At 44.7% G+C, this 273,616-nt stretch overlaps 3 protein-coding genes and 1 non-coding gene across 6 annotated transcripts; 3 read left to right on the forward strand and 1 right to left on the reverse strand.

Moving 5' to 3' along the window:
• The first annotated feature begins 51,381 nt into the window (after nt 1-51,381).
• LOC121584987 (single-stranded DNA-binding protein 2) lies at nt 51,382-165,271 on the forward strand. The gene is made up of 17 exons (XM_041901274.2): nt 51,382-51,556; nt 110,295-110,367; nt 112,356-112,417; nt 112,766-112,850; nt 153,052-153,141; nt 156,869-156,928; nt 157,345-157,408; nt 157,496-157,566; nt 157,808-157,875; nt 161,667-161,715; nt 161,897-161,932; nt 162,301-162,355; nt 162,678-162,748; nt 162,840-162,918; nt 163,194-163,222; nt 163,386-163,484; nt 163,829-165,271. The coding sequence occupies exons 1-17, from the start codon at nt 51,501-51,503 to the stop codon at nt 163,856-163,858; spliced, it is 1,077 nt and encodes a 358-aa protein (XP_041757208.1). The 5' UTR covers nt 51,382-51,500; the 3' UTR covers nt 163,859-165,271.
• A 35,011-nt stretch (nt 165,272-200,282) lies between these two features.
• LOC121584202 lies at nt 200,283-202,143 on the reverse strand. Its single transcript, XM_041900034.1, has 3 exons — nt 201,782-202,143; nt 201,263-201,368; nt 200,283-200,920 (listed from the first exon to the last, which is right to left on the reverse strand). Exons 1-3 carry the CDS (start codon nt 201,904-201,906, stop codon nt 200,534-200,536), a joined length of 618 nt encoding a protein of 205 aa, XP_041755968.1. The 5' UTR covers nt 201,907-202,143; the 3' UTR covers nt 200,283-200,533.
• A 20,966-nt stretch (nt 202,144-223,109) lies between these two features.
• Nucleotides 223,110-237,540, forward strand: LOC121584988 (LETM1 domain-containing protein LETM2, mitochondrial-like). Of its 3 annotated transcripts, XM_041901276.2 has the most exons (11): nt 223,110-223,137; nt 223,522-223,588; nt 223,982-224,053; nt 224,383-224,899; nt 227,869-228,012; nt 229,499-229,642; nt 229,859-230,182; nt 230,420-230,539; nt 232,201-232,293; nt 232,452-232,520; nt 234,253-237,540. In XM_041901276.2, exons 3-11 carry the CDS (start codon nt 224,007-224,009, stop codon nt 234,304-234,306), a joined length of 1,512 nt encoding a protein of 503 aa, XP_041757210.1. In that variant the 5' UTR covers nt 223,110-223,137; nt 223,522-223,588; nt 223,982-224,006; the 3' UTR covers nt 234,307-237,540. The 3 variants fall into 3 exon arrangements, with proteins under 3 accessions (XP_041757210.1, XP_045081677.1, XP_041757211.1); XM_045225742.1 differs by lacking the exon at nt 223,110-223,137 and having other exon boundaries at nt 223,200-223,588; XM_041901277.1 differs by lacking the exons at nt 223,110-223,137; nt 232,201-232,293 and having other exon boundaries at nt 223,200-223,588.
• trnap-ugg lies at nt 230,689-230,763 on the forward strand. The gene has a single exon. It is a non-coding gene; the product is annotated as a tRNA-Pro (tRNA).
• Nucleotides 237,541-273,616: the final 36,076 nt, after the last annotated feature.

The raw sequence follows: 273,616 nt of genomic DNA on the forward strand, positions 1-273,616 counted from the left end.
GCCCAAAGGTAGATTACAATATGACAATTGAGAGTGCGTTAAAAAGTACAAATTCACAGCACCGACTGGTCCAGATTTGATCAAATGTTGATAATTTATTGTTCAGAATATATCTAATTATTTCTAAGTGTACAGTTTTTGCCAATTCGCTGAGCCATAATTTGGTAGAGGGCGCTTCCCTCCTTTTCCAAAACAACAAGATTAATTTTTTTGCCGAAATGAGACTGTAAGAGATGAGTTGTTTTTGGGAGTTGGTTAATCCGTTAAGGGAATCGGACACTCCCAGGATTATCAGAAGCGGGTCTGGGTCTATTGAAGTCTCCAGAACTTCAGAGAGGACCCCAAAAATTCCACACCAATAACCATACAGACTAGAGCATAGGGCAAAGCAGTGGAGTAGTGTACCCTGCTCAGCCTGACATTTATCACACACAGGGGATGTATCAGGAAATATTCTATGCAGTTTAGTTTTGGAATAGTGTAATCTGTGTAATACCTTAAATTGTATGAGACGATGTCTGGAGTTAATGGAGCAGGTGTGGATATACTCCAAGCTATCCTCCCAGTCTGCCACCGAAATATCAGTCCCTAGTTCTTCCTCCCATTTTGCCTTAATGGCATCTGTAGAGGGTGCGCTAACAGATTGAAAAGCGTCATATAGACGAGATATCAGTTTGTCTGAGGTGGGGCATATTTTTATGCATCCGTCAAACATGGAAGGTTTAGCATTCTCAAATGTTGGGAGGTGTTTTCTAACATAGTCTCTAATTTGTAGGTATCTGAAAAAGTTACTTCTGGGAAGGTTATAAGTTTCCCTCAGCGCTTCAAAGGAAGCAAAGGTCCCTCCTATATATAAATCCCCTATGGTACTTATCCCCAACTCTCCCCATCGCTCAAAGGTGTTATCAAGGTTAGAGGGGGCAAAGGAGGGATTCCTGGCAACAGGGAGCATGAATGATATTGGTCTAAGCTCAAAGTGGACTTTAATTTGCTTCCAGATTCGGACTGTGCTATGTATAATAGGATTGTTATGGTAAAGTGACATCTCCAGATTGACAGGTGACAAAATCACGGCACCAATAGAGAAGGGGTGACACTCCTCCCACTCCATGCTAAGCCAGCTGGATGGCGGGGGTGCGTCATCCAGCAAAAACGTAACAGCGCGGAGGTTAGCGGCCCAATAGTAAAATATAAAATTTGGGAGAGACAATCCTCCTTCCATCTTGGATTTACATAGGTGTTTTTTTACCTATCCTGTGTGTTTTATAATCCCAGATGAAAGGATTGATAATAGAGTCCAGTTGTTTATGAAATGATTTAGGTATGAATACTGGGATGTTCTGGTATAGGTAGAACAGTTGTGGGAGGAAGACCATTTTAATGGCATTAATTCTTCCGAGCAGAGAAATTGGGAGAGTTCTCCAAAATGGTATGTTTGCCTTGAGATTTTGCATCAGAGAAGGGAAATTCTCTTTAAATAGTAAGGAGTATTGTTTGGTAACTACAATTCCAAGGTAGATAAATTTTTCTGAAGATAACTTAACTGGAAGATGTTCTAGCCAGGAGGTGTTTTGCAACCGTATGGGCATTAATTCACTCTTGTTCCAATTTATTCTGTATCCCGAGAAGGTACCAAACAAATTAATCACCTCAAGAATAGCTGGAATACTAGCTTGGGGTTCTGTTACATAGAGGAGAATGTCATCTGCGTATAGGGACATCTTATTTAGAGTATCTTTAGTATTATATCCGTGTATTGCTGAATGAGATCTGATCGCTTGAGCGAGAGGTTCAATAATTAGGGCGAAGAGCATAGGCGACAGCGCACAACCCTGCCTTGTCCCTCTGTGAAGGTTAAATCGGGACGACATTGATTGGTTAGTGAGTATTCTCGCACAGGGGTTCCTATATAAAAGCTGGATCCAATTTATGAACCCATCTCCAATATTACATTTCTGTAGGACCTTGAATAGATAGGGCCACTCAACTTGGTCAAAGGCCTTTTCGGCGTCAAGAGATATAACGGCAAGGTCCACGTTAGGTAACCTCTGAGAATACATAATGTTGAAGAGGCGCCTGAGATTGAAGAATGAGTTTCTATTAGGGATAAAGCCGGTCTGGTCCGAATGGACCAATTTGCCAATTAAAGTGCTAAGCCTGTTAGCCAGAGTTTTTGCTAAAATCTTTTGGTCTGTATTAAGGAGGGATATTGGTCTGTATGACCCTACCTCTTCCGGATCTTTACCCTTCTTATGTATAACTGTAATAAACGCCTCATCCAGAGTAGATGGGAGAGCTCCATCCTCATTGGCCCGAACCAACATTTTGTGCAGGTAGGGAGAGAGCATGTTGCTGAATGTTTTATAGAATTCACCAGGGTATCCATCTGGGCCCGGGGTCTTGCCACTCTTTAGAGATTTAATTGTTTCTCTAATTTCTTCAAGAGATATTTCCTTATTCAGGAAGTTAGAGTCTTCCTGGTTCAGGGCAGGAAGATTACAGTCCTCCAAAAAGTTTTGCATAATTAAGGGGTTAGGATCCGCTTTAGATGTACAGTGGGGGAAAAAAGTATTTAGTCAGCCACCAATTGTGCAAGTTCTCCCACTTAAAAAGATGAGAGAGGCCTGTAATTGTCAACTATGACAGACAAAATGAGAAAAGAAATCCAGAAAATCACATTGTAGGATTTTTAATGAATTTATTTGCAAATTATGGTGGAAAATAAGTATTTGGTCAATAACAAAAGTTTCTCAAGACTTTGTTATATACCCTTTGTTGGCAATGACACAGGTCAAACGTTTTCTGTAAGTCTTCACAAGGTTTTCACACACTGTTGCTAGTATTTTGGCCCATTCCTCCATGCAGATCTCCTCTAGAGCAGTGATGTTTTGGGGCTGTCGCTGGGCAACACGGACTTTCAACTCCCTCCAAAGATTTTCTATGGGGTTGAGATCTGGAGACTGGCTAGGCCACTCCAGGACCTTGAAATACTTCTTACGAAGCCACTCCTTCGTTGCCCGGGCGGTGTGTTTGGGATCATTGTCATGCTGAAAGACCCAGCCACGTTTCATCTTCAATGCCCTTGCTGATGGAAGGAGGTTTTCACTCAAAATCTCACGATACATGGCCCCATTCATTCTTTCCTTTACACGGATCTGTCGTCCTGGTCCCTTTGCAGAAAAACAGCCCCAAAGAATGATGTTTCCACCCCCATGCTTCACAGTAGGTATGGTGTTCTTTGGATGCAACTCAGCATTCTTTGTCCTCCAAACACGACGAGTTGAGTTTTTACCTAAAAGTTCTATTTTGGTTTCATCTGACCATATGACATTCTCCCAATTCTCTTCTGGATCATCCAAATGCACTCTAGCAAACGTCAGACGGGCCTGGACATGTACTGGCTTAAGCAGGGGACACGTCTGGCACTGCAGGATTTGAGTCCCTGGCGGCGTAGTGTGTTACTGATGGTAGGCTTTGTTACTTTGGTCCCAGCTCTCTGCAGGTCATTCACTAGGTCCCCCCGTGTGGTTCTGGGATTTTTGCTCACCGTTCTTGTGATCATTTTGACCCCACGGGGTGAGATCTTGCGTGGAGCCCCAGATCGAGGGAGATTATCAGTGGTCTTGTATGTCTTCCATTTCCTAATAATTGCTCCCACAGTTGATTTCTTCAAACCAAGCTGCTTACCTATTGCAGATTCAGTCTACCCAGCCTGGTGCAGGTCTACAATTTTGTTTCTGGTGTCCTTTGACAGCTCTTTGGTCTTGGCCATAGTGGAGTTTGGAGTGTGACTGTTTGAGGTTGTGGACAGGTGTCTTTTATACTGATAACAAGTTCAAACAGGTGCAATTAATACAGGTAACGAGTGGAGGACAGAGGAGCCTCTTAAAGAAGAAGTTACAGGTCTGTGAGAGCCAGAAATCTTGCTTGTTTGTAGGTGACCAAATACTTATTTTCCACCATAATTTGCAAATAAATTCATTAAAAATCCCACAATGTGATTTTCAGGATTTTTTTTCCTCAATTTGTCTGTCATAGTTGACGTGTACCTATGATGAAAATTACAGGCCTCTCTCATCTTTTTAAGTGGGAGAACTTGCACAATTGGTGGCTGACTAAATACTTTTTTCCCCCACTGTATATAGAGTCTCATAAAACTGACGGAATCTGTCATTGATGTCTTTGGGGGAGGAGAGTAATTCCCCAGATGCAGATTTAACTTTGTGAATCATTCGGTCACTCACGTTTTTTCGAAGTTGTCTGGCGAGTAATTTGTGTGGATTGTCAACAAACTCAAAATATTTTTGCTTGGCATAGAGAAAAGATTTAGCAATTTTAGCCGAGAGGATCTGATTGTATTTAAATTTTAAAGACATAATTTTTTTATGTTTCTCCATAGATGGATGTCTAGCATTCTCCCTATCCAGTAAGTGAATTTGTCCCTCCAGTTCTACCAATTTTTTTCTGTTTTGCCTACTCCTGGCCGTCTGAAAGGAGATGATACAGCCTCTCAAATAAGCCTTCAGCGTTTCCCACAATAATGCTGGGGAAGTCTCTGTGTTGTCGTTGGTATCAAAGAAAAATGTAATTTGGTCTTTAAGATGTTCACAGAATGTTGGTTCTGTGAGGAGCTGAGGATTCAACCTCCAGACCCTCTCGTTTGGTACGATGTCACCCAATCTCAGGGAGAAGGTGAGTGGACTGTGGTCAGAGATTATAATATCATGATATCTCACATTACAGGTAAAGGGGAGTAGTTTAGCATCAACCAAAAAGTAGTCAATTCGAGTATATACATTGTGAACATGAGAGTAAAAGGAGTATTCCCTACCCATAGGATTAGAGATCCTCCATATATCAAATAAGTTAGAATTTTTTATGTAGGTATTCAAGAATTCGCTTGAATAGGAGGTAGGGGTTCGCCGGGTAGAGGATCTATCCAAATATTGGTCTAGTACACAGTTAAGGTCCCCTCCAATGACCAGATTAGTATGGGAGATATCTGGAATCAGGGCAAGGACTCTTTTGAAAAAAGAGGGGTTATCAATGTTTGGCCCATAGATATTTAGTAGAGTTACAGAAGTAGAATGGATCTCTCCTATTACGATCACATAACGACCCTCTTTATCCACAATTCTGGTTTTATGTAGAAAGGGAATTCCTTTCCGTACCAGAATCGCTGTGCCTCTCGTTTTGGCAGAGAAGTTAGAGTGATACACTTGCCCCACCCACTTACATTTAAGTCTGTTATGAGATTTGTTTTTCAGATGGGTTTCTTGCAAAAATATAATATCAGACGAAAGTGCTTTCAAGTGGGCTAGGACCCTGCCTCTCTTAATTAGTTCGTTTAAACCCTTGACATTCCAGGAAGTGAATGTAAGTCCCGCCCTCCTCTCATTTGTAGTTCCTATGGTGGCCTGCATAACATGTAACTCACTAAAAAGGTAAGAAAGAGCACCAAACCATCACGATCATATGTAGCACCTACACCCGAGCAGTATCCAACCCACCCCTCCCCCCCGCAAGCACCTTTACTCTCCACCCTGTTCCCCTACTTTCCCCAACCTTTACCCCCCCCCCATCAACCCACATTTAACAGGCATACACACATAGGACAGAAAAAAATATGAAAATAAAAATAAACACATTGTCTGGCCGATGCCAAAAAAGCATGGGGCGACCTCGAACAAGAGGTAAAACAAAAATAAAATCCCAACTATACGCTCACCTCTCACTATCCTAGAACTTCTACGAACATATGAACTGAGGAGGCTCCCGCACTTAAAGTGTTCAATTAGCATCTAATAAACCTAAACAGAATAAGTTGCAACTTAAACATATTGCGCACTTACGGTTCATCTTGGGTCAATCCCTGAGATAAGCAAGATGTATCATCACACGATTCTATTGCTAAGCAATACCGGTCTAAACATAAACTATCAGTAACCGACATAGACAGCAGTACAGTTACATATTGTGGGTTAGGAGAAGGGAACAAGGATTTTGATAAATTGAACGTACCCCCCAATCAAAAAAAATTCCAAAGTAAATAAAAAAATGTTTTAAAAAAATGTAATTTTTTTTTTTAGAATAATACATTATTTTCAAATATTTAAAAAAAATAGTGATTATATATATACATATGTGCACACATACACATATACACATCCACACACACACACATACATACATGTGCATACCTACATACATACACACATACGTATATATATACGCACACACACACACACACATATGCACATGTATACACACACACATACATACACACACACACAAACCCAAAAAAATATATACATATAAAATAAATATTCTTAAATATATACAGACACATACACACGCATACACACATACATCCATACACACACATCTACATACACAAACATGCATACCCCAGAATAATAATCTATACTAATTTAAAATATACACATACATAATACTAAAATGCTAAGAGAAAATAATAATAAAGTACAAATAATAATTATTATATGTACGCACAGGAATAATGTAAGAATTGAAAAATAAATAACGAAACAAAACAAAAATGGGGGAATATAAGTACAGTGGGGAAAAAAAGTATTTAGTCAGCCACCAATTGTGCAAGTTCTCCCACTTAAAAAGATGAGAGAGGCCTGTAATTTTCATCATAGGTACACGTCAACTATGACAGACAAAATTAGAATTTTTTTTCCAGAAAATCACATTGTAGAATTTTTATGAATTTATTGGCATATGATGGTGGAAAATAAGTATTTGGTCAATAACAAAAGTTTCTCAATACTTTGTTATATACCCTTTGTTGGCAATGACACAGGTCAAACGTTTTCTGTAAGTCTTCACAAGGTTTTCACACACTGTTGCTGGTATTTTGGCCCATTCCTCCATGCAGATCTCCTCTAGAGCAGTGATGTTTTGGGGCTGTCGCTGGGCAACACAGACTTTCAACTCCCTCCAAAGATTTTCTATGGGGTTGAGATCTGGAGACTGGCTAGGCCACTCCAGGACCTTGAAATGCTTCTTACGAAGCCACTCCTTCGTTGCCCGGGCGGTGTGTTTGGGATCATTGTCATGCTGAAAGACCCAGCCACGTTTCATCTTCAATGCCCTTGCTGATGGAAGGAGGATTTCACTCAAAATCTCACGATACATGGCCCCCTTCATTCTTTCCTTTACACGGATTAGTCGTCCTGGTCCCTTTGCAGAAAAACAGCCCCAAAGCATGATGTTTCCAACCCCATGCTTCACAGTAGGTATGGTGTTCTTTGGATGCAACTCAGCATTCTTTGTCCTCCAAACATGACGAGTTGAGTTTTTACCAAAAAGTTATATTTTGGTTTCATCTGACCGTATGACATTCTCCCAATCCTCTTCTGGATCATCCAAATGCACTTCAGACGGGCCTGGACATGTACTGGCTTAAGCAGGGGGACACGTCTCGCACTGCAGGATTTGAGTCCCTGGCGGCGTAGTGTGCTACTGATGGTAGGCTTTGTTACTTTGGTCCCAGCTCTCTGCAGGTCATTCACTAGGTCCCCCTGTGTGGTTCTGGGATTTTTGCTCACCGTTCTTGTGATCATTTTGACCCCACGGGGTGAGATCTTGCGTGGAGCCCCAGATCGAGGGAGATTATCAGTGGTCTTGTATGTCTTCCATTTCCTAATAATTGCTCCCACAGTTGATTTCTTCAAACCAAGCTGCTTACCTATTGCAGATTCAGTCTTCCCAGCCTGGTGCAGGTCTACAATTTTGTTTTTGGTGTCCTTTGACAGCTCTTTGGTCTTGGCCATTGTGGAGTTTGGAGTGTGACTGTTTGAGGTTGTGGACAGGTGTCTTTTATACTGATAACAAGTTCAAACAGGTGCCATTAATACAGGTAATGAGTGGAGGACAGAGGAGCCTCTTAAAGAAGAAGTTACAGGTCTGTGAGAGCCAGAAATCTTGCTTGTTTGTAGGTGACCAAATACTTATTTTCCACCATAATTTGCAAATAAATTCATTAAAAATCCTACAATGGGATTTTCTGGATTTTTTTTTCTCAATTTGTCTGTCATAGTTGACGTGTACCTATGATGAAAATTACAGGCCTCTCTCATCTTTTTAAGTGGGAGAACTTGCACAATTGGTGGCTGACTAAATACTTTTTTTCCCCACTGTATATCCATCCGAAAGTGTCAATGATCTGACCTGGAAGGCCTCCCAAACAGGCATCGCTCTAAACCCAGTCGGAATGAAAGTGAAATTAACGTTAAGTGAGAGCTCTGACCGCCCTCCATTGGTCAGCTCATCGTATTACATGTTCGGTAGCCCTTGCTGAGACCGTTTAATAAGGTTTCACCCGTTATGGTATGGTATGGATTCGAGTCCATGACCAGACCTTAACACACAATGACAAGGCACTCTAACCTGTACGGGGGATTGGTGTATATTCCCGGATAAACTTCTCTGCGTCCAAAACCGAGGAGAGCCAAATCTTCTCCCTGGAAGGCGGGGTAATTCTTAGTCTTGCAGGGAAGAGCAAGGCTGGGCGAAGATGGAGTTTGTAGAGTTTGGTCATGACATCTCTGTAGCCAGCGCGTGCTTTGCCACATCGGGCGCATAGTCCTCATAGACACGAAAGGGGTGCCCTTTATGTAACAGGTTGCCCCTCATTCGAGCCTCGCGCAGGATAAGATCCTTGGTCTTGAAACTGTGACAACAGATGATTACTGGGCGAGGACGCTGGCCCGGTCCAGGCACTGGGACAAGGGCGCGATGTGCACGGTCCAGTAGGGGATCCAACGCCAAAACATCCGGTCCCATTGCATCCTTCAGTAGCTTGGCGAAGAAGTCGGTGGGGCGAGAGCCCGCCTCCACCCCTTCTGCCAGACCCACAACGCGAAGGTTATGACGCCTGGATCTGCCCTCCAGGTCGACCACTTTCACAGAAAGCCTCTGCACATTATCCTGCAATGACGTGCATAGCTTCTCTAACTCGTCGATCCTACCAGCGTTGAATTCAGAAGCTTTCTCAAGGTCCACAATAATCTGGCCCTGCGAAGCGACCGTTCGAATGGTGCTCTCGATTTTAGTGTCCAGTTCAGCAATAGTAGCCTTAAGATCCTCCGCTATAGCAACACGTAGTTCTCCCAAAGCCCGGGTAAGTTCTGTAAGTGTCACGTTGTTACCTGTGCCTTCCGCCATGTTTGTCTCGTTGTTTGGTGGGGAGTAGGCCTCTGATGTGGATTTATTGTCCTTTGGTCGCTTATTACTAGGCATTTTCACATAGAAAGTTACAATATTGTATTAGAAAGAAAAGTTTGTTGTAACAAGTGCAATAAAGTAAGTTAGGTTAGATTATTTCGCAAAAAAGTTGCGGGAGCCTCTCACACACAGCCGTTCACTCCAACATGCTAGCTCCGCCCCCTGTCCACTGTTAAATTTGATCAATATTTCTTTCTCTGGTCCTTATTAAAAAATATATCTTGTCAGCTTCAGAAAAGAGACATGATAGGGAGCCACTCAGGAGTGCTCTGTTATCCTCACTGCCAAACTTGTAAATTGAAATCTATGCTATTGAGTGAATGCTGAGTTAGCAAACACATCAGGCTTGGTACACTAAGGTCATCAATCCGGATTATCAATATCAAAAGATTATTGCTCTAGCTATTTGTGCATGATTAACACCTGAAGTGTTGGATTGTTTCAGCTGGGTTTATTTCCTTTGCCTCAGTATAAAACACTCCACTGTTAGTAAGAGTGGAAAATCGAGGCCTTTGATTTGCTTTCAGGGGGCTTAATTCCACTCAATGAGAGGTTTTCAGTAACAGTGGAGGGTAGACGTCTGTATCAAAGGTTCCTCAGTTTTGTACATGGGTACTAATCCATGAGAAAGGGAATCCGGCTGGTTTAAAAGAAAGTGGAAGTCTATTTGTTGTGGGCGAGTGTTTGGCACGCTCTGCTACGAGGCTCCTGCTCCGAGGCAACCGGTCCTTTGACTATATACTTTACACACACACACACACACACACACACACACACACACACACACACACACACACACACACACACACACACACACACACACACGCAAGCACAGGCAGACTCACATAAACACACACACACACACTTGTGGCTGTGGCATTTGTAATGGGCTTTGACTTTAGCTGTCTCTGTTAAGGGCACCTATCAGGTTTAGTCCTGTTAGCTCTGTAAACTAACCACACAGGGTACAATACACACACACACACACACAAACACACATCTATCTGTCTCTCCATCTCTCTCTCTATCTGTAGTAGTATCACATTGCGTAGTCTAAAGTAGATCATCCAGACATTGTTGATGTGGTGATTGGTATGTACAGTGGGGAGAACAAGTATTTGATACACTGCCGATTTTGCAGGTTTTCCTACTTACAAAGCATGTAGAGGTCTGTAATTTTTATCATAGGTACACTTCAACTGTGAGAGACGGAATATAAAACAAAAATCCAGAAAATCACATTGTATGATTTTTAAGTAATTAATTTGCATTTTATTACATGACATAAGTATTTGATACATCAGAAAAGCAGAACTTAATATTTGGTACAGAAACCTTTGTTTGCAATTACAGAGATCATACGTTTCCTGTAGGTCTTGACCAGGTTTGCACACACTGCGGCAGGGATTTTGGCCCACTCCTCCATACAGACCTTCTCCAGATCCTTCAGATTTCGGGGCTGTCGCTGGGCAATACGGACTTTCAGCTCCCTCCAAAGATTTTCTATTGGGTTCAGGTCTGGAGACTGGCTAGGCCACTCCAGGACCTTGAGATGCTTCTTACAGAGCCACTCCTTAGTTGCCCTGGCTGTGTGTTTCGGGTCGTTGTCATGCTGGAAGACCCAGCCACGACCCATCTTCAATGCTCTTACTGAGGGAAGGAGGTTGTTGGCCAAGATCTCGCGAGACATGGCCCCATCCATCCTCCCCTCAATACGGTGCAGTCGTCCTGTCCCCTTTGCAGAAAAGCATCCCCAAAGAATGATGTTTCCACCTCCATGCTTCACGGTTGGGATGGTGTTCTTGGGGTTGTACTCATCCTTCTTCTTCCTCCAAACACGGCGAGTGGAGTTTAGACCAAAAAGCTCTATTTTTGTCTCATCAGACCACATGACCTTCTCCCATTCCTCCTCTTGATCATCCAGATGGTAATTGGCAAACTTCAGACGGGCCTGGACATGTGCTGGCTTGAGCAGGGGGACCTTGCGTGCGCTGCAGGATTTTAATCCATGACGGCGTAGTGTGTTACTAATGGTTTTCTTTGAGACTGTGGTCCCAGCTCTCTTCAGGTCATTGACCAGGTCCTGCCTTGTAGTTCTGGGCTGATCCCTCACCTTCCTCATGATCATTGATGCCCCACGAGGTGAGATCTTGCATGGAGCCCCAGACCGAGGGTGATTGACCGTCATCTTGAACTTCTTCCATTTTCTAATAATTGCGCCAACAGTTGTTGCCTTCTCACCAAGCTGCTTGCCTATTGTCCTGTAGCCCATCCCAGCCTTGTGCAGGTCTACAATTTTATCCCTGATGTCCTTACACAGCTCTCTGGTCTTGGCCATTGTGGAGAGGTTGGAGTCTGTTTGATTGAGTGTGTGGACAGGTGTCTTTTATACAGGTAACGAGTTCAAACAGGTGCAGTTAATACAGGTAATGAGTGGAGAACAGGAGGGCTTCTTAAAGAAAAACTAACAGGTCTGTGAGAGCCGGAATTCTTACTGGTTGGTAGGTGATCAAATACTTATGTCATGCAATAAAATGCAAATTAATTACTTAAAAATCATACAATGTGATTTTCTGGATTTTTTTTTTAGATTCCATTTCTCACAGTTGAAGTGCCCCTATGATAAAAATTACAGACCTCTACATGCTTTGTAAGTAGGAAAACCTGCAAAATCGGCAGTGTATCAAATACTTGTTCTCCCCACTGTATCTGGTTTGCGTTTATAGCATAACAATCTCTAAGGTTTTGATTGGCATTTCTTCCTGGTTTAGTTTGGTTTGTAGGCTATTATCTAAGGATGTTTGATATCTTTGTCATTTTGATAGTGTTATTGTCTGTAGACCAGTCTTCTCCATGCTGTACTTATACGTAGAAGCACTCATAAATAAACCTTATAATGAGGTACCAGGTGTTGTGTTCCAACTCTTTTTCTCATTTAGAGCAGTGACATGCCTACAACCCTTTCCGTTTACCTGGCAAGTTTACCTGACATACAGGCATCCCCATATGCTGTAATGCACAGGGAGAGAGGGAAAAGAAAGAGAAGAATACAGAAATTAATTACTGCCATACAAAAACTTGGTTTTAGGCCAACTGAACTGTATTTCATGTTTAGGACAATATGCATCTTTCTATTTGCAACTTATTTGCGTAAAAGAGACCTCATTCAGAAATGTCTGAATCAAAAGCAGGGTAAGACAACCCAGTTGATAAGCTGAGTTACTGATCTCTTGTTTCTCTGTACTGCCTCTCCCCTCTTGTTAATCCACAGGGTAGGCCTGATGACATTGAGGAGCTACACTGGTCGTGCACTACTTCCATTTGCAATTCAGATGGAGGGCTGAAGAAGAGGAGGGCGGGAGGAGGAGAGGGGGAAATGGGGAAAGGATGAGTGGTAATGAAGAGGAAAGATATACAGTGCCTTCAGAAAGTATTCATACCCCTAGACTTATTCCACATTTTGTTGTGTTACAGATTGAATTCAAAATTGATTAAATAAATTAAAAACGACACACAATACCCCATAATGACAAAGTGAAAACGTGTTTTTAGAAATGTATGAAAATGTATGAAAATAAAATACAGAAACATCTAATTTAAATAAGTATTCACACCCCTGAGTCAATACATGTTAGAATCACCTTATAGCAGCGATTACAGCAGTGAGTCTTTTCTGGGTAAGGCTCTAAGAGCTTTGCACACCTGGATTGTTCAACATTTGCACATTATTCTTTAAAAAATTCTTCAAGCTCTGTCAAGTTGGTTGTTGATCATTGCTAGACTGCCATTTTCAAGTCTTGCCGTAGATTGTCAAGCTGATTTAAGTCAAAACTGTAACTCGGCCACTCAGGAACATTCAATGTCGTCTTGGTAAGCAACTCCAGAGTATATTTGGCCTTGTGTTTTAAGTTATTGTCTGCTGAAAGGTGAATTTGTGTCAGGGCGTGCTGTAGGTGTAGTGGTGGAATCAAACGCAGGACTCAGAACGATAATCCAAAGACTTGTATTAAAGCCAAAACCAAGGCAAAAGGACAACTGGCCCGAAGGCGAAAATACGCACGAAGGCGAAATAGTAACAGCGCACAAACAGGTGCGAAAATACTCCAGCACAGTGGAGAGAAGCTCAACCGAGCGAAACACACGACTGACGAAAATCAATTACACACAACACTAGACAAACACAACGAGAAACTTATAGGACACTAATTACGCCCAAACTAGAAACAGGTGTGAAAACAAACAGACAAAAGCAAACGAACATGAAACATACAACGGTGGCAGCTAGAATTCCGGAGACGACGGACGCCGAAGCCTGCCCGAACAAGGGAGAGAGGCAGCCTCGGCCGAAACCGTGACAGTACCCCCCCTTGACGCGCGGCTCCAGACGTGCGCCGACTCGGCCTCGGGGACGACCAGGAGGACGCGGAGCAGGGCGCGTCGGATGCCCCCGATGGAATTCCGTCAGGAGCGACGGGTCCAAAATGTCTCTCCTCGGCACCCAGCACCGCTCCTCCGGACCGTACCCCTCCCACTCCACTAGATACTGGAGACCCCCCATCCGACGTCTCGAATCCAAGATGGACCTCACGGAGTACGCCGGTGCCCCTCGATGTCCAACGGGGCGGAGGAGTCTCCAAGATCTCATTTTCTTGGAGTGGGCCCGCTACCACCCGGCCTGAGAAGGGACACATGGAACGAGGGGTTAATACACTTATACTCCACAGGTAGCTGTAATCTATAACATACCTCGTTCAACCTTCTCAGGACTTTAAATGGCCCTACAAACCGCCGACCCAGTTTCCGACAGGGCAGGCGGAGGGGCAGGTTTCTGGTAGAGAGCCAGACTCGATCACCAGGTGCGTACACCGGTCCCTCACTGCGGTGGAGATCAGCGCTCGCCTTCTGACGTCGGAGGGCCCGCTGCAGGTGGACGTGTGCAGCGTTCCACGTCTCCTCCGAGCGCCGCGCCCACTCATCCACCGCAGGAGCCTCGATCTGGCTCTGCTGCCAGGGTGCCAGAACCGGCTGGTAACCCAACACGCATTGAAATGGAGTTAGGTTAGTGGAGGAATGGCGTAGGGAATTCTGGGCCATCTCGGCCCAGGGAACGTACCTTGACCACTCCTCCGGCCGGTCCTGGCAGTATGTTCTGAGAAACCTACCCACATCCTGGTTTACGCGTTCCACCTGCCCATTACTCTCCGGGTGGTACCCCGAGGTGAGGCTCACCGAGACCCCCAACCGCTCCATAAACGCTCTCCAGACTCTGGAGGTGAATTGGAGACCCCGATCAGCCACAATGTCCTCGGGTACCCCGTAGTGCCGGAACACATGGGTGAACAGTGCCTCGGCAGTTTGTAGGGCAGTAGGAAGACCCGGCATGGGGAGCAAACGACAGGCCTTAGAGAACCGGTCCACAACGACCAGGATAGTAGTATTCCCTTGGGAGAGGGGAAGGTCTGTTATAAAGTCCACAGAGAGGTGGGACCATGGTCGTTGTGGAACGGGCAGGGGCAGCAACTTACCCCTAGGCAGATGTCTAGGCGCCTTACACTGGGCGCACACCGAGCAGGAGGAAACATAAACCCTCACATCCCTTGCCAACGTGGGCCACCAGTACTTGGCACTAAGACAGTGCACTGTCCGGCCGATACCCGGATGTCCAGAGGAGGGTGACGTGTGAGCCCAATAGATCAATCGATCCCGAACCTCGAGCGGAACGTACTTCCGACCCTCCGGGCACTGTGGTGGACTAGGGTCGGTGCGTAACGCCCGCTCGAGTTCAGTATCGACCTCCCACACTACCGGTGCCACCAGACACGACTCAGGCAGTATGGGAGTGGGCTCCACGGACCTCTCCTCCGTGTCATACCGCCGAGACAGCGCATCTGCCTTGCCATTCTGTGACCCAGGGATGTACGTGATTTTAAAAGTAAACCTGGTCAAGAACATACTCCATCTTGCCTGGCGAGGGTTCAGCCTCCTCGCCGCCCGGATGTACTCCAGGTTACGGTGGTCCGTCAAAATGAGGAAAGGGTGTTGAGCCCCTCAAGCCAGTGCCTCCACACCTTTAGAGCCTGTACCACGGCTAACAGCTCCCTGTCCCCTACATCATAGTTCCGCTCCGCCGGACTGAGCTTCTTAGAATAAAAAGCACAGGGCGGAGTTTAGGTGGCGCGCCAGACCGTTGTGAAAGCACGGCTCCTAAACCGGCCTCTGACGCGTCCACCTCTACCTGGAACGGCAAAGAGGGATCCGGATGTGCCAGCACCGGGGCCGAGGTAAACAGGTCCTTCAGCCTCCCAAACGCCCTGTCCGCCTCGGCCGACCACTGCAGACGCACCGACCCCCCTTCAACAGAGACGTGATGGGAGCTGCCACCTGTCCAAAACCCCGGATAAACCTCCTGTAGTAATTTGCAAACCCCAAAAACTGCTGCACCTCTTTCACAGTGGTTGGTGTTTGCCAATTACGCACGGCCGACACCCGGTCTACCTCCATCTTCACCCCTGACGCAGACAACTGATAACCCAAAAAAGGAGACCGACTCCTGGAAAAACAGACACTTCTCTGCCTTCACATACAGGTCGTGCTCCACCAGCCTCCGCAACACTCTACGCACCAGGGCCACATGCTCGACACGGGTAGGCGAGTACACGAGAATGTCATCAATGTACACAACCACCCCCTGCCCCTGCATGTCCCTGAAGATCTCATCCACGAATGATTGGAAAACTGACGGAGCGTTCATCAACCCGTATGGCATGACCAGATACTCGTAATGGCCCGAGGTGGTACTAAAGGCTGTCTTCCATTCATCACCCTCCCTGATGCGCACCAAGTTGTACGCGCTCCTGAGATCTAATTTCGTGAAGAAACGCGCCCCATGCAACGACTCAGTCATGGTCGCAATCAGCGGGAGTGGATAACTGTACTTCACCGTAATCTGATTGAGACCACGGTAATCGATGCACGGGCGCAACCCACCATCCTTTTCCTTCACAAAAAAGAAACTCGAGGACGCAGGGGAAGTGGAAGGCCGTATGTATCCTTGTCTCAGAGACTCGTCTATGTAAATCTCCATAGCTTTCTTCTCCTCCTGAGACAGAGGATACACATGGCTCCGTGGGAGCGCAGCTCCTGCCTGGAGGTCTATCGCACAATCTCCCTGCCTATGGGGTGGCAACTGCGTCGCCCTCGCCTTACTAAACGCAATAGCCAAATCCCCATACTCAGGAGGAACGTGCAATGCGGGCACCTGGTTTGGACTCTCCACCGAGGTAGCCCCTACGGAAACGCCCAAACATCTACCCACACACTGAGCAGACCACTCCATCAGAGCCCTCTCCTGCCACGAAATAGCTGGGTTATGGGTACTCAACCAGGGCATGCCCAGCACCACCGGATACGCAGGAGAGTCAATCAGGAACAGCTGAATCATCTCCTGATGACCCCCCTGCGCACACATCCTAAGTGGCGCCGTGACCTCCCTGATTAAGCCCTGCACCCAACGGACGGCTATCTAGGGCATGAACGGGGAAAGGAACATCAACAGGAATAAGGGGAATCCCTAACGCTAAACAAAACTTCTTATCAATAAAATTCCCAGCCGCGCCTGAATCTACCAGCGCCTTATGCTGGGAATGAGGTGCTACCTGTGGAAAACGCACAGGCATACAAAAATGGGCAACAGTGAGCTCTGGGTGAGTGGGGCGCCTACTCACCTGGAGGGAATCCCCAGTGCGGAACCTGTCGTCATCTCCCCTAGGAGGCCATCCCCAGCACCTAGCCGCGGTGTGTCCTCCCCGACCACAGTTGGTGCAGTGGATGGACCCCCTAGCCTGCCGACTCCTCCTCTCTCTAGCGCCAGCGCCCCCGAGCTCCATGGACACGGCTCGGAGGCGCTGGAGGGTGAAATGGACGGACCCTCCGCAGGACGTCCGCGGGTAGCCAGTAGGCTATCCAGCCTGATGGACATGTCGACCAGCTGGTCGAAAGAGAGGCTGGTGTCCCTACAAGCCAGCTCCCGACGGACGTCCTCTCGTAGGCTACATCTGTATAGATCGACGAGGGCCCGATCATTCCACCCTGCATCTGCCGCTAGAGTACGGAATTCGAGCGCGAATTCCTGGGCACTCCTCCTCCCCTGCCGGAGGAAGACCAGACGCTCCCCGCCGCTCTCCCCTCCGGGGATGGTCAAACACCGCCCTGAAGCGGCGGGAGAACTCCGTCGTAGGTAATAGTCGTGGCGTCGATCTTCCTCCACTCCGCGTTGGCCCACTCCAACGCCTTCCCGGCCAGGCAGGAGATCAGGCGGACACGCTCTCATGCCCCGAAGGTGCCGGGTGCACGGTGGCCAGGTATAGCTCCACCTGGAGGAGGAATCCCTGACACCCAGCCGCGGTTCCGTCGTAGGCCCTCGGGAGAGAGAGTCGGACTCCTCAAGGTTCCGGCGCTGGAATGGGCGGACTGGCCGATGGTGCTGGCAGGGAGGGAGGCGGTGGAGGCGTACCCCAGCCTCGGAGGGTGGTGATCACCTCCTGCAGGGCGGTCCCCATCTGCAGGATTTGGTCCTGTTGTTCCCGAACCTGGGCCTCCAGTCTCGTCTGTCCTGCTTCGGCTCCTGCTGATTCCATGGTTGGTGTGTAATTCTGTCAGGGCGTGCTGTAGGTGTAGTGGTGGAATCAAACGCAGGACTCAGAACGATAATCCAAAGACTTGTATTAAAGCCAAAACCAAGGCAAAAGGACAACTGGCCCGAAGGCGAAAATACGCACGAAGGCGAAATAGTAACAGCGCACAAACAGGTGCGAAAATACTCCAGCACAGTGGAGAGAAGCTCAACCGAGCGAAACACACGACTGACGAAAATCAATTACACACAACACTAGACAAACACAACGAGAAACTTATAGGACACTAATTACGCCCAAACTAGAAACAGGTGTGAAAACAAACAGACAAAAGCAAACGAACATGAAACATACAACGGTGGCAGCTAGAATTCCGGAGACGACGAACGCCGAAGCCTGCCCGAACAAGGGAGAGAGGCAGCCTCGGCCGAAACCGTGACAATTTGTCTCCCAGTGTCTGTTGTAAAGCAGGTTTTCCTCTAGGATTTTGCCTTTGCTTAGCTCTATTCCGTTTCTTTTTATCCTAAAAAACTCCCAAGTCATTGCTGATGACAAGCACACTCATAACATGATGCAGCCACCACCATGCTTGGAAATATGAAGAGTGGTACTCAGTAATGTGTTGTTGAATTTGCCACCTACATAACACTTTGTATCCAGGACATAAAGTTAATTTCTTTGCCACATTTTTTGCAGTTTTACTTTAGTATCGTTTCAGTTAGTATTGTGGAGGAACTACAATGTTGTTGATCCATCCTCAGTTTTCTCCTATCACAGCCATTACACTCTGTAACTATTTTAAAGTCACAATTGGCCTCATGGTGAAATCACTGAGCGGTTTCCTTCCTCCCCAGCAACTGAGTTAGGAAGGACACCTGTATCTTTGTAGTGACTGGGTGTACAGTGAGGGAAAAAAGTATTTGATCCCCTGTTGATTTTGTACGTTTGCCCACTGACAAAGAAATGATCAGTCTATAATTTTAATGGTAGGTTTATTTGAACAGTGAGAGACAGAATAACAACAACAAAATCCAGAAAAACGCATGTCAAAAATGTTATAAATTGATTTACATTTTAATGAGGGAAATAAGTATTTGACCCCCTCTCAATCAGAAAGATTTCTGGCTCCCAGGTGTCTTTTATACAGGTAATGAGCTGAGATTAGGAGAAATACACTCTTAAAGGGAGTGCTCCTAATCTTAGCTTGTTACCTGTATAAAATACACCTGTCCACAGAAGCAATCAATCAATCAGATTCCAAACTCTCCACCATGGCCAAGACCAAAGAGCTCTCCAAGGATGTCAGGGACAAGATTGTAGACCTACACAAGGCTGGAATGGGCTACAAGACCATCGCCAAGCAGCTTGGTGAGAAGGTGACAACAGTTGGTGCGATTATTTGCAAATGGAAGAAACACAAAAGAACTGTCAATCTCCCTCGGCCTGGGGTTCCATGCAAGATATCACCTCGTGGAGTTGCAATGATCATGACAACGGTGAGGAATCAACCCAGAACTACACGGGAGGATCTTGTCAATGATCTCAAGGCAGCTGGGACCATAGTCACCAAGAAAACAATTGGTAACACACTATGCCGTGAAGGACTGAAATCCTGCAGCGCCCGCAAGGTCCCCCAGCTCAAGAAAGCACATATACATGCCCATCTGAAGTTTGCCAATGAACATCTGAATGATTCAGAGGAGAACTGGGTGAAAGTGTTGTGGTCAGATGAAACCAAAATGGAGCTCTTTGGCATCAACTCAACTCGCCGTGTTTGGAGGAGGAGGAATGATGCCTATGACCCCAAGAACACCATCCCCACCGTCAAACGATGGACGGGGCCATGTACCGTCAAATCTTGGGTGAGAACCTCCTTCCCTCAGCCAGGGCATTGAAAAGGGGTCGTGGATGGGTATTCCAGCATGACAATGACCCAAAACACACGGCCAAGGCAACAAAGGAGTGGCTCAAGAAGAAGCACATTAAGGTCCTGGAGTGGCCTAGCCAGTCTCCAGACCTTAATCCCATAGAAAATCTGTGGAGGGAGCTGAAGGTTCGAGTTGCCACACGTCAGCCTCGAAACCTTAATGACTTGGAGAAGATCTGCAAAGAGGAGTGGGACAAAATCCCTCCTGAGATGTGTGCAAACCTGGTGGTCAACTACAAGAAACGTCTGACCTCTGTGATTGCCAACAAGGGTTTTTCCACCAAGTACTAAGTTTTGCAGAGGGGTCAAATACTTATTTCCCTCATTAAAATGCAAATCAATTTATAAAATTTTTGACATGCGTTTTTCTGGATTTTGTTGTTGTTATTCTGTCTCTCACTGTTCAAATAAACCTACCATTAAAATTATAGACTGATCATTTCTTTGTCAGTGGGCAAACGTACAAAATCAGCAGGGGATCAAATACTTTTTTTCCCTCAAAGTATCTAGAACCTACAATGGTTCTTCGGCTGTCCCCATAGGAGCACCCTTTGAAGAACCCTTTTTGGTTCCAGGTAGAACCCTTTTGGGTCCAGGTAGAATCCTTTTGGGTTCCATGTAAAACCCTTTCCACAGAGGGTTCTACATGGAATCCAAAAAAGTTCTACATGGAACCAAAAAGGTTTCTACCTGGAGCCAAAAAGGGTTCTCCTATGCCAGGGCTCCCAAATAGGCAGCCCACGGACTGAATTTTGCCTGGGGATGATTTTATTTGGACCCCCAAGTTTTCTGAGCAAAAAAGTCAAATGCTTTATATTTTGGGGCTTCTTGCAGTCAATTTGCCATCTACAAATTATTTGTAATTATGTTCCGGCCCCCCGACCATCCGCACAATAAAAAATCGTCCCGCGCCTGAATCTAGTTGATGATCAAATTATTTGTAATTATGTTCCGGCCCCCCGACCATCCGCACAAGAAAAAATCATCCCGTGCCTGAATCTAGTTGATGATCCCTATGGGTACAGCCGAATAACCCTTTTATAAGCCTTTTTTCTAAGACTGTAGAGAAGAGGTGCTGTCTAAAATGAGTTGATACTGCATATGCATGTAGGGTGGGACACTTGAAAAATAGGCAATAAAAGGGTTAACCTTGTCAGATTTGTTCAGTTCTGTGCCTTTTGCACTTGCCCAAAGAATTCATGCAGCAAAACAGGAAGCCACAGAGAGATCAGTTGGCAACTCTAATCTGGTCCAGATCCTTTGATAACTTTCTTCTCCTAAAACAATGCTGGTGAGGGTTCTGCTAGAATCAAGCTCTGTCGAAAGACCCAATAATTAGGCCTCTATGTAATTTTCTACTGATCTTCACTAAGAAATGGTTTAGAATAAATAATTCAACACTAAGCTGAACTCTGTCTGTCTGTCACTTTCTCTCTCACACACATTCTTCCTACCCATCTCCCTCTCGATAACTCACTCACTCTCCCTCTCTTTCTTTCTTTCTTTCTTTCTTTCTTTCTTTCTTTCTTTCTTTCTTTCTTTCTTTCTTTCTTTCTTTCTTTCTTTCTTTCTTTCTTTCTTTCTTTCTTTCTTTCTTTCTTTCTTTCTTACACACACACACACACACACACACACACACACACACACACACACACACACACACACACACACACACACACACACACACACACACACACACACACACACACACACACACACACACACACACACACACACACACACACACACAGTCTTGTACAGCTAACCTTGTGGGGACACAATTCAGTCCCCTATTTTCCCTAACCCCTAACCCTAAACCTAACCCTAACCCTAACCCATACTCTTACCCTTACCTTAACCCTAACCCTAACCCAAAAACCTAACCTTAACCCTAACCCTAGATCCTAACCCTAACCCTAAAACTAACCCTAGTTCCTAACCCTAACCCTTAATGTAATTCTAACCCTAACACTAATTCTAACCTTAACCCTAAACCCCCTAGAAATAGCATTTGACCTCGTGGGGACTAACACAATGTCCCCAGTTGGTCAAATTTTTGTTTGTTTACTTGTGTGGACTTCTGTGTGTGTGTGTGTAAGTGAGTTTGTATATGTGTGTTTCCCCAGCCAAAGCCTGTCCAGCTTATCCAGACAGTGCCACTGTAACGTGATAGTGAAACAATGGAAAACAGGCTGTTAGGTTTCTTGATAAGCCTATTACATCATGAAGTCAGGGTGAAAGAATCTGAACATTAAAAGGGGTGACGTGGTTCGTGGTTTGCCCGATCTTTCTGCAGTCCAGCTGTAAAATCCCATACTGCCGCTATGATGTCATAACCACAGCGGTAACACTACTGCTAATGAGAGTGAGGCACAGCATGGACACGTATGGGCACATACACTATTACACACACAAGCATGCACACACATTTCAACCAAAAAATTAAATGTGACGATGTTGAATCAAAGTAGAAAACTGATTGGATTTGAGAAAAGTCCTAAACGGAAGGGTATTTCATACATTTTCCCCCAACTTTTAACCTAAATCCAACGATGTAAATTTTTTTGTTGAATTCACGTTAGTTGACAACTCACCAAAATGTAAATCAAAACTAGATGTTGAACTGACGTCTGTGCCCAGTGGGTTACCTTGGTAAAACAAAGGAGCTGCTTTGTTCCGTCGTTGGGCTAAATCCTCCCTTAGCAATTACCGTTCACCTTCCAAAGACCTCGAAGAGGGAGAAAGCTTTTAACAGGAGCAGCGAGGCCTGAGCGCATGGACACTCTACAGAAGACATCAAGCCTGGGGACAGTGTTCATTCATACCCACTGATTAAGTCCCTGTAAAAATTACATCCATTTAGTCTTTTGTTGTGGGAACATGAGTCGGTTCCATTGTATTGTAAGAAGTTGTTCAATAGCTTTGAAGTTATCAATGTTTGTTGGGTCTTCTTAGTTGGTAGAGAAAATTGTATTTTGTACATCTGCACGACACAACATTCAGAAAATCACAAATAACAAATGGAAGGATAGAGGTAAGGATCAGATGTGGTTTCCAAACATGGATCAGATCTAGATGTTTTTTTGTGTACAGTGCATTTGGAAAGTATTCAGACCCCTTGACTTTTTTCACATTTTGTTACGTTACAGCCTTATTCTAAAATGGAAGTTTATTTTTATTTAAATTTTTTATCTACACGCAATACCCCATAATGACAAAGCAAAAACAGGTTTTTAGAATTTTCTGCAAATGTATTAAAAATGAAAAACTGAAATATCACATTTACATAAGTATTCAGACCCTTTACTCAGTACTTTGTTGAAGCACTTTTGGCAGCGATTACAGCCTCGAGTCTTCTTGAGTATGACGCTACAAGCTTGGCACACCTGTATTTGGGGAGTTTCTCCCATTATTTTCTTCAGATCCTCTCAAGTTCTGTCAGGTTGGATGGGGAGCGTCGCTGCACAGCTATTTTTAGGCCTCTCCAGAGATTGGGTTCAAGTCCGGGCTTGGCTGGGCCACTCAAGGACATTCAGAGACTTGTCCCGAAGCCACTCCTGCGTTGTCTTGGCTGTGTGCTTAGGGTCATTGTCCTGTTGGAAGGTGAACCTTCGCCCCAGTCTGAGGTCCTGAGGACTCTGGAGCAGGTTTTCATCAAGGATCTCTCTGTACTTTGCTCCGTTCATCTTTCCCTCAACCCTGACTAGTCTCCCAGTCCCTGCCGCTGAAAAACATCCCCACAGCATGATGCTGCCACCACCATGCTTCACCGTAAGGATGGTGCCAGGTTTCCTCCAGGCGTGACGCTTGGCATTCAGGCCAAAGAGTTCAACATTGATTTCATCAGACCAGAGAATCTAGTTTCTCATGGTCTGACTCCTTTAGGTGCCTTTTGGCAAACTCCAAGTGGGCTGTCATGTGGCTTTTACTGAGGAGTACTCTACCATAAAGGTCTGATTGGTGGAGTGCTGCCAAGATGGTTGTCCTTCTGGAAGGTTCTCCCATCTCCACAGAGGAACTCTGGAGCTCTGTCAGGGTGACCATCGGGTTCTTGGTCACCTCCCTGACCAAGGCCCTTCTCTCTCGATTGCTCAGTTTGGCCTTGCAGCCAGCTCAAGGAAGAGTCTTGGTGGTTCCAAAACTTCTTCCATTTAAGAATGATGGAGGCCATTGTGTTCTTGGGGACTTTCACTGCTCTAGACATTTTTTGGTACCCTTCCCCAGATCTGTGCCTCAACATAATTCTGTCTCGGAGCTCTACGGATAATTCCTTAGACCTCATGGCTTGGGTATTGCGCTGACATGCACTGTCAAATGTGGGACTTTATACAGTGGGGGAAAAAAGTATTTAGTCAGCCACCAATTGTGCAAGTTCTCCCACTTAAAAAGATGAGAGAGGCCTGTAATTTTCATCATAGGTACACGTCAACTATGACAGACAAAATTAGGAAAAAATATCCAGAAAATCACATTGTAGGATTTTTTATGAATTTATTTGCAAATTATGGTGGAAAATAAGTATTTGGTCACCTACAAACAAGCAAGATTTCTGGCTCTCACAGACCTGTAACTTCTTCTTTAAGAGGCTCCTCTGTCCTCCACTCGTTACCTGTATTAATGGCACCTGTTTGAACTTGTTATAAGTATAAAAGACACCTGTCCACAACCTCAAACAGTCACACTCCAAACTCGACTATGGTATCAAAGGACACCAGAAACAAAATTGTAGAACTGCACCAGGCTGGGAAGACTGAATCTGCAATAGGTAAGCATCCTAGTTTGAAGAAATCAACTGTGGGAGCAATTATTAGGAAATGGAAGACATACAAGACCACTGATAATCTCCCTCGATCTGGGGCTCCACGCATGATCTCACCCCGTGGGGTCAAAATGATCACAAGAACGGTGAGCAAAAATCCCAGAACCACACGGGGGGACCTAGTGAATGACCTGCAGAGAGCTGGGACCAAAGTGACAAGGCTACCATCAGTAACACACTACGCCGCCAGGGACTCAAATCCTGCAGTGACAGATGTGTCGCCCTGCTTAAGCCAGTACATGTCCAGGCCCGTCTGAAGTTTGCTAGAGTGCATTTGGATGATCCAGAAGAGGATTGGGAGAATGTCATATGGTCAGATGAAACCAAAATAGAACTTTTTGGTAAAACCTCAACTCGTCGTGTTTGGAGGACAAAGAATGCTGAGTTGCATCCAAAGAACACCATACCTACTGTGAAGCATGGGGGTGGAAACATCATGCTTTGGGGCTGTTTTTCTGCAAAGGGACCAGGACGACTGATCCGTGTAAAGGAAAGAATGAATGGGGCCATGTATCGTGAGATTTTGAGTGAAAACCTCCTTCCATGCAAGGGCATTGAAGATGAAACGTGGCTGGGTCTTTCAGCATGACAATGATCCCAAACACACCGCCCGGGCAACGAAGGAGTGGCTTCGTAAGAAGCATTTCAAGGTCCTGGAGTGGCCTAGCCAGTCTCCAGATCTCAACCCCATAGAAAATCTTTGGAGGGAGTTGAAAGTCCGTGTTGCCCAGCGACAGCCCCAAAACATCACTGCTCTAGAGGAGATCTGCATGGAGGAATGGGCCAAAATACCAACAACAGTGTGTGAAAACCTTGTGAAGACTTACAGAAAACATTTGACCTGTGTCATTGCCAACAAACGGTATATAACAAAGTATTGAGAAACTTTTGTTATTGACCAAATACTTAATTTCCACCATAATTTGCAAATAAATTCATAAAAAATCCTACAATGTGGTTTTCTGGATTTTCTTTTCTCATTTTGTTTGTCATAGTTGACGTGTACCTATGATGAAAATTACAGGCCTCTCTCATCTTTTTAAGTGGGAGAACTTGCACAATTGGTGGCTGACTAAATACTTTTTTCCCCCACTGTATAGACAGGTGTGTGCCTTTCCAAATCATGTCCAATCAATTTAATTTACCACAGGTGGACTCCAATCAAGTTGTAGAAACATCTCAAGGATGATCAATGGAAACAGGATGCACTAAGCTCAATTTTGAGTCTCATAGCAAAGGGTCTGAATACTTTTGTAAATAAGGTATTTCTGTTTTTTATTTTGAATACATTTGCAAAACTTTCCAAAAACCTGTTTTCGCTTTGCCATTATGGGGTATTGTGTGTAGATTGATGAGGGAAAAAAACAATTTAATCAATTTTAGAATAAGGCTGTAACGGTACAAAATGTGGAAAAAGGGAAGGGGTCTGAATACTTTCCGAATGCACTGTATATTGCAGACCTGTTCCAACTCTCTGGAGTAAATGTAATGTTTATGTTGTGTAAGAGCCATTTGGCCTACTTATGTTGTTTATAGTTTGTTTTTGTATTTGCCACGTAAGTAGAGGGCACTATATGATGGGTCATGGGCCACTGGTCACATGCACAGGTATAGAGAACGTACAGTTCTTACGGTTAGTGCTATATGGGACGTTCTAGGGACGTCCCTACCCAAAACACTAACTCTAACCTTAACCCCTAACCTTAATCCTAACCCTTACCTAACCCTAACCTTAACCCTTATTTTAACTGTTTTCAATTTCAACTTCAATGCGGTGACGTCAGAGTTGGACGTCCCAAGGAACCCGTTTCCCAGTTCTTAGCTTGCTCACCGATTACACTTTGGAACAATGATACACGATTATGGTAATTGCGTCTGCCTGTATGAAAATATTGCTATTGTTTTATCTTTGCAGCTAAGTAATGGGTTAAAGATCCAACCAAAGATGCACATTTGAAAGCAGTTGTTTGAACATTTGCAATCCCACCTGTGCTAGAGTGGCTTTCAGGAACCTTTGACTCAGTTAACCACAACAGTTGTATTAACTCTCTTGAAACATTTTCATCCTCCCCAGCTCATCCTCAAGCCAGGTGTGAGTTCGGTAATGAAATGGAAAAAGTAGTGGTGTTGTCAGTTGTCCATATTCTCAGGTTGTTAGTTGTCATCTAGTCTCGCGTAGCCATATCTCGAAATCATGTTGTTGTCATGTTTCCGAGGCTAGTTGTCATCAAAAGCTAGAGTATAAAGAGTGTACAGTGAGGGAAAAAAGTATTTGATCCCCTCCTGATTTTGTACGTTTGCCCACTGACAAAGAAATGATCAGTCTATAATTTTAATGGTAGGTGTATTTGAACAGTGAGAGACAGAATAACAACAAAAACATCCAGAAAAACACATGTCAAAAATGTTATAAATTGATTTGCATTTTAATGAGGGAAATAAGTATTTGACCCCCTTTCAATCAGAAAGATTTCTGGCTCCCAGGTGTCTTTTAAACAGGTAACGAGCTGAGAATAGGAGCACACTCTTAAAGTGAGTGCTCCTAATCTCAGCTTGTTACCTGTATAAAAGACACCTGTCCACAGAAGCAATCAATCAGATTCCAAACTCTCCACCATGGCCAAGACCAAAGAGCTCTCCAAGGATGTCAGGGACAAGATTGTAGACCTACACAAGGCTGGAATGGGCTACAAGACCATCGCCAAGCAGCTTGGTGAGAAGGTGACAACAGTTGGTGCGATTATTAGCAAATGGAAGAAACACAAAATAACTGTCAATCTACCTCGGCCTGGGGCTCCATGCAAGATTTCACCTCGTGGAGTTGCAATGATCATGAGAACGGTGAAGAATCAGCCCAGAACTACACGGGAGGATCTTGTCAATGATCTCAAGGCAGCTGGGACCATAGTCACCAAGAAAACAATTGGTAACACACTATACCATGAAGGACTGAAATCCTGTAGCGCCCGCAAGGTCCCCCTGCTCAAGAAAGCACATATACATGCCCGTCTGAAGTTTGCCAATGAACATCTGAATGATTCAGAGGAGAACTGGGTGAAAGTGTTGTGGTCAGATGAGACCAAAATCGAGCTCTTTGGCATCAACTCAACTCGCCGTGTTTGGAGGAGGAGGAATGCTGCCTATGACCCCAAGAACACCATCCCCACCGTCAAACATGGAGGTGGAAACATTATGCTTTGGGGGTGTTTTTCTGCTAAGGGGACAGGACAACTTCACCGCATCAAAGGGTTGATGAACGGGGCCATGTACCGTCAAATCTTGGGTGAGAACCTCCTTCCCTCACCCAGGGCATTGAAAATGGGTCGTGGGTGGGTATTCCAGCATGACAATGACCCAAAACACACGGCCAAGGCAACAAAGGAGTGGCTCAAGAAGACGCACATTAAGGTCCTGGAGTGGCCTAGCCAGTCTCCAGACCTTAATCCCATAGAAAATCTGTGGAGGGAGCTGAAGGTTCGAGTTGCCAAACGTCAGCCTCGAAACCTTAATGACTTGGAGAAGATCTGCAAAGAGGAATGGGACAAAATCCCTCCTGAGATGTGTGCAAACCTGGTGGCCAACTACAAGAAACGTCTGACCTCTGTGATTGCCAACAATGGTTTTTGCCACCAAGTACTAAGTCATGTTTTGCAGAGGGGTCAAATACTTATTTCCCTCATTAAAATGCAAATCAATTTATAACATTTTTGACATGCGTTTTTCTGGATTTTTTTGTTGTTATTCTGTCTCTCACTGTTCAAATAAACCTACCATTAAAATTATAGACTGATCATTTCTTTGTCAGTGGGCAAACGTACAAAATCAGCAGGGGATGAAATACTTTTTTCCCTCACTGTACTTCAGAAAAGAATAGTGCTCCCTCTTTATCGCTTTTAGGCAGTGGGGTATATCACACACACACACACACACACACACACACACACACACACACACACACACACACACACACACACACACACACACACACACACACACACACACACACACACACACACAAAGGGGAAGTGGGTGTGCAAAAACAGACAAGACACATACAAATTCTGCTGCAACATTAGTACGATTTTCCAGTCGCAGCTGGGCTGACTGTGGTGTACCCTGGGTAAAGGCCTCTCCCTCTGCTCTCTGGTGCTAATCACTCCAGTGTGTGTGTGTGTGTGTGTGAGAGGGGGGGTTATGGATGGAAACACACATGCGGTAGAAACAGCCTTTACCTGTATTGAGCCATCATCCCTGGCCATGGAATCTCTTGGCTCTCTCTCTCCTCTACTGCATTTCCACAGAAGGCACTGATGTGTTTTGAATTGTCTGTGCACATTTATTATTGTTATCTCTGAAGGTATTTTGTTTTAGCAGACATCTCTATTTAAACCTGCTTAAAATCGGATGGCCTACCTAGCTGACTATGATAGGCTGAGTGCTGAAGAAAGTGACATAGGAAAGTGAATGAATGGATGAAGGAATACAGAACTTACTGTAGGAAGTGTCAAAGCTGGTCTGTCTGCACATATGTTTTTAGTTACCAAGGGAAAACGATCCTGGCATGTGATGGTATTTACTCCATTCAGTAAACAAAGTGTTGGTATGTTTGGATTTTTTATGGTGTGTGTGCGAGTGTGTCTGTGTGTGTGTGTGTGTGTGTGTGCATGTGTGCGTGTGCGTGTGTAGCCAACGAAACTGTTATTCATTAGCACTTTACAAAACAAATTACAAACAGACTCACATGCACACACATTTTGGTGATCCCAAAATGCACAAACAACTTTCAGTATATCAGTACTACACAACTACATAGCAATGTCCATTTAGGGCTAGTAGCTAGCTTCCTCGCATGGAGTGTACATGGAAGCAAGGTCAAATACTCGCTTTGAGCTTTCCTGCTGTTTCAAAACAAATCTGTTCTTTTTACAACCACCGCTCCCCCATCTGGGGATCCTTGAAATCAAATCCAGACAACCACCTCAGCCTCTCAGCCTGCTACTTTAGGAGTAACTGCAGATAGAGATGGTCTCACCCAATTGAAGGAACTGTTGCCCTTACTCAAGTTTTACACGTTTCCTGATTGGAAAATTACTTGATCACATGGAGAGGCAGGCACTAAGGACAGTAAAAAACAGGTGGTAGTAAACCCACTCATCTCAAAGACATGAATGCTTCCAGAACCAGATTCAATCCAACCCGCATTGCTGAATTTATACAGTAACTATTTTCCCCCTAGTCAAATACAATCACAGAATGGTCTTGGGCACTGATGCATTCACATTCTTCGGAACAAGAAATCAAATCAAATCAAATTTTATTTGTCACATATACAGTTTACTGCAGGTATAAAAGGTGCAGTGAAAAGCTTATATGCTAGCTCCCTCAATGCAGTACATTAGATAACAATAAAAACAATAAAAAGAGTGTAGTCAAAATTAACAAGTAATATAATTAATAAGAGAGGTAGTATGCATAGTAATAATGGACTTTACTACACTGTATTTAGAAATATAAAGTAAAGTGACTTGGTCACGCAGTGGAATAAATAGTCAATCGAATAGAAGCGTGTGTGCAGGCAGTAGTACATTACTGCGTAAACTCAGCATTGGCGGATTCGATTGAACTCCAGACTGTGACCATCTTATCCATTGAAAGACTTCTGGTGCCCATGTTGTTTACGTTAGGGGAAAGGGAAGCTTCCAGAGATGAACGTCCAGACAGACTAACTGTAGGTCCAGTTATAGAGGAGGAGAAGAGAGAACAGGGAAAACTTCCCGTCCTGACCTCCATCTAGACCCATCCATTATCCTGGCCTGGAGAGGGGGAAAGGAACCTCCAGCCACACCTGAGCTACACCCCCAGGCCCTGGTATGTCTGCACTAGACATCTGCACTGAGGAGAAGGTCTGTCAGTAAGATCACATTAGACAGAGGAGAGACAAGGAACAGCTGTGACTGAGGATACACTAACTCAGACATGCGCTTGCACGCACACACTCATCTGCAGCTTTATTACCCAGAGTCCTCTGCGGTTGCCCGCCTTGCACTCCAGCGCTCCAATGTTCCGTCGGGCACATCAGCACCCAGCGCACGCTTGGTACGCCTCAAATCATCAGGAATTTCACCAACAGAAAACCTGCCTGGAATTCAGAAGAAGGCTGAGCATACATTTTACATTTTTACATTTTAGTCATTTAGCAGACGCTCTTATCCAGAGCGACTTACACTTAGTGAGTGCATACATTTTAATTCTGGCCCCCCGTGGGAAACGAACCCACAACCCTGGCGTTGCAAGCGCCATGCTCTACCAACTGAGCTACATTAATTGTAATGGGAGTTTTTCCACCTCTGCTGAACTGGCCTTTTCTGTGCTGAGTCTGATCACGCAATACTATTTCATCTCGGCAATGTAATTAAGACAGAAAATGAGCTCCACCGATATATGGAATATGCTGTTTTACATGTTTAATAAGGGAGGTTTGGCTTTTCACCCATAGTGTAACAATAAGATAAAAAAAAAACATCTTAATGGTAAGACTAAGATTCCATTTGCCTCTGGCTATCAGTAGAGCTGGATCAACACATGTAGCTATTTAATATTTAGAAGAAGAAGAAGAAGAATATTTTATTGATCCATATTTCCTTGCAGTCTACAGAAGTTCATCTTCTGCTTTGATCCCAACCCCTCTGAAACTTATTAGGCTTATGGGTTCAAAAGTACAATCTCAACCTTTGTTACCTCACCCCCCAAGAATATTCCCTCAAGGCAATTTGATCATGATCACAATGAGATTTGTGTTCATCAGACTGTCTATGATTTCCATTCTCAGATTACCATTCCATATTGACAGACTATAAACACGTATTACCAGCCTAGATAGGGTGGCAGGTAGCCTAGCGGTTATTTTGTGAATTTTTATTAGGATCCCCATTAGCTCACGCTGTAACGTTAGCTAATCTTCCTGGGGTCCAACACCAATTAATAAGACATTACAAACAATTACAAATTTAGACTTTACACACATTTAACAAGTAGACAATACAGACAATTAAAATACCTGATAGGTAACACATTTAACATTCAGTTGATGCTTTCTATTTCCTGTCCAGTCATATGGTCTATTGCATTAGATATTCTTACATTTTTTTCTTGAAGGTGTATTTACTTTTTGCCTGAAAAATATGTATTGGTAAAGAGTTCCATTTAGCTATGGCTCTATATAAAACTGTAGATATAAGGCGATATGTCCTTGGCTTGGGTTGTCTTAGATGCCCTGAACTTACCTGTCTGGTTTGGTGGTTATGTGTGTTGCTAGTATGTATTAACTGGTCTGAAAAATACTTTTTTTATATATATAACATTCCTAAAGAAAATCAGAAGAGCCATAAGAGATTCTGATGCATTTGGATAATATTCATAAGGATAGAGCAATGAAAAGCTTATCCGGCAGCCCTGTTTTGGGCGATTTTGAGATTTTTTATATCTTTCTTTGCTGCAGATGACCATATAACTGGACAGTACTCTAGGTGTGATAGGACCAGGGATTGAATCACCTGATTCAGAGTGCTAGATGTTACATACTCTGAACATTTTCTTGTAACAGCAATTCCCTTACCCATCTTAATAACAATATTATCTACGTGTTCTGACCATGATAAAGCTGCGTCCAACATGACGCCTAGTAGCATCGTTTTTTTCACTTGCTCTACATGCATTCTATTCATCGACAAATTCAATTGGGGATCATCAGCAAGCATATATCTTGAACCAAATACAATACATTTAGTTTTAGAAATGTTCAACACCAATTTGTTCATATCAACCCACTCAGACACCATTCTTAGTTCACTACTCAGTACATCTGTTAGCTCATTACATTCTGATGCTGCTCTATCCATTGTAGAGTCATCAGCATACATTACCACACTTGCTTTGTTCAGCCTAGGCAGCTTCCTTGTGGAACACCACAGTGTATATCTTTACTGTTTGAAAAGCTAGCATTAAATAACACTTTTTTGCCTTCTCTTGGATAGATAGCTTTCCATCCAGGATAGAGCTGCAGACTTAAAACCATAACATTTGAGTTTACCTAGTAACAGTTCATGATCTATTACATCAAAAGCAGCACTGAAATCTAGCAACACTGCACCAACTAACTTCCTGTCATCCATACTCTTTAACCAATCATCTGTCATTTGTGCTAAGGCCATACTCGTAGAATGCCCTTCTTTGTATGCATGCTGGAAACCCTTACATGAGAAATAATCCTTGATTTGTACAGATACCATTTCTTCCAATAATTTACTTAACACAGATACCAGGCAGCAAGCTTATAGGACGACAATAACTTTTTTTATCCTTAGGTAGTGGAATAACCTTTGACTCTTTCCAGACTTCTGGGCACACCCAATGCATCAAGCACTTATTAAAAATATGAGAGATTGGGGTAGATATCTGGTTAGCTGTAACTCTAAGCAATATGGCGTCAAGATTATCTGTACCAGGTGACTTGTCATCCGAAAGAGACAACAGCATCATTTCAACCTCTTCCCTTTCTACTTGGTGAAATTCGAACATGCATTGCCTTCATGATACAATCTTTTATAAGGGTATTTGACATGGAGCCATCAGTTGAACTCATTGGAATTCCTCAAATTGTCCACTTTGCCTGTAAAATATTCATTAAAGTAGTTTGCGATGTTGTGTGGTTTTGTAATAAATATACCCTCTGATTCAACAAAAGAGGCGGACATGTTCCAATTCCTACCCATAATAGCGTTCAATGTTCTCCACAGTTTTTTCCTATCAACCTTTACTTCATCAATGTTGTGCTGATAGAATCCCTCCTTCTTTCCTTTGTTTAGCTTGGTCACAAGATTTCTTAATTTACAATAACTTTGCTTATCAAACAGAGTGCCAGATTTATCTGCTGCTTTTTTGGCATCATAACGTTGAATCATTACATTTCTCAGCTCATTGTCAATCCATGGGGCACCGTTTGACCTCACAGTGCATTTTCTTAAAGGGGCATGCTTATCAGCAATACTCATAAATTATTTCATAAACAAACTTACTGACATTTCAGGATCATCCTTACTACACACTTCTAACCATTGCACATTCTTAATCTCATCCACAAATTAGTCCTGATTGAACCCTCTGTAGGACCTTCGGTAGATTACCTTAGGGCCAGCCTTTGGTATTTTAGTTTTCCTAGTGTGTGCAACCAAGTTATGATCACTACAACCTAGTTCCACTGATACAGCTTTAGAACAATGTTCAGCCATGTCAGTAAAAATGTGATCAATACAAGTTGATGATGTGATACCGGACCTATTAGTGAACGTTCTGGTATGGTGATGTCATAACTTGGGTCAGGTTACATACATTGGCAACAGAAATACGTTTCTTTCTCATTGGACAGTTGGTGTTAAAAAAATCAATATTCATATCTCCCAACAAATATGTTTCCCTATTTTCATCAGATAGCTTATCCAACATTTCGCAAATGACATCAAGATATTCAAGATATTTCACATCAGCACTAGGTGGCCTATAGCAGCAACCAACTAGTATAGGTTTCAAATGTGGTAAATGCACTTGTACCCATAGCGCCTCTAATCCATTCAACATTAAGTCCTTACGTTGTTTTGTTGGAATATGACTCTGGATGTAAACTGCAACTCCACCCCCATATCTATTTCTGTCCCTCCTGAAGAAATTGTATCCATGTATAGAGATCTCAGCGTTCTCAAAAGAAGAGTCCAAGTGAGTCTCTGATATTGCCAATACATGAATATCGTTTGACTGCACTAGACAGCATATTTCATGAATCTTGTTCCTTAAACTGCATATATTCAAGTGAGCAATTAACAGACCTTTCTTTGGTAGCTAGCTTCTAGACATGAATCAGCAGTTCTGAATCTGAGAGAGAGATACTCAGTCAGTGTGTGTGTGTGAGTGGGGGGAGTGAGTCTGAACAACATTGTGACTGTAAGTCTCCATGCAGGGCATCACACCCTCTGTGACTGCATTCCAAATGTCACCCTATTCCCCACGTAGTGCTAGGGCTGGAATTACTTGTGTCTGTCGCTCCTCCTAACTCCTTGGGAGGGAGGGTGAACAATCAGTTTGTCATACCTCAGGTAGGCTATGTCACCTCGTTCTCTTGCAGCCTTCATAGCTGGTATTAGTTCCTTTCTTCTTTGACGGACTGCATCAGAGAAATCCTCATTGATGAAGATGTAGGACCCTTTAAGGCATTTGGCTTTTTCAAGGACTGCAAACTTATCCTTGAACCTGACGAATTTCACTACAATTGGCCTGGGTCTGGTTCCATTGGCACCACCATTGGCACCACCAGTGCCCCCTGGTTTCCCAGACCGGTGAGGACGTTCCAGCTCAACCTGTTGATCCAATTGTAGCTTCTCAGAAAACAGCTTTCGAACTTTGTCCTCTGATTCAGCCTATGTCTCACTTTGGCTCTCCTGGATACCATCTATTACAAGATTATTTATCCTCGATTGTCCATCCAGGTAATCAGCCTTCCTAGACATGTTCTGGAGGCCCTCCCTGACTGTGGTGATTTTATTCCGCATAGAGGAACAGTTTCTGGAAAGTGTGTCCTGTGTGGTATTCAATACATCCACATCCTTCTGTGTAAACTGAAGGCTTGTTTTAATGTCTTGTACATCTTTAGTCAGGTCGTCCAGCCGTTTGTTGGTAGACTCCATGATCATTTGTATGAAGCTTTTAAAGTAATTTTCCTGCTGAAGTATCATTTCCTTATAGAATACTTTCTGCTTCTCCAAGGGTTCACGTACCTGCCCAGCGGAGATGTGATCCTCGTCTTTTTTCGGAGGCATGGTAGTACTAATAGTAGGGCGAGCCCACTATTCACTCCGTAAAATGAGAGACGCCGGCAGGAGAAAACTCTAGAAATCGGTAGTCCTAAGCCCGGGACAAATACAAGTGCGGCCCTAGCCACAAGGGCTAACCGCTTAGTGGGCTTGGTAGTAGTAGACCAGGTTGCCTCGCTTGATAGGCTAGCTGCTTCGCCAATGTAGTACCACCTTGTTTGAGCAAGGTTCCCGGGACATATATCAGCGGTCCCAGCGTTAACGCTAACTGAGTCGCAGGATCCAGATATGAATGGGAAAACTATTATAAACTTTTATTAGCTAACTAAGTAGTTTGTTGTTAAAGTAAAACAAACAGAGTCTCTAGTCTTGAACTGTGCGCTCTGTTGATGACGAGTGCCGCTGTATGTAAAATGAGGTAAATGTGCGTTGGGCCAGTAGCAGAAAAGTCGCTGGTTCAAATCCCCAAGCTGACTAGGTGAAGAATCTCTTGATGTGCCCTTGAGCCAGGCACTTAACCATAACTGCTCCTGTAAGTCGCTCTGGATATGAGCGTCTGCTAAATGACAACATTTTAAAATGCAGATAATGATTTATATCGGTACATAGATGATCAAATGATGTATGAACGCTGTGCTACACTTGGCCATACACAGCAAACACTATGGGGTTTCCGTTCCATTAGAGATGAAGTCATGTTGTCCCAATGATGTCTGAACATCTGTTCAGAAACAATAGAGGACCTACAATAATAGCTTGTTAAACAGATGCTTAATTAGCATGCTATACTTAACATGATAAACCAGAAATAAGCAGCAGCACCTCCACTGATGCTGCCCCCTCAACCCCAGTGCTGTAAACGCTGATCAGAGACAGGGAACAGCCTACAGAGAATCACTACACGCTAATAAACCACATTGGAAATGGTTAGGAAGCGTTAAAGCACATTTACACCAGTGTGATGGAGATGTGACAAGCAGAGCTGATGATCCACTGTTTACACTGTTGAGAGCTGAGTTTAAGGTTCTTCCCAAACACCCCAATCGCAGGTAATAACATTTTACTGTAAAGGGGCTGGAACTCAAAATGGCTTCACCAGAGACGTAGCCTACACTGTACAGCTGAGAATACAGACAGGTCAAACAGGTGCATAGCCCCCCGAACCTCTCTGATTCACAGGGGTTGGGTTAAATGAGGAAGACACATTTCAGTTGAATGCATTCAGTTGTACAACTGACTAGGTATGCCCCTTTCCCTTTCCCTTTCCCATATTATAGACAGACAGTACTTGACAGACTTAACAGTAGGCCTACTCCTCCAAACATAACTTTCTCAAGGAAGTTCTCAAGGATGCTCTCTTGTGTCAGTTTCTATATGTTAGAATCGTTGAGTCCATTGGTTTCTTGTATTTCAGTAAATCGACGCCATACAGCACACAGACAGCACACAGACAGTATCCTATGAATCATCAGTGAGCACAGACAGCAACAAAGAGTTGGGGTCGCTGGGTTGATCTTTTGAAGGCTGCATAACTGTTTGTGTAAACAGAAGACAGACAGTAACGATACGATAAACTATTTTGAAGTTATAGCTCATCTCTGGCTTTTCTATGGCTCAGGCATGAATACAGAAGTCTCCCTGGAACTTTGGTCTATGACCATTTCACAATATGGGACAAAACCCAGTAAGTCACAGTAATTATGCTCTTGCTACCAGAAACTTGCTACCAGAAATTTGCTCAGGAATGTTTCACATATCAATCTGCAGCCTTTGTTACCACAACCACACGTTACAGGCAGGCAGCCATTGTACTGTGGAATGTCACAACATGGGTGCTTTTAGAGGCAAAACATGCACACATCCAAGTACCTTTCGTGGACCTAAACTGAGTAAAAAGTGTTTTTCTCCGCACACTGTTAGAGGTTTACCCATACTAGAAGTTGTCAATTTAATACAAATCACCAACATGAACACAGTCGCGGAGAGGAAGCCCTGGCTGTAACTTTCCCGCCCTCAAAAGAAGAAAAAAACTACTCTGGCTGCAAACAGGAGGAGCTTCCGGTCTGAGGGAGGAGAGGGAGAGGGAGAGGGGAGAACAGCAAATGTTGTTTAGAGCAGGCAGTTTCAACACGCCCCATACTGGGACTTCTACTTCCAGCAGACCACAGAGATCCTTGCAGATTGCCTGAAAACCTTGCAGAGCAGAAGTGGCTGCCAGCCTTGGGCCGAGGCCCTGTGAAATACTCTTACTATCTTCTTCTATAGATACCTGTCTATATTGTACTATAGTACTAACATACTTTCTCCTCTCAACATTTAATAATAACTGACTGGGCACAGACATCAGTTCAATGTCTAGTTTTGATTTACATTGGTAGATTTTTTAACTAAGGTGAATTCAAGATGAAATCAACAAAACGTTTCACCGTGTCATTGGATTTAGGCAGTGGTGAAAAAAGTACCCAATTGTCATACTTGAGTAAAAGTAATGATACTTTAATATTACATGACTCGAGTAAAGGTGAAAGTCACCCAGTAAAATACTACTTGAGTAAAAGTCTAAAAGTAAGTATCAAAAGTAAATGTAATTGCTAAAATATACTTAAGTATCAAAAGTAAAAGTATTGGTATAAATCATTTCAAATCCCTTATATTAAGCAAACCAGACGGCACCATTTTCTTGTTTTTTTTATTTACGGATAGCCAAGGGCACACTCCAACACTCAGACATAATTTACAAGCGAAGCATTTGTGCTTAGTGAGTCCGCCAGATCAGAGGCAGTAGGGATGACCAGGGATGTTCTCTTGATAAGTGCGTTGTCACGGTTTCGGCCGAGGCTGCCTCTCTTCCTTGCTCGGGCAGGCTTCGGCGTTCGTCGTCTCCAGAATACTAGCTGCCACCGTTGCATGTTTCTATGTTCGTTTGCTTTTATCTGATTGTTGTTACACCTGTTATCGTTTAGTGTAATTAGTGTCCTATAAGTTCTCGTTGTGTTTGTCTAGTGTTGTGTGTTATTGTTTTACTGTCGTGCCGGTAGGCTGTTATTCTACTGTTTGCTCGGTTGAGCTATTTCTCCATATTGTTTGGAGTGTTTTGTCGCACCTGTTAGTGCGCCCGTTATTTTCGCCTACGTGCGGAGTTTTCACCTCAGGGCATTTATTCGTGATTGTTTTTGTGTGCATCTACTAAAGTCTGTTGGACTAACGTTCTGTGTCCTGCGCCTGATTCCACCACCACACCCACCTACATCTACCTTGACAGAATAACACACCACAAGAATGGAATCAGCAGGAGCCGCAGCAGCACAGGCGACGCTGGAGGACCGGGTCCGCGAGCAGAATGACCAGATCCTGCGGATGGGGTCCGCACTGCAGGAGGTGATCACCACCATCCGAGGCTGGGAGACCCGAGGGACACCTCCACCACCATCCTCCCTGCCCGCACCATCGTCAAGTCAGCCCATTCCCGCTCCGGAACCCAGAGGAGTTCGACTCTCGCTCCCGAGGGCCTACGATGGGACCGCTGCCGGGTGTCAGGGATTCCTTCTCCAGGTGGAGCTTTACCTGGCCACCGTGCACCCGGCGCCCTCGGGACACGAGAGCGTGTCTGCCCTGATCTCCTGCCTTTCCGGTAAGGCGTTGGAAGGGGCCAACGCAGAGTGGAGGAGAATCGACGCTACCACCATCACCTACGACGAGTTCTCCCGCCGCTTCAGGGCGGTGTTTGACCATCCCCCGGAGGGGAAAGCGGCGAGGGAGCGTCTGTTCTGCCTCCGGCAGGGGAAGAGGAGTGCCTAGGAGTTCGCCTTAGAATTCCGTACTCTAGCGGCGGATGCAGGGTGGAATGAGCGGGCCCTCATCGATCACTACCGATGTAGTCTACGTGAGGACGTCCGTAGGGAGCTGGCCTGTAGGGACACCAGACTCTCGGTCGACCAGTTGGTCGACATGTCCATCAGGCTGGATACCCTGCTAGCTACCCGCGGACGTCCCGAGGGGGGTCCGTCCATTTCACCCTCCAGCGCCTCCGAGCCGTGCCCCATGGAGCTCGGGGGCGCTGGCGCTAGAGAGAGGAGGGGTCGGATGACGAGGGGGTCCATCTCCTGCACCAACTGTGGTCGGGGAGGACACACCGCGGCTAGGTGCTGGGGATGGCCTCCTAGGGGAGAAGATGACAGGTCCCGCACTGGGGAGTCCTTCCAGGTGAGTAGGCGCCCCACTCACCCAGAGCTCTCTGTTGCACACTTCTGTATGCCTGTGCGTTTTCCACAGGTAGCACCTCATTCCCAGCATAAGGCGCTGGTAGATTCAGGCGCGGCTGGGAATTTTGTTGATAAGAAATTTTGTTTAGCCTTAGGGACATGTTGACGTTCCCTTCCCCGTTCATGCCCTAGATAGCCGTCCGTTGGGTGCGGGCTTGATCAGGGAGGTCACGGCGCCACTTAGGATGTGTGCGCAGGGGGGTCATCAGGAGATGATCCAGCTATTTCTGATCGACTCGCCTGCGTATCCGGTGGTGCTGGGCATGCCCTGGTTGAGTACCCATAACCCATCTATTTCGTGGCAGGAGAGGGCTCTGATGGAGTGGTCTGCCCAGTGTGTGGGTCGATGTTTAGGCGTTTCCGTAGGGGCTACCTCGGTGGAGAGTCCAAACCAGGTGCCCGCATTGCACGTTCCCCCTGAGTATGGGGATTTGGCTATTGTGTTCAGTAAGTCGAGGGCGATGCAGTTACCTCCCCATAGGCAGGGAGATTGTGCGATAGACCTCCAGGCAGGAGTTGCGCTCCCACGGAGCCATGTGTATCCTCTGTCTCAGGAGGAGAAGAGAGCTATGGAGACTTACATAGACGAATCTCTGAGACAAGGATACATACGGCCCTCCACTTCCCCTGCGTCCTCGAGTTTCTTTTTTGTGAAGAAAAAGGATGGGGGGTTACGCCCGTGCATTGACTACCGTGGTCTCAATCAGATCACGGTGAAGTACAGTTATCCACTCCCGCTGATTGCGACCATGACGGAGTCATTGCACGGGAGCGCGTTTCTTCACTAAATTAGATCTCAGGAGCGCGTACAACTTGGTGCGCATTAGGGGGGCGATGAATGGAAGACAGCCTTTAGTACCACCTCGGGCCATTACGAGTATCTTGTCATGCCATACGGGTTGATGAACGCTCCTTCAGTTTTCCAATCATTCGTGGATGAGATCTTCAGGGACATGCAGGGGCAGGGGGTGGTCGTGTACATAGATGACATTCTCGTGTACTCGCCTACCCGAGTCGAGCATGTGGCCCTGGTGCGCCGAGTGTTGCGGAGGCTGTTGGAGCACGACCTGTATGTCAAGGCAGAGAAGTGTCTGTTCTTCCAGGAGTCGGTCTCCTTTTTGGGTTATCAGTTGTCTGCGTCAGGGGTGAAGATGGAGGTAGACCGGGTGTCAGCCGTGCGTAATTGGCAAACGCCAACCACTGTGAAGGAGGTGCAGCAGTTTTTGGGGTTTGCGAATTACTACCGGAGGTTTATCCGGGGTTTTGGACAGGTGGCAGCTCCCATAACGTCTCTTTTGAAGGGGGTCCGTGCGTCTGCAGTGGTCAGCCGAGGCGGACAGGGCGTTTGGGAGGCTGAAGGACCTGTTTACTCGGCCCCGGTGCTGGCGCATCCGGATCCTCTTTGCCATTTCAGGTAGAGGTGGACGCGTCAGAGGCCGGTGTAGGAGCCGTGCTTTCGCAACGGTCCGGCGCGCCACCTAAACTCCGCCCCTGTGCTTTTATTCCAAGAAGCTCAGTCCGGCGGAGCGAAACCATGACGTAGGGGACAGGGAGCTGTTAGCCGTGGTACAGGCCCTAAAGGTGTGGAGGCACTGGCTTGAGGGGGCTCAACACCCTTTCCTCATTTTGACGGACCACCGTAACCTGGAGTACATCCGGGCAGCGAGGTGGCTGAACCCTCGCCAGGCGAGGTGGAATATGTTTTTGACCCGGTTCACATTTAAGATCACGTACATCCCTGGGTCACAGAACGGTAAGGCAGACGCACTGTCTCGGCGGTATGACACGGAGGAGAGGTCCGTGGAGCCCACTCCCATACTGCCGGAGTCTTGTCTGGTGGCACCGGTAGTGTGGGAGGTCGATGCTGAACTCGAGCGGGCGTTACGCACCCGACCCTAGTCCACCTCAATGCCCGGAGGGTCGGAAGTGCGTTCCGCTCGAGGTTCGGGATCGATTGATCTATTGGGCTCACCACGTCACCCTCCTCTGGACATCCTGGTATCGGCCGGACAGTGCACTGTCTTAGTGCCAAGTACTGGTGGCCCACGTTGGCGAGGGATGTGAGGGTTTATGTTTCCTCCTGCTCGGTGTGCGCCCAGTGTAAGGCGCCTAGACATCTGCCTAGGGGTAAGTTACTACCCTGCCCGTTCCACAACGACCATGGTCTCACCTCTCGTGGATTTCCTCACTGACCTTCCTCCTTCACAGGGGAATACCACTATACTGGTCGTTGTGGACCGGTTTTCTAAGGCCTGTCGTTTGCTCCCTATGCCGGGCCTTCCTACTGCCCTGCAAACCGCGAAGCACTATTCACCCATGTGTTCCGGCACTACGGGGTACCCGAGGATATTGTGTCTGATCGAGGTCCCCAATTTACCTCCAGAGTCTGGAGAGCTTTTATGGAGCGGTTGGGGGTCTCGGTGAGCCTCACCTCGGGTTACCACCCGGAGAGTAATGGGCAGGTGGAACGTGTGAACCAGGATGTGGGTAGGTTTCTTAGAACATACTGCCAGGACCGGCCGGAGGAGTGGGCCAGGTACGTTCCCTGGGCCGAAATGGCCCAGAATTCCCTACGCCATTCCTCCACTAACCTAACCCCTTTCCAATGTGTGTTGGGTTACCAGCCGGTTCTGGCACCTTGGCAGCAGAGCCAGATCGAGGCTCCTGCGGTGGATGAGTGGGTGCGGCGCTCGGAGAAGACATGGAACGCTGCACACGTCCACCTGCAGCGGGCCCTCCGTCGTCATAAGGCGAGCGCCGATCTCCACCGCAGTGAGGGACCGGTGTACGCACCTGGTGATCGAGTCTGGCTCTCTACCAGAAACCTGCCCCTCCGCCTGCCCTGTCGGAAACTGGGTCGGTGGTTTGTAGGGCCATTTAAAGTCCTGAGAAGGTTGAACGAGGTGTGTTACAAATTACAACTACCTGTTGAGTATAAAAGTATTAACCCCTCGTTCCATGTGTCTCTTCTCAGGCTGGTGGTAGCTGGCCCACTCCAAGAAAGTGAGATCAGGGAGACTCCTCCGCCCCCATTGGACATCGAGGGGGCACCGGCGTACTCCGTGCGGTCCATCTTGGATTCGAGACGTCGGATGGGGGGTCTCCAATATCTAGTGGAGTGGGAGGGTACGGCCCGGAGGAACGGTGCTGGGTGCCGAGGAGAGACATTTTGGACCCGTCTCTCCTGACGGAATTCCATCGTGGGCACCCGACGCACCCTGCTCCGCGTCCTCCTAGTCGTCCCCGAGGCCGGAGTCGGCGCACGTCTGGAGCCGCGCGTCAAGGGGGGGGGTACTGTCACGGTTTCGGCCGAGGCTGCCTCTCTTCCTTGCTCGGGCAGGCTTCGGCGTTCGTCGTCTCCGGAATACTAGCTGCCACCGTTGCATGTTTCTATGTTCGTTTGCTTTTGTCTGATTGTTGTTACACCTGTTATCGTTTAGTGTAATTAGTGTCCTATAAGTTCTCGTTGTGTTTGTCTAGTGTTGTGTGTTATTGTTTTACTGTCGTGCCGGTAGGCTGTTATTCTACTGTTTGCTCGGTTGAGCTATTTCTCCATATTGTTTGGAGTGTTTTGTCGCACCTGTTAGTGCGCCCGTTATTTTCGCCTACGTGCGGAGTTTTCGCCTCAGGGCATTTATTCGTGATTGTTTTTGTGTGCATCTACTAAAGTCTGTTGGACTAACGTTCTGCGTCCTGCGCCTGATTCCACCACCACACCCACCTACATCTACCTTGACATGCGTGCATTGGACCATTTTCCAGTCCTGCTAAGCATTCAAATTGTAACGAGTGCTTTTGGGTGTCAGGGAAAATGTATGTAGTATAAAGTACATTATTTTCTTTAGGAATGTAGTGAAGTAAAAGTAAAAATTGTCAAAAATATAAATAGTAAAGTAAAGTACAGATACCCCCCAAAAAACTACTTAAGTAGTACTTTAAAGTATTTTTACTTAAGTACTTTACACCACTGGATTTAGATTAAAAGTTGGGTGATTAAAAAAAGAATGCTCATAAGTAGATGACTTCTTGCAAATCCAATCAGTTTGATTCAACATCATCATATAGATTTGTTTGGTTGAAATGACGCGGAAACAACGTTGAATCAACAATTTATTGCACAGTGGGAACCTATTTATGTCAGTTGATGAATATGTTAACCCTGAGACATACACCTTACGTAACACTTAGGTAGGTTGCACCAGCATTCTTGAACTGAGCAAACATAGGTCATGGAATCCAGTCATGGGGGTTCAAATGAAACAATGACGCGTTCTCCATTGTGTCTTGTGTGTGTTTAACCAAATAAAGACACTGTGTGACAAGGTGTATTATTGTTCACTCTAAATTATTTACAGACCCTGAAGCTCTTGGTAACTTCAGTGCCAATTATTCTCCAGTAGCTCTTTCATGTGAGAGTGTAATCATTTGCTAATTAGTGTCCTTGCTAACAGTCACTCTCAGTGGAAATATAAGATCACATATCTACCCTCTTGTAAAAATAGGGCTGTTTGCCAAATGTTGCAGCAGTTGCTGAAAGACAGATGACAGATCCATTGTGTTCGTGTCTTGGTCTGTGCCCCTAGTGCAGCTCAGCTTTCTGACATGTAGCTGTTCCCCAAATCTACATTAAAAAGTTGTGACAGTCTGAAGCGTCTAGACACCCTGAAATAGATGACCTCAGACAAGACTGTGGGTTGGGTTCTGCAGACTGTGGCTTGGTGGAAACCAAAGGGGAAGGAAAGGCCTTGGATGGAGAGAGAGAGAGAGAGAGAGAGAGAGAGAGAGAGAGAGAGAGAGAGAGAGAGAGAGAGAGAGAGAGAGAGAGAGAGAGAGAAAGACGACAAAATATGTTGCCCCAGATCTTGTGCACAGACTCACATGATATCAGATTCTTATCGCAATTAATAATCAATTTACTAATGAATGTAGAAGATGGTGGGCTCAGTTTTCAGAGATGTTTTCTCTCACTCACTGTCTTTTTTTTTTCCAGCACTCTCTGTGGCTCTCATTTTGCGGTGGCAGGTCACCCCAGCATACTGAAACGAATCATGCTGAGGTGGGGGGAATAGTGAGTAAGGGAGAGTGAAACAAACAGAGAGGATGTGAAGGAAGAAAAAAACAGGAGGTAGAGTGAGACAGAGAAAGACAGAGTGAAGAGAGAAAGAGGGAGTGGGAGCGGGGAAACTAGAGAGACAACATGTCCCTGACTGTTCACATCGTTGTTTATTTGCCTATTCCCATCCCATTTCAGGAGGAGAACCTGGTGGGTAAGATAAAGTGGTCCAAATATAGATACACAGATGATTTCTCAATAACAATCCTGTGAGTCAATTTCACTGTTGCTTTTGGTGCCTGTTACCAATGCTTAATACATCATGGTAGAACTATAATGGAATAGAGCTATTGTAAAAATGAATTGTTAGTTTGACCCCAAACACAATGTAAGGTGGTTTAACTAAGTTTGACTATATATATTTTTTTATTGCAGAAGGGTCCAAAATGAACTAAATAACAATTGCATTGAAGTCAAGTATTGAACCCTCAACATATAACCTTTTGTACATCTGTACTGAGTTCAAAGCATGATTTAACATCAATATACTATACAACAGAGTAGGCTGGTGGGAGGAGCTATAGGAGGATGTGCTCATTGTAATGGCTGGAATGTAATATATGGAACGGAGTCAAACATGGTTTCCATATGTTTGATGTGTTTGATACTGTTCGATTTATTCCATTCCAGCCATTACAATGAGCCCATCCTCCTATAGCTCCTCCCACCAGCCTCCTCTGCTATACAATCTTTAGCACTTACAGTAAGTGTGTGTTTGGGGATGGGAGTGAGTCTGAACATTCCCTTCACGTTGTGACTGTAAGTCTCCATGCAGGGCATCACACCCTCTGTGGCTGCATCCCAAATGTCACCCTATTCCCTACATAGTGCACTACTTTTGACCAGAGCCCTACTAGGGTACCATTTGGGACAAAGACTCTCTCGCTCTCTGTAGCGGATGGCTTCCTTTCCAGTGTGGCTGTTCTGTTCTGAGCAGTAACTGGAGTTGTAGTGTGACGTGCTGGGGCTTAGCCCTGATAGCTACCGCAGGCCCAGTGAATACACAGGTCCAGTCAATGGGAAGGAAGCTAAGGCACAGACGATGGAGTATATCTGCAGATGCCAGGCCTCACACCATTACCCCAGCAGCCTCTATGGGACTCCACCCACGCCGCCTCCATGGGGTTATGGTGATCCCCTTCGATGTCCCATGATCTCCTCCTCTCTGGTACCCTCTGTAGAAGCCACTCAACAGCCCAGGTGGACATGGAGGTGAACTCTGTAGAGAGGAGCTGTTCATTACCAGTCAGAAGATCAGAGCAGCACATATCGACAAGGAGGGCAGAGAATGATCCCTCCGTCCCTCCCTCCTGATCTATATCTCTCTATCTCTCCATCCTTATTTATATCTCTCTATCTCTCCTTCCTTATTTATATCTCTCTATCTCTCCTTCCTTATTTATATCTCTCTATCTCTCCATCCTTATTTATATCTCTCTATCTCTCCTTCCTTATTTATATCTCTCTATCTCTCCTTCCTTATTTATATCTCTCTATCTCTCCATCCTTATTTATATCTCTCTATCTCTCCTTCCTTATTTATATCTCTCTATCTCTCCTTCCTTATTTATATCTCTCTATCTCTCCATCCTTATTTATATCTCTCTATCTCTCCTTCCTTATTTATATCTCTCTATCTCTCCTTCCTTATTTATATCTCTCTATCTCTCCTTCCCACTTTCTGTCTCTCCTATCTAACTGCACTCAAGATGTTGTGATACACACACACACACACACACACCTGTTTTCAGAGGGACATCTAACAATTTTGTGGTGATTTGGCCTAATGATTTGCGAACCTGAGTGGGAGTCATTACTACATAAGTGTTTCACCCATAGCACAAGCAAAACATTTACTCATGCCTTAAATATTGTATTTTCTCAAAATATGCCTGTGTATACACTGAACAAAAATATAAACGCAACATGTAAAGTGTTGGTCCCATGTTTCATGAGTTGAAATAAAAGATCCCAGAAATTTTCCATACGCACAAAAAGCTTATTTATCTCAAATGTTGTGCACAAATGTGTTTACATCCCTGTTAGTGAGCGTTTCTCCTTTTCCAAGATAATCCATCCACCTGACAGGTGTGGCATATCAAGAAGATGATTAAAGAGCATGATCATTACACAGGTGCACCTTGTGCTGGGGGCAATAAAAGGCCACTCTAAAATGTGCAGTATTGTCACACAACACAATGCCAAAGATGTCTCAAGTTTTGAGGGAGCGTGCAATTGGCATGCTAACTGCAGGAATGTCCACCAGAGCTGTTGTCAGAGAATTGAATGTTAATTTCTCTACCATAAGCCACCTCCAACGCCGTTTTAGAGAATTTGGCAGTATGTCCAACCGGCCTCACAACCGCAGACCACGTGTATGGCGTTGTGTGGGCAAGCGGTTTGCTGATGTCAACGTTTGTGAACAGAGTGCCCCATGGTGGAGGTGGGGTTATGGTATGGGCAGGCATAAGCTACGGACAATGAACACAACTGCATTTTATCGATGGGAATTTGAATGCACAGAGATACAGTGACGAGATACTGAGGCCCATTGTCGTGCCATTCATCCGTCGCCATCACCTCATGTTTCAGCATGATAATGCACGGCTCAATGTCGCAAGGATCTGTACACAATTCTTGGAAGCTGAAAATGTCCCAGTTCTTCAATGGCCTGCATACTCACCAGACATGTTACCCATTGAGCATGTTTGGGATGCTCTGGATCAACGTGTACGACAGCGTGTTCTAGTTCCTGTCAATATCCAGCAACTTTGCACAGCCATTGAAGAGGAGTGGGACAACATTCCACAGGCCACAATCAACAGCCTGATCAACTCTATATGTAGGAGATGTGTCACGCTGCATGAGGCAAATGGTGGTCATACCAGATACTTACTGCATTTCTGATCCACTCCCCTACTTTTTTTTAAGGTATCAGTGATTTACAGATGCATATCTGAATTCCCAGTCATGTGAAATCCATAGATTTTTTTCAATTGACTGATTTCCTTATATGAACTGTAACTCAGTAAAATCTTTGAAATTGTTGCTTGTTGCGTTTATATTTTTGTTCAGTATAATCTGAACCCCACACACCCTCCTCCTTTTCCCTAACCCCTCCTATCCTCCTTTCTATCTTCTCAAACACACGGTTGTCGCCTGTGATTCGTTGTCATAGCGATCAGCCCCCAAGGGACTCATCCCAAAACCGAAAGTTCTGCTAGTCTGAAATAGAACCGCCGTCTCTCTCCTGAGGGATGAGCTTCACTAGATACAGAGAGAGAGAGAGGAGAGAGAGAGAGAGAGAGTGTGGGGGAGGGAGGGAGGGAAGGTGGAGGGGGGTGGAGAGAAACAGAGAGGAGAGAGGAGAGGGAGAAACAGAGAGGAAAGGAGAGAGGAGAGGGAGAAACAGAGAGGGGAGAGAGGAGAAGGAGAAACAGATAGGAAAGGAGAGAGAGGAGAGGGAGAAACAGAGAGGGAAGGAGAGAGAGAAGAGGGAGAAACAGAGAGGGGAGAGAGGAGAGGGAGAAACAGAGAGGGGAGAGAGGAGAGGGAGAAACAGAGAGGAAAGGAGAGAGAGGAGAGAAAGAGGGGGGGAGAAAAAGAGATGGAGAGAGAGAAACCGAGAGGAACAGAGAGGAGAGAGAGAGGAGCGCGAGAGAGAATCAGAGAGAGGGGAGAGGAGAGAAAGAGAGAAAGAGAGGGGAGGAGGAGAAACAAAGAAGGATAGAGATAAACAGAGAGAGGGGCGAGTGAGAAGGTGCAGAGAGTGAGTGGAGGAGCAGAATGAGGGAGAGAGATACAGAGAGAGGGAGGGAGAGAGACAGTGTGCATCCATTCCAACTGGGTCACATCGCCGGAGCTTTACGTAAGGGTAAACACTGCTGCCCTGTTCTGTGCCCTTGATTACACAAACTCACGCACGCGCACACACACACACACATACACACACACACACACACACACACAAAGGCACAGACACAGATACACGCGCACACACATACACGCACACATACACACACAGGAGGAGCAGTCCTCCAGAGACTACCCGTTGGGATGCAGCACTTTATATTTTTCAGTTATATACTAGGTCCAAATTTGCAGAGGCACTGAATCGAAACAAAAGCCATCTCTTTCTCTCAGTGGATTTGCGATAAGTACATCATGACAGTGAAGTGAACCCTGGATGTTAGCTCGCGGGTAGCATAACTTAGCATTTGATCTCTGCTAAAGTATACTGAACAAAAATAGAAACGCAACATGCAACAATTTCAAAGATTTTACTGATTTACAGTTAATTTAAGGAAATCAGTCAATTGAAATAAATTCATTAGGCCCTAATCTATGTATTTCACATGACTGGGAATACAGATATGCATCTGTTGGTCACAGACACCTTAAAAAAAAGGTAGGGATGTGGATCAGAAAACCAGTCAGTACCAGGTGTGACCACCATTTGCCACATGCAGTGTGACACATCTCCTACACATAAAGTTGGTCAGGCTGTTGATTGTGGCATGTGGATTGTTGTCCCACTCCTCTTCAATGGCTGTGCGAAGTTGCTGGATATTGTCGGGAACTGGATCACGAGGTTGTACACGTCGATCCAGAGTATACCAAACATGCTCAGTGGGTGACGTGTCAGGTGAGTATGCAGGCAATGGAAGAACTGGGACATTTTCAGCTTTCAAGAATTGTGTACAGATCCTTGCGACATGGGGCCGTGCATTATACTGAAACATGAGGTGATGGCAGCGGATGAATGGCACAACAATGGGCCTCAAGATCTCGTCACGGTATCTCTGTGCATTCAAATTGCCATCGATAAAATGCAATTGTGTTCATTGTCCGTAGCTTATGCCTGCCCATACCATAACCCCACCGCCACCATGGGGCTCTCTGTTCACAATGTTGACATCAGCAAACCGCTAGCCCACACAACGCCATACACGTTGTCTGCAGTTGTGAGGCCGGTTGGACGTACTGACAAATTCTCTCAAATGCTGTTGGAGGTGGCTTATGGTAGAGAAATTAACATTAAATTGTCTGGCAACAGCTCAGGTGGACATTCCTGCAGTCAGCATGCCAATTGCACGCTCCCTCAAAACATGAGACATCTATGGCATTGTGTTGTGTGACAAAACTACACATGTTAGAGTGGCCTTTTATTGTCCCCAGCACAAGGTGCACCTGTGTAATGATTATGCTGTTTAATCATCTTCTTGATATGCCACACTTGTCAGGTGGATGGATTATCTTGGCAAAGAAGAAATGCTCACTAACATGGATGTACGATTTTTGTGTGTATGGAACATTTCTGGGATCTTTTATTTCAGCTCATGAAACATGGGATCAACACTACATATTGCTTTCATATTTTTGTTCAGTGTATACAGTATAGGCTACATACTGCAACACATGTTTCAGATTGGATACCTCCTTGTTCTTCTACTGCCTCTACAGAAGAATCAGTGCTGTCTAAATCACATATAAAAATGGGAAAATATAGCAAGATTTGTATTACGCAAATCCATTGATAATCAACTGATGAGAGGGGACTCAAATGAACAAATAAGTCAGTGATCGTTTCTGTTCCCAACACTTCAGGTTCTATTGCTCCCTGTTACAGTCATTCACAAGGTGTCAACTTGTGTCAACTGAGAGGGTGGAGAGATCTACACTATTGCCTTTAACGGATTGAACTGAAAACAGCATGGACAAGAGATGAGTTAGCCTACCAAAGTGGATTATTCAAAATGTTGCCATTGTGAAAATGATGCATTTCATTGTTTTGTTTACATTGTGTGTAATTGGCTCACATGAGGAGGGAATACAACACTACAGAATGTTGTTGGATCTCTAACCTCTGTTCGCCAGTCTCTTCCATTCTACACCCATTCCCAAATTCAACATTGGCTATGTAATAGTCCCATGTAATTCCAGTTCATATTTGTGAGGGTTGTTTGCGCAATGCGCTGTCTGTGCGTCGGGTGTGATTGTAGAGGGTGTGATTGTCTATTAAAGGAGCAGCCAGTTGTTTAAAATCCTACTCGGACTGTTTCAAATCCCCCTTGCACTCAGAGATTAGAATGGAGGGAGGGAGTGCGGGTGTGTGTGAGAAAGAAAGAGAGAGAAAGAGAGAAAAAAAAAAAGAGAGAGAGAGAGAGAGAGTGCATGCTTGAGTGCTTGTCTCTGTGTGTGCGTGTGTGTGAGGCTGCGTGAGTGTGTGCTTCTCTGTGTGTATGCGTGTATGTGAGTGCAAGCGCCAGGGAGAGCAGCACACACAGGCAAGGCAGACGGAAGGAGAGAGAGAGAGAGAGAGAGAGAGAGAGAGAGAGAGAGAGAGAGAGAGAGAGAGAGAGACAGACAGACAGACAGACAGACAGACAGACAGACAGACAGAGATAATGCAGGGGAGGGAGGGGGAGAGAGGGAGGTTCTGGGGGAATTATAAGGAAGGGTGTGGCCAGCAAACTGTCAGTCACTGCCGTTTACCACAGAAAATGGGTGTGCTCAAATACCAGGACATCCAATGGCAAGCGACGTTGCTTGTGTCACCATGGTGATGGGGCTGTACCCAGGGAGGTTGTGATGGGTTGACAGGTGCGTGACAATCGGAGCTCTCTGCAAGCATGTACGCCAAAGGCAAGAGTAACAACGTGCCGTCCGACAGCCAAGCAAGAGAAAAGTAAGTTTTATTTATGGGGGGAAACCGCGGCAATGAGGGAGGATTGAGAAAGTTAATGAGCGTCCGTGGCAGTCACACACGGAGCTGCTGTCGGAGAAGAGAGACATTGCAAGAGACTGATAGAGGCATGATTGGCTTTAAAAGTTGACCATGTCAATTTCTTTATACATTCTGGATATTACGAGAAAGATTACAATAGAACATCATGTGAAATAGAATATATGCACGAGGCTAGCCGATTTACATGACCGTGGTTCTTAGGACACCTTTTCCCATTATACTAGGCTAGTCTTTCTGCGACATAGTATATATTTTTGACAGCAATGCTTATCAATCTACAGTTAGTCAGTTTAGCGTTAATTCACTATATAGTATGCAAAAACATTATACTGGCTGTAGAGGTAGCTGTTGTAAAGTCTAGGCAACTGTTATGTTCAAGTTTTTCAGTAGAGCTTTATGCACGCTTACATGCCCACGTAGTGCATATTGTTGTGAGTAGAAGTTATCTTTGCATTAAGTTGACAAGCAGGTAACACTATCGCTGTTAGTTCAATCAACCCATCCATTGCAAGCTACAGTACCTCGCAGCTAGCAGCAGCTGACACAGACAGACAGGCTATTAAATTGCCAGCATAGCCTAATGTGGTATCTGTCATCATTATTAAGCTACCATAACCATTACCTGACCTTTTACTTGCATAGTCTAGCGTAGCATACTGGTCAAGGTGCCTAAACAATAAGCTTATGTACATTTTCGAAAAACATGTTATAACTATATAACTATACAATGCATGCACATTGCAACCAACAATGTGTTCTTCAGTTGAGCAAATAATTAACGCATTGTCGCCAGTGCACGGCCGGTGGCATTTCAAGTGTAATTTCTGTCAACATAGCCTATAACATAATGTAATTTCTGTCAAAGATTTATAAAAGATTAATATCATGTTATGCATACCGTAGCCTCAGAATTATTTCCGACGAATGTCTCTGTTGAGTGAGCACATCTTGTCTAAAGAAGAAACAATTTCCCGCGAGACAGACAGGAGAACTTGGTTACATTAGGCAGGTTTCTATTAACCCAGGCACTTGGCTCACACTGGTTGAATTGACGTCTGAAAGAAAAAATGCGACATGTGTAATGGAAACAGCAGATTTTCTAAAGATCTAATACATTTTTATCTGTTCGACAGGGTTTGATTTTTATTTTGTGATAGGCGCATGATAATTATTATAATATGGCTAATATTAGTCAATTATTGCCAAGGGTTTAACTTTGTGTTGCATATTGGGGTGATAGACACAAAATAATTATTAGAATATGGCCAATATTAGTCAATTCTTGCAAAGGGCTTAACTTTGTGTTGCATATTGGGGAGGTTAGGGTCAATGGGTTCCGGGGTCAACACCCTTATATGGGGGTCAATGGGCATGATTTAGGTATTTGAAGGGCAGTGGTGCATTTTTAACCCACAACACAACCCTTCCCCGTTTTTCAACTGGTCGTTCAGAACAGCACTGTTTACGTTTTAACTGAATATTTCATTACGTTTTTTCGTACTGAATGCAGCCTTGGTGACTTTTCTACTCCAAAATGAATAAAAATAAAAGGATGGTGACACCATTAAAAATATAATTTTCTCCTCCAAAAATTAGCCTAAAATGGTCCATATTATCAGGCTGGGGTGTTATTTAGCAATACGCATTATCACCTGTAGCCCAACTGATGCAGCATAGAGCCCTGCACGGGCATGAATTTTAAGCCCGAGCCCTATCTACACCTGCGACATTCAGGCCCTAACCTACCCAGGCCCAATTGCTTCTGCCAAATTGAACCTTTTCACACATACCAACAACGGGTGTGATCATTCTACAGTGGTCCCTGCAGCGTATGCTCATTCGGTGTGATTAGAACGCTTATTTAGAACGTCCAGTTTCGATTGACGCAACAGTCAGCATTTGAGCTGTTTTTTCAAAGAAACATTTTGCACAAACACAGTCCTTACAAAGTTATGTCCTGAATGTGACCAGTTTATTTTTGAATGCAATGTTCAGACATTCACAGAAATGGCTACAGCATACAGTGGGGAAAAACAGTATTTAGTCAGCCACCAATTGTGCAAGTTCTCCCACTTAAAAAGATGAGCGAGGCCTGTAATTTTCATCATAGGTACACGTCAACTATGACAGACAAATTGAGGAAAAAAAATCCTGAAAATCACATTGTAGGATTTTTAATGAATTTATTTGCCAATTATGGTGGAAAATAAGTATTTGGTCACCTACAAACAAGCAAGATTTCTGTCTCTCACAGACCTGTAACTTCTTGTTTAAGAGGCTCCTCTGTCCTCCACTCGTTACCTGTATTAATGGTACCTGTTTGAACTTGTTATCAGTATAAAAGACACCTGTCCACAACCTCAAACAGTCACACTCCAAACTCCACTATGGCCAAGACCAAAGAGCTGTCAAAGGACACCAGAAACAAAATTGTAGACCTGCACCAGGCTGGGAAGACTGAATCTGCAATAGGTAAGCAGCCTGGTTTGAAGAAATCAACTGTGGGAGCAATTATTAGGAAATGGAAGACATACAAGACCACTGATAATCTCCCTCGATCTGGGGCTCCACGCAAGATCTCACCCCGTGGGGTCAAAATGATCACAAGAACGGTGAGCAAAAATCCCAGAACCACACGGGGGGACCTAGTGAATGACCTGCAGAGAGCTGGGACCAAAGTAACAAAGCCTACCATCAGTAACAAACTACGCCGGCAGGGACTGAAATCCTGCAGTGCAAGACGTGTCCCCCTGCTTAAGCCAGTACATGTCCAGGCTCGTCTGAAGTTTGCTAGAGTGCATTTGGATGATCCAGAAGAGGATTGGGAGAATGTCATATGGTGAGATGAAACCAAAATATAACTTTTTGGTAAAAACTCAACTCGTCGTGTTTGGAGGACAAAGAATGCTGAGTTGCATCCAAAGAACACCATACCTACTGTGAAGCATGGGTGTGGAAACATCATGCTTTGGGGCTGTTTTTCTGCAAAGGGACCAGGACGACTGATCCGTGTAAAGGAAAGAATGAATGGGGCCATGTATCGTGAGATTTTGAGTGAAAACCTCCTTCCATCAGCAAGGGCATTGAAGATGAAACGTGGCTGGGTCTTTCAGCATGACAATGATCCCAAACACACCGCCCGGGCAACGAAGGAGTGGCTTCGTATGAAGCATTTCAAGGTCCTGGAGTGGCCTAGCCAGTCTCCAGATCTCAACCCCATAGAAAATCTTTGGAGGGAGTTGAAAGTCTGTGTTGCCCAGCGACAGCCCCAAAACATCACTGCTCTAGAGGAGATCTGCATGGAGGAATGGGCCAAAATACCAGCAACAGTGTGTGAAAACCTTGTGAAGACTTACAGAAAACGTTTGACCTGTGTCATTGCCAACAAAGGGTATATAACAAAGTATTGAGAAACTTTTGTTATTGACCAAATACTTATTTTCCACCATAATTTGCAAATAAATTCATTAAAAATCCTACAATGTGATTTTCTGGATTTCTTTTCTCATTTTTTGTCTGTCATAGTTGACGTGTACCTATGATGAAAATTACAGGCCTCTCTCATCTTTTTAAGTGGGAGAACTTGCACAATTGGTGGCTGACTAAATAATTTTTTCCCCCACTGTAGACAATGGGAGGACATGCCCTTACCAGAATATGTGGTTGGTTGTCATCTATGTGGCTGGCAAAGTTGAACTCCTTCTCTAACTCCTTGGTTAGATGCCAGGGCCTGTGTATCGCCACCTTCATTGAGTAGATTATACTGCCATGCACCCCATGGAAAGAAGAGGAGAAGTTTCTGAATGAAAATGAGTGCAACAATAAAGGTCAGACCTTGAGTCACAATTGGTGGCTGACTAAATACTTTTTTTCCCCACTGTAACTAGGGCTGTGGCGGTCACAACATTTTGTCAGCCGGTGATTGTCAAGCAAATAACTGTCGGTCTCACAGTAATTTACCGTTAATTAACATAAACACATTTAGCATCTCCTGGCTTCCACACATAGCCTACAAGCCACTAATGCTGACATTTGGAACATCTACATTTTAAAAAGTCTAATAAATCCATGTAATATAGCCTACACCTTCACAATAAATCCATTATTTATTTTAGACAGGTCTAAAGAAGCTAGATATGAAGAAAATGAAGTCTGTTTCAGAAAAACAGAATAGCAAACTGTGATGAGTGTGATGGAAGGAGTCAGGCGCAGGAGGGTAATCACCGAATACAGAGTTTATTCCTTCGTTACACAAAATACGCTGGAATAGCGACAAACGAAACAGGCACAGGGGAAACTATCTACCCTGGCAATACACTGTAACGGTATCTCCATACAATACATAGACACAGGGGAAATATCTACCCTGGCAACAAAATGGTACGAGTAGCTCCACCGAGCTACACTACTCTCACATTCAAACAATCACCCACAAGGACAAGGGGGCAGAGGGAACACTTATACACGGACTAATGAGGGGATTAGAACCAGGTGTGTGTGATTGACAAGACAAGACAAATGTGATGATGATAATTGGGGCGGCAGTGGTTAGTAAGCCGGTGACGACGAACGCCGAAGCCTGCCCGAACAAGGAGGGGAGGCAGCCTCAGCGGAAGTGATGACAGTACCCCCCCCATACCCCCCCTTGACGCGCAGGGACGGCCAGGAGGACGCGGAGCAGGGCGAGCCGGATGGTGACGGGGACCCAGCACCGTTCCTCCGGACCGTACCCCTCCCACGCGACGAGGTACTGAAGGCCCCCCACCCGACGTCTCGAATCCAGGATGTAGTAGACAAAGTACGCCGGGCCCCCCTCGATGTCCAGAGGAGGTGGAGGAACCTCCCGTACCTCAGACTCTTGGAGCGGACCAATCACCACCGGCCTGAGGAGAGACACATGAAACGAGGGGTTAATACGGTAATCAGGGGGGAGTAACAACCTATAAGTGACCTCGTTGATTCTCCTCAGGATTTTGAACAGCCCCACAAACCGCGGGCTCAGCTTCCGGCAGGGCAGGCAGAGGCAAATTCCGGGTCGAGAGCCAGACCAGATCCCCCGGTACGAAGACCGGGGCCTCACTGCGGTGACGGTCAGCGTTGGCCTTCTGACGACGCACGGCGCGCTGGAGGTGAACGTGGGCAGCGTCCCACGCTCCTCAGCGCGCCGAAACCAGTCATCCACCGCAGGAGCCTCGCTCTGGCTCTGGTGCCACGGTGCCAGAACCGGTTGGTAACCTAAAACACATTGGAATGGTGTTAGGTTAGTAGAGGAGTGGCAGAGAGAGTTCTGGGCATATTCTGCCCATGGCAAGAATACCGACCACTCCCCCGGCTGGTCCTGGCAGTAGGACCGCAGGAACCTACCTATATCGTGATTTACCCGTTCCATCTGCCCATTTGACTCTGGGTGGAACCCAGAGGTCAGGCTGACAGAGACCCCCAGACGTTCCATGAACGCCTTCCAAACCTTGGACGTGAACTGGGGACCTTGGTCGGACACTATATCCTCTGGCACCCCGTAGTGCCGGAAGACGTGAATAAACAGGGCCTCCGCAGTCTGCAGGGCAGTGGGGAGACCGGGCTTAGGAAGGAGGCGGCAGGACTTGGAAAAGCGGTCCACAGCGACCAGGATGGTGGTGTTACCTTGGGAGAGGGGAAGATCAGTCAAGAAATCAATACTAAGGTGAGACCATGGTCGTTGTGGAACTGGTAAAGGTTGTAACTTACCCGCTGGGAGGTGCCTAGGTGCCTTACTCTGGGTGCACACTGAGCAGGATGAGACGTACTCCCTCACATCCTTAGCCAAAGTAGGCCACCAGTACTTTCCGATCAAGCAGCGCACTGTACGACCGATACCTGGGTGACCAGAGGAGGGTGATGTGTGTGCCCAGAAGATCAGACGATCACGGATAAGAGCAGGCACGTACCGCAGCCCAGCTGGACACTGAGGTGGAGATGGATCTGTGCATAATGCCTGATCTATATCCGCGTCCATCGCCCATACTACCGGCGCCACAATGCAGGAGGCCGGGAGTATGGGGGTGTTGTTTCTGGGCCTCTCCTCTGTGTCATACAGCCGGGACAGTGCGTCTGCCTTCACGTTCTTCGTACCCGGAATGTATGATAGTGTAAAATCAAACTGGGTGAAGAATAGGGCCCACCTGGCCTGGCGAGGATTCAGCCTCCCCGGATGTACTCCAGATTACGGTGGTCCGTCCAGACGAGGAAAGAGTGTTTCGCCCCTTCGAGCCAATGCCTCCACACGGTCAAAGCTCGGACAACAGCCAACAGCTCCCAATCACCAACGTCGTAGTTCTGCTCTGCCAGGCTGAGCTTCTTAGACAAGAAGGCACAGGGGCGGAGCTTGGGTGGCGTGCCCGAGAGTTGGGAAAGGACAGCGCCTATCCCTACCTCGGATGCATCCACCTCCACTACGAACGGTAGTGATGGATCAGGGTGGGCCAGTACCGGGGCTGAGGTGAACAGACCCCGCAGTCTCCTGAAGGCCAGGTCAGCCTCAGCAGACCAGCGGAGCCGGGACGGCCCACCCTTCAACAGGGAAGTAATGGGAGCTGCGACCTTGCCAAAGCCCCGGATAAACCTCCGATAGTACAGTAGTTGGCAAAGCCAAGGAAGTGCTGCACCTCCTTAACCGTGGTTGGAGTCGGCCAATTACGCACGGCTGAAATGCGATCTCCCTCCATCTCCACATCTGAGGTGGTAATACGGTATCCGAGGAAGGAGACAGACTGCTGGAAAAACATACACTTCTCTGCCTTGGCATAAAGGTCATTTTCCAGCAGTCGGACCAGTACCTTGCGAACCAGGGACACATGCTCGGTGCACGTAGCGGAATGCACCAGGATGTCATCGATGTAGACCACCACACCGCGACCAAGCATGTTTCGAAACACCTCGTTCACAAAGGACTGGAAGATGGATGGAGCATCCATCAAACCGTAGGGCATCACCAGGTATTCATAATGCCCCGTGGTTGTGCTGAATGCTGTCTTCTACTCATCCCCCTCCAGAACACGCACCAGGTTGCATGCACTCCTGAGATCTAGCTTAGTGAAGAAGCGCGCCCCATGCATTGACTCAATCACTGAAGGAATGAGGGGGAGAGGATAACTAAATCTAATCGTCTCCTTGTTCAGTGATCGATAATCAATGCACAGGCGCAGACTGCCATCTTCTTCTTCACAAAGAAGAAACTCGAGGAGGCGGGTGAAGTGGAGGGAGGTATATACCCCTGGCCCAGGGACTCGGTGACGTATGTTTCCATAGCCTCCGTTTCAGCCTGTGACAGGGGGTACACATGACTCCTGGGAGGTACAGCATCTACCCGAAGGTTTATCGCGCAATCCCCCGCCCGATGAGGTGGTAATTTAGTCGCACGCGTCTTGGAAAACGTGTGCGCCAAATCGAGGTATTCGGGGGGAATGCGCACGGTGGAGGTACCGTCTTGACTTTCCACCGTACTTGCACCAACGGAAACACCTAGACACCTACCCTTGCGACCACCCCATGAGAGCCCTCTGCGGCCATGAGAAGGTGCGGTTGTGGAGTGCTAGCCAAGGGATACCTAATACCACAGGGAAAGCAGGAGACTCAATAATCGAAAAAATTACCTGCTCACAATGTGTCTCCTGGGTGATCATGGTGACTGGTATAGTGACTTCCGTAACAAACCCGGACCCTAATGGTTGACTATCAAGTGCTCTGATGGGGAGTGGAATGGATAGGGAAACCAATGAAATGCCTTGACGGCGTGCGAATGTCCTGTCCATAAAGTTCCCAGCTGCGCCTGAATCGACTAGCGCCTTACACTGGGGAACTACCATGTGATCGGGAAAGTGGATAGGTAGGGTACAGTGTGCAGCAGAGGGCTCTGAACAAGTGTGGGTGTTCGATACCTAGGGTGATGCGAGAGTGCCCTGCCTGCCGCCTCCAGGCCCAAAAGAACGTTGACTATGACGTGTGGTGTACTGTCCCTTCGTGCCACCAGAGTGGCACTGTCGCTGTCTTCCTCCGCTCTCTCGGACGGTGGCTCCACCCAGCTCCATCAGCTCGGGATCCGAGTCGTCCATAGTGGAAACGGGCAGACCCCTACCAGGACGTCCTCTGGCTGCCAGCAGGTTGTCCAAACGAATGGCCATGTCCACCAGTCTCGTGAAGGACAACATGGTGTCCCGGCAGGCTAGCTCCCATCGGACGTCCTCCCGCAGATGGCACCGGAAATGGTTGATCAGGGCCCGCTCATTCCACCCGGACCCCGCTGCCAGAGTCCGAAACTCCAATGTGAAGTCCTGCGCGGTCCTCGGCCCCTGCCTCAGGTGGACCAGCCGCTCGCCCGCCTCTCGACCCTCGGGCGGGTGATCGAAGACCACCCGGAAGAGGCGAGCGAACTCACCGTAGTCCTCCAACGCGGCTCCTCCTTCGTTCCACACCGCGTTGGCACACTCCATGGCTTTCCCACAGAGGCAGGAAAGGAGGACGGACACCTTCTCCCGCTCCGATGGCGCCGGCCTGATGCTGGAGAAGTAAAGCTCTAGTTGGAGGAGGAGTCCTTGGCAGAGCGCTACCGTCCCATTGAACGCCCTTGGTCGGGATATCTGGATCCCTCCGGGTGCTGGGGTGTAGGTGGCTGGATCCGGTTGACCAGCTGGTCTCAACAAATCAGGTCCTGTCCTCTCCATGCTTTGGACGACCTGAAGAACCCGATCCATCGCTTCCCCCAAGCTGGCCAGAATCGTGGAATGCTCCTGGACTCGTGCCACGACTCCAGGCATGCCCTTTTCTCCTGCTGACTCCATAGCGGGTGGGTGATTCTGTGATGAGTGTGATGGAAGGAGTCAGGCGCAGGAGGGTAATCACCGAATACAGAGTTTATTCCTTCGTTACACAAAATACGCTGGAATAGCGACAAACGAAACAGGCACAGGGGAAACTATCTTTTTAATTTTTTTATTTCACCTTTATTTAACCAGGTAAGCCAGTTGAGAACAAGTTCTCATTTACAACTGCGACCTGGCCAAGATAAAGCAAAGCAGTGCGATAAAAACAACACAGAGTTACATATGGGGTAAAAAACATAAAGTCAAAAATACAACAGAAAATATATATACAGTGTGTGCAAATGTAGCAAGTTATGGAGGTAAGGCAATAAATAGGCTATAGTGCAAAATAATTACAATTAGTATTAACACTGGAATGCTAGATGTGCAAGAGATTATGTGCAAATAGAGATACTGGGGTGCAAAAGAGCAAAATAAATAACAATATAGGGATGAGGTAGTTGGGTGGGCTAATTTCAGATGGGCTGTGTACAGGTGCAGTGATCGGTAAGGTGCTCTGACAACTGATGCTTAAAGTTAGTGAGGGAGATAAGTGTCTCCAGCTTCAGAGATTTTTGCAATTCGTTCCAGTCATTGGCAGCAGAGAACTGGAAGGAATGGCGGCCAAAGGAGGTGTTGGCTTTGGGAATGACCAGTGAGATATACCTGCTGGAGCGCAGACTACGGGTGGGTGCTGCTATGGTGACCAATGAGCTAAGATAAGGCGGGATTTGCCTAGCAGTGATTTATAGATGGCCTGGAGCCAGTGGGTTTGACGACGAACATGTAGTGAGGACCAGCCAACAAGAGCGTACAGGTCACAGTGGTGGGTAGTGTATGGGGCTTTGGAGACAAAACGGATGGCACTGTGATAGACTACATCCAATTTGCTGAGTAGAGTGTTGGAGGCTATTTTGTAAATGACATCGCCGAAGTCAAGGATCGGTAGGATAGTCAGTTTTACGAGGGCATGTTTGGCAGCATGAGTGAAGGAGGCTTTGTTGCGAAATAGGAAGCCAATTCTAGATTTAACTTTGGATTGGAGATTCTTTATGTGAGTCTGGAAGGAGAGTTTACAGTCTAACCAGACACCTAGGTATTTGTAGTTGTCCACATACTCTTGGTCAGACCCGTCGAGAGTGGTGATTCTAGTCGGGTGGGCGGGTGCCAGCAGCGTTCGATTGAAAAGCATGCATTTAGTTTTACTAGTGTTTAAGAGCAGTTGGAGGCTACTGAAGGAGTGTTGTATGGCATTGAAGCTCGTTTGGAGGTTTGTTAACACAGTGTCCAATGAAGGGCCAGATGTATACAAAATGGTGTCGTCTGCGTAGAGGTGGATCTGAGAGTCACCAGCAGCAAGAGCGACATCATTGATATACACGGAGAAAAGTGTCGGCCCAAGAATTGAACCCTGTGGCACCCCCATAGAGACTGCCATAGGTCCAGACAACAGGCCCTCCGATTTGACACACTGAGAAGTAGTTGGTGAACCAGGCGAGGCAGTCATTTGAGAAACCAAGGCTATTTAGTCTGCCAATAAGAATGCGGTGGTTGACAGAGTCGAAAGCCTTGGCCAGGTCGATGAAGACGGCTGCACAGTACTGTCTATTATCAATCGCGGTTATAATATCGTTTAGGACCTTGAGCGTGGCTGAAGTGCACCCATGACCAGCTCGGAATCCGGATTGCATAGCGGAGAAGGTACGGTGGTATTCGAAATGGTCGGTGATCTGTTTGTTAACTTGGCTTTCAAATACTTTCGAAAGGCAGGGCAGGATGGATATAGGTCTGTAGCAGTTTGGATCTAGAGTGTCACCCCCCTTTGAAGAGGGGGATGACCGTGGCAGCTTTCCAATCTCTGGGGATCTCAGACGTTATGAAAGAGAGGTTGAACAGACTAGTAATAGGGGTTGCGACAATTTCGGCGGCTAGTTTTAGAAAGAAAGGGTCCAGATTGTCTAGCCCAGCTGATTTGTAGGGGTCCAGATTTTGCAGCTCTTTCAAAACGTCAGCTGTCTGAATTTGTGTGAAGGAGAAGCGGGGGGGCATGGGCAAGTTTCAGCGGAGGGTGCAGAGTTGGTGGCCGGGGTAGTGGTAGCCAGATGGAAAGCATGGCCAGCTGTAGCAAAATGCTTGTTGAAATTCTCGATTATTGTAGATTTATCGGTGGTGATAGTGTTTCCTAGCCTCAGTGCAGTGGGCAACTGGGAGGAAGTGCTCTTATTCTCAATGGACTTTACAGTGTCCCAAAACTTTTTGGAGTTAGTGCTACAGGATGCAAATTTCTGTTTGAAAAAGTTTGCCTTTTGCTTTCCTGACTGCTTGTGTATATTGGTTCCTAACTTCCCTGAAAAGTTGCATATCGCGGGGGCTATTTGATGCTAATGCAGTACGCCACAGGATGTTTTTGTGCTGGTCAAGGGCAGTCAAGTCTGAGGAGAACCAGGGGCTATATCGGTTCTTAGTTCTGTATTTTTTGAATGGGGCATGTTTATTTAAGATTGAGAGGAAATTACTTTTAAGGAACAACCAGGCATCCTCTACTGACGGAATGAGATCTATATCCATCCAGGATACCTGGGCCAGGTCAATTAGGGAAGGCCTGCTCGCTAAAGTGTTTTAGGGAGCGTTTGACAGTGATGAGGGGTGGTCGTTTGACCGCGGACCCGTTACGGACGCAGGCAATAAGGCAGTGATCGCTGAGATCCTGGTTGAAGACAGCTGAGGTGTATTTAGAGGGTATGTTAGTCAGGATGATATCTATGAGGGTACCCATGTTTACGGATTTAGGGTTGTACCTGGTAGGTTCGTTGATAATTTGCGTGAGGTTGAGGGCATCTAGTTTGGATTGTAGGATGGCCGGGGTATTAAGCATATCCCAATTTAGGTCACCAAGCAGTACGAACTCTGAGGATAAATGGGGGCAATCAATTCACATATGGTGTCCAGGGCACATCTGGGGCTGAGGGGGTCTGTAGCAAGCGGCAACAGTGAGAGACTTATTTCTGGAAAGGTGGATTTTTAGAAGTAGAAGCTCAAACTGTTTGGGCACAGACCTGGATAGTATGATAGAGCTCTGCAGGCTATCTCTACAGTAGATTGCAACTCCACCCCCTTTGGCAGTTCTATCTAGACGGAAAATGTTATAGTTGGGGACGGAAATTTCAGAATTTTTGGTGGCCTTCCTGAGCCAGGATTCAGACACTGCTAGAACATCAGGGTTGGCAGAGTGTGCTAACGCAGTGAATAACTCAAACTTAGGAAGTAGACTTCTGATATTTACGTGCAAGAAACCAAGACTTTTGAGATTACAGAAGTCAGCAAATGATAGCGCCTGGGGAGTAGGAGTGATACTGTGGGCTGCAGGGCCTGGGTTAGCCTCTACATCACCAGAGGAACAGAGGAGGACTAGAATAAGGATACGGCTAAAGGCTTTAAGAACTGGTCTTCTAGTGCGTTGGGTACATAGAATAAAGGGGGCAGATTTCCGGGTGTTGTAGAAAAGATTCAGGGCATTATGTACAGACAAGGATATGGAAGGATATGAGTAAAGTGGGGGTAAACCTAAGCGTTGGGTAACAATGAAAGAGATAGTATCACTAGAGGCACCAATTGAGTCGGTCTCTGCGTGTATGGGGGTGGGACAAAGGAGCTATCTAAGGCAGGTTTAGCTGGGCTGGGGGATCTACAGTGAAATAGTACAATTAGAAATAACCGAAACAACAATAAGCTAACCATGTTTGGGCTGAGGCTAAACTTAAACAGGATGTAGTACCGTAAAAAGGAACAGTCCAGCAGACATCAGCTGTATAGCTGAGTTATCATAAGGTCCGGTGAACAGCAATAGGATAGTTCGGAGGCTGCTAAAGCACTAGCAAGTAAGAGGCCACGGCTAGCGTGTGCTAGCGGGCCGGGGCTAGCAGATGGAATCTTCGTGGTCGACGTCGTCGTAACCACATCAGACGATTTCGTCGGCAGACCAGTCGTGTAGGATCGGCGGGGCTCCGTGTCAACACTAGGTGGTCCCGTCCGGTTGACAGAGAGGTAGATAGCCGGGAGATGGGCCTAGCTCAGGATGATTAGCCAGACCACAGCGTCCATTTAGTTGCAGCTAGCTGGTAGCGATGAATCCGGAGTTAAAGGTCCAGTGATTCAGTGATTCCGGCAGAAAAACTGATATGTTCTGGGTCGATAACGCGCTGTGCAGACTGGCCGAATATCCGGTGATTAATATCCAGTGATTAAATTAATCCCGCAGAAAAAAAATCCAATGTTCTGGGTGAAATACCGCTAACTGTGGCTAATAGCAAGTAGCTAGTTAGCTGGCTAGCTAGTTTCAACTGGAGATTCTAGATAAATGTAAGTCAATAATAGAATCCGTTCCACATTGAGTGAGGCGGGTTGCAGGAAAGTATATTTTGTAGAAGGATGAAAAGTCTGATAGGGAAATATGTACGAAAAATACAAAAAAACTGGGTATTTACAGGCTATTTACAGACACACGACAAAAACAGAACAGCACTACTTCGCCATCTTGGAATTAAAACCAAACATCCCTGTTAGTGAGCATTTTATCCTTTGTCAAGATAATCCATCCACCTGGCAATACACTGTAACGGTATCTCCATACAATACATAGGCACAGGGGAAATATCTACCCTGGAAACAAAATGGTACGAGTAGCTCCACCGAGCTACACTACTCTCACATTCAAACAATCACCCACTAGGACAAGGGGGCAGAGGGAACACTTATACACAGACTAATGAGGGGATTAGAACCAGGTGTGTGTGATTGACAAGACAAATGTGATGATGATAATTGAGGCGGCAGTGGTTAGTAAGCCAGTGACGACGAATGCCGAAGCCTGCCTGAACAAGGAGGGGAGGCAGCCTCGGCGGAATTCGTGACGCATACTCTGAGTTGTCCTTATGTTAGGTCCTGATCTGGCTATGCCAAATGGCTGTGGGCTACACTAGTTCATTTAGCAGACAAGATTTGCTTAGAATTCCATGGCATTATTTTATAGTATGAAGAATACAATTGAACAAAGCAGAATAAAATAGAAAGGATATTTTCTCCAAATGATTTGAGGGAGTGCGCACATGTGGCTATTCTGTGTTGAGCGGTTAACAAAGAAATAGGTATTCCTATATGCTTAATTTTAGTTATTATTATTATTATTATCATTTTCATGATGTCCATCTGGTATGCTTCTATATGCCATATCTTTCTAACTGTGCTTTTTCACAAAAGCTCACAATATATAACCTACAGTATATACTTATTATGGACACAGCATGTCTTACACTAGTTATCTTGTTGTGATTAGTTGTTGTTATTAGTCCCATCCTTCAGCTCCATTCAACACCTCCCATCTATCTCTTAACACCATCCATATTGGATTTCTATTTGCCATATATTTTTCAACTGTACTGTGATGTTTTACAAAAGTTCTGAACCTTTCTATTCTCATTGTTTCTACAGTTTGTGAATTGAAAATAAACATTTTTGCTAAAAGTGTTATTATATTATTGATCGATTGACTATGACTTTTCAGATCACCCGGTAGTGCTATCTGCAGGGTCAGCTCCATGCAAATATTGCAATCCTTCAGCCATTCCTGGACCTGTGTCCAGAAACAAGCTACAAATGGACAGTACCAAAACAAATGATCTAATGATTCTGTCTCTTCTCAGCCAAATCTGCAGAGCTGGGAAGATTGTATCCCCCATACAAATAACATTCTATTGGTAGCAAGAATTGTATATAATAATTTAAATTGAAAAATTCTACGTTTTGCGGCGTCGTTTTGCGTATCAGTTCATAAACACTATGCCATGGAATCGGTACGTCAAAAATCTCTTCCCAACTATTTTGCAATCTATACAGTGGGGAAAAAAGTATTCAGTCAGCCACCAATTGTGCAAGTTCTCCCACTTAAAAAGATGAGAGAAGCCTGTAATTTTCATCATAGGTACATGTCAACTATGACAGACAAAATGAGAAAAAAAATCTAGAAAATCACATTGTAGGATTTTTAATGAATTTATTTGCAAATTATGGTGGAAAATAAGTATTTGGTCAATAACAAAAGTTTCTCAATACTTTGTTATATACCCTTTGTTGGCAATGACACAGGTCAAACGTTTTCTGTAAGTCTTCACAAGGTTTTCACACACTGTTGCTGGTATTTTGGCCCATTCCTCCATGCAGATCTCCTCTAGAGCAGTGATGTTTTGGGGCTGTCGCTGGGCAACACGGACTTTCAACTCCCCTCCAAAGATTTTCTATGGGGTTGAGATCTGGAGACTGGCTAGGCCACTCCAGGACCTTGAAATGCTTCTTACGAAGCCACTCCTTCGTTGCCCGGGCGGTGTGTTTGGGATCATTGTCATGCTGAAAGACCCAGCCACGTTTCATCTTCAATGCCCTTGCTGATGGAAGGAGGTTTTCACTCAAAATCTCACGATACATGGCCCCATTCATTCTTTCCTTTACACGGATCAGTCGTCCTGGTCCCTTTGCAGAAAAACAGCCCCAAAGCATGATGTTTCCACCCCCATGCTTCACAGTAGGTATGGTGTTCTTTGGATGCAACTCAGCATTCTTTGTCCTCCAAACACAACGAGTTGAGTTTTTACCAAAAATTTCTATTTTGGTTTCATCTGACCATATGACATTCTCCCAATCCTCTTCTGGATCATCCAAATGCACTCTAGCAAACTTCAGACGGGCCTGGACATGTACTGGCTTAAGTAGGGGGACACGTCTGGCACTGCAGGATTTTAGTCCCTGGCGGCGTAGTGTGTTACTGATGGTAGGCTTTGTTACTTTGGTCCCAGCTCTCTGCAGGTCATTCACTAGGTCCCCCCGTGTGGTTCTGGGATTTTTGCTCACCGTTCTTGTGATCATTTTGACCCCATGGGGTGAGATCTTGCATGGAGCCCCAGATCGAGGGAGATTATCAGTGGTCTTGTATGTCTTCCATTTCCTAATAATTGCTCCCACAGTTAATTTCTTCAAACCAGGCTGCTTACCTATTGCAGATTCAGTCTTCCCAGCCTGGTGCAGGTCTACAATTTGGTTTCTGGTGTCCTTTGACAGCTCTTTGGTCTTGGCCATAGTGGAGTTTGGAGTATGACTGTTTGAGGTTGTGGACAGGTGTCTTTTATACTGATAACAAGTTCAAACAGGTGCCATTAATACAGGTAACGAGTGGAGGACAGAGGAGCCTCTTAAGGAAGAAGTTACAGGTCTGTGAGAGCCAGAAAAACTGAATAGGTGCTCTAAAACTTTTGACCGGTAGTGTATACAGTGGGGAAAAAAAGTATTTAGTCAGCCACCAATTGTGCAAGTTCTCCCACTTAAAAAGATGAGAGAGGCCTGTAATTTTCATCATAGGTTCACGTCAACTATGACAGACAAAATGAGGAAAAAATTTCCAGAAAATCACATTGTAGGATTTTTAATGAATTTATTAGCAAATTATTGTGGAAAATAAGTATTTGGTCAATAACAAAAGTTTCTCAATACTTTGTTATATACCCTTTGTTGGCAATGAAACAGGTCAAACGTTTTCTGTAAGTCTTCACAAGGTTTTCACACACTGTTGCTGGTATTTTGGCCCATTCCTCCATGCAGATCTCCTCTAGAGCAGTGATGTTTTGGGGCTGTCGCTGGGCAACACAGACTTTCAACTCCCTCCAAAGATTTTCTATGGGGTTGAGATCTGGAGACTGGCTAGGCCACTCCAGGACCTTGAAATGCTTCTTACGAAGCCACTCCTTCGTTGCCCGGGCGGTGTGTTTGGGATCATTGTCATGCTGAAAGACCCAGCCACGTTTCATCTTCAATGCCCTTGCTGATGGAAGGAGGTTTTCACTCAAAATCTCACGATACATGGCCCCATTCATTCTTTCCTTTACACGGATCAGTCGTCCTGGTCCCTTTGCAGAAAAACAGCCCCAAAGCATGATGTTTCCACCCCCATGCTTCACAGTAGGTATGGTGTTCTCAGCATTCTTTGTCCTCCAAACACGACAGCTCTTTGGTCTTGGCCATAGTGGAGTTTGGAGTATGACTGTTTGAGGTTGTGGACAGGTGTCTTTTATACTGATAACAAGTTCAAACAGGTGCCATTAATACAGGTAACGAGTGGAGGACAGAGGAGCCTCTTAAAGAAGAAGTTATAGGTCAGTGAGACCCAGAAATATTGCTTGTTTGTAGGTGACCAAATACTTATTTTCCACCATAATTTGCAAATAAATTCATTAAAAAATCCTACAATGTGATTTTCTGGATTTTTTCCCCTCAATTTGTCTGTCATAGTTGACGTGTACCTATGATGAAAATTACAGGCCTCTCTCATCTTTTTAAGTGGGAGAACTTGCACAATTGGTGGCTGACTAAATACTTTTTTTCCCCACTGTATATGAAGTGGGTAAACAGTATGTAACATTATTAAAGTGTCTAGTGTTCAATGACTATGTACATAGGGCAGCAGTCTCTAAGGTGCAGGGTAGAGTACTGGGTGGTAGCCGGCTAGTAACAGTGACTAAGGTTCAGGGCAGGGTACTGGGCGGAGGCCGGCTAGTGGTGACTATTTAACAGTCTGATGGCCTGGAGATAGAAGCTGTTTTTCAGTCTCTCAGTCCCAGCTTTGTTGCACCTGTGCTGTCCCTGGTGATGCGTAGGCTGACCGCACCACCCACTGGAACGCCCTGCGGTTGCGGACGGTGCAATTGCCGTACCAGGCGGTGATACAGCCCGACAAGATGCTCTCAATGGTGCATCTGTAGAAGTTTGTGAAGGTTTTAGGGGCCAAGCCAAATTTCTTCAGCCTACTGAGGATGAAGAGGTGCTGTTGCGCCTTATTCACCACACTGTCTGTGTGAAGGGACCATTTCAAGTCATCAGTGATGTGCACCGCGAGGAACTTGAAGCTTTTTACCCTCTCCCCTGCGGCCCTGTTGATGTGGATGGGGGCGTGATCTTAATCTATCAGGCTAATGGAATTGACAGTTTATGGTTTTGACTATGGTGATTCCAATATTGTTCATTTAAATCTATCAAACGTAGAGAACATTACAGACCATGAGTGGTCTTGTTGCACTACATGTAATGAGGACATGAATAAGGGGTCCTTATGGTGTAGCAGACCCTGCTCATTCCTGATTAATTAAGGATTTTAGACAAATCTGAAGGAGTTTACCAAATCCCCGGACACATCTTTTAGGAATCACAGTTTTGAGATAAATATTCTTTAAAGTCAAAAAGGGCTATTGCAACTACTCAACAACATAAGATAATCTTTCAGTTAATATCCATTATTGGCAGTTTGTTTGAGAATTTCTTTGGAGAGTTTAATATTGGGATCCTTTGATCCGGACAAGGGCATTTCCATGGAAAGTTTTTTGAAAATTCCCAAACAAATCTGTTCCCTTATAAAATTCCCCTCAATGTACCATTTAAACTGAAATAATGCAACAAAATCCATTTTCTTCAACTATGAAAAATGATGTTTCACTGCCGGAAAAGGATTGTCCTGACATTCAAGATTCTCTGAGCTAATTTCCTGATATTCTATACATTTTGCCATGAGGCTGAGAGAAACTTTTGCAGTTTAAAATCTAATTTCCTGTAATTCTAAACATTTCTTTCACTCAAGTCGAGTATAGTGATAAAAGCCTGGCACGACGTGATGCACCCCTCCTATGGACGGCATGGGAGAGCACTATGAAGCCAGTGATTCAGCCCCCGTAACAGGGTCAGAGGCAGAGAATCCCAGTGGAGAGAGGGGAGCCGGCCAGGCAGAGACCGCAAAGGTGGTTCGTCACTCCAGTGCCTTGCCATTCAACTTCGGACCCCTGGGCCAGACTGCACTCAATCATAGGACCTACTGAAGAGATGAGTCTTCAGTAAAGACTTAAAGGTCGAGACCGAATCTGCATCTCTCACATGGATCGGCGGACCATTCCATAAAAATGGAGCTCTATAGGAGAAAGCCCTGCCTCCAGCTGTTTGCTTAGAAGTTCTAGTAACAATAAGGAGGCCTGTGTCTTGTGACAATAGCGTACGTGTAGGTCTGTAAGGCAGGACCAAAAAGGAGAGCAAGTCCATATCATTCTTTGTAGGTTAGCAGTACAACCTTGAAATCAGCCCTAGCCTTAACAGAGGCTAGCACTGGAGTAATATGATCACATTTTGGGGTTCTAGTCAAGTTTCTAGCAGACGTATTTAGTACTTGCTGAAGTTTATTTAGTGCTTTATCTGGGTAGCCGGAGAGTAGAGAAAAGCAGTAGTCTAATCTTGAAGTGACAGAAGCATGGATTAGCTTTTTCTGCATCATTCTGGACACAAAGTTTCAGATTTATGCAGTGTTACGAAGATGGAAAAGGCTGCTCTTGAAATATTTTTTTCATACAGTACGTTGATCAAAAGAGAGGTCAGGGTCCAGAGGAACGCAGAGGTCCTTCACAGTTTTATTTGAAACGACTGTACAACCATCAATATTAATTGTCAGATCAAACAGCATATCTCTTTGTTTCTTGGGACCTAGAACTAGCATCTCTGTTTTGTCCAAGTTTAAAAGTAAAACATTTGCCGCCATCCACTTCGTTATGTCTGACCCGCAGGCTTCTAGGGTAGGCAAATTTGAGGCTTCACCATGTTTCATTGAAATGTACAGCATTGTGTCGTCTGCATAGCAGTGAAAGTTGGCATTGGGTTTCCGAATGACATCCCCAAGAGGTAGAATATATTGTGAAAACAATAGTAGTCCTAAAACGGAACCTTGAGGAACACCGAAACTTAGCATAGATTTTTCAGAGGACAAACCATCCACAGAGACAAACTGATATCTTTCTGACCGATAAGATCTAAACCAGGCAATTACTTTTCCGTGTAGACAAATTAGGGTTTCCAATCTCTCCAAAATAATGTGGTGATCGATGGTGTCAAAAGCGGCACTAAGGTCTAGGAGCACAAGGACAGACGCAGAGCATTGGTCTGATGACATTAAAAGGTAATATACCACCTTCACAAGTGTGGTCTCAGTACTATGATGGGGTCTAAAACCAGGCTGGAGCGTTTCTTATACATTATTTTTCTTCAGGAATGCAGTGATTTGCTGAGGAACAGCTTAAACATTTTTTTTTAGAGGAATGGGAGATTCAATATAGGCCGATAGTAAAAAAAATAATCGGGGTCAAGGTTTTTTGCTTTTTCAGGAGATGCTTTATTACTGCCACTTTTAGTGAGTTTGGTACACATCGGAGGATAGGGAGCCATTTATTATGTTCAACATAGGAGGGCCAAGCACAGGAAGTAGATCTTTCAGTAGTTTAGTTGGAATAGTTTCTAGTAGGCAGCTGGAAGGTTTAGAGGCCATGGCTATTTTTGTGAATGTGTCGAGAGATACAGGATAAAAAAAAAAAACTTGATTGTCTCCATTGATCCGATGTCCTGGCAGTTCTGTGCAGACTCAGGACAATTTCGATCTTGTCTCATCTCGGCAACTCCCCAACGGGCTCGGGAGGCAAATGTAGAGTCATGTGTCCTCCGAAACATGACCCGCCAAACCGCGCTTCTTAACACCCGCCCACTTAACCCGGAAGCCAGCCACACCAATGTGTCGGAGGAAACACTGTTGAAATGATGACCGAGATTAGCCTGCAGGCGCCCGGCCCGCCACAAAAAGCGTGATGAGCCAAGTAAATGTGATGAGCCAAGTAAAGCCTCCCCGGCCAAACCCTCCCCAAACCCGGACAACGCTGGGCCAATTGTGTGCCGCCCTTTAGGACTCCCGATCGCGGCTGGTTGTGACACTGCCTGGGAACGAACTCGGGTCTGTAGAGCGCTGCGCCACTCGGGAGGCCCTGTAATTTGCTTTCTAAGGATCATGATCTTTTCGTCAAAGAAGTTAATGAATTCATCCTTGCTGAAGTGAAGGCCGTCCTAACTTGGGGAAGCTTTATGACAGGATCAGAAATACATTCTCCTCAATTAGGTTGGAAAAGTAGGCAATCGAGCAACAGTGAGTGCTTTTAGATATTGCACGGTACTGTCTTTCCAAGCTAGTCAGAAGACTTCCAATTTGGTGGAGCCCCATTTTCATTCCAATTTTCTGAAAGCTTGCTTTAGGGCTTGGGTATTTTCTGTTTCCCGGGAGCAGGTTTCTTGTGACAAATGTTTTTTTGTTTTTAGCCGTGCGACTGCATCTAGGGCAGGGGTGTCAAACGTCCGGCCCGCGGGCCGGATCAGGCCCGCAAACGGGTTTAATCCGGCCCGCGAGATGATTTTGTAAAGTATAAAAATGCGCTGCAATTTTTCAATAAAATAAACTGCTGTTCCAATTGCGTCCACTGGATGGCGCAATAGCAATTGTGTTAAGCAAGCAAACTGTTTATACCGGGGCAGAGCAAGTAGGTCAAGTCTGTGTTTACTCACAGCCGAGACATCAGTGACGCTGCAGTGAAAGCTAGTTACCTCATTGCTAATGAAATCGCAGTGGCTTCAAAACCATTTAGTGAGGGTGAATTTGTAAAAACATGCATGATGAAGGCAGCTGAGATTGTGTGCCCTGAAAAGCGTCAGGCTTTTGTAAATATCAGCCTGACAAGAAACACAGTTGCAGACAGGATTTCCGATCTTTCAGTGGATTTGGACAGCCAGTTGAAGCAAAAAGTAAAGTCATTTATTGCGTTTTCGGTTGCAATTGATGAAAGCACGGACATTACAGATGTTGCACAACTGGCCATTTTCATCCGCGGAGTTGATGACACATTGACCGTCACCGAGGAGTTCGTGGAGTTGGTGCCGATGACAGATACAACGACAGCAGCTGATATTTTTACCGCACTCGTCGGCGCGCTGGACAGGGTCGGAGTGGACTGGTCCCGCGCTGTCAGCCTGGCTACAGATGGTGCGCCCTCAATGATCGGGAAAAAAGCAGGCGTTGTGACAAAGTTCAGAGAGAAAGCGTAATCTGCAAATGGAGGACGTGATTTTTTGACTTTTCACTGTATTTTGCACCAGGAGGCTTTGTGTTGCAAGTCATTAAAGATGGATAACGTCATGAAGGTGGTCATCCAAACTGTTAATTTCATCCGATCCAGAAGCCTGAATCACCGTCAGTTTGACAGCCTTCTCAGAGAGAAAGACCACATCTATGGCCTGCCATACCACACTGAGGTAAGATGGTTAAGCCGAGGTGCTGAGGCGTTTCTTTGATTTACGAGAAGAAATTGAACAGTGTTAGAATTCCATTCTGCAGAATGGATGCAGGACCTTGCATTTATGGTGGATGTTACAGAGCACCTGAATAACTTGAACAAACAGCTGTAAGGGCGCAACAAAGTTGTCACGCAGTATTATGACAGCATACGTTCTTTCAAGTTGAAGCTGTCATTGTGGGAGACGCAACTTGCCGGTGGTGATGCAGCTCACTTCCCCTGTCTGAAAAATGTGTGCGCGACCCAACATGTGGCAGACATGAAGCGGTTCAAAGATAAAATAACGGGACTGTTACGGGAGTTTGAGCAACGCTTTCAGATTTTTGGTGAACTGGAGAAAGACTTCAACGTTTTTTGCTCGCCATTCACCGTGAATCCCTCTGATCTGCCCGTCAGCATCCAACTTGAAATAATAGACTTGCAGTGTGACTCGGATTTGAAGGGCAAATTTGCCGCAGCTGGCTTGGACACATTTAATCAGAATCTCTTGCCAGGTTACCCCAACTTGACAGCCCTCGCTGCAAAACTGTTATGCATGTTTGGAACCACATATCTTTGTGAGCAAGTTTTCTCTGTAATGAGCATAAATAAAACAAAGCTGCGCTCAAGGCTCACGCACAAGCACTTGAATCACATCCTGAAGTTGGCTGCCACTCAGGATGTGACGCCTGATATTGATGCGCTGGTGAAAGCTAAAAGATGCCAGGTATCAGGAGTCAAATAAACTATGCAACCCCACTTAAAGTGCTACATGAGACACCCTGATATAGTTCTGTGATCTGTGATATACTTCTGTGAATCACTGAGGCATTGTGTGTTTGTGTGTTCTTTGTCCTCAGAACTTTCAAATAACTTGAGGTGTTTTATGATTAATAGTGATGTTGTGCTTTTGGACACACTGTCCTCAGGCTCCAGCTTTATGTTTATATGTTTTTATGTTGATGGGCTATTGTTTTTAATTGATTTTATTTTATTTGTATATTTAACCTATTCTTGACTCTGTGGTTCTTGCACTTGTTTGGGGAACAGGATTTCATTCTTTTTATCTACATTTCTGCCTGAGAAATGACCCCCTGATATAGTTCTGTGATCTGTGAAACAGTTTTGTTAATCACTGAGGCATTGTGTGTTTGTGTTCTTTTTCTTTAGAATTTTCAAATAAACTTGACGTGTTTTATGATTAATAGTGATGTTGTGCTTGTACTATTTTGGACACACTGTCCTCAGGCTCCAGCTTTATGTTGTATGTTGATCGTATTAAAACAAAGAAAACAATCTGAAGTTGTTGTTTTTAAGTTATATATACCATGATTTTTCCGGTCCGGCCCACTTGGGAATAGATTTTCCTCCATGTGGCCCCTGAGCTAAAATGAGTTTGACACCCCTGATCTAGGGTATTATGCAAGGTTAAGTTTAGATCCTCGGTTATGTAGGCCTATTGTAGGCTTTCTTTTAAGTGTTCATAAACATCAGGTAGGCCTATAATATGCACCTGTATGCAACCAACCCCCCATGTTTGTCTTATGTGTTTGAGGACTTTCTTGGTTTTGACGGCTTGAGCCTGCAACGACAGTGGCTGAACGCTTGAAACCGCTAATTGGCAACATCTGGACATGTGTGTATGTGAGTGTTTGTGTACAAGCGTATGTGTGTGCGTGTGCGTATGTGTAAGGGAGAGGCGAGAGAGAGAGACGCACATGTAGCCTATTTTAATCTTATTTTAAACGTATTATTTCATGTAATTTATGTTTATTGTTTCATTTTGGGCTAATACATGATTGCCAAAAATATAGGGAAATCTCTTAAAAACTAAGGCTAGCCAGAACAGTAATAGTGAGCCTACAGTGCTCAGATTGCTGGGCAAACACATGCTCCACATGCAATACCTAGGAAGAGTTGACCTGTCTTGCAGGTTTCTAGTTCAGACAGAGTTAGGTGTCAGAGGTCACAGGTGAGCAACCCCTACTTCAAATCAAATCAAATCAAATCAAATTTTATTGGTCACATGCGCCGAATACAACAGGTGCAGACATTACAGTGAAATGCTTACTTACAGCCCTTAACCAACAGTGCATTTATTTTAAACAAAAAAGTAAGAATAAAACAACAACAAAAAAGTGTTGAGAAAAAAAGAGCAGAAGTAAAAATAAAGTGACAGTAGGGAGGCTATATATACAATAGAATAAAGTGACAGTAGGGAGGCTATATATACAGGGGGTACCGTTGCATAGTCAATGTGCGGGGGCACCGGCTAGTTGAGGTAGTTGAGGTAATATGTACATGTGGGTAGAGTTAAAGTGACTATGCATAAATACTTAACAGAGTAGCAGCAGCGTAAAAAGTATGGGGTGGGGGGCAGTGCAAATAGTCCGGGTAGCCATGATTAGCTGTTCAGGAGTCTTATGGCTTGGGGGTAGAAGCTGTTGAGAAGTCTTTTGGACCTAGACTTGGCACTCCGGTACCGCTTGCCGTGCGGTAGCAGAGAGAACAGTCTATGACTAGGGTGACTGGAGTCTTTGACAATTTTGAGGGCCTTCCTCTGACACCGCCTGGTATAGAGGTCCTGGATGGCAGGGAGCTTTGCCCCTGTGATGTACTGGGCCGTACGCACTACCCTCTGTAGTGCCTTGCGGTCAGAGGCCAAGCAGTTGCCATACCAGGCGGTGATGCAACCAGTCAGGATGCTCTCGATGGTGCAGCTGTAGAATTTTTTTGAGGATCTGAGGACCCATGCCAAATCTTTTTAGTCTCCTGAGGGGGAATAGGCTTTGTCGTGCCCTCTTCACGACTGTCTTGGTGTGTTTGGACCATGATAGTTCGTTGGTGATGTGGACACCAAGGAACTTGAAGCTCTCAACCTGTTCCACTACAGCCCCGTCGATGAGAATGGGGGCGTGCTCAGTCCTCTTTTTTTTCCTGTAGTCCACAATCATCTCCTTTGTCTTGGTCACGTTGAGGGAGAGGTTGTTGTCCTGGCACCACACGGCCAGATCTCTGACCTCCTCCCTATAGGCTGTCTCATCCCTATAGGCATACTTGGGAAGGCACCGACACGTTACAGGTGTGGACAGGTTCTGTCATCCAGGGAAACTCACCATTGGTTATGTTGGTCTCGGATGAAAAGAGGCCCGTTCCGTCTGATAAGGTTAACCCACCAAGAGTCATCCCCAACCTGAGGAAAGAGAAAAAGAGAGTGAGAGAGACAGAGAGAATGAGGGAGAGAGAGAGCCCATCAAGGGCCCATCAAAAGTCAGAGAGCCCATCAAAAGTCCCAGCCTTGAATGACTGAGTGAACATAGAGGATGTCTATCTCTTCCAGTTCAGTTTATAGCAGTAGACCATTTCTAATTTGTCACTTTAATGCCATTCATTCCTGTCAGCAGTAGAATGTCCAGACACATCCCCAGAGTCCCAGGGTTTCATTGAGAAATCCTGAGAGCGGTCAATACAACACAAGGGGATGGCACTGTACACTGTAGCTCCATCTCGGCCTCATCTGTCACACAGACAGACAGAGACAGAGAGAGACAGAGAGAGACATAGACACAGAGAGAGTGAGAGAGAGAGAGAGAGAGAGAGAGAGAGAGAGAGAGATAGAGAGAGAGATAGAGAGAGAGAGAGAGAGAGAGAGAGAGAGAGAGAGAGAGAGAGAGAGAGAGAGAGAGAGAGAGCTTCCTCATAGGTCTTCCCAGATAGGCCTAGACAAGACAACGTCGTTGATAAATTGTGTGTGTGCCTATAAGCCATTCTGAATGGGATGAATACTAGATATGATTGTCCATGGTTCAACCATGGTACAGTACAGCCCAGCTCTCCTGGGGCCTCATTATACTACTGTACACACATACTTGTGTGTAAAATATATACGCGTGAAATATGCATCCTTATGAAAAATGCATACAAATACCCACTATAGACTTCAAAATGTTTAACACCTCGAAAATTGTTTGTTTACCTGTCAAGCTAAGAACACTGGTAAATGAATAAATATTCCTGGGAAAGAGAGATATAGGACAGAGGAGAGGAAGAGAGGAGGAGAGGAACTGGAAAAGGGGAGAAGAAAATATGAGAGAGGATGAGAAGAAGAGAGGGATTGCGTGTTTTGTAGCACACAGTCCTACTGGTCAGTGCAGTGTCTTTGTCTCTGACACACAGCTCAGCCAACGCTGTCTTAGCTTCAGTTGTTTCTCATTTCTGATGCACAGCAGGAATCAGAGGGAGGGAGAAACGGAGAGCAACAGATCAACAGATCCAGAGAGAGAGGGAGAGAGAGAGAGTTGGACTGGGGGAATTTGCTGGCTCATTCGTTTACGGTGTTGTTGTATTGACCTACGAATGGCCCCTACAGAGACTGGGTCCTGGCGTCTAGCCGATGTAGCCTGTGTATCACTGTGAAGGCGTGTGTCTAGTCTATGTAGTGGTACGCCTAGCGTGTTGTTTATCACTGTGTCTGGTCTGTGAAGGCGTGTGTCTGGTCTATGTGGCTCTGAGTCTAATCAGTGTGTTGGTGTGTCTGGGAGTGTACTGTAGGAGTATTTCTGACTGGCCTGAGAAGTGATTAGTGTATCAATGTGTGTTTACCTACGTGTCTGTTCTGTAAAGTATTGATTAATATTGTGTTCTCACTACTGGGTTTGTCTTAGATTAAGTGGGAGTAAGGTCTGGTTTTCTTGATGTTGCTGCTTGGCTTTATTCTTCCATGCATTTTCTTAGCTCCCCCCCCTTTTCCTTGGTTGCATTCAATATCTGCTGTTGATCAGAGCGTCATGGCACTTGTGTGATGCAGAATTGTGATTGAAATGTAACCGTTGATAAAGCTGTATCCATGCTTGCTGGCTGTCTCAATGTTGCTATGTTGCTTGGTACGCTTATTTTGTGCTTGACTGAGGGACTGACGTTATGCTTGGTGAATCAGCCGTGGTCCTTGTTCAATTCGTCTTCCTCTGCAGACTAGCGTGCAAACAAATAAACAAATAAGTAGGATACTGACTGTACTGTCTCTGGATCCTCACCTTGGACAGTGGCCTGTCACACAGTTACACACACACACACACACACACACACACACACACACACACACACACACACACACACACACACACACACAGTTTCTCTCTCCTGGCTTAGTGACAGGCACCTGGCTCTCCCCTCATTCCTGAGACACCTCCTGCTCCTGGCAGGAAGCTGCCGACACAGCATCACTCTGACTGAGGCAGAGCAGTGCATGCTTCCAGTGTTTATCCTCTCCAACAGAGCCAGTTCTGGTTGCCACTATCTGGCTGTCACAGTGACTCATAAGACTGCACTGAGACATCACAATACTCCACAGGAGCTGCTCAGGGTACCTTGCGGATCTTTACTGTAGGCCACACTGTACGTCATATACTGTTTTAGCTACGTAGCCTCCTGCTGGCTGCCACGCTTCTAGCTCTGTTTACCTGTTTATGTTTCAAATTGAAACCAGTTGAAAGATGCTGAGTGCTCAATCTGAGTTATTTGGAGAGTACATATTGTCACGCCCTGGCTCTAGGGACTCTTTTAAGTTGAGCCAGGGTGTGTAGAGTTTATGTTTTGTGCTCGTTGTGTCTAGTCTAGTTTTTGTATATCTATGTTGGCCGGAGTGGTTCTCAATCAGAGGCAACGAGTATCAGCTGTTGCTGGTTGTCTCTGATTGGGAACCATATTTAGTCAGGTGGTTTTCCCACAGTGTTTGTGGGATCTTGTTCCGTGTTGGTTTGTGTTTTGCACCTGTGGACGTCACGTATCGATTTGTAGTTTTGTTCGTGTATCATTTAATAAATAAGTATGTTCACCTTCCACGCTGCGCCTTGGTCCTCTATATCCGACGATCGTGACAGAAGATCCCACCAATACAGGACCAAGCAGCTTGCCCAGGCAGGAGAGGAGAAGCGGCGCCAACCGGGCAGTCGTCGGACAGGCGAGGGGCACCCCCAAGAAATTTTTAGGGGGGGGGCACATGGCAGGGACGACGGGGCCACTGGAGGCAGATAAGGGGCGAGTTGGTGGACGAGGAGAGAAGGCCACCGGGTTACGGGAGCCATTGGTATATAGAGGGAAGGAAAATGTAGAGGCACGGCGAGAGGTACTGAAGTGTGTTGCCAGTCCGGTCCGGCCCGTTCCTGATCCCCGTGTAAGGCCAGTGGTGTGTGTTCCCAGTACGGTCCGGCCTGTTCCTGTCCATCGCGCCAAGCCTATGGTGCGCGTCGCCAGCCCGGCCCGGCCTGCCCCTCGCACCAAGCCTATGGTGCGCGTCGCCAGCCCGGCCCGGCCTGTTCCTGCCCCTCGCACCAAGCCTATGGTGCGCGTCGCCAGCCCGGCCCGGCCTGTTCCTGCTCCCCGCACCAAGCCAATGGTGCGCGTCGCCAGCCCGGCCCGGCCCGTTCCTGCTCCCCACACCAAACCTGTGGTGCGCATCGCCAGCCCGGCCCGGCCTGTTCCTGCTCCCCGCACCAAGCTAGTGGGGGCGTCGCCAGCCCGGCCCGGCCTGTTCCTGCTCCCCGCACCAAGCCAATGGTGCGCGTCGCCAGCCTGGTCCGGCCTGTTCCTGCTCCCCGCACCAAACCTGTGGTGCGCATCGCCAGCCCGTGCCCGTTTCACCGGTGCCTGGTCAGGTACCGGTCAGCTGCTCCACACCGGAGCCTGAGCAATCCGCTCCACCAAAGTCCAGTCCAGCTCCAGCCAGTGGGGCTAGACCAGACCAGGGGCACTACGGGGGGGTTAGTAGAGGGTGGTGGTCAAGCCCGGAGCCGGAACCGCCTCCGAGGAGGAATGCCCACCCAGCCCTCCCCTGTTCGGTGATGTTTAGGCGCGGTCGCAGTCCGCGCCTTTAGAGGGGGGTACTGTCACGCCCTGGCTCTAGGGACTCTTTTAAAGTTGAGCCAGGGTGTGTAGAGTTTATGTTTTGTGCTCGTTGTGTCTAGTCTATCTATGTTGGCCAGAGTGGTTCTCAATCAGAGGCAACGAGTATCAGCTGTTGCTGGTTGTCTCTGATTGGGAACCATATTTAGTCAGGTGGTTTTCCCACAGTGTTTGTGGGATATTGTTCCGTGTTGGTTTGTGTTTTGCACCTGTGGACGTCACGTATCGATTTGTTGTTTTGTTCGTGTATCATTTAATAAATAAGTATGTTCACCTTCCACGCTGCGCCTTGGTCCTCTATATCCGACGATCGTGACACATATATGCAAAAAGTGAGAGGTGAGTGTGGAAGAAAAAGAAGGAAAGAGAGATGAGAAATAAAAATAAGAGAGAAGAAAGGTCCTCTGTGTGGTTGGGGTCAGATGAGGGTCAGATGAGGGTCAGATGAGGGTAGCTGGTGTCATGGTCTGATGCTTTCTAATGGCTGCTCATCAGACCCCAGCACTTAAAACCCATCTCCTACACATAGATTGCTTACACTGGGAAGTGACCACACCTGGTTCTGCTGGCCAAGTTCCAGACAGAACTCATGTGAAAACAGTGAAAGACCATACAGACACTGAGGGGTTGAGCACCAGTTAAACTCTCCTCTGCTAGATCAATGGAGAACATACTGTTGGTAAACTGTCCATCCAGTAAGCCTGTCTGAGCTCCTGTCTGCCTAGACTACACCACTTTCCCATATGGTTCATCCCCCTCACAACAAACCCCATCTGTCTGACAGGCTGTCTTTATGAATGGCAGTTCAGTTCAACTCCAGTAATGATTGTAGTGCTGATAGCTTATCTGCTCTCTTGAGAATTCAAGTGAGAAGCAACGACAACAGAGATAATTGTCACCCACTCAATGTTGTTGTCATTCAGATATGAGAGACTATGAAAGCCATGATTGTCTAAATGTTTTAATCCACCGGTCCCTCAGATTAGCGCCAATCTCGGATGACAAGATCAAAGTCAAAGAAAAACCATGTATCTAACATTGCCCACAAAGCCTCTGCAAATAGCAGTGATGACAGCACAACAAGGCTTTGGCAGAAAACATTAGTCTGCTGTACAACCTTCTAAAGTCCTCTTTTATCTGTAGAGAGCCCTCCTTGTTTCGATCGTGTTCCCTGCTAAAGACGTACAGCAACTATCAAAGCAGCTGCGTCTTACTGAGCTCTAACAGGGAACCAGCCCTTGATCGACACACAGAACAGGGAGGCAATGTGTCACTCAGCAAAAAACACCCCACATCACATCAGGCATCCTCAGAGGATGCCTCGGGGTCCTCCGGACGTGACACAAGCGCTCCGTCTCTATCAGAGAGCATGAAAGGAGGAAGGAGAAGAAAGGATAAGAGGGCGAAGGATCCTGAAAGTCTTTCATCTCTCTATTCAAAAGACGGGGGAACAGATGACTGAGTTTATCACCTAGAACATCTCTCTGGACCCCGGGGGCATCCCAGAACACGCCTGTTTTAATTAGACACACACTGACTCTCTCTCTCTCCTCCTCTCTGCCTCCTGTAACTCCTCACTTTAAGTCTACTCTGTGTCTACTGTGTGTGTGTGTGTGTGTGGGGGGGGGGTGTGAGAGAGAGAGAGAGAGAGAGACAGAGAGAGAGTAGATGGAGAGAAATTTGAGTGTGTTTGAGTGTAACAGTCTCTCTCAATGTCTCGTGTTCACCATCCTGATAGTTAGCGGTACTAATGCTCGTGGTTTTGGCAGGAAGTTTTGTGTTGCCCATGGTGACACTAAATACCCAGTAACCATGGTAACCACAGTAAGCGTGTCCTGTAACCCGAGAACAGACTATAAGTAAACGCAGCGGTGAAAACACACACACACACATACACACACACACACAGGTCAGTCAGGGAAACCCACAGTTATCTGTTGTATTTTGTCTTGTTTGCTTATTTAGCTTTTATACTCCTTAATTGGATCTTCATGTCTCCTCTAATGTGTGTTTCTTATTTAGCATGTCACATTTCTATTTAGTTGCGGTGTTTCTGTCTAGTATGTTCAATGTTTATGCTGTGTGGGCATATGTGCGTGTGTGTGTGTGCGCGTGTCAATGATTAGACCTCTATTGGCAACCTCTATACTGCTATACTGCTGTTGTTGCTGAGCTCCTGTTTTCTCTCTCTCTCTCTCTCTCTCTCTCTCTCTCTCTCTCTCTCTCTCTCTCTCTCTCTCTCTCTCTCTCTCTCTCTCTCTCTCTCTCTCTCTCTCTCTCTCTCTCTCTCTCTCTCTCTCTCTCTCTCTCTCTCTCTCTCTCTCTGTGTCTCCTGCAGCAGTGGAGGTTGTAGGCCAGTATCCTCAGATATTTCCTCCATCATTGATATGCAAGATGCATTGCCCGGGCGCTAGCGCAAGGTTAAGCATGCATGACGGCCAGGCTTAGGAACTCTGTCTCTCTCTCTCTCTCAGTTTCTCTCTCTCGCTCTCTCTCTCGCTCTCTCGCTCTCTCTCTCTCTCTCTCTCTCTCTCTCTCTCTCTCTCTCTCTCTCTCTCTCTCTCTCTCTCTCTCTCTCTCTCTCTCGCTCTCTCTCTCTCGCTCTCTCTCTCGCTCGCTCTCCACTCCTTTCTCTCTGTCTCTCTTTTGCTCTCTCATTTCCCTCCTTTGTGTTTGAATGTTAGGCCACAGAGTTCTTCATTTTAATCATCTATAAATGTACCTTCCTACCCCCTCCTCTTACATTACAACATACCTATGACTGCCACTGAACCCTATAAAGTCCTATACGACATTTTCTCCCCCCTGCACGCAGGGCTGTATATTTTCCTGTCCAGGACTTAAATGGCTGACAGAGACTGCTTGGATTTATAAGACCCACTTAATATTATTTCCCAATCAGAGAGAAAAGCAGGAGAAGAAGGGATGACATCATAGACAGATCTCTAGGCAGAACTGTGAAACACTGGGTATTGTTGTCTGTGACAAACGTCTGCTTCAATCTTCAATATCACTGGTAGTACAGGAATAAGGTTATACATGGGCATTTCAAGTGTCTTTTTAGAATATATCCTACAGGCTGAAATAGGGTTCAAACATATTTTCTTCGCTCTATAGACCTAATAGTATTATTGCCATTTTCGTCACATAGTTCAATTGCCAGGATCTAATTGTTCAGCTGAATGTAACCTACCGGTATTGGAACAACCTTACATATAACAGCTAGCTCCTCACAGCTTTCTGTATCGGTTGTTCTTGGTGGTATTGTGGAATGTTACATTGTGTGAGCTCAACAATAGGCTCTGGAATTCATGAAGCTCCGGAGCTAGCGGGAAAACGTTCTAGCAGACACATTCCAGGTCTGACATTCTAAGACAAGGAGGCGTCGGCTGGGGTCAGGCAGGCGATGGTAGAGAACACACCGGGCTCTCTCACCACTCATAAAAAAACCCAAGAGGGAATATAGACCAGCGTTTCTGTGTGTGTTTGAATGTGACCGTGTATGTGTGTTTGCTTGTTTGCTATGCGTCTTTGCGTGTGTATGTGTGTGCATCCATGTTTGTGTTTGTGTGTGTGTGTGTTTGTGTGCGCGCGTGCTGTGTAAGCATGTGTTTAAGACATTCAGTGCCAGACTATGACGTACTCCATTCTTTGTCTCAAGTTATCATTGACCTTTCATTGTGACTCACATAGCCTACAGTGCTTTAGATAGTCACTGTAATGCAGTCAGTGACTGAACCATTCAATACTTCACGTCTAGGCAGATAAATCAACTTTAATGATAACCAAGTTCCATCTGCAAACATGAATTTGAGATTTACTGTAATCACTTAAAGTTAAACAAGAAAAACTGTGCTGGGAATCAGGTGATGTCCTTTGAACTGTGAAATTAAAGGAACCTACTTAAAGGAACTTAAAGGAAATTAAGGGAACTACCTGTTAAATTAAAAAAAATTTTTTCTGATAATAGATTTGTCCAGAAGGGTCCCCTCTTCAAATAGATCCTCTCCTCTCCCTGTCTGATAAGCTGGTATTTCCTGTTGTCCTTGCCAAGAACATATTTGTCTCCTATGTTAGGCCAAAGCCAGTCTGAATCAGTGACAATGAACTAGAACTACATTTCATTTCAAACCCCTCAACATTCTGTTTTGTCTGTCTATGAGAGAAACAGTAGAAAAGACAGGGGGTCGCTGTGTCCCCTCCGCCTTTTCCGTTCTTAATTGCAGTTCCACTCATTTGTTATTTTCCGGAAGTAGCTAGACGAGGGTGGTTTCCTGCTCGTGTTCTTAAGAGAGAGTGAGAGAGAGAGAGATTGAGAGAGAGAGAGAGAGAGAGTGGGACTTCAAGTATTCAATTGAATGTCAAATACAAAAAAAAGTATTATTTGAAATGACACATGCCAACATTTTTAAACAATATATGGCACTTTTATATGTTTTGTTATTATATTGATAGAATAATAATGTTTGGAAATAACTATTTTGCATGTACATGTGGGCATAATTTAATACATTTGCATGAAATAACTCTATCCAACCAGCTCTTTCTAAGGTACTACCCCATAGAGAATTTGTAACCACCCCCTCACAATCTCCTGTCAACTTTCACCATGGCTTTCACAAAAGACGTGCAACATTACTTATTCATGATTGATGTCGTCTAGAATATTAAACACAATGCAGAAATATTTTGTATCAAAATAGCCCACACTTGATGTGAACATCAACATATTGTGATGAGGTGGTGTTGAAGTAGTCAGGCGCAGGAGGGTAAATCACAGAATGACAGGCTTTAATCCACAAAATACAGGTTTACGCAGAAATGCGTCAAACACACTCCAGGTCACAAAACAGGCGCACTGGAAAATACAAGGCACACGGGAAAATACTCTCGTCGATACAAAATACACGAGCTCCACCGAGCTTCACTAACCTCCACAATAAACAATCACCCACACAGACAAGGAAGCAGAGGGAACACTTATACAATGACTAATGAGGGAATAAGGTCCAGGTGTGTGTGATTGAAGACAAGACAAATGGAGTGATGATAAATGGATCGGCAGTAGCTAGTAAGCCGGTGACGCCGAATGCCGAAACCTGCCCGAACAAGGAGGGGAGCCAGCCTCGGCGGAAGTCGTGACACATATATCGCTCTAGAATTAACCAATGCATATTTATATGAGAGAAAAAAATTGCACCATTGAATTAGATATGTGGATTTTTTGTGTCGGCTTTCTTTTCTGAGTGGTATTTTGTTTACATTATCATCTAATCAAACACCAACATTTTCTATCCCACGAAGGGGAACACTTACTCTAAGTAGACCAGTTTCTATTTTCTCTTGTCGTGTAGTTGCTGTGTCAGTGCGTTTAATCCCCATCGATATAAACATGCGGGTCAAAATCTTTTTGGCCCATGTTTACAATTTCCGACAGTACCCCTATCCTTTTGAGACAGTTTCACACTTTTATAGCAGCCTAGAGGTAACCAACTCGCTGAGTGCACTGCCAAACTGTAGCAACAAGTGGCAAAAATAGGGCGCATAGAAGCGCACTGCGCTCACTTTGAAAGGACCAAATCCGACATAACAAGAACACAGACAGAAAACTCAATAAGGGGTTGCTAAGACGATGTCCTCAAAAATGTTTGTTATGGACTTGGGTCTCATGCATTACGCACTTAATGAACTCGCCCTATTGTCCGAGTGTATGTCTTGCAAGATCACTTAGGCCTCATGATTAATTAGTATTTTACATAACAGAACCAAATATAATTGCATATAGAATAGTAGGCCTATATTACTCTTACACCAAAAATACCTCCTCAGTAATTCATTATGAGATTTTAGGATGGTTAGCTCACTGAAACTGAATAGCCAAATGTTTTCCCTCATGCGTCCAAAACTCAACAGTGCACGCCACTAGGCGGGATATAGCCTATGCTTTGATTAAAACAAAATACAAGAAAGGCTAATAGTTTGTTAACACCATCCGCTCTAATTCGCTCACAAAACAGTAATTCAAGATCTAAATGCATATTCACATGAAACTGATTGAGATAAAATGATTGCCATGCAGATGCAGTTTGGAATTTGAACATTTCACCGGTAAAATGGGGGAGAAGTATAATTCACGATTGACAGTGATGATGGCCTATTTTGAAATAGGTATGCCTAAATTGGTGTTTGAGGGTATTAAAAATATAACATTTTCTTGAGATAATAATGTATGGGCATAGGCAGATGTTGCAATTGGAGGATGCATTTGTCAGTACAAACTTTGATTGAAAAATGTTGACGTCATAAGAAATAAAAAACGCTCCCGCAACTAAAGAATGTATAAAAATAGCACTACACCACTGGTTGTGAGTAAGGATAGGTTGTTACAGTGCTTATAAGAAGCTGGGGGGTTGGTCCTGTGTTCTGTGTGCCATGCATGAATGTAGCCATCAGTTGTCTTCTGCAGAAACAAATAATAAGCTGTCATAGATAGTGTCATTTGTGGAGCAGGAGGCAGTGTAACAACACAAGGCCAACTTAGAAGAGGATAAGTGTAAATTTGTCACTTCATCACCATTCACCCATCCCTTCAACACCTTATCGTTGTTGTCTCTCCTGAGTGACGATTTTGTGAATGGTGTCTGCGTGACCTTTGGCCTGAGTTGGCGCGACCCCAGGAGATGGGACGGGGGATTGTGGGAGCTGGAGTTAATGAAATGCAAACAGGAGGGATGCTCTGAGGTGCGCCAAAGAACACAGAGCTCTACAACGGATATGAACTTCATTCTCCTGACTTACCTTGGTACGCAAGACTTTGGACCAGAGGAACATATTTTTACCCTCAAAATTCCTCTCCTGAAGGGTTAGGTTTGACTGGGAATTCTAGTTTGTTGCCATATTACATGCCTGCCAGGGCCCTCTGTGTACTGTAGGCCATTGTTGTATGAAATGACAAATTGTTGAGATGATTATGATGCATGTTGACATAATACACAGAAGCTCATGTTGACATTGTATACATTGTGTCAATGCTGTGACTGTATGGATAACCTTAATGATAGTTTTTATCAGCTACTGTAAGTTTGATCTGGTGTGACCTGGCTAGTTAGCCAACTGAGTTCACTGTGACTGGTGTTCTTCCAGGGAGGGCTGTTAGGAGGTTTAGATAGGTCAGTTTAGAGAGCCCTCTGTATGTATCTCGGTCACATGGCCAGGCCAAGCTGCTGAGGGGTTTAACATGTTTGCTGGAAGTGAGAGGGATAAAGCGCAGTACAAACATTGACACAGTAAAGCAGTGTGAGACCCCTCTCTGTGGAGACAAAACAGAGAACATAGACAGATAAACACTTGTGTCTCTCCTCACTCAGGCCCTTCTAAAGCGGGATTATGACGTTTGATATGTTAATCTTCAACGTGGAAGTTTTACTTCTCAAACTCTCCTCTCCTCAGATTATACAAAGACTCAATGAGAGGCAAGTTTACATTACAATAAAACTGTACTTCATATCTTTGCCTTGAGGAGAAGCCATTAGAGAAGTCTCTGGGGACGTGGGTATAGTATAATGGAGAATATAGATCTGACTTGACTATCAGCAGAAATGCCAATTAGAAATGCATCAACGGACAACTACAGCCAGTTGGGAATTCACTGGAGGCCTGTTACAGTCACATTGCTACAAGACAATCAGAACAGGTTGCCATACTGATGGAGAGTGGTCTATAAACCTCTGTGTGTGTGTGTGTATGTGTGTGTGTAAGTGTGCTTGCGTGTGTATGTGGGCGCTTGCGTACATACACATTACTGTCCTTTACAGAAGTTATGAGGTGAGGCAAACGACATAAGCCCTTTCAGATTGCCAGTTTGTTTATGTGACCAAGGTACAACTTTCTATGAGTGTGATAATGTCACTATAGTGTGATATACTGTATAGTGCATGGACTTTACTAGATATTCACTCAGATCATCATCATACGCTCACTGACAGCAGCACTTATTTACCTCAGATTCCACTGTTTATTTTGTGACTTTATGTCCTATTGTTTAGTATGGCTTGGGAGACATATTGTCCTTTAAGTGTGGTATGGAGAGAGTGCCTGACCAGCATGTTAGTCTTGTTGTCCTTAGGTTTTGTTCACTAGCTGCATCATCACTCCTTTCTTCCATGCTCTGCCCTGACCTTGCCTGCCATCCCCTTATCATTAATCATTTACCATTCCCTCTCTCTCTCTCTCTCTCTCTCTCTCTCTCTCTCTCTCTCTCTCTCTCTCTCTCTCTCTCCTCTCTCTCTCTCTCTCTCTCTCTCTCTCTCTCTCTCTCTCCTTCCCTCTCTACCGCCGTCTTTATCTCTCTCTTTTACTACTTTGTATTATCATATATTTTGTTTCTTTCTCATTGCTCCTCTGTCTCTGTGTCCCTCCCCAGTGTATTAAATGTGTGTGTTTGCGTTTGCGTTTGCCTGGGCATGTGTGTATGTGTGTATGTGTATGTGTGTGTGTGTGTGTGTGGGTGTGTGTGTGTGTGTGTGTGTGTGTGTGTGTGTGTGTGTGTGAGAGAGAGAGAGAGAGAGAGAGAGAGAGAGAGAGAGAGAGAGAGAGAGAGAGAGAGAGAGAGAGAGAGAGAGAGAGAGAGAGAGAGAGATAGAGAGAGAGAGAGATTGCCAATGAGGTCTTTCCCAATCTATTTCTAAAATGGTGAGGAGAATTCCCCTAATAAGAGCAAGGCAGCCTCAGCATGGGGCTAACGATGCATTCAGCATAATACTTGTTTCCTGGTTGTCTTGCTCCTCTTTGTTGCTCCATTAAGACAATATGCTTATGCTCCCCTAATGAAAAGAGAAAAGGGATTAGTTGCATAGAGCCAGATTTAACACCATAAGGTGATTTGGGATTGAGCCTGCTGTAGGACACAGCTTCTCAGAGACAGCATACCCACCCAAACACCTTTATGTTTTTATGTCGCGGTTTAGTAGCATAATGGGTCTATATACGTTCCACAGTTGTTGTTGGTGTTGTTTTGCGGTTGTTGTAGTTGTTGTGCAGCCCTCTATGTATTAGATTAATTATTCACCATTGTAATGGCTCTATATTTGTGGTTGTTTATTGTGGCTCAATACCCTGTCCTCTCCCTCTCTGCCACTTTGCTCTCTGTCTGGCAGAGCCTCTTCCCTGCTGAAGATACTCCCCTCTAATGAATGAAGTCAGGACATTTAGAGAGACCTTTAATGGCACATAAAGCCCTGCTGCTGGGCTCTGATTAATCAGACAAAATCATAGGCTGAGCATAGAGGCTGCACTCCATCCTCAGCCCTGTTTTCCCTTCATTCCTTCATCGCTGCTCTGCTCTCTTTTAAAGCCTGATCCCTTTCTCTAAGTGTGCATCCCAATTTGAACCCTATTCCCTATAAAGACCACTACTTTTGACCAGAGCCCTATGGTCCCTGGTCAAAAGTAGTGCACTATACTGTATAGGGAATAGGGTGCCATTTGGGACGCACACCATGGCTGTAAATGACATGGAGGCCCTGGATCATTCCAGTCTCTCCCAGACTGTGGTGTTTACTTCAGGGTGGTTTGGGATGCCGCAGAGGAGAGGAGATTAGCCCTAAAGTTGTGTTGTGGTGTCAATTTATTAACAGTCATGTGCTTCTCTCATTTCATGATCACACCTCTCTGTGTTTATTGTGGTAAACATTTGTTTATTATTGACTAGGGTTGATAACTACCGGTAATTTAGCAAAGTTACAGGTAATCTATGGCAATCTATGTTAGTATTCATTTAATTTTTTTAAAGGATATTTCATGCTGAATCCCTCATAATAAACACCAATGGTATTCACTAAGTTGATGGTTTATATTTAGGATCATGTTTTACAGCTTTGTCATAAAAAAATGCGTAATTTTAAAACCATTTAAAATCATTTGACATGTGATAAGGCCACACAGAGGACCAGAGATAATTACAGACACCTGTGATAATCTGAAGTACCCCAAAAGGCCACTAGATGTCATCTGATAGAATTCCATATATTCCATGAAAGTTACCCAAATTCTGGTAGTTTACTGGTAAACTTCGAAAGTTAACAGTAATATACTCTCCTTTTGCAACCCTACAATTGACACAGAGAGTTCTCTGGGATATGAAAACAAATATTAATCACATTTAGGTTCACGTCTTGCAAAAATTTTAACACCCCATTTTCACTTTTATTGTGTTTCTGTCTGCCAGACACCCTTTGACTGGACTCCATATGCACTTTAAAAATGTCAGCCCTGGTCTTAGCTCATGTTCACTCTCTCATTCTTACTACTCTCTCAGAAATTAGTACTCACGTGGAAATTTATATTTTCCATACTGCAGAACTGCAATCCATTGTTTTCTCCTGAAGGTCTCTGTATTTGTGTTTCTAGTGTGTATTTGGGAGAAAGATAGCCTACTTTTCCCTGCTGCTTGTTCCAGTGTGGGTTTGTGTTAATTTGCAGAAGGAGGGCACAGCAGGGGTGCTTGGCTAGGCCGGTGCTTGTTCTGTCAGATCCGTCACTATTAGAATATGAACGTTACCAGACCTCAGGAGTATTAATTGTGTGGCTCACCCACTAACCCCCTCCTTCAGACCCCCCGTCTGTCTTCTCTTCCTCTAATCCCCCACCTCCTTCTCCCTCTCCTTACCAGAACCTTTCATCTCTGTTGCAAATCTGTGGAAGATTAACTGTCACTATTCCGAAACTGCTGTATCCTCCTTTTGGAGGCTGTACTCCAGCTGTGGTACTGGGATCGCTCTTTCTCTCCTTTGTTGCCATTCTCTCCCTTCCTTTCTTTCTTTGTTTCTTACTCTCTCTCCATCTCTGGATCCAATTCCTCTCTGTCCAACACCAGTCAGCACTGTCTGCTCTACACTCTTAGAAAAAAAGGTGCTATCTAGAACCTAAAAGGGTTCTTTGGCTGTCCCCAATAGGAGAACCCTTTGAAGAACCCTTTTTGGTTCCATGTAGAACTATTTTGGTTCCAAGTAGAACCCCTTTGGGTTCAATGTAGAACCCTTTCCACAGACGGTTCTACATGGAACCCAAAATTGTTCTACCTGGAATCAAAAAGGGTTCTCCTATGGCAGGGATGGGCAACTGGCAGCCATGCGGCCCGCGACCCCCCAACCCCCCAGTCGGGGTCTCAACTTACTTTTGACAGTTAGAATAGTAGAATACACAAGGTGCCATTTTTTTATTTGGTTATGCATCAGCAGTTTTTCTCTTGTTATGTCAGTCACTGACAGACACTCAATGTCAACTAAAATGTTTTAGATTGGTAAGTTAGTCTAACCAGCTATCTAAACTTGTAGTAATCATGGTCGATTTACCGACCGGGGGGGTCCCCATTGATTTTGTTAGTCACTCTCAATCAGATATCATATTAAAAACATATCATATTGCAAAGATTTCTCTCCACCCTATGGCAAAATGTGTAGAATTGCAGGAAATAACTAAAACGTACATTTGTTCTCTCCGCTGACAAGAGGGGAGCTGCTAAAGTGTTTTGCTCGCAAGGTGAGGGGGGACCCCCAACTAAATTTCACTTAGGGCCCCCAAAAGGCTAGGGCCGGCTCTGACTGCATGTGTGGGTATGAATGTGGGTATGCATGATGATTTTGTGTCCTATGGGGACAGCCGAAGAACCCTTTTGGAACCTTTTTTCTAAGAGTGTTATGACCAATCAGCTTGTTTCCTGGACAGGGTCAAAGGGTAGCTGCAAGGCTGTTTGACCCATACAGTACACCTGTACTCATGTAGAGCAAGTCTTATGGATAATGTTGTGTTTTATTACAGGTGCTGATACACTATCAGGAACATAATGACTTTTGGCCCATTTCCATTTCATCTTTAATAGGCATAATTAAGTACCAAATTAATTGACTGTTTTGATTTCTAACTCCAGTTGTGATTACGGTGGTAGTAAATTGATTAGCAGTGATTGGCTGGTCTCATATGCTGATTTTATAAAGTAGACTTCACAGGCCCAGGTTCTGAGGTCTGCCCAAACAGCAAGAACTCTCATCTCATCTCCTCTCCTCTCTCAGTGCTGCTCAGTGAAAAAGGGAAAATGGAGAATCAGCAGCATTTCAGCTCCCTGACTTCATTAAGCTACAGCTAGCCTGGTCCTGGCTGCTGAGCCTGCTGGAGACCTATGCTGTACTACTGTAGACTCAGAGGAGCATGAATTTAATTAGATGTGACTGCTGAGGACAATACTTGAATTTGAAGGAGAAGGAGGCCGGGTCCCACGCACACACACACACACACACACGTACACACACACACACACACACACACACACACACACACTCACACACTCATATAGATGAGACAAACACTTGATCCTGTTTCAATCCTGATTCACTGTGATTAATGTAAGGTGGTGCTCGTTGGCTTCACAGATTGGTCAAAGTAGATTGCTAGTGCAGCTGCTGTGGTAAACAAAGATAACAATTTGTCTTCAATAGGCTCATTTCAAGAGCAAGGACAAATGCTACTGAAAATAGAAAATATATTTTGTTATGATCGAGCATTGGCCTAGTGTATACGATTGAAAAGTATTTGACTTTGTTGACTTCTGTCTTCTGCCTCTTCAGGTCCTATTGAATTAATTTTACTCTATATTCACAGATCAGGTCAGGAGAGCTAGTCATTTTGGGGAGTTTATTGAGTCAATCGAAGCACTTTTGGTGTGTTTGCTTCCTTTATCACATCCAGTTGACAGGCCCAGTGGGTATCATAAGTATTCACCCCCCTTGGAATTGTATTCACCCCCCTTGGAAAGATAACTAATGTAAAATATACTGTGTCTGTAAAATGTATATAGTATGTATAGGCTGGAAGTAGAAGCCTAAGTATTGTTGTCCATTAGTTTACTCCAATTAGGGGAGGGGTGGGGAGGTAGGGTTAGGGGAAAATAATAAAAAAGGAAAATATATTAAAATATACTTTCACCAATCTGTGAAGCCAACGAGCACCACCTTACATTAATCACGGTGAATCAGGACTGAAACAGGATCAAGTGTTTGTCTCGTCTATATGTGTGTGTGTGTACGTGTGTGTGTGTGCGAGTGTGCGATCAGCTTTAATATTGCATAGATTGTGGCTTCTATCAATGTAATTGTCTGCATTGTCATTTAGCAGACGCTCTTATCCAGAGCGACTTACAGTTAATGAGTGCATACATTATTTATTTTTTCATACTGGCCCCCCGTGCTTCACGGTTGGAATGGTGTTCTTCGGCTTGCAAGCGTCCCCCTTTTTCCTCCAAACATAACGATGGTCATTATGGCCACACAGTTCTATTTTTGTTTCATCAGACCAGAGGACATTTCTCCAAACAGTACGATCTTTGTCCCCATGTGCAGTTGCAAACCGTAGTCTGGCTTTTTTATGGTGGTTTTAGAGCAGTGGCTTCTTCCTTGCTGAGCAGCCTTTCAGGTTATGTCGATATAGGACTTGTTTTACTGTGGATATAGATACTTATGTACCTGTTTCCTCCAGCATCTTCACAAGGTCCTTTGCTGTTGTTCTGGGATTGATTTGCACCAAAGTACGTTCATCTCTAGGAGACAGAACGCGTCTCCTTCCTGAGCGGTATGACGGCTGCGTGGTCCCATGGTGTTTATACTTGCGTACTATTGCTTGTAAAGATGAACGTGGTACCTTCAGGCGTTTGGAAATTGCCCCCAAGGATGAACCAGATTTGTGGAGGTCTACACATTTTTTTCTGAGGTCTTGGCTGATTTCTTTTTGATTTTCCCATGATGTCAAGCAAAGAGGCACTGAGTTTGAAGGTAGGCCTTGAAATACATCCACAGGTACACCTCCAATTGACTCAAATTATGTCAATTAGCCTATCAGAAGCTTCTAAAGCCATGACATCATTTCCTGGAATTTTCCAAGCTGTTTAAAGGCACAGTCAATTTACCCACTGGAATTGTGATACAGTGAATTATAAGTGAAATAATCTGTCTGTAAACAATTGTTGGAAAAATTGCTTGTGTCATGCACAAAGTAGATGTCCTAACTGACTTGCCAAAACTATAGTTTGTTAACAAGAAATTTGTGGAGTGGTTGTTAAACTAGTTTTAATGACTCCATCCTAAGTGTATGTAAACTTCCGACTTCACTTAGGTTGTAGTCATTAAAACTCGTTTTTCAACCACTCCACAAATTTCTTGTTAACAAACTATAGTTTTGGCAAGCCGGTTAGGACATCTACTTTGTGCATGACACAAGTAATTTTTCCAACAATTGTTTACAGACAGATTATTTCACTTATAATTCACTGTATCACAATTCCAGTGGGTCAGAAGTTTACATATACTAAGCAAACTGTGCCTTTAAACAGCTTGGAAAATTCCACAAGTCTGGTTCATCCTTGTGAGCAATTTCCAAACGCCTGAAGGTACCACGTTCATCTGTACAAACAATAGTACGCAAGTATAAACACAATGGGACCACGCAGCCATCATACCACTCAGGAAGGAGACACGTTCTGTCTCCTAGAGATGAACGTACTTTGGTGCGAAAAGTGCAAATCAATCCCAGAACAACAGCAAAGCACCTTGTGAAGATGCTGGAGGAAACAGGTACACAAGTATCTATATCCACAGTAAAATGAGTCCTATATCGACATAGCCTGAAAGGTCGCTCAGCAAGGAAGAAGCCACTGCTCCAAAACTGCCATAAAAAAGCCAGACTACGGTTTGCAACTGCACATGGGGACAAAGATCATACTTTTTGGAGAAATGTCCTCTGGTCTGAGGAAACAAAAATATAACTGTTTGGCCATAATGACCATCGTTATGTTTGGAGGAAAAAGGGGACGCTTGCAAGCCGAAGAACACCATCCCAACCGTGAAGGACAGGGGTGGCAGCATCATGCTGTGGGGGTGCTTTGCTGCAGGAGGGACTGGTGCACTTCACAAAATAGATGGCATCATGAGGAAGGACAATTATGTGAATATATTGAAGCAACATCTCAAGACATCAGTCAGGAAATTAAAGCTTAGTCGCAAATGGGTCTTCCAAATGGACAATGACCCCAAGCAATAAACGGGATGGAGCTAAGCACAGGCACAATTCTGGAGCAAAACCTGCTTCAGTCTGCTAAACTGCTTGCTGTACACTGTACTGCATGATTGTAGCAGGTTTACTAACACGTTAGTTCTAATAGTTATGTTGACTATGACGTTAGCTAATATGGTGACATTGATGTAGGCTGTGTGTAGCGGTTAGCGGTTATGGTATGAAGGTTTAGCTTGGAAATGTTTTTTCAGCTGGTCACAGACAGCTGTTGTGTTGTGCACTGAAGTCCACAAGCGAAGGGAAAAGGTGAGAGGAGGAGAGCGCGTAGTCGTAGATGTGAGAAGGAATTACACAACGAGCAAAGTGATCATGCTGTTTGTATGTGACTGCTTTGAAAGTGAACTGTGTGTGTGGGTCATCAGGTGTGTATTCATTCCACTGATTCTGTTTCTTAAACGGAAGCAAACGGAATGAAACGGGGATAAACATACCTGAATTTGTCCAATAGAAACTCTCGTTTGCAACTGTTTGGACTAATGATTACACCCTATATCAGCTAGATGCAGGCAAGAGTGTGCAAGGCGTTATTGAATGTGTCACTGTCTGTTGCATTGATGACTCAAATTTCTCTCGACCTATGCACCTGTATTTGTAGGCTAGGTTGTAGCAACATCATGATGGGTATAGGGAAAATTTGAGTATCAAATCAAATCAAATCACATTTTATTTGTCACATGCGCCGAATACAATAGGTGTAGACCTTACCTTGAAATGCTTACTTACAAGCCCTTAACCAACAATGCAGTTCAAGAAATAGAGTTAAGAAATGATTTACAAAATAAACTAAAGTAAAAAAATAAAAAATAAGAAAATTACATAACAATAACAAGGCTATATACAGGGGGTACCGATACCGAGTCAATGTGCGGGGGTACAGGTTAGTCGAGGTAATTTGTAAAGTGACTATGCATATATAATAAACAGCGAGTAGCAGCAGTGTAAAAACAAAGGGGGGGTCAATGTAAATAGTCCGGGTGGCCATTCGATTAATTGTTCAGCAATCTTATGGCTTGGGGGTAGAAGCTGTTAAGGAGCCTTTTGGTCCTAGACTTGGCACTCCGGTACCGCTTGCCGTGCGGTAGCAGAGAGAACAGTCTATGACTTGGGTGACTGGAGTCTTTGACAATTTTTTGGGCCTTCCTCTGACACCGCCTAGTATATAGGTCCTGGATGTCAGGAAGCTTGGCCCCAGTGATGTACTGGGCCGTACGCACTACCTTCTGTAGCGTCAGATGACGAGCAATTGCCATACCAGGCGGTGATGCAACCGGTCAGGATGCTCTTGATGGTGCAGCTGTAGAACTTTTTGAGGATCTGGGGACCCATGCCAAATCTTTTCAGTCTCCTGAGGGGGAAAAGGTGTTGTCGTAGTGGAGTATCATGTAGTATTCTAAACTTATCGATGTTACATTAAGCTGGGTGAATGGAATATGAATGACAGTCATCCAATATGCATAAAATGAAGTGGAAACTGAGCTGCACTTCCTAACCTCCTGCCAAATGTATGACCACATTAGAGATACATATTTCCCACAGATCACAAAGACCCAGAAAAAATTTGAAAACAAATCAAACATTGATAAACTCCCATATCTGTTAGGTGAAGTACCGCAGTGTGCAATCACAGCAGCAAGATTTGTGGCCCGTTGTCATGAGAAAAGGGCAACCAGTGGAGCGCAAACAACATTGTAAATACCACCAATATTTATCTGTTTATTTATCTTCCCCTACTATTCGAACTACAAATATTTGCATGTTGCTAAAACACTGTAAATAGCTGATAATATAACATTTGAAATGTCTTTATCTTTTTTAAACCTTTTTGAGTGCAATACTTACTGTTAAATTCAAATAGTTTTTTGTCGATGTTGTTTTGTGTCTTCTCACTTGAGTTTATAGTTTTTTTCACTTGCTTTGGCAATGTAAACATGTTTCCCATGCCAATAAAGCCCATTTGAAATGAAGTGAGAGAGCTCCACACAAAAATGGAGGAACAGACAGGGCCATTTTAATAAGTGTGATTTATAGGTACATTTTTGCCAAGCCTCAGCGCATTTAAACCTGTGTTTTTTAGGTCAGTAGAAACACCGCTGTGGGAATTAGCACCTCTTCATGCTTATCCTTTTCTCCTCTTCTTCTTCCTTTCATCTCCCTTTCTCTCCACTCTTCTCTTCACCTCTCCAGATCTCTCCTATTCTTTTTTTATTTATTCTTCGCTCTTCTCCACTTCTTACTCCTCTGTCGATCTTTCCTTTCCTTGGTTTTCTTACTTCTCCTCTCCTCTTCTCTCCTCTCTCCCAGTCATCTTGTGTCAATGGGCAGATGTGTCTCTTAGGGCCACACAGTAGAGTCACAGCGTATTATTGATTACCCATCACATTTCACAGGGTGACAGTGTGTGTAAGAGGGAGTGAGTGATACTGTACAGACAGAAACAGACTGACAGAGAGAAAGAGAGAGATACTGTATAGAAAGAGAGAGAGAGAGAGAGAGAGATACTGTATAGACAGAAAGAGAGAGAGAGATATATTTTATAGACAGAAAGAGAGAGAGAGAGAGAGAGAGAGAGAGATACTGTATAGACAGAGAGAAAGAGAGAGAGAGATACTGTATCGACAGAAAGAGAAAGAGAGAGAGAGAAAGAGAGAGAGATACTGTATAGACAGAAAGAGAAAGAGAGAGAGAGATACTGTATCGACAGAAAGAGAAAGAGAGAGAGAGAAAGAGAGAGAGAGATACTGTATAGACAGAAAGAGAGAGAGAGAAAGAGAGAGAGAGAGAGAGAGAGATACTGTATAGACAGAAAGAGAAAGAGAGAGAGAGATCATGTATAGACAGAAAGAGAAAGAGAGAGAGATATATATACTGTATAGACAAGTTTACGCGCTGTATCCCGGGTGGTGCCATAACTCTACACAAATGCATTTCATTTCTGCCGGAAGTTGTTGGCACAACGTCTGCCGGTGTAAACACAGCGATGTCGACGCTAGCTTGGGAACACGGTTCTACTACTATGCCGCAACCCGTCAAGGAGCGGAGGGGGAGGAACTTGCAAGGGACTATTTGGAAACTCTGGGCACCAGCATTGAAACCAAAGGCTTAGTGGTGTGCGAAAAGGAACCGTGGCTTGCAGCATCTCCCGATGGAGTGATAAACAACGACATTCTGTTGGAGATCAAATCACCTGTGATGGGAAACAAGTCACTTGCAGAATTTTTGGCAACAAAGAACTGCGAAATCACAACTGTGGCAAACGGAGATAGGGTAGATGACCATATTGCCTGCAATGGTCCAAAAGGCTACTACATGCAGGTACAAATTGGGATGCACTGCACAGGGCTTCAGCACTCCAAGTTGGTGATTTGGAACAAAACTGAGCACCTAGAAATCGAAGTACCCTACGACCAAGGCTTTGTCCACTTGTCTATACATAAGGCTGCGCACATTCTACTTTGCCCACATGCTCCCGAAAATTGTTGATGATTTTGTTGAGGGAAGGTTACAGTTCTGCAGTAAATATCTCAGCATTTTAAAACCAAAATAAACTGCCTTATTTAGGTCATGCCCACAGGAGCCAACATATGTCCATTGTTTACATGATCTCTTTATGCTGTGCAATATATCAGTGTGCCTACTGTTTGAGTGAAAATAAAGTTTGATGTAATTTCAATCCTTAGAGTGCTACAATTTATTTTAACACAGTTCATAATTCATAGTAAGCTCATACTGTACATAAATAACACTGGATTAATTAATTGTTTTGAGGAAACTAAACAAATGGCTTCAACAAGAAAGATTGCGTGTTTAATCTTAACAGGTATTAAAAAGTAAAATACAAAAGCAGCCCACACAATTACATCACTATGAAAATATTCATATATAATATTAAAAAATACAATGCACGCAGTATTTGTTGTGTTTATCTGTATTTAATGAACAACATGGCTGGGTGTTGGTAGACAGGGACACAGGGCAAGATTCTAAACCTCACTGATCAGTGGACTCTTCAGATTAACTAGGCCAGCACAGATGGTTAAGATGTTGTCCAGTTTCGGTGCCATGCTGATGGGAACATTCTGGGATAAAATCTTAAACACCTTCAGTCTCTGAATTGCTCTTTCCACATGTATGCGGACATTGGCTACTCGCCTGGTGCGTGTCATCTCCTCATTGGTCAACTGATTGCGCCTGTAGGTGAAAGCAGGAATGTTCAAACTGACCCTTCTCTCATCAAGCAAGTCTCGAATGGTGAACCCACGGTCCGCCATGACCTCATCACCAGCCCTCAGATAGTCTAGGAACCCACTGTCCATGGTGATAAACTTATCGCTGCTTCTGCCAGCATAGGCATCAGATATAAACATGATTAGCCCATTAGGGGCCACAGCGACGAGATATTTCACAGTGTTGCGTGATTTATACTGGCTGAAAGTGTCACTCCTTGAGTCGTGGTTTGTGGCTCTCTGCATGGCACTTTCGGCACAGTCAATGATCCAGGTGGTTCGAGGGTAGTTCCTCTGAAACGACAAGGGCATGGTGGCACGAATGGTCTCTCTTGGAAGCCAGGGGATCAGGACTTTGAACTGTTCACCCATCACGTCAATCCAGTGACTAATCACAATGCTTGCCATGGATGTAGACACATTGAAGCGGTGAGCAATATCTCCTAATATTAGGTTTAGTTTTAGTTTCATCAACGTCATAAGTATTTGGTCAACAACAGGAAGGGTAATTGATGGCTTACTGAAAGGCAACAACACCGTCTCCAGGGTGAAGAATTGAACCATAAGCACTCCTGTATACAGCCGGGACCTAGCATCATCAATGACCGTGGTGCTGGTCACAGTAGGACCCATTTCTGCCTCGCACTGTGTGGCCTTTGTCTACTTTAACAGACTGTGTTGTTGAACAGTAAATGTGATCAATATGTGACGGATCCTCCCATTGGGTCTGGGCATCTCGAAATTTTGGTGTAGCAGGCTCGGCCTCACAGACAGGCTGACAGGTTTCTGGAGCATCTAAAAAGGGGAAGAGAAAACATGGATGGAGCAAAATTAATGCAGGCATAGAGTCCTCTCACTACAAACATCACAATGGAAAAATGTGTACTACAACATTGCACTCACACGCACACACACAATCATCATCACAACAGCCTGCCACCTTGCATTGTATTTATGATGTAGACTAAGGCACACGCAGGCAGGCACACACACACACACACACACACACACACACACACACACACACACACCCACAATTAATGATGTAGCTATCGTGGGCATTGTTTGTCCCATCTCCAAAACAATCAACTGCCTTAGCAAAATACCGGTAGCAATGTTAATGTATGACAACTTCTTCATAATTAACAGTATTGTCAGCTTCATAGCTAAAGTTGCTGAACTTACCCTCAGATTCAAGTCTGCGTTTCTTTATCTGGGGGAGGCAGTGGTCCGCTGGGTGAGTTGACGCCTCTTTGGCTGGGGAGGGCGATTGTATCCCAACCACAACTCTGGGAAAGGATTATCCTTGGTAGGTTTTTGGTCAACAAAGTGATAGGAACAAACAAAAACGTTGAGGGGTGGTTTCTTTAGATTCAATGCCTTCAGCCAGGTCCTTGATTCCGAGTCGGTATCAGGCTTGCGAAAAAATGTAAACAATGGAGCGCATGGACATTGCCTCTTCGTAGCTGGTTTGTGGTCGTAGCACTCTCTATCTAACCACTCGTTCAGGTGCTTTCTCGAGTTTTTGCAACCAACTACTGCACACGTCGTTCCCGAACCACTTTTCTTCATGTTGTAATTGTAATTTTTATATCCTCTTTGTCACTGCGATATCAGTGCTTTGTCGGCACAACGGAGCTAGCTAGCAAAACAAACCCAGCCCGGCAGAACGGAAGTGGATTGCATCGACGGGAGGAGTTCAGGAAGTAGAGCGGAAACGGCTCAAAAACTTGTCTATAGACAGAAAGACAAAGAGAGAGAGAGAGAGAGAGAGATACTGTATAGACAGAAAGAGAAAGAGAGAGAGAGAGAAAGAGAGAGAGAGATACTGTATAGACAGAAAGTGAAAAAGAGAGAGAGAGAGAGAGAGATACTGTATAGACAGAAGGAGAGAGAGAGAGAGAAAGAGAGAGAGATACTGTATAGACAGAAAGAGAAAGAGAGAGAGAGAGAGAGACACTGTATAGACAGAAAGAGAGAGAGAGAGAGAGAGAGATTCCCAAACCTTCCATAACAAAGCCATCACCTACAGAGAGATGAACTTGGAGAAGAGTCCCATAAGCAAGCTGGTCCTGGGGCTCTGTTCACAAACACAAACAGACCCCACAGAGCTCCAGAACAACAACACATTTAGACCCAACCAAATCATGAGAAAACAAAAAGATAATTACTTGACACATTGGAAAGAATTAACAAAAAAAACTGAGCAAACTAGAATGCTATTTGGCCCTAAACAGAGAGTACACAGTGGCAGAATACCTGACCACTGTGACTGACCCAAACTTTAGGAAAGCTTTGACTATGTACAAACTCAGTGAGCATAGCCTTGCTATTGAGAAAGGCCGCCGTAGGCAGACCTGGCTACCAAGAGAAGACAGGCTATGTGCACACTGCCACAAAATGAGGTGGAAACTGAGCTGCACTTCCTAAACTCCTGCCAAATGTATGACCATATTAGAGACACATATTTCCCTCAGATTACACAGATCCACAAAGAATTCGAAAACAAACCCAATTTTGATAAACTCCCATATCTGCTGGGTGAAATACCACAGTGTGCAATCACAGCAGCAATATTTGTGACCTGTTGCCACAAGAAAAGGGCACCCAGTGAAGAACAACCACCATTGTAAATACAACCCATATTTATTTTTATATATTTTCCCATTTGTTCTATTTGTACATTGTTACAACACTGTATATATACATAATATGCCATTTGAAATGTCTTTATTCTTTTGGAACTTCTGAGTGTAATGTTTACTGTTATTTTTGTTTACTATCTACATTCAACTGGCGCCGACGAAGATGGCAGCCTCGCGACTAGCTCTTAGGAAACTTAGTATTTTGTTTTTTTATGTATTATTTTTTACATTATTAGCTCAGAAAGTGTTTTGTATCATTACATACAGCCGGGGAAAACTATTGGATATCAGAGCGGCTGTCATGTTCGTTGAAGGACGGGTCAGACCAAGGCGCAGCGTGATATGCATACATGTTTATTTACTGATAAACACACGACAAAACAACAAACCAAACGAAACGTGAAGTCCTATGGCTGAACACAAAACTAGCCTAAACACGGAACAAGATCCCACAACATGACAGTGCCAATAGGCTGCCTAAGTATGGTCCCCAATCAGAGACAACGAGCGACAGCTGCCTCTGATTGGGAAGCACACCGGCCAACATAGAAATATACATACTAAATCCCACACATAGAAAAAGCACAACAAGGAATATACACACCCTGACTCAACATATAAGCGTCCCCTGAGTCAGGGCGTGACAGCGGCGGTAACTCACCAGCATTATGACCAGGAATACGACTTTCCCGAAGCAGATCTTTTGTTTGCTCTCCCCAGGGCAACTGAACTGATTCCAGCGGCTTACCCAAAACATCGCCGGCGGAGGAGAGGCACTCGGAGTGGCCTGCTGGTTCGACTTAGGAGGCACGCACACCACCCACCGCTTCCAAGTATACTACTCGCTAATGTTCAGTCTTTGGTTAACAAAATCGACGAACTCCGGGCAAGGATTTCTTTCCAGAGAGACATCAAGGCCTGTAACATACTATGTTTCATGAAACATGGCTCTCTTAGGATATTCTGTCGAAATCGGTCCAGCCAGAGGGGTTCTCAGTTCATTGCGCAGACAGGAATAAATATCAGAAGAAGCAGAAGGGCGGAGGTGTGTGTTTCATGATTAACAACTCATTGTGTAATTGTAGTAACATACAGGAACTCGAGACCTTTTGTTCACCCGACCTAGAATATCTCACAATCAAATGCCGACCGTATTATCTCCCAAGATAATTTTCTTCGGTTATAGTCACGGCCGTGTATATCCCCCCTCAAGCCGATACCACGACGCCCCTCAAAGAACACTGGACTTTATGCAAGGCTGCATTTATTGTAGCCGGGGATTTTAACAAATCAAATTTGTGGACTAGGCTGCCGAAGTTCTATCAACATATCGACTGTTGTACTCACGCTGCCAAAATCCTTGACCATTGCTAATCGAACTTCCGGGATGGTTATAAGGTCCTCCCCCGCCCTCCTTTCAGCAAATCTGACCACGACTCTATTTTGATCCTCCCTTCCTATAGGCAGAAACTCAAACAGGAAATACCTGTGCTAAGGACTATTCAACGCTGGTCTGACCAATCGGAATCCACGCTTCACGATGGTTTTGATCATACGGACTGGGATATGTTCTGGGTAGCTTCCGAAAATAATTTAGACTAAAACACTGAAACGGTGACAGAGTTTATCAGGAAGTGTATAGGTGATGTTGTGCCCACTGTGACTATTAAAACCTACCCTAACCAGAAACCGTGGATAGATGGCAGCATTCGCGCCAATCTGAAAATGTGAACCACTGCATTCAACCATGGCAAGGTGACTGGGAATATGGCAGAATACAAACAGTGTAGCTACTCACTCCGCAAGGCAATTAAACTGGCATAACATCAGTAACATCAGTACAGAGACAAAGTGTCGCAATTCAACGGCTCAGACACGATACGTATGTGGGAGGGTCTACAGACAATCATGGACTACAAAAAGAAAACCAGCCACGTCGCCGACACCGACGTCTCGCTTCCAGACAAGCTAAACACCTTCTTCGCCCGCTTTGAGGATAACACAGTGCCACTGACGAGGCCCACTACCAAGGACTGTGGCCTCTCCTTCTCCGTGGCCGACGTGATTAAGACATTTAAGCATGTTAACCCTCGCAAGGCTGCCGGCCCAGACGGCATCCCTAGCCGCGTCCTCAGAGCATGCACAGACCAGCTGGCTGGTGTGTTTATGGACCTATTCAATCTCTCCCTTTCCCAGTCTGCTGTTCCCACATGCTTCAAGATGGCCACCATTGTTCCTGTACCCAAGAAAGCAAAGGTAACTGAACTAAATGACTATCGCCCTGTAACACTCACCTCTGTCATCATGAAGTGCTTTGAGAGACTAGTCAAGGATCATATCACCTCTACCTTACCTGTCACCCTAGACCCACTTCAATTTGCTTACCGCCCCAATAGATCCACAGACGATGCAATTGCCATCACACTGCACACTGTCCTATCCCATCTGGACAAGAGTAATACCTATGTAAGAATGCTGTTCATTGACTATAACTCAGCATTCAACACCATAGTAACCTCCAAGCTCATCATCAAGCTCGAGGCCCTGGGTCTGAACCCCGCCCTGTGCAATTGGGTCCTGGACTTCCTGACAGGCAGCCACCAGGTGGTGAAGGTAGGAAACAACATCTCCACTTCGCTGATCCTCAACACTGGGGCTCCACAAGGGTGCGTGCTCAGCCCCCTCCTGTACTACTTGTTCACCCATGACTGCGTGGCCAAGCACGCCTCCAACTCAATCATCAAGTTTGCAGATGACACAACTGTAGTAGGCTTGATTACTAACAATGACGAGGCCGCCTACAGGGAGGAGGTGAGGGCTCTGGGAGTGTGGTGCCAGGAAAATAATCTCTCACTCAACGTCAACAAAACAAAGGAGATGATCGTGGACTTCAGGAAACAGCAGAGGGTGCACCCCCCTATCCACATCGACGGGACCGCAGTGGAGAAGGTGGAAAGCTTCAAGTTCCTTGGCGTACACATCACCGACAAACTGAAATGGTCCACCCAAGCAGACAGTGTGGTGAAGAAGGCGCAACAGAGCCTCTTCAACCTCAGGAGGCTGAAGAAATTCGGCTTGGCACCTAAAATCCTCACAAACTTTTACAGATGCACAATTGAGAGCATCCTGTCGGGCTGTATCACCACCTGGTACGGCAACTGCACTGCCCACAACCGCAGGGCTCTCCAGAGGGTGGTGCGGTCTGCCGAACGCATTATCGGGGGCAAACTACCTGCCCTTCAAGACACATACAGCACCCGATGTCACAGGAAGGCCAAAAAGATCATCAAGGACATCAACCACCCGAGCCACTGCCTGTTCACCCCGCTAACATCCAGAAGGTGAGGTCAGTATAGGTGCATCATAGCTGGGACTGAGAGAATGAAAAACAGCTTCTATCTCAAGGCCATCAGACTGTTAAATAGCCATCACTAGCACATTAGAGGCTGCTGCTGCCTATTGAAATCACTGGCCACTTTAAGAAATTGAACACTAGTCACTTGAATAATGTTTACAGTCACTTTAATAATGTTTACATATCTTGCACTACTCATCTCATATGTATATACTGCATTCTATTCTATAATATTCTACTGTATCTTAGTCCATGCCGCTCTGTCATTGCTTGTCCATATATGTATATTTTCTTAAATTCCATTCCTTACTAGTTTTGTGTGTATTAGGTATACGTTGTGAAATTGTTAGATATTACTTGTTAGATATTACTGCACTGTTGGAGCTAGAAGCACAAGCATTTTGCTACACCCGCTATAACATCTGCTAAACACGTGTATGTGACAAATAAAATTGGATTTGATTTGATTTTTCTTTGGCAATGTTAACATATGTTTCCTATACCAAAAAAGCCCTTAAATTGAATTGAAATTGAATTGAGAGAGAGAGAGAGAGAGAGAGAGAGAGAGAGAGAGAGAGAGAGAGAGAGAGAGAGAGAGAGAGAGAGAGAGAGAGAGAGCAGAGACAGAGACACAGAGAGAGAATCTGGAGAGATGTGCAGTTCATCATCTTCAGCGAGGTAGACGAGAGGTGTCTGGAGGGTTTATTTTTGTCCCAGTCTGAGATGTTAGTCTAGACCGAGGAGAAGCTACGCTGCATGGCTGGGCACAGACACAGGATGCATCCCAAATGGCATCCTTTTTCCTTTATTAGTTCATTACTTTTGACCTGGGCAAACAGGGCTCTGGTCAAAAGTAGTGCACTATAAAGGGAAAAGGGTGCCATTTGGGACACATACAGAGAGCTGCTGAGATTTCATATTACCCTCACCATGGAGAAAAGTCAAGTGAACTTCTAAGGCCCTATTCCCACTACGAGATATGAAGGAGAGTCTGAGGAGCTACCAGATCAGGAAAAACTCTGGGCCCCAGGAAAACATCCCCACCACCTCTGAAATCACCACACAATATTACAAATGAAGAAACATGTCCCATTTTACATATTTCTGGTGGTGGGGATGGGATGGAGAAGTGGGTATACTCAAATTTTGCCCAATTATAAATCCCATATTGGTATTTCACAATCAGGGCAACCCAAGCTGTACTGTGCAGTAGGCTAACCTGGTTAAATAAAGGTGAAATAAAAAAAATAAAAAAATAATTGTAGGCCTACTATTGAAACAGATTAACTGAGTCAGAAATTCACAGGTTTCGGGTTTTCCCAATTATTTTTAGGTTTTTGTTCTCACATTTTTTTAAACAGAAAAACAACAACATTCTATGTTCTAAGTCCATAACAATGCTTAAACCACATCAGGAGAAATTTAGATTTTTGAGAGTAGTCACCCTTTAATTAAAGTATGCAGGCACCTAGCACTATTGTATGATTAGCAGTGTTTCTGTAACACATGAGATAGAGTTTGCAAAAGAAATGGCCACTTGATTGATGCAAATAATCATTATAATATCATTCTCCAGATGAGGCTGCGTACCATTTTGCGCAACAACGCTGTTGATGTGATCGAGGCGTTACAGCAGCCAAAAAGATCGTTGTGTTATGGGCTCTTTCATTTATGGACATTGGTTTGAGTCATTTCGATTTGGTTTGAGTCATTTCAATGTCAATTGAGATTGTTTTTATCAGAAAAAAATTAAATATTTATTGTATTCATTTTTTACTCAAACCCCCCACGGGCTGGATTGAATGGGCTCGCGGACGGATCCGGCCCACGCCGTATGTTTAACACCGCTGCTCTAGACTGAATCAATGTTTCTACGGTTCTGTAACTCCCAGACCCAGCCAGGACTGAACTGTACTGTTAAGAGACTGACTGATCCTGCATTGATCCCTGACAGATCAATGGACATCTTGTATCTGTGGATCAGGTAGACCACCCGCCCGCACTCCAAGTTAGTTTGATCAACAGAGCAAAGAATCGATGAATGAATCAAGTGTGTAATGAATTCCCAGCGTGGGAAAAGCATAGGGTTTTGGGGGGTATAGAGTGCCTGGGGTAAAACAGAGGCATTTCCTGTGTGTTCCCTCTGTGCCAACTCATCTCAGCATGCTGTTTGTTCTTCTACTGCCTGTGTGTTTTCAGCTTTAGCATAGTCTGTCGAGGTTATAGAAGCCTTCTCATTGGCTCTGTCTCAAATGGTTGAAAGTTGAAATGGTTAGTTGGAATTGAACAGGACAGGTTGAATTGTGTTATCCAGGTGACATAGCCTAGTGTGGCTACACTACTTTACTCTAGTGCACTTTAATGCAGGGAAACTTAAATCAGTTTTACCTCATTTCTACCAGCATGTTAACTGTGCAACCAGAGGAAAAAAAACTCTAGACCACCTTTACTCCACACACAGAGACGCGTACAAAGCTCTCCCTCGCCCTCCTTTAGCAAATCTGACCATAACTCTATCCTCCTGATTCCTGCTTACAAGCAAAAACTGAAGCAGGAAGCACCAGTGACTCGGTCAATAAAGAAGTGGTCAGATGACTTAGATGCTAAGCTACAGGACTGTTTTGCTAGCACAGACTGGAATATGTTCTGGGATTCTTCCGATGGCATTGGGGAGTACACCACATCAGTCACTGGCATCATCAATAAGTGCATCGATGACGTCGTCCCCATAATGACCGTACGTACATACCCCAACCAGAAGCCATGGATTACAAGCAACATCCGCACTGAGCTAAGACCTTTAAACAGGTCAACATTCACAAGGCCGCAGGGCCAGACGAATTACCAGGACGTGTACTCCGAGCATGCTCTGACCAACTGGCAAGTGTATTCACTGACATTTTCAACCTGTCCCTGACTGAGTCTGTAATACCAACATGTTTCAAGCAGACCACCATAGTCCCTGTGCCCAAGAACACTAAGGTAACCTGCCTAAATGACTACCGACCTGTAGCACTGTCTGTAGCCATGAAGTGCTTTGAAAGGCTGGTCATGGCTCACATCAAGACCATTATCCCAGAAACCCTAGACCCACTCCAATTTGCATACCGCCCCAACAGATCCACAGATGATGCAATCTCTATTGCACTCCACACTGCCCTTTCCCACCTGAACAAAAGGAACACCTACGTGAGAATGCTATTCATTGACAACAGCTCAGTGTTGAACACCATAGTGCCCTCAAAGCTCATCACTAAGCTAAGGACCCTGGGACTAAACATCTCCCTCTGCAACCGGATCCTGGACTTCCTGACGGGCCGCCCCCAGGTGGTAAGGGTAGGTAACAACACATCTGCCACTCTGATCCTCAACACGGGGACCCCTCAGGGGTGCGTGCTCAGTCCCCTCCTGTACTCCCTGTTCACCCATGACTGCATGGCCAGGGACGACTCCAACACCATCATTAAGTTTGCCTGATCACCGATAACGATGAGACAGCCTATAGGGAGGAGGTCAGAGACCTGGCCGTGTGGTGCCAGGATAACAACCTCACCCTCAACGTGATCAAGACAAAGGAGATGACTGTGGACTACAGGAAAAAGCAGAGGACCGAGCACGCCCCCATTCTCATCGACAGGGCTGTAGTGGAGTAGGTTGAGAGCTTCAAGTTCCTTGGTGTCCACATCACCAACAAACTGTCATGGTCCAAACACACCAAGACAGTCGTGAAGAGGGCACGACTGAAAAGATTTGGCATGGGTCCTCAGATCCTCAAAAAGTTATACAGCTGCACCATCGAGAGCATCCTGACTGGTTGCATCACCGCCTGGTATGGCAACTGCTCGGCCTCCGACCGCAAGGCACTACAGAGGGTAGAGCGTACGGCCCAGTACATCACTGGGGCCAAGCTTCCTGATATCCAGGACCTCTATACCAGAGGAAGGCCCTAAAAATTGTCAAAGACTCCAGCCACCCTAGTCATAGACTGTTCTCTCTGCTAACGCACGGCAAGCGGTACCGGAGCGCCAAGTGTAGGTCCAAAAGGCTTCTTAACAGCTTCTACCCCCAAGCCATAAGACTTTTTAACAGCTAATCAAATGGCTACCCGGACTATTGCATTGTCCCCCCACCCCCTCTTTTACGCTGCTGCTACTCTCTGTTTATTATCTGTGCATAGTCACTTTACCTCTACCCACATATACATATTACCTCAATTACCTCGATTACCTGTGCCCCGCACATTGACTCTGTACCGGTACCCCCTGTATATATCCTCGCTACTGTTATTTTACTGCTGCTCTTTAATTATTTTTTATTTATTTTTTTAACTGATTTGATTTGATTTGATCATACTACTAACATGTCATCCTTATGTTTTTCTGTGCAGGTTAGCTCTCTATGTGTATGAGTACCTGCTGCACGTAGGGGCACAGAAGTCAGCACAGACCTTCCTCTCAGAGGTAAGTGTGTGTGTGTGTGTGTGTGTGTTTTTTGTGTGTATCAGTGCGTTTATGTGTGTGTGTCTGTGTGTCCACTCTCCGAGAGCAGGGCTGATTCTCCCTCCTATGCAGTGGCTGGTGTGTGTGTGGTTAATTGAATTAGTGTGGCGCACAGTGCTGAGATGGCAGAGCAGTAGGGGGTTCAGCATTTAGCCTCCATTACTGGGATCAGCCCAGAGAGTTATGATACACCACCTAGCTGACAGGTTACTCTCTCTCTCTCTCTCTCTCTCTCTCTCTCTCTCTCTCTCTCTCTCTCTCTCTGTCTCTGTCTCTGTCTCTGTCTCTGTCTCTCTCTGTCTCTCTGTCTCTCTGTGAGTGTGTGCAGGTAAGGAGGTTTGAAAGTTGAAACCAGTAATTTTCTCTAAATCACTCTAAATTAAAATGCGAAAGAAAGAAAGAGATAGAGGATGCAGATGCATCAGCTGGCTCCACTCCCCCGCTTCCTCAACCCTCACACGGACACACACACACACACTACACACACCCTTTCCTCTCTGGCATCCCATGCTATATCACTCTGTCTGTCTTCCGGAGATGGTGGAGATGAAAGGAGAAGAGAGGGAGGTAGTAGGTTTGAGCTGAGCACATTAGCTGAGCGAGCGATGTGTATAAACACAGCCGTCCCTCCCATCCCCCCTACACTACCCAACCCACCAGGCTTCTACTGGAGTAGAGGGCAGGAGAGGAACAAGGCTTTAAATAGCTGTTATCCACTCCATAGAGCTGTGTTTACCACATACATCTGTTGACACCTCCAGGCTGAGACCCTGAAACCCAACACAACCACAACCCAACCTCAGATAGGCCAAATACAGACAGGCCACTGCTTCTGCTGCTGAGGGAACATGGGTTAGTTGGATGGTGCTCAATGTTCACACTGGCTATGCTACAGTTTTTATTTTATATTTACCTTTAACTAGGCAAGTCAGTTAAGAACAAATTCTTATTTACAATGACGGCCTACACCGGCCAAACCCGGACGACACTGGGCCAATTGTGCGCTGCCCTATGGGACTCCCAATCACAGCCGGTTGTGATACAGCCTGGAATCGAACCAGGGGGTCTGTAGTGACGCCTCAAGCACTGAGATGCAGTGCCTTAGACCGCTGCGCCACTCGGGAGCAGTCAGGACTGTAGTTAGTTGTTTGTTTCAAATAGGCTCCCCAACTAAGTAGAGATAGAGATAGAGACTGACAGAGAGAAGGATTGGAAGGTCAGGTTAACAGGAAAGTTGAGGCATGCTGTAAACCTTCTACAGCAGGGTGATGTCACTCTCAGAGCTAGCCTAAACAATACCATGACAGTCGCCCCATTGTGTACAGTTTCCTTAGACATCCACTCTACACCACCGCTCAATCACATGGTTTTACTGTGTGTGTGTGTGCGTGTGTGCTTGCAAGTGTGCATGCTTTCCTGTGTGTGTCCATAAATCAGGTTTAGCCCAGAGGATGATTTCACTGCTTGCATTGACCTTGTGTGGAGGCACAGGAGATGGCATGCTAAGGTTTGAAAAAGAGAGAGAGACAGAGTGAAATAAAGAAAGGAAAGATAGTAATGAGGCAAAGCAAACACAGGAGTGTTTCAGGGTTCACAGTGTGTGGCCTGTACAAAGGACCGATTGGCCTCTCAGGTTGGTACATGTCCTTAAGAACAGCCCCACAACTAACAATGGGCTCTGTAAGGTTTATAGTATACACACACACGCACACGCACACACAAACACAAACACATACTTCAGGACTTCAGTTGCAGTACAATGGGGTCTACACCCTACACATTATATGCCTTCTTTGAAACCTCTCTCTCTCTCTCTCTCTCTCTCTCTCTCTCTCTCTCTCTCTCTCTCTCTCTCTCTCTCTCTCTCTCTCTCTCTCTCTCTCTCTCTCTCTCTCTCTCTCTGTCTCTGTCTCTCTGTCTCTCTCTCTGTCTGTCTGTCTCTTGGGTAGATCCGATGGGAGAAGAACATCACATTAGGAGAGCCCCCAGGGTTCCTCCACTCTTGGTGGTGGTGAGTACAGTACTATGTCCTTCACTCCATTCCCCTACCCTCTCCTCTTCTCTATTACAACTTGTTTTAAATGACAATGAGTTATCAATCGTCTTAACTGGGGCTGTATTCAAAAAACTTCTCAGAGTAGGAGTGCTGATCTGGGATCAGTTTTCCCTTTTAGATTATAATGAATGGACAGGGGGACCTGGCCATTCTACTCCTACTCTGAGATGCTTTGTGAATACGGGCCGTGGTAACATTTTGGAATAATCAGAATGATAACATTGATAATGATAAAGATATTGTTATTTTTGTTTGTTCAGAACCTCTGTGTATCTAACCTCCCCTGCCCTCCCTGTGCTGCAGTGTGTTCTGGGACCTGTACTGTGCAGCCCCGGAGAGGAGAGAAACGTGTGAGCACTCCAGTGAGGCCAAGGCCTTCCATGACTATGTGAGTCACCATCAACATTACCTCACCCCGTCCTCAACCACAAACACTGCTGCTCCACACTGGTGCCTACTGCTGCCTGACACTGGTGCTAACCAGTGTTCTGCCAGTTTTTTTCAATAGATGTACAATGGATAGGAGTTTAGCGGCTGGATGTAGGCTACCTGGTAGCCTACATCCATATCTCTAAATTAGGGCTGACCCCATTTAGTCTACTGGTCGATTGTTTGGTCGATAGGCTGTTGGTCGACAGAGATTTTTTTGGTCGAGCAGTGGCAAATATATTTAAAAAAATGTATGGCACACGAGACACCTGTCTGATTCACGCCTCTCTGAGTGGACTAATCCATTGCGGAGGCACACCAGTATCACCAGTAGTACATTTATCCTTAATTACCATAATTTTGAATCTACAATGTTTCTTTGGTTACAGTCATTTCTGTTAATGCATTTAATATATTATTATTACAGTCTTACCATTGTCATTGTAGGAGTGGACACGTTTGCAAAGCGCCTAGGCTACACTTGTGAGGAAAATGTTTTGGTTTATTTCATTACATTTACCAGTTGTCAATGTATTCATTGTCTTTTGTTTGGAGCGCTCCTGTCAATCTTGAATAAGGACACGTTTCTGATTACTCATAGAACTAGTCCTAGGCTACCTGGCCTGCGCACAAATGTAGGCTTATAAATGTGCCCATTTGGGGATCTGATACTATTTCTGATTGTCTTAACTCACCATCACTGTGGAGCTTCTCACACAGTAATTTTTTCTTAGCCTTGAAAAGCAAGTAAACCAAGTCTGTTTTTACATCCATTGAGAATGACAATAGTTCCTTAATGTAGCCTATTTGAAAAGGGGAAAAAATGTCATGCTCTGTTGATGGAAATGTCATAAAAAAAGGCCTACCTGATTACTTCTTATCCTTGCGCAAATAGCCTACAGCTGTGTCGGTCTGTCCGGAGCTCACTGGTGCAGGAAACTGAGGGCCCAGAATATTTTATACAATGTTGCAAGTTTGCTAGCATGAGCTTGAGGCAGGACTCAAGTTAATAGTTGATACAATGTTTCAAGTTCGTTGCAGACAGGCCATGCATAGCCAATGTGATTTATAGAATACTTATTTTTATCAGGATATTTTCTACCTGCTGGCTGCAATGTTTTTATTTGTGTCACGTTGTATAATGGGGCGGCAGGTAGCTTAGTGGTTAAGAGCGTTGTACCAGTAACCGAAAGGTCGCTGGTTCTAATCCCCTAGCCGACTAGGTGAAAAATCTGTCGATGTGCCCTTGAGCAAGGCACTTAACCCTAATTGCTCCTGTAAGTCGCGCTGGATAAGAGCGTCTGCTAAATGACCAATTTATTTATTATTTATATAATGATAGGAAGACAGGCGCAGGAATATGTATTAGGGGTTTTATTACTCCACCCAACACAAACACGTATATATATATACAAAAGGGATGTAACCCAAACAAAGAGCGAGGTGTAACCTCTACACAATACACGGGATGAGACCCGTAAACAACAAGAGCACAATACACGGTACTCACGAGACCAACGGACATGGGACAATAATCGACAAGGACAATGGGGAACAGAGGGCACATATATACACATACTAATCAGGGGGAATGGGAACCAGGTGTGCGTAATGAGACAAGACAGTCCGGGGTTGGTGATAATGATCCATGTCAGTGACGCCTAAAAAGCCAGTGACGTAGACCTTCGGAACTGGTGAAATTAATGACAGTACCCCCCCCTTCACGGACCGAGTACGCCGGCCCTCCCTCAATGTCCAGAGGAGGAGGTGGGGCATCACTGGGTCCAGCCTCAGCGAGGGGACCAGGCACCACTGGCCTGAGGAGAGGCCCATGAAAAGTTTGGGTTAATGCAGTAATCAACAGCGAGTTGCAAACGGTACGTTACCTCATTAACCCTCCTCAGGACTTTAAACGGCCGCACAAACTGCGGGCTCAGCTTCCGGCAGGGCAAGCGGAGGGGCAGGTTCCGGGTGGAGAGCCAGACCCGGTCGCCTGGAGAGAAAACAGGCACCTCACTGCGGTGGCGGTCGGCCTGTTCCTTGTGCCGACGCACGGCCCACTGGAGACGAGTGTGCACAGCGTTCCAGATCTCCTCATGAGCCTCGGTCTGGCTCAGATGCCGAGGTGCCAGGGCCGGCTGATACCCCAACACGCACTGGAAAGGAGTGAGGTTAGTGTAAAAAGAGCCTCCGCGGTTTGCATGGCCGACGGGAGCCCAGGCAGAGGAAGGAGGAGACAAGCTTTGGAAAACCGGTCCACAACAACGAGAACAGTGGTGTTCCCCTGGGAGGGGGGAAGGTCAGTGACAGTCCACCGAGAGGTGAGACCAGGGTCGTTGTGGAACCGGCAGGGGAAGGAGCTTTCCATAAGGGAGGTGTCTGGGCCCACCTCCATTGGCTCTGGTCACGGAGCAGGTGTAGCCATGGGCTCCGGATTAAGCGCAGGTCTTCGTCGGGACTGCAGGAGGTTGTCCAACCGGATCGCCATGCTGATGAGCTGGTCGAGTGACAGGTTGTCATCACGGCAGGCTAACTCCATCTGTACCTCCTCCTGCAGTCCGCTTTGGAACACAGTGACCAGAGCCGACTCGTTCCATCCGGTGGAGGCCGCGATGGTCCGGAACTCCAGTGCGAACTCCGAGGCGGTCCTAGATCCCTGGCGTAGTCGGAGTAGACGCTCACCCCCCTTTCGGCCCTCCTCAGGATGATCAAACACAGAGCGGAAGAGGAGGGCGAAGCGCTCGTAGGACTCGACCTCGGGTCCGCCCGTTTCCCAAACCGTGGCACCCCAGTCCAGGGCCCGTCCGGTCAGTGACTGTGGCAACCCTGTCTCTCCTGGAGACAGCCTCTGCGTAGCAAGCGAGGTAAAGGTCGCATTGCAGAAGGAATCCCTTGCATCTCGCTGGTGTGCCGTCAAAGCGCTCTGGGAGGGACAGGGTTATTCCGCGGACCAGCTCAGATGGGACGGAGGCAGGTAGTGGTCGTGTTGGGGCTGGTGCCGGAACCAGTACTGGAGACTGGAGGGACTACGCTTTCCCTTCTAACCGCAGGATGGTTGCCAGCACGCTGTCCATGGCACTGCCGAGTCTGGAGAGACAGTCGGAATGAGCAGCAGTACCGGGGGGATCTATTTTTACATATTGGCAATGGCAATAGAAGTTACTTTTAGATTTGTATCATTTTCATTTAGATAGAATTTGGATTAACCACGACATTGATTTTGAGATATGGCGACTTTATTATAAATTAAATGAAACTATTGCACGACAATGTGCATATGAAAATCAAAACTGGCACGCAGATCAGTAGAACTGGTACGATAACTTGGCACTTCAGGAGCTTAATGGCAGAATCTGCCAAGGCCAGCAGCAGCGGGCAGCGGCAGGAGGAGGGTCTGGATGGGAACAGGTTTTTTTCATTCTGGTTTTAATTGCAGTGCTTAAAGCATCAGGCAAAGTAGCCTACATAGTGTACATAGTTGATTTTATTCAAACATAGAAATATACACGTTTAAAAATGTCGACCAAGACCCCTGCAGGGTTCTCTCTTCTCTCTCTCTCTCTCTCTCTCTCTCTCTCTCTCTCTCTCTCTCTCTCTCTCTCTCTCTCTCTCTCTCTCTCTCTCTCTCTCTCTCTCTCTCTCTCTCTCTCTCTCTCTCTCTCTCTCTCTCTCTCTCTCTCTCTCTCTCTACCTCAATCCTGCTGCAGGCCGAGTGGGAAACTACTCCCCCCACAGACCCCCTCTCACTCTGGGTTTAGCAATGGCCGAACGGGGAGTAGGGAGCGAGAATGGTAGTTGGAGGCATATAGGGAGGTCGGGGCACTGTGCACAGTGTGAGGTGGAGTGTGTGGAAGAGAGGTGTGCGTGTATGTGTATTTGTGTGTGCAGTGTGGGTGCAGGAAGATGATGCTGATGCTGGTGATGATGCTGTGTGAGGAATAGGCTCCTGGGAAACGAAGCAGCAGCACTGTGATGATGTCATCCTGGCTATGGGGAGAGGAGCGCTGGAGGGCTGCCCGACCTCTGAGCCCTGAGATAGAGAAGGGGTGGGGGGGGGTGGGGGGGGGTAGAGAAGGAGGGGAGGAAGTGGGAGTGAGAGAGTGAGGAATGGAAAGGGAGGGTGAGGGAGAGAGAGAGGGAGAGGGAGAGAGAATGAAGGGGAGAGAACAAGGGGGAGAGAAGGAAGGGGAGTGGGAAAGTGGGGGATGGAAATGGAGAGAGCTATGAAGAGAGAGAAAGTGGGAGAGAGAGAGATGGCGAGAGAGAGAGGGAGATGGAGAGGGGGAGGCTGGACAGCGGCAGCATGAATCTGAGGCACAGAAAGAGGGAAGGAATGGAAGGAAGGGAGGAATCTCACCTTGCCCATTCCCTCTTCATCCTGCCTCCTCTAAATCTTACTGGTAACAACACCACACACAGTCTAACTACTTAACTTCATAGAGAGAAACACAATTACTGGCAACAATTAATCTTTAGAAAACTCCACAATTTCAGCTTCTTCTATTACTTTCGGAAAATGCATCAATTAAGTACAGGCATACATGTGGTGAGCAAAATAAATGGCACAGAAAATGTGTCCATGTTCTTCTTCTGGATGTAATCTATGGGTTGTAATTAGCTAGGGTCACTTTCAATTAACGGTGATTGTGAGATCCAATCAGCACTGATCTACCACACAGATAATGTAGCTACTTTACACAGCTCAATTAACAGAGATGAGGAGACCATTATGGTCGGCCCTATTGAAAAAGGAAAACACCTTGATTTGATGCAGATCGTCATTTGTTTCAATCGTGTGACTTTGAGGCTGATGAAGATGTAATCAGACATATTTGTGGTAATTCTTTTCAGATAGATAATTACTGTTCGGGAGATAGATGGATAGAGAGAGTTGAGTCAGTTCTTTAAAGATACTTCCTGTGCTCAGCTCATTCCATGGTGTCAATGCTTTGGTCTCCATCTGTATTACTATACTATTATGTATTGTATTATCTGTGTGTCTGTGTGTGTACTTGCATATGTGAGCTTGCATGTGTGTGTGTGTATGTGTGTGTGTGTGTGTGTGTGTGTGTGTGTGTGTGTGTGTGTGTGTGTGTGTGTGTGTGTGTGTGTGTGTGTGTGTGTGTGTGTGTGTGTGTGTGTGTGTGCGTGCGTGCGTGCATGCATGCTCAACTGTGTGTGTGTACATGTGTGTGTGTATACATTATGTGTCTGACGTGAGCCGGTATTCCAGGAACTCCAGGGAAAAGTGAGGGAAGAAAAGAGTGATGAATGAAGTGAGGAGTCCTGCTGTATTGATTTCCATCTTCAGTCTGGGTGTTTCAGCCAGGGAAGCAGCGTTTACAGTTCTGCTAAGTGCTTTTTAAATTTAATTCGAGGAGGGACATGGAGTCATCAAAACAAGCTATTTTTACATTCTTTCGATCAGCTCGGAAATGGACCAATTAGAAACTAACTCACAGAATATTGCTTTTCTGTCTTTCAAGCAAGATTATAATAGTTTTGGACTTTTATTGGATTTTATTTCAAATTCAGTTTAGTTTCAGTTAGTTTTCACACCGTATTTGCTAGTTTCGATTTAGTTTTAGTTGTATAAAACTATTTCTATTTAGTTTTTATATTTATTTTTTTCAGTTTTAGTGTTAGGGATGGAAAGCAGGCGTGGGAGGCTAGGAGCCATTGGTGTTGTATAGTTTTTTGGGATGTCACTACTTTCAACTGGGGGGCAGTAATGCATAAGGTGATGGGTCAGGTCATAGGTAAGGTTAGGTTGAAATGATTAAGTCAATCTCATTGTGACTTTGATTTAAAAAGAATATGTCCGAGACTGGAGCAAAAATAAGGACGAAGGAAACTTTCTCTCGCCCATGTTTACACCAATCCAATGCTTTTAACTTTAGTAGTACATGTAAGAATCAAGTCAGCTACTTAGCCATTTTCCCCCCTGTTAGCTAGTGATAGTTAGTGATAGTGATCAAAGATGATCTATATACTTACAAGATACTGGACTGACCACTCTAACAATGGGAATAAATGACCAGAAAGGTAGGCGGAGAGGGCAGGATCAGGCGGGGACATTCTAGCCAATGAGAGGGCAGATACGTGTGTGAACAACAGGAACAATGCTGATATAATTTTTTTTCTCTCAAAGTTGCTGGAATGCCAACTTACACTGAGTGTACAAAACATTAGGAACACCTTCCTAATATTTAGTTGCTCCCCCTTTTGCCCTCAGAACAGCCTCAATTAATCGGGGCATGGACTCTACAAGGTGTCGAAAGCGTTCCACAGGGTTGCTGGACCATGTTGACTCCAATTCTTCCCACAATTGTGTCAAGTTGGCTTGTGTCAAGTAGGCTGGTAGTGGATCTCTACTCTGAATAGCTCATTCCATCTCATCCCACAGATGCTCAATTGGATTGAGATCTGGTGACTGGGCAGGCCACTGCAGTAAAATGAATTCACTGTTATGTTCATGTTTTTGTTTTCGTTTCAGTTTTCATTTACTATAATATCCTTGCTTTCAAGAATAAGACTTCAATCCACACAGGTCAATGAGATTGTTCCTGACGATTCTATGAGAGGTTGGAAGGTAACAAAGAAGCGGGATGATTCTCAGTGTCATGTGGTGACACTATAATGCTGTGCCAATGTTTTCCCATAACAGGTCCACAACAGTCATACTCTGTTAGTTTGATCTCTGGATTGGGCCTGTAAAGGGAACCATGTAGCATCACTCACCTCTCTAGTTTCTGACCCATTTTCTAACATTTAATCCAGCTCTTTCTTGAGCCATGATAAGTACTAGTCTCGTTTGTAGCTGTGTCTCCAATCTCCATCACACAGAGTACCACTATAAGCCTAGCAAGCCAGGCCAGGCTATGTAGGCACCACTCACCTCTACCCTACTTCTTGCCAGCTAATCCTGCCTCTGTGTCTAGCTCTAATAGGTACCACTCATCTAGCTGACTTCTATCCCATTTCTTATCATGTTAATCCCCCTACCTTTTTGAAACAATGGTCTATTCTTGTTCTGCTTTATTGATATCACACTGTTATCAGAACTAATTTATTTGTGATCAAAGGGAGTTGAACACAAACATGAGCAAATTAAACAGGATGGAAAGAGAATCATGCCAGCATGAAATTGCTTGTAAGACCTGTGAAAGCAACTCAAGCATGTTAACAAAGCCCCCCACACACACACAACTTTGGGTAGAAACTGACATTTAAACACTGTTTTCTTATTGACGAATTCCACATTTTACAAAGGCTATGTGTGTGTGTGTGTGTGTGTGTGTGTGTGTGTGTGTATGTGTGTGTATATGTTGGTGTATGTGTGTGAGGATGTATGTACAGTACAATATAAAGAGTTCCTCAGATGTTGGTTGTTATCATGTTGTGCGTGTGCTTTATAAATTCAACTGTGTGTGTGTGTCAAATCGAATCCAATTGTATTCGTCACATGCTTCCTTAAACAACAGGTGTAGACTTAACAGTGAAATCCTTACTTATGGGCCCTTCCCAACAATGCAGATAGAAAGAAAATAGAGAAATAATAGAAAAGTAAAACACTTAATAATAAAAGTAATAATAATGTGTGTTTGTGTGAACAGAGTGCTCATCCAGCATGAAAGACTGTTTCTCAGCCAGACAAGAACAAGTGCCAATCAGGGTTGTAACTAGAAGGAGTACAGCTACGAGCGGAAGTTACTTTTCTTAGCAGGTTAGGAGAGCACATTAGCTAACCCTAATCCTTTTCCTAACCTTAACCTAAGTCTCCTAACCTTATACGTTAATTATCCTAACCTGCTGCATTAATTATCCTAACCTGCTACGAAAAAGTCACTTCTGTTCGTAGCTTTTCTCGCTCTAGTCAGTACTGCCAATAAGGCTTCAGGCTGCTAAGCTAGGCGTTGCGGTGCGGTGGGGAGCCTGCCTGTGGTATCACTGGGAGAGATAGGGGAGGATGTCAGCTCTGACACTGTGCCGTTAGGGAGGAGAGCAGATCAAGCACAAGGCAACCTCCTCTGACGAAGCGATCTCTCTGGAAGTACAAGATCTCACACATACAGACACACTCATTTCCTCACGCATTGACAGACACACAGGCCAGGAATGATACATACACACATGCATGCATATTCAACCAATACCTGCACAAGCCTCACAACCCCTTTCTATCCCCCCAGACACAGGCAGGTATTTTTGGGAGCCTCTGGCAGGGATCCAGGGAAAGTAGGGAAAGTAGGGTGTGGTAGCTGGACACCAAGGGTTGGGACTGCTCTGTTTAACTGGAAACACCCCTGTCCTGATGTGACCCTGTCCCCTACGTACACACACACACACACACACACACACGCGCGCACACACACACAGTGACACTACTCTCCCACTAGCAAACAGTCAGAGTCATTCCTCATAAAACCCAGACAAAAAAATACCATGATTTTGGGGATTTTCACTAAATGTAATCCATAGAATAGGCTTTTGGAGGAAGGATTGTTGACATATATTTGACATTTGTATCTAAAAGCAAAATTGAGAAATAATTAAATAATTAAAGTTGGCATATCTATGGCATTTTGGCCTTACTCAGGACTCCTTTAGGACTCCATAATGTTTAATATGTAGGTGCTAAAAAGCAAAAATTGGTGTCATATGAAGCTTTACCACTTGCTCTGTAATATGAGTAGTATTTTGATTAAAATATGTATTGACAAATATAAACATGAATATTGAAAATATCATTTTTTTGATTTACCATAAAATACTCTACAGGCATATCAAAGTTCCAGAGTGGGATCTCTGCTAGTTTTAAAGTTATGGCCCATTTTATAGAGAAATCAGTATAGTAGGCAATGTACAGTAACCAATCACAGCTCTTCTTTTACTTGTATCATTGCACATCCTGCAAATCACCAGCAGATGGCAACCATTTTTAATCCATTTTCACAGTCACTCTGTTGGTAATGCTTACAAATTGAATCATAACTCTAATACTGGCAGAGATCCCACTCCAGAACATTTATATTCCCGTAGAATATATTATGTTCAACAATATATGAAAACATTTGCCAAATAAAAAATTATATATTTTCAATATTCATGTTAATATTTTTCAATATTAATAAATTAATGTAAAAAAAAGTTATTGAAATCAAAATACTACTCATATTACAGAGCAGTCGATAAAGCTTCATATGACACCAATATTTGCTTTGTAACACCTACAGATGAAACACTATGGAGTCTTAAAGGAGGTCTGGGTAAGGCCAAAATGTCATAAATATGCCAACTTTTATCAATTATTTATCAATTATGCTTTTAAAAATTTCAAATATATGTCAACAATCCTTCCTTCAAATGACTATTTTATGAATGACATTTTGTGAAAATCCCTCAAATCATGGTCTGTTTTTGTCTGGGTTTCGTGAGGAATCACTCCAATGACTCTCAATGTCTGTGTGTGTGCCTGTGTTTTCCTGCCTGTTAGTACAAGCTGACCAGAGTGCATTTCTGTGGCTGTGATGGCCTCATCACCTTATTACATTCCCCAATCATGACATCACTTACCAGGGCACAATGTACTTAGAAAGAACACACACACAATAAGGAAAACAACAAGATAAAGTATCTTAATAGGGCGCTGGGCCACCACAAACCATTCAAGATCCCCCCACACTCCACACTACACACCCCCAAACCTCCCCCATGTGTACGCGCGTACAATTTGGTTTTTTGTTGATGGTGGGGGAAAACACTGTCTTAGGCGCCGCTCCTGAATCTCCCATAATTTTTCAATTGGGTTGAGATCTGGTGACAGAGACGGCCATGGCATATGGTTTATATCATTTTCACGCTCATCAAACCATTCAGAGAAGACTCGTGCCCTGTGGATGGGGGCATAGCCATGGTAGCCCAAATTAAGGCCTGCCAAGCATGACCCTAAGCATGGGATGTTAATTGCTTAATTAACTCAGGAACAACACCTGTGTGGAAGCACCTGCTTTGTATCCCTCGTTTACGCAAGTGTTTCCATTATTTTGGCAGTTACCTGTATAAACGCACACACACTGCACGCACGCACACACACTGTGTGTGCATACGGTATACATAAACCTAAAGATCTTTCTGTTTGTAACATTTGATTCTATTCCATGATTGCCTGTCAGCATTGAAGAAAGGTGATTTTATGTATATTTTTCTGAGCAGGATAAATGTGTGTTTACATTTTGTGTATATCACATAAGCACATTATAGGGACAGACTCTTGGATCTCCTGGCTCAGAGCATTGTGGGTGCCAAGCTTATTGGTGGACCAATGGGGGGTGGAGGAGATGGTTGTGTGGGGGGTCGGAGGGACCCCCAGTCTGTTTCCAGGCAACAGAGCCCTTCTCCTCTCCTCCAGTCTCCTCTACTCTCCTGTTTTTAAACCTAGCTGAGGAGCAGTGTGGGGTGACTCATGGCAGTATCACCGCCGGGGGAGAGAGAGAGAGAGAGATTACATGGGAACAGATACGGAGCTGTTTTTAGCAGAATGAGAATGTGATTGTCTTTTAACAGGAGTGCTAACATTGAGAATAGTTCACAGACCATAGCAGATAGATGTCAACTGACAAGCTGATAGCTTGTGTGTTAGCAGCTGATTTGTAAACCACTGTCTACAACTTTATGAATTTCATATAATGTTAAACTATAACTTCTCTCTTCAATAACTACATTTTGCTCGCTTACTGTTTTCGCTCCGTCTGCCTTTCTAACAGACAGACATTGTTACAATAAACGGACTATCTTCAGATAAGTCGCCACTCTTTATCTCTCATTCTCTCTCTCTATCTCTCCCTTTCGCTTTCCCTCCTCCCTCTCTGTCTTTCTCCGTCTCTCTTTCTTATCTTGCTCTCTCCCTCTCTCCTCTCTCCTCTCTCTCTCTCTCTCTCTCTCTCTCTCTCTCTCTCTCTCTCTCTCTCTCTCCTCTCTTCTCGCTCTCTCCCCCTCCTCTCTCCATCTCCCTCTGTGGTCTCTTGCACTATCATGCCTGTAGTCTAGCAGTCCCCAAGGGTGTGTTTTCCGCTGCTGTGTCATGCTGGGTCGTGTCACGCAGGTATTTGGACATGTCGGGGAGACGTGTTTGCGCTCAGCTGCTCAGTGGTGGGCTGGGATGAGAATGAGGGCAGTGGGGAGGACAGGGGTGGGGAGGACAGGGGCAGAGGTGAGTTGGGCTGAGGACTGAGGGCAGAGGGGAGGACAGGGCCACGGGAGGAGGGGAGGACATGGGCTGGGGTGAGGACTGAGGGCAGGGGGGAGGACAGGGCCATGGGAGGAGGGGAGGACATGGGCAGGGGTAGGCTGGGGTGAGGACTGTGGGCAGGGGGGGACATGGGCAGGGGTGGGGTGAGGGCAGGGAAAGAGGTATGGGGAAGGACATCGGTGGCAGGTTATCTCTGTGACCCAAAGTGGTTGTGGTGGTGTAGACTGACAGCCAAATCTCACCATAACAGTCTCTGACAAACAGTATCTACGTCCCAAATGGCAAACCTATTCCTTATAATATAGGGAATATATTATAGTGCACTACTTTTGATAGAGTGTATCTGACTAAGGAGGTGGAGAGTGATAGAGGACAGACTGGAATACCCCCATCCATTTATTGTGCCGCACCCTCCGCTGTCAATCCTTCTCTCTCACTTTCCCCTGATACAAAAACACTTTTTTCACATTTTGTTACGTTACAGCCTTATTCTAAAATGGATTAAATAGTTATTTTTTTGCTCATCAATCTACACACAATACCCCATAATGACAAAGCAAACCAGGTTTTTAGAATTGTTTGCAAATGTATTATCCCCCCGTGTAGCTCAGTTGGTAGAGCATGGCGCTTGCAACACCAAGGTTGTGGGTATGATTCCCACTGGGGGGCAGTATGAAAATGTATGTACTCACTAATTGTAAGTCGCTCTGGATAAGAGCGTCCGCTAAATGACAAAAAAAAGAAAAGAAAAAAGAAAGTATGAATAAAAAATTGAAATATCACATTTACATAAGTATTCAGACCCTTTACTCAGTATACTGTTGAAGCACCTTTGGCAGCGATTACAGCCTCAAGTCTTCTTGGGTATGACGCTACAAGCTTGGCACACCTGTATTTGGGGAGGTTCTCCCATTCTTCTCTGCAGATCCTCTCAAGCTCTGTCAGGTTGGATGGGGAGCGTCACTGCACAGCTATTTTCAGGTCTCTCCAGAGATGTTCGATCGAGTTCAACTCTGGCTGGGCCACTAAAGGACATTCAGAGACTTGTCCCGAAGCCACTCCTGCGTTGTCTTGGCTGTGTGCTTAGGGTCGTTGTCCTGTTGGAAGGTGAACCTTCGCCCCAGTCTGAGGTCCTGAGCGCTCTGGAGCAGGTTTTCATCAAGGATCTCTCAGAACTTTGCTCCGTTGATCTTTCCCTCGATCCTGACTAGTCTCCCAGTCCCTGCCGCTGAAAAACATCCCCACAGCATGATGCTGCCACCACCATGCTTCACCGTAGGGATGGTATTGGCCAGGTGATGAGCGGTGCCTAGTTTCCTCCAGACGTGACGCTTGGCATTCAGGCCAAATACTTCAGTCTTGGTTTCATCACACCAGAGTCCTTTAGGTGCCTTTTGGCAAACTCCAAGAGGACTGTCATGTGCCTTTTACTGAGGAGTGGCTTCCGTATGGCCACTCTACCATAAAGGCCTGATTGTGGAGTCCTGCAGAGATGGTTGTCCTTCTGGAAGGTTCTCCCATCTCCACAGAGGAACTCTGGAGCTCTGTCAGAGTGACCATCGGGTTCTTGGTCACCTCCCTGATCAAGGCCCTTCTCCTCCGATTGCTCAGTTTGGCCGGGCGGCCAGCTCTATGAAGAGTCTTGGTGGTTCCAAATTGATGGAGGCCACTGTGTTCTTGGGGACCTTCAATGCTGCAGAAATGTTTTGGTACCCTTCCCCAGATCCTGTCTCGACACAATCCTGTCTCGGAGCTCTACGGAACATTTTATTTTGACCTCATGGCTTGGTTTTTGCTCTGACATGCACTGTCAACTGTGGGACCTTATATAAACAGGTATGTGCCTTTCCAAATCATGTCTAATCAATTGCATTTACCACAGGTGGACTCCAATCAAGTTGTAGAAACATCTCAAGGATGATCAATGGAAACAGAATGCACCTGAGCTCAATTTCGAGTCTCATAGCAAAGGGTCTGAATACTTATATAAATAAGGTATTTCTGTTTTTTATTTTGAATACATTTGCAAACATTTCTGAAAACCTGTTTTCGCTTTGTCATTATGGGGTATTGTGTGTGGATTGATGAGGAAAAACATGTATTTAATCCATTTTAGAATAAGGCTGTAACGTAACAAAATGTGGAAAGAATGGGATCTGAATACTTTCCGAATGCACTGTATCATAGTACCACAGAATCCACCCAGGACAGTATCTTTCCTCCATCTGAAGATATTTGATATTAACTCCACCTCACTAGGACTTTAGTCTCTTCTCCTCTGTGCTCAGTCTAAATCTCTTCTTTGCGTTGGAAGACCAGGTCAGATAGTGGAAGAGTAGTGCAGTACAGTGCAGCTCCTAGCCTATCATTTACTCTCAAATCTGTATCTGACACAGCATCTGCCCACAGACCCACCTCTCATATTATACTCTGTGTGTGTGTGTGTGTGTGTGTGTGTGTGTGTGTGTGTGTGTGTGTGTGTGTGTGTGTGTGTGTGTGCACGTGCGTGTGTTATACTACTTTGGCTTTATGGCTGAGAGATGTTTACGATGGCTGATAATGACATCAGTGATAAAAGGAATGCAGTCAGTCAGGGTCCTAGCTCCTACTGCTGCAGATGCTGCTGATGCTGCTGTAGACCCACCTTCAATTACCTGAGTGAGAGAGCAGGTATTGTACATACTGTATATCAACATTGTCCTGTGACGGAACAGTACAGGGGCTGTTTGGGTTATTATGCTGGAGAGCAGTGTGACTAGGGTGACCACATGTCCCGGATTGTACAGGACAGTCCCACGTCCTGCAACCAAACAATCATGTCCCGCATTTTATCAAAAACAAACACTTTTTTTTTTGTCCCGTATTTCAGTCAGACTTCATATTCATTTGATGAGAATTGACATTCCAACCGGTCTCTTTTGCAGTCACGGTGCGCTTATGACAAAATATACACTGAGTGTACAAAACATTAGGAACACCTGCTCCATGCCTATGTGCCATCCAGAGGGTGAATGGGCAAGACAAATTATTTAAGTGCCTTTGAACAGGGTATGGTAGTAGGTGCCAGGTGCACCGTTTTGAGTGTGTCAAGAACTGCAATGCTGCTGGGTTTTTCATGCTCAACAGTTTCCTGTGTGTATCAACAATGATCCACCACCCAAAGGGCATCCAGACAACTTGACACAACTCTGGGAAGCATTGGAGTCAACATGGCCCATCATCCCTGTGGAACGCTATCGACACCTTGTAGAGTCCATGCCCTGACGAATTGAGGCTGTTCTGAGGGCTAAAGGGGGTGCAACCCAATATTAAGAAGGTGTTCCTAATGTTTTGTACACTCATTGTATATCATAAGGATGTGGTACTGGTGATGTTAAAGGCCCAATGCAGCCATTTCTATCTGAACATCAAATTATTTCTAGGTAACAATTAAGTACCTTACTGTTTTCAGTCAAAATGGTCAAAAAGAAACAAAAATAGCTTCTTACCAAGAAGCTGTTATTGGCAGAAAGGTTTGGAACTCTTTCTTATTGGTCTATTAACAAATTGACCGTCTGGTGATGTCACCAAGCAGCCCAAAACACTATCCCACCAAAATAGGCTGAAATTACAGGCTTTCTTTTCAGACAGCTCTTACACTAAAAGGGAATTATGATCATTTTCACAATTGCACAGTATTTTTCCAACCTCATAGTGTGAAAATATACACTATATATACTAAAGTATGTGGACAACCTTTCAAATTAGTGGATCCGGCTATTTCAGCCACACCAGTTGCTGACAGGTGTATAAAATCAAGCACACAGCCATGCAATCTCCATAGACAAACATTGGCAGTAGAATGGCCTTACTGAAGAGCTCAGTGACTTTCAACGTGGCACCGTCATAGAATGCCACCTTTCCAACAAATCAGTTTGTCAAATTTCTGCCCTGCTAGAGCTGCTCCAGTCAATTGTAAGTGCTGTTATTGTGAAGTGGAAACGTCTAGGAGCAACTACGGCTCTGTCGCGAAGTGGTAGGCCACACAAGCTCACAGAACGGGACTGCCGAGTGCTGAAGCGCGTAGCTCGTAAAAATCGTCTGTCCTCGGTTGCTACACTCACCACCGAGTTCCAAACTGCCTCTGTAAGCAACATCAGTGCAATAACTGTTCGTCAGGAGCTTCATGAAATGGGTTTCCATGGCCTAAGATCACCATGCGCAATGCCAAGCTTCGGCTAGTAAGTGCCAAATCTCCTTGTGACAGGGGGAATGGAAACTTGTTGTATGCAACAGGGAGTGGCAATTGAATTCAACCTTCACAAAAAAAAGAAACAAATATTGCTGAAACATTTCTAGCCTGTCTATCTATGGGTAACAGGGTTGACGTGTTATGCTCCACCCGCTCAGTTTTCTGCCATAAAACACCAGAAAAAGGCCAAAAAGAGGAGAACCAGCTCACCTGCTTTTTCACTATGAATTGTCTATTAGATGTTCAATGTTTCTTTACAAAAAAATATTTTAAAAGGAATAGTTTCACCATATTAATACAACAGTTCAGTTCATGTAACAGGGTTGACCTTAAAATTAGGGACAGATGTAAATGAATCACATTAAATAAATAATCATTTTCAGAAATGACTTTGTCAAAGCAGCAAAAATAACTAGGGCTTTACAATGATGATAAAACTTGGAGCCATTTTTGGATTAAGTGGGTTTGGATTAAGTGACACAGGGTTGAGACGTCAAAATGCTGCATTTTTGCACTTTAGCAAGCCTTTATTCATATTAAAAATCAGATTTATTGAATTCTTCATGTGGTCTATATTAAAGGGCACTTCATTTAATATAACAGGCTTTTAAAATGCAATATTGGTGCACAATTTCTACTTACATCCCTGTCACGCCCTGGCCTTGAGAGCCCAGTTTTCTTTGGTTGGTTTGGTCAGGGTGTGAATTTCTATGTGTACATTCTATGTTATTGTAGATCTATGTTGGCCGGGTGTGGTTCCCAATCAGAGGCAGCTGTCGATCGTTGTCTCTGATTGGGGATCATACTTAGGTAGCCATTTTGCCTACCTACAGTGGGGAAAAAAAGTATTTAGTCAGCCACCAATTGTGCAAGTTCTCCCACTTAAAAAGATGAGAGAGGCCTGTAATTTTCATCATAGGTACACGTCAACTATGACAGACAAAATGAGAAAAAAAAATCCAGAAAATCACATTGTAGAATTTTTAATGAATTTATTTGCAAATTATGGTGGAAAATAAGTATTTGGTCACCTACAAACAAGCAAGATTTCTGGCTCTCACAGACCTGTAACTCTCTTCTTTAAGAGGCTCCTCTGTCCTCCACCCGTTACCTGTATTAATGGCACCTGTTTGAACTTGTTATCAGTATAAAAGACACCTGTCCACAACCTCAAACAGTCACAATCCAAACTCCACTATGGCCAAGACCAAAGAGCTGTCAAAGGACACCAGAAACAAAATTGTAGACCTGCACCAGGCTGGGAAGACTGAATATGCAATAGGTAAGCAGCTTGGTTTGAAGAAATCAACTGTGGGAGCAATTATTAGGAAATGGAAGACATACAAGACCACTGATAATCTCCCTCGATCTGGGGCTCCATGCAAGATCTCACCCTGTGGGATCAAAATGATCACAAGAACGGTGAGCAAAAATCCCAGAACCACACGGGGGACCTAGTGAATGACCTGCAGAGAGCTGGGACCAAAGTAACAAAGCCTACCATCAGTAACACACTACGCCGCCAGGGACTCAAATCCTGCAGTGCTTGACGTGTCCCCCTGCTTAAGCCAGTACATGTCCAGGCCCGTCTGAAGTTTGCTAGAGTGCATTTGGATGATCCAGAAGAGGATTGGGAGAATGTCATATGGTCAGATGAAACCAAAATATAACTTTTGGTAAAAACTCAACTCGTCGTGTTTGGAGGACAAAGAATGCTGAGTTGCATCCAAAGAACACCATACCTACTGTGAAGCATGGGGGTGGAAACATCATGCTTTGGGGCTGTTTTTCTGCAAAGGGACCAGGACGACTGATCCGTGTAAAGGAAATAATGAATGGGGCCATGTATCGTGAGATTTTGAGTGAAAACCTCCTTCCATCAGCAAGGGCATTGAAGATGAAATGTGGCTGGGTCTTTCAGCATGACAATGATCCCAAACACACCGCCCGGGCAACGAAGGAGTGGCTTCGTAAGAAGCATTTCAAGGTCCTGGAGTGGCCTAGCCAGTCTCCAGATCTCAACCCCATAGAAAATCTTTGGAGGGGAGTTGAAAGTCTGTGTTGCCCAGCGACAGCCCCAAAACATCACTGCTCTAGAGGAGATCTGCATGGAGGAATGGGCCAAAATACCAGCAACAGTGTGTGAAAACCTTGTGAAGACTTACAGAAAACGTTTGACCTGTGTCATTGCCAACAAAGGGTATATAACAAAGTATTGAGAAACTTTTGTTATTGACCAAATACTTATTTTCCACCATAATTTGCAAATAAATTCATAAAAAATCCTACAATGTGATTTTCTGGATTTTTTTCCCTCATTTTGTCTGTCATAGTTGACGTGTACCTATGATGAAAATTACAGGCCTCTCTCATCTTTTTAAGTGGGAGAACTTGCACAATTGGTGGCTGACTAAATACTTTTTTTCCCCACTGTATGTTGTGGGATCTTGACTCTTGTTTGGCTTGTTTGTGTGTAGCCATTGTGAGCTTCACGTTACGTTGTTTTGTAGTGTGTTAACTTCGTTAATAAACATGTATGCATTCCACGCTGCACCTTGGTCCAATCCTGTACTCAACGAGCGTGACAGAAGATCCCACCACCAACAGACCAAGCAGCGTGCCCAGGAGGAGCAAACACCCATGACACAGCAGGAAGCAACATTGGTAGATGTCCTCCTCGGTTGGGGGAAAATTGGAGAGGAGGAATCTGTCCGTTACGGTGAGGTAATGGAGGAGGGCTGGAGTCCGGATCAACGGCGACGCCAACGGTGCCGACGACGAATGAAGCCCGAGAGACAGCTGCAATAAAAAAAATTGGGGAGGCACACGGGGTGGTCGATGAAGCAGCAGGAGGCCGTGAAAGGGCTGACTGTGGAGGAAGAGGCCGCTATTGTAGAGGTCCTCCAAGACCTGCGGATCAGCAGTATGAGAGAGGAGGCCACCACATTACGGGGGCTGTTAGAGAAGAGGGAGCAGGAGCTCTCACTTCAGAAGGAGGCGCTGCAGGAGGCCCAAAGGGAGAAGGAATTAGTGGATGCATGGAGAGAGGAGCTGGCCAGGCAACAGGAGGAGCTGAGAGAGGAGTTAACCCTCCAGCAGCAGAGAGCTCGGGCCTTAGAGCAGAGGCTGGCGGAGCCAGGTTTAGCAGAGCCAACTTCCCGCACTCGCTTTGAGGAGAGTGTGTCTGTGCATGCACCAGTCTATGCGCCGGCTTTACGCACTGTGCCGCCAGTGCGCCTTCACAGACCGGTACGTCCCGTGCCTGCTTCTCGCACCAAACCGGTGGTGCGTGTCTCCAGTCCGGCACGGCCCGTGCCTGCTCCTCGCACCAAACCAGTGGTGCGTGTCTCCAGTCTGGCACGGCCCGTGCCTGCTCCTCGCACCAGACCAGTGGTGCGTATTCCCAGCCCGGTGCAGCCCATGCCTGTTCCTTGCACCAGACCAGTGGTGCGTGTCCCCAGCCCGGTACGGCTGGTGCCAGAGCAATCCGCTCCACCGGTGCCTAGTCCAGCTCCGGTCAGCTGCTCCACTCCAGTACCAGAGCAGTCCGCTCCACCGGTGCCTAGTCCAGCTCCGGTCAGCTGCTCCACTCCAGTGCCAGAGGAGTCCGCTCCACCTGTGCCCTGTCCAGCTCCGGTCAGCTGCTCCACTCCAGTGCCAGAGTAGTCCGCTCCACCGGTGCCTAGTCCGGCTCCGGTCAGCTGTTCCAGTCCAGAGCCAGAGCAGTCCACTCCACCGGTGCCTAGTCCAGCCCCGGTCGGCTGCTCCAGTCCAGAGCCAGAGCAGTCCGATCCACCGGGGTCCAGTTCAGCTCCGGTCGGCGGCTCCACTCCAGAACCAGATGTCAACTCCTCTCCAGGGTCGGGGCCTCCCACACCAGGGTCCAGACAGGGCTTGGTACATCGCGGGGGGATTGCCGGTCCAGGCCCAGATGTCAGCCCCTCTCCAGGGTCGGGGCCTCCCACACCAGGGTCCAGACAGAGCTTGGTGCATCGTGGGAGGACTGAGAGAGGAAGCATCGCGCCGAGGTCCAGACCGGACCAGGGGTGCAACGGGGAGGCAGTAAGGGAGAGGACGTCACGCCCGGAGCCAGAGCCGCCACCGACGCTGAATGCCCACCCGGACCCTACCCTAATGAGTCAGGTTGGTGCAGCCGGAGTACGCACCTTTGGGGGGGTACTGTCACGCACCTGGCCTTGAGAGCCCGCTTTTCTTTGGTTGGTTTGGTCAGGGTGTGAATTTCTATGTGTACATTCTATGTTATTGTAGATCTATGTTGGCCGGGTGTGGTTCCCAATCAGAGGCAGCTGTCGATCGTTGTCTCTGATTGGGGATCATACTTAGGTAGCCATTTTGCCTACCTATGTTGTGGGATCTTGACTCTTGTTTGGCTTGTTTGTGTGTAGCCATTGTGAGCTTCACGTTACGTTGTTTTGTAGTGTGTTAACTTCGTTAATAAACATGTATGCATTCCACGCTGCACCTTGGTCCAATCCTGTACCTTGGTCCAATCAGATATTTTTCCTTCGCCAAATACTCCCAGATATTGCGGGACATTTTCGAATGTACCACAAAATTATCCCAATGTCCTCCTGCATTTGGGTATTTTAAATGTGGTCACCCTGTGTGATACTAGTGAAGAGAGGAGAGATAGGGTAGGAGAGGGAATGGAACGGAAGAGGGAGAGATGGCAAGAGAGAGGACAAGGGGAGAGACAGAGAGGGTGGATGAATTGAATAAGAAGGAACTATAAAAAAGAGCGAGGTAGATTGATAGGATTCCAAGTCAAAGAAAGAGGTTATAATCTCACTACCTATTTCCCATGCACCCAGCCAAACCATCTCTCTCTCTCTCTCTGTTTTCCTAATGGAGGGATAGATAAGAGAGAAGTTATTTAACTGAAGGGTTCTCTGTGGTCTGTCTGTGTGGACGTGCACCCTGAATGTGATAAATATTTACTACTTGCCTGAGTTTGAGCCGGATATTTTGGCTAAACAGCAGAGATCTAAGAGGAGCATGTGAACTCTTATTTCCATCTCAACATGTTTGTGTTTCCCACTGCCTGTTATGGCACAGGACAGGACACATACACAAATCAAATCAAATTGTATTCGTCACATGCTTCGTAAACAACAGGTGTAGACTAACAGTGAAATACTTACTTCTCAACAATGCAGAGAGAAAGAAAATAGAGAAATAATAGAAAAGTAATAACATGTAATAAATACACAATGAGTAATGATAACTTGGGGTACCAGTACCGAGTTGATGTGCAGGTGTACAAGGTAATTGAGGTAGATACAGCGCCTTCAGAAAGTATTCATACCGCTCGACTTATTCCACATTTTGTTGTGTTACAGCCTGAATTCAAAATGTATTAAATATATATTTTTGTCACCCATCTACAGACAATACCCCATAATGACAAAGTGAAAATGTGTTTTTAGAAATGTTTTGCAAATGTATTAAAAATCAAATACAGAAATATCTCATTTACATAAGTATTCACACCCCTGAGTCAATACATGTTAGAATCACCTTTGGCAGCGATTACAGCTGTGAGTCTTTCTGGGTAAGTCTCTAAGAGCTTTGCACACCTGGATTGTACAATATTTGCACATTATTATTTTCTAAATTCTTCAAGCTATGTCATGTTGGTTGTTGATCATTGATAGACAGCCATTTTCAAGTCTTGCCATAGATTTAAGACGATTTAAGTCAAAACTGCAACTAGGTGACTCAGGAACATTCAATGTTGTCTTGGTAAGCAACAGTGCATATTTGGCCTTGTGTTTTAGGTCCTGCTGAAAGGTGAATTTGTCTCCCAGTCTCTGTTGGAAAGCAGACTGAACCAGGTTTTCCTCTAGGAAAACTCTGTAGTCTTTGCCGATGACAAGCATACCCATAACATGATGCAGCTACCACCATGCTTGAAAATATGAAGAGTGGTACTCAGTGATATGTTGTGTAGGATGTTCCCCAAACATAACGCTTTGTATTCAGGACAAAAAGTTAATTTCTTTGCCACTTTCTTTGCAGGTTTGCTTTCGTGCCTTATTGCAAACAGGATGCATGTTTTGGAATATGTTTATACTGTACAGGCTTCTTTCTTTTCACTCTGTCATTTAGGTTAATATTGTGGATTAACTACAATGTTGTTGATCCATCCTCAGTTGTCTCCTATCTCAGCCAAAAAAATCCCTGATTGGCTTCCTTCCTCTCCGGCAGTTAGGAAGGATGCAGTTAGGAAGGATGCCTGTATCTTTGTAGTGACTGGGTGTATTGATACACCATCCAAAGTGTAATTGGTAACTTCACCATGCTCAAAGGGATGTTCAGTGTCTGTTTAAAAAAAAAATGTTTTACCCATCTACCAATAGGTGCCCTTCTTTGCGAGGCATTGGAAAACCTTCCTTGTTTAATCTGTGTATGAAATTCACTGCTCGACTGAAGGACCTTACAGCTAATTGTATGTGTGAGCTACAGCGATGAGGTACTCATAAAAAAATCATGTTAAACATTATTATTGCACACAGAGTGAGTCCATCAAACGTATTTTTACTCCTGAACTTATTTAGGCTTGCCATAACAAAGGGGTTGAATACTTATTGACTCAAGACATTTCAGCTTTACATTTTGTATTAATTTGCAAACATTTCTAAAAACATAATTCCACTTTGACATTAGAGGGTATTGTGTGTAGGCCAGTGACACAAAATCTCAATTGAATCCATTTTAAATTCAGGCTGTAACACAACAAAATGTGGAAAAAGTCAAGGGGTGTGAATACTTTGGTTAACTATTTAGCAGTCTTATGGTTTGGGGTTGAAGCTGTTCAGGGTCTTGTTGGTTCCAGACTTGGTGCACCAGTACCACTTGCCGTGCGGTAGCAGAGAGAACAGTCTATGACTTGGGTGACTGGAGTCTTTGACAATTTTCTGGGCCTTCCTCTGACACCGCCTAGTATATAGGTCCTGGGTCCTGGATGGCAGGAAGCTTGGCCCCAGTGATGTACTGGGCCGTACGCACTACCCTCTGTAGCGCCTTACGGTCAGATGCCGAGCAGTTGCCATACCAGGCGGTGATGCAACCGGTCAGGATACTCTCGATGGTGCAGCTGTATAATTTCTTGAGGATATGGGGACCCATGCCAAATCCTGAGGGGGAAAGGCATTGTCGTGCCCTCTTCACGACTGTCTTGGTGTGTTTGGACCATGATAGTTTGTTGGTGATGTGGACACCAAGGAACTTGAATCTCTCGACCTGCTCCAGTACAGCCCCGTCAATGTGAATGGGGGCGTGTTCGGCCCTCCTTTTCCTGTAGTCCACGATCAGCTCCTTTGTCTTGCTCACGTTGAGGGAGAGGTTGTTGTCCTGGCACCACACTGCCAGGTCTCTGACCTCCTCCCTATAGGCTGTCTCATCGTTGTCGGTAATCAGGCCTACCACTGTTGGTCGTCAGCAAACTTAATGATGGTGTTGGAGTCATGCTTGGCCACGTAGTCGTGGGTGAACAGGGAGTACAGGAGGGGACTGAGCACGCACCCCTGAGGGGCCCCCATGTTGAGGATCAGCGTGGCAGATGTGTTGTTGCCTATCCTTACCACCTGGGGGCGGCCCGTCAGGAAGTCCAGGATCCAGCAGAGGGAGGTGTTTAGTCCCAGGGTCCTTAGCTTAGTGATGAGCTTGGAGGGCATTATGGTGTTGAACGCTGAGCTGTAGTCAATGAACAGCATTCTCACATAGGCGTTCCTCTGGTCCAGGTGGGAGAGGGCAGTGTGGAGTTCAATAGAGATTGCGTCATCTGTGGATCTGTTGGGGCGGTATGTGAATTGGAGTGGGTCCAGGGTGTCTGGGATGATGGTGTTGTTGTGAGCCATGACCAGCACCCGCACACACAGACACACGCCTCAGGCAGTAGTGGGAGTACGGCTGTTGCGGTGACCGTATTACCGCCACACCTCATTAGTAGCCTACCAAACTTGCTAACTGCCTGGAACTCAGCACTCTATTGTCCCTCTAATCACTCTGACATCAATTGCAAATGTAATCTAAAATCTAATCAAACACTTCATGAGAGCCCCATGAGCTCATGTTGAGCAACATTTCTATAGGCTATGCAATTGCACGAGAAAAAAGAGTGATGGCCTCTTTAAAAGTGGAGGATCCCATCAGCTTTCAATAGGCTAGGCCTACTATATTTATTAAGCACATTGCTTATATTTACAACAGGAGTATAGCCTACCTGGCTGGCATGAAAATGAACCAACAGAAAAGTGTCTTCCATTCGCTATTTAAGTGCATAGATGACATGTATTTTTTCCGCTGCCCCTGTTTCGAGACAGGTGCATGATAATGGACCATTCTAAATCAAAACAAATATCACACATATATTATTTAGTATATTTAAAGACTAGATTAAATCAAGAATAGTCTGATGGGTGAAAACATTAGCCTATCACTTGTGAATGATATATTATCACTTGTGAATGATGCCCAGCGTGAGGCAAGAAACAATGCCTTTTTTTAGCGACTTTTTCTAATCATAGTCGCACACCTCATCTAGCCTAGCCCATAGGCCTATATGTTTTAATAAGGTTTGTATTACAACTAAAGTGGCCAAATTACTTCTTAAAATTAAGCACATTAATCCGCTTTACAAGGGGTGTAGAGCCTAACTGGCATACATAAGCAGTGTGTGAGTTTCAAGTTTGGGGAAGATCATTTTCACCATAAAAATGCACCTTTATAATAAAAGCATTACATGCATAATTGCATTTGCGGTCACTTTTGATAATGGTGGTTTCCACTAATGGAACATTCACACTTATAGCCTACTACCATGTGCGCATTGCTGTCCTTATAATGTGAAGAAATAGCCTAATACTTTATCAACATTTTAAGCTAAACGTTCTGATCTGTTGCATCAGCCTCATTGCGTAAAAAAGGTTTTTTGATGCTAGTGGTTGTATTAATTTGGGATCTATCGCAACCCACAACTGTCCCAGACTATGTTTGGAATATTTATTTCTAGTACAGAATAGAATAGGTCAACTTTTGTACTATGGGGGATAGTAGATTGACATAGGCTAGTGCTTTTGCTGTTCGTTAGGCCTACTCATCTTGATGGCTGACGAAAAGTAAATGTGTACAGTTCTTCCAATATCTTCAATATGCACCTCGGAACTGGATAAGGACGCACGCAGTTGTGTCTCCGGTGTGTCTCTCTTCACTTGTAGGCTGTTAGAAAGAGTATGTGATTTTAAATAGCAACTGCCCCTAAAAACCAACTTCTCATTTAGAAAACAGGTGGCATCGATATGAGTCAGAAACATTTATTCTACTGCCAGAATTAACTACAAAATGTAAATATAATAATTTTAGTAATAAAGTCAGTCTCATCTAAAACAGAGTTTTGTGGTCGTGACTGCATTACAACGTAAATGAAGGTAGGATTTGTTTCAATCCTGCGCACATGCCCAATCATCAATTCGGAGTGCAGCTGCACGCGACCGAATCGTTATGCCCGCTGAAAATTTGGGTTGACTATGGATATCCCTATGGGTAGGGCCCTGTGCTTTGGTTAATCATGTCACATGACCTCGATTTGAACCTTTATTTAAAGCTTTTTCATCAAACCGTCCCCTTTTCTTTTTGTGTCAGATGGTCCAGCACCATCCTCATATAATTGCTTTCATTTTTGGTCTAATTCTCATTTCTAAAATAAAGGGTCAAATCCAGGTCATGTGACATGATTAACCAAAATACAGGGCCCTACCAATGGGAGTAGTTATGGACTATCAGTAATTACACAATGTACATGAGACAATATGTTAACATTCAAATAGCTCCAAAAAAAAAATATGCACTCACTAACTGTAAGTCGCTCTGGATAAGAGCATCTGCTAAATGACTAAAATGTAAAAACAACTAAAAGATGTGCAACATGAAAATATTGTCTCATTTACATTGTGTAATTTTTTGATGGTCCCTAACTAGCCCCGGAGATAGGCTATCCAAAGTCAATCCACTTTTCCCACGGTCTCACACCAGCCGGCTGAAGCTAATGGCCAAAATAATTAAGAGTAACTCTTCCCACCTGCGAACACACACAAGAGACAACCACATCAAACCACACCCCAAAAACAACTCACGTTTGTATTCAGTCATCATGACCACTAGCATTTCTTAATGAACCAAATCTAAAACGTGGCCAAATCAGGAAGTGCAGTCGCCCTTTAAACCTTTCTGCCTTGAAATTGAAAAGTGAGTTGGGCAGTGAGCGAGCGAGCGAGCGCTGGCTCAGGAGTGAATAGTGAAGCGTGCTGAAATGTCTCTGGTCGCCATGGGAGATGGTGAATAATGCATGCTGAATAATGCATGGTAAAAGCAGAGGAATATGCTCATCTCTCAGACAAGCACAACCGGTCTTTTCTCTCCTGGCTTAGTTTCCACCACTACTGGTTTCCATTCTCAGTACAGTTCTAGGGAACGGCCCCAACCATGCACACGCACACGCACGTGCATGTTCCCACACACACCATTAGTATACAGAGTAATTACCAAATAGTAACTTGATACTCTTATTTACACCAAGTTGTTTTCCTCAACAAAGTCAATTCAGACCCGCCAAACCCAGATGTGCATCAGTGTGTGTGTGTTTCATGCAGAGGGGCATCTTTTCTCCATTTCCTCCCCACTCATTCAGGAAGTGGACTAATGGCATTTGAGAGGATGGAGGGAGTGAAGAAGAGAGGTGGGAGTTCGAGGGCACGGGAGAGAGGGAGGGAGCGAGGGAGGGAGCTGTTAGTGAGTTCCTTCCTGTGCTGTGTCATTTGTATTTCCTGTGGTAATGGTGGCCTTGAGACCAGTAAGACCCCCCCACACACACACACACACACACACACACACACACACAGGGTGAGGCAGGTTAGAGTGAGACAGAGTTAGGTAGTATAGAAGAAGAGCAAGGCAAAGTGAGACAGTTGGGCTGTGTGATGCGGTGTTGAGACAGACAGAGTGATCCAGACAGTGAGACAGAGACGACACAGTGTGTTGGGATTCCACTCACGTCTATACTAGTCTCTTTATTCTCTTCTATAATTAGCTGACATGAGTTCCTCCCTCCCAGTGGTGGAACACTCCTGAGGAACACCACTCTCCCCTGACACACACACACACACACACACACACACATGCACACACTTGGAGACACACAAAGAATGCAGGTGCACAGAACAGTGCTACTATAGGAATTAATAGAAAAATATTTAAATTAATTACATTTTTACATTTAAGTCATTTAGCAGACGCTCTTATCCAGAGCGACTTACAGTTAGTGAGTGCATACATTTTCATACTGGCCCCCCGTGGGAAACAAACCCACAACCCTGGCGTTGCAAACGCCATGCTCTACCAACTGAGCTACAGAGGGCCTAATAGCTATAGATTAATAAGTAATGAGAAGGATAGACAGAAAGTTAGATAAACTGTACAGTAGACATTCATAAATGGGTAAATAGATACAGTATATGTCAAAGGGTAGAGAATTGACAGGTTCTTTAGAATCTGGGTTGAGCAGGCAGCGTGAAGTAGAGGCAGACAACAAAGGAAGGCACTATATACAGTGCATTCAGAAAGTATTCAGACCCCTTGACTTTTTCCACATTTTGTTACGTTACAGCCTTATTCTAAAATTGATTAAATTGTTTTTTTCCCTTCATCAATCTACACACAATACCCCATAATGACAAAGCAAAAACAGGTTTGTAGAAATTTTTGCAAATGTATTAAAAATGAAATACAGAAATATGTCATTTACATAATTATTCATATATTTGAGATTCTTCAAAGTAAACACCCTTTGCCTTGATGACAGCTTTGCACACTCTTGGCATTTTCTCAACCAGCTTCACCTGGAATGCTTTTCCAACAATCTTGAAGGAGTTCCCACAAACGCTGAGCACATGTTGCCTGCTTCTCCTTCACTCTGCAGTCCAACTCATCCCAAACCATCTCAATTGGGTTGAGGTTGGGTGATTGTGGAGGCCAGGTCATCTGATTGCAGCACTCCATCACTCTCCTTCTTGGTGAAATAGCCCTTACACAGCCTGGAGGTGTGTTGGGTCATTGTCCTGTTGAAAAACAAATGATAGTCCCACTAAGCCCAAACCAGATGGGATGGCGTATTGCTGCAGAATGCAATGGTAGCCATGCTGGTTAAGTGTGCCTTGAATTCTAAATGAATCACAGACAGTGTCACCAGCAAAGCACCCCAACACCATCACACCTCCTCCTACATGCTTCACAGTGGGAACCACACATGCAGAGATAATCCGTTCATCTACTCTGCGTCTCACAAAGACACAGCGGTTGGAACCAAAAATCTCAAATTTGGACTCATCAGACCCAAGGACAGATTTCCACCAGTCTAATGTCCGTTGCTCGTCTTTCTTGGCCCAAGCAAGTCTCTTCTTCTTATTGGTGTCCTTTAGTAGTGGTTTCTTTGCAGTAATTGGACCATGAAGGCCTGATTCACGCAGTCTCCTCTGAACAGTTGATGTTGAGATGTGTCTGTTACTTGAACTCTGTGAAGCATTTATTTGGCTGCAATTTCTGAGGCTGGTAACTCTAATGAACTTATCCTCTGCAACAGAGGTAACTCTGGGTCTTCCATTCCTGTGGCGGTCCTCATGAGCGCCAGTTTCATCATAGCGCTTAATGGTTTTTGTGACTGCACTTGAAGAAACGTTCAAAGTTCTTGAAATATTCCAGATTGACTGACCTTCATGTCTTAAAGTAATGATGGACTGTCGTTTCTCTTTGCTTATTTGAGCTGCCATAATATGGACTTGGTCTTTTACCAAATAGGGCTATCTTCTGTATACCCCCCCTACCTTGTCACAACACAACTGATTGGCTCAAACGCATTAAGTAGGATAGATATTCCACAAATTAACTTTTAACAAGGCACACCTGTTAAGTGAAATGCATTCCTGGTGACTAACTCATGAAGCTGGTTGAGAGAATGCCAAGAGTGTGCAAAGCTGTCATCAAGGCAATGTGTGGCTACTTTGAAGAATCTAAAATATAAAATATATGTTGATTTGTTTAACACTTTTTTGGTTACTACATGATTCCATATGTGTTATTTCATAGTTTTGATGTCTTCACTATTATTCTACAATGAACAAGAATATAGTAAAAATAAAGAAAAAACCTTGAATGAGTAGGTGTGTCCAAACTTTTGACTGGTACTGTAAGTATTCAGACCCTTTACTCAGTACTTTGTTGAAGCACCTTTGGCAGCGATTACAGCCTCGAGTCTTCTTGGGTATGACGCTTGGCACATCTGTATTTGGGGAGTTTCTCCCATTCTTCTCTGCAGATCCTCTCAAGCTCTGTCAGGTTGGATGTTCGATCGGGTTCAAGTCCGGGCTCTGGCTGGGCCACTCAAGTACATTCAGAGACTTGTCCTGAAGCCACTCCTGCGTTGTCTTGGCTGTGTGCTTAGGGTCATTGTCCTGTTGGAAGGTGAACCTTCACCCCCAGTCTGAGGTCCTGAGGGCTCTGGAGCAGGTTTTCATCAAGGATCTCTCTGTACTTTGCTCCATTCATCTTTCCCTTGATCCAGACTAGTCTCCCAGTCCCTGCCGTTGAAAAACATCCCAACAGCATGATGCTGCTACCACCATGCTTCACCGTAGGGATGGTGCCAGGTTTCCTCCAGACGTGACACTTGGCATTCAGGCAAAAGAGTTCAATCTTGGTTTCATTTGACCAGATAATCTTGTTTCTCATGGTCTGAGAGTACTTAAGGTGCCTTTTGGCAAACTCCAAGCGGTCTGTCATGTGCCTTTTACTGAGGAGTGGCTTCCGTTTGGCCACAACCATAAAGGCCTGATTTGTGGAGTGCTGCAGAGATGGTTGTCCTTCTGGAAGGTTCTCCCATCTCCACAGAGGAACTCTAGAGCTCTGTCAGAGTGACCATCGGGTTCTTGGTCACCTCCCTGACCAAGGCCCTTCTCCAACGATTGCTCAGTTTGGCCGGGCGGCCAGCTCTAGGAAGAGTCTTGGTGGTTCCAAACTTCTTCCATTTAAGAATGATGGAGGCCACTGTGTTCTTGGGGACCTTCAATGCTGCAGAAATGTTTTGGTACACTTCCCCAAATCTGTGCCTCGACTCAATCCTGTCTCGGAGCTCTAAGGACAATTCCTTCGACCTCATGGCTTGGTTTTTGCTCTGACATGCACTGTCAACTGTGGGACATTATATAGACAGGTGTGTGCCTTTCCAAATCATGTCCGATCAATTACATTTACCACAGGGGGACTCCAATCAAGTTGTAGAAACATCTCAAGGATGATCAATGGAAACAGGATGCACCTGAGCTCAATTTCGAGTCTCAAAGGGTCTGAATACATATGTAAATAAGGTATTTCTGTTTTTGTTTTTTAAATACATTTACAATTATTTTTTTTTTTAACTGTTTTCGCTTTGTCATTATGGGGTATTGTGTGTAGATTGATGAGGGGGAAAAATTATTGCGACAGGTTTGTATGCGAATAGGCATAAAAACAATATGCGCATTTTCCCACCAGAGATGTTTCCATCAATTTGACTTATTGCAGTTTAAAGGCTGTGCATGATGACATAGTGCATATAAAAATACATTTTGCGGTTAAATTCCCATGTACCAAATAAAAAAACGAAAGTTAAATGGGTTTCCATCACCTTTAAAACAAAGGAGCATCAAGCTCAACCTTGTACTTTCATCACCCTGTGAAGTTCATCATAATTTATTTTATCTGTAAATTCATAGGCCTAAACTGCATGATTTCCCGAAAAATTTACATTTACATTTTTTACATTTTAGTCATTTAGCAGACGCTCTTATCCAGAGCGACTTACAGGAGCAATTAGGGTTAAGTGCCTTGCTCAAGGGCACATTTACGTCATTTAGCAGACGCTCTTATCCAGAGCGACTTGCAAATTGGTGCATTCACCCTATAGCCAGTGGGATAACCACTTTACAATTATTATTTTTATTTTTATTTTATTTTTTTTGGGGGGGGTAGAAGGATGACTTTATCCTATCCCAGGTATTCCTTAAAGAGGTGGGGTTTCAAATGTCTCCGGAAGGTGGTGAGTGACTCCACTGTCCTGGCGTCGTGAGGGAGCTTGTTCCACCATTGGGGTGCCAGAGCAGCGAACAGTTTTGACTGGGCTGAGCGGGAACTATGCTTCCGCAGAGATAGGGGAGCCAGCAGGCCAGAGGTGGATGAACGCAGTGCCCTCGTTTGGGTGTAGGGACTGATCAGAGCCTGAAGGTATGGAGGTGCCGTTCCCCTCACAGCTCCGTAGGCAAGCACCATGGTCTTGTAGCAGATGCGAGCTTCAACTGGAAGCCAGTGGAGTGTGCGGAGGAGCGGGGTGACGTGAGAGAACTTGGGAAGGTTGAACACCAGACGGGCTGCGGCATTCTGGATGAGTTGTAGGGGTTTAATGGCACAGGCAGGGAGCCCAGCCAACAGCGAGTTGCAGTAATCCAGACGGGAGATGACAAGTGCCTGGATTAGGACCTGTGCCGCTTCCTGTGTAAGGCAGGGTCGTACTCTCCGAATGTTGTAGAGCATGAACCTACAGGATCGGGTCACCGCCTTGATGTTAGCGGAGAACGACAGGGTGTTGTCCAGGGTCACGCCAAGGCTCTTCGCACTCTGGGAGGAGGACACAACGGAGTTGTCAACCGTGATGGCGAGATCATGGAACGGGCAGTCCTTCCCCGGGAGGAAGAGCAGCTCCGTCTTGCCGAGGTTCAGCTTGAGGTGGTGATCCGTCATCCATACTGATATGTCTGCCAGACATGCAGAGATGCGATTCGCCACCTGGTTATCAGAAGGGGGAAAGGAGAATATTAGTTGTGTGTCGTCAGCGTAGCAATGATAGGAGAGGCCATGTGAGGATATGACAGAGCCAAGTGACTTGGTGTATAGCGAGAATAGGAGAGGGCCTAGAACTGAGCCCTGGGGGACACCAGTGGTGAGAGCACGTGGTGCGGAGACAGCTTCCGCCACGCCACTTGGTAGGAGCGACCGGTCAGGTAGGACGCAATCCAAGAGTGAGCCGCGCCGGAGATGCCCAGCTCGGAGAGGGTGGAGAGGAGGATCTGATGGTTCACAGTATCAAAGGCAGCAGACAGGTCTAGAAGGACAAGAGCAGAGTAGAGAGAGTTAGCTTTAGCAGTGCGGAGAGCCTCTGTGACACAGAGAAGAGCAGTCTCAGTTGAATGACCAGTCTTGAAACCTGACTGGTTTGGATCAAGAAGGTCATTCTGAGAGAGATAGCAAGAGAGTTGGCTAAAGACGGCACGCTCAATAGTTTTGGAGAGAAAAGAAAGAAGGGATACTGGTCTGTAGTTGTTGACATCAGAGGGATCGAGTGTTGGTTTTTTGAGAAGGGGTGCAACTCTCGCTCTCTTGAAGACGGAAGGGACATAGCCAGCGGTCAAGGATGAGTTGATCAGCGAGGTGAGGTAAGGGAGAAGGTCACCGGAGATGGTCTGGAGAAGAGAGGAGGGGATAGGGTCAAGCGGGCAGGTTGTTGGGCGGCCTGCCGTCACAAGTCGCAAGATTTTATCTGGAGAGAGAGGGGAGAAAGAAGTCAAAGCATAGGGTAGGGCAGTGTGAGCAGGACCAGCAGTGTCATTTGACTTAACAAACGAGGATCGGATGTCGTCAACCTTCTTTTCAAAATGGTTGACGAAGTCATCCACAGAGAGGGAGGAGGGGGGGGGGGGATTCAGCAGGGAGGAGAATGTGGCAAAGAGCTTCCTAGGGTTAGAGGCAGATGCTTGGAATTTAGAGTGGTAGAAAGTGGCCTTAGCAGCAGAAACAGATGAAGAAAATGTAGAGGGGAGGGAGTGAAAAGATGCCAGGTCTTCACTAGTTCTATGATCATGCAGAGTCCTTCTCCATTTATCACCATCTCTCTTTGGATTGTGTCCTTCTATCAGCGTACCAATAGTCTCTGCTGCAAAAACACACAGACAAAACAAAACAATTCTCAGCCGAAGCGGTGCCATCTTCCTCCTCTGCGTTAGAAAAGTCCTACAATGGTACATACAGATCTAGGAATCTCTCTCTCTTACTTGCCCCTCCATCAAGGTAGCCATCAACACCTATTCCTAACCTTCCCACTTGGGTGTTGTCCATCTCTGATTTTCTTAATCCTTTACCACCACATAGTCTCCAAGTTGCAAAAAATGTCCAGATTCTCCTGGTAGGTCTGGCAGAGAAGCCTTCACCTTTTCTAAATAAAGTCTGCATAACATTAATTGAGACACAGCATGCTACTTCATCCTGTCTTCTTATCAGTCCTTATAAGTATTTTAGATTAGGAAGTGCACATTCTTGCAGCTTGTTATAGTCACTAATGTCATAGAAAGGCCTCCTCTAAATTCAGCCTTATACCACAAATACATTTTCCCCTAAAACATTTAATCTAACCCATAACACATTACTTACTACTGCTCATATTCTTAATACAATATGCAAATATACCAATAAATCCTCATACCATCAATACTACCCCCTTTTTTGAACACATGAGTCGCAACGTGATTCATGCTTTCAAAAACAAAACACCAACATTATTTATTAAACCTGAATAAAAATGAAATAAAAATGACAACATTGGATAATACCTCAACTTACTTCTATCCCGTAAAGTGATCCAAGATTAGTACACTTAACTAGCAACAGGTATCCCTCATTCAGGATAGCTCCCTCTCTCTTTAGTTATTTTATGGTTCGATTCATATATATTATTACCAAATAAATTAAAAACTTCTTCACAATTATCCTTATCATAACTAACCCCCTATTCAGCATGCCTCTAGGATTTACAGTGCGGGTGATCAAGCCACACTATAAAGCCAGGACAGATAGCAGAGGTCATTGAAATCATTCAATGAAATGTTCCATCCAATAGTATACTAATCATTACCAACATTCAAAACCTTTCATAAATGTTATGTACCCCAAGTGTACATTAAATCCTCATGACATCTATTCTCATAAGAAATCATGTATACCCAAAACTCAGTCAAAAAATTAAAACATTTACATTTTAGTCATTTAGCAGACGCTCTTATCCAGAGCGACTTACAGTTAGTGAGTGCATACATTATTTTAATTTTTTTCTTACTGGTCCCCCGTGGGAAACGAACCCACAACCCTGGCGTTGCAAACACCATGCTCTACCAACTGAGCTACACGGGACTACAATAACAAACATAATTTGGGACTATAACCTTCTATTAAGGATTTTTAAACTTCAACTGTAGGCCTTGAACCTACTACCAAGGACTTGAACCTCTGATTCTATTTTATAATGTCGTACACTCCATAATCTCGTCATGTTGAGGACTCGAACCTCGCATCTTTCTACGTTCATCTACCAAAGACGTTTATCGCTGAGGACTCGAACCTCGCATCTTTCTACGTTCGTCTACCAAAGACGTTTATCGCTTTTCATAATGATACAACACATCTCTCTATTTCATGAATTATTCCATGATGATACAACACATCAGAATACTTATTTCATGAATTATTCCGTGATGATACATCACATCAGAATACTTATTTCATGAATTATTCCATGATGATACAACACATCAGAATACTTATTTCATGAATTATTCCATGATGATACAACACATCAGAATACTTATTTCATGAATTATTCCATGATGATACAACACATCAGAATACTTATTTTATGAATTATTCCATGATGATACAACACATCAGAGCTTCATCTAACTTACTCCCATGATGATACAACACATCAGTCTCTCTTTACCAATTTAAGCTAATTACTGTTAACACACCGTGTTTTGAATCATAGCATCATGTCATTTTGCAATTTAATATTCCTCCTTACTTCCCTTTACATAATTCAACACCACTCATCGTCCCCCTTCAAAATATTGAATCTTAAAGTTCGTTACAGTTCAGCTTTACCACAGATAAGCAGATTTTGACATAATTTTAAAAATGAAAGTCTGCTTACCTGTTAGTTGAGCTGTAGACTGCATCCTGTTCGTGAAGACGCCAATCTGTTATGATGAGTTTCTCAGGTATCAAAGAATCAAGGATGCAAGGATATACTTAGCCACTTTGTAGACAGTTAATGCAAATGTTTAATGATCGGTACCGGGTTCGTTACAACAATGACCAGAGCTTTGCCCCTTGGTGTTACGAACTAACTTGAACAAAGGAAACACTCTACCTTATATACCCTCTATTACCCTCTTCCTGGCATACATCTGGTAAGTCTCCATGGGCACTCCCTGTCTTTGATGTTCATCACTCTTACCCCAAGTCACTATCCTGCCCATCACTCATGCTATCCTAAACATCAGTAATCTCCTTTGACATAATGGAATGTAGACTTTCTGTCTCCTAACCACTTATCTAGTAACTCTAACCTGTTCCCCACGATACTATGACATGACATCATTACAGTATCAAATAATTTCTGGGTAACAATTATGTACCTTACCATGATTGTTTTCAATTAAAATTTCAAAAACAAACACAAACAGCTTCTTAGAAAAGGGCAATTTCTCAAGCAAGAATTTAGCTAGGACTGTCTGGGAGTGGTCTGAGTAGGGATGGGAAAACTGAAAATTAGCTGTTATTGGCAGAGAGGCTTGGAACTCTATTTATTATTGGTCTATTAACTAATTTACATTAAATAGTACCCGCAAAACACCAGTCTCAACGTCAACAGTGAAGAGACTCTGGGATGCTGACTTAGGCAGAGTTGCAAAGATAAAGCCATATCTCAGACTGGCCAATAAAAAGAAAAGATTGGGCAAAAGAACACAGACACTGGAATTTTCTTTGCAACTCTGCCTAGGTCAGCATCCCGGAGTCGCCTCTTCACTCTTGACGTTGAGACTGGTGTTTTGCGGGTACTATTTAATGAAGCTGCCAGTTGAGGACCTGTGAGGTGTCTGTTTCTCAAACTAGACACTCTAATGTATTTGTCCTCTTGCTCAGTTGTGCACCGGGGCCTCCCACTCCTCTTTCTATTCTGGTTAGAGCCAGTTCGCGCTGTTCTTTGATAGGAGTAGTACAGAGCGTTGTACGAGATCTTCAGTTTCTTGGCAATTTCTCGCATGGAATAGCCTTTATTTCTCAGAACAAGAATAGACTGACGAGTTTCAGAAGAAAGTTATTTGTTTCTGGCCATTTTTATCCTGTAATCTATCCCACAATTGCTGGTGCTCCAGATACTCAACTAGTCTCAAGAAGGCCAGTTTTATTGCTTCTTTAATCAGCACAACAGTTTTCAGCTGTGCTAACATAATTGCAAAAGGGTTTTCTAATTATCAATTAGGCTTTTAAAATGATAAACTTGGATTAGCAAACACAACGTGCCATTGGAACACAGGACTGATGGTTGTTGATAATGGGTCTCTGTACGCCTATGTAGATATTCCATTAAAAATCAGCCGTTTCCAGCTACAATATCCATTTACAACATTAACAATGTCTACACTATATTTCTGATCAAGTTGATGTTATTTTAATGGACAAAAAAATTGCTTTTCTTTCGGAAACAAGGACATTTCTAAGTGAACCCAAACTTTTGAATGGTAGTGTATATAAAACACAGAAAGATCACTGCACTGGGCCTTTAAGAATGTTACTCTCAGCTCTTGTCAGAATGTAAACAGAGTTGTGTATGAAGTGTAGACTGTAGACTCTTAATCAATGTGTGTGTTTTCAGTGTTTGAACAGGTTATGTGCTAGAACATCAGGCCTTAACTACTAGGCAGCACAGTCCCAAACAATACTGTCCAACAACAGTATTAATCTCACTCACTGAGTAAGCCTGCCCATATGGAAAATAAAAATCAGTCAAATAAGAATATTGTACGGCAGATTATACACTGAGTGTACAAAACATTAAGAATCAATCAATCAATCAAATGTTATTTATAAAGCCCTTTTTACATCAGCAGATGTCACAATGTGCTATACAGAAACCCAGCCTAAAAACCCAAACAGCAAGCAATGCATATGTAGAAGCACGTTGGCTAGGAAAAACTAGAAAGGCAGAAGCCTAGGAAAAAACCTAGAGAGGAAACAGGCTCTGAGGGGTGGCCAGTCCCCTTCTGGCTGTGCCGGGTGGAGATTATAACATTACATGGCCATTAAGGCCAGATTTTTCTCCAAGATGTTCAAACGTTCATAGATGACCAGCAGGGTCAAATAATAATCACAGTGCTTGTAGAGGTTGCAACAGGTCAGTACATCAGGAGTAAACGTCACTTGGCTTTTCATAGCCGGGCATTTAGAGGTTGAAATAGCAGGTGCGGTAGAGAGAGAGAGTTGAAAACAGCAGGTCTGGGACAAGGTAGCACGTCCGGTGAACAGGTCAGGGTTCCATAGCCGCAGGCAGAAGAGTTGAAACTGGAGCAGCAGCACGACCAGGTGGACTGGGGACAGCAAGGAGTCATCAGACTAGGTAGTCCTGAGGCATGGTCCTAGGGCTCAGGTCCTCCGGGATGGGAGGGAGAGAGAGAGAATTAGAGGGAGCATACTTAAATTCACACAAGACAGGAGAATAACACCAGATATAACAGACTGACCCTAGCCCCCCGGCACATAGACTATTGCAGCATAGAGACTGAAGGATGAGACAGGGGAGGTTGGGAGACACTGTGGCCCCATCCGACGATACCCCCAGACAGGGCCAACCAGGCAGGATATAACCCCACCCACTTTGCCAAAGCACATCCCCCACACCACCAGAGGGATATCAACAGACCACCAACCTACTACCCTGAGACAAGGCTGAGTATAGCCCACGAAGATCTCCTCCACTGCACGAGCCCGAAGGATCGACAAGAACACCTTCCTAATATTGAGTTGCCCTCAGAACAGCCTCAATTCGTCTGGGCATGGACTCTACAAGGTGTCGAAAGCGTTCCACAGGGATGGTGGCCCATGTTGACTCCAATGCTTCCCACAGTTGTGTGAAGTTGGCTGGATGTCCTTTGGGTGGTGGACCATTCTTGATACACACAGGAAACTGTTGAGCGTGAAACACCCAGCAGTGATGCAGTTCTTGACACAAACCGGTGCTCCTGGCACCTACTACCAAACCCCGCTCAAAGGCACTTAAATATTTTGTCTGAATGGCACACACACAATCCATGTCTCAATTCTCTCAAAGTTAAAAAATCCTTCTTTAATCTGTTTCCTCATCTACGCTGATTTAAGTGGATTTAACAAGTGACATCAGTAAGGGATCATAGCTTTCACCTGGATTCACCTGGACAGTCTATGTCATGGAAACAGCAGATGTTCATAATGTTTTGTACCTCAGTGTATGTCAGTGGTGTATTTGTATATGTGTTGACTTACATGTGGCAAACACAATTTAATACATGATTGTGGTCATGTTCCTACATATATATGGTATGTGAGACCTTAGAAGGCTTAGCTTTTGTATGTTTTGGTACAATACATGCAACATATAAGTCAGATATTACAATAATCTTCTATGAATCTTGTAAGTGTATTTCCTGCCATATATCTAACCCTTCCAGGTAGAACATATAAGAATCTTGTTAAATTATTCTATATCATTTCTATGTTGGTGTGGACAAATGGCTGTGTTTCATCTGTAAACCATGGTAACACACACCTACTGTTGACCCCCCCCACACACACAGACCAACCTGGCGTACGTAAGACATACCAACTGTGTTCCTAACAAGAGAGCTTAGAAGGTATGTGTGTGGTCGAGGTGAAGTTCAGTTTAATTCAGAAATAGATTTTTAAACTCCTGTGGTAGTTCTGTGTTGTAGCCAGGGGCTGGGAGCTTGTTGTGTAGAGACTGTCTGTGTTGTATGTTGCAGGGACTTTGGGGCTGGGAGTTTGTTGTTGTTGTTTATCCCCATGGAGAAGGCTGCTGTGCTGTGGGGGCAGGGAATAGTTCTCTGTGTCTCTGTCTCTGTCTCTCTCTCTCTCTCTCTCTCTCTCTCTCTCTCTCTCTCTCTCTCTCTCTCTCTCTCTCTCTCTCTCTCTCTCTCTCTCTCTCTCTCTCTCTCTCTCTCTCTCTCTCTCTCTCTCTCCCTCTATTTCTTTATTTTTCTCTCTCTCTCTCCTTCTCTCTGAGAAGGCAGACTCAGCAGACCTCCAGGCTGCCAGTGAGTGAAAAGCATGCTGGGTAAACCGGAGTTAGAGGAGAAACAGAGGCAGGGGGAAAGAACAGTAACACTTCCAGAGAGAGTGCATTACTGTGAACACACAAACACACATACACACACACACACACACACACACACACACACACACACACGTACACGCATGCATGCACATGCACACTCACACACTTATTTCACACACCTTTCCTGAACAATGTTCTCCACCACTGAGCCATCCATCCATACCTTAATCTGTTTAAGCCAAATACACAAACTCTGTTTACACATAGAGCAGTACCATATTAAATTAAATGGCTATTTCAACACAAGAACTGTATGTATCCTGTCCCCAAACATTATTGGGAGAGACAAACGAGGATGACATGGGAGTGGGGAATGGGGGGGATTAAAAGGAGGGTAGTTGGCTGTTATCTTGGCTCAGATTAGTAAATCTGACCTAAAAAGTCAGCCAGTGGAAACTTCAGAGAGTTTGGGTCTGTCTCACAGAGGCTTTTAACCCAGTCTATGCCTAGGGAGAGAAAGAGAGAGAGAGAGAGAGAGAGAGAGAGAGAGAGAGAGAGAGAGAGAGAGAGAGAGAGAGAGAGAGAGAGAGAGAGAGAGAGAGAGAGAGAGAGAGAGAGAGAGAGAGAGAGAGAGAGAGAGAGAGAGAGAGAGAGAGAGAGAGAGAGAGAGAGAGAGAGAGAGAGAGAGAGAGAGAGAGAGAGAGAGAGAGAGAGAGAGAGAGAGAGAGAGAGAGAGAGAGAGAGAGAGAGAGAGAGAGAGAGGACGAATGAAGGGTGGTAACTATCTTTACTGTCACTCACCACTGTGTCTGATAACACCTCTTTGCGGACCACCAGCATTTTGCCTCCCTCCTCTACCCTTGACCCTTAAATACGCTCCTGTCTGTGGCCATCTCCCTGCCCATAGCCATTGTCTGGTGGTATGTTTAGGGCTTGGTAATATTGGGGAGTTTGTAAAATAGCACAGGAAGCAGTCCGAGGCAGTGGTGAAATGTGCCCGTGCCACCTGTCTGAGGGAAAACAAATAAGGAGTAAAAATAACCTGGGCGGCTGGCAGAAACACACAGGAAAGAACCCACTGAGACAGAGACAGAGGAGGGAGGAGGGTGGCTCATTTGATCATGACATGAAACTGGTATACTGTTAACATTTGCTCCTGTATAATAAGTAGAGTCATGCGCTGGATTATGGATTTTACTAGGGTTCTGGGAGTTTGAGTTTGCCAAGATATTGTGGGATATTGGTGGCAATTATTTTGGTCTCTTAGTGGTGGGATGTTGGATGTCTTTGGAGCATTGGTAGGTTGTTGTGTCACTGATACACCACCACCACCATGATCTAACCTTACTTACTCTGTGTGTGGTGTGTGTGTTTGTGTTTGTGTGTGTTTGTGTGGTGTGTGTGTGGTGTGTGTCTTCCAGAGTGCAGCAGCAGCCCCCAGTCCCATCCTTGGGAACCTTCCCCCAGGAGAGGGAATGCCAGTGGGTCCTGTACCTCCAGGATTCTTCCAGGTACACACACACATATTGTTGAATTTATAAAGCATTAAGGGGTCTTCCCTGTGCTCTGGCTGAATGGGCTACAGGGAAGTATTTAACATGGCACTCAGCCGATTGCTGTGCGTCATTGCGGTGGCCACACAGTTCCTGCTGTGTTATCTGGTGTTTGTGTGTGTGTGGGTGACAGAAAAGGGTTGTCTATCAGATTAGTAACTACAGATTATGACCAACAGAACACACTGTCCTGAAGACAAGGGATTGCCATTAATGACACATTGGACAATAGTGAACGTGAGAGAGATAACCTGCCTGGTGTCGGTGGTATCTGTTCTGGCTATAGGACTTTGGTTTTGAATTGGAGCAGAATAGGTGGAATGGCTAGAGGAGTTGAGTGGGGAGTTACCATGGAACTGCAGAAAAAGGAAAATCTTCTGCTGAACTGACTGGATTGAAATGGAATTGACATCATCCCTGCTAGTTGTTCTTATAACAGTGCCTGTCTTCTATCCCCATGTCCCTCCATAGACCCTCCTACCAGCTGCATAAGATGGTAGATTAGCTGTGTTAGACGGTCATGTCAAGAGGAGAACATTAACTGTGTGTGTGTGCTGGTTGGGCTAGAGGAGGCTACCTGTACTTCATCCTCTTACAACAACACTACATGCTCACAGAGGCTAATTCAATCGTCTTTCCATTTGTGTATGTTTTAACAATACAGGGACCTGACGCTCTGTAGCTAGGAGTTGATTTGATTTTGTGTACGTGTGTGTGCATGCCAGTGTGTGTTGGTGCACAGGTGTTTGTATGTGTGTCTGGGCACTATGAGCCTCCTCTCTTAGGCAGTCAGTCTCTCCATTACATTAGTCAGTCGGCTGTGAGTGCATTGATTAAATGTCATTAATAGTCAAACTCAGTAGCTCACGTCTGACACTAAGATCAATAGCCTTCGTGGCAATTTTTCAGATCAGCTTTTCAGAAAACTCAAACTTGAGTCAAAACACACCCTTTTCCACCACCTCCTGGTCCCCTGATCCTTGCTGAAAATCAATCATTGTTGTTTGAAGCTGTCTTTGAAGATGATTTCTTGTCAAGGCCAATCAGGGTCTGAGACAGAGCAGACTAGTTCCTCCCTGAGATTCTTACAGAGGCCATACTGAATGATCAACACATGCCTGTGCAGCATTGAATCAACAAACAAACTAGCCACAACACAGGCACTCACTGGCAGAAACACACATGCACACACACCCCAACTGGCTCCATAGTCCATATTGATTCATGTCTTTTGACTTACTTTAATTTACTCAGTTCTTTGCTCTTTTGCTCATTCACAAATAAATGTAATAATATATTCATTCATTAATTTCAGTCATTCATCCATATACATTTATATTATTTATTAGACTCTGCTATTCTCTTTTTACCTTTTCAAGGGCTGAAATACACTTGGGCTGAAATACACATAAGATAATGAGAAACATAATAGTACATGATCATCTCTGTGTTGTAAAGTCAATGCCCATTTCATTTGGATCCAAACGGAGAGGAAAGCAGGTAGCAGAGGGACTGGATGTAAACTGAATGTCACTGCTCCCTAGTGGTATGTTATGGAACGGCCACCTAGTGGTGTGTTATGGTACTGCTCCAAAGTGGTGTGTTATGTACTGCTCCCTAGTGGTGTGTTATGGTACTGCTCCCTAGTGGTGTGTTATGGTACTGCCACCTAGTGGTGTGTTATGGTACTGCTCCAAAGTGGTGTGTTATGTACTGCTCCCTAGTGGCGTGTTATGGTACTGCTCCCTAGTGGTGTGTTATGGTACTGCTTCCCTGAAGCTCACATCATTGGCTGGGTTTGGTTCAGTAGCGGTGCTTGGGTAAAATCCCTGTGGAAGCCAAGCCAGTAAAAAAGCCATATTACAACGTATGTTGTGATAATTGTGTTGTTTGCTCTACAACCTATGTTGTGATAATTGCGTTATTTGCTCTATAACCCATTCGTTCATACGCCACCGTGATATACAATAAGGCCGAGACAACAAAAATACAAAAGTCACACGATCGCGGAATAAATTAAACTACACATTTGTTTTTTACATCAATAAACCGGAGAGCAGCATCTGTCCGGTGAAGTCCACAAAGCAAATATTGCATGTAACAAAACAGTTATATGACCTACAGCATGGTCAGGCAAGTTCATGATTTCGACAGTTTACTAAACAATTACTGATTTAGAACCACGGAGTTACCGCAAGTCAGCACAAAGACAACAGGAGCACTGCCTCCGTTATTCCAGCACCATTTCAACTTAAACATTTAAACATCATCAAATCAACTAGGCTATAATACAGTGAAAACAAACTTAAAGAGACCAAAAACAATTTAGTCTAATCAATGTTGCTAAATATCATGTGGCTGTCCATGGTACTGATTTGTGTGCGTGCGTGCGCAAGTCAAAAATTTTGACTCATCCTACTTGTAGACCAGTTGAACGCCAATGCCATCCTCCTCTCTTTCATGTTGGCAAAATGGTCTATGGCTCTGTCATACAGTACGCTTTTAGTTTTTGTTATCATAGGCTACCTAGCTAAAATATCTTGCTAGCCTAACTTCCTCCCATGGGCAACAATGAACCAGCTAAGTAAGCTAGCTAGTTAACGTGAGCCTAGTCTACATCTAGGCTACATATTGAACTTCAATTGTCTCAGGCCAGTGGCACAATGTATTAATGTATGGCTAGATCAGAATCACCGTCATAATCAGAGAATGTACAGAGAATGTACAAAGAATTAAGTCAAAACCACAATTCCAAATCCCCATCTCCATCCATGTCTTAGGAAAAGGCTGATTTAGCAAGCTAGCTACTGCAGGACAACAACAAAAGCAGACCAGAAACAGAAACATAAAAAATGAATAAATACGTTTTTCTGACAATGACGTTTGAGTTGGATGTGATTTGATTGGTGTGAAGCCAGATCCAAACTGGCCTCCCTTGGTGGGCGTTTTGCTGCACCAGGACAACCCAAAGTTGAGCTCAGCTCAATGCTGATTGGCTAATTATTTTATACTTTTTTTAATCAAGGGAGGCCAAATGTTTGCTGGCATCAATCAATCAAATGTTATGGCGGCAACATGTCATACTCTTTCGGTCCAGACAGCATCAAATACATGGGCTACACATACTGAGACAGAGGGGCGCTGTTTCCCTTGCTCTGATGACTTCTCCGGTGAGATTCAGCCACTTGCAAATTGAAGGGAAATTATGAAAACACAGAGAGATGAAATATTAATTATTTTATCATTTTTATTTTTGTATTGGTCAAATATTTGGGGAAGCCTAGCTTCCCATGGCATCCATGAATACACGCCACTGGTTTGGTTTAGTTTGAATTGACCCCAACATTTATGGGACAGTTCATTGTGTGTGGTGTAGACATTGGATAGCAGACACAGACAATAGCAACATTATATTTCAATCACAGAACACACACGTTAGTCCTACAGGAAACACACTGATAGTCTGAAACATACACATAGTAGTTAGTCATGGGAGTGTGGAAGTGTCATGACTGACTGTCATACTAACATTGTTAGCATTCATTATCATATACTTTATCTCTTTCCATAGGTCTTTATCTTTCCCCCTAACTCTATCTTCCTCTATCCCCCGCTCTCTTTGTATGTGTACTGGTATGTGTGTGCATGCTTGTAACCCTGTTTGTGTGTGTGTGTACCTTCACAGACGTTCATGTCACCTCGTTACCCTGGTGGGCCCAGACCTCCCCTCAGAATACCCAATCAGGTAAGATCACTGATGCACAGACACCCTCCTCAGGTTACAATAGGATATAATAATAATAATAATATGCCATTTAGCAGACGCTTTTATCCAAAGCGACTTACAGTCATGCGTGCATACATTTTTGTGTATGGGTGGTCCCGGGGATCGAACCCACTACCTTGGCGTTACAAGCGCCGTGCTCTACCAGTTGAGCTACAGAGGACCACTATGTACCCTCATCTTCTTTATTCCCCTTCACTTATATCTGCTTCTCTATACCTTATTTGACTACATTATATTGTCTTGTCTTACCCTCTTTGACCGTGTTTGGACATGATTGTGTGTATAGCTCCTTAGCTTTAGTATATGTTAGTGATGTTGCGTTATTTTCTGTGATGATGATGATGATGATGATGATGATGATGATTTCGGCTCAGGCAATGGGGGTCCATGGTAACCAGCCTATGCTACCCAGCGGAATGGACCCCACGAGACAACAAGGTGTGTGTCACACATACACACCACAGACTCTTACTCACATACACACACATACATGGGCTGAGAGCTGATGGCTCTCTGTTTCTTCAGGGCATCCAAATATGGGCGGGCCCATGCAGCGAATTACTCCACCCAGAGGGATGGTCCCTCTTGGGCCACAGGTATGTGATTGGATGAAATCTCCAGGTTTGCGTAAGTTTAAACTCCTTCTGTCACATTTGCAGATGTTTGGTTGTTTGTGTTTGTAGGTGGGTGGGTGAATATATTTGTGTTTATGTGTTTGTATACATGTGTGGTAGTATACTATGGTTGTATTTCTACTCTCCACCTGTGGATCCTGTTTGATGTGTGTACATTAGTTTACAGTAGTTTGACCTTTGACCTTGGGTTTCTCTTTTCCAGAACTACGGTGGAGGGATGAGACCTCCTCTAAATGCACTCGTCGGCCCTGGGATGCCTGGCATGAACATGTGAGCACTCTGTCATCAACACACACACACACATACACACACTACACTACACGCACAACCACACATACAGTGCCTTCGGAAAGTATTCAGACCCCTTGACTTTTTTCACATTTTGTTACGTTACAGCTTTATTCTAAAATTGATTAAATTGTTTTTTTCCTCATCAATCTACAAAAAATACCCTATAATGACAAAGCAAAAACGTTTTTTAAAATTGTTATTAATACATTTACATAAGTATTCAGACCTTTTACTTAGTACTTTGTTGAAGCACCTTTGGCAGCAATTACAGCATCGTGTCTTCTTGGGTATGATGCTGCAAGCTTGGCACACCTGTATTTGGGGAGTTTCTCCCATTCTTCTCTGCAGATCCTCTCAAGCTCTGTCAGGTTGGATGGGGAGCGTCACTGCACAGCTATTTTCAGGTCTCTCCAGAGATGTTAGATTGGGTTCAATTCCGGGCTCTGGCTGTGCCACTCAAGGACATTCAGAGACTTGTCCCGAAGCCACTCCTGCGTTGTCTTGGCTGTGTGCTTAGGGTCGTTGTCCTGTTGGAAGGTGAACCTTCACCCCAGTCTGTAGTCCTGAGCGCTCTGGAGCAGGTTTTCATCAAGGATCTCTCTATCCTTTGCTCCGTTCATCTTTCCCTCGATCCTGACTAGTCTCCCAGTCCCTGCCGCTGAAAAACATCCCCACAGCATGATGCTGCCACCACCATGCTTCACCGTAGGGATGGTGCCAGGTTTCCTCCAGATGTGACGCTTGGCATTCAGGCCAAGGAGTTCAATCTTTGTTTCATCAGACCAGAGAATCTTGTTTCTCATGGTCAGACCAGAGAATCTTGTTTCTCATGGTCTGAGAGTCTTTAGGTGCCTTTCGGCAAACTCCAAGTGGGCTGTCATGTGCCTTTTACTGAGGAGTGGCTTCCGTCTGGCCACTCTACCATAAATGTCTGATTGGTGGAATGCTGCAGAGATGGTTGTCCTTCTGGAAGGTTCTCCCATCTCCACAGAGGAACTCTGGAGCTCTGTCAGAGTGACCATCGGGTTCTTGGTCACCTCCCTGACCAAGGCCCTTCTCCCCCGATTGCTCAGTTTGGCCGGGCAGCCAGCTCTAGGAAGAGTCTTGGTGGTTCTAAACTTCTTCGATTTAAGAATGATGGAGGCCACTGTGTTCTTAGGGACCTTCAATGCTGCAGACATTTTTTGGTACCCTTCCCCAGATCTGTGCCTAGACACAATCCTGTCTCGGAGCTCTACGGACAATTCCTTCGACCTCATGGCTTGGTTTTTGCTCTGACATGCACTGTCAACTGTGGGACCTTATATAGACAGGTGTGTGCCTTTTCAAATATAATATAATATAATATAATATGCCATTTAGCAGACGCTTTTATCCAAAGCGACTTACAGTCATGCGTGCATACATTTTTGTGTATGGGTGGTCCCGGGGATCGAACCCACTACCTTGGCGTTACAAGCGCCGTGCTCTACCAAATCATGTCCTATCAATTGAATTTACCACAGGTGGACTCCAATCAAGTTGTAGAAACATCTCAAGGATGATCAATGGAAACAGGATGCACCTGAGCTCATTTTCGAGTATCATAGCAAAGGATCTGAATACTTATTTTTTAAATATACATTTGCAAAAAAATTAAAATAAACTGTTTTTGCTTTGTCATTATGGAGTATTGTGTGTAGATTGCTGAGGAAATATTTTAAAATCCATTTTAGAATAAGGCTGTAACGGAACAAAATGTGGAAAAGGTCAAGGGGTCTGAATATTTTCCGAAGGCACTGTACATACAGTGGGGGAAAAAAGTATTTAGTCAGCCACCAATTGTGCAAGTTCTCCCACCTTAAAAAGATGAGAGAGGCCTGTAATTTTCATCATAGGTACACATCAACTATGACAGACAAAATGAGAAGAAAAAAATCCAGAAAATCACATTGTAGGATTTTTAGTGAATTTATTTGCAAATTATGGTGGAAAATAAGTATTTGGTCAATAACAAAAGTTTCTCAATACTTTGTTATATACCATTTGTTGGCAATGACACAGGTCAAACGTTTTCTGTAAGTCTTCACAAGGTTTTCACACACTGTTGCTGGTATTTTGGCCCATTCCTCCATGCAGATCTCCTCTAGAGCAGTGATGTTTTGGGGCTGTCGCTGGGCAACACGGACTTTCAACTCCCTCCAAAGATTTTCTATGGGGTTGAGATCTGGAGACTGGCTAGGCCACCCCAGGACCTTGAAATGCTTCTTACGAAGCCACTCCTTCGTTGCCCGGGCGGTGTGTTTGGGATCATTGTCATGCTGAAAGACCCAGCCACGTTTCATCTTCAATGCCCTTGCTGATGGAAGGAGGTTTTCACTCAAAATCTCACGATACATGGCCCCATTCATTCTTTCCTTTACACGGATCAGTCGTCCTGGTCCCTTTGCAGAAAAACAGCCCCAAAGCATGATGTTTCCACCCCCATGCTTCACAGTAGGTATGGTGTTCTTTGGATGCAACTCAGCATTCTTTGTCCTCCAAACACGACAAGTTGAGTTTTTACCAAAAAGTTATATTTTGGTTTCATCTGACCATATGACATTCTCCCAATCCTCTTCTGGATCATCCAAATGCACTCTAGCAAACTTCAGACGGGCCTGGACATGTACTGGCTTAAGCAGGGGGACACGTCTGGCACTGCAGAATTTGAGTCCCTGGCGGCGTAGTGTGTTACTGATGGTAGGCTTTGTTACTTTGGTCCCAGCTCTCTGCAGGTCATTCACTAGGTCCCCGTGTGGTTCTGGGATTTTTGCTCACCGTTCTTGTGATCATTTTGACCCCACGGGGTGAGATCTTGCGTGGAGCCCCAGATCGAGGGAGATTATCAGTGGTCTTGTATGTCTTCCATTTCCTAATAATTGCTCCCACAGTTGATTTCTTCAAACCAAGCTGCTTACCTATTGCAGATTCAGTCTTCCCAGCCTGGTGCAGGTCTACAATTTTGTTTCTGGTGTCCTTTGACAGCTCTTTGGTCTTGGCCATAGTGGAGTTTGGAGTGTGACTGTTTGAGGTTGTGGACAGGTGTCTTTTATACTGATAACAAGTTCAAACAGGTGCCATTAATACAGGTAACGAGTGGAGGACAGAGGAGCCTCTTAAAGAAGAAATTACAGGTCTGTGAGAGCCAGAAATCTTGCTTGTTTTTAGGTGACCAAATACTTACTTTCCACCATAATTTGCAAATGAATTCATAAAAAATCCTACAATGTGATTTTCTGGATTTTGTTTTCTCATTTTGTCTGTCATAGTTGACGTGTACCTATGATGAAAATTACAGGCCTCTCTCATCTTTTTAAGTGGGAGAACTTGCACAATTGGTGGCTGACTAAATACTTTTTTTCCCCACTGTACATACACACACTAGATAACAAAAACACGTGCACCCACACACAATGAACAGACACAGCACTGTAAACATACAATGCACACCATCCTTTTGCTCTTCACCCCCAAACGATTTGGTTATGCAAGAGTTCTATAAAAACAATAATTCCTCAATCCCTCACTAGATACAATCACTGCCCTCAGAGCTGATTATGATTGGATGTGCTGTCCTCGCTTTGCGCTCCTCTCTTCATTTCTCTGGCCTCTAAATGATGTGTTCTTGCCAAGACTGTTGACGGGAAATAGAACAACCCAGAAGGACTGTGTAAGAACAGAGCGAACTAAAATGTGTGTGTGTGTGTGTGTGTGTGTCGGGGGTGTGTGGGTGGGTGGGTGTATTCTAGGGGCCCTGGTGGGGGTAGACCTTGGCCAAATCCTCAAAACGCCAACTCAGTGAGTAACCAGAAAAACAAACTTTAACACAACCACCAAGACAGATACCTAAATATACTACAATAACAATAAAACAGTAAATACATTTAAAAAAAAATTTTTTACATACATTTCCCGAAGAGAGGATTTGAATAAAGATACATTTTATTTTCTCACGCTCTCTCTCTTTGTCTGTCTGTAGATCCCCTACTCCTCTGCGTCTCCGGGGAGTTATGTGGTATGTATATATTATGACCTTGTATATAGTATGACCCTATAGAATGCTTATTTACTCAATTGTGTTCTTCTTATTTCTTATTTTTGTATATATTGTGTGGTTTTGTTCTACCTTGTTATTTTTAGCATTACATTGTTATTGATTATGGCATTGTTGGGATTAGAGCTAGCAAGAAAAGCATTTCACTGTACTTGTGCATGTGACATTAAAACTTGATAACTATGTGACTGGAAGTTGGTTGTCTGTATTTGCCTGTTAGTTACAAGGCAGTATATAGTGTATTGTCTTTATAGATATTAGGAGCATTGTATTGTTGGTGTGTAGTAGCTGTGATGCATTAATCTCCCAATTGTCAACTCTCATTTTAGGGTCCGCCGGGAGGAGGGGGGCCACCTGGTACTCCAATAATGCCCAGCCCAGCAGGTAGCGTGCGTGTGTTTGGGGGCCTTGACCTGAGTGGGGCTAATGGATGTATGTGTGGGGTTAGACAGGGACAGGAATGCATTCACAATGTTACAAACTGACTTTAGTGAATTGGTCTGTGAAACAATTTAACTGTATATATCTGGCCTAAAGTGTGACTTTACCTGAAGTTAGTTGCCTATTTGGGTTATAGTATGTTAAAGTTTCTAGTGGGTACTTAACCTGAGGTTGTCTGATGTGTGTGTGTATGTATGCATGTGTGTGTGTGCGTGTACAGATGTATACTGTATGTATTAGTTGTGTATACTGTGTTTCCTGTCAGACTCGACTAACTCCGGTGACAACATGTACACCATGATCAACACAGTCCCCCCAGGTGGAAACAGACCAAATGTAAGACAACTTAATCTTCATTATCTGTGGGTGTGCGTGCATATGTGTGTATTTAACTGTGTATTACTGTTTGCTTGTGTTTCGGCCTTAGTTTCCAATGGGTGCTGGTGTAGACGGTCCAATGGGAGGGATGGCAGGAATGGAGCCACATCACATGAACGGATCGCTAGGTAACACTTAAGGGATCTATTCAATTTGTAAAGCTGAAGCATTTATGGAGCGTTTACCGTGAAAGCGGTCTCTGCTAAAGCAGGAACATTGCCTTTAAATTTCAATCACGCTATAAAGCTGAACTTCCGCGATGTGGATTGAATAGAGCCCTTAAACAGACACACACACGCTTTGAGCTTGTTCTTAACTCACTACACTAGTCTTTTGAAGGGCAAGTTTATGTGTTTGCTGGGACTGTATAATAGTAATGCCCTTCTTTCTCCCAACCACCCAGGGTCTGGTGACATGGATAGCCTCCCTAAGGTAAGAGAAGACTCCAACCCAACCCATACCATCACCAATTTTGTAGTGTATGTGGTTGAAATATTGGTACTACCGTTAATGGTTAATCTACCCTATAGAGTATGTATGGTATACAGATAGATAATATATTATATTTCTCTGTTGTGTGGTTGGTCCTGATCAGAACTCTCCTGGTAACCTGAGTATGAGTAACCAGCCGGGGACCCCCAGAGATGACGGAGAGATGGGGGGCAACTTCCTCAACCCCTTTCAGAACGAGAGCGTGAGTCCATACCCGCACCCACAGAAGTTACTCAAAGTGCCAGCGACACATATTTTAGCAGGACTGAAGATTATCTTTACCAACTTTCAAAATTAACATTAGCCTACCATCTATATCTTTTTTACATGGTGTTGATAATAAATATTAAAGGGCCTGGACACTGAAATGCTCCATTACCAACACAATATTTCACCAACCACCTCAGGTGTGTGCAGGGGAATTTCAGTGTGTGTGCCCTATTTGTTCATTCCATAAAAAGTGATGTGATTAGCTTCATAAGAGTATTGATAATATTTCCATAACCCCCTCTGTCCATCTCTCTCTCTCTCTGTCTCTCTCTGTAGTATTCTCCAAACATGACGATGAGTGTGTGAAGGCTCCGCCAGCTGGTCAGTTAGTGGTGTGGATTGGTGAAAGAGACAGGACGTGATGTAATCTTTGCCCAGTGGCTCTTCCTCTCTGTGCCCTGCCTACCAGGACAGTAGACCGAGGCCTCGTTCTTCCCCTGGCCTCTCTCTATCTGTGTTTGTTCTCTTCTTCTGTTTCCTCTCCCTTTTACACTTGTGACCTTCTACTTCGTTCATCACCTACCATCAGAGACTGTATAAAAGGAACGTCAATTCCAACAAACCAGGAAATAAAAATCTCTGTATATTTATAAATGTATGTCACTGTGCATACTCTCAGTCGTGATAACACAGAAAGATGTTCCATGCTCCACCATCTTGTGGAAAAGACACTGAAAACCCTCAAGTGTAAAGAAATCTGAGCAGATAGCTTTCTGGCCTGTCTCCCCACCTGCATTTGTTATGAGTCTTGAGATTTGATGGGCATGATGGCAACCACAGTCTATGATTGGATGAATTATATTGAGATGACAACTTCAGTCTCATTGGATATACAACAACCTGGGATAAAGCCTATTTAATGGCATCCTCCATCTCTCATTGGATGAAGATTATGGCAACCACAGTCTTTGATTGGAGAGGGGCGACAGCTTCAGTGATTTGAGATCTTCGTCCCACAATGTTTTTTAGTTTCACCTCCATACACCTGGATCTGATGTGCTATGTTGACTGCAGAGAGAGAGAGAGTGCGAGAGAGAGAGAGTGCGAGAGAGAGAGAGAGAGAGAGAGAGAGAGAGAGAGAGAGAGAGAGAGAGAGAGACAGTGAGAGAGATCATTCAGTACAGTATGGGCCATATTTTCAATTCTGTCTTTTATTGGTTGGTTGATTTTGTTTTGTGTGTTGAATGGTTTGAGAATGTACTCATGATTGTTGCGTTGTACACTGTGTAAGTGTACTGGCTGGAGAGTATTGTAAGGCTACATCTTATCATTTACTGGGAGCATCCTTATATCTATGTCTTGACCACGAGCATCAACACCTAAAAACAAATAGAGATTCACCAATCTAACAATGACACATCTGAAATGGAGAGAACAGAGAAAATGCAAGCAGTTGGTTGTCTGAAAGATAACTATTTTCTGCCTTGTCAAAAGGATGCAATGTCTGTTATGATTTTTCAAAGAATACAAGACTGTAAATCGAAATGAAAAAGGAAAACAAAAAGTTCAGCAATTGTTGACAATGGTTGTAGGGATTTTTGTGTGAAGGTATTATTAAAAACATGCATTTAAATCATTTTCTTAATTAATTTATTATTGTCATCCGGAAAAACTGTGATATTAATGTATTTTGGAGAGTATGTATACATTTTAGTAATTTAGCAGACGCTCTTATCCAGAGCAACTTACAGTTAGTGACTGCATACATTTTCATACTGGCCCCCCCGTGGGAAACGAACCCACAACCCTGGCGTTGCAAGCGCCATGCTCTACCAACTGAGCTACAGGGGACTATAGAGGCGAAATAGGTGTGTTTTGTATTATTTTAAACCTAATCCTTAGCCCATGTTAGTTTATTACGATATTATTTAGAAGTCCATGACTTGTGGATTTTACTATTCCCTCCTGTAGATCTAAATCTCACGCATCTAACTCCTCTTCTTTATGTATCTGTAACACATGGAGGGATGGACAGAAAGAGAGAATGAAAGAGAGAGGGGGAAGATGAACTAGGGGACACAAATACAGAGCCGTTTGTTTTAATGTTAGTTTAAAGTCACAAGTATGAATAATGAAAGATGCATATTTTTTTCTATGAAATTTGACAATTTACACATTTTTGGATTCCAAATGTTGGTAATGTTTGCTTCCATTTGTGATGTGTTCATTTTCTTCCTTTTTCTTTTGTTGTTTTCTTTTTACCTCTGTATGTTTTGTAAATACACTGAGAAGTACTACATGGGTTTTGAATATGCTGGTATAAAGCTTCTCTTCCCACATTGAAAATGTTGACTCCTTGTGTATGTCTAATGTGTGTGTGTAGGCTTATGATGTGCATGCATGTGTTTACACAGGCAGCTCAATTCTATTTTTAGTTTTTTTAGTACTTTTTATCCCTTTTTTCTCCCCAATTAATTGTTACAGTCTTGTCTCATCAATGCAACTCCCCTACGGACTCGGGAGAGGCGAAGGTCGAGAGCCATGCGTACTCCGAAACACGACCTTGCCAAGCCGCACTGCTTCTTGACACACTGATCGCTTAACCCGGAAGCCAGCCGCACCAATGTGTCAGAGGAAACACTGTCCAACTGATTAGCAAAGTCAGCTTGCAGGCACCCGGCCCACCACAAGGAGTCGCTAGAGCACGATGGGACAAGGAAATCCCCGCAGGCCAAACCCTCCCCTAACCCGGACGACGCTGGGCCAATTGTGCGCCACCTCATGGGTCTCCCGGTCACGGCCGGCTGTGACACAGCCTGTGATGCAGTGCCTTAGACCGCTGCACCACTCGGGAGGCCTAGGCAGCCCAATTCTGATATTTTTTGGGTCGTTTGACCAATCACATCAGATCTTTTCAAATCAGATCTTTTTCAGAGCTGATCTGGTTGGTCAACAAAAAAAAGATCAGATTTGGGCTGCCTGTCTAAACGCAGCTAATTATGTGCATGTGTCTGTCAACAACAACAGCAGTACACCACTTCCCAGTGAGCTAAATTATATACATTTGCTTTTTCAAAAGGGTAGGAAGCATGAGTTTTTACTCACCAATGTAACAACACAGTGTGGTCAAAGACTTACCTATAAGTACAAACAAGTATGTTTGTAGAAGGCCTGCTGCTAATCAGATGGGGGGAGGAGAGGAGGTATGGGGCACACGTGGGTTACTGGGGGTGCCCTGCCTTGATTGGCTAACTGATTAATATTTATTTTTACTGCATAATAAATAAATGTGACTGGTCAATTGTGTGAGTAAGGGGCTAGGCCCAAGCCTATAGGGGGCCCAAGAGTGGCTATAAAATAAAATAATATGATTTCTGTATCCTGCCCTGATCATACCTGCTTGCTCTAATTGTGTAGTACTTCGTCTGTTCTCCTTTTTGTGTGTTCTCTGTGAAGTAGGCTATGGGAGTTTTGTAACTTTTTCCCACCTTGGCTTAGTCCTAGCGCGCTAGCTGACAGACATCTGGAATCTATGTATTTTGGATTTCCCTGACTCTCCCTCGGCCTAATGAAGCGCCCGCCTCCCCCTCACTTTGGTAGCTAACTCAGACTGCATTCTTTTAAAAGTTTTACCATCGGATGGGCCCCAGCCATCAATCTGTAAGTCTCTGCTCTCTCTTTGCTTTTAATCTGTGATGGAATTTAAAATCACATCAAAAACGTATCATCAAAACATTATGTGCTTTTAAAACACCTCCCTGTGATTGATCAATTTGAAGAAAGAAGTTCAACAATAGGTTGAAACTGAGTGGAAAACATGGTCGTTGACATTGTGGATGTTGTTTCAAAGCCTAACAACGAAATTGACAGCACTTTCTAAGGTGATGATTAATTCAAAACAACTATATGTATGTTAGAGTTTATGCATAAGCATAGGCCTATATATGAGCCCAAGTTCGAAAAAAAAACATGAATTAAAATAATGGTTGTGCCGTTATAAAATACATAGCCAACCACATATTACACATGGCAGAAAAACATTTAAAAAATACTGATTTAAGATATATTTGTTACATAATTGGTCTAGCCTAAATTAAACAAATTCAGATTTAGCATACAATTATAGTGAATTTGTTTTAGATTTTGAATAGCCTAATAGGGAATTTTTGTTATTTTCATAATTAATAGACACACTACCTTTAGCTACAGAATATCTCACCAGCTACAGAATATCTCACCACCGTGAGTTTCCATCTCCTCCCTTCTCGCCTTCATTCCTTTCTCAAGCGCGCAGAGAGAGGGGCTGTCAACAGTTCAATGAAATATGTTTCGTTGTGAAAACATATTACTATTGGTGTTCCCGAACAGATTTCACTAGGTTTCGCAAATTAAGCACTGGGTAGCTGCAGGAACAGGGTTGGAGAGCCCATGGCATATAGAGGTTGGTTCAAAATATCACCTGTGGCGCAGCGAAATTACCGGAGTAGCCTACCCAACATGAGTGAAAAACGTAACTGTAGGAAAGTGGCCTCCATTCGCTAATCCAGTCCATACGGATTACGTCTTTTTTGTCTTGCCCCTGTTCTTGACCATTTGATAATGTGCCATTCTAAATCGAAACTAATTTTACATATTAGTAAAGACATGATTACATTGAGTATAGTCTGATGGGTGAAAATATAATCACTTTATGAGCGAACAGCATGTGCAGCCTGAGGCAAGGAATGCAAGCTTTTTTTTGCAATTTAAATCATTATTATAAACTGGGTGGTTCGAGCCCTGAATGCTGATTGGCTGACAGCTGTGGTATATCAGACGGTATACCATGGGTATGACAAACCATTTATTTTGACTGCTCTAATTACGTTGGTAACCAGTTTATAATAGCAATAAGACACCTCGGGGGTTTGTGATATATGGCCAATATACCAGGGCTAAGGGCTGTGTCCAGGCACTCAGCGTTGCGTCGTACTTAAGAACAGCCCTTAGCCTTGGTATATTGGCCATATACCACCTCCTCGGGCCTTATTGCTTAAATAGCCTATAGTCACATCATGCAGCACATATATCTTTTTATTTCTAAGGCATTCTAAGGTTTGTATCATTCACAACTAAAGTTGCCTAATAACTCAAAATCTAGCATATAGGACCTGTTTCAAATGATCACTTTTACACTCAACTTCATATGCACGCACTCGCTCCGGAATAGGAAATATATTCATTATATTTTATTCAGCTAAGTTCAGTTATATTCTTCTTACTATAAAATCATATAATATAAAATAATGGCACTGTACTTATAAGCATATCTTGTCTGCAAAATGAACAAGCCTACAGCCTATGGCATGGCTTATAGCCAGATAACATAGGCCAACTCATATTTTGTTCTTCTGAAATACATTTTCTTCATATCATAATGTTTCTTTAGACCTGCCAAAAATAAATAATGAATTTATTGTGATGGTGTATATTCAATGTATTTATTATACTTTTTTAAATGTAGATGTTCCAATGGCACGCATCAGAGGCTTGTATGCTGCTTGTTTGAGTGGAGCCTGGAGATGCTAAACATGTTTATGTTTAATTAATTAATGGTAAATTACCGTGAGACCGCAAGACTTTTGCATGACAATAACCGGCTGACAAATTTTCATGACTGCCACAGCTCTAGCTCCGCCCCGACTCTACCGTACTAAACTATACTTTTCTTTACTATACTGTACTCTACTGTTCTGTTCTGTACTATACTCTACTTTTCTTTTCTTTACTGTACTGTAATGTACTGTACTCTGCTGTCCTCTACTGTATTGTGCTGTACTGTGCTGTCCAAACTTGTTAAACATATATGTCTATGATTGGTTCGGACGGACCAAATTTGAACCAATCATAGAAGTCTACCGCACCAAAAAAAAGACTTTTTTGAAAAGAAGTCGGTCTGGACAGGACCAAAATGTGGAGTCGGTCAATGCTTACTTGATGTGTTGTCAGATTACACTACTGTGCACAGTGAGTGATCAGCAAAGATACATATAGATGTCGAAGTTCAAATTAAATATATTCCAATGTACTTACTAGAAATGGCAAATGGACATTGGGAGGGTGCTCTATCATTCTCACAAAATGAATTTACAGTTTGCCGTAAAAGCTTGGACAGATTAACTTGTAGAAAAAAGGAAGGGAAGCACTGCTGGGATACAGTAGAACATTGTAGGTTGAAAGTGCTCTTTGGTAAAGGGGTTTTAAGGGCTCCCGAGTGGCGCAGTGGTCTAAGGCACTGTGTCTCAGTGCTTGAGGCGTCACTACAGACCCCCTGGTTTGATTCCAGGCTGTATCACAAACGGCCGTGATTGGGAGTCCCGTAGGGCGGCGCACAATTGGCCCAGCGTTGGCCGGTGTAGGCCGTCATTGTAAAAAATAATTTGTTATTAACTGACTTGCCTAGTGAAATAAAGGTTAAAAAGAGCACCAAGGCACACCTTTTTTTATGTTAGGGCACTCTTCATTTAATTACAATTTATTTATTGTTATGGCATGTTCAATAGAACAAAACCTTTCAAACTCTGACGTGTTTCGGCAGCATGGACTTAGTCAGGGAGTACAATGATCCTATGACACAACATGCCTTCTTTTGAACAAATCATGATCCAATCAACCCTGATTGAAAAGGGAGTTGTTACAGAATGGTCATTGGTGGACAGTGCATAGTAAACAACAATAGGCAATATATATTAAAAAAGGTGAAATAAATATTCTATCAAAATGCATAAAGGTTAGAAGTATTAGAGAGACACAACAGTTCTAGCCTTGAATAAGAATGGGCAAAAATAGTGACAACAGGGGAGCCATACATAAAATGTAAAAAGTACACTAGATGGCAGCAAACATGGACCACAACACAATAGATAAAACATCAAGTTCCAACTCCTCTAGGGCTAGGCCTACAGGAAATGTGTAGAATCTGCAGACAAACTTCTCTGGAAAGGTTTTGGCAACCACCTCTGGAAGTGTTTCCAGCACCCACCTCTGACAGTCCATTTTTTACTTTACACAGGGGAGAACATAATATAAGAACGAACTGTTCTAGGTATCTGGGACAAAGTCTGAATGCAATTCTAAATAATTGAAAACCAAAATAAGCAGCTTTATTTTCAGCCCACACATTTAGCCCATAAAGGTGCAATTATTGTATGTGGGTCTTTCTATAAATAAAGGGGCCAATGTGTGACATCAGGGTCAAAAGTAAAAAATGGTTTGACATACATTTATATCATTTAGCAGACAATCTTTTTTTTATGGGGGGCTTGGGGGTAGAAGGATTACTTTATACTATTCCAGGTATTCCTTAAAGAGATAGGGTTTCAAGTGTCTTCGGAAGGTGGTACATACATTTAAATATGATTTTCTTGCAGCTTCACATGTGTAGTCAGAGGAATACAAGTCTAGGTAGGCACAATGAGACCATAACTCCACCTAGCAACAACAAAACATCTACATGTCATTCAAAATGTCACAAGAAACATGGATACGGCATGTTTCTTTGTCATGACTAGTTGCCGGGTCAACTTTTCTATCATTTACAGCCATGCTAAACATTCCTGAAGAATGAAAAAGATAAACAACAGCATTTCTATATGTTTTAATAGTTGATATAATATAATTGACAATAATAACAAATTATGAAATAATTATAATCAGTAAACTCTTCAAGCATTATGTGTGTGTGTCTGTGTTTTCCTCTGTCCTTGTTTAATCCACTTCTTGTCGCTCCCTGAAAGCGCATTGTAGCCTGAGGGGAGGAACCTTCACTCCTCTCCCCAATGTACTTTGAGAGGGAGGTGAGGAATGGGGGAAAGTGGAGAATCTCAATTGCATTTCCTTGATTCCTCACGTCCTCTCTCCTTACCTCCTTCTGAAAACCCATTGGATAAGAAGGTGAGAGGGAAAGACCTCTGACCTTCTCATCCAATGGGTTTTGAGAAGATGATGAGGAGAGAGGATGCGATGAATCAAGGGAATGCAATTGAGATTCTCTCAAGGCCAGAGGAAGCAAGTATTTGACAGCTATTAAAGCCCCCATGCAGTCGTTGTAGTTTTAAATCAACACTATGTCTAATAAATCACAGTTTGTGTTTATTTAATGAATATAACGCCAAAATATATTTGTTATCATTTATTTCCCTGAGCCTCCTTTTGGTGCTTGAAATGTTAAGTCTGGTCGTGTGGGCATTAGGAAACAAATGTGAAGATATTTACATACACAGCCCTGATTGGCTGATAGGATGGTCTAGAGCCCACCCCCTTGCCCAGATGAACAGTCATTGATCTATTATAATCAGATTTTGATTCGATTTTTAGATTTATTAGGATCCCCATTAGCCGACGTCAATGGCGACAGCTAGTCTTACTGTGACGCACATTGTGACGTCATGATGTGGGCCAAAAGTTCCATCCCACCTGAACAGGCTGAAATTCCAGGCATTTTTTTCAAACCGCTCTTAGACAAAAAGGGCGTTATCATCATTTTCACAATTTCAGAGTGTTATTTTGACCTCATATTAGGGCCGGAACGATAACAGTATCGCGATACTCGTTAGTATCGTGGCAAGGAAACAAAAAACTTGGCGGATTTAACTTCTTTAGGAAAACAGCCCTAATAAAGGGAATGATGTTGGAAACAAACATCATTATGTTGTCATCCAGAGTCACATTTATTTACTTTCAAAGCTATAGCAGACAATATCTTAGATACAGCAGGTTTGTGGCGCAGTGGTCTAAGGCACTGCATCGCAGTGCTAGCTGTGCCACTAGAGATCCTGGTTCGAATTCAGGCTCTGTCGTAGCCGGCCGCGACTGGGAGACCCATGGGGCGGCGCACAATTGGCCCAGTGTAGGGGAGGGAATGGCCAGCAGGGAATGTAGCTCAGTTGGTAGAGCATGGTGTTTGCAACGCCAGGGTTGTGGGTTCGATTCCCAAGGGGGCCAGTATGAAAAACAAAACAAAAAAACATGTATGCACTCACTAACTGTAAGTCGCTCTGGATAAGAGCGTCTGCTAAATGTTTTTATATCTTGTGAAAAAACTTAAATTATTATGAATGAGTTTGTGACAGCTCCAAAGTGTTGTCCACTACAAGACATGCTCACTGGTACCTTAGTTTATAGAAAGAACCATGAATACACAAGCCAATATTTTAGATCAGTGTAGCCTACTCACTCCAAATCCTGTAACCTAAACCATTTGGAGGTCATGTAGATATTCATGCTACTGCCTCTCGTTATGTCTGCTAAACTTACCAGCTGGCCGGTAAGAAAGCTTGGTCTGGCTGGCCATATAGCTAGGTCCGGCCAGCCTTCATGACAGATAGATAGGTCTGGCCGGCAAGATAGCTAGGACCGCCCGGTCGGCCGGCCAGATAGCTAGGTCCGGCCGACCACATAGCTAGGTCCGGCAAGATGGCTAGGTCCGGCTTGCCGGCCAAATAGCTTGCTCCGGCCGGGCGGCCAGACAGCTAGGTCTGGCAGTGAGTGCAGCGCCCACTCAAGACTTTGGGGGCCTGCTGAAAACGCTGGACATGGAGGACCGCAGCTGGGTAACTCCTCCTTTTTTATAAAACTGATGATAATTTACTGCATAATTTACTGCACTCTAAAATGAAATTTGAGGAACAGCAAAAACAAGAAAAATGGACTTCAGCCATTATCACCTTGGCTGCTGTAGCTTCACTCACCTCAGTTGATAGGGGATTTAACGTTCTACAAACACGTCATACAGCAATTAGCTGCTATGCACTAGCTCACCACCAGGATTCAAAACTCTAGTTTAGTTTCATGTCAAGTCAAATTGCCTTGCAAGTTGCCATAAACTATGTTTTGAGAGAAAAGTTGCGCTGTTCAGTGTGACGCGCTCTCAGCCATTCCTCAATGCTCTCAGCAGAGAGGAAAAGACGAATCGATAGGGATAACTGGGCCCAAAATCGGTCTTCTCCAGCAGGTGGTGTTTTGTCGTTTTCTTTCGCTCACCAAGCGAGGAGTTTTTGTATGGAGGTCAATGAGAGCGTCGAATTTGGTTAACAAAAATGTTATGGCTTATTTGCTACGTATGGTTTAACTGATCGAATATAAGTTGTGTAATGATTAGGTTGTTATGACTGTACTGATTTAAGTAGGACACGTGACATAACGGCAACTTCCAGAAAAAACACTTTATATCGGAGTTGTGCCTGGTCATCACTAGTTACCACAGCCACAAAGTCCTAAACCCCGCCCATTTCTAAACTTCTGGTCCCATCTGATCTTGCTCCTCCCGACTGCTTTCCATTTTGGAAGACCTTTCTTTTCATTGTTAGAGCGGTCACTATAGTATCTAGTCAATATAATGGATAATCTGTGCTTTCAGCCATCCAGGCAAATAGCCTGCTTGTCAACTCTGAGCCATCTGCATGGTCCTAAAGCTAGCCCGAAAACTGCTAAACTGCATTTGCCTTTTAATCGGGATTGGAATGATTTTAGTAGCCTATTTTAAATTGTTGGTGTTGATCTAGGGCAGTGGTCACCAACCTTTTCTGAGTCAATATCACTTTCTGAGTCAAAAAGCAAGCCAAGATCTTAACATGACTTATAAAACGTATCCAATGCAACATTAACCAATTAAAAACAGTTCTGTAGCAATGAGATTTATGCAATAGGCTAAAGGCCGAATACAGTTGAAGTCGGAAGTTTACATACACTTAGGTTGGAGTCATTAAAACTTGTTTTTCAACCACTCCACAAATTTCTTGTTTACAAACTATAGTTTTGGCAAGTCGGTTAGGACATCTACTTTCTGCATGACACAAGTAATTTTTCCAACAATTGTTTACAGACAGATTATTTCACTTATAATTCATTGTATCACAATTCCAGTGGGTCAGAAGTTTACATCCACTAAATTGACGGTGCCTTTAAACAGTTTGGAAAATTCCAGAAAATGATGTAATGGCTTTAGAAGCTTCTGATAGGCTAATTGACATCATTTGAGTCAACTGGAGGTGTACCTGTGGATGTATTTCAAGGCCTACCTTCAAACTCAGTGCCTCTTTGCTTGACATCATGGGAAAATCCAAATAAATCAGCCAAGACCTCAAAAATAAAATTGTAGACCTCCACAAGTCTGGTTCATCCTTGGGAGCAATTTCCAAATGCCTGAATGTACCACGTTCATCTGTACAAACAATAGTATGCAAGTATAAACACCACCATGGGACCACGCAGCTGTCATACCGCTCAGGAAGGAGACGCATTCTGTCTCCTAGAGGTGAATGTACTTTGGTGCGAAAAGTGCAAATAAATCCCAGAACAACAGCAAAATGACCTTGTGAAGATGCTGGAGGAAGCAGATACAAAAGTATCTATATCAGGACAGCTAGGTTCGGCAGTCCAGATAGGTTGGTCCGCTCGGCCGGCCGGCCAGATGGCTAGGTCTGGCCAGCTGGCCGGTAAGAAAGCTTGGTCTGGCTGGCCATATAGCTAGGTCTGGCCAGCCTTCATGACAGATAGATAGGTCTGGCCGGCAAGATAGCTAGGACTGGCAGGTCGCTAGGTCCAGCCAGCTTTCCGGCCAGATGGCTAGGTACAGCCGACCACATAGCTAGGTCCGGCAAGATGGCTAGGTCCAGCTTGCCGGCCACATACTTGCTCCGGCCGGGCGGCCAGACAGTTAGGTCCGGCAGACCAGATACCTAGGTCCAACCGGCCGGCCAGATGGCTAGGTCCGGCCGGCCGGCCAGGTAGGTCAGACTGGCCAGATTGGTAGGCCCGGCTGTCCAGATTGGTAAACCCATCCGGCCAGATTGGTAAGCATGGCCGGCCAGATTGGTAGGCACGGCCGGCCAGATAGGTACGGCCGGCCAAATAGTACCAGTCCGCCGGCCAAATAGGTCCGGCCAGATAGGTTGCACCGCCGGACGGCCGGCCAGAAAGGTAGGTCCAGTTGGCCAGATAGCTAGGTCCAACCATCCGGCCAGATAGCTACGTCCGTCCGGCCGTACGGCCAGGCAGCTAGTTCCTGCCGGCTGGCCGACCTAAAGGCTAAGTCCAGCTGGCCGCCAGATAGCTAAGTCCAGCTGGTCGGCCAAATAGCTAGGTCAGGCCGGCCGGCAAGATGTCCAGGTTCAGCCAGCCAGATAGTACCAGTACAAATAAGGTCGGTCACCCTACCAAACATCCTTGCTAAAACATACTGTAGGTCTGTCTGCTGCCTTTTCGTTGTCACAGTGTCACGCCCTGGCTCTGGGGACTCTTTAATGTTGAGCCAGGGTGTGTAGGTTTGTTTAGTTTCTATGTTTAGTGTTCTATGTTCATGTTCTAGTTCATGTGTTTCTATGTTGGCCGGGGTGGTTCCCAATCAGAGGCAGCTGTGGCTTGTTGTCTCTGATTGGGAACCATACTTAGGCAGCCTGTTTTGCACTTGTCATTTGTGGGATCTTGTTCCGGAGAGGTTTGTGTTTTGTTAACCTTAGGACTTCACGTATCGTTTTGTTGTTTTGTTATTGTTAATAAAGTACTCATTAAAAGATGTACGCATATCCCGCTGCGCCTTGGTCCGGTTCTTACGACGATCGTGACAGAAGATCCCACCAAATAAGGACCAAGCAGCGTGTCCAGGAGCAAACGCTGGAGGTAACGCTAGTGGATGTCCTCCTCGGTGATCTTCCCCCAACCGAGGAGGACATCCACTAGCGTTACCTCCAGCGTTTAAGTAGGACACGTGACATAACGGCAACTTCCAGAAAAAACACTTTATATCGGAGTTGTGCCTGGTCATCACTAGTTACCACAGCCACAAAGTCCTAAACCCCGCCCATTTCTAAACTTCTGGTCCCATCTGATCTTGCTCCTCCCGACTGCTTTCCATTTTGGAAGACCTTTCTTTTCATTGTTAGAGCGGTCACTATAGTATCTAGTCAATATAATGGATAATCTGTGCTTTCAGCCATCCAGGCAAATAGCCTGCTTGTCAACTCTGAGCCATCTGCATGGTCCTAAAGCTAGCCCGAAAACTGCTAAACTGCATTTGCCTTTTAATCGGGATTGGAATGATTTTAGTAGCCTATTTTAAATTGTTGGTGTTGATCTAGGGCAGTGGTCACCAACCTTTTCTGAGTCAATATCACTTTCTGAGTCAAAAAGCAAGCCAAGATCTTAACATGACTTATAAAACGTATCCAATGCAACATTAACCAATTAAAAACAGTTCTGTAGCAATGAGATTTATGCAATAGGCTAAAGGCCGAATACAGTTGAAGTCGGAAGTTTACATACACTTAGGTTGGAGTCATTAAAACTTGTTTTTCAACCACTCCACAAATTTCTTGTTTACAAACTATAGTTTTGGCAAGTCGGTTAGGACATCTACTTTCTGCATGACACAAGTAATTTTTCCAACAATTGTTTACAGACAGATTATTTCACTTATAATTCATTGTATCACAATTCCAGTGGGTCAGAAGTTTACATCCACTAAATTGACGGTGCCTTTAAACAGTTTGGAAAATTCCAGAAAATGATGTAATGGCTTTAGAAGCTTCTGATAGGCTAATTGACATCATTTGAGTCAACTGGAGGTGTACCTGTGGATGTATTTCAAGGCCTACCTTCAAACTCAGTGCCTCTTTGCTTGACATCATGGGAAAATCCAAATAAATCAGCCAAGACCTCAAAAATAAAATTGTAGACCTCCACAAGTCTGGTTCATCCTTGGGAGCAATTTCCAAATGCCTGAATGTACCACGTTCATCTGTACAAACAATAGTATGCAAGTATAAACACCACCATGGGACCACGCAGCTGTCATACCGCTCAGGAAGGAGACGCATTCTGTCTCCTAGAGGTGAATGTACTTTGGTGCGAAAAGTGCAAATAAATCCCAGAACAACAGCAAAATGACCTTGTGAAGATGCTGGAGGAAGCAGATACAAAAGTATCTATATCAGGACAGCTAGGTTCGGCAGTCCAGATAGGTTGGTCCGCTCGGCCGGCCGGCCAGATGGCTAGGTCTGGCCAGCTGGCCGGTAAGAAAGCTTGGTCTGGCTGGCCATATAGCTAGGTCTGGCCAGCCTTCATGACAGATAGATAGGTCTGGCCGGCAAGATAGCTAGGACTGGCAGGTCGCTAGGTCCAGCCAGCTTTCCGGCCAGATGGCTAGGTACAGCCGACCACATAGCTAGGTCCGGCAAGATGGCTAGGTCCAGCTTGCCGGCCACATAGCTTGCTCCGGCCGGGCGGCCAGACAGTTAGGTCCGGCAGACCAGATACCTAGGTCCAACCGGCCGGCCAGATGGCTAGGTCCGGCCGGCCGGCCAGGTAGGTCAGACTGGCCAGATTGGTAGGCCCGGCTGTCCAGATTGGTAAACCCATCCGGCCAGATTGGTAAGCATGGCCGGCCAGATTGGTAGGCACGGCCGGCCAGATAGGTACGGCCGGCCAAATAGTACCAGTCCGCCGGCCAAATAGGTCCGGCCAGATAGGTTGCACCGGCCGGACGGCCGGCCAGAAAGGTAGGTCCAGTTGGCCAGATAGCTAGGTCCAACCATCCGGCCAGATAGCTACGTCCGTCCGGCCGTACGGCCAGGCAGCTAGTTCCTGCCGGCTGGCCGACCTAAAGGCTAAGTCCAGCTGGCCGGCCAGATAGCTAAGTCCAGCTGGTCGGCCAAATAGCTAGGTCAGGCCGGCCGGCAAGATGTCCAGGTTCAGCCAGCCAGATAGTACCAGTACAAATAAGGTCGGTCACCCTACCAAACATCCTTGCTAAAACATACTGTAGGTCTGTCTGCTGCCTTTTCGTTGTCACAGTGTCACGCCCTGGCTCTGGGGACTCTTTAATGTTGAGCCAGGGTGTGTAGGTTTGTTTAGTTTCTATGTTTAGTGTTCTATGTTCATGTTCTAGTTCATGTGTTTCTATGTTGGCCGGGGTGGTTCCCAATCAGAGGCAGCTGTGGCTTGTTGTCTCTGATTGGGAACCATACTTAGGCAGCCTGTTTTGCACTTGTCATTTGTGGGATCTTGTTCCGGAGAGGTTTGTGTTTTGTTAACCTTAGGACTTCACGTATCGTTTTGTTGTTTTGTTATTGTTAATAAAGTACTCATTAAAAGATGTACGCATATCCCGCTGCGCCTTGGTCCGGTTCTTACGACGATCGTGACAGAAGATCCCACCAAATAAGGACCAAGCAGCGTGTCCAGGAGCAAACGCTGGAGGTAACGCTAGTGGATGTCCTCCTCGGTTGGGGGAAGATCACCGAGGAGGAGGCCGTCCGCTACCGGAGGGCGATGAGGGAGGATGCCCAGGCAGGAGAGGAGAAGCGGCGCCAACCGGGCCGTCGTCGGACAGGCGAGAGGCAACCCCAAGAATTGTTTTGGGGGGGGGGCACACGGCATGGACGACGGGGCTGCTGGAGGCAGCTACAGGGCGAGTTTGTGGACTAGGAGAGGAGGCCACCAGGTTACTGGGGCCATTGGTCAGGAGGGAGAAGGAGAGTGTGGAGGCACGGCGAGAGGAACTGAGTAGGCAGCAGAGGGAGCTGAGGTTTATGAGGAAACCCAGTCCCGCTCCTCGCACCAAGCAAGTGGTGTGTGTCACCAGTCCGGTCCGGCCCGTTCCTGATTCCCGCACAAGGCCAGTGGTGTGGGTTCCCAGTACAGTCAGGCCCGTTCCTGCTCCCCGCACTAAGTTAGTGGTGCGTGTTCCCAGTACGGCCCAACCCATTCCTGCTCCCCGCACTAAGTTAGTGGTGCGTGTTCCCAGTCCGGCCCAACCCGTTCCCGCTCCCCGCACTAAGTTAGTGGTGCGTGTTCCCAGTCCGGCCCGACCCGTTCCCGCTCCCCGCACTAAGTTAGTGGTGCGTGTTCCCAGTACGGCCCAACCCGTTCCTGCTCCCCGCACTAAGTTAGTGGTGCGTGTTCCCAGTACGGCCCAACCCGTTCCTGCTCCCCGCACTAAGTTAGTGGTGCGTGTTCCCAGTCCAGCCCGACCCGTTCCTGCCCCTCGCACCAAGCCAGTGGTGCGCGTCGCCAGCCCGGTCCGGCCTGTTCCTGCCCCTCGCACCAAGCCAGTGGTGCGCGTCGCCAGCCCGGCCCGGCCTGTTCCTGCCCCTCGCACCAAGCCAGTGGTGCGCGTCGCCAGCCCGGCCCGGCCTGTTCCTGCCCCTCGCACCAAGCCTGTGGTGCGCGTCGTCAGCCCGGTCCGGCCCGTTCCTGTGCCCCGCACCAAGCCAGTGGTGCGAGTCGCCAGCCCGGTCCGGCCTGTTCCTGCTCCCCGCACCAAGCCAGTGGTGCGCGTCGCCAGCCCGGTCCGGCCGGTTCCTGCTCCCCGCACCAAGCCAGTGGTGCGCGTCGTCAGTTCGGCACAGCCCGTGCCTGTTACACCGGTGCCTGGTCAGGTACCGGTCAGCTGCTCCACACCGGAGCCTAAGCAATCTGCTCCACCGATGTCCAGTCCAGCTCCAGCCAGCGGGACCAGACCAGGGGCGCTACGGGGGGTAGCTAGAGAGTGGTGGTCACGCCCGGAGCCGGATCCGCCTCCTAGGTTTATTGTTTAGTTTCTATGTTTAGTGTTCTATGTTCATGTTCTAGTTCATGTGTTTCTATGTTGGCCGGAGTGGTTCCCAATCAGAGGCAGCTGTGGCTTGTTGTCTCTGATTGGGAACCATACTTAGGCAGCCTGTTTTACACTTGTCATTTGTGGGATCTTGTTCCGGAGAGGTTTGTGTTTTGTTAACCTTAGGACTTCACGTATCATTTTGTTATTGTTAATAAAGTACTCATTAAAAGATGTACGCATATCACGCTGCGCCTTGGTCCGGTTCTTACGACGATCGTGACACACAGCCTAAATGTCAATCACCAAACGATGGGACTAATGCAAGTGTGGATTAAATCGACTTCAGTACATGCTGTCAAAAGGCTTCATTCTGCAATAATAGGGATGGGAGTAACAGCAAACTAATTTTGTTTACAACATTGTACATAAAACAGCACTACCATGCTGCTCTTTTTATAGTTGTATAAACTAAGTGGAGAACATTATTTATCTCCATTCAGCGCCACTCTAGTCTTGAGGGGCGTTTCATTAAAACATGCATCCAATCCCTTTGATCCCTTACATAACTAGACTAATCATATGCTTCAATGTGCCGCGGTTCACAGTGCTGTGGCAAGACAGGACAATGATAGAGGTTCCGCTAGTGATGTTAAATTGCAGGCGCAAATACGGCGATTTAAAAACGATTTGGTGCTCAGTTGAAAAGTTAACCCGCTGAAAAATAAAACATTACAAAAATAAAAGCAGTAATTTTCAATGCATGAGATATATGAGGTGTGCCGTGAGAGTGTGAGAAGCAGGTCAAATGCGTGTCTCACGGCCAATGCGTGAGAGTTGGCAGCTCTGACTTTGACAGCTCATGTTTCTCATGTGTAGGACATAAAATGGCCTACAAACCTTTTCTGTATTGTTTCTTATATGCTGGTGAAATTTAGGCCATTTATGCAGTTGATATAGTTGGCTTGGTGAAAATAAATGAAGCAAGCATTTCACCAATTTGACTTCTGGACTACTTGGACTACTAAAGCCCAATTCAAAACCTGCTTACAAGGAAAGTCCCGTTGCTAATAGCCACGCAGTTATTATTATGGGGATCAGCTGACACAAGCTAAATATTAGCACGTGATGACACATCTCAAAGTGAAACTTAACTTATCCAGTTAACTGGTTCAATCCAAAGTGCACTAATGCTCAACTTTGAGTCCTCTCAACACCTGCTGAGCATTGTTTAAAGAAAGATGTTGACTTTACCTCAACTTGGTGTGCTGTGAGAGTGTCAGAAGAGGGTCAAATGTGTGTGTCTCACGGCCAATGCCTGAGAGTTGGCAGCTCTGACTTTGACAGCTAATTTTTCTCATGTGTAGGACATAAAATGGCCTACAAACCTTTTCTGTATTGTTTCTTATATGCTGGTGAAATTTAGGTAATTTATGCAGTTGATGTAGTTGGCTAGGTGAAAATAAATGAAGCAAGCATTTCACCAATTTGACTGCTGGACTACTTTAAAGCCCAATTCAAAACCTGCAAGCCAAGCAGTTATTATTATGATGATCCACTGACACAAATTAAATATTAGCACATGACACATCTCAAAGTGAAACTTATCCAGTTAACAGGTTCAATCCAAAGTGCACTAATGCTCAACTTTGAGTCTGTTCAACACCTGCAGAGTATTGTTTAAAGAAAGATGTTGACTACCTCAACTTGACTCAAGATCATTATTATTTACCTAGGTAAGTTGTATACACACTTTATTTTGATGTGGTAACACCTTCAAATGTAAGTATTTATAAAACAGCATATTGCCATTAGCCTTGCCTGGAAACCCTTTGAAAGGTTTATGTATTTATACTTTCCTGTGGATATGTTCTCATGTGCCCACCACCGAAAGGACCAGCCGCATGGACAACCGGTAAAGTAGCCTACTTTAACATGTCATTTTATTCAACATTCTGGCATGTAGAGGTTGTGAGAGGAAACCTTCCTGACTCAAACTATCATATCTGCCCGACATAGAATTCAATGTAATTCTCAATGCAATTCAGCGTAGGGTTTCCAGGCAACGATAAGCCTAGCTGTTGGGCGCTTTTGAGTCATTTGGACCCAATCCAATGACCATCCTCTTAAGGCACTTGGCGCCTGCCAAAATAATGTGAAAGTAGCTTTTGATGCATGTAATTGTTCTTCTGCCTGTCTTTATTGTCCAGACCCAAACACAATGCCTATTTCCTACGGTTATAGGTGTTTAAAAAAAAATGATACTGTACATAGCCTATGCTATATAGCCTATCCCAGTACATTTTTACATGCAAATGGCAAGTTTAAGAATATAGCTAATTAGCCTACAAGAATGACATTTCATAAGAGAAACATTGTTTGTATAGGGCTATAACTTTTTGTTTTGTTTTACGAGCTTATGGAACAAAAACAAAGAATTAAGTAACTATGCTGTGCTGAGCTGTGGTGCTTGTGGGAAGTCGTAAGTCCGACATGATCAAGTGCTTTTGAAGTCGGACCAATTCTTCAACCATTTACACTACGGTCAAAGTAGCTGCATTATCCACATTGATAATTGTCAAAACCGATATGTTGTCATATCGGTGTGCTGTGAGAGGCCCCCAAAAAACAAAACAAAAATGTATAAATAAATGTATTTCACAATAGTAGTGCACTGGGCCTTACAACTCCTGTATTAGCGGAATAATGTTTCACTTCTCTTATTGACTTCTCTAACCCCAAACCCCGGTCTCTGGGTTTAGAAACTCTGTGGCAGCATTTCAAGACAACTCTGAAAAACACGAGATCAAATCATGTCGTCAGTGATCATCAAGTCGGAAAGTCGGAGCTCTAGAAAGATGGCAGAGTTTCCAACTTGGAATTCCGAGTTGGATGACCGTTCAAAACGATTTTTCATAGTCTGAGCTTGTTTTCTTTCGAGTTCCCAGTTGTCATGAACACACTGAAGTCGGAGATTTCAGAGTTCCAAGTTGTTTTGAATGCGGCATTAACAGCAGTCGAATGTCACAATCTGCTAATCAAAGTTACTAAAGCACACACCAATTTTCACCTAGGTCCGGTTTCCCAAAAGCATCTTGGCTAAGTTCATCGTTAGAACCTTTGTAGGAGCATCGTTAAATCTCCGAGCTGTTTTCCAAAACCATCATTATTAAAGTTGCACTTGAAAACGCTCTTTATTTACCGACTGCCTCAGACCACTCGTAGAACAGCTAAGTACGTTGTTAGATGCGGGTTTCCCTACCGCGTCACTTTATACACAGAATAATCTCCTCTAAATAGAATCAAGATATTTGTCTCTGTGACCACCGACAACTTCACAAAGAAATTGACTACAAATACAAAGTTGCCAATGTCTTTGCAATTGTTACAAACAAGCGAAGGATAAAAATATGCTTCAAATGAAAACAAGATGACTGTGTATTGTAAATTCTAATTAATAATAAGGAGAGACAAGGTCAATCACCAATTAGGATATTACTTTATTCAAAACGTATTAATAAGGGAGCAGGTCACACCACACACATACAGTGGGGGAAAAAAGTATTTAGTCAGCCACCAATTGTGCAAGTTCTCCCACTTAAAAAGATGAGAGAGGCCTGTCATTTTCATCATAGGTACACGTCAACTATGACAGACAAATTGAGCATTTTTTTCCCAGAAAATCACATTGTAGGATTTTTAATGAATTTATTTGCAAATTATGGTGGAAAATAAGTATTTGGTCACCTACAAACAAGCAAGATTTCTGGCTCTCACAGACCTGTAACTTCTTCTTTAAGAGGCTCCTCTGTCCTCCACTTGTTACCTGTATTAATGGCACCTGTTTGAACTTGTTATCAGTATAAAAGTCACCTGTCCACAACCTCAAACAGTCACTCTCCAAACTCCACTATGGCCAAGACCAAAGAGCTGTCAAAGGACACCAGAAACAAAATTGTAGACCTGCACCAGGCTGGGAAGACTGCAGCTGCAATAGGTAAGCAGCTTGGTTTGAACAAAGCAACTGTGGGAGCAATTATTAGGAAATGGAAGACATACAAGACCACTGATAATCTCCCTCGATCTGGGGCTCCACGCAAGATCTCACCCTGTGGGGTCAAAATGATCACAAGAACGGTGAGCAAAAATCCCAGAACCACACGGGGGGACCTAGTGAATGACCTGCAGAGAGCTGGGACCAAAGTAACAAAGCCTACCATCAGTAACACACTACGCCGCCAGGGACTCAAATCCTGCAGTGCCAGACGTGTCCCCCTGCTTAAGCCAGTACATGTCCAGGCCCGTCTGAAGTTTGCTAGAGTGCATTTGGATGATCCAGAAGAGGATTGGGAGAATGTCATATGGTCAGATGAAACCAAAATAGAACTTTTTGGTAAAAACTCAACTTGTCGTGTTTGGAGGACAAAGAATGCTGAGTTGCATCCAAAGAACACCATACCTACTGTGAAGCATGGGGGTGGAAACATCATGCTTTGGGGCTGTTTTTCTGCAAAGGGACCAGGACGACTGATCCGTGTAAAGGAAAGAATGAATGGGGCCATGTATCGTAAGGGCATTGAAGATGAAACGTGGCTGGGTCTTTCAGCATGACAATGATCCCAAACACACCGCCCGGGCAACGAAGGAGTGGCTTCGTAAGAAGCATTTCAAGGTCCTGGAGTGGCCTAGCCAGTCTCCAGATCTCAACCCCATAGAAAATCTTTGGAGGGAGTTGAAAGTCCGTGTTGCCCAGCGACAGCCCCAAAACATCACTGCTCTAGAGGAGATCTGCATGGAGGAATGGGCCAAAATACCAGCAACAGTGTGTGAAAACCTTGTGAAGACTTACAGAAAACGTTTGACCTGTGTCATTGCCAACAAAGGGTATATAACAAAGTATTGAGAAACTTTTGTTATTGACCAAATACTTATTTTCCACCATAATTTGCAAATACATTTTGTCTGTCATAGTTTACGTGTACCTATGATGAAAATTACAGGCCTCTCTCATCTTTTTAAGTGGGAGAACTTGCACAATTGGTGGCTGACTAAATACTTTTTTTTCCCCAATGTAAGTGAATAGAGTGAGCGCTCTGCAATAATGAGGCTGGCCGAGAGCTCCCACATACAGAGAATACAAAAATATTTTATAGCAAAGATACACCCTCTTAGTCTACATGACAAACAGCAGATGTGTGGAATGGGTCAAAAGGTGAGGCTTGGTATATGAGAAAAAGAGTATCCCCCAGCCAGATAGCATTTGCTGTGAAGACAGTTCTTACTGTATAGAAACCAGAGTTTGGCCCCTAAGACAAGGTTCCGCTCATCATTATCCATACCCGATCCTCCCTGGTACCTCCCAGTACACAAACACCAACCCGTTCTATGGAATGCAGGCTCAGTCAGACCGGAGACATCTCCCTCACATGCACCACTAATCATAGAATGGAATGTGGCTGTTGGTTTTATCACCTTTATCACCAGGTGTAAATATTTCAATGATATTGAAATACATTTCATGTTCATTCAATTGAGTTTTATTTGGCTACTGTCTGTTTTTGACTCAATATATTTCATGATATGTAGCCTAACCGGTGCGTAATGATGTGCCACCTCTTGATTTAGTGCATAATTATAGGGTAAGCATTAGAATAAGTGCCTCAATATTTGCAGCCATAGGTGATATCTCTCTAGGCCGCCTGGACTCAGACTAAATCAAATAAAACATTTATTTGTCACATGCACAGAATACAACTGGTGTAAACTTTACCGTGAAATGCTTGCTTATGAGCCCTTCCCAACAATGCTAGATGTAACATAGTAAACGTCAATCCGGGACACTGAGGATGGGTGGGCATAATAACGCAAACGTCTAGTAACCCAAAGGTTGCATGTTTGAATCTCATCATGGACAACTTTAACATTTTAGCAACTTTTTAACTACTTGCTATTTTGCAACTACTTAGCATGTCAGCTAACCCTTTCCCTAACCTTAACCCTTTTAGCTAACCATAACCCTTTAACTTAACTCCTAACCTTAACCCCTAACCCCATGCCTAGCTTAAAATAGGTCAACTTGGCCACCAGAGGGATGTATTTAAACCTCCAAATTCAAGGTGTACGTTGCCCTTCACTTGGTTTGTCTCAAGTGTAGAGTGCCAATATTGCATGATAATCACATCCTTGACTAGGCTACTTACTAATGTTACAAAATTCAAAAGGCTTGTTTTTGCATACATGACAAAATCCCAAGTTTTTGCATTTTTGTATCACATACATCCATGTGTTTTTATGGGGAAAATATAAAGGTCTATACAGTCGTGGTCAAAAGTTTTGAGAATGACACAAGTATTGGTCTTCACAAAGTTTGCTGCTTCAGTGTTTTTAGATATTTTTGTCAGATGTTACTATGGTATACTGAAGTATAATTACAAACATTCCATAAGTGTCAAAGGCTTTTATTGACAATTACATTAAGTTTATGCAAAGAGTCTATATTTGCAGTGTTGACCATTCTTTTTCAAGACCTCTACAATCCGCCCTGGCATGCTGTCAATTAACTTCTGGGCCACATCCTGACTGATGGCAGCCCATTCTTGCATAATCAATGCTTGGAGTTTGTCAGAATTTGTGGGGTTTTGTTTGTCCACCCGCCTCTTTAGGACTGACCACAAGTTCTCAATGGGATTAAGGTCTGGGGAGTTTCCTGGCCATGGACCCAAAATGTTGATGTTTTGTTCCCCGAGCCACTTAGTTATCACTTTTGCCTTATGGCAAGGCGCTCCATCATGCTGGAAAAGGCATTGTTCGTCACCAAACTGTTCTTGGATGGTTGGGAGAAGTTGCTCTCGGAGGATGTGTTGGTACCATTCTTTATTCATGGCTGTTCTTAGGCAAAATTGTGAGTTAGCCCACTCCCTTGGCTGAAAAGCAACCCCACACATGAATGCTCTCAGGATGCGTTACTGTTGGCGTGACACAGGACTGATGGTAGCGCTCACCTTGTCTTCTCCGGACAAGCTTTTTTCCGGACGCCCCAAACAATCGGAAAGGGGATTCATCAGAGAAAATGACTTTACCCCAGTCCTCATCAGTCCAATCCCGTTACCTTTTGCAGAATATCAGTCTGTCCCTGATTTATTTCCTGGAGAGAAGTGGCTTCCTCTCTGCCCTTCTTGACACCAGGCCATCCTCCAAAAGTCTTCGCCTCACTGTGCGTGCAGATGCACTCACACCTGCCTGCTGCCATTCCTGAGCAAGTTCTGCACTGGTGGTGCCCCGATCCCGTAGCTGAATCAACTTTAGGAGACGATCCTGGCGCTTGCTGGACTTTCTTCGGCGCCCTGAAGCCTTCTTCACAACAATAGAACCTCTCTCCTTGAAGTTCTTGATGATCCGATAAATGGTTGATTTAGGTGCAATCTTACTAGCAGCAACTTGCCCGTGAAGCCCTTTTTGTGCAAAGCAATGATGACGGCACGTGTTTCCTTGCAGGTAACCATGGTTAACAGAGGAAGAACAATGATTTCAAGCACCACCCTCCTTTTAAAGCTTCCAGTCTGTTATTCTAACTCAATCAGCATGACAGAGTGATGTGCATGAAAGTGCATGAAAGCTAGTCGTCTGTCGTTGAATGACAAACACTTCATTGAAGAATCCCTACCGATGGCAAATTGGTCCATTCGGACCAGACTGGCTTTATCCCTAACAGAAACTCATTCTTCAATCTCAGGCGCCTCTTCAACATTATGAATTCTCAGAGGTTACCTAACGTGGACCTTGTCGTTATATCTCTTGACGCCGAAAAGGCCTTTGACCAAGTTGAGTGGCCCTATCTATTCAAGGTCCTACATAAATTTAATATTGGAGATGGGTTCATAAATTGGATCCAGCTTTTATATAGGAACCCCTGTGCGAGAATACTCACTAACCAATCACTGTTACCCCGATTTAACCTTTACAGAGGGACAAGGCAGGGTTGTGCGCTGTCGCCTATGCTCTTCGCCCTAATTATTGAACCTCTCGCTCAAGCGATCAGATCTCATTCAGCAATACACGGCTATAATACTAAAGATACTCTAAATAAGATGTCCCTATACGCAGATGATATTCTCCTCTATGTAACAGAACCCCAAGCTAGTATTCCAGCTATTCTTGAGGTGATTAATTTGTTTGGTACCTTCTCGGGATACAGAATAAATTGGAACAAGAGTGAATTAATGCACATACGGTTGCAAAACAAGTTATCTTCAGAAAAATGTATCTACCTTGGAATTGTAGTTACCAAACAATACTCCTTACTATTTAAAGAGAATTTCCCCTCTCTGATGCAAAATCTCAAGGCAAACATACAATTTTGGAGAACTCTCCCAATTTCTTTGCTCGGAAGAATTAATGCCATTAAAATGGTCTTCCTCCCACAACTGCTCTACCTATACCAGAACATCCCAGTATTCATACCTAAATCCTTTCATAAACAACTGGACTCTATTATCAATCCTTTCATCTGGGATTATAAAACACACAGGATAGGTAAAAAACACCTATGTAAATCCAAGATGGAAGGGGGATTGTCTCTCCCAAATTTTATATTTTACTATTGGGCCGCTAACCTCCGCGCTGTTACGTTTTTGCTGGATGACGCACCCCCGCCATCCAGCTGGCTTAGTATGGAGCGTGAGGAGTGTCACCCCTTCTCTATTGGTGCTGTGATTTTGTCACCTGTCAATCTGGAGATGTCACTTTACCGTAACAATCCTATTATACATAGCACAGTCCGAATCTGGAAGCAAATTAAAGTCCACTTTGAGCTTAGACCAATATCATTCATGCTCCCTGTTGCCAGGAATCCCTCCTTTGCCCCCTCTAACCTTGATAACACCTTTGAGCGATGGGGAGAGTTGGGGATAAGTACTATAGGGGATTTATATATAGGAGGGACCTTTGCTTCCTTTGAATCGCTGATGGAAACTTATAACCTTCCCAGAAGTAACTTTTTCAGATTCCTACAAATTAGAGACTATGTTAGAAAACACCTCCCAACATTTGGGAATGCTAAACCTTCCATGTTTGACGGATGCATAAAAATATGCCCCACCTCAGACAGATATCTCGTCTATATGACACTTTTCAATCTGTTAGTGCACCCTCTACTGATGCCATTAAGGCAAAATGGGAGGAAGAACTAGAGACTGATATTTCGGTGGCAGACTGGGAGGATAGCTTGGAGTATATCCACACCTGCTCCATTAACTCCAGACATCGTCTCATACAATTTAAGGTATTACACAGATTACACTATTCCAAAACTAAACTGCATAGGATATTTCCTGATACATCCCCTATGTGTGATAAATGTCAGGCTGAGCAGGGTACACTACTCCACTGCTTTGCCCTATGCTCTAGCCTGTATGGTTATTGGTGTGGAATTTTTGGGGTCCTCTCTGAAGTTCTGGAGACTTCAATAGACCCAGACCGGCTTCTGATAATCCTGGGAGTGTCCGATTCCCTAAACGGATTAACCAACTCCCAAAAACAACTAATCTCTTACAGTCTCATTTCGGCAAAAAAATGTATCTTGTTGTTTTGGAAAAAGATGGAAGCGCCCTCTACCAAATTATGGCTCAGCGAATTGGCAAACACTGTACACTTAGAAAGAATTTGATATATTCTGAACAATAAATTATCAACATTTGATCAAATCTGGCAGCCTTTCCTCTCTTACTTGGACCAGTCGGCGCTGTGAATTTGTACTTTTTAACGCACTCTCAATTGTCATATTGTTATCTACCTTTGGGCAGCGTGTGCTGGCCCCGACACTCGAGCAGTCGGGAGGGGAATAGGGTGGAATAAGGGGCGGGATAAAGGGGGGTATAAGTTACATCTACCCTTTTTCTTTCTACCTGTCCCTGTTTTGTATGTCTTGTTTTGTAATATTTGTTTTGTACCCAGAACTCTGGGTCTTGATGTTCATGTCTGTTCTCTTATGTTTAGATAAGAACTGTACACGTGTCTTTCATACCTATACACCATTCTTGTGTGTGTTCAATAAAAAATATTTGAACAGAAGAATCCCTACCGTTGACCAATCACTGACGAAGGTGCATAGACTTCAGCTACTGAACTTCGACAACCTTTTGAAACAGCCGAAGAAACCCCTGCCGAACGCTGCCGAACACCAAAACGTCACAAAATCGTCATAATATATGCATGAACTGTTTTGACTGGGAAGCATGCGGTAAGCTTTAGACTTATGAGTGTTTTAACGCTGCATCTTTCCTGCAATGGCCGAAGATGTAACGTGTTTCCCAAAACACCACGCAGAAAGAACGTTCACTATGTGTCATTGAGACATGTGTCGATACTGATAGAATCGAAAGAAAGGCAGCACTGCTCTTGGATAATCTTTCTTCATTTAAATCTTACCTTAACATTAGAATTATTCCACAATACTCAAGACGGATTATTCAGCTCCTAGAGCAACCTGGTCTCGGAGCATTTTGTATTATTCTGTACGGAAATCTGAGACACTCCATTAAGCTAGGTGGCTAACGCTAACGTTAGAAATGCCATTGGTTTGTGGATAGCAAGTGTAGCCCATTACACTCGTACCCATATATGGGTTGAAAATGGCAGATTTGGACACTGATAAGTGCCTAAATTGGAACGCCGTGGCTGTACAGTAACATGCTATAAATGATGTCAGAGATCAGACTCTGCGCTTCACAGCACTGTATGTATGGGTTTTGACTGACAGACGTTCTGAACTTGAGCACCGCATACAACAAGAAGTTGCCCCCATCCCTCCTTCTAATTGGGCAACTTTTGCACAGTTTTTGTTGTCTGAGTGAGGGAAATGCTGTAAGTTAAGAGGACTCCATGTACACTACATGACCAAAAGTATGTGGACACCTGCTCGTTGAACATCTCATTCCAAAATCATGGCCATTAATATGGAGTTGGTCCCACCTTTGCTGCTATAACAGCCTCCACTCTTCTGGGAAGGCTTTCCACTAGATGTTGGAACATTGCTGCGGGGACTTGCTTCCATTCAGCCACAAGAGCATTAGTATGTTGGGCAATTAGGCCTGGCTCGCAGTTGGCGTTCCAATTAATCTCAAAGGTGTTCAATGGGGTTGAGGTCAAGGCTCTGTGGAGGCCAGTCAAGTTCTTCTACAACGATCTCGAGAAACCATTTCTGTATGGACCTCGCTTTGTGCACTGTCAAGCACAGAATCGTCTAGAATGTCATTGTATGCTGTAGCGTTAAGATTTCCCTTCACTGGAACTAAGGGGCCTAGCCCGAACCATGAAAAACAGCTCCAGACCATTATTCCTCCTCCACCAAACTTTACAGTTGGCACTATGCATTCGGGCAGGTAGCATTCTCCTGGCATCTGCTAAACCCAGATTCCTCCGTCGGATGGTGAAGTGTGGTTCAACAGTCCAGAGAATGCGTTTCCACTGCTCAGCTCAAGCAGGGCAAAAATGTGATGAAGTGACTTGTTGGAAAGGTGGCATCCAATGATGGTGCCATGATTAAAGTCACTGAGCTCTTCAGTAAGGCCTTTCTACTGCCAATGTTTGTCTATGGAGATTGCATGGCTGTGTGCTCGATTTTGTACACCTGTCAGCAACAGGTGTGGCTGAAATAGCAGAATCCACTAATTTGAAGGGGTGTCCACATGCGTTTGTGTATATATAGTGTCTTTTGAAAGATAAATACCCACTTTGATGTCATACAAGCAAGCCAAACACCCATGAGTCCAAATGTGCACTTCACATTTCCATATCATAAAACTCATGCCATATACGGTGTCAACATTTATGATGTACAGTTCCAGGATGACAAGGGCTCCCAAGTGGCGCAGCAGTCTAAGGCACTGCATCTCAGTGCTAGAGGCGTCACTAAAGACCCTGGTTCGATCCTGGGCTGTATCACAACATGATTGGGAGTCCCATAGGGTGGCGCACAGCGTCATCCGGGTTAGGGGAGGGTTTGGCCAGGGTAGGCCGTCATTGTAAATAAGAATTTGTTCTTAACTGACTTGCCTGGTTAAAAAAATATATATATACCCTGGGTTGTTCTGAACAGAATGAGCCTAAGTTTGTCTGTTGTGAGTTTTTTTTGCCATGGAACACGCACCTGAATGCTCTCATTACTCCTTTCTATGTGCACCAAAATTACGATCTGTTTCTCTGAATTGCCTTGTGAAAGCCTAACACTGTCAGATCGTATTTTATAATTTAGCTAGTTATGTTGGCAATAAAACAAACTTTCAAATGGTGCCCACCTGACACAGAATGCGATTTATAATGGGTCATTTTTGGATTGAGTAAACAACAGTAATTGTGTGATGGCGGGGATGCAGGGTTGTGTTCCAAACAAAATTGCAAGTGTTCTTGCTCTAGTTTCTCAACCGCACAGGTACGGGCACTCAAAAAAGCACCCTATAGTTGAAGACTCTTCTTTGAGTCATATGTGCATTAAAATTGCGTAGGAACTCAAATCAAATGTTATTTGCCACATGCGCCGAATACAACAGGTGTAGACTGTTTTTGTGGTCCTCTGTAGCTCAGCTGGTAGAGCACGGCGCTTGTAACGCCAAGGTAGTGGGTTCGATCCCCGGGACCACCCATACACAAAAATGTATGCACGCATGACTGTAAGTCGCTTTGGATAAAAGCGTCTGCTAAATGGCATATTATATTATTATATTATAGACCTTACAGTGAAATGCTTACTTACCTTAACCAACAATGCAGTTTTAAGAAAAATAAGTGTTAAGTAAAAAATGGATAAGTAAAAAATAGTCAATGTGCGGGGGCACAGGTTAGTCGAGGTAATTGAGGCAATATGTACATGTGGGTAGATTTAAAGTGACTATGCACAGATAATAAACAGAGAGTAGCAGCAGCGTAAAAGAGTGAGGTGGGGGGGATGCTAATAGTCTGGGTAGCCATGATTAGCTGTTCAGGAGTCTTATGGCTTGGGGTTAGAAGCTGTTAAGAAGCCTTTTGGACCTATACTTGGCGCTCCGGTATCGCTTGCCGTGCGGTGGCAGAGAGAACAGTCTATAACTAGGGTGGCAATTTTTAGGGCCTTCCTCTGACACCGCCTGGTATAGAGGTCCTGGATGGCAGGAAGCTTGGCCCCAGTGATGTACTGGGCCGTACGCACTACCCTCTGTAGTGCCTTGCGGTCGGAGGACGAGCAGTTGCCATACCAGGCGGTGATGCAACCAGTCAGGATGCTCTCGATGGTGCAGCTGTATAACTTTTTAAGGATCTGAGGACCCATGCCAAATCTTTTCAGTCTCCTGAGTGGGAATAGGCTTTGTCGTGCCCTTTTCATGACTGTCTTGGTGTGTTTGGACCATGATAGTTTGTTGGTGGTGGACACCAAGGAACTTGAAGCTCTCAACCTGTTGCACTACAGCCCCGTCGAAGAGAATGGATGCGTGCTCAGTCCTATTTTTTTTCCTGTAGTCCACAATCATCTCCTTTGTCTTGATCACGTTGAGGGAGAGGTTGTTATCCTGGCACCACACGGCCAGGTCTCTGACCTCCTCCCTTATGGACTTGGGGATAATGTATGACGCAATTGAACTCACCCTACTGTCCCAGTTCTTAGTTTACAGAAACGTACCACCTCTTGCGTAGGCCTATGCAGACAAACTGATCCACCTCATGAACCTATCCAACGAAATGGAAATCTATGTTCCAAATTCACAGCGTGTCTGCCTTGATGTTCATAAAACTCCACAGACCCCTCTTGTGCAGTGGAACCCAAAACGGTATGTGACCACTTTGTTACAGGCTGTCCTTTCACCACCACGATCAAGATCTGTTGCCTACGCCTAATAGTCCTACTCATCACTACACACCCACTGCCAGTTGGTCAGCTCTACTGAGGCCATCATCAGCCCTTTCAACTTCTGCCTCCAGGGACAAGATGTTGGAGTTACCTGTGATGATCAACACAACAACATGGCTGCCACTGCTGGTGTATTAGTGGATATCCTCAGGGTTCTGGTCATTATGAGCCTGTATACTCCACTGGTGCTGGTGCCCTTTGCCCTCATGGCCTTTCTGTTTGCAGTCTGCTGTGATGACAGAGGGCTGTTGTGGTTCAGTGTCGGCTGTCAGGCTGCTTCCAGCCTACTGATGCTTGTGGGCCTCTGTGTGTTTGTGGGGCTCCACTTGAGCTATGTGTCATTCGCTGGTATGACAGCAGGGTACTATGTCTGTGTGTGTGTTAATGCTGTGCTGGCTACAGCAGCTGTACTGACCTGGATGACAGGGAGGCGGCAGCTAAGAGATGAGAAGACAACTAACTAACTAATAACACAGTGGAGAGGCTTGCTGGTAACCAAAAAGGGATTGTCAAGTCCTACCTAGTGTTCAAATAAGATAAAATGTTCAGCAACCCCTAACTGACCTCTTTGCAACAGTTTATGTTGGCAAACAATTGTTTGCTGGTCAGGAAAAACAACTAAAGTTGACTTCTGATTTGTTTATTTCAAGTTTTTCAATGTTCAACCAAAATGTAAATTTTAAATGACTATGCATATGTCATGTTTTTCAAAACAAACTATTCATAACTTTAGTTTGTATGTTTTCAAGTTTGTGTTCTGCTCTGTACATAGATGTATATTTTAAGTCAAATAAAGTTTCTCATATAAACTCTGACACCCAGATGCTTTGCTCTCTTTGACCACTAGGCTACTGTAGTTAGTATAGGCCTACTGTACATTGTGGTCGGCAATGTTGACAAGAAAAATGCTACGGTCACTTTAAGAAATCAACAACTAGCTAAAGTAATTCAAAAAGATTTAGCATACCTTTTGGCTAGCTGTCATGTTCCAGTAAATGAGTGGTTGTTATCATTCTAATAGTTTGCCTCATTTCAGTTTGTGACAAAACAAGCAAGTACAGTGTAGATAATCATTGTACCATCTAAACCGCTCTGAAATGTCTTTTAAATATCCAAAATAATTGTATTTGTCTGTTTTGAAACTGGTGTACAAAACCGAAAGTAAAAGACGCAAAAACGAAACGTAAGAATGGAAAGAGCATTGCGATTCTACAGCAAGTAGAAACTGCAGGTTTGTCGCTACCTGGTCGGCACACAGCAGGTACCGCTTTTGTTCTATCAAGAGAAGGAACGGCCTCCCACTGTGATAAGTACCTGTCGGCAGTCTATCAGCAGTAAGATTCTCAGTGTGTTTCATGCTATTCCTCTCACTCGAACCCTTGTAATTTTTTTGTCTTATGTGTTGCGCCTACCCCACATATGTCCATCTTAAGTCTGGTATTAGGCAATGGGCTATCAATTTAATCTACACTGTTATTTCTATGGCATCTGTTGAAGTAATATGCTGCAGTTACTTGACTGGTTTCTTGACTATCAATTCCTTTGTTGCTATTTTTTGGGATCAAATGTTTATAGACTGAAAAATAATACTATGTTGCCTGGTGAAGGGTTTCCTTCTAAATGATCCCTTGTTTCATATGTCCTTTAATTACCTTGTAACTGACTTAGTTAAAGGTGCAATATACAAAAATCGCTCCACCCTTTCTTGGTTGTTATCATTCTAATAGTTTACCTCATTTCAGTTTGTGACAAAACAAGCAAGTACAGTGTAGATAATCATTGTACCATCTAAACCGCTCTGAAATGTCTTTTAAATAACCAAAATAATAGTATTTGTCTGTTTTGAAGGTGGTGTACAAAACCAAAAGTAAAAGACGCAAAAACGAAACGTAAGAACGGAAAGAGCATTGCGATTCTACAATAAGTAGAAACGGAAAGTTCGGCGCTCCCTGGTCCGCACACAGCAGGTACCGCTTTTGTTCTATCAAGAGAAGGAACGGCCTCCCATTGTGATAAGTACCTATCGGCAGTCTTATCAGCAGTGAGATTCTCAGTGTTTCATGCTAGTCCTCTCACTCGAACCCTTGTAATTTTGTTTTATGTGTTTCGCCTACCCCACATATTCCACAAATATTCTTATGTTACTGAATGTATCCAGAGTATTTTCAGATTTCGTTATCAGTAAATGCGGCAAAGTACAGTAAATGTAAAATGGACATAAAATCAACAGTGTAACGTTTGGATTCAATTATTGTCAGGTGAACTGTTGTGTCCTCAACTTTGCTCAAATAAATATGTAGGCTATAGCAGCCTATAGGTAGGTTAATGGTGGTTTTTCCCTGTCTTCTCTCTCGCGCGGTTGCGCGAATAATGAATAACTGTAGGCATGTGTGTAGAGGCCAGTCCGTCGGAGGCTTGACCACTTTGAGCAGGCCAAATCCGACATAACAAAAACAACCACAGACAGAGCTCTACCAGGGGTTGCTAAAATGTCTGTCCTCAAAACATTTTGTTATGGACTTGGGGATCATGTACGACGCACTTGAACTCACCCTACTGTCCCAAGTCTTAGTTTACAGAAACGTACCACGTCTTGCGTAGGCCTATGCAGTCTCGCAAGATCGCGTAAAGATGATTTAGTATTTTACATAACAGAACCGAATATAATAGTAGGGCCTATATACAGTAGTAAGCCTACAATATGTTACATCAAAAACAATTCCGTAATTTCTTACCTGATGTTTAATAGTCTAAATGTTTTCCTTATGCAGCAAAAACTCAACAGCGCGGGTTACTATGCTTTGATTGAAACAAAATAGTCCTACAAAAGGCTAATAGTTTAACACCATCAGCTTTAATTCGCTCACGAAACAGTAATTCAATAAGATCTAAATGCATATTCCCATTAAACTGATTGAGATCAAATTATTGGCATGCAGTTGGGACATTTCACCGGTAAAACATGAAGAATGATCATTCACGATTGACAGTGATGATGGCCTACTGAAGGTATTTTCTTCTGACTGTAGGCATAGGAAGACGTTGCAATTGGAGGATGCATTTTATGCATATGCCTATTCTACAATGATGTTCAATAAGTTACATCTGTCGGTACAAAATTTGATATTACTTTTTTGTTGTTGCGCTCCCTCACCTAAAAAAATTGCACTACACCAATGGCCACCAGGCAGGCCAAAACTCCATCACACCAAAACAGGTTGAAATTTTAGCTGGTCTTTACACTATGAGGGTATTATCATAATTTTCACAGTATTATTCCAACCTCGTAGTGTGGAAATATATATAAAACAGAGGAAAATCACGTTTTTGACTGCACTGGGCCTTTAAGTTCTTTGATAGGCAGATGTGGAATTTGTTACAGGAAATAATGTCAGCAGGTGAGGTTAGCATAGGGCTAACATGTGGCAGGTTATCTGATGGGACCAGCTACAATGTAGAGTTCAATCACGTGCAACTATGTCAACGATTGTAATTGGCTGATGCACATTTTGAGACTGAGGAAAATGTTTAAAGTTGAACTTTTTCTAATGTTCAAGTATGGACCCCTCTATATCTTATTTATTTATTTACTTTCTCCACAGTACCCCAACTAGAGGCAAGGAGAGGTAGTGAAAGTGCACTGACTCTTACAGGCGCTTCGCAATGGTTAACCTCTCAACCATGGAGCACAGCAACAGAAGACCTCCACACTGCTGGCCTCCGGTGGCTCCTTTCCTCCTCCTCCTCTTCATCTTCACCCAGCAGCTCTACGCCCTCATTGTGTCCCACGGCCAGTTGGTCAGCTCTACTGAGGCCATCATCAGCCCTTTCAACTTCTGCCTCCAGGGACCAGATGTTGGAGTTACCTGTGATGATCAACACAACAACATGGCTGCCACTGCTGGTGTATTAGTGGATATCCTCAGGGTTCTGGTCATTATGAGCCTGTATATTCCACTAGTGCTGGTGCCCTTTGCCCTCATGGCCTTTCTGTTTGCAGTCTGCTGTGATGACAGAGGGCTGTTGTGGTTCAGTGTCAGCTGTCAGGCTGCTTCCAGCCTACTGATGCTTGTGGGCCTCTGTGTGTTTGTGGGGCTCCACTTGAGCTATGTGTCATTCGCTGGTATGACAGCAGGGTACTATGTCTGTGTGTGTGTTAATGCTGAGCTGGCTACAGCAGCTGTACTGACCTGGATGACAGGGAGGCGGCAGCTAAGAGATGAGAAGACAACTAACTAACTAATAACCCAGTTGAGAGGCTTGCTGGTAACCAAAAAGGGATTGTCAAGTCCTCCCTAGTGTTCAAATAAGAGGACATGTTCAGCAACGGCTAACTAACCTCTTTGCAACGGTTTACGATGGCACAAACATTTTGTTTGTTGGTCAGGAAAAACAACTAAAGTCGATGTCTGATTTGTTTATTTAAAGTTTTTCAATGTTCAACATGATCAACCAAAAATATGTACATTTTAAATGACTATGCCATGTTTTTCAAAACAAACTATTCATAACTTTAGTTTGTCTGTTTTCATGTTTGTGTTCTGCTCTGTACATAGATGTATATTTTAAGTCAAATAAAGTTTTCCATATAAACTCTGACAACCAGATGCTTTGCTGTCTTTGACCGCTAGGCTACTGTAGCTACTATAGACCTACGGTGTCATGGTAGGCAATGTTGACAACAAATGCTACGGTCATTTTAATAAATCAACAACTTGCCTAAGTAATTAAAAAATATATAGCATACATTTTGGCTAGCTGCCATGTTCCAGTAAAATAGTGTGATAAAATTGAAACCATGAATATTAGGTAAAGTAGGTTAAGTTAAACCCACCAATTTTGCTCACGAGTCACAAATGTACACTCCTGGTCAAAAGTTTTAGAACACCTACTCATTCAAAGGTTTTCTTTATTTGTACTATTTTCTACATTGTAGAATAATAGTGAAGACATCAAAACTATGAAATAGCACACATGGAATCATGTAGTAACCAAAAAAGTGTTAAACAAATAAAAATATATTTTATGTTTGAGATTCTTCAAATAGCCAACCTTTGCTTTGATGACAGCTTTGCACACTTGGCATTCTCTCAACCAGCTTCATGAGGTAGTCACCTGGAATGCATTTCAATTAACAGGTGTGCCTTCTTAAAAGTTAATTTGTGGAATTTATTTCCTTCTTAATGTGTTTGAGCCAATCAGTTGTGTTGTGACAAGGTAGGGGGGTACACAGAAGATAGCCCTATTTGGTAAAAGACCAAGTCCATATTATGGCAAGAACTGCTCAAATAAGCAAAGAGAAACGACAGTCCATCATTACTTTAAGACATGAAGGTCAATATGGAACATTTCAAGAACTTTGAAAGTTTCTTTAACTACAGTCTCCAAAACCATCAAGTCTACGATGAAACTGTCTCTCATGAGGACCACCACAGGAATGGAAGACCCAGAGTTACCTCTGCTGCAGAGGATAAGTTCATTAGAGTTACCAGCCTCAGAAATTGCAACCCAAATACATGCTTCACAGAGTTCAAGTAACAGACACATCTCAACATCAACGCTACAGAGGAGACTGTGTGAAACAGGCCTTCATGGTCAAATTGCTGCAAAGAAACTACTACTAAAGGACACCAATAATAATAAGAGACTTGCTTGGGCCATGAAACACGAGCAATGGACATTAGACCAGTGGAAATTTGTCCTTTGGTCTGGAGTCCAGATTGGAGATTCTTGGTTCCAACCGCAGTGTCTTTGTGAGACGCGGTGTGGGTAAACAGATGATCTCTGTATGTGTATTTCCCACCGTAAAGCATGGAGGAGGAGGTGTTATGGAGTGACACTGTCTGTGATTTATTTAGAATTCAAGGCACACTTAACCAGCGATACGCCATCCCATCTGGTTTGGGCTTAGTGGGACTATAATTTGTTTTTCAACAGGACAATGACCCAACACACCTCCAGGCTGTGTAAGGGCTATTTTACCAAGAAGGAGAGTGATGGAGTGCGATGGAGTGCTGCAGCAGATGACCTGGCCTCCACAATCCCCCGACCTCAACCAAATTGAGATGGTTTGGGATGAGTCGGACCGCAGAGTGAAGGAATAGCAGCCAACAAGTGCTCAGCATATGTGGGAACTCCTTCAAGACTGTTGGAAAAGCATTCCAGGTGAAGCTGGTTGAGAGAATGCCAAGCGTGTGTGAAGCTGTCATCAAGGCAAATGGTGGCTATTTGAAGAATCTCAAATATAAAATATATTTTGATTTGTTTAACACTTTTTTGGTTACAACATGATTCCATATGTGTTATTTCATAGTTGTGATGTCTTCACTATTATTCTACAATGTAGAAAATAGTACAAATAAAGAAAACCCTTGAATGAGTAGGTGTGTCCAAACATTTGACTGGTAGTGTATTTACTAACATATACCAAGAACCCACTATTAGCAGAGAAGGAAATCATTCATGTCATGGGTCCCATTTGCCCCCATCGACTATTTTTAAGATACTTTAGTCTATATGACCCCACTGTGTACCCCCCATCTCAGTATGTAAGGAAAGCGTCTCAAAGTTCAAAGTGTTCCGTGGTTTATCATCAGGTGAAGAATATCTCCCGTACAAGCCGGAGGGCATCATCGTCTGCTGTGGGAGACTGTGACCGTGAGTGGTCCTCTGCTCCTTCAACATCCTGAGCCAAATCCCCTGGACCATCAGCATCGTCGTGACCGTGACCTCGACCTGGTCCAGAACTCTGACCCTCAGGTCCCTGCTCTGTATTGTTATTGTGAGTGTTGTTGTTTTGAGCGTACAGTAGAGTCTCCTCCTCGGCTACGTCGAGGTCTGTTTCTGAGACGTACGTCCTCTCCTGGGCATCAGAGTCTGAGGACTTCTCCACCACGTCCAACTCAGACAGCCTCCTCCTCTTCTCCTTGACACAGTTGTTTTTTGCATTCACAGAGCAGCCCACCACACTACTCTTGACCTGTAGGAATGAATGCAATATACAGGGTGAATTGGATAAAGCAGACAGAAATAGCTCAGTTATATCCACTAGAAGTGATTCTCAAACCTCTCCACCAGACGTTTCACAATTTTGTTGTATCCCTGAACTAGCTCACCTGATTCACCTAGTCAAGGGCTTGATGATTACCTGACTAGTTGAATCAGGTGTGCTAGCTCTGGAATATATCAAATAAAAGCTGGGGGTTCCCCACTAGAGGTCTTTCATACTTTCATACTGTGGTGAAACTTTACAAGTCTAAGCTAGCTAGCTGCATCCCCCCACACTCCTGGGTGGATCATCACCCAGTCTATGGATCATCACCTGTTTGTCATCATGACTAACTCCATCTTCTCCACCTCCAAAATCATTCAAATAACTGACAGCTGCCTCTACCAGCTCCTTTTCATTCATGCAGTAGAAAGCCACTCTGAACAAACAGCAAGAGAGGGAAAATTGAGTCCTATGTGCAGAAAATGAATAATTTTCATTTAGCCATATGGCCAATAATATGGAATCAGGTTACTTTTAGTTGAAAAATAGAAAAGTTAGTGGAACCACACTCTTACAGAAAACGATTGCAGTTTTGAAACTGCTGTAAAAGTGCACTAACTGCAGTTGACCGTGGTATTTTTCAGAATAACTGCAGTTACACTGCAACATTACTGCAGTAAAACGTATTTGGGACGCAGTATATAACTGCAGTACAGTGTATTGCAGTTATACTGCAATGTTTTTCGTAAGGGCACTGCCCCCCTATTTTATACATTTAATATCTCAACAATATCAGGTTACTTTGTCCTTAGTTGAAACAGAGATAGTGGATGAAACCACACTGCCCACCTTTCAAATCGTTTCCTCCTTGTTCTCTTGGCTGAAGTTACCCTCTTCAGTGTCTCCTTCTCTTTCACTCTGTCCTCATCCTTCCTTGCCATCCAAGACGGTAGTTCCCGTTGCTTTCCTGCCATGTCAACGATGTTCTGTATGCCCAGTTTTCAGTAGTAAAAAAAGACGACTAAAATACCGTGTTTAAATCATAACTCCGTGAATTTTCGATGTCATTTCACAACTTCTGTTTTTCTTCCGGTTTGATACATCCGCAACCATAGTGAAGATCTTATCAGAGATACTTGTGAGGAGATGGGAAACTCCATTGGTATCGTATTAACGCCGAATGTGTGCGTTCCCCACGCGTCGTCAATGGGCCGCGTGGTGCATTCTGGGTGATTCTGGGACAATGAGAGCTCTCCTTCAAGGAGTCAATTGGGCGCTAGCTAAAAAACCCAACACTAGCATGGATTTCGTCAACAAGAAGTACAACATTACAAATCTATTCCGAGATGTAAGATAATTAACTTGTTCTCTGTAATATCGTACAGCTTTGGAATCGTGACATGACGTAATTTCGAGGAAAATAGCCAGGTTGAGGAAGGATTGCGTTACGATTAGCTTAGCATCCCCGTGACGCGGCATAACAACGTGAACACGATTGGTCGACAGTCTGCTGGTGAGGCGTTATACTGTCCTCCATGTATTGTCAAATTGGATTCCTATCTCCTTTCTCTAAAATCTCTGATTACATACTCTCTCGTCCTCTCTCCTTTTGCCCATAGGATACATTTAGAGGGGCGGGGCTTCTGGCTTTCTCATCCAATGGGTTTTGAGAAGGAGACGAGGAGCGAAGACGCGAGGAAATGATTGAGATCTTCCCATTTGTAGACGATATCGAAAGTTCTAATGACAGCCATTGATTGCTTAACATAAATTACCATCTTGCGGACAAGAAGAGAAACACTACAGTGTGCGTAATGCTACCAAAATGAATCTGAAGTTGAGTTTCTACAACGTTATGATAAAATCAAAACCAAAGTAAATGGTAAAATGTTTATTATATACTGAACAAAAATATAAACGCAACATGCAATACATTCATTGATTTTATTGAGTTACAGTTCATATGAGGTAATCAGTCAATTGAAAGACATAAATTAGACCCTAATGTATGGATTTCACATTACATTTACATTTACATTTACCTCATTTAGCAGACGCTCTTATCCAGAGCGACTTACAAATTGGTGCATTCACCTTATAGCCAGTGGGATAACCACTTTACAATGTTTTTTTTTTGGGGGGGGGGGGGGGGGGTAAGGGGGGGGTAGAAGGATTACTTTATCCTATCCCAGGTATTCCTTAAAGAGGTGGGGTTTCAAATGTCTCCGGAAGGTGGTGAGTGACTCCGCTGTCCTGGCGTCGTGAGGGAGCTTGTTCCACCATTGGGGTGCCAGAGCAGCGAACAGTTTTGACTGGGCTGAGCGGGAACTGTGCTTCCGCAGAGGTAGGGGAGCCAGCAGGCCAGAGGTGGATGGACGCAATGCCCTCGTTTGGGTGTAGGGACTGATCAGAGCCTGAAGGTACGGAGGTGCCGTTCCCCTCACAGCTCCGTAGGCAAGCACCATGGTCTTTTAGCAGATGCGAGCTTCAACTGGAAGCCAGTGGAGTGTGCGGAGGAGCGGGGTGACGTGAGAGAACTTGGGAAGGTTGAACACCAGACGGGCTGCGGCATTCTGGATGAGTTGTAGGGGTTTAATGGCACAGGCAGGGAGCCCAGCCAACAGCGAGTTGCAGTAATCCAGACGGGAGATGACAAGTGCCTGGATTAGGACCTGTGCCGCTTCCTGTGTAAGGCAGGGTCGTACTCTCCGAATGTTGTAGAGCATGAACCTACAGGATCGGGTCACCGCCTTGATGTTAGCGGAGAACGACAGGGTGTTGTCCAGGGTCACGCCAAGGCTCTTCGCACTCTGGGAGGAGGACACAACGGAGTTTTCAACCGGGAGGAAGAGCAGCTCCGTCTTGCCAAGGTTCAGCTTGAGGTGGTGATCCGTCATCCATACTAATATGTCTGCCAGACATGCAGAGATGCGATTCGCCACCTGGTTATCAGAAGGGGGAAAGGAGAAGATTAGTTGTGTGTCGTCTGCGTAGCAATGATAGGAGAGGCCATGTGAGGATATGACAGAGCCAAGTGACTTGGTGTATAGCGAGAATAGGAGAGGGCCTAGAACTGAGCCCTGGGGGACACCAGTGGTGAGAGCACGTGGTGCGGAGACAGCTTCTCGCCACGCCACTTGGTAGGAGCGACCGGTCAGGTAGGACGCAATCCAAGAGTGAGCCGCGCCGGAGATGCCCAGCTCGGAGAGGGTGGAGAGGAGGATCTGATGGTTCACAGTATCAAAGGCAGCAGACAGGTCTAGAAGGACAAGAGCAGAGGAGAGAGAGTTAGCTTTAGCAGTGCGGAGAGCCTCCGTGACACAGAGAAGAGCAGTCTCAGTTGAATGACCAGTCTTGAAACCTGACTGGTTTGGATCAAGAAGGTCATTCTGAGAGAGATAGCAAGAGAGTTGGCTAAAGACGGCACGCTCAATAGTTTTGGAGAGAAAAGAAAGAAGGGATACTGGTCTGTAGTTTTTGACATCAGAGGGATCGAGTGTTGGTTTTTTGAGAAGGGGTGCAACTCTCGCTCTCTTGTAGACGGAAGGGACATAGCCAGCGGTCAAGGATGAGTTGATCAGCGAGGTGAGGTAAGGGAGAAGGTCACCGGAGATGGTCTGGAGAAGAGAGGAGGGGATAGGGTCAAGCGGGCAGGTTGTTGGGCGGCCGGCTGTCACAAGTCGCAAGATTTTATCTGGAGAGAGGGAGAAAGAAGTCAAAGCATAGGGTAGGGCAGTGTGAGCAGGACCAGCAGTGTCATTTGACTTAACAAACGAGGCTCGGATGTCGTCAACCTTCTTTTCAAAATGGTTGACGAAGTCATCCACAGAGAGGGAGGAGGGGGGGAGGATTCAGCAGGGAGGAGAAGGTGGCAAAGAGCTTCCTAGGGTTAGAGGCAGATGCTTGGAATTTAGAGTGGTAGAAAGTGGCCTTAGCAGCAGAAACACATGAAGAAAATGTAGAGAGGAGGGAGTGAAAAGATGCCAGGTCCGCAGGGAGTCTAGTTTTCCTCCATTTCCGCTCGGCTGCCCGGAGCCCTGTTCTGTGAGCTCGCAATGAGTCATCAAGCCACGGAGCTGGAGGGGAGGACCGAGCCTGCCGGGAGGATAGGGGACATAGAGAGTCAAAGTGCAGGTGCACATGACTGGGAGTCCAAATATGCATCTGTTGGTCACAGATACCTTAAAAAATGGGCCTCGGGATCTCGTCACGGTATTTTTTTGCATTTAAATTGCCATCGATAAAATGCAATTGTGTTCGTTGTCCGTAGTTTATGCCTGCCCATACCATAACCCCACGCCACCATGGGGCGCTCTGTCTACAGCGTTGACATCAGCAAACCGCTCGTCCACACAACGCCATGGACATGGTCTGCGGTTGTGAGGCCGTTTGGACGTACTGCCAAATTCTCTAAAACGATATTGGAGCCGGTTTATGGTAGAGAAATTAACATTAAATTCTCTGGCAACAGCTCTTGTGGACATTCTTGCAGTCAGCATGCCAACTGCACCCTCCCTCAAAACTTGAGACATCTGTGGTATTGTGTTGTGTGACAAAACTGCACATTTTAAAGTGGCCTTTTATTGTCCCCAGCACAAGGTGCACCTGTGTAATTGAAAAAGAAAAGGAAAGCCGCACACTCTAGGAGCTCAGATGCAATAATTTAATATCCTAATAACCAACTTTTCGACAGACAAGGTGGCAAAAAGAACCATAATTGGGACAGTGCACAGATGATTTCTGTGAGCGCTGGTGTGCCATCCTGAGCAAATGTTCTATTGATTTAATGACATTAATTATTGACCAGTTGAAAAAAGATTTTATTGAAATGGATACCACGACTGAAGAGAAACGCACAGCTCTGCAAAGAGCTGTTAATGTTGATGGCATATTCAATGAACTGATGAAAACTAACCAAGCGCTCCAGGACAAGTTGTCTACAGAAATAAAGGAGCTTAAAATCAAGAAATTCAACCAAGACAAAAAAGACAAGGCCGAGGACAAAGTCTACTTCTGGAGAAACCCTGACAAGAGAAGTTCTGCTCCTCCTCTCCATGACAGACGCAGGAGGGAGGCCGCTAACTTCTATCCACTCCCGTCTGACCAACGCTCTACAACTAGCGCCTCATCCGCTTCCAGTACCAGTTTTTTATCCAACGAGAGACTGGGCCTCCCTCCAGCACAGAGGTGGCCGTGGTCACGCGTACCGACGAGATGCCGTACACAACAGGGTAAGAAGAAACGACTACCAGAGGCAGAACCCACGGGACTGAGTGGCTTTAATTTATCAAGCAAGATATTGAGTCCTGCCCATGTTTCCTTGCTTACTCAAGGGTCATCTTTCGTCCCTACAACTCAGTTCAACGATTTTGATGTTACGGTAGACATGTTGAAGTTTTTTTTTTTTAAACATCCGTTTAAGGGAATACTTTAGCTCCCCTAATCGTGATATTTAAACTGAACATGTAGGTGGCTTACAAATGTAGATCCTTTAAACACCCCCAAACAGGGAAACAGATCCCAATCAAAGGTGTTATTACGTCTCCACTAAGGCAGTTATTTATCTTATAACTTGTCCTTGTGGTAAACATTATGTGGGTAAAACAAAGCACGAATTAAAAGTACGAATCTCGGAGCATCGTAGCACCATTAGGTGCAAAAACTCGACATACCCAGTGGCTGCCAACTTTTTGGAAGCGAACCACTCGATTTCGTCCCTACGTTATATCGGCATCGAACATGTCACCCTCCCTAGGAGCGGGGGTGACCTCGACAACTTATTGTTAAAACGAGAGGCTGCCTGGATCTTTAATTTAAAGACCCTTGCTCCCTTCGGTCTCAACGTATACTTTGATTTGAAGCCATTCTTGTGATTATTGTGATTTTGCTATTCATTGTAAATGTTTGTGGGCCTATGTAGCCAAGTTGCATCTATGATCGTATGCTATCCATGTTTTTTGTATGTTTTGTTTAACTGTGAATTAACCAATGCTATTAGGCCACACCCGGCCATGATTACAGACACCTGCGTGTGTCCTTTGACACTATATAAACTAGTGGCAGTGTTTGTCATTATACCCTGATGAAGACAGCTTGTCTGTCGAAACTTTGGTTATTAGGATAGTAACTTATTGCATCTGAGCTCCTAGAGTGTGCGGCTTTCCTTTTCTTTTTCAAGTGTTTTACTCCGTTAGCCAGCACCTCGCCTAAATAGGTGTGCGTTTCTTTCGCCTCTATATGCACTTGTGTAATTGTCATGCTGTTTAATTAGATTATTGATATGCCACACCTGACAAGTGGATGGATTATCTTGGCAAAGGAGAAATGCTCACTAACAGGGATGTAAACAAATGTGTACACAACATTTGAGAGAATACTCTTTTTGTGCGTATGGAACATTTCTGGGATCTTTTATTTCAGCTCATGGGACCAACACTTTACATGTTGTGTTCATATTTTTGTTCAGTGTAAGCTCCTAGACAGTTACTTTTAAAACTGACCATCTCTGTTTATATGCAGTATAATTTGGGCTTTCTTCAAGTCTTCTGCACTAGATGAAGCCTTTGAGACCTATCCTTCCATAATACAATGTGGCCAATCCATTTTGAAGTGATAGTTCACCCAAATTACAAAATGACATATTGGTTTAATTATCCTGTAAGCAGTCTATGGACAAGGCATGACAGTAATCCATACTTTGGTTTTGTTTCCCTAGCACTGTTTCCATGTTTTAGCATTTGTGGCGCAAATCTCATTTAAGTCATGGGACTGATATTAGGATTTTTCGCACATCTTATTCAAAACATCTATAAGTGACTTTGCTGAACTTCACAATCAATTTGAGATACTTTCGGATGATTTGATCATGATGCGCGAAAAATGCTAATATCGGTCCCATGACTTGAATGGGATTTGTGCCACAAATGCTAAAACGTTAGCATGTGGAAACCAATGGATTGTTGTCATACCTTGTCAATAGACTGCTTACAGGATACAGAAACCAATGTGTCATTTTGTAATTTGGGTGAACTATTCCTTTAAACCGTCTATGGGCCTATTGTTATTTGGATAATTTATATTGAACACAATACATATTACCACTTTTTAAAACACATTCACTCACCTTCATACATTAAAAACCCACACAAACATCCCAAAAATGAATACTTTACTCCATGTTAGTGTAACCGGTGTGAAATGGCTAGCTAGTTAGCGGTGCGCCCTAGTAGCGTTTCAATCGGTGACGTCACTCGCTCTGAGACCTTGAAGTAGTTGTTTCCCTTGCTCTGCAAGGGCCGTGGCTTTTGTGGAGCGACGGGTAACGGTGCTTCGAGGGTGACTGTTGTCGATGTGTGCAGAGGGTCCCTGGTTCAAGCCCAGGTAGGGGCAAGGAGAGGGACGGAAGCAAAACTGTTACATTAAGAGTTTATTTCACTGTATTTCAGAATATCTTTCGGTAAACACGTTTTTTGTTATTTTTTAGCAAAATGTAAAAAATCCGTACTGTCGCATTTCTACAGTATAAATGGTACAGTAAACAGTGCCAGTATGAAAATGTATGCACTCACTAACTGTAAGTCGCTCTGGATAAGAGCATCTGCTAAATGACTAAAATGTAAAATGTAAACCATATTTTTTAGGAATACAGCCGTACATGGTGGATAATACAGTTAAAATGTTACAGGTATACTGAGCTTAATGGGGGATTCATGAACATGGCATCCTGCACACAGATTTATCATAATATTTTTTGCTGTAAACAAAATCCCTCACAGCAGGGAGGCAGGTGACAGCCTCAACTGACACACTGAGGGCTGAGCGATATCGGCAGCGTTCCTAGCTGACCACATTGCAGACACATGCCAGATCTCACAACCACTGGATAGGTGTTTAACATATCGGCTAACCAAATCATGGGCGCCTTCCTCATCCCAGGCCCTGCTGACTCATGCCAGATCTTACATTGCCTGGATAGGTATTTTAAGTATCAGCTAACCACATCCTATGTTATAGCAATCTGTCAGTCGATGACACAGTCGATGACATGGGATGCAACCATTGGCTGATGCATGCAACGTCTGAGCAGGGGAACGTGACCCATATGAAAAAGTCAAATTTATTGGTCACATACGCATGGTTAGCAGATGTTATTGCAAGTGTAGCGAAATGCTTGTGCTTCTAGTTCTGACAGTGCAGCAATATCTAGCAAGTAATATCTAACAGTTCCACAACAAATACCTAATACACACCAATCTAAGTAAAGGAATGGAATAAGATGAGATGGGTAATGCAAGATATGTAAACATTATTAAGATAGTATAGAATACAGTATATACATATGAGATGGGTAATGCAAGATTATTAAAGTGGCATTATTAAAGTGACTAGTGTTCCATTTATCCAGTGATTTTCAAATCTGTATGTAGGCAGCAGCCTCTCTGGGCTAGTGATGTCTGTTTAACAGTCTGATGGCCTTGAGATAGAAGCTGTTTTTCAGTCTCTCGGTCCCAGCTTTGATGCACCTGTACAGGCAGAGGCTCGGATGGTAGGTGTCCTTGATTATCTTTTGGCCTTCCTGTGACATCGGGTGCTGTAGGTGTCCTGGAGTGCAGGTAGTTTGCCCCAGGTGATGTGTTGTGCAGACCGTACCACCCTCTGGAGAGCCCTACGGTTGTGGGCGGTGCAGTTGCCGTTCCAGGCGGTGATACAGTCCGACAGGATGCTCTCAATTGTGCATCTGTAAAAGTTTGTGAGGGGTTTAGGTGACAGGCCACATTTCTTCAGCCTCCTGAGGTTGAAGAGACGCTGTTGCGCCTTCTTCACCACTCTGTCTGTGTGGATGGACCATTTCAGTTTGTCAGTGATATGTACGCAGAGGAACTTAAAACTTTCCACCTTCTCCACTGCTGTCCCGCCGATGTGGATAGCGGGGTACTCCCTCTGCTGTTTCCTGATGTCCATGATCATGATATAGCAATCTGATGCCCAACTGCTCAGACGATGATGTGGCACACAATCGATTAATCAAATGTATTTATAAAGCCCTTTTTACATCAGCAGATGTCACAAAGTGCTATACAGAAACCCAGCCTAAAATCCCAAACAGCAAGCAATGCAGATGTAGAAGCACGGTGGCTAGGAAAAACTCCCTAGAAAGGCAGGAACCTAGGAAGAAATCTAGAGAGGAACCAGGCTTTGAGGGGTGGCCAGTCCTCTTCTGGCTGTGCCGGGTGGAGATTATAAGAGTACATGGCCATTAAGGACAGATTGTTCTTCAAGATGTTCAAACATTCATAGATGACCAGCAGGGTCAAATAATAATCACAGTGGTTGTAGAGGGTGCAACAGGTCAGTACCTCAGGAGTAAATGTCAGTTGGCTTTAATATAGCCAAGCATTCAGAAGTCGAGACAGCAGGTGCGGTAGAGAGAGAGAGAGTCGAAAACAGCAGGTCCAGGACAAAGTAGCACGTCCGGTGAACAGGTCAGGGTTCCATAGCCGCAGGCAGAACAGTTGAAACTGGAGCAGCAGCACGACCAGGTGGGCTGGGGACAGCAAGGAGTCATCAGGCCAGGTAGTCCTGAGGCATGGTCCTAGGGCTCAGGTCCTCCGGGAGGGGAGAGAGGGAGATGGAGGGAATAATAGGGAGCATACTTAAATTCACACAGGACACCAGATAAGACAGGAGAATTACACCAGATAAAACAGACTGACCCTAGCCCCCAGGCACATTGACTATTGCAGCATAGATACTGGAGGCTGAGACGGGGGAGGGGGTCGGGGGACACTGTGGCCCCGTCCGACGATATCCCCGGACAGGGCCAACCAAGCAGGATATAACCCCACCCACTTTTCCAAAGCACAGTCCCCACACCACTAGAGGGATATCAAAAGACCACCAACATACTACCCTGAGACAAGGGTGAGTATAGCCCACGAAGATCTCCTTCACCGCAGGAGCCTGAGGGAGCGCAAAACCGGACAGGAAGATCACGTCAGTGACTCAACCCACTCAAGTGATGCACCCATCCTAGGGATGGCATGGAAGAGCACTAGTAAGCCAGTGACTCAGCCCCCGTAACAGGGTCATAGGCAGAGAATCCCAGTGGAGAGAGGAGAGCCGGCCAGGCAGAGACATCGAGGGCTGTACAAGAGAAAGCATTAATAGCATCATCCTCTTTGCAACGCATTGTGAATGAAACTTACCACTACTCCAGACTCCACATTGGATTACTAAAGTTCACGTTCTCCGTCGCATTGATGTGGCACTTTTATGACACATGCAGTGGAATGTATTTAAACTCTGGAACTCTGGCACTTTTTATGGGAATCACATACACTGAATATATAAAACATTAAGATCACCTGCTCTTTCCATGATGTAGACTGACCAGGTGAAAGCTATGATTCCTTATTGATGTCACTTGTTAAATCCACTTCAATCAGGGTAGATGAAGGGGAGGACACCGGTTAAAGAAGGATTTTTAAGCCTTGAAACAATTGAGACATGGTTTGTGTATGTGTGCAATTCCGAGGGTGAATGGGCAAGACAAAAAATGAAAGTGCCTTTGAACGGGGTATGGTAGTAGGTACCAGGCGCACCGGTTTGTATTAACAACTGCAACACTGCTGGGTTTTTCATGCTCAACAGTTTCCCGTGTGTATCAAGAATGGTTCACCACCCAAAGGACATCCAACCAACTTGACACAACTGTGGGACGCATTGGAGTCAACATGGGCCAGCATCCCTGTGGAACGCTTTCGACACCATGTAGAGTCCATGCCCCGACGAATTGAGGCTGTTCTGAGGGCCAAAGGGTGCAACTCATTATTAGGAAGGTGTTTCTAATGTTTGGTATACTGAGTGTAGTTGCCACTGTGAGAGGGCACACAGATTGTTTGTAATAAGTTTATTATTACTTATTTATCAATGGTGCAATTTCATTTTCAAGGTAAGTTGCTTGTCAATAAAATGCAATTTTATGCCTGCTACATTAGGTTAATCAAGTGAGTGGTTCTTTCCTTTAAGCGTATTGGTTCCCACTATAAAAAATGAACTTCATCTATTGGTGCTCAGCCCTGTCAATCAAGCCCATCCTCACCTGATCTAGTATGTCAACAACAATCAAGTCTGTGGGCGTGTTTCAGTGGTAATGCGAAAGCAACCGACTGTAGACGAAAGTCGAGGAGTGACGTCGGAGGAGGTGCATCTCCGACAGCTGAAAACTGGAGAAGGGTGTAATTGCAAATCGCAATTAGGGGTGTTTTCTGATATCAGGTGTTTCTTGATATCAAGTTACACCTATTGATGCTCGCCATTGGTCTGTTGCCGTTTCTTTTGCGTTGGGGACAACAGTTGTTGTCAACTGCAGCATTGTAGCTAAGCCTAACCCTAACCCTTTTCCTAACCTTCCACGCTAATTCACCTAACCTGTGAAGCTAATTCACCTAACCTGCCATGTTAATTATCCTAACCTGCTATGTAAATAAACCATCATCAATAAACCATCAGTCTCATAACACCGGAACTGACCAATGGCAGGTATCAGTGGGCATTTCCTGATATCAGGGAACACCCACATCAAGAAACGCCCCAAATTGCAGTATGCAATTACACCATATTCGAAAGTCGGACACTAATGTGGTTTTTCAACAGCAAGGCTCAGATCAACATGGCAGTGTTACCATTCTTTATACAAGTTTTTCTTTATAATGCTGAAATAAACATGGCTCCAGCCCCCCATATCACACACTCACAAACTGAAATAATATGTGTTCATTGTACAATCAATTACTGAGAGAGAGCTTCAAATATCACATTCCTTTGTGTATAGGCTATCCACTGTATACATGAAGTTGGTTTCCGTTTCAGTCATGTCTTTGGTCACCTTTGCGTGGGTCAAACGAAAACACCCTAATGATTGGTTGACAATAGAGCCTCCCACAATGCAGGCAAGGCTGCAGGAGGAAGTTGGTGAAGAGCAGCTGCAGAAACTTGCAGTCGACTGCAGTCAAGTTCATGACCTTTGATCACATGATTTCTGTAAAGTTACTGCAGTAGACATGTAGGCGCAAGTAGGACAATTTTTATCCCTATAACGCAACAAACTTTTAAAGGCATTGGTCACCGACTTGGGAGATGGCTGCAGGTGTGGCCATGAGGTTGGGGTAAGATGGCAGACTGGGGAAAAAAAATAGAAATGTGGAACATGTTTTGAGTGAATATGTAGTGGTGGGTCTCACAGAACTTGTGGAAGAGCTACAGAAGAAAATTGAACGTGATGAGAGTGAGGATGAATTAACTGCGGTTGCAGCTGCGGTGAAGACAGCAGAGTATGAGCCTCATCCTGATAATGACAAAGATGATTCTGGCCCAGTGGGAGTGAGATTTTTGGAGAGAATGGATCCTTGCCTTCTGGCAGATCCGTATATGGTGTCAAGTTTGGTGGAGAACAGGTTGTGGTATGTTGGGTCGTGAAAGTGACTCGAAGTGGAATTGTTGATTTTTTGTGTTTCTGCCATCCAGAGGGAGCGTGCACTCTGCACCACGCAACTGGGGACAAGAACTGTGACTTGCTTTCCTCTCCGGAGCAGGGTGCTGTTGAAAGGAGTGATAACTGGAGTGGCATTAAGTGTTGAGGATGATCAACTGAAGTTGAAGATTCCCAGTGTGACGCCCGCCGTTTGGTGCAATGCGGATCCGGTGGAGAGCGTGGTGAAACAGTGAAGACACTGTTTGTACTACTGAGTTTTGATGTAATTACTTTACCAGATAAAGTCAAGTTAGGATGTGTCAGTTATCCCATGAGAGCTTTTGTCCTGAATCCATTACAGTGTTTTAGGTGTGAAGCTTATGGTCATGTGGCAGCAGTGTGTAGGAGGGAGATTTCTAGATGTGAGAAGTGGGCAGGAGGACATGAGACAAAGGAATGTGTAGTATCGGTGGAAAAAGTAGTGTGTGTAAACTGTAGGGGTATCCATGGTGCAGGTTGAGGTTGCCAGGATCAGAGTAGTGCAGAAGGTGTCGTATGCTGAGGCAGTAAAAGAAGAGGAGTAGAGGAAAATGGGTCCAGGGTGAGGGATCCTCAGAGGATCCCTGTGAGTAGGCAGAGGCCAATAGAGAGTAATAGAAATAACATGTGAATAACGTGCTTCAGTACGTTTTGTTGTTGTTGCCGTTTATGGCCATATTTGTCAATTGTACTGCAGGAATGGAACGTAAATCAAAGATAGTAGTTGCTGCAGAAGTAGTTGGGTGTACGAGATTTTACTACAGAAGTGTTACAAAATGTTTTGAACGATAGTGTCCAGTCCTCCCAATGTGGTGTTAGATAGGGCCATAGCTGTGAGGTTTTAATGTGTGCAGGGTTAGTTAGTAGGGCAATTTTTTCACAGGAAAATGTATTCATACTACAGAATAGCAGGCTGATACACAGCCAATACAGTAGGTGGCAGCATGCACCTATAATTTTTGTTGGCGACCCGCCATAATACTCTGATCTGCTCGAACGCGCCCTGTGAGGAGGAGAGAGAGAGTACGGGGCGCAGAGCGCAACGAGTGATGGTGGTTGGAAGAGCGCACTTATTTGAAATGGAAAAGCGTCGCGGTAGCTATTGATAAAGAAGAACATCAAGACACGCTCTGTGGGATGCACTGTTGAGCGCTACATCCCGAGGGGTTCGTGAGATTGTGACAGCCGGTTAAATGGCGTCCCTTGAGAAGGCAAGAACAAGATGTATGTCAGGAGAAGTGCAGTATTATCATAAGGAGATGCATACTTGGAATACGGAGGAGGAATGGAGGGGAAAGAGAGGCAGAGTAGGTCTAAGAGAGAGAGAGGGAGAGAGGGAGGAAGAGGGTGAGATTGAGTCGGTAAAAAATGGCTGGAAAAAGGGAGATGGTTTGTTAAAGAAGAATGGTAGAAAGTATAAGCAGAGTGAGCTGAAGACAGGAGGAGAAATGGAAGGAAATGAGGGCGAAGTATCGGAGGTGGTAGGTGTGGTGAAGTTCTTGGAGCCCGAGGATTGCACCAAGGGTCAGGATAAAGATGAGTCTGTGACAATAGGAGTGAAGTTTTTGGAAAAGGTAGACCCTTGTCTTTTGGCTGATCCATTTATGGTTTCAGGGTGGGTGAAAACAGTTGGGTGCTGTGGAATTGGTGAGGGTAACCTGAAGTGGTCTTGTGATAATTGTTTGTTTTTGCTCGTCAGAGGGAGTAGGTGTTCCGCGTTAAACGAATGGGGGCAAGACATGTGAATTGTTTTGCGCTCAAGAAAAGGGCGCCATTGAAAGGAGTGATTTTTGGGGTAGCAGTAAATGTAAAAGTTGACCAACTGAAGGGGAAGATTCCCGGTGTTTGTGATGCTCGTCGTTTGGTGCGACGCAGACAGGGTGGCGTGAGTGGTGAAACAGAAGAGTCATATATACGTTATCCTGTAAGAGCTTTTGTGCCGAATACATGATGTTCTTATAGGTGTCAAGCTTATGGGCATGTGGCAGCAGTGTGTAGGAGGAAGGTTCCTAGGTGTGAGAAGTGTGCAGAAGGGCATGAGACAAAGGAATGTGTAGTATCGGTGGAAAAAGTAGTGTGTGTAAACTGTAGGGGTGTCCATGGTGCAGGTTGAGGTTGCCAGGATCAGAGTAGTGCAGAAGGTGTCGTATGCTGAGGCAGTAAAAGAAGAGGAGTAGAGGAAAATGGGTCCAGGGTGAGGGATCCTCAGAGGATCCCTGTGAGTAGGCAGAGGCCAATAGAGAGTAATAGGAATAACATGTGAATAACGTGCTTCAGTACGTTTTGTTGTTGTTGCCGTTTATGGCCATAGTTGTCAATTGTACTGCAGGAATGGAACGTAAATCAAAGATAGTAGTTGCTGCAGAAGTAGTTGGGTGTACGAGATTTTACTACAGAAGTGTTACAAAATGTTTTGAACGATAGTGTCCAGTCCTCCCAGGCTGCTGGACTGGAGTAGGACAGATAGGGCCATAGCTGTGAGGTTTTAATGTGTGCAGGGTTAGTTAGTAGGGCAATTTTTTCACAGAAAAATTAATTCATACTACAGAATAGCAGGCTGATACACAGCCAATACAGTAGGTGGCAGCATGCACCTATAATTTTTGTTGGCGACCCGCCATAATACTCTGATCTGCTCGAACGCGCCCTGTGAGGAGGAGAGAGAGAGAGTACGGGGCGCAGAGCGCAACGAGTGATGGTGGTTGGAAGAGCACACTTATTTGAAATGGAAAAGCGTCGCGGTAGCTATTGATAAAGAACAACATCAAGACACGCTCTGTGGGATGCACTGTTGAGCGCTACATCCCGAGGGGTTCGTGAGATTGTGACAGCCGGTTAAATGGCGTCCCTTGAGAAGGCAAGAACAAGATGTATGTCAGGAGAAGTGCAGTATTATCATAAGGAGATGCATACTTGGAATACGGAGGAGGAATGGAGGGGAAAGAGAGGCAGAGGAGGTCTAAGAGAGAGAGAGGGAGAGAGGGAGGAAGAGGGTGAGATTGAGTCGGTAAAAAATGGCTGGAAAAAGGGAGATGGTTTGTTAAAGAAGAATGGTAGAAAGTATAAGCAGAGTGAGCTGAAGACAGGAGGAGAAATGGAAGTAAATGAGGGCGAAGTATCGGAGGTGGTAGGTGTGGTGAAGTTCTTGGAGCCCGAGGATTGCACCAAGGGTCAGGATAAAGATGAGTCTGTGACAATAAGAGTGAAGTTTTTGGAAAAGGTAGACCCTTGTCTTTTGGCTGATCCATTTATGGTTTCAGGGTGGGTGAAAACAGTTGGGTGCTGTGGAATTGGTGAGGGTAACCTGAAGTGGTCTTGTGATAATTGTTTGTTTTTGCTCGTCAGAGGGAGTAGGTGTTCCGCGTTAAACGAATGGGGGCAAGACATGTGAATTGTTTTGCGCTCAATAAAAGGGCGCCATTGAAAGGAGTGATTTTTGGGGTAGCAGTAAATTTAAAAGTTGACCAACTGAAGGGGAAGATTCCCGGTGTTTGTGATGCTCGTCGTTTGGTGCGACGCAGACAGGGTGGCGTGAGTGGTGAAACAGAAGAGTCATATATACGTTATCCTGTGCAACACACGAAACATTATGTTCTTATAGGTGTCAAGCTTATGGGCATGTGGCAGCAGTGTGTAGGAGGAAGGTTCCTAGGTGTGAGAAGTGTGCAGAAGGGCATGAGACAAAGGAATGTGTAGCATTGTGGAAAGTAGTGGTATTGTAACGATCCCGGCAGTCTGAGTCGGGTCCTGTCTGGTGACTAGTTTTTCTGTTCGTGATCTCCAGTTTCCCGAGGGTTCGGGAACGCTCCGGGGAGCTCTCTTGATTTCCGCACCTGCATCCCATCAGCAATCTGCACACCTGGTCCTGATCATCACCCTTCTTAGGCTCTGGCCTAACATCCATTCCCTGCCGGATCGTTAGCCATGAACAGTAGGTTTACCAGAGTATCAGTCTTAGAGCCTAGCGTTAGTTTTGTTGTTTTGCACCTTGTTGGTTTGTTGCTTACTTACCCCCGTTTGTTCCATCTGCAGTCACCCGTCCGGAACCTTCATCCAACCTCTGCCTGTGGTCGCCGACCCAGGATGGGATCAACCACTGCACCCCCAACAACTAACTAACGCCGCCCGCTCTTCCCTGGATTATTCAGCATCACTCTTGAATTTGTAATAAACACTCACCTTCGCTTCAACTTACCTTGTCCTGGTCTGCTTCTGGGTTCTGGCTAGCAACTCGTGACAGAACGATCCGGCCAGTAATGAACCCAGCGGACCTGGACTCTGTTCCGCCATGCCATTACCCATCAGGAGAAGATGTTGGGCCATCATAGCACGGTACTACAGGAGATTCGTTGTCAGTTCGGAACCTTTCTACCGGGTCTGACGGAGGTCCAGAACCAACGCAAGTTTCCGGTGGAGGATCCACTACCGGTTTTCACCATCTCGCCTGCCGCTTCTGGAGCTGTGTCCTTCCGTGAGCCCAAGGTTCCGCCGCGGATAAATATGAGGGGAGCTGGGAAGATGCCGTTCCTTCCTTATGCAGTGTGGATTAGTGTTCGATCTACAGCCCTACTCTTATGCCACAGACAAGGCTAGGATAGCCTTTGTGATTGAGTTGCTGCGTGGTCGAGCGCTGAGTGGGCTTCAGCCGTTTGGGAACGACAAGACCCCTGCATGGCTTCATACCAGGGGTTCACGGCCGAGATGAGGAAGCTCTTCGACCATTCCGTCCGAGGGAGGGACGCAGCTAGGCGCCTGTTTTCGCTTCACCAAGGAACTCCAGCGTGGCGCACTTCGTGATCGAGTTCAAGACGTTGGCTGTGGAGAGTGGGTGGAATGAGGAGTCTCTGCAAGCGGCCTTTTACCAGGGTCTGTCGGAGCAGCTCAAGGATGAGTTGATCTCCTATCCGGAGCCTAGTGACCTGGACGGCTTGGTAGCCTTGTCTATTCGGGTGGATAATCGAGTCCGAGAGCGAAGGAAGGAGGGAGAAGCAATGGGGTCCGTCCAATCGATCAGCTTCTCAGTTCCCAGTCGGGTCGGGTGGTGGACCAGAACACGATCGATTCTCCACCACGAAGGATTAGTGGAGAGGTCCTCTCTCGATTCTGAACCCATGCAAGTGGGGCGCACGGGTTAACCAAGGAGGAGAAAAGACGTAAGACCAACTGCTGCCTCTACTGTGGTAGCTCGGGACATTACATCTCCACTTGTTCCCGGCGGTCGTCAAACTGCCCGGCTCGCTAAAGTTGGGAGGACTTTTAGCGAAGCCAGTTTCACTCTCAACACTACCTCTGTCAGACCGTCGCTGCTACCCTTATGAACAGGAATCAGAGCTTAGCGATTTACGCCACGCTTTTATCGATTCAGGTGCCGATGGAAGCTTTCTAGATCCGAGTTATGAACAGCTGGGGGCTTTCCAAGGAGCAATTGCGGAAGCCATTGAAGCTACCACTCTGGACGGCAGTAGTCTGGCACGTATCACGATGAGGACTGAACCGGTTAAGATGCTGTTGTCGGGGAATCATTCTGAGATGATTTCATTCTTCATTCTGCCGTCTTCCCATGTTCCTCTGGTCCTTGGATACCCCTGGCTGAAGGAACACAATCCCACGTTCCGATTGGGTGACGGGCAAGGTAACGAAGTTGGAGCCTTGATTGTCATGCTAACTGTCTCAAGACTGCCTGTCCCCATTCGGTTCCCAGTCAGGTGATTGAGGCTAAACCCCCAGATTTGTCCCTGGTTCCCGAGACATATCACGATTTGGGGAAGTTTCAGTAAGCAGAAGGCTCTGTCACTCCCTCCCCACCGACCATATGATTGTCCATCAACCTGTTCCCTGGAGCTGTCTACCCCAAGGGAAGGTTATACAGTATCTCCCGACCTGAACGTGAGGCTTTGGAGACCTCCATCAAGGCAGTCCCTACGCTGCTGGCCTCCTCGTCATCACCCCCCTGGGGCAGGATTCTTCTTTGTGGGTAAGAAGATGGCTCTCTTCGACCGTAATGATTATCGGGGGTTGAATGACATCACGGTCAAGAACAAGTATCCCCTGCCTTGATGAGTTCTGCCTTCGACTTACAGGGTGCTACGGTGTTCACCAAGCTAGACCCCCACGCAATGCGATCACATGGTCCGGATCAGAGAGGGGACGGTTGACGGGTTTCAATACACCGATGGGTCACTCAGAGTATCAGGTGATGCCGTTTGGACTGACCAATGCTCCAGCGTATTCCAGAGTATGGTGAACGACGTCCTGAGAGATATGATCGGTCTCTTTGTGTTTGTTTACCTGGATGACATTCTGATCTTCTCAGGAAACCTTCCGACCACGTCCAGCATGTCCGGCAGGTTCTGCAGCGATTGTTGGAGAATCGCCTGTTCGTGAAGGCCGAGAAGTGCGAGTTTCACGCCCACACGACATCCTTTCTCGGGTACATCATCTCCAGGGGAGAGATTAGGATGGACCAGGAGAAGGTTAGAGCGGTTCTGGAATGGGCCCAGCCCGGGCACGAGATTGCAGCTCCAGAGATTTTTGGGGTTTGCGAATTTCTACCGCAGATTCATCCGGGATTACAGCCGTGTGGCGCTCCGTTAACTGCCTTGACTTCCAGTATCAGGACCCTTCAAGTGGAATCCGAGGCGGATCGAACGCGTTTCTGGATTTGAAGAGGCGATTCACCAACGCACCGATTCTCTCTCAACCGGACACGCCCGCTCCGCCGTTGAAGTCGTGGACGTCTGATGTTGGAGTTGGCGCCATCCTGTCGCAGCGATGCTCCACGGACACGCAAACTCCATCCCGCGCCTACTACTCTGCGCGCCTTTCGCCGCGGGAGAGGAATTACGATGTGGGTAACCGGGAGCTTCTCACGGTGAAACTTGCCTTGGAGGAGTGGCGCCACTGGTTGAGGGGGCGGAGCAACCGTTTATTGTCTGGACTGACCACAAGAATCTTGCTTACGTGCAATCGGTTAAACGTCTCAACTCCCGTCAGGCCAGGTGGGCGTTGTTTTCGGACGATTCAAGTTTTCCCCTGACGCTCCGACCTGGATCTAAGAACGGCAAGGCCGGACGCCTTGTCCCGGATGTTCTCCAAGACGGAGGAGAGGGGTTCGAGAGACAATTCTCCCCGGAACTGCGTCGTGAGAGTTTGGAACATTGAGAGGAGGTGCTGGGCCCTTCGACTCAGCCCGGCCCCGTAACGGTCCACCCGGTCGATGGTTCTGAGTCTGTTCCGTCTGCTGTCCTCAAATGGTCCCACGCCAGCAAGATGGCTTCCCTGGCGTGGCTCCGACCATGGCGTTTCTTCGCAGACGTTTTTGGTGGCCTGCCATGGCCGAGGATACTCGGGGTTTTGTTGCCCGCCTGTCCAGTCGCAGAATAAGAGTACCAATCGGCCCAGCTCTGGACTACTTCACCCCCTTCCTATTCCCGCGACCATGGTCGCATCTTGCCCCTGACTTCGTCACTGGGTTGCACCGCTTCTGAGGGGAACACGGTCGTTCTGACTATCGTGGGACAGATTCAGCATTAAGCCCGCCCACTTGGCCAATTGCCAAGCTTCCCTCTCTGCCTCGGAGACGTCCGAGATCCTGGTTAGGAGGTTTCCAGGGTCCACGGTTTGCCCAGTGATATCGTTTCCGGACGGTGGCCCTCAGTTTACCTCTGCTGTGTCTGGAAGTCCTTCTGTTTGGCTTGGAGCTACAGTCAGTCTCACATCTGGTTTCACCCCCAATCCAATGGTCAGGAGCAGAGCCGACCAGAAGATGGGAATCCACGCTACGCTGCCTGGTCTCTTCCAACCCCACCCTCCTGGGTCTCTCAGTTGCCTTGGGTTGAGTATGCCCACAATACTCTCCCTACATCTGCCACTGGGATGTCTCCCTTCCAGTGCCTGTATGGCTACCAACCTCCCCTGTTCCCTTCTCAGGAGAAGGAGCTCTCAGTGCCTTCTGTTCAGGCCCATATTCGCTGCCACCGGACCTGGCATCGGGCCAGAAAGGCACTCCTTAGAGTTTCGGACGACCTATCAGCTCCAGGCGAATCGTCGCCGGATCCCCGCTCCCACCTATTCCATCGGAGATAGGGTCTGCTGGCCACGGGATCTTCCGTTACGGACTGAGTCTAGGAAGGTTGTTACCTCAAGTTCATTGGTCCGTTTGTGGTGGAGAAGGTGATCAATCCGGTGGCAGTTCGACTCAAACTCCCGAGGACGCTCAGAGTCCATCCCACCTTTCATGTCTCCCTGCCTCAAGCCTGTTTTCCTCAGTCCTCTGTTGCCTCCTCCGCCTCCTCCTCCTCCTCCTCGGATGATCGGAGGTGGTCCTGCCCTACACGGTGCGTCCGCATCATGGATTCCAGACGGCGGGGCCGGGGTTTCCAGTATCTCGTGGACTGGGAGGTTGGTCCTGAAGAGAGGAGTTGGATTCCGCGACAGGTCCTAGATGCTGACCTCATCAGTGACTTCTACCGCCTCCATCCTGGCGCTCCGGAGTCCGGCCGGTGGCGTTCTGCGGAGGGGGCTGTATCGATCCCGGGAGTCTGAGTCGGGTCCTGTCTGGTGACTAGGCTTTCTGTTCGTATCTCCAGTTTCCCGAGGGTTCGGGAACGCTCCGGGAGCTCTCTTGATTTCGCACCTGCATCCCATCAGCAATCTGCACACCTGGTCCTGATCATCACCCTTCTTAGGCTCTGGCCTAACATCCATTCCCTGCCGGATCGCTAGCCATGAACAGTAGGTTTACCAGAGTATCAGTCTTAGAGCCTAGCGCTAGTTTTGCTGTTTTTGCACCTTGTTGGTTTGTTGCTTACTTACCCCCGCTTTTGTTCCATCTGCAGTCACCCGTCCGAACCTTCATCCAACCTCTCCTGCGTCGGCGGCTGCCCACCCGAGGATGGGATCAACCACTGCACCCCCAACAACTAATCAACGCCGCCCGCCCTGTTCCCTGGATTATTCAGCATCACTCTTGAATTTGTAATAAACACTCACCTTCGTTTCAACTTACCTTGTCCTGGTCTGCTTCTGGGTTCTGGCTTAGCAACTCGTGACAGGTATGTGTTAATTGTAGGGGTGCCCATGGGGCTGGGGATCAGAAATGTCCTGTGCGAGAGAGGCAGGTTGAGGTTTCCAGGGTTAGAGTAGTGCAGAAGTTGTCATATGCTGAGGCAGTGAAGAAAGTAGAGGAAGATGGGTCAAGGGGGAGGGATCCTGAGAGAAGTGGTGTGAGTAGTAGTTCTGTACCAGTACAGAGGGATAGGCCAACAAGTGATATATGTTTGAGTAAGATTGGATTTTTAGCATTTAAAGCAATGGTTATCAACTGTACTGCAGGGATGGAACATAAATCGCAGACAATTGAGGTTGTGGTGGCAGCTGCAGAGAGGTATTTTGGTGTGTGAGACTTGACATCAGAAGAGTTACAGGATGTGTTAAGTGCTGGTGTGCCATCCTCTCAGGTTGTTGGCCTGAGGTAGGACTAAGTAGATTTAAATAGCGGAGTAGGGTGGTGTTATTTTATTTTTTGTGAATGTGGTGTTAGATGGTAGGGTATGTTTTTATTTTTTGAAGCAAAGTAAAAGGGAGTTGTACTCCAGTCTAGTAGGTGGCGGTAATGCAGCATTTATTGGATACCAACCGCCGTTAAACCTCATCGAAGAAGAAGCGCCCTGTGTGAATACCAATAACCTTTTCAGTGAAGTAGCAGGTTTTCCACTAGATAACATAGCTACAAAGTCAAAATTGGTCTTAATTTAAGGTTAGGCGTAAGGTTAGCAGTGTGGTTAAGGTTAGGTTTAAAATCAAATTTTAAGAAGAGAAATTGTAGAAATGGGTGGGATTTAGCCATAATTATGGCTGTGTTAACTTAACTAGTGACGAGCCGGCAGCAGCGGTAGGTCACTGTACCAAATAGGCGAAGTTGGTCAAAAGGGTACATGACGTTTCTCGAAGGAATACTAGTAATAAATCAGTCGGAAATTGGGTTATTATCACATCAGTAGTGGTGATTTTCGTCGCACATCTTCAATCAGCGCACAACTGTGAATGGATTGTAACAGTTACTATTTTGCTCTTTTAGACCAGCCTTACGACGACCAGTCGGCAGCCATAGCATAGCTCGACGCTAGGACAATTTGACGTTCGAGGTAAGCGAGCAAAGTTCGTCAATCAACTTTCGTTTTCAGCTGTTAGCGTGTTTGCTCTAGGAACATGCATTATCTCTGTATGTTCCTAGGTTTGCTAAGTCAGATATTTCAGATGTTCCGTTGTCAAACCAAAGGTTCAAACTCTCGAAAGACAGCGGATGTTAGCTATTTAGCTAGCTAATGAGATACAGTACTGGCCGTAATCCGCATCGTTAGCTAGCTATCCATGCTAGCTAGCAATTTTATCATATTGAATCCATAACAAAACGACGGTTGGAAAAAAAATAGCTTGACACTAGCCATCCACCAGTACTAGAACATTGTGAAGTTACAGTATGTATTCATTTTCATTTCTAGTAATGTATTTCACTGATCTTATTGTTCACCCTGCAGGAGACCTCGATCTGCCAGTGTAACAATGGCAGTGTTCAGTGCACAGGTGCTTCTGGCAGTAACAAGATCAAGGTAGGAGACCAGGTCACCTGCTCTATATTAGAAACCATTTAGGCCTGCACTTACCTCAACCACACAGTGGGGACACCACTGCCCGTGTCCACAAGATCCCTGCTAGTTAAATCAGTCGATTAACTCTCCAGGAAGTAATCTGGAAGAGTTGGTTATGTAAACAAGCTAGTCTGGTCTGTAAATGCCATAGGTGACACCCCATAAACCATTGGTCTAGTTTACATTAGAACAGCAGTGTGCCTGACTGGCTGCTGTAGTGAAAGTAAGGATATGTCAAATATGACTAGGCAGTCACTGACCATACCGATGTATCTATGTTCTGTCTCTAGGGGATCTTACCTGCTGTCTAAGAGGCACAGCTGCTGCCCCCTCCCCTCCACAGCTTACGTCCACCACAACCTGGACCCCCCCAGCCACCTGTCGTCCCTACCCTCCCTAAGGCGTTCCAGGTCTGGCTACCCTCACTGCGTTTGGCTCCATGGTTTCAAGACCCACAGTACCACCCTGCTGGCCAGATCTCTGCACAGCTCCTGTGTTTGGCTGCAGGACACCAAGGCTCCTGCCACCCCAGCCCAGAATGACCACCCAGGGACCCCCAAGAATGGCCCCTCTGGCCCTGCACCCCAACCTCCAGCTACTGCTCCCCCTGCTTCCGCCACTGTAGCGGCTGCAGCTGCTGCCCCTACGGTCCAGGTAGTAAGGAAATCTATTGGCCAGAGGATAGTGGATGAGCTGAAACACTACTACAACGGCTTCAGGCTGCTGGGGATCGATACCAAGATCGCAGGGAGGATGGTGTGGAGACTGCTGCACGGACAACTGCTCTCACGCAGGGAGAGGAGACGGGTAAGGCTGGGGGAGTGATGCACAATAAACCAATGTTTCATCTAGCTGCTCCATCAGATGTTAGCCACCCATGGCCCATAACGTCCCACCAGTGTGTCCCACAGACCTGACCAACACTGGACAATACTAGACTAGAGCATGGTTAGACTTACTGATGATGATCAGCCTGCTGCACACGCATGTAAACATTGATTGAAGGTGCTGAGCTGTATTTGACCTATATGTGACTGTTTTGTATTGACTCTAAACTGTGTCCTGCACATTGCCCTCAGGGCAGCCAGTATGGCTGATGTCTGTGTCTGCAGACAGTGCATAGTCAGTCAGACTGTCATTGTTGTGACTATTGAAGTGGCCATGCAGGAAGTGTAGGCTGAGCTCTGTCTGTGTTTAACCTGTTCCTTAAGGAGTAAATAACAGGGGGGGAGGGCAGGATTTATAGGAATACTCCCTGATGTGTAGTAAGGAGTACCAGGAACCTCTGAGTGTTTTGAAAACAACAAGTTGCTACCTTTTGAACTTGTTGAACCAATAACAATGTTGCTAATTTTTGCTTTGATGTTTTCTCTTGTTGTGCCTATTGAACACAACCTAAGGAGTTAAACCACATGTCATGAGGTATTCTAGTTTAACCCTCAGTCTAAGAACAAAACTGAGTTAATCTCAGGTCTGAGTCACCCATTGTGACCCTTAGATTATAAACATTTCAGAACGCTGCCTGCCACAGTGCCAGTGTTGTGGTTAATCTGCTATCTGAAAAAAGGACATTCATGTGGATGGTATACCCAACTGTCTCTCTAACAAGCTGCCTGGTTAAACACAGGCCACTTTAGGCTACAGTGTTATCAGCAAATAAGGTGGATTGATTAATGAAACACAGTACACGTAGGGTCGCAGGCATGTAGATACAGTACGTCACACAAACACACACACACCCTCAGTTGACTTCAGGCTCCATATTTATCAGTAAGGCTGATTGAATGGATGCATCTAGCCTATTGCCTCTGATACAAGATGGGCACAATAACACATGCACACATCCAAACACACCGCCGTGTGACCCTTGCTATGTGAATGCCATGGTAGAGCTTTACTCAGCACCGGGTCTATTTTAGAAAGGGACTGGCAGTGCTAGTAGTCTGCCAGAGACGGAGGGACAGACTCCTAACATAGTGTTGCCCATGGTGGGTCAAGGGGGATTCATTCTTGTATTGTGGCTTAAGACCAGGAGTGAAAGTAAGCCGATCCGGTATGGCGTCCCAGCAAACTAAATAGTGGGGGTACGCTATATCGGTAAAACATGAGTCTATCACAATAATTAAGAAAACTATAGGCAATTACACCGTTATTTAACATTACCGCAGGTCAGCTGCATGAAAATGAGTGAATTTACTTGAAAACGGGCAATATACCCTCCTGTTGCGATTTGATAAGTGGTCCAGACGAGACGCCCATACAGCAGTGGACGCAGCAATTCAGGCTTTTAGTGTTGTGTGCCTAATGATAATCGGCAATGTCATTACACTTTTAAAAAGTTTTTTTGTAACAGCTGTCTCTTTCCATTCATCTAATTGCGTGTGCACTGTTTGGATGCTGGAATTATTTGTGAGTGGACAAACGCAGGTAGCCAACAGGAGTGCCTTTTGAAGTGATTGTTTGACAATCAGATGAAAACGTCATGACTGGTTGTGTTTATGCCACATTAAAAGGTAATACATGATAAAAGTTACGACAAATCTTTACTAGACCCACAGAGATCATACTAAATTAGGAAGGATTCTATATGTTATTCTATGATTCATAAAAAAAATTGCGCGCACAGTACCGGTAACAAATTAAACCTACTTTTACCCCTGACCATATTAGTATTTTATTAGGATCCCCATAAGCTACTGCTAAAGCAGCAGCTACTTTCCCTGGGCTCCACATAAAACATGACATAATACAAAACATTAATAGACGAGTGCATTACAAGGACAGAACTACATACATTTTAAATAAGAATACACACTTTCATGCATTTATGCCTTCATAATTATGTGATTCATAGACTACTGAATGCAAGTGCAACACACAAAACAAGAAAGTGTGTTGCAAATAGGCTGACACTTTCTTCATTATTCTGATCCGACAAACTTTATCCTTTATCATACGTACAGTTTCACTATCCTGCTTATGTGAAATAACCAGCACAGTGTTTCAGATGGAGTTTCACTTATGTCCTTCACTCCGTTCAGTTCATAGAATGAATAGAACTTTCATCATATGAGGCTTCACCTAATGTCCTTCACCCCTATTCAGCTCATAAAAGGAACTAAACTATCAGAAATACGGGCTTCACTTCACGTCCTTCACCCTTGCTCATAACAATGAGCAAAATTCCTTGAATCTTGAGACTTTTTACAGTCTATTGCCCTTAACGGTTAGCTGAGATATATAGTGTAATGTTAGTCTACTGTCCATGAAAGGTTAGCTGAGGTATAGTGTAACGGGTTGCAGTCTACAACCCATGAAGGGTTATCTGAGGTATTGTGCCAGGCTTTGGACCTGCTCATAAAATGAACAAGGTCCCATGAACCAGATGGAGTTGTGTGCATAAAATGAACCAGAATCAGTTGGGAGTTTCACCTAAGACGTGGCCACAGACATTGGTTTTGTTGACTTGGTGGGTCAAAAGGTCAATCAAAGAGAACATTTTTAAGAAAACATTGTTTTGTCGGTCACATTTCAAAATGTTTGGGATCCACTCTGGGCATTCTATTTCTATGGGTGTTGGTGCAATGACGGGGCAAAACTCACATTGCATCACTGCATCTTTCTATAATACCAATCAACCATAGCCTACATAAGTCATATGACAATGTTTGGCTACTCTGATCCCTTTTATTCTCCTCTCCTCCTTTGATGTTGTTACTTATCGTTGTGTGAGACCTGTTACTGTTTGCTTTGCGAACCGTCTGTTTTCTCTCCAGCTGATGAGGACATGTGCTGACCTGTTCCGCCTGCTGCCCTTCATGGTCTTCATCATCGTTCCCTTCATGGAGTTCCTGCTTCCTGTCTTCCTCAAGCTCTTCCCTGAGATGCTGCCCTCCACTTTCGAGACCGAGACCAAGAAGGCACGTTCTTCACACTGTTGCAATGTTAATGTCCCTGACTTGTTGATGACGGACTGCATCTCAGTGGTCTAAACTTGCTTCCTTGTCTCCTCTCATTCATCTGCACTGATCTAGTCATGATATGCTAGGTGTCTGTTTTTCTGTTCTTCCTTATCAATGCAGATAAAGGAAAGGAGACAAGCACACTATTGAGATGCACCCCACTAGTGGATATCTTTCCTTAGACCTGTAGGCCAGTAGAAGGAGCAGAGGTGTGTCCCAATCTATTTTCTCCCTAAGTGCGCACTTGTTCACCTCCCTTCATAGATTTTACAGGAAATTACTACTATAAGAAACTCTCTAGCCCAATCCCCCACCAATCCAATGTTTTTACATTTGTGGGGAGTAGTGAACAGGTGCAGACTTCAGGAAGAAAGAAGTTATTGGGACACCCCAGGTCTTTGTGTGGGATTAGCCCCAATAGGCCTGGGCCCGATTTCCCGATAGTGATGGAATTTAGGCTTACGGGTGTTTTTTAACGATGCATCTTTCCTACAACAGCTGACGATGTAATATGCGTTTCCCAAAACCACGCAGAGAGAACAGTCTAAGTGCGTCGTTGGCGCAAGTGCCGACACTGATAGGATCGGGAAAAAAGGCAGCGCTTCTCTCGGATCAGCTTTCTCAATTCAAATCTTGCCTTATAACTATTTCACAATACTGACGACGGATCGGCTCCTAGAGCGATATTACCACCTACGGCTGCAAATATATTTGTATTACTTTTTGGGTGACCAGGGTGGGTCACAATTGAGACCAGGGTCTAATTTATTTTTATATGTTACTTGTTTTTATCAATTGCAAAGACATTGGCAACTTTATTTGTAGTCAACTTTGTTCTGAAGTTATCTGCGGTCAGAGAAAATAAACCATGTGATTCTATGTTTAGCGGAGATCTTCTGTGTATAAAGTGACGCGGGAGGGCAATAAAACATTAACGATGCAATAAGCTGTTCTACAAAAGGCAGGTGTTAGATTACGAGCGTTTTCAAGCGCAACGTTAATAACAATGGTTTTGGGAAACTGCTCTGAGATTTTAGCGATGCTCCTACGAAGGTTGTAATGATGAACTTCGCCTTAAGATGCTTTTGGGAAACCGGGCCCTGGCTAGTTGTAGATCACTCATGGCTGAATGACTCTCATATGTCCTCGTGCTCCTGTACAACAGAGGTGCCTGGCGTGGCCTCTCACGTCATGGCCATTGGGATACCTACAGGAAGCAGTGGTAGTGACCACCATTAGCCAACTGGAGCACTTTGAAAGTTTGTTTTCAAATAGACCCTCTTAAACATTACCTAGCAACTTCATAGAATACGATTGAGGCTCCTTTTTTAGAACCTACTCTATTTCTAAAACGAATCGCAAGTAGCTAATGCTAGCCTATGCATGAGGACCATTTGAGAAATAACTTCTCCCTCTCTCTTTCCCCTCCTTTTTCTCTCTTTAGGAAGAGAAGCAGAAGAAGGGTCTGGCTGCTAAGCTGGAGCTGGCTAAATTCCTCCAGGAGACCATAGCAGAGATGGCCAAGAGGAACAAGACCAAGGCTCTGACAGAGGATGAGACGCAGCGCTTCTCCACCTATGTACAGAAGGTAATTTAGCCAGGGGGCAAAGCATGCATCCACACCTCTGATTCATAATGTCATGAGTGTTTTCAAGTTTTCATCCCATTGTTTGTCATACAGACCTGAAAACGTTCAAGATGTGATAATGTTCACGTGCACGTGTCCCTCCCAAGCCTGTCTGGTCTGCATGACAAGTCCCCAGACTGCTGTAACTAACCCCTGTCCTCCCTGTGTCATCTCCAGGTGCGTCACACAGGGGAGCAGCCTACCACTAAGGACATCGTCAAGTTCTCCAAGCTGTTTGAAGATGAATTGACGCTGGAGCATCTAGAGCGCCCCCAGCTGGTGGCCCTGTGTAAGCTGCTGGAGCTGCAGCCCATAGGAACCAACAACCTGCTCCGCTTCCAGCTGATGAGGCAGCTGAGAACCATCAAAGCAGACGACGAGGTGATAGCCACTGAGGGTGTGCCTGCTATGAGTGTGTCAGAGCTGCAGGCAGTGTGTCGTAGCAGAGGGATGAGGTCACTGGGTCTGACCACTGACCAGCTACGCCAGCAGATGCAACAGGTCTGACACTCAACTTGTGAACAAATCATCATTAGTCGCATCATGCAGCCTTAGAATATATTGAAATTCAAAACATATAGCCCACCTTGTTAAAGATGCATAATGTCAAGCCACTAAAGGATTCAATCTATTTATTGTATTATAAGGGAGCGTCCCAAATGGCACCCTGTTGTGCCATTAGGGACGAAAAAGGATTAGCTTCTTCAGTGACCTCTGACCTGTAACCTCTCTCTCCAGTGGTTGGACCTGCACTTGAAGGAGAACGTTCCTCCTTCTCTGCTGCTGCTCTCCAGAGCTATGTACTTGACTGACATCAAACCCATTATACCTATCATACCCCCTGTACCCAAACTAGAGGTAAGACATCGTACCCCCTGTACCCAAACTAGAGGTAAGACATCGTACCCCCTGTACCTAGGGCTGTTACGCTGACCGCATTACTGCCACACCGGCGTTCACGAGTCATGATGGAAGTCAAATTCCACGTGACCGTTTAGTCATGGTAGTCCCCTGTAGCTCAGTTGGTAGAGCATGGCGCTTGGAACGCCAGGGTTGTGGGTTCGTTTCCCACGGGGGGCCAGTATAAAAATGTATGCACTCACTAACTGTAAGTCGCTCTGGATAAGAGCATCTGCTAAATGACTAAAATGTAAATGTTAACATGTAATTCGGCTTCTCAAAGCTCTGATGCTGCTGATGGTTATTAGTAGCCTACCAAACGTGCTAACTGCCTGATACTCAGCACTTTAATGTCCCTCTAATCACGCTAACATCAATGCAAATGAAATCGAAAATCTAATCAAACACTTCATGAGAGGCCATGACCTCATGTTGCGCAACATTTCTATAGGCTATGCAATTGCGTGAAAAAACAAGAGTTTTGATGGCCTCTATTAAAAATAGGAGGATCCCATCAGCTTTCTATAGGCTAGGCCTACTATATTTATTTCTCAACTTTCCTAATATTAAGCACATTGCTTCTCTTTACAACAGGAGTATAGCCTACCTGGCTGGAATTAAAATGAACCACGGGAAAAGTGTCCTCCATTCGCTATTTAAGTGCATGTATTTGTTTCCCCTGCCCCTGTTTCGAGACAGGTGCATGATAATGGTCCGTTCTAAATCAAAACAAATTTCATACATATATTATTTAGTATGTAAAGATAAGAATAAATCAAGAATTGTCTGATGGGGGACAATATTAGCCTATCACTTGTGAATTATATATTATCACTTGATGTCCAGCTTGTGTGCAGTTAGGCAAGAAACAGCGCGTGCCTTTTTTTCAAATCATAGTCGCACACATTTACATTACATTTTAATCATTTAGCAGACGCTCTTATCCAGAGCGACTTACATGAGCAATTAGGGTTAAGTGCCTTGCTCAAGGGCACATCGACAGATTTTTCACCTAGTTGGCTCGGGGATTAGAACCAGCGACCTTTCGGTTACTGGCACAACGCTCTTAACCACTAAGCTACCTCATGTAGCCTAGCCCATAGGCCTATATGTTTTAAGGTTTGTATCACAACTAAAGTGGCCAAATATCTTCTGAAAATTAAGCACATAAATCCGCTTAACAACTAGTGTAGAGCCTAACTGGCATACATACCTCCCGAGTGGCGCAGTGGTCTAAGGCACTGCATCGCAGTGCTAGCTGTGCCACTAGAGATCCTGGTTAGAATCCAGGCTCTGTCGTAGACGGCCGCGACCAGGAGACCCACGGGGCGGCGCACAATTGGCCCAGCGTCGTCCAGGGTAGGGGAGGGAATGGCCGGTAGGGATGTAGCTCAGTTGGTAGAGCATGGCGTTTGCAACGCCAGGGTTGTGGGTTCGTTTCCACCGGGGGGCCATTATGAAAAATAAAAAATAATGTATGCACTCACTAACTGTAAGTCGCTCTGGATAAGAGCATTTGCTAAATGACTAAAATCAAATCAAATCATACATACGCAGTGTGTGAGTTTCAAGTTTGGGGAAGATCATTTTCATAATGATAATGTAACATTGTGTTGCAGAAGGCCGCTCCTCCAGCTGAGACCCCACAGGGAACAACAGCCTCCTCCTCAGACTTACTAGTGGACCCAGCTCTGGTCATCAAAGACAGGCTGGTCAGTACACAGACACACACGACCTGGTCACAGAATGCTCAGTAGAGTAGATAAACCGGTTGTGGTCAAAGACAGACCGGTCCAGTATTTTCTCCAGGATGACCTGTGGTGGTGTTAGAGAAAGTCCTCATTTCTGGTGTGTGTTTCTTTTCCTCCAGGCGGAAGAGGTTAGAGACCAGGCTGCCATCGTCTCAGACAAACCTCCCACCCCTGCCCAGGTTATTCAGGTCAGTCATCTTTGACCCGCAGTCATGTGATACCCACAGGGAGCATCATTGTAGTGACTAGATGGCCATGCTAGAAATGACAGCGTAGCCGTAGTAAATACAGTGCATTCGGAAAGTATTCAGACCCCTTGACTTTTTCTACATTCTGATACGTTACAGCCTTGTTCTAAAATGGATTAAATTGTTTTTTTTTTCTGTCATCAATCTACACACACTACCCTTTTAGAATTGTTTGCAAATGTATTAAAAATAAAAAACAGAAAAAATACATTTTCATAAGTATTTAGACCCTTTACTCAGTACTTTGTTGAAGCAGCTATTACAGCCTTGAGTCTTCTTGAGTATGATGCTACAAGCTTGGCACACTTGTATTTGGGGAGTATCTCCTATTCTTCTCCGCAGATCCTCTCAAGCTCTGTCAGGTTGGGTGGGGAGCATCACTGCACAGCTATTTTCAGGTCTCTCCAGAGATGTTCGATCGGGTTCAAGTCCGGGCTCTGGCTGGGCAACTCAAGGACATTGAGACTTGTCCCGAAGCCACTCCTGCATTGTCTTGGCTTTGTGCTTAGGGTCGTTGTCCTGTTGGAAGGTGAACCTTTGCCCCAGTCTGAGGTCCGGAGCTCTGTCAGTGACCATCGGGTTCTTGGTCACCTCCCTGACCAAAGCCCGATTGCTCCGTTTGGCCGGGCGGCCAGCTCTAGGAAGAGTCTTGGTGGTTCCAAACTTCTTCCATTTAAGAATGATGGAGGCCACTGTGTTCTTGGGGACCTTCAATGCTGCAGAAATGTTTTGGTACTCTTCCCCACATCTGTGTCTCGACACAATCCTGTCTCGGAGCTCTACGGACAATTCCTTCAACCTCATGGCTTGGTTTTTGCTCTGACATGCTCTGTCAACTGTGGGACCTTATATAGACAGGTGTGTGCCTTTCCAAATCATGTCCAATCAATTGAATTTACCACAGGTGGACTCCAATCAAGTTGTAGAAACATCTCAAGAATGATCAATGGAAACGGGATGCACCTAAGCTCAATTTCGAGTCTCATAGCAAAGGGTCTGAATACTTATGTAAATAAGGTATTTGTTTTTTATTTGTAATAAATGTTTTAACTGTTTTCGCGTTGTCATTATGGGGTATTGTGTGTAGATTGAGAAATTGTTTATTTAATCCATTTTAGAATAATGCTGTATCGTAACAAAATGTGGGGGAAAAAAGAAGGGGTCTGAATACTTTCCGAATGCAGTGTAGATGGCCAGGCTGCTGGCAAGTAAATGACTGTTCACAACTTCACTTAACATCTTCATAACTTGTGAACAATGAAATTAGTTTTTTGGTCTTGATTTATGGTTAGAGATGGTTAAAGGTTAGTGTTAGTGGTAATTACATTAACCCCAATTCCGTCTCCCTTTCTCTCTCACCACATCCTAATCGCACACACCACAACAAACAACTGCCCTGCCAAGATTAGCACCATTGTGGGCTAAAAGACAAACAAATAAACAAACCAGTCACATGAAATCATAGCTATTTAACCATCGATCCACCATTTGTCACATTCATTAACCATATAGGATTTATGAGTAGTTAAATTACTGTATGCCCATAACAACAGGTTTTATTCAATTATTGTTCATGTCCACGCCTGAAAATCACCATTATTCAATTAGTGCCATCCGTTTCTTTACATCATTTGTTTGTAGATTAACCTTTGCCCTCTGACCTCTCCCCCAGGCTAAAGCAGCAGAGGCGTCCCAGAAGAGCAAGATAAGTGCCAATGGCGTGTGAGGAGGACTGAAAGGGCTTGACTGTACCCCAACCCTGTGTCCTTAGGGTTGGGTGGGGGCTATCAATCAAGCTCATCTACACCAAGAGGGATCAGTCAACCCAGCCACCCCTCTGCCCTCCTTAACACCTTCTCATTCTCCTCCTTATCCCCAAGACCGGGGGCCGTGAGTCTGTCCCCAAGTCCCCCGTCCTCCCTGTCTAGCCAATGGGGCTCGCTGTGTGATGGAAAGGTCATAAGATCATCACATGAGATGATAATGTCATCAGACCAGACAACGCTTGGCTAAAATGACACTTTGCTCTGGATCAGACCCCTCTCTTCTCTGGCTACACCTGGAGTGCGGCCACTGGCAGGTGTTTAAAACGGGACACCCCCCTCTGCTCTGTCTGATCAGTCTCTGGTTCTTCTCACCTGCATCTATTTGGTCTACATGTTATGCACTCCATCCATTTTGGTTTCACACTCAATCTCAGGACACTGTTACGTAAACTCTGAAAAGTCCCTTGACTGGGATTACCTTTCGTTTTAGGGATCACAGTTACCCAGTGATGTAACAAATATTATTATGTCCTTGAAGAGTAGACACAGCCTCTCAAAACGTACCATTTGGCCCAGTGTTCTGGTTGGTTGGTTTTGGTGTAACTTTAGTTTGTTTCACTTCAGGTTGTATTTAGACCTAGCCTGGTCTCAGATTCGGGTTGTATTTAGACCTAACCTGGTCTCAGATTCTGATTGTATTTAGACCTAGCCTGGTCTCTGATTCGGGTTGTATTTAGACCTAGCCTGGGTGCTGAAGCTCAATCCTCTTGACGAGACACACCGCAAAGGCGAAAGCAGGATGTGGCTGCGGTGTTTTAACGGTCACCTGCTGGCTGTCGACGAACGGTGGCGATTCAACATGTAGAATTGTCAGGAAATACACAGAAAATAACGTCCAATGTTTTGGTTCAGAGGCGATGGGACGGCCACCCGCTGCTTTGAACCATTCATCGTCAAGGTGTGTTTTGTCTCTTAGAGTTGGCCGAATCACCTCCAGATCTGGATCAGACTAACGTAGACCACCACCACTTCCTCCCCCTCGTGTATATTTGTAAATACCCTGTAAATTGTTCTCCGTGTCTGGCAGACAAAGTACAGCTGCTCTGTACGTTGTTTATGCCACGCCCTCAAGCTCGCTCAACTAAAGAGTTCTATGAACTTTTGCCCTCCTATTATTTTGTTTGTTGAATATTTAAATTTAAGACTGGGCAACTCTTTACATTAACTTGCCTTCATACCAGGAAGTTACTCTCTAACTACTCTGGTAACCAGAATGTAAATGTTTAGCTCTAAATGGTCTTTGCCGATAAGGTATATAAACAATGATTGATGTGTAAAGGAAATTGGGCAAATTATGTCCAGCTAGTTACCATGGTAGTTGCATTTAATTACAACAGAAAATGTAGCACACGTGGTATCTGTGCAATTTATTGTGAAGTGTGACCATATGACTGAGTGGCCCTATGTAATTTAGCAGACACTCTTATCCAGAGCGACTTACAGGAGCAATTAGGGTTAAGTGCCTCTGTCGATGTGCCCTAGTCAGCTCGGGAATTCAAACTAGCGCCCTTTCGGTTTCTGGCCCAACGCTGTAATTGTAAGATAGCGAGAGAGTTCACTCCTGATACACAGGAGAGTCTGTAGGAGCACCTAAATCCTGATAATCAACACAACCACCTATCTGTGGACAATTAGCTTTTCTATTGGAATATACTGTGTATATATTGTGTTAATGCTGTTATACTACTACCCTTGATTTACACATTTAAAATAGAATATACTTGACTTTGACAGCTATTGGAAATGATCCATACCCACTGTTAAATCTAAACTAGAGAAATGTCTAAAGAGAAGTGTAAAATAATTTATTTCAAACAGCATGAAAATGCAGGATTTGCGAACTCTTAAAGGATTGCACAAGAAAGTGTTACATTTTATTTTTTAAATGTGGTTCTCAAATAACTTGAAATATGGCCCCTATTTGATGATGAAATGCCTAGTACCTATCCTGCTTACATATGTTAACACAACTATGTGACCGAGAAGGTTCCTGGAATGTTTACTACATAAACATGCAGAATGTGTACTGTATATGTTTCATGCTTGTGTGTGTGTGTGAGAGAGTGTGCATTTGGTGTTGCCTTAGCCTTGAGGAAAACCTCTTTTCAGTATCAAGTTAGGTCAGGGTTTCCCAAACTCGGTCCTGGGGCCACCGCTGGGTGCATGTTTTGGTTTTTGCCCTAGCGCTACACAGCTGATTCAAATAACCAACTCATCAAGCTTTGATTATTTGGACCGGGTTTGGGAAACCCTGAGTTAGGGGGTTACCTTTATGAACCCCTCCCCACCCCTCCAACCAAATTGCATTACTTCTCCTGACTTCACTGATTAGTCAGTGGCTGACCATTCACCCTTTCTGAATGGAATAGAATGGGCTTCATAGTGCATCTTCCTCTCCTTCCAATCACTGATCTGTAGGGGTGTGTGTGTATAAGCAAAACCAAGATGTCCACCCTTCTGCTTTGACCAATCCAACCCACTCAGACCTGTGATTAATTCAATGGAGGGTAGAGAGGACTATGAGACCAGGGACACTCCTTTCCATCCTTAGTTTATTGTTCAACTTGGTTTAAGGATTGTTTTGCAAATTAATTTACAGCCAGGTCTGTAAAAAGGTGCTTTGTTACCTCTGCTCTCTGTGGAATGCCTCTTCTGCCCCAGCCCCACTGACTCTACTATAAGAGATTTAAGCTATTCCCCTGCCTTGTTCCTTCCTTTGGCTCCCTTCCTTCATGTTGACAGATGCGTGAAAGGAATTCACCATATTACTGCTTATGCTGTTACCTTTTTTTGGTCCTTTTAGATCAGTGATCATGGAGGTAAGGAGATTAGGAAGGTGGGGGAGAGAATTAGGACACATACTTAGATTAATGTAGACTCCTGTGTATATACCCTCACTCACATGCCCAATACCAAACCAAACACTAACTCCTACCCCTAAACACTTGTTGGTACAAGCAATATAGTGAAAGGCAGAACTATATTGCTAATGGCCTACCTTTCAGATCAACAAGCGGTCGACGTGTGGGGTTAGAGTTTGGTGTGGAGTTGGGTAACATGAACTATACTGAACAAAAATATAAATGCAACATGTAAAGTGTTGGTTTCATGAGCTGAAATAAAAGATCCCAGAAATGTTCCATACACACAAAATGCTTATTTCTCTCATTTGGTGCACGAATTTGTTTACATCCCTGTTAGTGAGCGTTTCTCCACCCACCTGACAGGTGTGGCATATCAAGAAGCTGATTAAACAGCATGATCATTACGCAGGTGCACCTTGTTAGGGACAATAAAAGGCCACTAAAATGTGCAGTTTTGTCACACAACACAATACCACAAATGTCTCAAGTTGAGGGTGTGCGCAATTGGCATGCTGACTGCAGGAATGTCCACCAGAGCTGTTGCCAGATAATTTAATGTTAGTTTCTCTACCATAAGTTGCCTCCAATCTCGTTTTAGAGAATTTGGCAGTACGTCCAACTGGCTTCACAACCGCAGACCACGTGTAACCACGCCAGCCCAGGACCTCCACATTCGGCTTCTTCACCTGCGGGATCATCTGAGACCAGCCACGCGGACAGATGATGAAACTGGGGATTATTTCTGTATGTAATAAAACCCTTTTGTGGGGAAAAACTCATTCTGATTGGCTGGACCTGGCTCCCCATTAGGTGAGCTTGGCTCCAAAGTGGGTGGGCCTATGCCCTCCCAGGCCCAATCATGGCTGCACCCCTGCCCAGTCTTGTGAAATCCATAGATTAGGGCCTAATTTATTTCAATTGACTGATTTCCTTATATGTTGAAATTGTTGCATGTTGCGTTTATTAATTTGTTCAGTATAGAGCCTAAAGGTCCTTCCAATTAATGTCACACAGACCTGCAGAGAAAGAAAGGGATTGTGGTCTTTCAGTGTGTTGGTGTTAACAATTTGTGGTGAAATTGAGAGTTGATTTGGTCAGAATAACTTTTATGGAACAGTAGCTCATCCAATCATTTGATGGCAGATATGGTCAATGGTCCTTACATCGAGATACTTGAAATATGATACGCATTACTAGAACTTGCCACATAAATAATGCATTGATATCAATTAGAGATTTGCATAAAGTTTTGCGTGATGGGCAACATAACTGTGGTTCGGATTCAGCCCTTCACTGCATGGACCTGCACTCGGGGAATAAGAATGTGCAAAATACTCTGCAAATGTATCCACAGGTGTTGTACTGTATCATGTATTGATATTATTAATATGACATTAAAAGACAGTGAGGCTGTGTGGAGTTTGTCCTTTCTGAATGATTGTCTGCACCCTTTGTCATAATGGAACCCCTGTGTTGGACCCCTGTGTTCCCTTATTCCTCTTCAAACTGGCTTTTATCTTCATAGTTTAGTAGTTTATTTAATTCGGCACAACTCGTATGTATTACTGCTATTAGCTAGCACTGCGCTAACTCTAGACATTATGGCTATGCTATGACCATGCAGGAATGCAATTGTGAATGATTGAAGTAGATCAGGGATGCCCATCCCTCGTGAAGAGCTACTGGGTATGCAGGCTATTGATCCAGCCCAGCTCTAGCACACCTGATTTAGGTAATCAAGGTTCTGATGATCAGCTGATGAGTAGAATCAGGTGTGTGTAAGAGCAAAAGCTTGCATAACCAGTAGTTGTCTGGGAGGAGGGTCGGCCGTCGCTGAAGTAGAAGTTACCCCTAGATCAGCATGTTGTAGAAAATGATCAAACAAAGTACTTTCAGAGTTTTTGTAGAATCAAGATAGACTTTATTACACAATCAATAGAGCCGAGCTGGTCTGCAGAGCAACTGCCGTCCCCGTTTATACAGCTTAATCTTTTCATATCATATATGAGCCACTATGGTTTCTTTGTCTAGCTTCTTTCCTGTCTATTTCCATGTCTGCTTTTTCTCCTTTTCATATAATATCGGAACCCCCTCTTTATCCAAACAGCCACCCTCCCTTGACCTTGAGCCACTATGGTTTCTTCTTATGGCTATGTGTATGGGTCATAGCGCACAAACAAGTAATAACGTTAGTTCTGTTACTACTCATATCTTCACACAGCAGCACCCTTGGAAGATAGTAAAAGACAGGACTGAAAAACTGTGGTCACTCTGAGGCTCTTTGTCTTGACTGTGTGACCAGGTTACTCAGAAGCAACGAGAAATGGAAAGAATACAGGTCTATCTGTTCCTGAAGTTTATCTCCATCCCATGTCCTTGACTACACACCCAGACCAGCTGCAGGGAGCTAGAGGGAACCATCCTTTCTCAGAAGCACAGCATTTGCATAAAGAAATGTCCCTACTATTGTTAAGCATATTATAATATATGTAATGGAAAATACCTATAGAGCCATTTCATCATGGCTCTGTTTTCACCCTTTAATTGGTTCTTAATCCGTAGGCACATAGGGCATATAGGCGTTTCATTCTACAACATGCATAATTCATATAATTGGTTTGTTATGTTGTCTTCCCTTAAGTGAGACAGAGTAGTTAACTAAAAATCTCCAATATATTCCCCCTTTGGGACTTTTATAGGTCCCACATCATTACACACAAACACTGCAAATGTATATAGTGACCAATATATGAATATAGGATATGTAGTGACTATCATCCTTGCATTAAGGTTATATTTTCAAACATCACAGTCTTCAGCAGTAAAGGGTAGCTCAATTAATCCTTCGCAACCTACATCCTGGCCCTGGGTCATGGCAACATTTAACATTACATTTGTTACCAGTTTTAAACACATATTGCAGCAAAACTTCAACATGAGGATGAGCAGCAAAATCAATACAATGACTAAAACAACGGTCAGACACAGTTGCATGATCCTCCCTCCAAACCTGGTATTATCTGGCCTAGCACACGACGGTGGGCCTGTGTGGTTGTGTAATACAGAGAACGTCATGGGGTCAGGGTCACATGGTATCTCCACTAAGAATGGTTAGTCTATTTGCATATTCAGATTTACATTTACATTTTTACATTTACGTCATTTAGCAGACGCTCTTATCCAGAGCGACTTACAAATTGGTGCATTCACCTTATAGCCAGTGGGATAACCACTTTACAATGTTTTTTTTTTATATAATTTTTTTTTTTTGGGGGGGGTGGGGGGGGGTAGAAGGATTACTTTATCCTATCCCAGGTATTCCTTAAAGAGGTGGGGTTTCAAATGTCTCCGGAAGGTGGTGAGTGACTCCGCTGTCCTGGCGTTGTGAGGGAGCTTGTTCCACCATTGGGGTGCCAGAGCAGCGAACAGTTTTGACTGGGCTGAGCGGGAACTATGCTTCCGCAGAGGAAGGGGAGCCAGCAGGCCAGAGGTGGATGAACGCAATGCCCTCGTTTGGGTGTAGGGACTGATCAGAGCCTGAAGGTACGGAGGTGCCGTTCCCCCCACAGCTCCATAGGCAAGCACCATGGTCTTGTAACAGATGCGAGCTTCAACTGGAAGCCAGTGGAGTGTGCGGAGGAGCGGGGTGACGTGAGAGAACTTGGGAAGGTTGAACACCAGACGGGCTGCGGCATTCTGGATGAGTTGTAGGGGTTTAATGGCACAGGCAGGGAGCCCAGCCAACAGCGAGTTGCAGTAATCCAGACGGGAGATGACAAGTGCCTGGATTAGGACCTGTGCCGCTTCCTGTGTAAGGCAGGGTCGTACTCTCCGAATGTTGTAGAGCATGAACCTACAGGATCGGGTCACCGCCTTGATGTTAGCGGAGACGACAGGGTGTTGTCCAGGGTCACGCCAAGGCTCTTCGCACTCTGGGAGGAGGACACAACGGAGTTGTCAACCGGGAGGAAGAGCAGCTCCGTCTTGCCAAGGTTCAGCTTGAGGTGGTGATCCGTCATCCATACTGATATGTCTGCCAGACATGCGGAGATGCGATTCGCCACCTGGTTATCAGATGGGGGAAAGGAGAAGATTAGTTGTGTATCGTCAGCGTAGCAATGATAGGAGAGGCCATGTGAGGATATGACAGAGCCAAGTGACTTGGTGTATAGCGAGAATAGGAGAGGGCCTAGAACTGAGCCCCTGGGGACACCAGTGGTGAGAGCACGTGGTGCGGAGACAGCTTCTCGCCACGCCACTTGGTAGGAGCGACCGGTCAGGTAGGACGCAATCCAAGAGTGAGCCGCGCCGGAGATGCCCAGCTCGGAGAGGGTGGAGAGGAGGATCTGATGGTTCACAGTATCAAAGGCAGCAGACAGGTCTAGAAGGACAAGAGCAGAGGAGAGAGAGTTAGCTTTAGCAGTGCGGAGAGCCTCCGTGACACAGAGAAGAGCAGTCTCAGTTGAATGACCAGTCTTGAAACCTGACTGGTTTGGATCAAGAAGGTCATTCTGAGAGAGATAGCAAGAGAGTTGGCTAAAGACGGCACGCTCAATAGTTTTGGAAAGAAAAGAAAGAAGGGATACTGGTCTGTAGTTGTTGACATCAGTTGGTTTTTTGAGAAGGGGTGCAACTCTCGCACTCTTGAAGACGGAAGGGACATAGCCAGCGGTCAAGGATGAGTTGATCAGCGAGGTGAGGTAGGGGAGAAGGTCACCGGAGATAGTCTGGAGAAGAGAGAAGGGGATAGGGTCAAGCGGGCAGGTTGTTGGGTGGCCTGCAGTCACAAGTCGCAAGATTTTATCTGGAGAGAGAGGGGAGAAAGAAGTCAAAGCATAGGGTAGGGCAGTGTGAGCAGGACCAGCAGTGTCATTTGACTTAACAAACGAGGATCGGATGTCGTCAACCTTCTTTTCAAAGTGGTTGACGAAGTCATCCACAGTGAGGGAGGAGGAGGGGGGATTCAGCAGGGAGGAGAAGGTGGCAAAGAGCTTCCTAGGGTTAGAGGCAGATGCTTGGAATTTAGAGTGGTAGAAAGTGGCCTTAGCAGCAGAAACAGATGAAGAGAATGTAGAGAGGAGGGAGTGAAAAGATTTACCCCTATGGGAACTCCCACAAGAGGAGAATGAAGAGAAAGAAGATCTCACTTAGATATAGACTGTTATGAGGGACTGAGGGGCATGTTAACAAAACTGGAAAATGATAGGATAGATGAACAAGATTATGATGGGCAAAGTCAGCGGGAGGATGCAAGTGATGAGGAAGATTTGTCTGCTGTTGTGGTCGGTGTTCTTGATTCCTGGGTCTGTTTCCATTATTTTTGTTTTGCCACTGTCCAGGGGATTGTTGTGTGTACACATTCACTACTGGTATGGCAGGAGCTCTTTGGCCTTCTGGTTGAGGCGGCGGTTGTGGACCTCCCTGGACTACAGGTGCCATGGCGCCCTCCTCTGGCGGTGTTGGAGTAATCACCGGAGTTTGTGTTTTATTTTTGTCCTTTCTTGTCAGCTCTTCCAGCTGCATCTGTGTCAGTTTTCTCTGAATGTCTCTCCCCTGCTCTGTCAGTTTCTGTTCGTCTTTCCTGTATTTTTCTACTGCGTGGCTAACATGGTCGCAGAACTCTTTGTGTGACTTTGACGTTAGTCCCACCAGATCTTCCAGTCTGCTTCTGACAGGCGATGGCATTGCTTCCATCAGTGATGTCCTGAACAGTGTTGTCATCAGTGGATCCCCCTCTGGGTCTCTTTCTGTTTCTTGTCAGCACCTCTTGAGCTGGTCCTCCAGGTAACCTGCCGGGTTTTCTTTATCTCCCAATGGCTCCCCTCTCAGTGCTTTCGGGTCTATTTTGGCCGGATACTCTCTTCTCAGAGTGTGCCATAGTCCTGGCCTATAATTGTGAAATGCCACTCCATCCAGTAGCATCCTCCGCACCGCCTGTATGAGCCTCCCGCCTGCAATAGGTTCTCCATTTTGGCCACTCCAACCACCCTGGCCAGCAATGCCTTCAAGTCTCCCACCACCAGTAGTTTCCCCATTGTTTGTTCTTCAAATGTTCTAATCCATTTTCCTGCTCCTTCATGTATGTTTAGCAGCCTAGTCACCAGGCCTTCCAGGTCCTGTGATCCCCAGGGCTCATAGTGAACATGTGTCCCCTTTACCAAAATGGGATATTGAGCTCAATACTTTTCGGGCTTTTTTATTGTCCTTCTGTTTCTTAATTCTCTTTTTGATTTTTCCAGGTGGGCTTGCATTGCCTTACCTAATTCTGTTACTATAGATTTGCCTCCCGTGGCTCCTTGCTGTGATAATTGTCCCTCTGTCTCACTCTGTTCTTGATCAGAGTCAGCACACTGTCTAAGTTCTTCATCTTCCTCATCACTTGCATCCTCCCGCTCACTTTGCCCATCATAATCTTGTTCATCTATCCTATCATTTTCCAGTTTTGTTAACATGCCCCTCCGTCCCTCATAACAGTCTATATCTAAGTGAGATTTTCTTTCTCTTTTTGGGGTGGAAGCTTGCTGCTTCCCTTTTTCTACTTCTAGCTCTACATTCCCTGCTTCATAGTTCTTTATTATGGTATCCATTTCCTCACACACTGCCATATCAAACGTTCCTTCCTTTGGCCATTTTGTTGCCATCTTTCTGGTAATGTTATCATTGTAACCTATTGCATTAATTTAGTCAAAATATACATTTGTTGTTTAACAAATCTAGAACCTACAAAAAGTTGGTGGTGTCCCATCAGCGTAATAGTCAAAACTACCTGCAATCCACTGTTCCACATAACGGAAACCGGTTATCGTTTTAGAATTCATTAACTGTTTGCATAAATCACTGGTGTTACGCAAACTATAGAATTGAGTAATAATAATTAGAAATTGTCAAAGAATGTTTCCGATTCAAATATTCAGACCTCTGCTTCAAATGTCCCATTGCGTACCTTACAGCCCGATATAGCCCAGCGAGCACGACTCTCTTTCAACCGCGGACAAAAATATGGCATTAGTAAAGTCTATAAACAAACCACCAATAACTAATAACATATTTGCATTGTGATGAGGTGGTGTACCCGAGCTTGGGTGGCGTACCCGAGCGTTGAGACAGGACAGCTCCTATCCCAACCTCGGACGCATCCACCTCCACTACGAACGGTAGTGATGAATCGGGGTGGGCCAGTACTGGGGCTGAGGTGAACAGACCCCGCAGTTTGCTGAAGGCCAGGTCAGCCTCAGCAGACCAGCGGAGCCGGGACGGCCCACCCTTCAACAGGGAGGTCATGGGAGCTGCGACCTTGCCAAAGCCCCGGATAAACCTCCAATAATAGTTGGCAAAGCCAAGGAAGCGCTGCACCTCCTTAACCGTGGTTGGAGTCAGCCAATTACGCACGGCTGAAATGCGATCTCCCTCCATCTCCACACCTGAGGTGGAAATACAGTATCCAAGGAAGGAGACGGACTGCTGGAAAAACATACACTTCTCTGCCTTAGCATAAAGGTCATTTTCCAACAGTCGGGCCAGCACCTTGCGAACCAGGGACACATGCTCGGCGCGCGTAGCGGAATACACCAGGATTTAATCGATGTAGACCACTACACCGCGACCAAGCATGTACCGAAACACCTTGTACACAAAGGACTGGAAAACTGAGGGAGCATTCATCAAACCATAGGGCATCACCAGGTATTCATAATGCCCCGTGGTTGTGCTGAATGCTGTCTTCCATTCATCTCCCTCTCGGATACGCACCAGGTTGTACGCGCTCCTGAGATCTAATTTGGTGAAGAAGCGCTCCCCATGCATTGATTCAATCACTGAAGGAATGAGGGGAAGAGGATAACTAAATCTTATCGTCTCACTGTTCAGTGGTCGATAATCAATGCACGGGCACAGACGTATATACCCCTGGCGCAGGGACTCGGTGACATATGTTTCCATAGCCACCGTTTCAGCCTGTGACAGGGGGTATATATGACTCCTGGGAAGTACAGCGTCTACCCGGAGGTTTATCCTGCAATCCCCAGCCCGATGAGGGGGTAATTTAGTAGCCTGCGTTTTAGAGAACGCTTGTGCCAGATCGAGGTATTCAGGGGGAATGCGCATGGTGGAGGTACTGTCTGGACTTTCCACCGTGGTTGCACCAACGGAAACACCTAGACACCTACCCTGACACTCTCGCAACCACCCCGTGAGAACCCTCTGCGGCCATGAGAATGTGGGGTTGTGGAGTGCTAGCCAAGGAATACCTAATACCACAGGGAAAGCAGGAGACTCAATAATGGAAAAAGTAACCTGCTCACAATGAGTCTCCTGGGTAATCATGGTGACTGGTGCAGTAACTTCCTTAACCAACCCGGACCCTAATGGTCGACTATCAAGTGCTCTGATGGGGCATGGAATGGATAGGGGAATCAATGGAATGCCTATTTTCGAATCCCCTGTCCATAAAGTTCCCAGCTGCGCCTGAATCGAGAGGTGAGTGAACTCCCCATAGTTCTCGAACGCGGCTCCTCCTTCGTTCCACACCACGTTGGCCCACTCCAGGGCTTTCCCCGAGAGGCAGGAGACGAGGGCGGACACCTTCTCCTGCTCCGATGGAACCTGATGCTGGAGAAGTAGAGTATAGTTGGAGAAAAAATCCTTGGCACAGCGCCGCTGTCCCGTCGAACTCCCCTGGTCGGGATATGTGGATCCCTCCGGGTGCTGAGGTGTAGGTGGCGGGATCCGGTTGACCAGCTGGTCTCGACGGATCGGGCTCTCTCCTCTCCAGGCGTTGGACGACCTGAAGAAGCCGACCCATCGCTTCACCCAAGCTGGCTAGCATAGTTGAATGCTCCTGGACCCGTTCCACGACTCCAGGCATGTGCATCTCTCCCACTGACTCCATAATCAAGGTGGGTGATTCTGTGATGAGGTGGTGTTGAAGAATTCAGGCGCAGGAGGGTAAATCACAGAATAACAGGCTTTAATCCGCAAAATACAGGTTTACGCAGAAATGCGTCAAACACGCTCCAGGGCACAAAACAGGCACACTGGAAAATACAAGGCACACGGGAAAATACTCCCGTTGATACACAATACACAAGCTCCACCGAGCTTCACAAACCTCCACAATAAACAATCACCCACACAGACAAGGAAACAGAGGGAACTCTTCTACCATGACTAATGAGGGAATAAGGACCAGGTGTGTGTGATTGAAGACATGACAAATGGATTGATGATAAATGGATCGGCAGTAGCTAGTAAGCCGGTGACGCCGAACGCCGAAACCTGCCCGAACAAGGAGGGGAGGCAGCCTCGGCGGAAGTCGTGACATGCATTCACATTATTAGAAGGCATTATTTTCATTCCAGTCTACCCAAACAATTCAAATTCGAAATTCTCACTTCCCTATTAACTTACTTTCCTTTGTTATCAATTAAGATCATGGCCACAGCTCTATCGCAATTGCCAATCCACTATTATTAGAAGTCAGTAGATTTAGGTAACTGTCCTTTCTGATTACATCTTTAAAATAAACACTGGCTACTATATCAATCTAAGCAACCCATGGCCATAGTTGAATTATAATCAGAAACCCAGATTTTAGTCAGTAACACAGAACCTATGCCTATTGAAATAACAAGTAAATCCCGCAAATATCCCAATTACAATGGTTTGTAGTCATAACATCTGGCACATAACACAATTACCAGAAAATAGCCTTAAAGGTCGCCCAAGTGTTTCTTTGCAAAGATCTCACATGCTCAAAGGGAATAAATTATCAGTCAATGTGTCAAATCCCCATTCATTGATTTGGAAACAGATCTGGCGAGTTTAATCAAACGGATTATGTTTTCCCTTGCAACATAATGAAATTCCTTTACTACATCACATTAGCTCTGCAATGATAATTAGTTTGATGGAAACCCTAAATTGGCTCTGTACTATGTTATAAATTACGTCGATAATCTCCAGGCCTTATGGGCAGTTTTTCCTTACATGTTGTACTCAGACGGAGAAAATCCCATAAGCCTTTATAGTTACATCATTAGGGTAAGTCAATTCCCCATATTTTTCAAAAAGTGGACATACGCCACTCAGTTTCCGAGACTATTGCCCAGACTTTGTAGACAGTCATATAATACTTAACCTTATCTCTATCAAATGATCCATAAACGGCACCAACTCAGAAAACGTTAATTTATTGTTTCCCACCCCTGCCGTACATCTACGCTTGGGTGCGCAAGTTAGTATATGAATATTATTCAAATTAATACTTTCTCAAATCGCTAGTAATTGATTACACACATATAAAATTCATCATATTTTCATACTTATTTCCACATTCACACAACTCTCATATCACATTCACACAATGCTATTCCCAAACACACTTAATCAATATTTGTATAACCTGCAGGAATATTTTCTTCTATAAAAGGGGCCCAAATTTGAAATGTCAAATCTATCACATTACCATTTTACTATAACCAATTTGACCATAATCATAAATCACTTCTAAGGTTTCCAAATGTGGGAAACCTGCATTGATCTGTCACACCGAGGTACAATGGCCGGACCATACCCTAATTTCCCCTATTAATACCCACGTTACTATTTTCAAAAAAATTCCTTCCCTTCTATTTTCGTAATCTAAGTCTTTCGTATCTAAATTGCTATATCTGCTTTTCCTGTCTTTCAGTATATCCACATCATATGTTATTATGTTTATGTTTGCTGTCACTGTGTATTCTACTAATGTACATCCCTTTATCCTATATCTGAATGTGGCTGGTTCTCGTTCTATTCTTCGTCTTGGCATTTATTCCCTAACTTTCCTTTTTAGTTTTCTCTTTTACTTCTTTATATACTTGTTTATACCTGGACGGCTAGTCCATATCTCAAATTCTCCAAGCCAGATTTCTATTATTACTATTTCCTGTATCCACCACTGTTTAAATAATTGTGGTTTGACTGTTATCTTTTCTCCCAGTCCACGCCACCACCTTCGAATGTTATATTGGGGTGTTCTTATTTGTGCCCACCTTGCTCTTAATTCTAACCCTCCTGGTAATGTGAATTTTTCCACACTCAGTATGTCAATTAACATTCACACACCGTTTATTCTTCTCCTCCTAATGCGAGATTGGGCACGCCCTCTCCCCACCAGAGACAGAAGCTTCAAGCGACCTCAAATCTAGTCCCTTTCCTGATTCACTTCCTCAACACAGAAAAGGCTATTATTCGTAGGATTTATTTTTCTTTTCTGATCACCCACACAGATGAGCAGCCACTCGCGCCAAAATGAATCGAACAGAATGGCCAGAAGGACGAACAAATGAATCAGACGAATTGAACAAATTCAACAGATGAACAACTGAGTGACCTCGATGAATTGAATGCACAAATTGAGTCAGACCAGTTGACCAAGATGAACGGATTGCTTTCGCAAACTCGAACGGGTTAAATAAAACCAGTCTTGTACAAAACGAGTCAGACAGAAAAATCGAATCAAACAGATTGATCAAGCTGATCAAATGAGCAACCTGAATGAGACAGATGAAACATCCAACTTAACCAAACTGAATGAATCACAGCCGCCCAAGCAAACTATCCACGCGCACAGGCTGAGCAGACCTACTCTACCTAGCGCTTTCTCTATGTTTTGCAGCCCTTGCGGCTATTTCGCTTCTGCTCACATTTGACATTTTAGACATTTAGCAGACGCTCTTATCCTTGAGCGACTTACAGTTAGTGAGTGCATACATTTTTTTCACCTACTCAGGATGAGCAGCACTACTCTAATTATTAAATCACCTACTCAGGATGATCAGAACTACCCTACCAAACTTTTATTTTACATTTACGTCATTTAGCAGACGCTCTTATCCAGAGCGACTTACAGTTAGTGAATGCATACATAATTTTTTTATTTTTCATACTGGCCCCCCGTGGGAATCGAACCAACAACCCTGGCGTTGCAAACGCCATGCTCTACCAACTGAGCTACATCCCTGCCAGCCATTCCCTCCCCTACCCTGGACGACGCTGGGCCAATTGTGCGCCGCCCCATGGGTCTCCCGGTCACGGCCGGCTACGACAGAGCCTGGATTCGAACCAGGATCTCTAGTGGCACAGCTAGCACTGCGATGCAGTGCCGTAGACCACTGCGCATTGCACCCCCTGGGCCATATCAGCAGGATTTTTTAAATTTATGCACAGCCTACCCATGCAGCCCTCTAACGATGCACTTCCTCAACACTTTAGGGCAGTATCCATTGGCAACCTATCTGGGCAGTCCTCTGGAGCTCTAACCTTAGCTCTCCAAACCGGTATTCATAGGCTTCTAGACTTATATTACACAATCAACAATATTACATGCATGCTTATTTCTCATTCCAACAAAAACTCAGTACTTTTCCTTAATACTGGAGAGACCCCCGCTACCTGACCTTTCAGAATCAGCTGAGCGAACCACACAATTTCTATGCTAAAAGTAAGAACATGCTTACCTCTGTTACAGTGACCACTGTTTGTGTGATTCGTTCAGCCTCCTCCATATGGCGCAGCACCCCTATGGTCTCTTTTTCCAGTCCCATCTGGGGTGCCAATTATGTTGTAGAAAATGATCAAACAAACAAAGTACTTTCAGATTTTTTCTAGAATCAAGATAGACTTTATTACGCAAGCAATAGAGCTGAGCTGGTCTGCAGAGCAACTGCCGTCCCAGACTTGGAGATCTCTTTTTATACAGCTTCATCTTTTCATATCATATCTGAGCCACTATGGTTTCTTTGTCTAGCTTCTTTCCTGTCTATTTCCATGTCTGCTTGTTCTCCTTTTCATATAATATCGGAACCCCCTCTTTATCCAAACAGCCACCCTCCCTTGACCTTGAGCCACTATGGTTTATTTTTGTGGCTATGCGTATGGGTCATAGCGCACAAACAAGTAATAACGTTAGTTCTGTTACTACTCATATCTTCACACAGCAGCGCCCTTGGAAGATAGTAAAAGACAGGATGAACTGAAAAACTGTGGTCACTCTGAGGCTCTTTGTCTTGACCATGTGACCAGGTTACTCAGAACAACGAGAAAAGGAAAGAATACAGGTCTATCTGTTCCTGAAGTTTATCTCCATCCCATGTCCTTGACTACACACCCAGACCAGCTGCAGGGAGCTAGAGGGAACCATCCTTTCTCAGAAGCACAGTATTTGCACTAAAGAAATGTCCCTACTATTGTTAAGCATATTATAATATATGTAATGGAAAAATACCTATAGAGTCATTTCATCATGGCTCTGTTTTAACCCTTTAATTGGTTCTTAATCCATAGGCATATAGGCGTTTCATTCTACAACATGCATAATTCATATAATTGGTTTGTTCTGTTGTCTGCCCTTAAAAATACCTATAGAGCCATTTCATCATGGCTCTGTTTTAATGCTTTAATTGGTTCTTAATCCATAGGCATATAGGGCATATAGGCGTTTCATTCTACAACATGCATAATTCAAATAATTGGTTTGTTATGTTGTCTGCCCTTATGTGAGACAGAGTAGTTATCTAAAAATCTCCAATAAGCATACCCTCCCCTAACAATAACCATTTGGGGGACGAAAAATGTATCTGACCCTGTATCAGTAGTTATGGACAACCTCTGCCTCCTCCTTTGGGGGCTTTCCTTGTGTCAGACGTTCTTCCTCTAATGTTAACTCTCCAGTCCACTAAGCTCTGTAATGGAGGTCAGAAGATACTCTCAACCTCATACATCATTGTTGTCAGACATGTACAGTATTTAACCTGCATTGAAACAATACATGAGCGCTTGGAAGATAAATGTTAGGCCTACTGCTGCTAGGTAGCTCTCTCTCTGCTCTCTCCCTCCCCTCTGTCTGTCCTTGATTGCAGGAGTGAAGTCTGGTGTGCGGGAGTCAGGGTTCCAGCTGCAGCTCATTCACCATAATCACCTCAGCCTTTAAGACCCGGTCAAACTTACCACTCATCGTCAGATCATAGTCAAGACAACCATGTTAGTCTCGCTGCCGACTCAACCTGTTTATTTTTTGCTCTTTGTGTTTTTGGTCTGTTCTATTTACTTTTTCTCCTGTGCCACAGATATTAGGAACCTGACTCCTGCCTCCGCTTCACTCCTGCCACCACCATCCTGCTCTCCACTACCGGACCTCTCTTTTGGACACACCACGGACACTAGGCCATTACGGTACCACACCTGCCCTGACCTGGATCTGTTACCCTCCCTGTAACCTGGACTTGCTCTTCCCCTATTATTGGAAACCTGGACTATTGAACATTGTAAATAAACCTGTTAAACCTTCTCTGGCTTGGTGTACTTGTCTGCATTTGGGTTCTATCCAGTTAAATCATAACAGTATGATCTGACCAACATGAACCCAGCAGACAGTAGCTCGGATACCACCCCAGAGTGCACTCAAATTTGGACTGCCATAGCCAATCAGGGCATTTTACTTGGCCAACATGATACCCTGTTTAAGACGATTGCTGAGGACAGTCAGGTGCTGCTTAATCAGGTTCAATTACTCACCAATCAAGTGTCTGCCCTTACTACCCCTTCAGGCCAGATCAGAGAGCCTTTTGTTCCTGCTCCAGAGCGCTATGACGGGAACATGGGAACCTGTGGCGATTTTTTGACTCAATGCTCGTTAGTGTTTGAACAACAGCCCCTCACCTACGCCTCAGAAAGAGCCCGTATTGCCTACCTTATCAACTCTACTAGCGGTTCCGCTCGTGCCTGGGGATCCGCGGTCTGGGAGAGTCAGTCGGACATTTGCAACGCTTACGTTGCCTTCACCACTGAGATGAGGAAGGTTTTTGACCACCCCGTACGAGGCAAGGAGGCTGCGAAACGGTTGTTTTCTCTTCGGCAGGGGGTTCGCAGTGTGGCGGAGATGGCAGTGGAGTTTCGGACTTTAGCAGCAGTGAGTGGTTGGAATGACGAGGCATTACAAGGAGTGTTCATCAATGCTTTGTCTGAGACTTTAAAAGATGAATTGGTGTCATATGATGAATCGCCTACGCTGGATAATCTTATTTCACTCACCATCAGGTTGGATAATCGGATTCGGGAGCGCCGCCGGGAGAGGAGTGTTAGTTCCAAGCAACCTGTCTGTCATCAACAAACTCCTCCCCGCATCTTCCCTACGGAGAAAGCCGTGTCTTCCCGAGGCGATACGAGGAGCACTGAACCCGAAGCCATGGAGGTGGGTCGGGCACGGTTGTCCTCAGAGGAGCGTGCACGTCGTATTCAGGCTCGGGTCTGCCTGTATTGTGGAGAAGCTGGTCATTTCGTTCCTTCCTGCCCAGTTCGTCCGGGGAAAAGGGCCGGCTCATCATTAATGGGAGAAGTTTTGGTGAGCCGAGCAGCGGATTCTTCCTCTTCTCCCCGCATTTTGCTCCAGGCATCCCTCCAGTGGCAGTCCCAGAATTTCTCGGTTAGTGCGCTGATTGACTCTGGTGCCGACGAAAGCTTTTTGGATAGAGAGTGGGCTCAACAAATGGATTTGGAGACTGTTCCTATGGACTGTCCGCTGCAGGCTAAGGGTCTAAATGGACAATTGTTGACCCGTATTACCCATCAGACTGTTCCTGTTTGTCTTAGAGTGTCGGGAAATCATCAGGAGAACATTCAATTCCATATTATCGACTGCCCACAGACCCCCCTGGTCCTTGGTATCCCCTGGCTCATAAGACACAATCCACACATTGATTGGGTGACAGGTAGAATTGTTTCATGGAGCACATTTTGTCATGTGAATTGTTTGTGTTCTGCTCAGACTCCTGCCAGTACTGTGCCTCAACCTCCACTGGAGTCCATTGATCTTTCTGCTGTTCCTGACGTGTATCATGACCTGGCATCCGTTTTCTGCAAACACAGAGCTACTTCTCTTCCTCCTCACCGGCCTTACGACTGCGCCATTGACCTCCAGCCAGGAGCCCCGCTCCCCAGCAGTCGCCTGTACAATCTCTCCCGGCCGGAGACGGAGGCTATGGAGAACTACATTCGGGACTCCTTGGCGGCAGGTATTATGCGTCCTTCCTCGTCACCTGTAGGAGCGGGATTCTTTTTTGTTGCTAAGAAGGATAAGACCCTCAGACCCTGTATTGATTACCGTGGACTTAACAACATCACCATTAAGAACAAGTATTCTCTGCCTTTGATTAATTCTGCTTTTCCCCTCCTTCATGGTGCTACCATCTTTACGAAACTGGATCTACGAAATGCGTATCACCTGGTGCGCATTCGTAAGGGTGATGAATGGAAGACTGCCTTCAACACACCCTTGGGACATTTTGAGTATCTGGTTATGCCTTTTGGGTTGTCCAATGCCCCTGCTGTTTTTCAGGCACTAGTCAATGATGTCCTTCGGGACATGTTGAATCGGTTTGTTTTTGTCTATCTGGATGATATCTTGATTTTCTCAGAGTCCTCCCAGGAACATGAACTGCATGTGCGCCAGGTGTTGCAAAGGTTGTTGGAGAACAAACTGTTTGTGAAGATGGAGAAATGTGAATTTCATGTGTCTGAGACCTCTTTTTTGGGTTACATCATAGCTCAGGGGGAGTTGCGGATGGACCCAGCTAAGATCTCTGCTGTCACGGACTGGCCAGCCCCCTCTACCCGCAAAACAACTTCAACGATTCCTGGGGTTTGCGAACTTCTATAGGAGGTTCATCAAGGACTACAGCCGCATTGCGGCGCCACTCACCGCTCTCACCTCCATCTCACGACCGTTCGCTTGGAATGAAGGGGGCCGAATCAGCGTTCGAAGAACTGAAACATCGCTTCGCCTCGGCTCCCATTCTGATGCAGCCGGACCCCGACCGCCAGTTTGTCGTGGAGGTGGATGCATCCGACACTGGGGTAGGTGCGGTGTTGTCACAACGTTCTCCTGAAGATAACAAACTGCATCCCTGTGCTTTTCTCTCAAGGAAACTTTCTCAGGCAGAGAGGAATTATGATGTTGGCAATCGTGAACTGCTCGCCGTTAAGCTGGCTCTCGAGGAGTGGCGACATTGGTTGGAGGGGGCGGAACAACCCTTCATCGTTTGGACGGATCATAAGAATCTGGCTTACCTCCAGTCAGCGAAGCAGCTCAACCCCCGGCAAGCCAGGTGGGCACTATTTTTGGGAGATTCAATTTTTCTCTGTCTTACCGTCCTGGGTCACGCAACGTCAAGCCTGACGCTCTGTCTCGTGTTCATTCGGCTGTTGAGACTGGTAGTAACCCTGAACCCATTTTGCCTCCTACCTGCAGTATTGCGGTCATCACATGTGACATCGAGGGGATTGTTAGACAGGCTCAACATCATCAAGCTGACCCTGGGAGGGGCCCTCCTAACCGGATGTTTGTCCCTGAGTCTGCTCGCTCCCAGGTACTTCAGTGGGCTCACTCGTCTCCCCTTACCTGTCACCCTGGAGTTTCGCGGACCCTTGACTTTGTGCGACGGAAGTTCTGGTGGGCCACGATGGAGGCGGACACTCGAGCCTTCATTGCTGCTTGTACGGGTTGTGCACGAAGTAAGAACTCCACCCAGGCCAGCGCTGGTCATCTACGACCTCTACCTATACCCAGCCGGCCCTGGTCACATATCGCTATGGATTTTGTCACTGGACTTCCCCCCTCGTCTGGAAAGACTGTCATTCTTACGGTGATTGATCGTTTTTCTAAGTTCGCTCATTTTTTGGCCCTACCTAAACTGCCCACTGCCAGAGAGACGGCTGATATTTTGGTTGAACATGTGTTCCGCTCTCATGGTCTACCCACGGATATTGTCTCTGACAGGGGTCCCCAGTTTGTCTCCCAGGTGTGGAAAGCTTTCTGTAAAGCTTTGGGCATTACATCCAGCCTATCCTCTGGATATCACCCCCAGACCAACGGGCAAGCCGAGAGAGCGAACCAGGAGATGGAGACCGCTCTTCGCTGTGTCACAGGGTCTAACCCTGGGTCATGGAGCTCCATGCTCCCCTGGGTGGAATATGCTCATAACACCTTGACTAACGCTTCCTCTGGTTTGTCTCCTTTTCTGTGTGCTCTGGGTTATCAACCTCCCTGTTCCCTTCTCAAGAGAGGGAACTGGCGGTACCCTCGGTGCAGTCCCACATGCGCCGCTGCTTCAAGGTCTGGAGGAAGGCCAGGGTAGCTCTGTCCCGAGCTTCGGCGTATATGCAGAGGCAAGCCAACCGTCACCGGTCCCAGGCTCCCGGTTACTCTCCTGGTCAAGAGGTATGGCTGAAGTCACGGGACCTTCCATTGAAGGTGGAGTCTAAGAAGATGGCGCCTCGTTTTATAGGACCGTTCAAGATACTGTCTATTGTTAACCCCTGCGCGGTTAAGCTACAGCTTCCTGCCTCCCTACGGGTTCATTCCACCTTTCATGTTTCCCAGATTAAGCCTGTGTCGGTTAGCCCTCTGTGCCCGCCCTCTCGTCCCCCTCCTCCGCCCAGGATCGTGGGTGGGGGTCCGGTCTACACTGTCCGGCGACTTCTGGATGTTCGCCGCCGGGGTCGTGGTTTCCAGTACCTGGTGGATTGGGAGGGTTATGGTCCTGAGGAACGTTCCTGGGTGCCCAGGAGCTTCATTGTGGATCCTGCTCTGGTCCGAGAGTTTCATAGGTTACATCCCGATAAACCCCGTCGGCCGCCAGGTGGCGTCCGTAGAGGGGGGTACTGTTAGGCCTACTGCTGCTAGGTAGCTCTCTCTCTGCTCTCTCCCTCCCCTCTGTCTGTCCTTGATTGCAGGAGTGAAGTCTGGTGTGCGGGAGTCAGGGTTCCAGCTGCAGCTCATTCACCATAATCACCTCAGCCTTTAAGACCCGGTCAAACTTACCACTCATCGTCAGATCATAGTCAAGACAACCATGTTAGTCTCGCTGCCGACTCAACCTGTTTATTTTTTGCTCTTTGTGTTTTTGGTCTGTTCTATTTACTTTTTCTCCTGTGCCACAGATATTAGGAACCTGACTCCTGCCTCCGCTTCACTCCTGCCACCACCATCCTGCTCTCCACTACCGGACCTCTCTTTTGGACACACCACGGACACTAGGCCATTACGGTACCACACCTGCCCTGACCTGGATCTGTTACCCTCCCTGTAACCTGGACTTGCTCTTCCCCTATTATTGGAAACCTGGACTATTGAACATTGTAAATAAACCTGTTAAACCTTCTCTGGCTTGGTGTACTTGTCTGCATTTGGGTTCTATCCAGTTAAATCATAACAATAAAGTTCAGAATTTACAGCATTCAATTCATAAAAACCCTTTACACTTGAGTCCTGTGTTTTTATTTTTGGAAAAAACCTTTGTTACTACGGTCTATGGATATCTGGCACAGCCACAGACAGGCTAGGAGGTTTATGCATACCTAAAGCTTCAACGTCTCATATGTGTGAGGGTTGAGTTCTCTCGCATGGATTTTCGTGGAAACTACCTCCAGCCAATACTTACACCAATCCTATGCTTTTAAATCCATGACAAGCAGTGTGTGCGGAAAGGGAGGGACATTTAGACATAGCTCAAGAAACCAAAAGAACAACATGTTCTAGTTCTATCCTAGGACCATTCTTTATCAGTAATGGACAAGGCAATACATACTGAACAAAAATATAAACGCAACATGCGACAGCTTTTTGTGCGTCTGGAAAATGTATGGGATCTTTAATTTCAGGTCATGAAACATGGGACCAACACTTTACATGTTGCGTTTATATTTTTATTCAGTGTATTTTTAGAGACATCATGGACACAGTCCCAATTTGCTCCCTATCCCATTCCCTAGGTCCTAACCCTTTCATGCTTGCAGATCTGTCTGGGTAGGTAAAAGTAGTGTAGTGGAGGATCTTCCACCAAATTGTTTCCACAGTACAAATCTGCAAACATTAAAATGGGTAGGGCCAAGAGAGACAGGTAGGGAGTGAATTGGGACTGGATAATGGTATAACACAATGCATTTCTGACTAGAGGCAGCAGAGGGCGCCATTACCTATATTTCTAGAGCAATGTGGGGTTTTTGCATTTCTAAATGAGACCAGCATAGAGCGGTATTGAGGCTGAGTTACCGTATTCACTATATAGTGCATAACAAGGGTCTGGTCAAAAGTAGTGCACTATATACTATATAGGGAATAGGGTGCCATTTGGGACACAGCCTGCTTGTCATGATATAGTGTGTGACACTTCATAAGATCTATTTTAATGCTTAGACTACCCAACTGACCCAAGAGCAGTGGCTGGTTCCCAAACTGTTTTGTGGTACGTTACGACCAACCTAAAGCCTTTTGAATGTTCCTACCACCTACCAGATAAAAGGGGGACCTTGGCATGACAATGATTGACAAGAAGTTGGCATGATGGTGTAACCGGTGTGAAATGACTAGCTAGTTAGCGGTGCGCACTAGTAGCGTTTCAATTGGTGACGTCACTCGCTCTGAGACCTTGAAGTAGTTGTTTCCCTTGCTCTGCAAGAGCCGCGGCTTTTGTGGAGGGACGGGTAACGGTGCTTCGAGGGTGACTGTTGTCGATGTGTGCAGAGGGTCCCTGGTTTGAGCCCAGGTAGGGTCGAGGAAAGGAACGGAAGCAACACTGTTACAATAGCATAAACTGATGATGAACGGAGCAAAGTACAGAGAGATCCTTGATGAAAACCTGCTCCAGAGCACTCAGGACCTCAGACTGGGGTGAAGGTTCACCTTCCAACAGGACAACGACCCTAAGCACACAGCCAAGACAATGCAGGAGTGGCTTCGGGACAAGTCTTTGAATGTCCTTGAGTGGCCCAGCCAGAGCCCGGACTTGAACCCGATTGAACATCTCTGAAAAGACCTGAAAATAGTTGTGCAGCGACGCTCCCCTTCCAACCTGACAGAGCTTGAGAGGATCTGCAAAGAAGAATGGGAGAAACTCCCCAAATACAGGTGTGCCAAGCTTGTAGCGTCATACCCAAGAAGACTTGATGTTGTAATAACTGCCAAAGGTGCTTCAACAAAGTACTGAGCAAAGGGTCTGAATACTTATGTAAATTTGATCTTTCCGTTGTTTATTTTTTATAAATTAGCAAAAAATTAAAAAAAAACTGTTTTTGCTTTGTCATTATGGGGTATTGTGTGTAGATAGATGAGGAAAAAAAACAAATTAATCAATTTTAGAATAAGTCTGTAACATAACAAAATGTGGAAAAAGTCAAGGGGTCTGAATACTTTCCGAAGGCACTGTATGTTATAAAAACAATGAGCTGACAAAGATGGAAAACTATGATGCCAAAGCTGAATATTGGTCTCTTAATTAGGCCACAGAACAGTCTTACAAAATAAAAAAGTAAAAGCTAGTCATTCTGTGGGGTAATAATCCATATGTCTCACGTTTTACATCCCGAAATTGACATCACTTGCTGGCTCCAAGGTTTATTTGAGAGCATGTAGGCAGGCCTATGTTGGTAACTTCTGGTAAGCTTGTAAATGGAAACTCTGCCCCTGCCAGCTATCCCTGGATCTTTAAATGCACGATGCGCTGTAAAATTGACCGTTCTCCTAGCAGCAGGATATTATGAAGGCAGATCGCAGACATTTTTTTTCTAAATTAAGAGTACATGCTAAACTTTGGGAATATCGATATTTTTTTGGGCACTCTAGTGCCGAATAAGTGTTCTTTTTTTACAGCATTGCAACCACCTCTGAAAAAAAAAAATAATAATTTAACGTATTTTATTTTTTATATTGTATTATTTATACTAGCATTTATTTTGAAAGTTTACACAAATACTGATATGTTGAAAGCTATCGTGTAGGAGCTGACAGCCAGCCGTCATCAATATAGCAAGAGGGCAATATTTTATTCAGTCGTAGAGTCGAGTCTCGAGACCACATATTGAGTGTCTCGGTCTTGTATCGGTGTCGGATACATTTGTACTCGGTCTTGACTCGGTCTCGGATAGTGAGGACTCCTAATTTCTTCCCGAGACCAGCCGACACCAGCGGAGTGAAAACTAATCATTATCAGCGTCCATTCAGTCAGCACATAAAACCGCTTCGCCAGGCCAAATATATACACTCCTTTCTTGAAACATTAATATCTTAATAGCCTTATCTATTATAGACATGTTTCCACAGTGGCAAACCTATATGCCTTCAGTGTGTGACAGGTTGGTGATTTTGAAAGGACAACAACCGTAATACCAGGGCACTCATAAGAGAGTGCACTTTTTGTAAAACACTAGCCAGTGGTGTAGTGGAGGGTATACGCAGGTATAAACCCTATACCCACTTTTTTTTTCAGTGGGCATTGCGTATACTCACTTCTTAATCCCTACTGATGCGTATCAAAGTAGTGTAGTGGAGCTATACGATTTATTAATTATGTAGTACAATAGAGAAATCATGCACAAGGTAGCCTACACAATCGCAAAGCACGTGAAATAGATTCACATGCGCGCCGCACACATAGCCTAGTTTCCGCTTAATATAATCTGCAGGCAGCAAGAGTGTGAAGCTCTCAACTGGTTTTGGCATGGAGCAGCTCACAGAAGAATGACATCGGTAGCCGTTAGGGTAGGAAAGACGTTTCAATGTATGACATCTACCAGCAAATGCTAACTATGGCAACAATGGGTATGCAAACCAGGTATTGCAAAAAATGTGGTGCAAAGTGTTGGTTAGTAGGCAATTTGTGATGCGCAATTGTCATCATGAGCTGTTTGCATCAGGGGCTTAGACATGGATGGGCCTAGGACACTGGCCCACTGGGGAGCCAGGCAGGCCCACCCAATCAGATTGATGTGGTTTAAGCATTGCTGTGGACTTAGACTATCACATTTTTGTATTTTTTCTATATAAAAAAGGTGTGATTTAGAGAGTGGAAATCTGAAAAATCGATAGGAAAACTCATACAAAAAAGATAGGATTTTTCATAAAGGGTGCCTTTCCTTCGCTGGGTGGGCCGTTTGGGAACTTTTTGGCAAAACTAGAGTATACCCACTTCTCCAGGCACCACTGCATAGGGCCGATGGAAAGACAGTAGTCAGACACAGCATGATGTTAAAGGATAAGCAGTCCATAAACTCAGACATAATAAGCTAGTAGATCCCAATCATAAGAATACAAAAACACAACCATTAAGCCTTTCCCAAACGAAATGTACAATTTACTTCCCGTTGCAAAAAATATTTCACCTTTAGCACACAAAGTAACCGGTGACCTAAAGTTTAAAGTGGAACTGACAGCGTTTTAACTACTTTGCAGATATGAAACAAACAAAAATAATATTAGTAAAAAATATCAAATTCCGAGTTTATGCTACAAAACCAACTTTATAAGAGGTTAAATTTGACTCAACGTTCATTGACGTACACTAAGGCATTGTTGGCAGAATAGATGGATGCAGTTCAATGCATGATTAATATAATTCACTAATACATTTCTTGGTAGCCCAAATAATATTGCTATCAGGTTGTAAATCACAGCTGGCCAGGTAAATTGTTTGCTGCCTCCATTTGGGATGCACTGTTTCAGTTTCAATGACTAAATATCCTGGACAAAAATGAACGTATGTAACTAAGGCTGGGAATATCAATACAATCAAACTATTAAGGGCAATGATCACAAGTCAGTCATAATGTTGCTAATAGGCTAGCGTATCTATTTATGTAGCAAGCTAAAAACACAGAGCCTAACGTTAGTTAGATAGCTAGCTGCTAGGAGGATGTTATTGTGTTCCTCTGTAGCTCAATTGGTAGAGCATGGCACTTGTAACGCCAGGGTAGTGGGTTCGATCCCCGGGACCACCCATACGTAAAAATGTATGCACGCATGACTGTAAGTCGCTTTGGATAAAAGTGTCTGCTAAATGGCATATTATTATATCATGCCATTGGAGGAGTGGGTGAGTGAATGACTTTTCCCCTCATATTGTTTTTCGGTGGCTACACACAGCTAGAGATGTAGGTGTCATTTGGTTAGCTAGCAAGAACTTGAACGACTGTTATCCAGTTAGCATATCTCTTGCATTTCCAAATTTACTCTGGCTATCTACTCTGATTTCAGAGCACTCTCATCTGAGTGTGCCAGAGCGCAGAACAACTGATGAATTTACGAACGTGCAACACCTGCTGAATATTATGGAGGACTAAAAGTGCCACAATTAAATAAATAAATACACCATTAAATAATTACTTAAATGTGTCATTAATTAATTAAAATTAGAATTAAATACATAAATGTGTTATTAAATGTGTCATTAATTAATTCAAATACCGATTCATTTTATGTAAAATACATATATAATTATTTCACTATTTACATTTACATTTCATGGTCCTGCGTTGGAGTGCTTCCTGAATTACTTAAAACTGTCAAACTGACCCATCAAAAGTGTAACGATCCCGGCAGTCTGAGTCGGGTCCTGTCTGTGGACTAGTTTTTCTGCTCGGGATCTCCAGTTTCCCGAGGGTGCTGGAACGCTCCGGGGAGCTCTCTTGATTTCCGCACCTGCATCCCATCAGCAATCTGCACACCTGGTCCTGATCATCACCCTTCTTAGGCTCTGGCCTAACATCCATTCCCTGCCGGATCGTTAGCCATGAACAGTAGGTTTACCAGAGTATCAGTCTTAGAGCGTCTAGCGTTAGTTTTGTGGTTTTGCACCTTGTTGGTTTGTTGTTTACTTACCTCCGTTTTGTTCCATCTGCAGTCACTCGTCCGGAACCTTCATCCAACCTCTGCCTGGTGGTCGGCGGCTGCCGAGCCATGATTGGATCAACCACTGCACCCCCAACAACTAATCAACGCCGCCCGCTCTGTTCCCTGGATTATTCAGCATCACTCTTGAATTTGTAAATAAACACTCACCTTCGTTTCAACTTACCTTGTCCTGGTCTGCTTCTGGGTTCTGGCTTTGTAACTCGTGACAAAAAGTTGGTAGGCGGAACCTAACGCCTGATTGGTTACCCTCTGCATCAAGCCAAGACAAATCAATTCCGGATAATGGATTGATGCAGAGCTACTGAACACATTCCAATACACTGGGTGGCGCTATTCACCTCTACGTTGGTTTAGTTACACGGTTAAACAGAACTTTCATTGCAACGGCTAAAAATCAAGAGAAGACTCGGTCCTGCTAGCCCCAATGTTGAGACGCTGTGTGAGGTGCAGGACAAAATGTCTAAAAAGTTACCTTCTCGGCTCGCCTCAGCTCGCTTGGAACCTCGACTGAGCAGGTGCTAAAAAAAGTATATGTTAGCAGGTACCAGGTACTTTTTTTCGTAATGGAAAACCAAAAAGGCGAGGCGAGGCGAGTAGGTACCATGTAATGGAAAAGCACCATTAGATTTTGAAGAAGTGTAATATCGTTACATGGTAAGTTTAGTCTTTTCCTGGTTTCAAAGGCTGCATTACAGTAAAGTGATGTCATTTTCTGAACTTACCAGACTGTTCTAGCTGTTCTATTATTTGCCTTTTACCACTTAGTCATTATATCCACAATATGATAGTTATTTATCCGAAATCTAAATGTGGAAGATATTTTGTGAATGCACCAATTGTCAACCTTACAATATCGTTGCAATATCGACATCAAGGTGTTAGGTCAAAAATGTGATATTTGATTTTCTCCATATTGCCCAGCCCTAATGTCAATGCATACACAGTTCAGATGAATTGACACAAGTTCAGTGTCTTTGAAAACATTAACACACTGTGCAGTAGTTGACTTTTTTTTCTTCCATTTACTAAAATCAAACTGTTCTGCACCTTCAGTGCTAACAGTACAGCATTCATGTTAGTCATTCTGTGGACCATAATGAGACAGGAAGCTTCAAAGAAACAGCTTTTTTTCCTTTCTTTTAAAAGGAAAGTAAACTTTCAGTTTTTCCTTGCTTGTTCTAACTTGGACATCAGTCTAAGATTCTTGATAACACTTCCACAGTCTCTACATATAGTCTAAGTGCATCAGTAACAGAAACTCCTGGAGCTGGCAAAATTGCAACCTCTTCATCTGAGAGCTCACGGGCCAGCTGAACCTCGGGGACTGACACAGTGCCTCGATGAAGGCAGTGAGGTCCGTTCCAATCGATCCCATATTCTTCAGGAACCTGAATGGATGACAAGCATAATCAGTCTTGTACTTAAAACTAGTTTGACATGTCCTTACACAAGATTGTTATTTTTGGTCACCAAGGCAGTGAGAAATGAAATGTTACTTATTCAGTTTTTTAAAATAATACAGCTTTGCATAGTATGCACTGTAGAAACTACAGCTCACAGGTTGATCTTTAAAAGCTCGGGAGATTTTAAAGAGACAATAATCTATAGTAAATGTTTCATTTAAAGTATCACATTTAGCACCATTTTTTTCTCCCATAATTCCTTTGGGGAAACAATTTTAAGAAAGTGTTTAAAGTTCATTGTTAACCTCAGTAGGATCCTCCTCAGGGCCTTGCTCTCTGTAACTTCTCCAGAGTTGCTGTGGTGACTGATTCCTTTCAGTTCTAAGACCGTGGAAGTTCCAAGCATCTCGAAAAGAGTCGAGGCTTTGCTGAACCAGTGGAAGGAAAATCCGGTGCAGAGCGAAAAGATGGACTTCATTGTCTGGATTCAGTGTCTCCTGATCTTCCAATGAAGTAAAGATCTGATAGAAGAGGTCCAGGGCATGTTCATAAACATCTCTCCACATCCTCTCTATTCTGTGTTTAGGATAAAATTGAGAAATTGTTAATTTATGACATATGCTAAAGTACATTCAACTAGTATGTTAGTTGTGTGAGCCTAGTTGCCAAACATATTTCTTTACCGCTGATTGTGGACACTTCTGCCTGTGATGTGTGAATTCCTGTCGGTACCTCTGCTTCTGATCATGAATTCTGCTACATCTGCATTCTCCCCCCTTTGTCAGACCGTACCCTTGATGGCAGCCCATACTGCTCAACAGCGGCGATAAAGCTCTGTAAGACCGTATGAGCTCTATTATTGCCGGCCACAGTCAGGTAGACCACTAAACGACTGAATCCATCCACCCCACCGTGGACAACAAATCTCCACCTGTTGCAAACACATGAAAAAATATAACTTTATTGTATAACAATTGTAATGAAACATATAGAAAGTTGCATTGTTTATCTGCTAATATCACTGACCTGATAAGCTTATGGTGGCCATCTATATGCCACAAAGAGTTTGGGCCAGGAACAAAATACTGCCATCGCCTTAATACACGCAGCCTCAGACGTCTCATGTAGACTCCCTCTGCATTGACTCTGCGTAAAGACTCTTGCAGTCTTGAGACTGAGGGGAGGAATTTAAAATGAATAACCACACACTCACTGGCTACTTATTTTGAGGATATAGTGGTGTCATAATAAAATAAATAATGTGTGTAAAACAGTCAACTATTACAGAACCACCACAGCTTCAAAAATGTACTTTACTGTCAGATATTGTACATATACATACATACATACATACACATATATATACACATATATAAAAATTATATATACATATACATATATATATATATATATATACACATACATACATACATATACATACATATATACATACATACATATATATATTTATATATACATACATACATATACATACATATATATACATACATACATATATATATATATATATATATATATATATATATATATATATTTATATATATATATATATATATACATACACACATATATATACATATATATACACATATACATATATATACACATATACATATATATACACACATATATAGATAGATAGATAGATAGATAGATAGATAGATAGATAGATAGATAGATAGATAGATAGATAGATAGATAGATAGATAGATAGATAGATAGATAGATAGATAGATACCACATGCTCGAACAGAGATGACCTGAGATTTTTTGCCTCCTATGATATTTTGCTTTTCTATGATTATATTATACCCTTTACAGCAGGGGCACATCCGGACAGCTGAGAATATTACTGTCAGATATTGTTCCACCTCTATTAAACAGGAGGCTAAAAATCACAGGACATGTCTATCCTGATGATACAAGTCAGCCGTCCTGAAATGTGTGTTTCTCTTCACATTTCTTCTACACATTCTACATCTCAGAGGCGATGTCTTTCCATAAAGCGGGCTTCCTTCACCTTTCAAAGGGGCAGAGCTCCAAATTAAAAATACATTTAAATAATGCCCATATTATTATCTACTCACTTGGAACATGCACACCTCTTGCATTCAGGTGACCACGCATTAGCTTGTAGCCGGTGTTTGGATGACTTCTGTGAATTTCACTTACAATACGGTCTAACTCCTCATCATTCACAGCTGAATAGAGATCTGTCTTTCTGTACAAACAAGAAAAACACAACATCAAGTAATGTTACCTTAAACGTCATATTCTTTCCGAGTGTATGAGAGCAGCAATTCATAAACAGAAAACTCATGAATTTAGTGTAAATACCTTAAACTGTATTGTTGCATGCGCCTCCTGATGGTCCTCTTTGACACACCGAACATCGCTGCAATTTGAACTGCGGGAACTCCACAAAGAAGTTGATGCTCCAGAACTGCACTCGGTATGTCAAACGCCAAACGCCCCGGTCCCTGTGTGTGTTGGGCCTGAAGTGCCCTGGTACCAGAGAAGCGGTGGACAACTTCTTCTAGATTTGCAATCACTCTGTGGTCGATATCTTCGTCGGAAAGTGCGGAAATGACTCCAACAACTTCAATAAGTTCCTCTGCTTTGCTAGCTACATGCTCTGGGTCAGCAGGTCCTGCTTCTACATCCTCTGCTACGTTTAAAATGTCTCTAACCAACTCCCTGGAAAGTTCACGGAGATCCTCCATTGTCTCTATCCAGGTTGGCCTACTCTACTTCAGACCAAAGCAATGGATCAGACTAGATTCGCGTTAGCCCCGCCCAATGACTTTGATGGGTCAGTTTGACAGTTTTAAGTAATTCATGAATCACTGCAATGCAGGATCATGAAATGTAAATGTAAATAGTGAAATAATTATATATGTATTTTACATAAAATGAATCGGTATTTGAATTAATTAATGACACATTTAATAACACATTTATGTATTTAATTCTAATTTTAATTAATTAATGACACATTTAAGTAATTATTTAATGGTGTATTTATTTATTTAATTGTGGCACTTTTAGTCCTCCATAGAATATGACCGTGTCAGTAAACGTAATAGTTAGTCAAGAATGCTCTAGATAACACGGAAACAGCGTAACCAGCTCTGCTACAGCAAGTAAAATGGTCAGAGTGTGGTGTTCTCTCATTTGTGTCTGGAAGTAGCTAGCTAGCAAGCTAGCCAACTTTATCCAGTTAGCTTGGGTGCTTGGTTGGGACAAGCATGCATTGGCAGGCAAGCTGCAAAAGGACGAGGAGGCTATAACTCCCCATCGTTTAGCAGTGCTACTTTGATGGCCAACTAGCAGAACTTTTTTGAGATTGTTTATCTAATGTTCCTTCGTTACATTTTTGCTCATCTTGCTCTGGCTAGCATTAGTTATTGATATTTTTTAAGCGCATAACAGAGAGAGAGCCTACCTTTTCATGGTTGTTTGATCAATAGTGTTGTAAAGTTCCCAAATGTAAGAGGACTCCCTTGGGGTTTACATATTTGCAGAAATCCATTCAGGTGTATTTTGTGGCTTTTGGCGAATGTGTTCTAATGATCTAAAGTTACGCTGTTGCAACTGCCTGTGAACACACAGTCAATTTCAAAGTGAATGATGGCAGGCCCGTGTGGCAAATGGCTTGTTTGTATAAAGGCCTATAATATGTCATTTAGCAGACGCTTTTATCCAAAGTGACTTACAGTCATGCGTGCATAAACTTTTTTTGGTGTATGGGTGGTCCCAGGGATCGAACCCACAACCTTGGCGTTACAAGCGCCGTGCTCTACCAGCTGAGCTACAGATTTGCTATAGTGCACCCGTCTGTTTAGACCCCGGTCCTGGACAAGACAGATGTTTTTATTCGGTTTTATTTACTGCAGTGTCTATTAATTGTCCAAAAGCACAGCTGCTTTCCTACTGTATATTGATATAAAATTTTCACATATGCCTTAGTATACGTAATTCCAAAACATTCTAAGAATTTATCAAAATGTGAAAATGACCATATCTAAGTAGGTCTCCCGAGTGGCGCAGTGGTCTAAGGCACTGCATAGCAGTGCTAGCTGTGCCACTAGAGATCCTTGTTCGAATCCAGGCTCTGTCGTAGCTAGCCGCGACCGGGAGACCCATGGGGCTGCGCAGAATTGGCCCAGTGTAGGGGAGGGAATGGCCAGCAGGGATGTAGCTCAGTTGGTAGAGCATGGTGTTTTCAACGCCAGGGTTGTGGGTTTGATTCCCACGGGGGGCCAGTATTAAAAAATAATGTATGCACGCACTAACTGTAAGTCGCTCTGGATAAGAGCGTCTGCTAAAATGTCACTTGTCAGAAAATATTTTTAAAAAGTGTCATATTCTTCCTGGGGGTGTAAATGCGCAGATTTGAATACAATTTAATGTTGCTAAAATGCTGTCAGTTCCACTTTAAATGCAATAATGTTTCACACACACAAGTTATTTTCAAAGAGATGGCTAACAACAGCAAGCGTGCTGCAATAAAAATCACAGTTCCATTCACCAGATGATGATCATTTGAAACTTAACTTCTTGTTGAAAGTTATTCATGAAAAGGGAGAAGCTAACAAATTAGCAACAACATCCTCTTTGATAACACCTGCTGCAGTAGCTGCAAACTAGCCGACAACAAAAGCTAGCTAGCTAGACCGTGGGAAAACTACTGCTCACTAATGTGCAGTGACCTGTTGGCCTTCAAGAAGGCAGAAGTTTCCATCCATTTTTGTAAAAACAGTCCCACCCATTAAGTCCGAATGTGATTTGTTGATTTCACTGTCACTCCAAAATGTTGCCCTAATACAGTTGAATGGCAGATGCCTTTATCTACAGTGGGGAAAAAAAGTATTTAGTCAGCCACCAATTGTGCAAGTTCTCCCACTTAAAAAGATGAGAGAGGCCTGTAATTTTCATCATAGGTACACGTCAACTATGACAGACAAATTGAGAAATGTTTTCTCCAGAAAATCACATTGTAGGATTTTTTATGAATTTATTTGCAAATTATGGTGGAAAATAAGTATTTGGTCACCTACAAACAAGCAAGATTTCTGGCTCTCACAGACCTGTAACTTCTTCTTTAAGAGGCTCCTCTGTCCTCCACTCGTTACCTGTATTAATGGCACCTGTTTGAACATGTTATCAGTATAAAAGACACCTGTCCACAACCTCAAACAGTCACACTCCAAACTCCACTATGGCCAAGACCAAAGAGCTGTCAAAGGACACCAGAAACAAAATTGTAGACCTGCACCAGGCTGGGAAGACTGAATCTGCAATAGGCAAGCAGCCTGGTTTGAAGAAATCAACTGTGGGAGCAATTATTAGGAAATGGAAGACATACAAGACCACTGATAATCTCCATCGATCTGGGGCTCCACGCAAGATCTCACCCCGTGGGGTCAAAATGATCACAAGAACGGTGAGCAAAAATCCCAGAACCACACGGGGGGACGTAGTGAATGACCTGCAGAGAGCTGGGACCAAAGTAACAAAGCCTACCATCAGTAACACACTATGCCGCCAGGGACTCATATCCTGCAGTGCCAGACGTGTCCCCCTGCTTAAGCCAGTACATGTCCAGGCCCATCTGAAGTTTGCTAGAGTGCATTTGGATGATCCAGAAGAGGATTGGGAGAATGTCATATGGTCAGATGAAACCAAAATAGAACTTTTTGGTAAAAACTCAACTCGTCGTGTTTGGAGGACAAAGAATGCTGAGTTGCATCCAAAGAACACCATACCTACTGTGAAGCATGGGGGTGGAAACATCATGCTTTGGGGCTGTTTTTCTGCAAAGGGACCAGGACGACTGATCCGTGTAAAGGAAAGAATGAATGGGGCCATGTATCGTGAGATTTTGAGTGAAAACCTCCTTCCATCAGCAAGGGCATTGAAGATGAAACGTGGCTGGGTCTTTCAGCATGACAATGATCCCAAACACACCGCCCGGGCAATGAAGGAGTGGCTTCGTAAGAAGCATTTCAAGGTCCTGGAGTGGCCCATACAAAATCTTTGGAGGGAGTTGAAAGTCTGTGTTGCCCAGCGACAGCCCCAAAACATCACTGCTCTAGAGGAGATCTGCATGGAGGAATGGGCCAAAATACCAGCAACAGTGTGTGAAAACCTTGTGAAGACTTACAGAAGACGTTTGACCTGTGTCATTGCCAACAAAGGGTATATAACAAAGTATTGAGAAACTTTTGTTATTGACCAAATACTTATTTTCCACCATAATTTGCAAATAAATTCATTAAAAATCTTACAATGTGATTTTCTGGAATTTTTTCTCTCATTTTGTCTGTCATAGTTGACGTGTACCTATGATGAAAATTACAGGCCTCTATCATCTTTTTAAGTGGGAGAACTTGCACAATTGGTGGCTGACTAAATACTTTTTTCCCCACTGTAGCTTCTGATGGCCTAGCCAATTGCTGACTTAGCTAGATTTATCTCCCCAGAGACCAGCAAAGAAAAATCCTGATTGATTATTTTTTTCCTCTTCAGTGTTAACCCTTTCCTTTCCAACAAAAACTGAAGCGATTAAATCAGAAAATAATTGAAAATAATAATATTGTTATTATTATTATATTATTATTATGATTATTTTATAAATCCTTAGCCCTTCTCTGAAGGCGTAGAAGGCCCATTGTTCCTCACTGTGTTTCTGTTAGTAATAATTTGTAGAGTGGCTCTATTTGTTGTCCCACTCATCGTCAATGGCTGTGAGAAGTTTCTGGATATTGGCGGGAACAGGAACACGCTGTGGTACACGTCGATCCAGAGCATCCCAAACATGCTCAATGGGTGACATGTCTGGTGAGTATGCAGGCCATGGAAGAACTGGGACATTTTAAGCTTTGTTTCAGAACATTCAATTCTCTGGCAACAGCTCTGGAGGACATTCCTGCCAATTGCACACTCCCTCAAAACTTGAGACATATGTGGCATTGTGTTGTGTGACCAAGCTGCACATTTTAGAGTGGCCTTTTATTGTCCCCAGCACAAGGTGCACCTGTGTAATGATCATGCTGTTTAATCATCTTATTGATATGCCACACCTGTCAGGTTGATGGATTATCTTGGAAAAGTATAAATGCTCACTAACAGGGATGTAAACAAATGTGTGCACAAAATTTGAGATTAATAAGCTTTTTGTGCATATGGACAATTTTTGGGATCTTTTATTTCATTTCATGAAACATGAGACCAACACTTTACATGTTGCGTTTATATTTTGTTCAGTGTATGTCTGAGAAAAAACACTTTTCAACCCATATGATCTAGTACACAATAAAAGTATAATAAAACATATACAACATTCACCAGACACTCTTATCCAGAGTGACTTACAGTTAGTGAGTGCATACATTTTCATACTGGCCCCCCGTGGGAATCAAACCCACAACCCTGGCGTTGCAAACGCCATGCTCTACCAACTAAGCTACACGGGACCGTGTATAATGATGACATTATATTTAGTTGTTGTTGAATAATTAAGCCTTTTCATACTTTATAATGTATCCATATATAGTTATAATCTCTTTTAGGAACATATAGTCAAAATATTTCACCATTTTTATGACTTTACCAAACATATCATGACATTAGTGATGGTCAAAATCTGTTACATTTGTGAATGTTTAAATAAAAATTTGGGCCATTTAAACAACTTGCGTCCCTCCTATAGACAAGGGGAGAAGGGCTATGTAAAGGGATTGATTTTGTCGTTCTGAGCATATACAATGTGTCTGCCTCTGACGTAAAAGAAATGTTTGACTTCCACACAAAATTACTTCTTTACTTATTTTAGGTTAACATCCTTGTCATTTATCACCCTCCAGGTTCCCTTGGAGAGTTAATCAATGAGCTTGATGCCTTGATAAATTCCTTTCCTGCGGATGGCTCACCCCTCACAGTTCTGGGTGACTTTAACCTCCCTACGTCTGCCTTTGACTCATTTCTCTCTGCCTCCTTCTTTCCACTCCTTTCCTCTTTTGACCTCACCCTCTCAACGTCCCCCCTTACTCACAACATCTTTACTAGATGCTGTTCTTCTACTAATCTCACTGCAACTCCCCTCCACGTCTCCGACCACTACTTTGTATCCTTTTCTCTCTCGCTCTCCTCCAACACTACTCACTCTGCCCCTACTCAGATGGTAATGTGCCGTTGCAACCTTCACTCTCTCTCTCCCGCTACTCACTCCTCTTCCATCCTATCATCTCTTCCCTCTGCTAAATCCTTCTCCCTCCGATCTCCTGATTCTGCCTCCTCAACCCTCCTCTCCTCCCTTTCTGCATCTTTTGACTCTCTATGTCCCCTTCTTGATCCAAACCAGTCAGGTTTCAAAACTGGTCATTCAACTGAGATTGCTCTTCTCTGTGTCACGGAGGCTCTCCGCACTGCTAAAGCTAACTCTCTCTCCTCTGCTCTTATCCTTCTAGACCTATCCGCTGCCTTTGATACTGTGAACCATCAGATCCTCCTCTCCACCCTCTCCGAGTTGGGCATCTCCGGCGCTGCTCACTCTTGGATTGCGTCCTACCTGACAGGTCGCTCCTACCAGGTGGTGTGGCGAGAATCTGTCTCCGCACCACGTGCTCTCACCACTGGTGTCCCCCAGGGCTCAGTTCTAGGCCCTCTCCTATTCTCTCTATACACCAAGTCACTTGGCTCTGTCATATCCTCACATGGTCTCTCCTATCATTGCTACGCAGACGACACACAATTAATTTTCTCCTTTCCCCCTTCTGATAACCAGGTGGCGAATCGCATCTCTGCATGTCTGGCAGACATATCAGTGTGGATGTCGGATCACCACCTCAAGCTGAACCTCGGCAAGACGGAGCTGCCCTTCCTCCCGGGGATGGACTGCCCGTTCCATGATCTCGCCATCACAGTTGACAACTCCATTGTGTCCTCCTCCCAGAGTGCAAAGAACCTTGGCGTGACCCTGGACAACACCCTGTCGTTCTCCTGTTGCATCACCGCCTGGTATGGCAACTGCTTGGCCTCTGACCGCAAGGCACTACAGAGGGTAGTGCGTACGGCCCAGTACATCACTGGGGCAAAGCTCCCTGCCATCCAAGACCTCTATACCAGGCGGTGTCAGAGGAAGGCCCTCAAAATTGTCAAAGACTCCAGCCACCCTAGTCATAGACTGTTCTCTCTGCTACCGCACGGCAAGCGGTACCGGAGTGCCAAGTCTAGGTCCAAAAGGCTTCTCAACAGCTTCTACCCACAAGCCATAAGACTCCTGAACAGCTAATCATGGCTACCCGGACTATTTGCACTGCCCCCCCCACCCCATCCTTTTACGCTGCTGCTACTCTGTTAAGTATTTATGCATAGTCACTTTAACTCTACCCACATGTACATATTACCTCAACTACCTCAACTAGTCGGTGCCCCCGACATTGACTCTGCACCGGTACCCCCCTGTATATATAGCCTCCCCTACTGTCACTTTATTTTACTTCTGCTCTTTGTTTTTCTCAACACTTTTTTTTTTGTTGTTGTTTTATTCTTACTTTTTTTGTTTAAAATAAACGCACTGTTGGTTAAGGGCTGTAAGTAAGCATTTCACTGTAATGTCTGCACTTGTTGTATTCGGCGCATGTGACCAATAAAATTTGATTTGATTTGATTTGAACATCAAAGCGGTGACCCGATCCTGCATGTTCATGCTCTACAACATTCGCAGAGTACGACCCTACCTTACACAGAAAGCGGCACAGGTCCTAATCCAGGCACTTGTCATCTCCCGTCTGGATTACTGCAACTCGCTGTTGGCTGGTCTCCCTGCCTGTGTCATTAAACCCCTACAACTTATCCAGAACGCTGCAGCCCGTCTGGTGTTCAACCTTCCCAAGTTCTCTCATGTCACCCCGCTCCTCCGCACACTCCACTGGTTTCCAGTTGAGGCTTGCATCTACTACAAGACCATGGTGCTTGCCTACGGAGCTGTGAGGGGAACGGCACCTCCTTACCTTCAGGCTCTGATCCTACACCCAAACGAGGGCACTACGTTCATCCACTTCTGGCCTGCTAGCTCCCCTACCTCTATGGAAGCACAGTTCCCGCTCAGCCCAGTCAAAGCTATTCGCTGCTCTGGCACCCCAATGTTGGAACAAGCTCCCCCACGACGCCAGGACAGCGGAGTCACTGACCACCTTCC

This window comes from Coregonus clupeaformis, chromosome 16, assembly GCF_020615455.1.
Source record: "Coregonus clupeaformis isolate EN_2021a chromosome 16, ASM2061545v1, whole genome shotgun sequence".
Classification (NCBI taxonomy): Eukaryota; Metazoa; Chordata; class Actinopteri; order Salmoniformes; family Salmonidae; genus Coregonus; species Coregonus clupeaformis.

Bases quoted from the DNA above. Each gene is read 5' to 3' on its own strand.
- LOC121584987 (XM_041901274.2), top strand. From the start codon at position 51,501: ATGTACGCCAAAGGCAAGAGTAACAACGTGCCGTCCGACAGCCAAGCA. The intron at 110,368-112,355 runs GTAAGTGTGTGT...TCTCTTGGGTAG, and splicing joins CACAGACCTTCCTCTCAGAG to ATCCGATGGGAGAAGAACAT. The intron at 163,223-163,385 runs GTAAGAGAAGAC...GGTCCTGATCAG, and splicing joins ACATGGATAGCCTCCCTAAG to AACTCTCCTGGTAACCTGAG.
- LOC121584202 (XM_041900034.1), bottom strand. From the start codon at position 201,906: ATGGCAGGAAAGCAACGGGAACTACCGTCTTGGATGGCAAGGAAGGAT. The intron at 201,369-201,781 runs GTGGGCAGTGTG...CTGTTTGTTCAG, and splicing joins AGGAGGAAACGATTTGAAAG to AGTGGCTTTCTACTGCATGA. The intron at 200,921-201,262 runs GTGATGATCCAT...TCATTCCTACAG, and splicing joins TTAGTCATGATGACAAACAG to GTCAAGAGTAGTGTGGTGGG.
- LOC121584988 (XM_041901276.2), top strand. From the start codon at position 224,007: ATGGCAGTGTTCAGTGCACAGGTGCTTCTGGCAGTAACAAGATCAAG. The intron at 229,643-229,858 runs GTAATTTAGCCA...TGTCATCTCCAG, and splicing joins TCTCCACCTATGTACAGAAG to GTGCGTCACACAGGGGAGCA. The intron at 230,540-232,200 runs GTAAGACATCGT...ATTGTGTTGCAG, and splicing joins CCCCTGTACCCAAACTAGAG to AAGGCCGCTCCTCCAGCTGA.